Here is a 280,646-nt window from a genome sequence, read left to right as displayed (position 1 = left end):
AAGTGCAAATAATAATTCCTATCAGAGATAATAACATTTTTTCCAAAGTGACTACGGAGATCTGAGAATGCAGAGTCTTTGGGATGGTTGTATTCAGTTCCACTGTATACAACCATCCCAAACATGTCAGAGTGGGGAGTTACAAACTACGCTCCATCTGTCCGTGATCATTTACAGAGCTCTGTTAATATACTGCAACAACACATCAGCTACATCAAACAGAATACAAGATGCACATAAAGGAGAATAATGGTGGGAATATAATTAGGCTAGCAGAGCAAAGGAGAAGCAAAGGAGTGGGCAGAACCATCTGTCATTTCCTCCATGTGTGTGTGTGTGTGTGTGTGTGTGAGTGTGATGTGACAAATAGATAGGGCTCCTCCTGCAGTTTGTTCATCACTCTTTAGCCTGGCTTCTCCTGTCACATTTGTCATGGACAGCTGGGCCACGGGGTCACGGAGAGGAGTGTGTGTTTGTGTGGGTGGGTGGTAGTGCTCTCAAGTTTTAAAGCACTGTACATAAATCTAATTTACAAGCAATGACTTTGTTATAAGATTTATGGGAGCATGAAAATGTGGGTGAACCAAGTTTAAGTGGTAAGCATATACATTCATGGAAACTATACCAACACAATGAAAACAGGCAGAAGAAAGATATTTTGCCTCTTTGCTGGAATTTAGGTAAAGTGGCCTGGGTAAGGTATGTACTATTACTGTTGGTATTTCTCTATAATATTAGATATAATTTACTAAATAAGCAACAATTAAAGTTAAAGAAGAAGGGACTCTTTAGGTATTGCTGTATAATCTGCTTCTTTAAGACTGCATGTTTGTGGTTAATCATATTTGATTGACAGTGATCAAATAATGCAACAACTGTCATCAGATTTACTTAAATCCTGCTTTCCCACTGACCACAGACAAATACAGAAGATTTCCATGTGAAGAAACTAAAACCAACTTTAATCACCATAGCACCTAAAGAAAAATTGTCAGGGTTACTTTTGACAAATGAAACTTTATTCTGAAATGTCAGAGAGTTTGATCTAGCATGTGGTCATTTAGACCATTAATTTACTAAATAAAATGCAGAGCAGCCAAACCATAAATCAGATCCAACTAGCAATTTTCTAATGCAGTGTTTACAGCCAGGGCCCCAACGAGTGATTGATGGAACTTTAAAAGAACAATACTGCAACAAAAACAAGCTTAAAGTAAGAACTCCTTAAAGCTGGACTAATCGATATTTTCTTATTAATGATGAATCAAATCACTCCTTCTAATGTGAAAGGTGTCACTAATATCGACAAAAGAAGAATTCTTTCAACTCCTTGTTTTGGTTCACTCACAGTGTTCTCAGGAGCGTTTTACCAGAATTAAGTGTATGCTACCTACCTAGCACTGAACAGCAGACAGCAAAGTCAGCCGCTACCTAGTGGACACTGTGGAGCTTTTAGCAATGACAGAGACAGATATTTTCCTCAAGAGTTGGTGGAGACCAAAAACAGAGGTAAAAGGAGGGCGAATGGCTCACATTTGTGAAGTGGCCGACACCACAGCTGCAGATGAATGCTAATGATAATGTGGCTCCACCTTATCAGTCTCATGAGGTGATTTATTTACACCATGTCAGTGCTGTGTTTACAGCTTGTTGCGCAGTTGATGCATGTTTAACTTTTTGAAATATAGATTTTTTTAAATGTCTGTTTTGCCAACGTCTATCTACAGATAGTTACAGAAAAAAAATGTAAACAGCTGTTAAAGAGTTTGAGTTTGTTCATAAAAATCTCCACTAAAATCAACTAAACATAAATAATAAATAAACATAGCAAATTATTCTGTAGCACTGTCTTAAGGATACAAATTATTTAGGCCTACTTAAGTAATGATTAACTAAAGCGTGGCTTGTGAAGATTTAATACATGAATCAACACAGGGTATCCAATGAATTTCTGTTACATACCATTAAATGGTGGAAGGTAAATGGACTGTACTCATATAGCACCTTTCTAGTGTTTTCAACCACTAGAAGTGCTTTAATACTGCATTCATATTCACCCATTCATACATCATTTATACACTGATGACAGTAGCTTCCATGCAAAGTGTCTACCTGCCAGTAGGAGACTAACCATCCACACACATTCACATGCTGAAGCACAGCTTCGGGAGTAATTTGGGCTCCAGTATCTTGCCTAGGGACACTTTGGCATGCAGACTGGAGGAGCTGGGAATTAAACCTGATTAGTGGATGACCCACCCTATCACTGAGCCATAACCACCCCCTTAACCAAATCAAATGATTTTTTTGTTTTAATCAGTGAGGCTGAGCGAATGCATGGTGCTGAAATAAACTTTTATGTGACATTCTTTAATGAATGATCACATTAAATCATAGAATCTTAATCATTTGTTAATGGCGTGAAACAGGAATTCATGATATACGCTGCATTAATTCATGCATTAAATCTTCATGAGTCATGCATTAGTTCAGCATTACTTAGATATATAATTTGTACCATTATTATAAAGTGTATATTGAGTAATTATTCCTTTAAATTATCCTATAATATACTGTTAATATAGTACTAGTAACTGTCCTTTTTTTAGAATTAACCACAGATGCCTGTTATTTAGCTTCAGATTAATAGATTTGATGTTACCGTGGCGTAGTTTACAACAGAAAATGAACTTGGATGAAAGTAGTGCAAGGCATTTTCATTCCACTCAGATCTGTTAAAGAAAGCCAGGCTGTTCTAGAGCTGCTCTGCTGTCCCAGAGTGTAATGTGTGTGTTGTAAACACCAGCGTGCCACCATATTGTCTGGCAGCAGATCATATTTTACCATGTTAACACACCATCTGTTTACCCTCATAAGCATTCATTACACATAAATGAGTACACACGCAGGCTGCCACATGAGAGTGTGGTGGCACACATACACATACCAATACAGAGTGACAAACACATTCCCATATGGACACACAATGTATACAGATGTACTATACAAACATATATGTTGACGTAAGCAATGATACATGGGAGTATGCATGTGCTGTATTAGTGAATGCACGTGTAGTAACTTGTTTGCTGTGTTTCACACACGGACACACACACTCTGTTACTCTGAGTAGCATTAACACACAGCTGCACACACTACAAAGAAACAGCTGGTCTTTAGCATTACAGTCTCAGCTTTACCTGTCTGCAATTCTGTTCAGCACAGTAAAAGATGTGGCTTTTGAGAAACTATCATACATATATGCACAAGACATACTCTGATAGTATGGCACAAACAACATTGGCCATTTGTTCAGTAGTGGAAAGTTAAGTTTAACCATTGGTTTTAACCATTGTCAAGATCTTGCCTACGTTAACTGAGTCATTTTAGTTGTCTAGCCAGAACCAAACCATACCATAACCACACAGGGGGCAGATCTGAAAATGGGGTTTACAACAGCAGTTATTTCATCACAGCATTCAGGGCTTTTGTCTTATGTACAAAAAGACTGATATGAAGCTTCAGCAGATGGAGTCAGTGAAACCAAATGGGTACATTGCCACAGTTCCAACCTTTTTGGGACAAATATCCCACTCTGCATCTCACAGTATTTCCTTTGCTGAGCTGTCGGAGGGGAATAGTAACACAAAGCATGTAAGGAGGGGATTTGTAAATGACCATTAGGAGCATGATTACGATCAAAAACAGGTTAAATGAACAAATGGACACCTGACTATTGTATTACTTATTTTCAAGGTCAAGACGAAGAAGAAGAAGTAGAATGAATTTATGCTTATATGTGCGTTATCTATTTTTTTATTTAGGCGTGAGTATTTGTTTGCAATACCGCTTTTCCAAGTTATATTATCAGATCGTATCGTAGAGTTTCCCTTATTATCATGGAGAGAAGAAATGTGTCAAGAAACTGTCATGTGGGCCTGTAATCTGCAATAGATGTTTACAAAAGTAGATACAGTTCACAAGTTTGTGAAATTGCCCCATCTGACCTATCAATGATGCCACATTCCAGATCTCAGCCATTAACCTGTTAAATATATTTGTGATAATGCTATTATAACAGATAGATAAGATGGACAAAAACAAGAACAAAATTCTACCAAATCTTCCTTCAAAAGACAGAATCTCTGCGCCAATGCTCTGAAAATTTTCCCTCTTGTCCATGTCCAGGATGCAGGACGTTGCAGGACAGGCTTATTCTAATGGACATAAATGACTTAGTCCCTGCTTAGTGTGAGGTTATTTACCCATATCAGTTATGTTGCCAGAGAGAAAATTTTTAGCAACAAGTAAACAGTTGCTCTGAGTTGCGGCTAATTACGAAATGGTATTGGAAGAGAGGGGAGGAGGTAGGGGGGAAAGAAAAGGGGAGGGACAGTGTGTTGGAGGGGCTGTGGGGGAGAAAGGTGGGAGAGGAGGAGAGTTTTGGCTGGGCTGACAGAGGTCCATTCATTCTCCATGCTAAAGCAGACAGAGAGCTGGTACTGTGGGACACAGTCCATAAATCAGAGACCATCACACCCTGCTGACACACACACAAATACACAGATGAGCACTTACTGTACACACAGGCCTGTCCCTAGACACACACACCCCCCCCCACACACACACACACACACAGTATGGCAACATGCACATTTATTTATATTCACACAGACACACACTCACATACTATATACACATCGACATGTCTGCACATACAGCATGACGGACACTCTCAGACACATTCTTCTACCTGCACAGCTGCAGTGACACAGACATTTTCACCTCTTGTTAACCAATCCTGCGACTGTATTGTTATATGTTTATGTTGCATTCTACAGTCCCGTGTCCCCTAACTTATACATGTATGAATATAAATTAGATACGGTCTTGTGGTGGTCTCGCTGCCCCAGCTCAGAGTAACTGCTATGCTTCCTTATCATCCTGCAAAAACTGCCTTGCCACTTTCACTCCCCCCATCCTTCACTCCCTGTATCTCCTCTCTTTCTTTTACATCCTTTGTTTTGGTCCGTGGGTTTAATAGAGGATGCACTCTAGCGGGCTAATGATCGCCTTGGCTGGGGGTTATTGATCACGCCCATGATTGATCTGAGGATCCCTCTGATTATTGGGTCATTAATCAGGCCTGGATTACCCTATCAATGGAGCTGCCACTGACTGGGCCAGTCTGGAGATGGATGAGAGGAGAGGAGAGGAGAGGAGAGGAGAGGAGAGGAGAGGATCTTACACAATACTTTCATTATAGCAGCCAAAACACTAAGATCACCTAAATCACAAAAAAAGTATGACCCAACAATGATTTCTGAGGCTAATTCGAGATGTAAAAATATCTCATAGTGATACCATACCTCTCCTCACATGACATATAATTAATCAGCAAATGTTCACACTGTATAATGACAATTCTACTGGAATTCAAAGTGGCTCAAAGTGCCAGCAAATACAAATACGCTTTTTTTTTGTGATTTAGGTAAATTAGCCTTTAAAGAACCACTAAAGAAATGAGCTCATGCCCCAAAGGTTGCAGCTTTAAAGCCCCAGAATCCCCTAGAGACTTGTGGAGGAGGCACATACACGACACAAGCCTGTCTAAAACTAGCAGATGACATGAAATGAAAAGTTTTGTACTAGATTTGAATCCACAGCACCACTAACCAATCCTATTCCTGTTGTTCAAAGTGATCATAATTCCTTTATATAAGCCATCAAAAATGCAGCCAACGGCGTCTCTAAAAGCTAGCAGTGTATAAATAGAAAATTAACTGTAATTGTTTGACACACAGTGGACACACTTTGCTAAAGTTACATTTTATGGTTGCCATCACTGTCATTTTACTTTAACTGTGTGACAAAGAGTCTGTGAGTGGTCACGTACTGTACAAGCACTCACGCACACTGAGGTCCTCAGACTTGACTTACTCACTACCCCTGGAGAATTTCTCTCTAACAGAATGTACCATGGGAAAATGTGTGCCTGGGTCTTCCTGTGGTAAACCAGCTGAATGTGAGACTTTGTGATTATGCACAGTCCACATATCTGTGGTGGCCTATAGATCATCATCTGTTTGACAGTCTGCTTCTCCCTGTTTTATCACTGTCTCATTCTGTCCCCGTCTACAGATCACAGAGACAGACTGATATAAACTGCTATGCAGAGCTGTTAGAGGATACAAGTGAGTGTCTGGTGTTGGGAATGTTAGGGAAATACTGCATATCATAGCAAATCATTTACTTGCTCAAAATAAAATGTTTTCTCTGGTGCGTAATGCTAGCTGTTTAGCATTCACTGCGTTGAGTTTTAAAAAGCCACTAGCAATAATGCACCTCAAACGTGAGAAAATGAGAATGTGTGCTGGCTCTGAAGGTAATCATTAACATTCAGTGATCGCATCAGCTGCTTTTCAAACATCAGGGTGTGAGTGACCACGACATCCTTGTGTCTTGAGAAACATTTTGCTATGTGACGATCAGCGTTTATGTGGCTCCCAGTCGCTTCTAAAGAGACACGCATACTCCAGTGTGGACACAGACGGTGGGGGACCATGCGCTTCTGTTTGTACCATATTGGGTGTCTGCATATGCAAGCATGTGGCTCCGCATGATTACACGTATTTAGTTGGCACACACACTTGACTGTCATAAACACCATCATAGCATTGGGAACAGTTTTCAGTTCATGTAGCTTAACTTTTTTTAGCCATGCAACCATAAGGCCTCTAAAGGCCTTCTTTTCTGGTTTGATTGGTCTTTATAACTGTGGAAGCAAAATAACTTTGAATATCGCTTTAAATTCTGTGATAACTGTATCAATCTTTTTTGTTTTCTTTTCTGTTCATTTCTTTTCTTTGGCCACTGGGAAGAAGAACTCCACAACAAGCTAAAAATCAAATGCTTGGGATATTATGGTCTTTTTAAAGTTGATATGGCTAACTTCTTAACAAACACATTCAGCAGACCCAAAGCAACATTAGCATTCATTTAGAGTCACTCTCCTTTTAGCTCTATTTTAATCTTCACCAACTCCTGAGGGAAATATCTGGTTCTTTACCTGCTAAATGCTTCACTATGTTTACCGGTTGCTTCCTAAATGTGTCTGTCTGTTTAATCGGTGCTGCATACAGTGAGCGTTTTTGCTGAAAACTGTTGTGTTTGCAATGGGGTTGGTGATATGAACCATGAGACTGAAACAAAATAGAGAAGTGCAGGCACTAAACAACACAGAGGTGAGGGGACCAGCAGAGTTGGTTGATCATTTTTGTTTATTACTATAAGCGACTCTTTTCAAATTAAACATAGTCATTTGATCCACTGTTCATGGAAAAATATTGATTAGTGCAGCTTTAAATATTGAGGATGGTATCGTTGAATCAAGCATGAATCTGTCATATTCAGGTACAAAAGATCTGTAGCAAACTATTCTTTCTCTGTAAACTCTATTATTTTATTGTATGTTAATGCAGATGTTAAAAGTCTAGATCACATACATTAGTTACTCTTTGAAAATAGAGAGTGCGTGGTATTAAAAAAATACACACACAATCAAGAATGACAAAACAAAACAAATTCTGTTGCCGATTCTGATTGTACAAACCTTGACAAAGTCCATCAATGGCTCTGGCTGTTACTAATTGGGCAGCCAGCAAATCTTTCCCCCGAGAAAGGCAGAAAAGTAGTTTCTCAGGAGTCAGTATTGACAGGGTTGTGTCTAATGGTCCCTTTTGTGCCTGATCCATGTATGTCTCATTGTGGGCCCAGTCCCCCGCTGAGAGACCAACAGATATAGGGCCCATTATGGATGAATGCCTACCTATGATCGATGACCTGGGGTACTTAAGCCAGATCTGCCATCGATACATGTTTCAGTGATGACACACACACAAACTGCGTACAATGAGTTTATCAGAGCTTTTTTGCTCTAAACATCTGTCTGCTGTGTTTGCAACAGGGTTGGTGAGAGCCATGAGACTGAAACAAAATAGTGAAGTGCAGGCACTAAACAAGGCAGAGGCGAGGGGAACGGCAGAGTTGGTTGATAATTCTCGTTTGTCACTGTAAGCAACTCTTTTCAAATTAAACATAGTCATTTGATCCACTTTTTATAGAAAAATACTGATTAGTGCAGCTTAAAATATTGCGGAATGTATTATTTACTTGAATAAAGCACAAACACACGTGTGCACACACATTCACACACACGGAGAGCTCTATCTTTTGTAACAAAGCAGAGACCAATCCCAGATTAAGGAGGTAGATGACCTGAGATTGAAGATTGACTGAACAGTACTGTAAGAGCATATGGGAGAAGGAGGCATCACATAACACCGATGCTCAGTGGCTAGTGGATCTAAGAGCAGACTGCAGCAATCTCCCTGAACAAGAGCCAGTAACCATCACAATGCCAGACATCCAAGACAGAGTGTCAGTTATGAAGAGCTGGACAGCACCTGGTCTGGACATGATCCACACTTACTGGCTAAAGAAACTAACAGCACTCCATGAATGCCTGGCAGCACAGATGAACCAACCACTGATGGATGGAACCCACCGAGAGTGGTTAACCCAAGGGCGAATGGTCCTGATCATGAAGGACCTCCATAGCGGCTGAGATGAGAAAGCACATGTCCCAATACATGAGCAAGGCCCAGAAAGCAATTGGTAGCAATACCAGGGGAGAGAGCCAAGCATAAGCTACTGGTTGATACAGCAGTCAGCCTCCATGAGGAGGCTGCAAGGTAGTCAGCCACAGCCAGATACCTCCACAGCGTAAGGCAGGTCCTGAAAAGTCAGCTGAATGGGAAGAACAAGGTCAGAGCCATCAACATGTACACCCTGCTAGCCATCAGATATCCTGCTGGTATAATAAGCTGGTCAAAGGAGGAGACAGAGGTCACTGATATCAAGACAAGGAAGCTCTTCACATTACATGGAGGGTTTCATCAAGTCCAGCACCCTGAGGCTGTTCACTAAGCAAAGCGAGGGAGGCTGAGGACTGTCCAGGACGAAACAACCAAGATCCAGAAATACACCAGGAAGATGACCCCCGAAGATGAGCTGCAAAGTGAATACCTTGGGCAGCAGAGGAGAATGAACCTTCCTGGACAACACAACCAGCGACGGATAGAAGAAGTGGCTGTTATCAAGAAATCCTACCAGTGGCTGGAAAAGACTAGGTCAAAAGACAGTGCAGAAGCATTAATCATGGCAGCACAAGAGTATGCATCTTAGTAAAAGATCAATAGAAGCAGAGGTCTACCAGACAAGGCACCAGGTGCAGGCTGTGCAGAGTGTAAGATGCAAGCAGGAACAGCATACTTGGGACACCATGAGCAAACGGCTGGTATAGTGTACAGGAACATCTGCACAAAGTATGGGCTGGAAGTCCCACAGTCAGCATGGAAGACACCTCCCAAAGTGGTTGAGAATGATGGAGCTAAGATCCTGTGTGACTTGCAGATCCAGACTGACAAACTGGTGATGGCTAAACAACCTGACATCGTGTTAACTGGCAGTAGTGATAGACATAGCGATCCCGAGCGACAGCAACATCAGGATGAGTGAACATGAGAAGCTTGAAAAATACCAAAGGCTGAAAGAGGAGCTAGAAAAGATGTGGAGAGTCAAGGCAGCAGTGGTGCCAGTGGTGATCAGAGAACTGGGGGCAGTGACCCACAAACTGGGAGAGAGGCTCCAGCAGATTCCTGGTACAACTTCTGAGGTCTTTGTCCAGAGGAGTACAATCCTAGGAACAACTAAGATTCTGCACAGAACCTTCAAACTCCCAGGCCTCTGGGAGAGGACCTGAGTTTATGGAAAACACACCACCACCCCTGAGGGGGGTTGGTGAGAAAGGGATTTCTATATGTACGTATATATACTATGCACTGAGAATTCAGCTTTCCTTGTAACTGCACACAAAGGCAAGTACTGCGTTTTGCAACTTGCTCTGTTCCCATTTTACCCTCTAACTTTTGATGAAGTTGTTTGTGTATACAACTTGAAATATGGTGCCAAAAAGCCCCCGCACTTGCACATTGCCTTTCCAAAACGTGTTCACTTCTCCTCCACTCTTGAGTGTGTGTGTGTATATATATATATATATATATATATATATATATATATATATATGTGTGTTTATGTGTGTGCGTCTGCGTGCACATGTGTGACAAGACACTCACTGTACCGCTCACAGAGATTAAATTTCAAAAGGATCAAAAATATACCAGACAGTCCTGCTGGGATAATCAATCACCACACCCAAGATGTGTATCCGTGTGTGCGTGTGTGTATGCGTGTGTGTGAGAGAGAGAGAGAGAGAGAGAGAGAGAGAGAGAAACAGAAAAACAGATAGAGACAGAGCTAAAGATAGGGAGAGGGAGAGAGAAGTGTAGCCAAGGAGAGCTGTGGGGGAAACTAAGATACATACATATAGTTGGGAGTGTGGCCTGCGTCTATGTGTCTGCACTAGGGAATTGGAGTCATAAATCAAACAGCCTGTCAGAAGTGGTGGTGGGGTTGTTGGAGAACATGAAGGGGGGGGGAGTGGTGGGGGGTGGGGGGATGGAGGGAGAGAAGAAGAGGGGGAGAGCCTCAGTCATTCACACACCACATCGCACACTGAGCCCGAATGCAATTTCCCCTGAATGTCAGGCAGAGATGTGAGGTGGGGCAGATAAGAAAACTGCGTGCGTGTGTGTGTGTGTGTGTGTGTACTGGTGTGTGTCCCTGTCCCCATCCCTGTCCTCGACCCCAGGACGGGAGACACGGGCCCAAATCTCATTATGCCGACATGATAGAATTTGCTCTCTGTGTAACCTCATTATCCTCGCTGTTAGATAAGGTGCTGTAATTGCTCACAGCAACAACAGCCATACAGAAACGCCTGTTTCAGCGCATGTGTTTACTCTCTGTGTTAGGATGTGTTTTGAGGCCTAAGTTGGATTGCTTTATACCGGTCAGCCATCATCCTGAGCCTCAATGTTATTGTTTGGATCCTCACATCAAGGAAACGACAAATAGTGTTTGCAGAACAGTGGGTTGTATGAAAAGCTAATTAGTTTGACCAGATGTCATGGCAATCCATCCAATAGGCATTGAGCTATTTCAGTCAGAACCGGTCTGAACTGAAGTATTGGACCTGACCTGCCGACATTGTCACCACTGCAGCCACACTGCTGGCATGGCTAAAAATAGTGCAGACACATCTAATTTCCCAGAAAGAGCTGCCAACTTTGTGTCTTTCTACTTATTGTGGTTATTGGATTGGATCCCATATTTGTCATTGAGCTCAGTATGAAGAGACCTGGACCTCCACAGTTTAACCTCCATCTCATCGTGTGTCATATAGAGTTAGGTTTGCCATTGTGGCTTTTTACTATCATACTTGAGTTGCACTTTATACAATTGTATAACTGAATTCATTTTGTTTTGCACAGTAGTTCTCTTATCTATTGGCATCTTCTGCTACTCAAGAAGTCAACCCGCATGGATCAGCTGATAGGTAAGGTAAATGGGCTGTATTACTATAGCGCGTTTCTAGTCATTTGTCTTTGACTACTCAAAGTGTTTTTAAATTACATCCTCATTCACCCATTCACACAACATTCTTGGAGGAGACTATTCTGCTGCACTCACCCAACAGAGAGACACTTATTGGCTTTCAGGTTCAGTGTATTTACTTTAGTTGTATAGGCGGGCAGCACAATGATGTGGTGTTTTGCACTGTTGCCTCACAGCAACACGGTTCCAGGTACAAGCCAACCATCCAGCTGGGACGTCTCTGTGTGGAGTTTGCATGTTCTTCCCATGCTTGTGTGGGTTCTCTCTGGGCACTCTGGCTTCCTCTTACAATCCAAAGACATGTAGGTTAGGTTACCTGGTGACTCTAAATTGCCCGTAGACGTGAATGTGAGCTTGACTGGTTGTCTGTCTTTAGGTGTACCACACCTCTCGCCCAATGTCAGCTGGGATTGACTATAGCCACCTCGCAACCCTTAAGGATAAACATAAGCATTGAACTATTATGTACATACAGTTGGTGAAGAAATAGAGGCGTATTTAAACATATACATAATGAGAGTGGTATTGACCTTCTCATCGAACTCTCTGCAAGAAAAAAAACACAGAAATCCATATCAGCATCATTAAGCAAAGATTTTCTATTATCATTGTCTAGTGCTTAAAAGAGGGTTCAACCTTTGTGTCAGACTAATGAAACATGTACATCTCTATACTACAGTATGTACAAAAGGCTTTTTTGATGTGTGATCTAGCAGGAAAACACATTACTAAGTACTTTGGCAAGGGTCAGCACAAAGTTTAAACTGAATTTATGAGGAGAAAAGAAATCCATCAATTTCAAACATGTTTGTACTGTGTGTAATTTTGTCATGAGAAAAAGAAGAAAGAGAATACTTGAAACACTCACCTGAAACCAAAAGCGGGGATGGAGTTTTGCTTTTGACAGATAATCAATTATGGCAAAAAGAACCTGTGAGTTGTTTTATCTCCTGTGATCCTAGAAAAGTGCGTCTTGGAAGTGTCAGTTCCTGTGGCTCAGTGTGTCCAAAAGATGCGTTGGTGGATTTGAAGCTCACTCTTTTGCCAGTACTTTTTACAGAATTCACATTCAACCAGGGAGCGCTTCCTTTCTTTTCCTTTCTTTTCCACGCTGGTGGTGTGTTGTTTTTACCGGAGCAATTATCATAAGTCTATTTAAGATTGATCGTTTCCACACAATCATCACACTGTGAAAGTGTGGGCTTTATAATGTATTATGGTAGCAGTTCTGACAGAACTGCTGAGTCACATTGATTTTAATTGAAAATACACAGAAAATAACCACAAACTATAGAATCAAGGACAGAAGTCACTGAAACCGACAGACCTTCAAAGTGATAACCATCAGTAAGATGGGATCCCGCCCATGGTGAGGCCTGGACACCTGGTGCAGCAGATGACCGGTTTTGCATGTGAATTAGTGGAGCAGTCCATATTAATGTAGAAGAATAAACATCCCTGTCTGCCTTGAATGAAAAAATCAGAGACAGCAGCCTTGTAACAGCACAGAGAAGCCTGGGTGACTTTTACATCTCATACTTCATTAATATCACCCAATTATTGCAAAAGTTGAACAAACTTAATTTTAGCTTAGATCAAGTTTACCACATACCAAATCAAACCACATCCCACTACTGTAACAAGGCAATTCCATTACTCCAGACTCCTGAAATGTATGTGACAAGCACTAACGCTCCCTACTGACCCCCACAACCAGAAGAGAGGTCTCATGGGAAGTGCAGATATCCCAGATGCATGTTATCCCTCAGCAGCATTTATTCAGCTGTAAGCAAAAGCTGCACATGTATCATTCTGGTAAGAATAACAGTTTTGTGGTCAACCCCTACGAAACTGAACAGTGTGTGGTTTGTGTGTGTGTCTGTATGTATTGGTTCATACACCCTTCGACCACCCACAATACACCTCGCTGGATGTCTCTCTCACTCCTTTTGCCAAGAGCAGCATGGAAAAGCTAGCTTTATGAGTTTGTGGGCAGCAGAGGAGAAGAGGGGAAATGTAGATGATTTGTAGGGAGACCATAATGGAGACAGATGATCCCTCTCTGGGTCTGTCTGCTGTTGAATCAGCACTGCCACCCAGTAGGGGAGTGTGCGTTCTCAGCCCTGGCTCTCTCTCCCTGTTATTTCTCTTTTCATACTGTTCCTCTTATAGACTTCCTCTGCAGTCCATTTCATATCCATCCCAGAAGATACTGAGCATGCTCAGTCTGCATTTAGTGAGTCAGCCATAAGGCAACACCCCCACAGTCCATTATTTCTCTTTGTAAAGAGGCAAATCGTTTACATAGAGCGTGACAAGAGTGTTGGCAGCTTGGGCCGCAATACTTACGATTTGTGACAAATGAAAAATATCTATGCAATATCTACTTACAAGTTGCAATTGAGCATGTTTCCATATGTTCTTACTGACACATTTACAATGCTGTTGTGCAGGCGAAAGCTGTAGCTTTAGTGTTACCCCAGGATAATTATTTTTTTAACAAGACAAAAACTTTCAGAGTGAAAGCAAAGGGAACTTTTACCTCACATTATTCATGTGAAGTCGACTGCTGGACTAATGGCCAATGAAACGACTGCTTTAAGCTAGCTAGAAAACTAATCTGTCTTTCCACCAACACATCTAAAAGAAGGCTCATGAAGCCAGAATGTTGGTTGTTTTTCTTTCTCAACACAAGTCAACAGCCATGCAAGCAGCTCTGGTCTGACTGAGGCCGATGGGGAAGTCATAAACAAGAGTTGTGGATAAAACCAACCTTGCGGACTGGATGGTGGCGCCAGAGGAAAAATCAGGGTCAGCATCACTAAAGTCATTAGGATTCATCCTCTGGGGAAAATGTCTACATTTGTCAGTCTGGACAAAAGTGATGGATCGGCAGAATTGGAATGCACTTCAATGCTTTGCAGAATTTCAGGTCCACGACACTGTACTCCTGTATTTTGATGCTTACTATACATGGACATGTAACTGACTTTTTTTTTCCTATTGTTTTCTACTTCTGAACATGTGTATTTACCAGTTATGAAAAGACCCAACATTTTGATCAACCCTTTCATGCAGGATAATGGATACCATGATGGCAAATGAATTCATGAAATACAAAGTGCATGACTACAATTCAAAACACGTCATGTTTTAGGAGGCAGCAGCCGACCAAATCTGTCTGCCCTCAATTAACACATTAATTGACAATGAAATTCTTACTTTATTACCTTTTTTACTTCAGGTCAGAGGTCAGATTCAGCTATAAATCCGCAGTCCCGAAGCTGGCTGTGACTGTTTCTCTTGTCTCTTGACATGGGTTAAGAGGTTGACAGACTGTCTCTGTAATCAGCAGGCCACCCTGTTACAGAATATTTAGCATGCTACATTAGTTTGTGCACTCGTCTGTGGGATCTGTGTGTCCTTGCGCTCAGTTGTTGTCTTGTTTTCCGTTCTTCTGTATGTACTCAACTTTGGAGCAAACATTTCAGACAACAAACTGCTGACCGCTGTATTGTGTAATTTCCATTACACCCAGAAGGGCATTCTTTAGCACCATTATGGGCACTTTAGAGATCCCAACAATGCCTATCAACATAACCCTCATACCCCATAATCACAGTAAAGAATGACCTCACAGCTATTATTGCAGTAAAGTGCATTTGAATTATGAGATAATAGACCTCATCCTCTTATCTTTAAATAAGGATTGATAATGACAAGAGTGTAGCTCAAACAAGGAAATAAAACTGATTGTCCATGTAACCACTATTTTCTTCATTTTGGTGTAAAATTGGTGACTGTTTTCAGTTGAGTTAGCTGCATGTGCTTAAAAAAGGTACAATTACACAGTCTGTAATGGATAACATTTAGCATTTAACACTGCCAGCTGTGGACTTCTGGGAAGTGTCTGGGAGGCCCAGCTGTGGTCTCTGGCTAAAAGCCATCATGTCCACCAGAGACAGTACTGGACTCCCTCTCTAGTTGATTTAAGTGAAAAGGGACTAGTGAGACAGCAGCAAATGAAATAAAGGCAAATACAATGTCTTTGACATCACGAGGCCAACGAGTAAAAGTAAGCTTATCAATCATGATTTAAAAATTCGCCATTACAAGTAAAAGTCCTGCATTCAAAATGTTACTCAGGTTAAAATACAGAAGTAACATAATCTGTACTTCTGTTTCACAATGGCACCTGTAAATAACATTATAATACACTACTATTATTATCAGTAACATATAAGCAGCAATTATAATGTTGCAATTATAATGCAGCAGTAACTTTGACTATTCTGCACACTGTTGGGCAGTTAGATATATATCATATGTTACAAGCTGGTGATACTGTACTGATACGACCTCAATAAATGCATTCAGTTTTTTACTTCACTGACAATGGTGGGCTATAGAGCTATAGAGGTATTTTCCCAATCATGTTGTGCTGACAAGCGTAATTACTGCCTGGATTATGTTCAGAGGCAACGTTTTTTGAGTGAATGAAGCGATTCATTCATTTAGCAACTTGGAGTTGCAGGATGGTAGTCTGGGTGGATGGCAGGCATACAAAGCAGAGGACTTTTATTCTAGAGACCAGGGTTTGCAGTCTGAGTTCTGTTTGTGGTTTTAGGCAACAACAGCACTTTGGTTAAGGTTAGGAACAGATCCTGGATTTGGTTAAATGTGGATAATCATGTTGTATTTTGTGATTTGAGTCACTGTTGAACTTTTCTACATTGGAAGAGACCAAGAACTTCCCATAACTTCAAAGCTGTTGACCTTAACCATAAAAACTGTAACAATGCTGCACTAGCATCACTACCAGCAGATATTGTATTGCAAGATCAGATATTTTGGCAAAAACAAATTGTTGTAAATGAACATTTTACTTTTACTCAGTATCAACATTTCATATGGTAATTAACAACCTTTTATTTATAATACTAATAGAAAATGTAATTCGGTCAGCATTACATTCAGCATTACATTTGCTGCTGCAACGTGAATATAATTTCGAGGAGACACAATAATTGTTTAGGTCAGTGCCCTCTCAGTGGAGGGTGAGTACTGATCTCCACCCACTCAGCCACATATGTGGATTTTTTTCACAATCCGGACTGATTTGAATGGGGATGCCACACAATAGGACACAGAGGCAATAAAATCTGATTGGAGGGCTTTGAGCTTTCACTAATCAGAATGTAATGATGGGAATGATTTGTCTCTGTCTGCAATTGTCTCAGATGCCTGTAAAGCTCTATGAGTTGTCTCAAACCGAAAACTGAAAGTTTGGGAGCACTCATGAAAAGAGAGGGGGACACAGACTTTGGACATAGCTGAGCAGCCTCATCAGTGTGAGTGACAATCGGACAGGCCAGCTGCTGTCCCACTGCAAGGAGGGAGGAGGATGGGAGGAGAGAAAATGACAAGGATGTGTATGTGTGTGTCTGTCTTTTTGTGCATGCCTGCCTGCCAGAAATTTGAAGTCACTGTGTCGCCTTCATCTCTTTTGTGTGAGTCCCACATTCTGCAGCTCTTTGTCGGTGTCTCTTGCAGTGGGGCAAGTTGACAGGCTGTGAATAGCCGTTCCTGCTGTGCGGTGGCGGCCTGCCGTGTGGAGTCAAACCTTCAACAGCCCTTATTAGTGTCAGCGGCTCGCAGACATGAGGGCCCTACGGCATGTGCATGAGCAATAGTGTTTATTCCTTTACTTTCCTTTTATGGTTTTCGTTCAACCCTATTTTGATGTTTTGGGAAAGCTGTTCACCTTTCATGTGGAATAATGGAATCGAACTGGGGGACAGAGACACAGGAGGTCAGTGAAAGAATGTGTGAATGTGTGTGGGAGAGAGAGCACGTGTGTGTGATGTGCATGTGTGTGTGAGTGTGTATTGCCACGTCAAACGCCACCCCAACTCCTCCAACTCCTTCTCCCTCTTCTCCTTTCAAGTCTGTCAGTGATTAATGATCCTCAGCTGTCAGGTACATTACTCACTATGCTCTCTCTCTCTCTCTCTCTCTCTCTCTCTCTCAGGAGAGGAGGACAACCAGAAATAGCCTTTCACAACCGACCCGGTGCTGAAAAGAATAATACCACTAATGAAAGGCAAGAAACAGGAGCGTGAGCCAGAATATATTCACTGGCCTGAGTGTTTGTGCATGAGTGTGTGTGTGTGAGAGAGAGAGCGCGGCCCACTGTTCGTGTGTATGCATGAGTTTTTACATGTGTGCATGAGTGTGAGCCATGAATGTGCTATGTGAAGGCGTTTGAAAGAGGCCAGACGTCGGGTGTCAGGCGTTGCTCTGTCTTTCCTCCCCCTGTCCTCCGCCGGCTCCCAGGCCGATGATGGATGACGGCGAATGAGAAGTTTCCTCTCCTGGACTGCCGACTGCAGCCGGCTGCCGTCAGAGGACTGGCCATCTGCTTTCCATTGGAGGGGCCGGCGGGGGCCTTTGGTTTTGGGCCTGGGTTTTGGCGGCGCTGGCAGCACGATGAGGCTACAGAGAGAGAGCCAGGCCTCAAGGCAGAGCAGACTGCAGAGGAACGAAGAACTCTCTGAAAGTGACAAATGAAACATAACAAATTATGTTTATTTTCTGGAAATGTGATTAATCAGTCTGGATCAGTTTGGTGCTGAAGCTCTTGTAATTGGGATTACTCTATTTCCAACACGGTAAAAGGAGATTCTGAGGCACATTATCTTTTCATCAGATAGTAATCCAGCTGGAACTAACTCCTCTGAAATTATATGAGTTACGCTCTGCGCAAGCAGAGGAGTCAATGACTTTTTGGAACCTGCATATCGGGAGTATTAAATATCTCCGGCTGCCTTCCACAGTCCAAAGACCTGCAGGTTAGATTAGCTGGCGACTCTAAATTGGCCATAGGTGTGAGTGCATGATTTGAGTGTGGTACGGTTGGTATGAGCGTGAATGGTTGTCTGTCTCTATGTGTTGGCACTCTGATTGACTAGTGAGCAGTCCAGGCTGTGCCCCACCTCTCGTCCAGTCAGTCAACCCTTAAGGACAATACATATACAATGGAAGTATGGATGTATTAGATGTATCTTTGACAAACAAGGAAAATGATAAGAGTCTGATGATGGGAGTTTATGAGTCACACATGCATCAATCATTCAATTCAATCGGAGGGGCAAAGTAAATGGGTAAAAACCAATTTTTCAGTTTTGTCATCTTGACAGGGCCGTCATCTGAGGGAAAGGAGAGTCCAATACGGGACGCTATCGTGGCTTATTACCTGTGTTGCACCAACCACTTTCAGTTAATCTCCACTGTCAGAATATAAATGGATGCATTTTGCTTTGCTACTTTTTGGTGTGACCAGGCCTCAAATCATCGTAGGACACTTAAATTCTTCAACAAAAGCCAGACTAATTAGTTTCTTTAGATGGGCCAGCAGGATGTAGCAGATTTTATGAAGTGAATCATGGATTGAAAATTTACAGCACACCAAGGAAATTCCTCAATGCAAAAATATTAACAAAATCATATTTACAAGCCGTGGATGAATATTCATTATATTATTTCTCATTATGGGGACACATACCGGTCAGTATCTTTTTCTAATAGTCTTGGATCAGTTAATCAGTTAGCAGGACCAAGATAGTCGGTGTGCATCTCTTCTCAAAAGCCACCTGATCAGGGAGAGGATATCTCAGATATCATATCATATCTCAGGGGGCGGCAAAAAGGTCTGTAAATGGTAAATGGTCTGAACTTGTAAGGCACCTTTCTAGTCATTTCAACCACTCAAAGCACTTTTACACTACATTCACTCATTCCCACATCATTCATACAGGAGGAATCTAAGCAGGAGGAGACTGTTCTTTCACACACATTCACACACTGAAGCTGCTTCAGGAGCAAGTTGGGGATCAGTGTCTTGCTCAAGGACACTTCGACACGCTGACTTAGAGGAGCGATCGAAGGGTCGAACTGCCGATTAGTGGACGACCCACTCTACCTCTGAGCCACAGAGACAGAGTGGGTCACATAGCTCTGTTCTCAAAGATTTCATATTTGGACATTCTTGCCTAACTTATTTGTCACTGAAACGCTGCAGACCTACTGTACATAATGAAACGTAGATCATCATTGTGCGACCAACACACAGCATCATGAAGTCAAATAAGTTGAAGAGATGTTTACCATTACATTACAATTCTAATGTTGTATTTATCTCCTTTTATTTGTGTCGAGATGTTTTGGCCATACTGTGCATGACAATTAAACACGCCGGTGATGCATATTGACCTTTTATTCAATTTAATTCATTTAAAGAGAGAGAGAGAGAGAGAGAGAGATGAGACCACACAGCCACAAATCAAGAACCTGTGACTGTCTGTTTCTGTCAGTACAGTTTTATATAGTAACTGTTATATTGATAAAGTGATGTTACTGTTACAGTAAGTTAGACTGTCATCACTATATTGTACACAGGGTATAGTTGTAGTCAAATAACTATCATACACAATGACAATAGTTATAGTTATAAAGGTGTAGTTGCATCTACATAGTTTATCACACTTATATGATAATGTCATTAGCATTCTAAATATTGTTAATCATAGTTATACAAATAGCTGCGTAGTTATATGATTATTACCTCCTCATTATTACCTAGGGGGTTATGTTTTCAGTGCTGATGTCTATTTGTCAGATTGTTTGCCAGAAAAAACTACTGGCCTAATTTTCACAGTGTAGGGGTGTAGCGTAGGCAGGGGACGAACCTATTAAATTGTGGAGCAGATCCAGATCCGACTCACAAACAAACAATTAATAGCGGATCTATACTACTCTTCTACTAATCCTATTTCCAGTGTCCTTCTAGATGCCAAATAGTATTATCGCTAGTTATATAGCTACATATTTGTATATATATATAGGTAGTCACAGATAATGATTGGTATATTTAGCTGTAGTTTTAGTAATGCAATGCTCTGGTTGAGGCATGTGTGTATATACGGTGTGTTTTATGTGTGTGAGCCAGTTGTTTCATGTGTTGCATTTGCAAAGAGGCCTTCCATTATTCTCAGTTATTCATTTACCTTACATGAACATATTGATAAACCAAATAGTATGCAAGAATACATCACCATTAGTGCGCATTCAAATCATATGGGGTGATGAAATATTCGATTTAAGAAATGTGTTGGCCTTCATAATAGCGTCATATCAGCCCCAGTGGAACATGTGCTGTAGTCATATGCAGATAAAACAGTCAGAAAGTAGCAAAAGCACACGGAGACAGATTTCTCTGAGTCATCACTAGACATGGTTTCACAGTGTCATGGGAAAAACACTCCCAGGTGAATTTCCATTTCCACAAAAACCATCAATCGTCAGCCTAGAGCATCTCTGTTATCCCCATCCCACTTCTTTCATCCTCCACCCCCACGCACATCCTCTCTCTTTCTTTATTTGTATTTGATAGTTGTCTCACCCACTCTATCCTCTCATGCTCTCTTCTTTTTTTTTTTTTAAGGAAAGTGAGCTTTCCACTTTGTTTAGTTTAGGCTCTTTTTTTTTTTAGAATTTAGAAATCTCTGGGAGCAGGGGACTGTTATCATATGCCCAGGCAGTGAGGTAGCTGTTAGTAGCGAATAATACAGTTGTTGCTTAACGCTGACCTCCATCATAAAACAATTACTTAAAATATAAAGGAATAAAGGGAATAATTTACTCCTTTCCACATCCCTGATCAGAGTCATTTCAAAGTCAGAAAAATTAACCAGTGCACCATCTGTGATCAATAAGCACTGACAATAGAAATCCCACCAGTGTGTGTGGGTCGGTGGTATGTGTGCGTATGTGTTTGTGGGTCACTGGCTGATAAGTGAAGGGTTTTCATGCAGTCATCAGCCGCCTGCCAGTTTTCTGACATCTCTCTCTGTCTTCCCTGTGTCTTTTCCTTTCTGCTCTCCTTCACTCCTGTATTTCTTCCACTGACACCTGTCTTTCACTGAGAATAACAGCCGTCTATCTGTATGCATGTATGGGTGTGTGTGTGTGTGTGTGTTTTGTGCTCCAGACCCGTGTGCCTTAGCTTTTATCTTTGTATGTTTTCCTGCGTTTACACACCTCCAGTCGAACGTCCGCTCAGCCGCACACAGATCGATCGGGGTCTGGACCGACAGGGAAAGGGGTGGGAGTCGGCATTGATAAGGCAGTAAATGAAGTGATTGGCAGGATCAATGGAGACCCCAAGGGAACAATGAGCATTTCTGCCTGCCAATCTGTCTCTCTGTTGATCTGTCTGGGGAAGCAGAAGGGTCTGGTGTTATGGGACACAGAGACAGAGTGTTACACAGAGTGACTGAGTGCGCAAGCAGAATGTAATACATAATAGAGCTGGCCATGGCCTCTGTTGCTGCTCTCTGCCTCATCCATTCACATGACAGGACAATGGAACAGCATGGCACAATACTGAGCACTGGCTCCAATTGTGAGGACAGTCAAAGGACTTGGACGCCATCCATCTACTGCAGTTGATCATTCACCATCTCAGGCTTGCTTTGGTTTTTACAGTAAAGCTTCGTTTTTACCATGTTGTTCTGTGTTTTGCCATCATGTGAGTGGATTGACAAAAGTTCACGTATGTCGAGTCAAATTCAGAATATATAACTACAGTGTTAAATATCACAACAGATCAATGCTTCTGTGACTAACACGTAGCGTCTCGTGCTTGAAGTCCCTTTACTTTTTAATATTTAACCAAGATGATGATGTTTCTATTCTTAACCAAGAGCGATAAGTGTCTAACCATAGACCATTTCTTTATCATGCTTTAGTTTCCATATATTGCAATGTTGTATATTGTGGGGAAAAACAAATTAACTGTTATTGGTGAACATTTTGCGACTTGGTAGACTTGTAATTTGGAACTATGTTGATTAAAAAAAGACACTTTAGGAAGTATTACACCTTATCTGCTGTTGCAAATTAGTTGTAATTTCTAGGTGACATGCTTACTCTAGTGCATTGTCACCAAAATATTATATAGACAGTGGTCAGTGTAACATGCTCACAAGTCACAATACAGTCAGCAAACTAACACTAAAACTTTAATTTATTGCAAAATTCTGGATGGATGAATCATTTCTTATCTGCTGTGATTGTATAAGATGCCATTGTGTGTTTTTGTGCACTTGAGTCCAATAATAACAAGTTATAAACTCGTGCTTGGTTTCAGCTCAGCTCTCTTTGCCTAAGTACTCAATCCAATACCCAAAATTTTCTTCATCAAAACACCATCAATCCAGTTTCAACAATAGTCGTCATTCAGTCCAGAAGACTCTGCTGTACCAGATAACATTCATGTCCTGTGCAGCCTGTCTCCACTTTCACCTTAAGGACCAGCTACTTTATGAATATGTATTACATGTATACATAAAGGATTAGGATCTCTCCTTCAGTTCCTCTCCACCTCCTTCCCTTCCTCACTTTCTCTGTCTCTCCTCTCAGCTGTTCAAATATTGTCTTTCTATTTATACTAAGCTTGGGGAAATATTTACCCTGGGCCACTGGAGCAGGGTAGATATGAATGGGCATCATCTCAGCTTGTCAAATTAGCTGCCGCTCGCTGCCTGCTAATGTCTCTGTAATTGGAAAGGCTGGCAGTGCAGCCCGTCTGACTGCTGCCTTGGCATGGACGTCACGTGTTGCCGCCCGTCTCAGAGGTTTGGGATGCTAAACCACAACCAGTGAGGTCACCTTACGGGGTACATGTTAAAAGCATTTGTCTGACGTTCATATCTACAATGACTTACAGCAGCTCTGTTACCATCCAACTGTCCCTCAAACTTTTGGACCCTCCTAAAATATAAATATCAGGCACACTGGATGAGTAGCCACTGCACTATAAATTTCAATCAATCAATCTTTATTTATAGAGCGCCAATTCATAACAGTGTTATCTCAAGACGCTTTTCATAAAGAGCAGGTCTAGACCAAACTCTTTAATTAAGAGAGAGACCCAACGATTCAGGAATTCAAAATTAAGGATTCAATAACCCCCACGTGAGCAAGCATCAGGTATTAGGCAACAGCGATGAGGAAAAATGGGAAGAAACCACGAACAGAACCAGGCTCAGAGGTGAGCTGTTTTCTGTCAAGGTGGCCGTTGTGGATGTGGGTTGGATAGAGAAAATGGGGGGTGCACAACAAACAACAACCAAAATAATAGCAACTATATTACCGACAAGAGGAATATGACTAATAATGAGCAATATGGTAACAGAGAATAACATGACAATAGTTCAAATATGAATAATAACAATAACATGACTAATATTAGTAAAATGTGGAGGCGGCCAACAACCCGCAGCAGTGATTCATGAAGCCAGAGAACCACAGCCAGGAGAACCAGGACCAGGATCCAGAACCTGAGAGATGAGAAAAGCACAGAAAGGCTCCAGGGAAGATACCAAGTTAGTAACAGATATTAAAGAGACATGAGGCATAAGGATGGAGAGGAAGAGGAGGAGAGAGGAGCCCAGTGCATCATGGGGAGTCCCCCAGCAGTCTAGGCCTATAGCAGCATAGCTAGCGGCTAGTCCAAGCTCTAGCTTTATCAAAAAGGAAGGTTTTTAGTCTACTCTTAAATGTAGAGAGGGTGTCTGCCCCCCAAACCCAAACTGGGAAGAGATTCCGCAGAAGGGGAGCCTGATAGTTGTCTGCCTCCATCACTGTAGGAACCACCAGTATTCCTGCGTTCTGGGAGGGTGGGTTAGTACTATAAGTTCTTTAAGATATGATGGAGCCTGACCATTAGGAGCCTTGTAGGTGAGGAGAAGGATTTTAAACTCTGTTCTGGATTTTACTGGAAGCCACTGAAGAGAAGCCAGTACAGGAGAAATATGATCTCTTCTCTAAGTTCTCGTCAGTACACGAGCAGCAGTGTTCTGGACCAGCTGGAGAGACTTGACAGATTTATTGAGTTGCAATAACCCAACCTAGAAGTGACAAATGCGTGGGCTAGTTTTTCTGCATCATTCATAGACAGGATAGGCCTGATTTTAGCAATGTTAATGAAAGGACAAATCCTGATCAAAGATAACTCCCAGATTCCTCACAGTGGAGCTGGAGGCCAGAGTAATGCCATCCAGAGTAGCTATATTGTTAGAAAACGTGTCTCTAAGGTGTTTAGGGCCAAGCACAATAACAAAGGTTTTGTCTGAGTTTAGCAGCAGAAAATTGCTGGTCATTCAGAACTTTATGTCCTTCATTAAGGCAGACTTGAAGTTTAGTCAGCTGATTGGATTCATCTGGCTTTATTGATAAGTATAATTGAGTATCATCTGCATAACAGTGGAAATTAATGTTTTCTGATAATATTACCCAGAGGAAGCATACATAAGGTAAATACATGAGGCTAAAACCTGACTGAAAATCCTCAACTAGACTTTTAGTATTGAGAACATTACACAGCTGATTGGCTACTACTTTCTCTGGAGAGAAAGGCAAGGTTGGATATAGGTCTATAGTTGGCTAATACACCTGAATCAAGAGTGGACTTTTCAGAAGAGGTTTAATTACTGCTACTTTAAAGAACTGTGGTACGTAGCCTGTTAGTAAAGACTGGTTGATCATATCCAATAATGACGTGGTAATTAAGGGTAGAACTTAAGTAACCTAGTAGGAATGGGGTCTAGGAGACAAGTTGACGGTTGGATGAGGAAATCATTGAAGCCAATTCAGGAAGATCAATTGAAGAAAAACAAATGCACATCAAGCCCTACAGCTGTTTTCCATGGCTCCTACGTTTGAGGTTGAATGAGGGCAGTAGGTGATGAATTCTGTCTCTACTAGTTAGAATTCTATCATTGAAGAAGCTCGTGAAGTCATTACTTCTAAGTTCTATAGGAATACATGGCTCAATAGAGGCCTGGCTAAAGTGCTGAAAATGAAGCTCTGGCTGTTTTATTTTCTTCTACTAATGAGTAATAATAGGCATCTCTGGCATTACAGAGGGTCTGTCTATAGGTTTTCAGACTGTCTTGCCAGATTAAGTGAGATTCTTCTCATTTGGTGGCACGTCATATCCTTTCAAGTTTTTGTGAATTTTGTAGGTCTGGAAATTACATCAAGGAGCTTGTCTCTTTCGTTTTGTATTCATAGATAATATAAGAAATTCTGTTGCATTCATTTGAAATTGCTTAATATTTTATATCTAAATGTAACATTATTTCAGATAGAGTTTATGTGCAATGTTTATGTGCAATGTGCTGAGATAAGCCTAAAACTTGATTTACATGTGACACAAGGGCAGTAAACAGGGTAAAGGCAGTTAACATTACCATTAAATTTGGAATGGGTATCCATGGTGCTTAAAACATAAATGCAAATGATTTTCATGACCACTTGACCTCTCACTTACTGGCACTGTACGGTCTCGCCACTTTTGTCTATGTCATGGTGTCTCGAGAACTTGTAATCTTTGACATCTCTGTAGATATTCAGTCTTTCTAAATCACATCACATAGAACATTTAAATGAGATGGTCCTGAAGCAAAAAAGGTGAACAAATATAGAAAAGACAACCAGTCATACACATCCGTACATGGACCTTTAAAGTCTGTGCCAGAAATCTCTGTTCTGCTTCTATGACAATGACTGTCCCCAGAAGACAAAAAATCATAGACATTCAGGCCCAAATATAAGCTTTGCACACTATATTTTGCTGCTCATTATCCAATAGTTAAACTGGTTTGGAAATTGTTAAACTTATTCATGCTTCAGAATAAACTCTTTGACGACCCAACGTCCTAAATTCTAGCACGGGAAGTAATCAACATTTCAGTCTGTAAGGAGAACTTTTTACTCCTTTAGCTGTGCTTTTTTTCAGATTTCACAATATTAGCATGTACATGTGTTATGGGAGAGACAAAACAACACAACTTTCTATGCATAAATTACTGCTAGCATCTTAAAAAAAAAAAAAAAACGAATTCCTGACATTAATCATCAATATTTTAGTTCAGATTTCAAAGATATACTCTTACCTGTAAATCAACACAAACACTTGAGGTGCAAGACCACTAATGTCATGAATAATTCAATAGCAACATGGAATTGCGCAATGTTTGGAATAGGACAAAATCAGAAAACAGGACCCACAGGAAATAAAGCACAATTGGGTGTTTACTCTTTTTAAAACAGCCAAAAGACAGCAGGCAGTAAAATAGTGATGAAAGTGGTTAACAGCGGAGAGGGAGGGCGAGAGCTAATGGAGAGCCACATATCCTACTAAAAAGGATCCTACTGCAGACGACGAAATGGGCTCGTGAGTGAGAAGAGAGGGGTGGAGAGGGAAGGGAAGAAAAGCAGCTGCAGCACTGATATTGATCTTCTGACAGAGAGATTGATAGAGCAATAAGGAGCTGAGGAGAGGAGAGATGAGAAGTGGAGTAGAGGAGGAGGACGGCAAGGTGAGAGAGAGGATTGCAGGGTGTGAGATGAATGGATGGCAGGACGAAGGCGGGAGAGAGAGAGGGAGAGAGGGTAAAGAAAAGATAGAGGAGGAACGGGGGGCTAAGAAAGTGATAGACAGCGGATGAAAGCGAAGGAGGGGGCAGGGGAGGTGATGTTGATAAAGTAGCCAGCGAGTGACATCATTTGAAAGGTGAAAGATCAGGTGTCTCTTCCTTAATTAGGTCAAGGAGAGCAGACCGACAGGGTGATGGATGAATTTGGGGGGGCAGAAAAAAAAGAAAAAGAGATGATTGGATTTCATGTGTAAAAGGGAATTGTGTGTTAGGCTAGCTAAGACACTAAAGGTGACCCCCAGCCGCCTAATGGCACAATACATATTCTTTAATGAAGTCATAGTGCAGTCACAGCTAACTACAGCTCCTGTGTGCTGAGTGAAGATGTCAGTGAGTGTGTGTCTGACGTGCATGGGAGTGTGTGCTCGGGCCGACGGTGTGACATGTGAAGCATAGCACAGGCACCATTCATCTGCAGCCCCCAGGTGTGTGTGTGAGTGTGTGTGTGTGTGTGTGTGTGTGTGTGTGTGTGTGTGTGTGTGTGTGTGTGTGTGTGTGTGCATGCGTGCGTGCATGCGTGTGTGTGTGTGTGTGTGTGTGTGTGTGTGATATATGGGTGTGTGGCGCTGTGAGAGGAGGACCAGCACAGCCATCACTCAGGTCCAAGGCCTAATGGAGAGTCCTGGCAGACAGCTGGCTGATAGATGGCCTGACCACAACCACACACACACACACACACACACACACACACACACACACACGCGCGCGAACACACACACACTCATCAGATAACAGTACTAATGCCTGACCTCACTTACTACACGTCCTTCAGGCGCAACAGAGGGAAAGAAGGGGAAGGGGAAAGAAAAAAAAGGAATAGCAGTATGTGTGTGCAGTGTGTGTTCCTGCATGTGTGTATTGTGCATTGTGAGTCGCTGGCATGTCTACATGTCTCCTGATATGATCTCAATTTCCTTGTTAGTCTCCCTCCCCAGTTTGTCAGGAGCCATTTACATCACCAGGGATCCTAACTTCCTGGACACACAATCACACACACACACACACACACACGTACGTACGCACATAAGACTATGTACTCTGTAAAGCCTGCTCTCATGCACAAATATGATCAAGAGTGACGCACACATATACACACACACAAACACACCTGCAGCAGCCATTGAAGCCACATGTGTTTTGCGTTGGTGCGGGCTGCAAGTACACAGCCTGCCTTCACTCTTCATTAGCCTCCGTTTGAATGAGATGCTCTGAGACATTAAGGTACTGTTACAGGCCAATAAAGTATTTAAAGCCCCCCGGGTGCCAGTGCAGGGGTCGGCAGGGTGGGGTGAGGACACTGGGGGGGCCAGAGAGTAGGACAAGGTGATAGGAAGGTTCTGTCTGACATGTTTTTCTCATTTTGTCAGTGTTTGTTAATGACATGTTTCATTCCCACAGAGAACAACATTCTTTTTCATTGTTGAATATATTCCAAACTGCAGATGATTGCAGCCTCAGAAATGTTTCCATCCACTAAACATCAGAATCACAATAATGAAGCTAGTGGGACACAAATATGCCAGAGGATATTGTCATCACAAGTACAACGCATCATGTGAGCCTGCATGGGCCAATCTCTCTGATGTATCACCACATGACTTAAGTAAAGATGGCTTTTAGTGAGTCAGACTGCCAAAAGTAGAAGTGATGATTTACAGTTGGATAACTAACTACTTGTTCTTTAAGCCAGGAATTTTACTTTCACATAAATACTTTCCTGGATAAGAAGTAGTATCTACTTGAAATCTGCATTTGGCTTCAATAAATTCTCAAATGTATCCACTGTAGAGGACTGTTTGAGATTGCTCAGAAACAATTTGTTACTATTTTTAGTGGCTAGAGAATCTACATTTTAAGTGCCAATGGCTTTTAATCTGAGTGCATTTGATTTAATGTCTGAATTTAAACAAATTCAGACAACTTGCTGTCACAGCTCACCCTATGTGACCACAGCGACCTCAGACACTAAAGAGGGAAACAATACAGTTGCTGATTTTAACAGATCAGGAAGTGAAACTGTATTGCGGCAACATCAGCTGCAAAGTCTCATTACAATAAACAACATTTATGATACTGGTTAGCCAAAACTTGCAGAGCAGAACACCCATGTTGAAAGCACCTTAAACTTTCCTGTTGGCACAGGCTCCTGAGCTCTTAAGATATGCATTGGTAAGATCTTTCATCTTTATGCCTCTATCGTTTTATTTGTGTGCATAGATGTTTCCCTAGCAGTTTCCTATTGGATGGATCTGGATGTACTTTCAGGAAAGAACAAACATAATTTTCTAGATTGTTTTCAGAGTTCCTAGTCACAAACTGACTCCACATACTCATACTATGTATATCATACTATACCTTAGTAGTTGTCATTAATTAAGGGCTTTACCCAGGACATAATGAGGTGAAAAAGCCTCTAAAGGAAAATACATTTTCGCACATCTGGTCTGCTTTTAGGCTTTGACAGCATTGATTTGCTGTATCAATTACAAGATTATGGCAAATTGAATTTACCATCATTTCCTAAGATTCTCTTGAGTCAGCTTCTTCGAAGACATCCTCATTAGAAGACCAGACTAAGAGGGAGTTGAATGAGCCCACAGGCAGGGAAGTTTGGTTTGATAGCAGTAGCAGGTTTAGTTTGTTAGAATTAGCTAGCATTAGTTGCCACAAGCTATAGGTCATATCAGACCAAGTAGGCTGTTGCAGCAAAAAAACATTTTAGGGATGGTGAATTCAACATTTAATTTGTAAGAGGATTATTCTGGAATTTTTTTAAATGTTCATCATCTCACTTTAAACCAATGTTTCTGCACGTTTCTGCACGTTTCTGCATGTTTCTGCGCAAAACAAACAGGTTGGGTTTGGCTTTTGCGGACCTCTGCAAATACTTTAGTTTGAACAATGATAAGCCTGATTTTTGTAGCACTTTTGGAAATGAATTCTTCATAGCTTTGTCTTTATCCTCTCATAATATAAACTTGCGGCTGGAGTGTCAGAGAGGAAGACAACAACCATCAGCATATCGGGCACTGAGCTTTCAACTTAAATGACTGCACACACATTAGGAATGGATCTGGCTTTGTGGACAATGGGTATAGTCCCACTTCATTGATTTCTCACCAGCTTTTATTGCACTCCATCGACGACTAATGCCCCTAAGATCCTGCCGCAGTCTGAATTATTCAGCAGGAGTGTTTTGTTTTTGTGTCAGGGCCGCGGGGGTAATTCTAGATCGGCGATATTTGATGATCTGTTGCAGGAGTAAAATGTCTTTTCTCAGGGTAATAGAGTGACTTTTTTTCATGACCATGGGTCTGATGTGTGTTTGGCTGATGTAGGATGTCCATATCAGGTTGAGAAAGTCCTCCAACAGTGATATTTAGTGTCTGGCTGCGTTCCAATATTGTCCCAGGCAGCATCAAGGCTTTTCATTTCAAAACAGGACAGACAGGTGGAATGAGACGGAACAGGAGATGACCGACTTCTCAGTATCACGGGGGATTAAAGGAGGCATTGATGGAATAGCTCACAAGTGAAAACAATCGCCAAAGATAGAAAAAAAGGAAAGGAGATGAAGTGAGAGGACACGCAATAGAGAGTTAGAGACAGACAGAAATGCAAAAAGGTAGAGTGTTGAGCTAAAGAGAGAAAATGAAGCAAAGCCACTGAGGATAAGACAACAGCACAGAAGAGATATATATACACAGAGGGGGAAAGAGGGATCCAAAGAGAAGAGATGAGATGAGAGGACAAAAGTGCGTTGGTTAAGATTCAGGGCAGGCGGTGGCGCGGGGCTATCATTACCATACATCAGGACAATAAATGAGGCTTTCAGCAGGCCGTAATAAGAGTTTGATAAATCATCGGGGCCAGAATTAACTAGACGTCAAAACAATGTGAGGGCTCTGACGGATGGCAGAGGAGGGGCCGATGGCACAGATTAGTCTAGCTGGAAGTGAAGGAGCGCTGAGGGGGGGGGGGGGTGAAGAGAGAAGCACAAAGGAAGGGGGGGTAGGGGAGCAGAGAGGGGTGAGGAGCACAAGGACACAGGCAGGCAGACTGTTAAACAGAGGAATGAGACCAAGTCTGTCACATTCATGTTGTTGAGGAAGTTTTTGGAGATGACACGTGCTGTGTGTGTATTCGAGTGTTTCCTAATTGTGAGAAAGATCTGCTGACCTCACATCTCCGAGGGATGTGTGTGTTCATACTGTAAAAGCTTGTTTGTGTGTCTTTAGGCATCAAGGGGTTAGCTGTTTATTTGGGTGCATGTATGTCCGTGTGCATGTGTCAAGCTCTGTGTAGCAAATCCTGTTGGTTATCAGGATAAGAGGTTAGTGTAGTGCTGCTATTGTCCCCGCCCCGCCCCCCCACCACCACCACATCCACACCCCCAGTGGGTAGCTTTAATTGCCAGGCTCTGACCTTTGCCGAGCGGCAGTGACAAGGCCTGTCTGTGGCGGTGGGAGGTGGTAGCAGCTCGATTAGCTGTGACAGCAGAGCCAGGCGATCGTAAGGAGGGAGGGAGAAAGGGAGAGGGAGAGGGAGAGAGAGAGAGAGAGAGTGTGTGTGTGTGGGGGGGGTAAGAGATGAGAGCGAATAGAGAGCCTGCACCGGCTAATTGGAGCCGCTCATCCTCAGAGCAGTGAGCTAGAGTGCACAGGCAGTGGTCTGGGGTATGGTGACAAGTGTGTGTGTGTGTGTGTGTGTGTGCGTGCATGCGTGCGTGCTTGTGTGTGTGTGTGAGTGCGTGTTGAGAGGATAGGCTATGGGGAGAGTCGCATTTACTATGCCCAGCTTGAGAGCAATGTGTTTGTACCTGGAGGTGTGTGCATTGTGGGTTCTGAGTATATTTGTGTATAAATCCTAACTTTGTAAATGTGTGTGTTCTATCCTGTATGACACATATCCACTCTGTCTGACTGCATGTGTGTGTGTGTAACTGCACTCCTCTGCCATACTGTATTTGTGGAGCCTTGTGTGGGTATCTGTGTGTGTGTGTGTGTGTGTGTGTGTGTGTGTGGCCAAACAGAGACTAAGTGGAATGGACAGTTAGATTGAACAGAACGAGGCACAATTACCAGGTGAGGCTGAGAAGATAATGTTGTCCCAATCTAACTCAGCTCTCGGCCCACCATCTCTCTCTCTCTCTCTCTCTCTCTCACACACACACACACACCAACCTGCATACACTCCTTTCCCTCCCTCTCTTTTTCTGTGCCCTACAGGCTTAAACTGAATAAGTTCTGATCTGTAGAGTCACAGGGTGAACAGACTACAGGCTACAGGCAGAGACCACCCAGCCTTTATCAGCTGTCTTTCTCCCAGTGCAAGCTGGGAGAAGTGTGCTTTCAGGCCTGCTGTGTGCTTTCAGGCCTGCAGGTCACAAAGAAGAAGACACATAGTTTGATCCCTGCAACTCCATGACAGCTTATTTAATATATATATATATATATATCTTCCATTGCAAGTACAGTAGTACCTCCTTCGGTGTAGGCGATAGTTGATCATCGTAGCTACAAACTATCGTTACATCATCTCCAATGCAATGGAGGTGTTAATGTCCCTGCCTTTATTTACTGACAAACTACCCTACACTGCATTACACATCATCATTCTCTGTCACTCAAATCTGTCACTCGCTACGCACACACACACTGCCCTAAACGAACCATGCCACTCTCATAAAAGAGAATATTGAAGGGTTCTTGACACTACTGCACTTCATCAGTTGACCACGGCACAGTTTGCACATTTTTAAAATCTGGGTAAAGTGGGAAAAAAATTGCGGTCGTTGCTGATGTTAGCTCAGATTTAAAAAAAAAAAAGATTTGTGCAAGATGCCGTTTGTCACGCTGGGGACACAACTTTCTGACTATCTGTGCCACTGTTCTGTTTCAACATAGCTTGGTTGGAACCTCCACCGAGCTGATACAGACATGTACCACGTACCAGGTATTATTCACAAACAAAACACAACAAAAAGCGAGTAGAGTCAAGCTGAGTCTAGTCAATACCATGCAGCAGAAAAACAGAACAAGAGACTTGCAGCAAAAACAAAGCTGGGTGTCTAGAATCATGCCAGCGGCTCTGTGAGGCTTTGTTTAGCAGGTGTTCGGCCCAAAGACAGCTCTGTTCTTCAGGTACCATGTGGGTCAGTGAAATGCAATCCAGGAAGTGCAGGTGGAGTAACAGATTAATGTGTTTAAAGGTGGAGTAACAGATTCATGTGTTTAATTAATGTGTTTAACAATGCGCAGAGATACATAATACCAAGAGACAGGATTTTATTCCTGAGAGTTATCGCAGCTGCAACTATTGTACTTAACTACTGAATTTGTGTTTGTATTGGAGGCATTTAGTTGTAAGTATTGTCAACCCTATGCTGGCACCAGAGGAAAAGTCAGAGGATTCCACATCACTAGGATTCATCCTCTGGGGACAATCCATCCAGTATTTGTTGATACATTTTAGTCAAGATCACAGTGATGAACTGATTAACCAATAAAAGGACATTGCTATCCCTGGGGCGATGCAGCTAGCAGGCTACAATCAACACCAAACAGCTTACCTGTGAATGTTACCTGTAAGTTGCTGTGAAAAGGAACACCAGCTATTACTGACAACTCAGCTCTCACTATGTTTCAGTTTTAGTATTAACTTTTTTTTTAATTTTAGCAATGTGTCACAATGAATAAACATACTACTGAGACACAGTCAGCAATTTCTAGTAGTCTACCCCACTTAATCATCTAGAAATTTGAATTCAATTGCTGGAACAGATCTCACCTGTGAGTCAAATATTTCAGTGTTCTTTCCACCTCTGATAAAATTACTCAGCAACATGGATCCAGTGAAAATCACTGCCCTCGGATCACAGTTTATTGAAATACATCAAAGATCCTCTGAGTGACAAGATGGTGTTGGAAAACCCAGACTTGGCTGCCTCAGTCCTCAAGTCAAAACACACTTTAGATTCAGCTCATTTTATTGCATTCCCTCCTCATTTCTGAAACATGATACAATGAGAAGTGGATGAAAGACAGAGAGGAAATGAGGTGCAACCTGGAATCGAACCCACAATGTCATTATCACATGACACATGCACGCTAAACCTCAGCTGAACCTGGACACCACAACGACAACCTTCATATCGAATCTAACTCTATGGGAGAAAAAATAGCATGATCCAATTCATACATGTACTACTGCCCCTCAACCGCTTCTAATATTAAACTAAGTGCAACCACACACCGAATCTTGATGCCACTAAGTGTACATTGCCTGACAAGAGCAACATTGGGTTTGAAACACTGCCCATGTAAAGCTTGCTGGCTCAGTTTACAGCTCCATTTGGAATGGACTTACACTGTTTTCTGTGTAGCCCTTGTTAAACATAATGCTCTTGTCACTCTTGTAACTAGTGAACTAGAAAATACACAAGACTGAGAGGTCTAAATTAAGCTTGATGTGACAGGTCAGTGTCTCCCGACAGTGACTTATCTTTAGATAGTTATTTCTGATACGCCTGAAGCAAAAACAATACCTCAGAGCCTCTGTAGCTATTTACACTATGACTATTTCTGACTATTATCTATTTACTAATGACAAAATATGCAATGACAATTTATTGTAAATAAAAATACATCTCATAATCAAAAGTTATTTTCATTAGTGTCCTGTTTTTGTTATCATCTCCGTCAGGCGTAAGTTTCCCCACAAAGATAGCGACACATGGGTCTGTCTGTCCACGACTGATCTCTTAATTAATTACTGGACCGATCTCCCTATATTTTTTGTGCACAGTTATTCATGTGAACTGAATGACATCTTGCAGTTCAGTTCAGTGGTGATTCACAAGTAAAACAAAAATGATTTCATCGGGTGTTTCATACCATCATAGAACTGCTGACTCTTCACTCCTCTTCACCAGCTGGCAGGGGCCACAAGCCAACAACTGCTTCAGTTTGACACCCAGAGCAAAAGTCATTCAGCTAGGCCTTTCCTTTGCTTGGCCATTGTCATGCCTTAGAAACCCATAGAAAAGTTTGGTCTCATTTTGAACCAGAGGAATCGAATTCCATTTCGGATATGTTATAAGTAAGTGAAACAGTGTTAATAGCTGTTGTATGTGTCCCCCATCAGAGAGTCTTTCCTTTAGCAGTGCCCTCCACAGTTGGGCTTAGGTTTATGTTAGGTTATGGTTATGGTCAGGCTTAGCAGAGATCGCCTGGTGGAGATCTGCACAGTTTTTTTAAACAGTTAAAGGTCAGGCAGTCCTGGATTGAGTGTGTGAAGACCCTGTCAGTAGAGAGTGCTCAGGGTGGTCTGAGTCACTAGGACATCCTGCAAACTTCACATCTGATCAAATCTAACTTTGCTGCGGGGGAAAATATGCTCCAAAACTAATTCACATATGCACTGCTTCCCCCACTGTGTTAGTAATATTAACTAACCCTTTATGGCGTAGTGTCAAGTCTCTGACTGACAAACAGCAGTGTAATGACAACCATCTGGCTTAGTAATGAAGGCAGCAGGGGGAATGAGATGTTTTAATTAATGAAAGCCACTCCATTAGCTCTGATGAGTGGCTTATCAGCTCCAGCTCATTATGCAAATGAAATTAAGATTGCTGAGTGTCCACCGTTGTTAATAACAGAGACGTTAAGGCATTTTGTTCAAAGTGACTTCCTTTGACCAAGGCCGGCCAAAGAGCCATCAGCTGTTCTGACAAAGACACATAAAGTTTTGGCTATATGTATATGCTGTATACAATATATACAGTAATATACATGCAATTGGGAGCATTTGTACTTACACAGCCCAAAGAGCCTAAAGCTTTATTGGTATTTGAAATGTTCCTAAAAAAAAACCCAATTCTGCATTTAGGAGCAAACTTAAAGCTGCAATCATCGATATCCTTATATTATTGACTGATTTACTGGTGATGTGTAATGGAGTTACACACTGGTCAATCTATATTCCAACCCTCACCTATGGTCATGAGCTTCAGGTAGTGAGCTCATCCGGAGGGAGCTCAGAGTAGAGCCGCTGCTTCTTCGCATCCAAAGGGACTGGTTGAGATGGTTGGGCATCCGGTTGGGATGCCTCCTGGGTGACACCACTTGGACGCGTTCAACTAGGGGCAGACCTAGAACTCACTGGAGGGATTATATATCTCATCTGGCCTGGCAACGCCTCGGGATCCCCCAGGAGGAGCTGGACAGCATTGTTCAGGAGAAGATAGATGGATGGATGGATGAATGCTTGCAGTAATCAACCCACTAAGCTTTTTAGCCTCTTTTAGCTCATTGTTTTTGGTATCCCTCCCAAATGGCAGCAACTAGAAACCTTTTAGCAAAAAAAAACAACTGCATATTAACTGCTCAGCAACAAGCACAAGAAGTTACTAACTAGCTGGTGAATAAATTCGAAAAATAAGCAGGTAAACAGGGAAATATTTTTCTTAGGAGTTGGTGAAGATCAGAACAAAGCTACAACACTTATACAAGACTTATTAAAAATCAATCAGTTTTAACTATTAAAGCTGAATGGAAAATTGGAAAACAAACAAAGGAACAAAGCACAGTGGTGTTTTCAGTAGGATCCGTCACACTCACAATTCATTAGTGGATAAACAGTAACAATGGATTTTGTTACGTTTTGAGTTTCAGACCTTTTTCATTGCAAGTATTTTTCACCCCCATTTCATGCAGTAATGTGTGTGTGTGTGTGTGTGTGTGTGTGTGTGTGTGTGTGGGGCGGGATTGCATGGCTCTCTTTGACCCTGTGGTCATTAATCTCACTTGCTGTCAGGGTAATGGACACTGATGGACAGGATTGTGTTTGCTCACTCACACTCTCACACACACAGACAAACACACACATATACACACCAGTACTTCTAGGTGCTGACAGCTTCAAACAGCCCCCTGCGCACACACACACACACACACACACACACACACACAATTCAGTTACTCATTCACAACAGCTGACGGCCATTCACTGAATAATCCACAAACTCACTAACTTCTTGCTGGTGTGTGTGTGTGTGTGTGTGTGTGTGTGTGTGTGTGTGTGTGTGTGTGTGTGTCTGTGCAGGAGAACCAAGTGTTCTCCAGTCGGCCCTCACTCCCTCTGCTGGTCAGGCACAGCACTCAAACCCTCCTCTCTTCAAAATGGCCAAACCTTGACCTATTCATTGTCCCACGAGGTTTCTACAATTCGCCAAAACATCTGTATGTTACATTTCCAGTCACAGTGAGGTTAGCAACACAACCCCTGCATTAACCACACTGCTTTGTCCAGCCTGTCTGCTCGCTTCCTCCACATTTCAAAGCAATTACTCCATGTTGATTTAGCTGTCATTGGGGGCATGTGTTCCACTGTGATTTATAGAGCGACCGCCTGGTGCCAGTTGACTCGCGATAAATTGCACAATATTCCGAAAGGCTCATTTGCTTAGCGCTACATTAGGGGGCCGATGATTGCTACACAAAGCCATGTAAATGAGTTCTGAGAGGGACCCCATCACTCAACATGTCATGTAGCCAATCCTATTATTATTTATGACTGGAGCTGGGCCGTGTTTCCTCAGAGGGAAGGCAAGGCTCATATGTGTGCTGTGACAGCTTCGCTCTGCCTCTGTGTGTGTGTGTGTGCGTGTGTGTGTGTGTGTGTGTGAGAGAGAGAGAGAGAGAGAGAGAGAGAGAGAGAGAGAGAGAGAGAGAGGGGTAGGGGTAGAGAGAGTGATGTAGGACATATCTGTGTGCTGAGCAGGAAGGAGCCAGGGTGTCTGTGTGATCTGCTGGAGGGTGAAGATTAAAGATGGTAATGATTGTACGAGGAGAGATGGAAAGATGACCAACTAACTTGTTCAATCATCCTCTTTTTCCCTCTTTCTAAGTCTTTGTCTCACTCTGGTAATACACACAGGCACACACACACACACACACACACACACAGGAACACATACATAACAAGTCAATAAATCCAGAGATGTCCCCAAACAAAAGCCTCTTCAGTGCACAGACAATAAAGAAGATCAGTGCAGGTCATTGTGTTTATTCACTCTTATCTCCGTCATGTCAGGGTCGGCGTGTAGAGCGGCCCAGGCCTGGGCCTACAGTATTTGGCCTTCTTTGCAGTCGCTCAGACATGTCATAACACGGCTACTTACATTCACTGCTGTCAAACATGTCAGCTCTCCAAACCATAACAAAGATAACAGAGGCTCTGCTCTTAGACCCATCGCTCAGCAAGTGGATATCTGTGTGTGTGCGTGTGTTGACATTACAGCTGAGCTGTTATTTGATCAGAATGGTGATCTAAGTGTCTGTGGTGATTAGGTGTAATCTGCTTTCCAGGGCTGTGATCTATGGTCTGCAGCTGGATGGAGAGGGTGTGTTGTGTGTGTGTTGCAGACTGGGTTATAACAAGGCAGGAATCGCACAGACAAGTGAAGCCTATGTTGCCCCCACTAAGAACTATAGTTCACTGTTAATTTTTAAACACCATATAAGGCATATAGTCCCTTTCACACATGCAGTGCAACGTTGAATTTATGTAGACGTTACCGAAGGTGCGGTACATTAGAATGCAAATGTCATACATTAAAAGGACCTCCTAGTTCCCTAGTAAAATGTCTGTGCGATATCTGTGTGTGTTGATGACGTTTTTATCCTGTGACAGGCATGAAACCAGAACAATACAAACATCTGTACTCATTTTCTCCCCTCAATTGATATTGTGGATGCACCCAATTACATTTGCATTAACATAAAAACAGGCAACATTATAGATGAGTCTCATCTGCCATCTTTGATGTGATAGACGACAAAACTTAAAAGAACTTTGCTGTACTTTTTGCAGCATGTCCTGCCTCCTGCACACTCCAGGTGGCACACCTTACCTCAGGGGTGTCCAAACTGTTTTCACTGAGGGCCACATACAGAAAAACAAAGGGCTGGACCGCTCACTAGAAGTGAGCTATGCTGCTAACTTTAATCCACTAGAGGTGATGTATATCGCCTCACCTCTAGTGGATTAAAGTTGGCAAAATCAATCAAATGTAGGTAAAGGAGTTCATGAAGAGCTCCTTCTCTCTTCAAATCTGGTCCATTTCTGATCTCAGGGAATAAAACCGCTGCAGCACAGAGCCACGACTTAGCCCCCCCCACCCCCCACAGCACCAGCATCAGCATCAGCATCAGAGAGGGAAGCTTGAAATAGTCTGTGCTAGAGCCCTGACGCTCGAATCAACAGACTTACCTCGACTTTCTTGCCCCTCGGCGGACACCGTAGATTCCTTTGCACTCGCCTGTCCCAGCTGGAGCCCCATCCTTCGTACCTCCACACAGCTCGTCCCATTTAAGTCCCATCATGCCAACTGCTCTTTAGACTGTTAACATCAAGCAGCTCCTCCGTAATGCAAAAGTGATGTCATTACTTTTTAGCTGTGCTCTCATCGCACACCACGTCTCAAACTTTCTACACTTGCTCTCTTACGTTTCCTTAATTCTGCCATCTTGGGTCACCTGTAGCACATTTCTTCTTCTATTACTCATTTTATAGAGAAGCTGCCTCGTTTCAAGACAGTTACTCCACCTAGTGGTGAGACTAAGAAGTACAACACAGTCCAGCGCAGGTTCCATGTGTGGGCCGTGTTCCAATACATTTTTAGAATTTCCTGCGGGCCAATGTAAATTGGAGCACGGGCTGCAGTTGGCCCGCGGGCCGTAGTTTGGACACCCCTGCCTTACCTTTACCAAACAAAGTATTTTCAATAGTTGAGAACACGTCTGAGACGGACTGTCCCCTGTTGTGTTCTACATGCGTGAAAGGGCAAGTGTGCAGATTACAGTTACTAATGCAGATCCAGACGTTACGTGTGCATGTGTGACAAATGTGCACACGCATGCAAGAGTCATTATCTGCAGTTGTGAAACTGTTTCCATCAACAGAAACATTATCATAGTAATAATCTCAGAGGAAACTTGAGACAAATTTCAGCCTCCTTCCAGTAAAAGAGGGGATCAAATTTGTCGCCCACACTGACGTCCAACAGTGGTTGGTTTGGCGCCATGTTGGCTGCTATGGCTGGAAATTGGGCAATGCATCCATGAAGCCAGACAGAATACAACAGGTGAAGTACACATGGAAATTTGCAATGAAAGTACTCGTTTGTTGCCAGTGGAATTCATTTTATCAGCAGGGTGCAGCTATTTTAGAGCCTCTCCACCGGTTAAGCATTCGATACTTTGAAAATAGATTTTCAGTGGAGTTTAATATGTAGGAAATAAATATGACAGGTATCTAAAAAAGCTTTTCCTTATAAGAGCCTGTCTATGACTGCAGCTAAAGCATTTTCAGCTGTTCTCACTTCATTCATTTACACCATTGTCTTTCTTCCTTCTCTCTCTCTCTCGCATGCTTGCTCCTCTTGTGTCCTTCATTGCCTCTCCCCATCTCCTCCTCCTCCTCCTCCTCTCCACTGGAGCTTTTTGTTTTTTAACGGATGAGTTATTGACTTAAGCAGGGCCAATTAATCAGGGTGTAATGGGGCAGCGGGGAGGCCCAGGGAAGCCATGCATCATGGGCCAGAGATGAGCTCTGTCAGCCTGCTCATACAGCCCTCCTCAATCACTCCCACATTAACGCCAGGCAGAGATGAGGAGGAGGAGGAGGGAGAAGAAATGAGGATTTGGAAGGAGAAACAGGGAAGGAGAAAAAGATGAAAACAAGAGAGAAAGAGGGTCGAGAGTGTGCACGTATGTCATATGAACCTGTGAGCAGGCTGAGAATGAATTGTGAGGGACCACACGTAGACTTCATATGCCACCCAAGACCATCAACCCTGTTGTCTTTGGCAGCTGCATCGCATCTGATCTTACTTTAGGTGGCCTTACTTCAGGTGTGTGCGTGTGTGTGTGTGTGTGTGTGTGTGTGTTTTGTCTGGGTCAGATGAGATCAAACATTTGACTGCACTTTACACCCAAACATAGCATGCCAGAGATTAAACCCAAAATCACAGCACATGAACAATCTGAGATATCTGTTGTTTCTTCGTTGACATCAACATGCAGATACACTCACACACACCTTTACTCCACACGTACGCAACACAGTTACAAAAATGGTCATGATGAATGGAGGATGATAAATGACTTGTTCCTAAAATTGTGGATTGCTGTGTGTCTCATCTGGGATAAAACTTAAAAAGAAGTCAGAAAAAAATGTATGTATTTATTCTTTTATTTATTAATTGCAATACATATTAATGTATTATTTATTTATCTAAATATTTCTTTGTCAGTTTTCCCCAGTTTATTTATTGATTGATGAATATTTTTCATCCTTTATACTATTACACATTATGCAATGTCAGAAATATACAACTAAATAACTGTGGTAAAATACATAATTCAAAAAGAGGCAACTTTTTTTTTTTTTTTTACAGTTTTTTAATGCAAATATGGCAATAATAACTCACATGCAAATAATCACCCAATGAGACCACTGAAAACAGTTTGGTTCATTACGTCATCCAGTGCGACTTTCTCTTAATTTACAGGCATTTAGCATCGGGCTTCATTATTAATAATGATCAATTACCAATCATGTTTAGAACCTGGAAGGGGAGGGGCATCGGGGCAACCAATCAGATTCCAATAGGAGTCTGTGCCTGAACTGTGCCCCGCCCCACCTCTCTACCGACAGACCTGCCCCTGGGCAAATACAGCACTGTGACAGTGGATTCATGTAAAATTCATAGGCGACAATGCTCGACACGTGTTGTACCACTCAACCTGATTGACTTATCTGCTCCATTGGTAGAGCCTTTACAAATATCACTGACATGTGTCAGTCATTGGGTTTAGGCCCGCCAAGCAGCTGTGCGTCACATCATAATCCTCCCTGTCAGGACACAGTTACACTGAATATCCACTTAACATGCCATCCATCACATTTATCTCCTTCAGCTAGTTCTCTTCTTCAGCCTGTCTGTCTGTCTTAGTCTGTCATGAGGGAAACTAAAATACTGCCTCTTAAAGTATCACTTTTTTCTCTGTGAAATCAAGAGCAGGAAGTGAGATCGACACATAATATCTGCCATCTTTATCCAAACGCCGTCGATGCATTAGTAATGGATACATTATTAATATGGGTGGCCCAAGTGAGAGTTAATCTCTTGACACCTGACTGTGTTACATGTTCTGCCAATTGATCTTCAGTGGACCGGCTTCACCTTTTGAGCTTCACAAAATGTACAAACCAGTTTACACACTTTCAGCTGTACCAACTGGTTCTACAGCATCCTGTCTTTGTAACGTTTGAGATTAAGGATCAAAACTTCACTCTGGGCCGCTTATGAGGATTGGCAATCTTACATAGAATACTGATTTTTATAATGGCTGTTGTCTAGCCAAAAGAGAAGTTCAGCTGAGTAAAAAAAATATGCAAAACAACCTCATCCTTCCCCTGAAGTGGAGGAAATCTGGTATCTGGTGGCGTCTGCAGTGTTTTTGCCTGAGGGGATGAAATGGGTTGCCAAGCTAAACTTGAGAGAGAACAGCAAAGACAAAGTGAGAGAATTGGAAGACCAAATGACTGTCACAAATTCAAGTCTCTAACCTGTCCTCTAAGAAACATATATCTGCTGGGTATATCAGCACGCAAAATTCTATATGTAGCACAGTATGGAGGGTAATATAGGCCGGATGATTTCACTACAGGTGGGATCCCAAAACATTTTCATTTATTATGTGTAAAAGCACTAAACTTAATGACATTTGCATATAGTGATAAAAGAAAATATTAAAACAATATGTCAGTATTACTACATTGTGTCCACTGACTGTGTCCATATACTCTCAGCGATAAAAATCCTTGTGGGGTTGATTGTTGCTTTGGCCCATTCTGAATCTGCAGCACAAGGATGGTTTAACATCAAATACAGTATGTGCACCTGAGTGGCACAAGATCTTGTGCTGGAGGATGTAAAACCTGGGATTTTAAGTTAGAGGATGTCGGAAGACATAGGAAACGCTGTGCATTATGTACAACATGAAGGATGTGAAGAGTAGAGCATAGCATAGGAGGTGTGGCCAAGGATGTAGTACATCGACATTAGATCTAAGGAAGGACCCAACGCGAACTTATATGCAGCAAATGCAAAAGACAAAGTTACCCAGTGAAGTGTGAATGAAAGCAGTAAAACACCTCTAATTTATCTAAAAAAAAACAACTGCTGTGCATAACACAGACAAACCCACACACATGCTTATGAAGCCAGTTATGTCTATAAACACAAGACACTTCAGTGCACTGACAAGGAAGATTATCCTAACTGATTTACTAGAACGATCACTGCAGCCTTTATGTTGACTGACACATACAAACACACACCAGATAACGCTGTAACACATAATGCTGGTTGGTGTATGTATGGAGGCCCTGCCAGTAACCGATATTACCTTTTGTATCTGTGAGTTTGCGTGCGTGTGTATTTGTGTGTCATGTCTGTACGCACGTTGGCAGGAAACAGAGCTGAGAGAGTTGATCGTGCCCTCGGATAGGGACTGAGTTACATGAGGAGAATAGTGGTTGGATTTCCAAGGGATGGGGGTTGTTGTTATGGCGCCCAAGGGCAGACTGAAAGACATGTTTTGACATGTGGCCCTTAACTCCCATAATCCAGCTTGATCTTACCGTTTCATCCAGCCAAAAATCTACTGTATGTTTGAATTTACCATAACAAGTGTAAACAGAGCAAGAAAGACTTGCTTGTCTACAGTTTAGTTAGTAAAATTTCAGATTTAGAATGGTTGTCTGTCTCTGTGTGTTGGCCCTGTGATTGACTGGCGAACAGTCCAGGGTGTACCCCACCTCTAACCCGATGTTGGCTTGGATTGGCTCCTGCCCCCGTGACCGTTAAGGATAAGCGGTATAGACAAAGGATGGACGGATCGACTCTCAAACAAACGCGGTTTGAGTTTGCTACATTACTCACTTCTCCATTAGCAAATCTTGTGCCTCTGCACTCGTTTCCTGGGAACCGTGTCAGATGTCAATAATATTCTTCCCCCACAAACAGACTGGGTTTCTGGCAGTGGCAGATAATGGAAATACTAATCAACTAGAACAATCACTTTAAGTATGTGTACCTCCTTTAAGATTGCCCAAAAATAAAACCTGCATAGATCACCTGCTAATCAGAAGATCAGAGGTTTTATTCCAGACTCCTCTAGTGCACATGTTGAAGCATCCTTCGATTAGAGGTGTTCTACTGCTTTCATTCATATTTTACTAGGTAACTCTTTTGCATTTGTTGTATGTAAGTTTGTGATGGGTCCTGATTCCTTGTGTCTAATCGCAATGCACTACATCCTCAGCCACATGTCCTATGTTATGCTCTTTGGCAAGATACTGAAACTGCTCCCAAGCTGTGCTTCAGCATGTGAGCGTGAATGGTTAGTCTCCAACTGGTGAGCAGGTTGGTACTTTGCATGGTAGCCTCAGTCATCAGCGTATGAAATGTGTGTGAATGGGTGAATGTGAATGTAGTGCTACAGCGCTTTGAATGGTTGAAAGGTGCTATGCTAGTACAGTCTATTCACAGTGCAACAACAGTCAAGATTGGAGTAACCTAAGTGATCTTTTCTTGACATCTCAGAATACTACCAAACCTCACTGTTGGCTTTTTGTCACCTCCATCTGATAAAATAGTAATAGTCATGCAGTTTTTGACCATTGCGAAGTGCTACTAAAATATCCTAACCCTTATTCGATTTGGTAGGACAGAAAAATGAACTACAAACTAATTGTTTTGTGTTTTTCAAGCGAACAAGCTGGGTGTAATTTTCTCACTGTAAATCCTGTTTGAACTGTTATTTTAAGGATCAATGGTCCATATCATAGAAGCACAACTCTTGGATAACATAACAATACTTAATCTACACACTCCAATACCCAAGAGCTTGGGCTGCATTTCAGTGCAGAGGAAACTAGTCAGAGGTGCAAATCAGAGCTGTGGCAGGTTCTAAATTCTTTATTGTTACAGTTGGGACCAAAATATTGCACCGTAGTTGCAGACTTCGTCCAAAAGTGTCCCACAGTCTGAAAGTGAATTATTTAAAGGTGCCCTGTAGAGTTTCTTGTAAACAAACACGAGTTATGGTTACATTCAAAGTTACTCATAAAAACACACTGTGTGCATTCTTAAGGTCTAACAAATGTGTTTAAAGGTATTTCCTTTCTCATAAAGCATTTGCAAAGCAGGGTTTTTTTTGAGAATCATAAACTATGTATTTTTTACATGCATGTTTGTTAGCATTCCTTTTTCTTCAATGCCTTTGTTGGAATGCATCGTTAGACTGTATATAAAGATGGACAATGTGTCTCAGCTTCCCCCCACCATACCAAAATGAAGCCACAATATCCCAGACTGCTATTTTGCACTGGTAAGGTCATTTGAAACCAGACCCTGCAAAGCATTAATCTGTGCTGGAGACATAATCACTACTGCACAGTCTCTGACTCCAAATTAGCCTTCCTGACCCAATCACAAGTTAGAGTTGGCAGTCAATCAAGACGTCTCACCCCCTTTTTATGGAGAGGTGAAGTCCTGCCCCTTCCAGTCGGCCCAATGAGACCTTATTTTGGGAAAAAAAAAATATGCGGTGGTCTATATAGCATCAAATAACTAATCAAAACCTTACCGATCAGAAAAATGGATACATGAACATACTTGAGCACAAGACCTACCTAAAATGACAGAGACCATCTTTGATAAAACTTTTAGTATACTTTTGCTCAAGTCCCACCTGCTAACACGGAGGGGGCAGGCTTTCTGACCTACACTGCAGCCAGCTAACAATGGGCAATCCAGATGTTTTGGCTTTACTCTTGGGGAGCTGCCATGTTGCTGATTTAATTCAATGATTGCAGCATATGTTGGCATATTGGCACCACCTACATATTACTGAAACTGTGTAAAACCACTGACAAGAATATGTGTCAGTGATTGGATGCCTCTTAGCAAAAATGCACAAGAGTTCCTCTGCGGGGTCAACCTTAGGGACAGGGACATCGGGAGGGACCTCAGAGTAAAACTGCTGCTCCTTTGAACCAAAAGGAGTCAGTTGAGGTGGTTCAGGCATCTGGTTAGGATTCCATGCACCTCCCAAACGCCTGGAGGTCTTCTGTACACGTCCAATCCTGGGGCAGACCTAGAACTTGCTGGAGAGACTGACCTGGCCTGAAAATATCTGGAAAGTGTTGCACAGGAGAAGGACATCTGGCGTGCTCTGCTTAGCCTGCTGCCATCATGGATCATGATGGATCATGGATCATCATGGATGGATGGATGGATGGATGTTGTAGTTTACTTTAATACTTGTTTTTACTCCCGCAAAAATGTAAACAGTCCCTGTTTATGTAAAGGTAATGCAGCTATTACAGAATTTGTCCATAGTGTGTAATGCTAACATTAGTTAACAGCAACAAGTCTGCTTGCAGCTGAAAGGCTGAAGTTAATTAAAATAGCTTAAAATCGAAGGTCTCCCAAATACAGTTTTGCTGTGGAGCTGGAAGCTGTGGCTAAAGTAACAGATCAGTTATGAGATTGATTTATTTGAGGTTTATTTAGTTCATTTCTGTGATTTCAACACAGCTCAAAATTATTCAATCCCTTTTTGATAAGTATCTTTAGTTCTCAGTAGAGCACCCATTTGAGGTCACAAAGTGCTGCAGGTTCTGACAGCGTTCCTGAGGAATCTCAGCCCATTCCTCATGAACAATAGCCTCCAGATCTAATATTCTTGGATTTGTGTGCTTCAACCACCCTCTTCAAATCCCACCAAAGTTTTTCCATGGTATTCAAGTCAGGCGACTTTGATCTTCTTCTGAAGTCAAGCCTTGGTGGACTTTGAGGTAATTACTGTAGAAATTGAGTCTAAAGTCTTGCTGCAGGTCTTGCTGAATAATTTAGAGACTGCGGTAGTCATTAAAAGTGGCATATTGTTTTGAATTTGGAGAAAACCACCTGTAATATTAGTTATGTTAAGCTATTTCAGTTGTTCATTGAACACAGCTGAAAGTTTGTAAATTTGTGCCAATACACCTAATTTGCTACGGGGGTTGAATAATTTTAGGTGCAACTGTAGCATCATCGGGGAAAATATAGGGTGCATGATGCATGAATAACCGGTTTACTGCGTCCTTTTAGATTTTAATGTGATGTAGGATCCATACTTAACAACATCACTGTGCATCTTTAAACTAAAAAAAAGTAAAGCAAAAATATCAAAAAAAAAAGACCCACTCTATCCTTGTATTTCTGTTTCCTTGCCAGTGCCCCATACACATACATATTCACACATATCTACCACCCCAGCCTTCTCTCTACCCACCCTTCCCCTCTCTCTCTCTCTCTCTCTCTCTGGTGGTGCTTTATGGGTAATGTCAAGTGACACATTTAAGCGGGAGCTGTCAACCCTGTGTATGTACCAGTGAATGGCAGAGCCACTGAACGCTGGCGACAGGCACACATGCACACGCACACACACTCGCATGCACACACGTGCGCGCGCGCACACACACACACACACACACACACACACAATCCACTTACATATCCTACCCTCCATTACTGTGTCACTGCAGAGGCCTCAGTTCAATTTGTACTCTGAAAGCATCTCACACACACTCGCACACCATCCATAAGAAGTAAGTACATACTGTCAAACACAGACACTCAGACATGCAGCATTGACCTTGGATGTTACATAGCTCCTGTTTGTGTGTGTGTCTGTGTGTATGCATTTAAGAAACATCATCTTCCATCATTTGCCCCTCTTTCTTTTTTCTTTCTATTAGTGTTCAGATCTTCTGTCCTCTGTCTGTCAGCCATGAAGCTGTCAGCGCTGCATCCAGTGGGCCAAAAGTGAAGAGAAGAAGGAGAACAGGCAGGAAAAAAAAAAAAGTCTGGAACAGGATGCTCAGCGCTGTCAGAAATCTCCTCTTTTTCACTGACATTTGGATTTACACATCTCATTTTCCTGAGTGACAAAGTACATAAACACACGCTTCATGTCAAGGAGCTTGGCAAGCTGTTCCCCTCCAACTCACACATGCACATACACACACGCATGCATACATACAGCCCTCGCTTTGGCTTTTTGGATGAATTTAAGGAAAGGGAGGGGGATATGACATCTAGTCTTTGATCTATGAAGCTCTTTCTTACTCTGTCTGTGCTGGTGATGAGCGATGAGTCAAGTCAGATGGGGGATTTTTTTTTTCATTTGGAGCGTTACAGACAGTGGTAATGGAAGGGAGTTAGCCGCAGGCTCTCTTTGTCCTACATAGGACTTCACCAAGTCTCCCTCTAAACTGTGTGCGCACAGGAAGTGGTTCGGGATGAGCGACAGTCAACCGGTGTCCTTCATCGGCGTCTCGTCTCCTCCTCCCCGTCTGCGGTGTTGACAGCTTGAATGATGAGGTGACACACACCTGTCAGCGCTGAGCCTGACACACCCTGACAGCCACACAAACACCAGCGAGTGTGTGAATCATTCGCACACATGTACTAACACAAATGGTTGCACAGACAAGTGCAAATATAACCTTATCTAAACATACACACACAAACACACACACACACACAAACATTATAACCAGATCTTAAACACACAACTGTTGTGACCTGTGCATGGTGCTTTTCTGCAAATGAGTGTATAACTCGGTGAGTGTGTGTGTGTGTGTGTTTACATTGGAAGCTGTTGCAGTTGGAGGGCACCTGAGAGCACAGTTTCATCTTTATTTTCCTGCTGGATTATTCAGGTTGTGTTTGACGTGCTGCCTATGAATCAGTCACGACTGTCTAGCGAACACCCTGACAGCCACAAAATCACCTGCAAGTCTACTTACACATGCCAGGAATTTGACTTGCTGCTAACACTGTATACAAAGTACACAATAAAGCTGTCAAAGTTATAAACAGGGTGGCAGAGCTCTGAACAAGACTTGGCACAGTAAAGTTTGTGTAATGTCAGAAGAGTTGGACGGATATAATGGTTAGCTGAAATGTCGGGCCAATGTTGGTATTTTATGAGAACAGGATAGCCAGTCTGATATAATAAATGTTCCTTCTCGTCTTACTCAACAGACCTGGCAGCCTGATACCTGCCTCACTCTGCTTGAAAAAGCTGCTGGCCCAGTTTTATCCACCTAGATTTAAAGAGTCGGTTCACCAAAATGACAAAAAATACATTCACACGCTTACCATGCAGGAGATACATAGCCATGCAGACAGTTTTAATTGTCCAAGTCCCAAGTCTGTCCCTACCCCAGTACAATGAAGGTGAACAGAGTTCCATGATATTCAAAATATTCAACAGCAAGACGTATGTGCATAAATGTGCATATTTTTCATGGCAGCGAACACCACAACTGAAATCCAATTCATTTCAATTGGTGTGGGTTGGAAGCACAAATCTTATAGATGAGCTGAATATCATCACAAAATATAAATTATAGGCGCCTTTAAAACTAAAAATCTGTGGGAGCCAGGATAAGAGAATTTTGTTTGGCACTGTCACCAGCCTCCATCAAACCATGTCATATCTAGTATACACTGTGTAAAAAAAAAAAAATGCTTATATGCTTATATTATATATATAGGCTAGCATGTATGCATGTGCGCACACACACACACACACACACACAGAAAAATCTTTATTGCTATTTTTTATTTTCAAGCTTTTGACTCCTAATTAATGTAGCAACAAATATTTATCATCTCATTCTACTTTCAAACTAAAGGAGCCCACTACTTCTGGTCAGTTATGAAGCTGATTCAGTTTTCTACATTCAATTGGAAAACGTGTTGTTTTCTTTATTTTAGAAACCACGTATTAGTTTATCTAAAGTTAGTAGCACTGCCTGGAGATCGTGAATATTTATACTGGATGTATTATATGACATTTATAAATGTCCTTCGGGTGTACTCAAAAGATTATGCTGGAATATTAAAAAGGAACATAAATTCAGAAAAACTAAACCAGGGCAGAGTCGCCGTATCTAATATCATCTACCACAAAAACGTTGAAATCAGCCAATGACCGCATCATAACCAGGATGGAGCACAGCGATGCATAGCCAGGCTGTATGGTATATTATTGTTTAGAGGGAACATTGGACATGAATGCTGACATGATGTGATTTTTCTTTTCAGCTTCTAAATAGATTCAATTAATCCTCATAATGAAGATTGAGCAAATCACAGAGACACCTTGCCATATCCAGTGGAAATCCACAAAATGAAGATTTGTGGTTTACTCAGCTGACTGGCGCTACAAAGAGAAAAAAAAAAAAGCAGATTACACTGCTGCACCATGAGAGGGATGGAGTTCCCAGTGCTGCATCCGGATAGAATCCAGTCTTGGGTCTTAAAGTAGAAATGGGAATAGAGAGACTAGAGAGAAATATCTTATATAACATAGCAATCAGCAGCTTCTTCTCAACTGCTTCTGCTTAGCGTGCTCATATAGGACTGGCCTCAGACTTCTAGCTGCATCAATCATCACCGCACTAAGAGCAAGATAAGCTGTGATTCCTCGCCATTTTCTTCTCCAGTGTTCTTTCAGAGCTTATTTTTACACCAATGTTAAACAAATCCACAGTTTTATGACTCACAGGTGTCTGTGAGCTGATGAAACAGGCTTGTAAAATGACTGACATCATTCATGCATCCCTTCAGTCTGTGTGTCAAACTTCACAGGTAATAGGATCAACATTTTGACAGGGTTTGAAGGATATGGCTGATGATATTTTTTATTTTCCTTATTGTCAACAAATCCCATAGATAGACCAACAATGCAACAATGAATGTAACCTACTAACAAGTATTGTGTATGTATTTTGAGTCTGATATATCTTATTCTGTGCAACAGAGCATAGAAAAACTCAAAAACACTGTTGCACACAGTGACATGCTCCCTTAATTAACATGACCGCACACACTGTAGTTTCTGTTTCGGTTATTTTTACTATTATACTCTGTATTAAGAGACCTATGGTGCCATTTCAGGGAAATACTAAGCCTTTATTACAGATCAAACTTCACATTTGTGACCTGTTTTTAAAAATTCATATACAGACAGGGTAGGTAGGTAAGAGTCTCATGGCTCTCTGTTCTCTCCAGCGTGGTTGGTGTGTCGAAGCCGGTGCCAATCCAGGCTGCAATAAAACATTTCAAAAAAGCATAACAGATTACATAAAACCTGCATGAAAGAAAGGTCATTATTTGACTGCACACATTTAAAGAGTTCATCATCTTCAGCAAACAGTGGTGTTCCACCCTTAAAGACTGTCTGTGCTGGTCCGCTGTCCGTGATAATTAGCTTGGTTTTGCTCTATGCCACTTTAATCACATGCAAACACTGACAAGCTGTGGAGGAAACACGTCTTATTTCAGTGGTGCTTCAAAGCTTCAAAATTGTAAATGAACTTTTTTGAAGAAAAGTATTACATCCGCTGTGACCTCCCATGCTCGTACCGGAGTGCACACTGTATTTCCCATCGCAGACATGTACCGATCCCTCCAGCACACACACAATGTTCAGTGAGTATGTGCAAGTGTGGTGTGACAGAATGCCTTAATTATGGATTAATTGTGTCATTAGCAGGTTTCTGCTGTTGCCACCACATTGGGCCTGTCAAGGTTAATTACTGGAACATGTTTATTTGCTGTCAGCCACTGCCGCAAGCTGTCACTTGCATGGAAACACAGACAAACACACACAGACGCTGTTCACTCAAACAACTCACAGGGCACCGCGTGTCCCTCAACAGCTTCCCCAGCTCTTTTGTTTCTGCTTCAGCACACTTTGTACTGTTCTCAGTCAGCCACCTCAAATACAAGCACACCATGATCCTGCAGTTTTCCTCCATCCAAAGTAAACTAAAGCCACTGGTGGCTGGGAAATAATTTAATTAGTCCAGTCTCTGGGCCAAAGTATATAGCCTACTTTCAGATAACAGCAATATACAGCAATGTTTACCTATAGTTTGCTGACATTAGCCACATTATAAGCTACTGGTTGTACCAGGCCAGGTAAGACTGTGGCTGTGACTGTGTTGTTTGTGTGTTTGCTTGACGACGATCATTAAATTCATACAAACCCAACCTACTTGATCCATTCACATCTCTGACGCAGGATGTGGATGCTCAGAGGGGAAATGAAGCTTTAATAGATGAAGAGACATGAAAGAATGTTGCACTTGTAAGACGGATGGCACACAGTGACAGAACTTTCCCTTAATGTTAAACTGAGCCTGCAGTGTTTTCTCTCCGCCCCACAAGGACGGACCATGAAGAGGATGTTATTCAGAGGAAAGGGTGAAGATTTGCACTTTTTGGTTAAAGTAACTCAAAAAACAGAGGGATCAGAGAGAGGAAGCAGGACAGACAAAGAAAGAAAGTGAGCATGGCCGCCTTGATTGATTTCAGCTGTAATCTGTTCACTAACTCATCTCCTGACATCTCTCTCTCTCTCTCTCTCTCTCTCTCTCTCTAACAGACTCTCCGTCCATTAAAGCCCAGTCGGGTCCTGGCTGAGCAGCTGTGAAGAGACAAACCATTTATCAGCCTGTCAGTTCTTGCTGCCTGTTATTCCAGCCAGACAGACTGCGTGGCTGTCAGAGTCCCAATAACTCTGAGTGAGGAGAGCTGGCACTGCGGCCTCACGTGAAACACACACACAGTGTGAACATGCAGGGTGTTACATAGAGTTTCTTAAACCGGAGACATGTTTACAGGAGAACTGTTGTACACTGACTGCAAAACACAGAAAATAAATGTTTTGCGAGTGTGAAACTCACACGTGGACAGTGGTGTTCGCTCACAAACATGCATCAGCGTGGCAGACAGTCATTCAGCATGCTGACAGACTGGCTGATGGTCTGAGAGACATGGTGCTAAATAGCAGCAGAGCTAGCCACCTGCTCCAGGGGACCACGCAGAGAACATGGGCAGAGAGCGCCATCTGGTGCACAAGTCCACAACGACAGACTCGTGGCACCCAGCTTCTTGGCTTCACCACGGGGATGTTCTCAAGTCACCAGGAAATAAGCAGGTGTTGTATAACCTCTAAAGACCTGGCGTACACATTTTGGGTTATATTACCATAGTAGTTAATTCTGCTTAGCTGGGGCCGTATGGACATGTATGTGGACAAAATTGTTGATATTTCATATTGTTTTTTGCACCGTGATTTTCAAAACATGTTCAAAATATGTTTTGTATGTGTTATAAATACATTCAAAAGCAGTCAGGAAAAAAAACTGCTATGTTCAGGGTGGAAATAAAGAGTTTTGCACAAAGGTGACTTGTGTTTTCTGGAAATTAAGACCGATTGTCCACATATGTGGACATAATTTTTCTCTAAAACTACACCATGTAAAAAGATGATGCTTAGGTTTTATACTTGTGCAATAAGCCCAAAATAGCAAGGAGAAATAAAAAATGCATATCAAACAAGAGCTCGGGTCTAAAGAGGTTAACAGCATTCACAGTTTATATTTAGGCTGCCTGCATGCTTTTATGGAACATATGGTTGTTACAAGGTGAACAGGTGCTTTGCACGGACCAAGCTTCCCACTGCAGCGCAATAAACCTAAAATCAGTTTTGAAACTTTATGAAAATAAAATGTCACGATCATTCAGGTGATCCTTTTGTCTTTCAGTGAAAGCCGTGCAGGCGGTGTCATATTATTTCATAGTGCCTTTGTGCTATTGCTTTTCTAAAAGCAGTCTTGCTATTTAACCTGATCATGCTGGAGGCAACAGTTGACCCCATCCTGAGTACTCAAAACACAAACTAAACTCACCATTTCTGTCTACTCCTACTGTGAATGTTCATCATGTAAGACTTTCTTGCTATATGTAGCACAATGTGAAATGAGTGTTATCACCGGTTAAACCATCAACCCCACCAACATTAAAACGGCAGATATTTTGACTTGTCAGAGCCTGGAAAGACAATGGCACCGTTCCATAAGGTGTCTCAGCTAGCTAGCACACGATGCCAGAGCGGAATGCAGTCGTTATTAATGTTGTGAAATACACCTGTCCCTTTCCAGTATGTTTATTACTTTAAACAGATGTTTTACTTCAGTGGACCAGCTGATAAAAGAAATACACTTTCAGCTTTTCACAGGCAGTTTCTGAGCGAAGGCTCCATAAATGTTTCCCGGAATAACAACTCCTCCGTGAGAGAAAGGAAAACAAACCCGTGGTGTGGTTTATGTGCATTAGCATTTTAATTGGACAAAGCAAGAAAACATTGATTACAGTAGCAGAGTCATCAGTTCTCAGGGCTAACACCTTTCTAAACAAAAGGGTCTGAAAATGTCAGTAGGCACTGCCTAATTAAAAAGAGTATCTTTATCAGGTAAAAGAAACCAGCTCTATAAGGCAACAGTTACAATGTAGGCCTCCCCATTTCTCTGGCAAAAAGAGCAAGTGTAAAGGTTTATTCCACTCAGATTTTTGATATAAAATACTGGCGTTTCAATAGCTATTTAAAAACCATCATAAGTGTCAAACATGTTCACCCTTTAACATTTGAATTGTGTTAAATGTTAAGTATGCACTGCATGGCAATGCTGTCTTATCCCTGCATGGAAGAATCGTGTGTTGCACTGTGCCAGTGTCACATTTGATAGTGCCACTCTGCTACGTACAATGTTGGAGTTAACTGTCGAGTTATCAAAACAAAAAAGAAAGCAAGCACCCACAGTTAACAGTAGCATTTTACTTACATTGTTTCAAATGAATCAATGGTTATTTACATGTGGCGAAAAAAGATTTGAGGCTGTCCGAAAAAGATATGAAGAGAAATGGAATGCAAAAAGGAAAAACACTCTTGGTAGTCAAATTTGTCCAAGTACAAGAGAAGAAAAACTGTGCAATATTTATCTGCCCTTACAGAGAAACAGCAGTGGCAACAATCCCTGCGATTGATTTTTATCCAAGAGAAAATGAGAACAAATGAAACAGATTTCCATTCCTCAAATAATAACTAAGGTTCATAACTTAGCACGACTCAGACTTGAACAGTTTCTTAAAAAAAAAAAAAAAAAAAAAGTCAGACCTCTCTGTGGCTGTGTGAGAGGAACGATGTGAAAATGGAAGCTATTTGTAAAACCCGGGAAAAAAAATCCAAAAGTTTCTCCTTTACAGTTTTATACTCATTTACAGTTAACTTAAAAATGGTAAGAGCCCTGGTTCATGGCCAGTCTTGCCTACCACAAAGGGTGTAAATACCTGCGTAGGTCAATCGCTCCTCCCTGGCTCCTGTTACCTCAACCCCCCATGAAATCCCATTTACATCTCCTATTGACGTCAACCTTCCCATTAGGTTCCACATCCCAGTAAAAGTCTTAGTCCTGCCACAAATGGAGGCGGTGTTATTACACAGCCCCGCGGGGCACCGTACAGCCAGTAAGAGGCTGATGGTTGACAAATCTCCCACCCTGCCCACTTATCAGTGTGTGGGGTATCCTGCAGCTCCCATACCAGGTTGGTTGGCTAGCATACTCCCATTCAATCCCTGTGTAGGCTCCATAACCCCACCGTTACTGATGGCGCTCATGCCAGTCCACCCAGCACTGGCCGGTAAGTGACTGCAAAAAATGAGGTACAGAGAGAGAGAGAGAGAGAGAGAGAGAGAGAGAGACAGAAAGACAAATGCCAGCAGGTTAGAAGAGACAAGGCGAAAGTGAGCAAAAGGGACGGTTCATATTAGAGCTACTAGAATCTGGACAGGCTAGAATGAGAACAAGAAGGCAAACAGAGTTATCAGAGGTTGTGGGGTGAGGCAGGCTGGGCAAAAATCAAGCTAGCAAAAAACAGGGGAAAAAAAAAAAAAGAAAGTAGAGGGCTCTTAGGAGGGGCCAATGGTAGGTGTCATTTGATTAAACACAGGTGGGCAAGCAGACAAAGAGCATACAGGCTAAGCGCAGCAGGCTAAATATTCCTTTCTAACCCCCCCTCCCTTCCCAACTGCTGATAACCACAAACATACGACAGCTGTAACCAGCCGACAGACAGATAAGCTGTGCTGTATACAACATAGATTATCTTCATTCCTCTTGCAACACTTCTACATTTGGCCACAAAGTAGAACAAAAAAAAAAAAGTAAATTCTCACCTAATTCACATGATGTATTTTAAGTCTTGCACTAAATTCAGTGTGGAGTTAAAGACAGCTTATACAGGATAAAGTTGTATCTTCAAATTTCAAGTCAAGATAGGCCTAGCCTCTTTCTTAGGAATTGTGCATTTACTGTACATTCGACAAACACGCTATCACTGTTCATTTCCTCACACCTTTGTACAGAGCCTATTCATACAGCTGTTCACCAGGAATTTGTCAACATCATATGGCCTCTTTATTTTTCTTGGGTGCACAAAACATCACTGCACATAGAATGTCTAAATAAAGCAAAATTTGATAACAACCTACAAATTATATTTAACATGTCCTAATGACATTCATATACAGATCAGATACCCAGGTATATGTAAAAAAAAAAAAAAAAAATCAATGAAATCAAAAGGAAAATAATGTTAAAAGCTGATGACTGTAGACATACAAAACAACTGAACAGCCTTAACAGTGCTTATACACAGAATGCATTCTTACAAAGAGGGAAATTAATTCTTCATCGACTGTCCCCAGCTGTGGACAGTAAGTGAAAACGTTGTTCTGAGTTTTAGCATTTGTCTTGTTCAGTCAATTATCTTTGAATTTAATGTCTTTAAAAAAAAAAAAAAAAAAAAAAAAAAAGCTTTTAGCTAGTTTATGTCATGTTTTCTTACAGTCATTTTTGGAACAGACTACGGTTTTGAATAACTATGCGCTGTAATTCAAATGACAAAAACATTTTGGAACACTTATTAGGATGTGCTGTGCACAGTGAGCAGTAATGACACACTGACGCATGACTACCAACAAAATTAAAGTTCAGACCGTTCTCTGTGTATGTGTGTGTGTTTATTTCTCAATCTTCTCAAGATGAGCAAGGTGAGGGGTTGGCGAGGGGGGGAGGGAGGATGTGGGGTCGAGGGAGGGAGGGAGTTCATGGCTCCCTCCTGTGGCCAGAGTTGGCTTTCGCTGCCCCGGTCTTGAAGGGGGACCCTGGTGGTGCTGGAGTAGAAGGAGGCGGTGAAGGGGAGCCCTGTGCACACCGTGCTACTTACTTGAAGCCCTGCTGGTTCCAAGCCTGGCCATAGACACCGTAGGTGGGGACCTGCCACCCATTTGGGACGTACTGGCTGATCTGGGGCCCGTTGCCGTACCACTGGCCCCATTGTCCATAGGGCTGGGCTGCAGGGAAGCTCATCTTGTTCTGCTGTTAGGGTACAGTACAGGTTTGGTATGGTTTAAGTTTGAAACAAAGGCAAAAAATATAATAATCTAAGATTGTGAAATGACAACAATTAGTACTGTGTGTTTTTTTTACTTAAAATTCTGGTTTTACATTCTCCTTCAACATTAAATTCAATAAAAAGAGGGCAAAATGCTTTTTAAATTCCTTTTTGATGTGACGTTCAACACCTCCTGGGTTTTGGTTTCAAATCAGTCAATGTTAGAACTTATTCAGATTAATAAACAGCAGCAGTAACTTTTCTCCTGCATTCATACATGATGCTCATGTCGTCCTCCAAACGTCTGAGAAAACGGCAACTGGTGACGGTTTTCTTTATTCAGCACGTACTGGATGTAGTGTCCTTACCTGGGGCATAGGCATCTGCTGCATCGGGTTCATCATGTCTGGGGTCTCTTTACCCCAGTAGCATTTGACTATGTGGCCCTCTATTGAAGTGCCATTCACTGACACAATGGCATGGGCTGCTGACTCATGGGAGTTAAACCTGGACAAAAGCAGAGGGAGAGAGAGAGAGACTAAGGGCATGCCGAACCTCATTTCACAGATTGACTGTAAAAAAAAGAGGATGAATATTAAACTGTGGGCACTGAAGAAACATACAGATTTGACAGAAACTATCACACACCTCACAAATGAATAGCCTTTGTCTGGGAAAACTCTGATTTCCATGATTTGTCCAAAGGGAGAGAAGGTCTGTCTCATCAGTTGCTCTGAAAGCCAAACAGATCAGGGACATTAGATCTCGTTTCCGTGACGGTTGATGTTTCATGAAAATACATTTGCTACGTCACAAGTGTTGCATACTGACATCCGGAGGTGAGTTGTTTTAAATTAAATTCACATTTTTGCTTTAGAACGCCTTCTCTGAGAAGGATAGACTTAATCAAACTTTTGTAATGACAAACAGATAACACTGGCGTTACTTTATCTTTTCATTATAATCAACGATTTTCTCTGAAGAGACAAAGTCCGCAATGAATTATTCCTGCTGCCAGGTATTTTATGTGTAGCCACAGCTGGGTATAGTTTATGCCGTCATTCAAAACGCTTAGAAAAGACATACAAAAATACTGCCCTGACTTGCCCTGAAGTATATTCCGAAACAATCCTGCAAGTTGTGGATTTAAAATACCGAATCACAGAGCATGCTGTGTGATCCTCTTGTGTTTTTGGACTGATTTGTTAGTTTGAAGGCCTGAGAGTGATATGGTACAGTGGCCGTATTCATTTTAATATTGAACATATCAACTATTGAAATAGTGCAGCTCTTTCATGTGTTGCCAATAGTTCTTGGCAACCATTGAGTTCTATGGCACAGCTCTATAAGCCACGGCTACACGGATTACACTTGCTGTAAGCACCCGATACTACCACTGGCAGCGTCATTGTCATGGTGGCAATAGTACTGATAGTAGTCATTACCTGTCAGTCCTGTGCTGACTCCGCCACAGTACACAGTGCAGTTACTGGGGCTGGACTGATTTACTACTTCATCAAAGGACAGGTGCTTGGAGTTATCTGTCAGGAGAAGACGGAGACACTGCTACTGTTAATATGTGAATCCAGCAGCCTGTATGAACAAGAAAAACATGAACATGACTTTTACGACAACGCACTTTCATAGGTGGTCTTCGGGGCGGGGGGCTTTCTTGTGGCCCAGTTAGTTCGAATCTGTCTGCCTCCTAACCACTGGCCACCCATCTGCTGAATGGCGTTCTCTGCATCCTGGAACCAAGAAAGAATCTGGTTATTCCATTGAGCTACGGTCTAATGATGTTAAATCTAGAATCTTTCCACTTCAGCAGAACAGAACAAAGTCATGTGTGGGGAAGAAACTTCATAAATTAATAAATACAAATACTTCACAGGCACTCTACAACAGGAGAGACATTAGCTTTTTGGAGCATGTTCAATGACACCACAGGAACCCCACCAATGACAGCAGAATTAGAGTGATGTTACAGCAACATTAATAATTTGATGACTCATGTCTCTGCACGTACCCATTTGTTGAAGAAAGACACAAAGCCATAGCCTTTAGATTTCCCTGTAGCCATATCTTTCACAACACGAGCATCTCTGTGGACAGACACACCAATAAGAGTACATTAAGAACATCCAGCATAACACCGGGCTCAACAGTACTGAAGGTGTACAAGAATAATGGTTTAGCCTTCTGGTGGTTTATCTCATTCAAAACCTCCGAATTAGATTAAACATGGGTTTTCCTGTGGGATTCCCTCTATGAACTTACTTACCCAAGATTTCCACTATTTTCACAGGTTTTATTAGTATGAGGCAGGACAGGGACTAACAATACTTAAAGCAACAATACAACTGATTTTCTACCGTCTATCCTTGATTTAATCAGTAAATCTCAATACTTACGATATCCTGCCAAACGGGCCGAAGGCAGCTTTGACGTCTTCTGTAGTTATTTCTGGGCTCAGGTCTCCAACGAAGACGTGAAAATGATCTATGGGGTAAAAAAAAAAAATATATAGGTCACACATACCATATATCACAATACACATTCTATCTGAAGCTTCTCCATGATTGCGATTTCCTGCCTGGAACTGCTGATTTTAATCACATTTAATTAAAAGGGGAAAGGCAAAAAGGGTGTCATCGTTGTGGGCCACATTCCAGACAAGAGAATGAAATGAATGAAAAATATGCAAATATTTGGCATGCACGCAAACAAAATATTTTCCTGCGATCTTCCGTCTTCCTCATCTGCATTTCTGTGCCAGTGAATCAGACATTTCACGTAAATGAATTTATGCCAGCATGTAGCCCCACTGCTGAGGACTTGTACTTACTACTTGTGTCTTTTTTTTGGCTGGTTGGCGTCGTGGCCCAGTTGACTTTGACCTCCTGCGGAGAAGGACAGAGAAAGAACAGGCCAGGTGGGGTATGTTTATATCACTCACAGTAAAACCTGGTCATCTCCACTTTAAGGGTGTATGACTTAAGCATTGCTTTAAAAGGTGTTTTACTTAAAGAGACTTTAAATTCAGTATGATATGGTGCCTTGTCACTCTCTCACTTTCTGTCTGCTGTGTGTCAAGTGACATAGTGCAAGAAAATTGACCTTGGATCAAACTTTACATCTAAATTAACGTAACAGAAAATACACTGCAACTGACCTATAACTGCTGACTGAATTTCATAAATGGATGTGGGAATTTCTTAGCAAAATAGCAAAGAGCATAAACGCAATATGATGCAAGTGGAGCATCAGTACACTGTTGAATTATAATGTTGGGGGAGCATACACCAAATTCTAAAAGAAATGCAGATATTAGTGAGCCACCTAGTGTGGTACCTCAGTTCAGTGTCACAGTCATTAGGATTTATGTCCTAGCATTGATTTCAAAACCTAAATTCACTATTACACCTGCATCACTGTAATATTCTTTTATGTGGCTCTCTAGTCTTTTAAATGCGCAGATTAAGATGCTAATGCTTTGTCGTTCCAGATAACCTGACTTTGTCCAACTCCCAAAAAACATGTTTTGTTCTACTAGCTTTCCAATGTAGCTTACATGGTCTTGAAGATTTTATTAACAGTATAACACCGACTTGTTCTGTAGATCCTTTAATTACGTTCTCATCAGCAATGTCTTCCTCTCAACCCTCACTTAACTCGCTCACTTCATTCAGGTCACATAATGACAACATTCCTCCACACCTAACACTACAGCTTCATATATTTCAAGACCATTAGATTTAACAGGCCATGATGAATCTAATTTTACTGGCAGGGAGATTACTTTCTGACAGTAGCAGTGCTCTGAAATGTTCAAGTTCTGATTTGGATGCTTGCTCCTGCGGCTTCTCATTGTCAGTTGGAAAACCCTGTCAAATTAATGAAATATAATTGCAAGCAGTCCACTAGTTTTTTTTTTTTTCAGATTTCTTTTTAAAGAGGGCATGCAAGCTACATTCCCCATACCCGAAGCCCACCCATCCCAACTCACCCTGTAGACACGATAGCTTACCTTACCCATTATTTTCCTTCCATTCATAGCTGCCAAAGAGGCAGCAGCATGCCTGTGGTCATAGAACTCCACAAAGCAGTAAGGATCATTTCCAGCCGTCTGTCAATGGAAAAACAAGACTGATATTAAGTACACATCAATGACAATTTCATCAGTGCAAACGACAGGAGTCACCTGATGCAGTTTACGATGTAAGGCCTGATATAAGAGACTGGGAGAGGATGATCAATATCAAGAACATTTGTAGATTCATGAGAGAAGTTCATGAGCAGCATCCCCACCTTTCAGGCCACCATTGACTGCCATTTATTATGGTCAAATGTTACATACCAGAGGGGATAGCACTCACATCTACTATCATTTTACAGCTCTTGCAGGGTCCTATCTGTGTGAAAACCTGTAGGATGAGGGGCTCGGTGACATCCCTGGACAGATTCCCCACATACCTGCAAGCAAGGAGAGAGATGGGGCATTGAGTCTTTGTCAAACAGGAAGTAGCATGCAAACAAAGGCTAGTTAACCGGCTAGCTACAACCCACAACAATTCCTTAAACTGACATAAAAACAAAAATTATACCGGACTAGATACAATTGGGGATAGTCTCGGATTTACGTAGATAACTAAAGTACGGTCACCCCATTACTGGAGCTGCCCCGGGCCGTCTCTCCGAGCGTTGACGTGGCTTGTCTGTCAGCTAGCTTAACATAACGCTAGCCGATTCAAAAGGGCCTCATGCTAAGAGGGCTGGTAACTTAACGGTACTTGTATAAATATTGTACCCTGGAGCGACGGTCTCGCTAACGGCTGTCTACCGATAATAATATACATACTCTTTTTGTGAAAAGAACAAAAGAACTAACATTTAATGAGAGCATGTGCGTTTGAGAAGAAGTGGCTGCTAGCTGCGTTCGCATCTTTAGCTAGTGATAACTAGCATTAGCTAGCTCTGCAGTTTCATTTTCAGGCGAGTTAGGGTTCCGTCTATTTATATGACTAGATCAAACAGAACTTTACCTTCATGTCGAAAATTCTATGTAACCTATTACATTTAGTAACGTAGCTGTTGTCGTCGTGGAAGGATAAAGCTAATTTAATCCCAAATTTGGGGAAAAAATACACGGTTTCCTAGTTTTTAATTGAAACAACAACGTGGAAACATTTCGGACGCGCCGTAGTTACACGGAGCCTTCCCATCCAGGACATAGACAGGGCCGCTGTTACTCACAAGGTTCTGGGTTGATCGTCCTCCATCGTCAAGGTTTAGTGGTCGCGTCCTGAGAGGTCGTTAATCCAATGACATACAAATGGTTTGTGCTATACTTGAGCGACCGCGAACGTAAAAGTTATATCTACTACTTAATGATAAATCGGTGGTCGGTTCTGCTCTCGCACACACCGCAGACAGCCTCAGTCTGATGCAAACAATAGGAAGTTGAAGATGGCGGAGGAGCGGCGTCAGCAGCGTCAACCTGCGCGCTGAAATAAAGCCAAAACCAAGCGCTCTTTCTCCCACATACGTAGATGTGCCTCCACATCTGTGTGGCGTAAACTGCAAATTCAGTGAGTTTTGTAGCTTTGCATAAAACTGTACTGAATTATTTTTTTTATTACACTGTTTGTGATCATAGCTTAATCGACTAAAATACAAAAACGTTGGAGAAATTACAGCTGGACACATCTGGGAAAAGAATGTAAACCAATCAATCAGTACAAGTTATTTGCAAAGGGCTCTATGGCTTCAACAGTGTCTGCTACAGTACATACAGTTAATTAAATTAATGATGCAATGTGATATTTTACTTTACGGGTTCTCCATAAGACAAAACACGTGCGCCGCCCGGGAATCGAACCCGGGTCGCAAGAATGGGAATCTTGCATGATACCACTACACCAGCGGCGCTGTGATACATCATGTGAGAAAACTAGATTTATTAAGCTATCTACATTTAGCAGGGTGGAGTAGGGAGGGTAATTGATAATTGCTCAAATAGCAGATAGTGTATCACTGAACAGGGGTGCAGGTAGTGATATTCTGTCATATCGACTTAGCTTACCACAGCTATCATTCTTTTAGTACATAAAAAAAGCAATGTAATTCGCTAACAGTTTTAGCATTTGTAGCAGTGTCCATGTGCAACTGAGCCACCTACGAGTGTCTGACGGAAGGGGGCAGTGTTGCTGCCCCTGCGCTCGCAAATAACAAGAAGAAGAAGAAGAAGAGGTCTTAGTCGCACTCGAAGAAGAGATAGTCAGGTTTTGGAGGAAACATGGCTTCTCCTGGTTGTGAACATTATGTACGCAGTTGCTTATTGAAAGTGAGTGAACTTTTTGATATGTGTTGTATATATTTGCCATATTTACATAATAGGGGCAATATTGATGTTGAATATGCCTCACTGCGGCTTTGCTATGACGAGTGGGGCCAGTGCATAGAGCTAGTAAGCAACCAGTCGTTGCTAGCTAGGTACTCAGACGCTAGCCGGTAACAGCAGCTATATGTCGTTATGACAAATTAGTTTGTGCGTGTTATATGTTCGTTAGTTGCCCCACATTAGGGAAGTGGTGAGTGCTTTAGAGTTTAGTGAGAATTGGAATATGATAGTTTGCCTTTCACTTACTATGTAGCTTAAGTCATACGTGTTGGCACGTTATTACATTCTCGCGTAGAGAAAAATAAACCGAAACTTTAAATGAACCTCTCTTTAAAACTATTGCAGCTGGAAACGAATTTATTGTTGACAAGTACAAACATAACCTGACGTGACTATGACTGGCACACCCACCGTTCACCTGCCTATGCCCCATCTAATCCCATGTTTCTACGTAACTGCAGGCGCCTTGCTGTGGTAAACTGTATGTGTGTCGGCTGTGCCACGATGCAGAGGAAAACCACCAGATGGATCGATTCAAAGTCAAAGAAGTGCAGTGCTCTGAGTGTCAGACGGTGCAGCAGGTAGCAGCGAGATAAACGAACTGAGGCCTGTGTGCGGGACCACTTGGTGATCTTAAATTAAGTCTCTTTTCTTTCCTTCTGGTCTTTTATGATGCATTTGTGTGTGCATGTGTTTGCACTCTTTTAGGCACAGCAAGCCTGCCAGCAGTGTCATGTGCAGTTTGGGGAGTATTACTGTGACATTTGCCACTTGTTTGACAAGGATAAAAAGCAGTACCACTGTCAGCCCTGTGGAATATGCCGGTGAGCAATACTAGAGTTTACATTTCTAAAATACTCATTACATGGTGTGTTACTTTTTTTTTTTCTTCAAATAATAATGATGTGAATATTTGGGGAACAAATACCAAAGTTGCATACAAAATTTGTCATTTTCTTGCTACAGTAATTCAAGTTAATGGTTGGTAATGTCTATACCCGCCAAGGACTTTTCCTGCAAACGCACAGGATATAATCAAAGAAATTCTTTGCCGATGAGAACAGATTGTTTTTCTTTTTTTCAGTGCGTTGAAGTGACATCCTCTGACGTGCATTCATACATTATTTATCCACGAGGTGAGTGTCGTCTGTGTAATTGACGCTGTGTTGTTACCTCTTCAGGATTGGGCCCAGGGAGAAGTATTTCCACTGTGAGAAGTGCAATCTGTGTTTAGCCCAGGATCTCCATGGAAACCACAAGGTGATTATCGCCCTGCGTCTGTTTCTCATCCAGACACATCAGTATTGCATTGAGTAAATGAGTATCCTCACTGCTGTTGTTTTATGTGTTTCAGTGTGTCGAAAATGTGTCAAGGCAGAACTGTCCGGTGTGCATGGAGGTAATAGAGCCTTTAACACATTAAGGGGCCAGGGATGTTGAATTTTTACTTTCTCTACAATTTGATGTGAATTTCTTTTGTACGCACAGGATATTCACACGTCCAGAATTGGAGCTCACGTACTTCCATGCGGCCATCTTTTGCACAAGTATGACTTATCATTCTCTAAATACTAGCAGCTCAGGGTGGTGGGATTAAAGTATGTATATTTTGCTGTTTGTATGTAAGTTTTATTATTATTAAAATACTCATACTATCAGTAAATTAAGAAAAGAAATGTATAATTACAAAGTTGAAGATAATTGAAATGATATATTCTTGATGTAAACTTGTGTTATATTTTCAAGCCCTACATTTACTTTAGTTAACTGTAGTTATTTTCATTTATAGTTCAATACCTATTATGACATAAAGGTAACAATGTACGTGTTTTTTTTTCCATCCCCTACAGGACCTGCTTTGATGACATGGTCAGAACTGGGTATGTCTGATAGGTTTTTATTTCCTGGTAATGTTAAATTGACCAGATTATGGGCTTGTTCCAGGTTAATGTATTACTTTGTTGTTTGACATACACATTTCAGATGTCGCTGGAACAATTTAGTCCTGCATCAGTCAGTTCGTGTACATGCATTTAAGTAACCAGGTGACACTCGGCTTTCTCCAGTAAACTTTTTTTCTTAAATGTCATATAAACAGGAAACCTGGTTTCAAACCTAATTTTCCCTGGAGAATGCTGATTTCTTTGGAAACCAGGTTTCTAACTAGCTTTTTTACCAGTACACAGGCACATGACAAAAGACTGTCTTGTCTTCTGTCCTCTGGACGCTCAGCGACTGCTCCAACAGACACACACACTCGCACAAACACACAATGCTCAAAAAGGTCAGGAAGCCATGTTGCAGTGTCTTTAATCACTGCTGTTATAATGAATCAGCCATGCTTCCAAAATGAGGTGTGGGTTAGGTGATAAATCTGGTTACTAATCTGCTGCATGTACAACAGTATAACTAGACTTAAAGTGAGCAGGTTACTACAGTGCATGTAAACACATGGTGTGACTACCCATGTAACCTGTTTTCTCTGAATAACAGTGTTACTAAAGAGCATAGAGACACACTGTGAGGCCTTCCACTAAATGTAATTGTTCTGTATTTGTTTTTAGAGCGTATCGCTGCCCTCTGTGTATGCACTCTGCGTGGAACATGGAGGACCACTGGGACCAGATAGACAAAGAGATTGCTCAGTCACCGATGCCCACAGAATACCAGGGTGCTACTGTCAAAGTAAGACTGCAGTAATACAATACAATGCACAGAATATTTAACATAAGTTGATTCAGAATGAAAATCTCCTTTTGAGACATGCTCAAATTTTTATTTTTTTCAACATAATCTGGTGTTTCATCCACACACTCGTATAAACCAAAACATGATATACATACAGTGATTGCTGTGGGTTATAAAGGAGTCCTGTAGATTTTATTTTTCGCATTAGCATTTATATTAACAGTTTGTGATGATAAAGGCTTCAAGAGACTGGACTGTACTGGTTACGGTAAAAGCTGTAGAAACGCTGCTAAAAATGGACCTTGTTGACTGTTATGCATAATCATTCCAATGGTTGTCTTTAAATGCAATTCATTACTTGTGTTTTTTCCTTACTATAGATCATATGTAATGACTGCCAAGCCCACTGCACGGTGCCTTTCCACGTGCTGGGGATGAAGTGCAGCGGCTGCGGCTCCTACAACACAGCTCAGGATGGAGGACTCATCCAGCAGCCTCCGCAACCGCAGCCGGAGCAGGACGCTGAGAATGAGGGAGAAACGATCACAGACACAGAGCAGCTAGATCAACCTCAGTCACCCACGCCACATTAAAATAACAGCCAACTACTATTGGTGGCATTCATACGTCAGACATTTGGCTGGTGCACTTACTTGTACTAACTTCCATTGAGTATAACAGTAGACTGAGCCAATATTCCTAGATTGTACATATTACAAAAATAATCATTAATCATAAGTAAGTGTTGTTTTTAACAAAGATGATATTTAAATTGGTCTCACTTTGTACGAGATATTTTGCGACATTGATTTGTGGTGGTTACCTGAATGCTACACAGATAACTTAATCCGTCTACAATCACAGAAGCATTCACTTTTAATGATATCTGATACTTTAAAAACTATTCAGCTGGCACCATTCAGGCGTTACAACGAGCGGCCACATGTTCTCATAATCCATCCAAGGGCTTGGTAATCCATCAAAGAATCAGAAAGAAAGAAGAAAGTTATTTTTGGACACTGAAAAATAATAAAACAATAATGATAATCTGATGTTTTATGTACTAATTTATCCGATGGTGACTATACAAGCAACTTTTTACTGGCTGTGCTTTATTAGTCTTCCCCTCAGCATTTACCCTCGGGGGAGTCCTGACAACAGTGGTTATTCCAGAGGTGTATATCACCCACAATGCATTACAGTTGGAGTATTGTGTAGTTTGAACTGAAAGTGTACAAGGGCAGGAGCATTCAATTTAAATCCTGCTCACTTTCCCTCTGCTCTCCAAGTGGCCTCCATGCGAGGTATGTTTTTACATAATACCAAGGGCTGAGGGGACGTGAGACTACTAGTGAAACACAGCCGTTTGCTACTTTAATTAATAATTCCATACCATTTAGTTATTATGCTGTAGTGAGCACTTAATTAATGAGGATGTATCTTGATGGCGAAGAGGATATGACAGATTTCAGTCTGTCTCATGATGCCATCCACTATTTACTCGGCGCAGAAAAGACCCCAGGCTTGCAACCTCAGCTTTATTTTCTTTTGCCAAATTAAAAATGCATTTATTTTGGGAAAAATTAATACAAAAATGGGATAAAAAAAAAAAACAATGAAATGTATGTGTAAATGAAAATGAAAGAGGGAAAACTTGAAAATAGTCTTGTAATTCCATTTACACTGAAACTCAACAGAAGTAACAAAAATACATCTAAAGCAGAGACGATGTTAGTTGAAAATCAGCAGCTACAACAAGTGACTTCATGTTTTGGTGGATTGGACATCTCTTCTGTAGGATGCAACCTTTTCTGCTCACACCCTTGAGGCTGCATCCAATGCAAGAGGCAATCAGGGCTGGAGAACTAACTGATGTCTGTGACCCAATTACCCCCACGTGTTAGGGAGAAAGCCTCCCCTGCAGTCCCATTATCTTTGCAATTTCCCCGCGTGCACAGTAAGACAAAAAACAACCCTAGTTGTAAAAGTGTTACATCAAGCCACACGTCAACACAAGCACAACAAATGAGTAGATGCAAGTGTAGGTAGAAAAATAGACTATAGAGCAAAACAAAAAACTGGCGCTACGTACACTTGTATACATGATATAACTTTATCTTTTTTACCTCCTAACCCAACAGCATCTGCAATTGCAAACAGGTTGCAAACAATTACACGCAACATTTATAGAAGTTGTTAATATTGAATAATAATGATTAAAGTAGGACTTGACAAAACAAAGCTTTTTAAAATTTACTTTATTCATTTTACAATTTTCATTTCATTGCAGACAGAAGTCGAATATATTTAAAAATTCATTAATAAACTGTGTAAACGATGTTAAATCATGAACGTATTAAAACAATTTAACCAATGTGTAAGAAGAGCATTAGCCAAAATCAATTTACCTTGTTTACGCTACTGTGAGCAGATACTGGGGCTTCAGCAGAAAGAGACAGACATAACACACACACACAATCACACATGCATACACGCTGGTCCCAGGTGGATGGTTGTCCAAACCCGTCCTTGCCAGTCTCACAGTAATGCATCCTCACATCTTCACACAGGCGGTGGGTGAGGATGAGGATGGGGAAGGCCATCTATCATACTAGAAAGAGATGGACTGAAGGATTGCTATACCCTCTGCAGTAAGGCGGACACTCTACCAGATCACTGAATGGATTCTGTATCTCATCACCCAAGAGGAGCTGGACGCTGCTCGCAGCAGTGGCCTGCTGCCACCACGACCCAAGGCCCATCAACAGAGGACAATGGATGGATGGCTTAAACCTTCTCTTGTCTACATTATCCGCCGCCCCTGCATTCTCCTGATGAATCCTGAGCACCATCAGAGCCGACCTGTCAAGTGTATAACTTATGACCAAGTTTTTAGTTGTGCAGCTTAAATGTCCCAGTATGTCTGTTGCAATATTACCAGGAACAATTAGTGAAAGCAGCCCCTCGAATCTCTAAAGTAAATCATCAAAGAAAACACTATTACATTAATCTATCATACAATGAAATAGTCACCTAAATTGGAGAAAATCATTTGTTTGGGTGGTGTATGATTTATGGATACTTGCAGATTCAGATGACATGATTGCATTTACAGGCCAGTTTTGCCAGGTCCAATATGGTGGCAACGTTGGCGTGTGGTCTAGCACCAATGCAGCGTCTATGTACATATAGTCATGTCTTGAGTATCAAGGTCAAGACCCTTAAAAAAAGGCACAAAGGAGGCAAATACAGACATTGTGACAGAAATGTAAATAGTTCAGTTTTTCTGTTTAATCGTCTTTCTTTAGTTGTTGTTTTTCTGTTTGTTTGGAAAATTAATATATCATTATTGAAACTTTCAAATAAAATTTTATTTTTCTTTTGACTTCTTGGTCATATAACTTATGATATTATGTGATAGGCTATCAGGCTCCAGTGTGGAATTACAAGGACCTGAAGATTGTCTGTTTTATTTATTTTTTATATTTAAGGATGGCCAGGTGCAAAATCTACTCACTACTCTTGCTCATCACTTTACCTGTATGTACTCACTGTTAAGGAACAATAAAGACCAAAACCAGACACTTGAACTCTGTAAAACGCTGTAATTTTTGGGTTGAGTTATTGTCCTTATTTGATGTCCTGTTTAAATGCTCTCAGTAGGACATTGTGTGAATGAACGCATCTCAGCTTGTCACATATAGAGTACTCTGCCTTTGTGACCATACTTCACACAAATACCAAAAGGGGTGCATTTCTGTCCAAGTATGGATAGACAGCATGTGTCTAAAAGGAACTTCTAAATCCATCATTTGTGGACCCACTCTCTTTTTTTAAAGAATTGATGCTACAGGTCATATTGCCGATCAAATTCTTATTTAAAGGCACAAGCTGTGATCCAAATGTACAGAGAGAGATAGCCAATGAAATTCACCTTCACTCACAAAATGCCTAACGGGTCTTTTATTCATTTTTTTAATGTTTAAACCTGTCATGTCATGATCAAATGATCATTTTCATTAAAAGTCAAACAGTGGAGTATCTGAGTAACCTGCTCTTTTTCTAGCCAAGATGTTGACCGTGTGGCCTGAAATGGGGCACTGGAAATATGTTCTAAAGCTTTGTTATGATGAACATACATTATTCCACTGCACATGCCCCTTTTTGACTATTTCCTTCTCATATAATACATGAAATTTCTGGTATGGCCGCTGTGCCAAAAGACCCTCATTTTCAGTACCATTTGCTTTTTGTGTCTTTGTCGGTTAAAGGTTTACCTTTGCAATGAAAGTAATACAAACTCCCCTGCAACATAATTTTACATAGTTGTAGTGTGGTGTTCTCTGAACCAATCAGTGTCAGAGATAAGAACATTACAGAACATAACAAACCTAATAACATAAACCTATTTTCAGCTGCTCATTTGAACACATTTATCAGGTGTCAGCAGCATCATCATCTACACCAGCACCCTTACGTCACCATCACCACTGATGAAATGTGAATTCAAAGCAGAAGGCAACTGTAGTCCTGTTAGTTTTACTATTACAATGATAGAGTATCAGAAATGATCTATTTAAGTACAACAATAACTTGAACCAAACCCATAACCTGAGGTGGATCTCAAAGTGAAAAGGTTAACTGCTTCTGTTATCTGGGTCAAATGCTATCTCCTCTTGGTGGATCCGGCTCAGGAGTCGTGAACTGGAAAGTAAAGCAAACAGGGACACCAGTCAGCACGGTTCCGACGGGGATCGGCAGCGGTGCGGCCGTGGAGAAAGGTGTGGGTGTTGGTTTGATGACATGCGGAAGCGACGGTGAAGCGGCACCCTGTGGGAACCCTTGGTATGTGGTGGCGGTGGCTTGTGGTCGATTCGTGCCATCACTATCTATGATTACATCAGTTTCCTTCAGCCCTGGGTGTCGGTGTAGTGGCACCACTGCATCTGGCAGCACACGCACAGTGCCAGCATTGGCCGAGTCTTGTGAAGGACCAGAACCAGGCATATCCTGACAAATGTTTATTCCCAGAGCAGTTTGTGAAGGATCGCCTGGCATGAGTTGTAAAGCTTCACCATCAGCGGAGGTTTGTGGGTCATCAGGTCCTGGCAGGGCTGGAGAAGGCGATGCAGCTGCAGAGGGAAGTAGGCCTGCAGTGCTTGGGGGGTCAGTCTCCTCTATAGCAGTAGGCATGTCTGTCTCTGTGAACGCTGGCTGCAGGGGTTCCTGTGAAGACCCAACAGGAGCCGCATTCTCCTCTGATGAGTCCGACTCACTGGACTTTGAATCCTCACCATCACTTAGACAGACCTGTTTTCATAAAAAGATATGGTCTCACATTTGTCATAAGCCCTCCCAGGCTGTATTTATGGCAGTAGCAGAATAGTAGACCTACTCACTGGTTTAGACCATGCTACAGTCACCATGAGCACGGTACAAAGTGCAGTCCTCAGAATTGCCATCGTTGCCCTGCCTGTGCTTGCTGTAAGAAATAAACCATAAGCACTATATTGGTAAATTGGTACTTTTATCTCCACTACATTTACCTGACAGCTACAGTTGGGGCCTAATAGTGAAAAACATCTGCCAGTGTGGTAGCAATATTTTAACCTGTTTTCAAAGCAAATAAATTTTCTAATCAACTTTTTCCATCATTCTACTGCTGCAATCTTACCTTTGTGTTGCTGGGTGAACAAATGAATTTACAACACTACTGCAGCCTTTTACATGCAGAATTTAATTTTGACATTGTTGTAATACTACAAGTAGGGATCTGAATTCCACCACTCAGGTTAATTGGAATGTTTCATTCCAAAATAAAGAATCTATTAAAGAAATGAAGACGTCACTTACAATGTAACGTAGTTTTGGCATGAAAATAAGCTTCAAAAAAGTATCAAGCATGAAATATTAGTCCAAGGATTATGATAGGATAACATTCCAGCTTTAAGGCCTACCTTGATGTAAGTGTCCTCTTGTTCCTGTACACCATAGGGATACAGACTAAATGTGAAAACGTTGACAAAAGCACTGCTCATTTCTTCTTAGTCTTGCACTGGATGTCTTTTTATACGGCTGTTGATGTGTGGGTACAATAAACCAGCAAATCATCATCTGGTTCATGTCCTTAGAACTATTCACATCAGCCCTGACTCACCAACAATTCAAACCAACACCCCAGACAGATAATTTAGAGAGTGCTAAAAATTCTTCAAGGAAAAGAGCATAAGTACACCAGAAGGGCCCATTAAGGAACGTAAACATGTTTAGTGGTCTGGGTGTAAAACAATAAGAAAAATATGGTTTAGACTTTAAATAGGTCATCATAATTTCTTGCATACTTATTACACGGACTGCAAAAGCCACATAATTTGGGGGGGGGGGGGATCTTTGTCTGCAGTCTCTACCAACCCCTCCAGCAAACAAATGACAAATACTGACAGCCACTAAAACATATGCTCCTGAATTCACACCAGATAGATGTGTCCATTTTTTCCTCATAAGTCAGACAAATTTATAAGGCAGGCAAGCATCTGAAAAGGATTCTCATTCACTGCATAAGCTCTTCACCACCAATGCAAGTGGCCATCAAAATGATCCACCAGCATATTAGTCTAGTCTATAACAAGTCCTATTATGTGGGATACACTTCACGTTTAAATGGGAGATGTTCATAGTTGTCAAATGTAGCAGCATGGGTAGCATTCCCCTCGGAAATCTAGTAGAGATGTAAAGTTGAATTGTATACTCATGCTTGTAGTGTAACTCATTAAAATCTTAAATTGGACGACAGAGGGGACATGAATGTTTGATAGCATGGCCAACAGTTATTTAAAAAGCAATCCTTACCTTCCTTTGTTTTACATTTAAATTGACCCAAAGTGACCCATCTTTCAAAAGTAAGGATTGGCAGCCCTTCTGTATCACTGTAAACCATTTTGTACAAGACATTTGAGGACATCAAGTTCGGCTGGGGGAAACTGGGGTGTTCATTTCCAACTGTTATTTCGTTTTGAGGCCATGATATGAATAATTATAGTCCACGCCATAAAGTCTACATTGGTGGTCTGACCGTAAACAATGCTCAGATAACCTCACAGGAAATGGTGGAAAATGCAAACTGTTTATTTAAAACCATCGCTTGCCCATAAATCAGCCTCAGTCCACAGAAGATACCGCTTCCTGCGAAGAAAAATGTCATACCATCATTCCACAGGCACAGAAACATAACAGGAAATCTGCCAGCATTAGTTTTTGGGAGGTCCACCTCTGGTTTGTCCGAGCCATCTGGGGCAGTTTGTGTTGGAGGGGCGGGCGCAGCGTTGTTCTCCAGGTCAGTCATGCTTGTTTCTTTTACTGCTGCTGGACTCTCCCTCCTACAGGAAGAAAATGCATAAGTGCAGTGCTACCACTATACTGTTACAGTGCATGGTAAACTTTTTACCCCGTCTGTGGAGACACATTATTCACAGCAATCTCCCCAAGTTTAGTGGCTTGCAGTTTGATAGTGTAGCCCAGGAAAACAGACTTTATGCCATCTATGCAAACTTTGCTTCATTTTTAGCAGTGTAGCTCTGGGGACGACAACAGTGTCCACCATTGGTCATACTGAACTCTCAAGTACTGGTTGAATGGCCATGAAAGTTTGTAGAGATTCATTGCTCCCAAAGGATGGAACTTACCTCCTAACTTTTACTATGGGTTTAAAAACAATACCTCCACAACTGCTGAACGCTTTGCTTTTGCTAAAGTCCCTCCCTCATCCTTAACTGTACCATGTGTTCTAGTATCTAGTAGACTCAAGTGCAGCCTCTTAATTAGTAAACGGACAAACCTTGCGTTGGAACTCTTCCTCTTAATCACCGCTGCCATCACAGCTATGACCACCACTCCTGCACACAGCCCTGCAGCCCCATAAACAATGGGACCCTGCATGGTCTTCAGGAGATTATCCTGACAAGAATCGCCGCTGTAGCCCATTGAACACGCACATGCAGTCTCTGCATTGGTCTCCACACAGCGTCCATTGCCACTGCAGCGTCTTTGGCTGCACTGCTGGGCATCCAGGTTGCCGAGCTGACCACTTGCATTCAGGGTGGTGCTCAGGCCAGTGACTTCAGAGAGGGGAGAGAGGGGAGGAGGAGGGGAGGAGCTGCGTGGCTGGATGGGAGCAGAGACCTTAGCTCCTGAAAACTGCTTCAGACCAACACCTAAGAAAACATGACAATTTCAGCCAAACAACATTTTCTAGTTAATACTGCTTTTGAAAAAGGAGGCAAGAGGCTCACAGTTCTCATCCGAGTGGTCGTGGCAGTCAACATGTCCGTTACAGAACTTCTCAACAGGCTGGCATGAGAGCTGATCCAGACAGGGCCTGCTACCACTTGAGCAGTTCTGCGCCAGGCTGCAGTGGGTGGTATGCACAGGAATGTGGTCATGGGCACACTTGCATGTCCGACCTCGTGGGGTGGCGAGACATAAGTGCTGGCAGTTGCCATTGTTTTCTGTGCACTGGTTTGAACCTTAAGGAAAAAGAAATAAAATGCACATTAATAAAACCAGTAATAATGTTTTTAGACTGTCAACTGGAGCTCATCATTCAGGGTGGCACATGTGCCTCTTACATACCAGCCTGACTGGACTTGCTGAACGCCTTTAAGCTGACCACTTCTGTGCCAACCTCAAACCACAGCTTGGTCTGCTGCTCATCTCTGTACCAGAGCCTGGTTTTGTCTGAAGAAAAGGGCAGACACAAACAAACAGTCTTAAGATCCTTAAGCCTTCTTGGGCTTTTGGTTTGTACGATGCCTGCATGATACATTGTCTCAAAACCCATCTAAACTACCAGGTTATTGAAAACTAAAATGCAGAACAGAAACTAAGGTAAGTTATGTTGACATCACCTCCAGGTAAGTTGGCACACAATGTGGCATTCGGTGTCATTTAATTTAGGACATACTATGTGAACCATTACCACTGACAGTCATCCAGAGCAGTGCATCATCACTCAGAGCCACAGCAGCCAGGCCATCACCAGTCTTCAACTCTCTGTATCCAGAGCCATCGAGCTGGACAAAGCCAATAGTCCCCAAACCTAGGAGAGAATCCATGTTATGGCTTTTCTGAATAAATTATGGTTCTCTTCCACAGCATTTGACCTTCAATGCCTGAAGACAAAATCTTAAATCTTCCCGTAACTTCCAAACAAAATTACTTTTGTCAGCCCAGTAAATGGTGTCGCCATTGTTGGAGAAGGTCAGAGATGTGGGCTGGACAGCATCCTTCCACACCACCCTCCGCTCAGCACCGTCCATGTTGGCACACTCTACAGTAGCTGTGGTCCCTGTGCCCTGCAGGCCCAGGTTGGTGAAACAAAGTCTTCCACTGGGAGGATGGACGGTGATGGACTCCACTCTACCAATACCTTCCTTTATGAGAACAGCAGTGTGTGCGGCTGTGATGGAGGTGACCTGCAGGCGGGGCTGTTTGCTACTGCTCCAGTAGATGTTAAGAGTTACCCAGTCTACAGCCATGGCAGTGATGGTGTCGCCCAGGAGTTTCAGGACCTGGCCCTGAGAGTACAAGTCAGAGTCTTTCAGCTTGAAGGAGCTGAGTGATGTTGTGCCGTCATCTGTCAAGAACAGGGTGTGGTCACGTAGGCTGTAGTCCATGATGGCTGCCTCATTGACGCTGGGCACCTGCACGGCGAGGTGTTCTGGCCAGCCCTTCAGCTCTGCTGCCGTGTGTCGGGACTGCAAATAGATCTGCAGAGATCATTGGGACTAAATACACATTTCTACACCAGTGTCTGATAGTTACTCCGATAATACTGCCAAAAGTATTAGACAGCAGTAGTTAAGTTAGAGTAGCGCAATCTTCTTGTCCAACTCAGCAAAAGATTAAATGATAGTTTGAGAAATGTCTTAATTTTATTCATTTAAGTATATTGTGTTCAAGCAAGTCAGATTGCAACTTTGCATTAAAGTAAGATCTAACCTGTGTGACGGTGGAGGGAGACAGCATCAGCAGGAACGCTGAATTGACCAGGCTGGAGCAGGTCAGGCCATCCTCAGCCAGTAAGAGACCAGAGGGACATTTGCACACAGCCTTGGGTCCCAGGGCCAGCACACACATGTGGGAACAGGTCATCTTCTCACAAGGGCTCTTGATGCCCATCTGGAACAATTGATGGATGATCTGCAAACCAAATGGGAAACAGTTATTTATAACGAAGCATGCTGAAATAAAAATACACATGTACCAAGAGCTAGATTTAACATTTCAAAACACTAGCTTTGTAATTTTCTCATCAGCAACCACAGGATCTTCATTTCCCAAAATAGGTTCATATCTTCACAAGTGGAAAGCTTGAAACAAGCGGCTGAGTACCTCACACACGTGAAGTGGTCCAAATCACTGTCTATTATACAAGCTCAGCCCCGTTTCCACATGTGCCTTTATGCCATTCCTCATTCTGAACATTACTCACCTTCACACCAAAAGGTTGTCTGGGTCTCTTCAGGAGAACTTTATGGTTTTTACCAGAGATTTTGTGAGCAGCCAGCACCATTCGCTTCTTGGCATCAGACCAGTAGAGCATGTCATTGAACACTGCCAGGGAGAACGGGTTGGTGGTTTCCTTCATCTGTAGAATCTGAAAGTGACATTTAGACATAACATTTATTAATTAGACAATGTGCCTTATGGCACTTGTTAGATGAAGTGTCAAGATACTGAATGTCAAGCCCATCTATGCTCAGGTCTTTATGGAAAAATTCTGACAAGAGCCACTTGTGGGGTTATTGTAAAAAAAAAAAAAAAAGGGCAGGATGACCTTCTGCATGGGCCTGCTCAGCAAACTAACAGTTTCTCTTAAATGAGTAAGAGAGTTGGGAAACATGTCAATAACTTTGTTCAGCGTTACAGATTTACTTTACCTATAAAGTGGTGTAATTAGACCATTAGGCCAGAGCCTACACTCTAAATATTTGTCCAGCTTTAATTCAGAGCTAAGACACAGGGGCCAGCAACTCCAGATGGAAAACCACATTTGATTAAAAAAAAAAAAATAAATGAAAAAGGTCAAAGATACATATTAGTGAGCTCAGTCTGATCCAGTAATGCATTTGGTGATGGGCACCTGAAGGTGTCAAGGTTAAAATTCAGCACATTCAATTTTAGACATCTAGTTGGCACAACATCTGTCTGACTATTTCAAGTACTTAAACACTGCACGGTCACACATTGTCACTGAAGTGCTGTAAAAAGACTATGCAGCCCATTTAGGAAAAAAGTCAATTTCATGTGCCGAACAACAAATATCCAACATACTGGAAACTGTCAGACGTGTCATTCAATTTCCTCACTGACAGGGGAGGAGACGAGAGAAACTCTGGGTTTGGTTTTAAAAAAAAGGCACAGGTGAGGCTCAGAGCCAGTTACAACAGGAAAAATAACCCAGACTTTAAATTACCCATCTTTTTGGAACTGAAAACCCAGAGTTTCTCCATGATCTCAGAAAAACAAGGCTCTAGTTGGTTTAGTGTTTAAATGTAACCCCTTCCTAAAAACGATTTACCCGAATGTCATGTCCATCCAGCGTTGCAGAGCCAATCGCCCTCAGCCTTTCGTCTGTCCAGTAGACTCTGTCAGAGATGGTGTCCACAGCCACACCGCCTGGCCAGCCCAGACTGGAGTTCACCACTGCCATCCTCTCTGACCCGTCCATGCCAGCACGCTCTATCTTCACCACATTACCAATCTCTGTCCAGAACATCAGCCTGGTGGGAAAAATTCAAGACTGAACATTGGCCTTTGAATCATTTGACAAGATTTTAATAAACATTTGAAGAGTGGAAAAACTCCTGCAAACCCTTTCTGTGGCAGCAGTGCCAGAGAACGAGGCTGATCCAGGTCTTCATCCAGGATGACACTGTGGTCCAGTGACTTCACTGTAGTTGTGGCCAGTCTGATGGCAACAATCTGACTGTTCACTCCATCAATCCAGTACAGGTTCCTCCCAAGCCAGTCCACAGCCACAGAATCAGCCCGCACACCTGAGAATAATGGCATCATGCATAACAGCGAGTTTGTCATCTACATCCAATACTGATGCCGTCATCCATCACTCTAACCACCACCACTTCCTTTGCACCTTTGATCAGAGTTCCTGTGGTCTTCTGGTCCAGCGAGGACCACATGATGCTCTCAGTGTCCAAACTGACCCAGAAGACCCTCTGCTCCCTCCAATCATAGTCCAGGGAGAGGATGGCCTTTTTAGCAGAGGTGGACAAAACATCTAGGTTGCCGCTGCGAAGGCCGAACAAGAAGAGGTCCGTTTGGACTGAGGTCAACAGGAAGGGTTCACCTGAGGGATGAGAGGGAGAATCGGATTGAAACCAAGCAAGTCATTTTAGGCACCAGTGTGTCCTTTTGAGATAGTTTACAGAACAGATGCACTTTGTGGACCATATGGCCAACATATCGGATATATAAAATATTTATCATGTTTTCATGCCGACATTTTAGGTTGTGTCTAATGTCTATACACCAACTATGACAGCTAAGTAGACCGGATTAGAGCCACTGCACCCAGCAAAGTAGTCCGGCACATAAATTGCAACTTGCCAGTCCAGTCTTGAAGTTAAGCTACCAGTTTCCTGGCTGTAGCTTTATATTTACCAAGCAGACATGAGTATTTCTCTTCCCTTCCAACTCTTGGCAAGAAGGTATGAAAGGCATTTACCAGATGGTGAACTATTCCTTTAAGTTGCGATATTTGTATCTTACTTTGTTTCTATACATCTTCCTGTACAAACCTGCTCAGTTGCCTCCAAAAGGAGGCAGTCTACTACAGAGAAAAAAACAAAAAAAAAAAACACAGGACTTTACCATTGATCTTGCAGTGGTGTTGGTCTGCATCTATGATGTAGCCAGGGTGACAGTTACACTGGTATGAGCCTTGAGTGTTGATGCATAGCTGGCTGCACACACCTGGGCTCTGGCCCTCACATTCATCAATATCAGTACAGGTCAGCCCATCCTCCATGAGCCTGAACCCTGCTGCACAGTGACAACGCTGCACAGCAAGAACCAAGCATTAGTCTGGAGCCCAACGGTTCCATTACACACAAGTTATTATACAGTCATGATGGTGCTGCATACACATTTTTACTTGATCAACCCCCCCCACACACACACACACACATTTCACTTGTAAACTTGAAGTATGCACAAGTGTGGAGATGGAGGGTCCTCACCGGTCCCTGTGGTGTGCTGTAGCAGCTCTGAGAGCAGCCACTCTTATCTGCCTCTGCACAGAGTATTTGGCAGCTGCCTCCCTCATCTGAGCCGTCTGCACAGTTGGTAATGCTGTTGCACACCAAGACAGGATCCAGGCACTCCTGGCTGCCACACTGGAACTGGTGAGTTAGGCATGTCACCACCCCACCTGGTACAATTTTGATACAGAAATCAGCCACAATTTAAAAAAAAAAAAAAGTGGAAAAGCCCTTCATTGAAATCTTGCATGTTTAAGCTTGTTTCATTTTGGCTCAGTTCTTTTCCCCACAAAAAACTTCAGACCTCTTTCAGCATTATATAATGCATGACTACTTGCATTCAGTCTCGTCACTGCCATCGTCACAGTCCTTTGTGCCGTCACACCTCCAGGCTGTAGGGATGCACTGTGTCTTGGATTTACAGATCCACTGGAACTGACCACAGGTCAATGGAGCCACGGGACAATCCTAAAGAGGAGCCGATGATTATTCCACCATTCCACATTGACTTGAAAACTGAGGGCAACAGGGAGACCAGGTGATTCAGACCAGAGTATCTGGTTTTAAAATGGTAAATGGTCTGTATAGCTCCTTTCTAGTCATTTCAACCACTCAAAGCGCTTTTTACATCACATCCTCAGTCATTCAGGAGGAATCTAAGTTGGAGACTATTCTTTCACACACTAAAGCAAGTTGGGGTTCAGTGTCTTGCCCAAGGACACGTGGACATGCCGACTCATAGCTGGGGGATTGAATCACCGACCTTCCGATTGACGGACGATTGGGACTCTACCTCTGAGCCACAGACCCCCCCCCCGCCGCCCACTACATCAAAGCCCAACTGGACTGCCAGCTCAATGACTGTTCTGTCCCCGACCTTCATGTGGCAGAGCAGTACAAGAAAAGAAACTGATTGAAAACAGATTTTGAGCTAGTGGCTGTAGTAGTGTTGATTCACTGCTGATTTTCCACACACACCGCCCCCCCCCCCACACCAAGTAAAGATGGTCCTATAAAGAGGGTCCAACCCACAGTTGTGTTGAATGTTTTAGGATAGCATTTCTTACACCTGAAAGTTTCATGCTTTATGCAAAGACAAATTGTTTAAAACAGACATTTGCCAAACAAACTTGTCATCTTTGACATCCACCTTCTCATCCGTGCCGTCTTTGCAGTCCTGATCTCCATCACAGATCCACTCCTGCACTAGACACTCTTTGCTCTGGGGGCAGCGGTGTTTGGTGGTGCAGGCAGGTGTGTCTGTGCAGCTCTCCTCATCCGAGCGGTCCAGGCAGTCTGGGTGACCATCGCAAAGCATAATGGACGACACACACTGGCCACTGGTACACTTGAAGTCAGTGGCACTGCAGCCTTCATCAACTAGAAAGCAAAGATCACAGATGTGCACCGTTCAAAACAAAGCCAGTTAATACAGAAAGTAGATATTCCTTTTTTTAAGTTCAATGAATGTACCACAGTTGGCCTCATCACTGCCGTCCCAGCAGTCCCTCTCCCCATCACAGAGGAAGCTGGTAGGAATGCAGCGGCTCTTGTCGCCACATTGGTGAGCGCAGCCCTCCACCTGCTTGGCACATCCCAGTTCATCCGAGCGGTCCTGACACTGCGCCACACCGTCACACACCTGGCTCTTCTCTATGCACTTCTTTCCGTGGGCACACTGGAACTGGTCTGCAGGGGACACATGACATCAGTGTGCTGGCAGGAACGGGCTGTAATTGGGCTTCAAATTGTGTCATGTGTTGCCAGCTGTAGTGGAACCAACAGTCTTCCACAAATCCAGAGTGCATAACCTTTCTCTACATAGCATTGATGCCAATGTGCATTGACTACAGTTATTAATGTACCAATGCTCCTCCTGTAATGTCAGCATATTGTGTGGAGTAAAACTGCTGCACCAACATCCTGTACATTTAACGTTCTAAGAAGATGGATATTAAATTCTGATGTGCTGGAAAACATTTCAAATATCCACTAGAGGGCAGTAAAGCCCCATTCTTGGCCCATGTACAAGTGCCCACACCCACACAAACCAACCCCCAAATTACCCATTTCACATGCTAATGAGCATCCTTCCTCATCTGAGCCATCTCTGCAGTCTGCTTCTCCATCACAGACATGATTGTAGAGGATGCACTCTGCATTGTCCTGGCAGGGCACAGAGCCTAGAGCACACTTGACAGGGGTTGATGGGCCAATAGAGGCAGAAGGCAGAGGGGTAGTCCTGGTCTCTTTTTCATGTCCGTCTTCCTCTTGATCCTCTGATGCAGATGTCAAACAAACAATAGGATTCAAGCATAATACATGCATGTGATCGCCTCCTGTAAGATCTCTTTACTCAAACCATTGCCACCCACCACAGTTGGCCTCGTCTGTGCCATCTAAACAGTCCCTCTCGCCGTCACAGACGAAGTTGGCAGGCAAGCAGCGACTCTCGCCGTCGCAGTGGTGAACACAGCCCTCAATTTGCTTTGTGCAGTGCCGTTCATCAGAGCGGTCCAGGCACTGGGATTTGCCATCACACACCTGGTCCTTATCTATACACTTCTTTCCATGGGCACACTGGAACTGACCTGTTTAGATACATATACTGTATATCATAATAGATTTGACAGTAGAGAACATGACTTCAAGCAATCAATCAAAATACTTTATTAATCCCCGAGGGGAAATTACGTAACTTCAAAGTATTGCAGGTCACTCTTGCTTGTGTTTAAATTACTGATCCAATTGAATGCAAAATATTAAAAGTTTGATTTTACAATACAATAAGAGGAATTAGAAAATCCATTGAAGTTTGTTTGGATCAGTATCTTAAAAACATGCTTTTCATTCATTTATTGAAATGAAGTGCTGTCTAATCTAACTAAATTCTTAAATACTACTACTACTGTCCAATGGGGCATATCATCCATCAGAAAGTAATGCAAGTACTTTGGTACTTTTTATAGTGTATATTACATTTTGTATTTATTTACCTGCAACTTACAACATTTTGTACATTTTTCTTTTGTTTATTTAGTTGTCTGCATTCATGGTGGTGGTCACTTTAACTTTCTGCGCTATTGTAACACTAGAATTTCCCCCAGATATCAAATTCTCACTCCCTTTCTCTCTAAGTGATGTTTAATTTTGCCATGCATTATTTGTGCATATAGTCCAAGTACCTTCATTGCATTCTGATGCACAGTCCTCTTCATCTGAACCATCCCTGCAGTCAGGCTCTCCGTCGCACACATGGCTGTAGAGGATGCACTCTGAGCCATCCTTGCACAATTTAGAACCGAATCCACACTTCAGAGGGCTGCTTCCAGCTGAAGCAACTGTTTGGACCAAGTGAGCAGAAAACGACAAAAGTCATAATCGAGTAGAGTGCAAAAGTCTAATATATCTGTGTGGATAGTTTTAGTACACATGTCTCACCTTGCAAGTGCCCTGACAACTGCAATAAGACTGCACAAAGAAACAGACGTCCGCCCATCGCCACAGACAAAACAAAACGTCGCAAGGACTGAAGTGTGGCATTTTATAATGGCACCAGGTGAGGCCAATACAAGCTAATTGGACACCTGAGTGAAGGGAGGGGCCATTGCCCCATATATATAAATAAAAAAATATATATATATATATATATATATATATATATATATATATATATATATATATATATATATATATATTAATTTGAACAGTTGTAGCTGTAATAATATCAGAAACATTAAAAGCCATTCTGGACCCCCTCAAATAAGAGTTTAAATTGATTTTTTAACTTTTTTAGTCTCCAGTTATATGTTGTTGGAAATGTAAATAGTGAGTTAATGTCCTGTGAATATGCTGAATAAAAATATCTTTTGACTGGAAAACTCTCTGGATGACAGACATAAACTAATAAACAATGAGGACTGCCAAAGACATCAGCCATCATGTCTTCTTATAATCCTCCAATCAGTTTTTGAATAGGAGGGATTAAGAGCCCGTACGTAGCCATCACGTTTGTTTTGTTGTTCCGGTCTACCTAACCTAGCAAACTAGCTTCAGTAGCACTGGTGGCCACTTGAGAAGAGCCAATAAGCCTTGTCAAAATTAGCTGCAGTACAATACAGTTCTGGCATTTCTATGTCAACAAGGCGTTTAGCGGGCTGTGTGCACCTCTTTCTCAAAAAGCGGTGATTTGGACTTTAAAACTGGGGTAACTATTGAAATGCTTTTAGCTGTTTTCCCGACTTTGAAGCATGTTGTTTTGTGTGAGAGATGTAGCCAGCGGGAGCCAGGGCTCAGTTTGGAAGTTATCCTCCAAGATGCTAACTCATTTTGGTGCCGTGTCGATATTTTACTGAAAGTCACAATCATTCAGTACCTACGCTGAATTAAAAATATATATAACGTTTAAATTTAGGAAGTGACATTTAACCATTAGATTAATTATAGCCTGGGTTTATTTGATAAGCTTACGTTAGGTAGCAAAGTAGCGCGACTGTTGCGCATAGGAGGTTTTTTCGTGGATCACAACAAAAGGATTTTTGATAACAAGCTGGCAGCTAGCTTAGTGAAGCTAACGCTAGCTGACCTAGCTAGAGCAGGACTTCTCCGTGAATTTCCTCCGATATGTTTTGTTGCGTCAACTGTAGTCTTTCGTCTTTTGCTTTTAGCTAAGGCTATTTCAGCATTTTGCTGTTAAACACTAAACAAGCTAAAGCTATTGAACTTATTGTTGTGATTTGAGTCAAGCAGGCCCCCCCTTCAGGTAGCTAGCAGCCGGCCTTCCCAAGCCATTTGGCATTAGCACTGGGGGGCCTGTCTCAAAATACTCTCCTTGTTAGCATTCATTTCACAACGTTAGCCCTGTTATTCATGGAGTTCATTGGCGGTAGTAGTTGGTCGTGATTGCGTGTGCGCACGGATTGCGACAGTGTGGGGCACATCCCGGGTGCTAACTTTGTAAATTTGCGAGCAAGCTAGCTTGAATCTCGAGCAGTGTTTGTAACAAGCTAACGTCAAGTGGACAACTGCTGCTGGTTCAGCTCACCAAATGCTCAACAGCCAAAACAACCTTACAACTCAATCCACTATTCTAAGTTTCATGAAGTGTTGCATGCATTCTTATTGTGTTTAGACATTGTAATTTCTCTGTACCACATTTTGTTTGTAATGATGTACTTTGTGACTTTCTTCCCAAGGTGTCCATCTCTTTTGAGTATACCCAGCTAGCACTGGCTTCCACCCTGTGACTCATTGGTCACTAGAGGGGCCCCATCAGAGCAAGGGCCCAAACTGTAGCTCTAGGTCCCCTCTGTCTGTGTGTCTTGTGTTGAGTCCTCTGGAGACTCCCAGCTTGTCCAGCTAAGATGTCCTCCATCTTGCCGTTCACCCCACCTGTGGTGAAGAGGCTGCTGGGCTGGAAGAAGTCGACCAGCGGCCCAAGCGGAGCGGGAGGCGGAGAGCAGAACGGGCAAGAGGAGAAGTGGTGCGAGAAGGCTGTGAAGAGTTTAGTGAAGAAGCTAAAGAAGACAGGCCAGCTAGATGAGCTGGAGAAAGCAATCACGACACAGAACTGCAACACCAAGTGTGTCACCATCCCCAGGTATACTGCCAACCATTTGATTGCTGTTTAGAGTACGGTCAGAGAAAAGCAGCTGCTGTTACTCATGAGGTCTCAACAAACCGTGTCTACTTGAGATCTCTGTAGAATACGAGCCATGAAACCCTGGGCTGTTTGCAGGTTTTGATCTTGCACCTCTCTCTCTTTTTTTTGTTGTCTGTTTTCATAATTTCCTGTGGTTGTTATTATGTAAAACTTGTTGGAGATTTGAAAAGGTTTGTTTTTGGATTTGATTAGGCATGCGAACATGTTGAAAACAGACTTAAATAGCTCATTAAAGATGAGCTGAAAACGAATCAAATCACTATTTGTTTACAGCTGTACTTACAGTTAGACGGTTTGCCTTACTCTCATGGGGAGAGACACATAGAAAGGGTGAGAGAGGATGTTCTCTTTATCAGCCAGCCAGCCTTGATGGCCCAGTCTCACGTTCGGTGGGAACGCCGTGTTAAAAGATTCATACCCCACTGATGTGCCGCCAAGTAGCACGTCAGATGTTTGTATGTCTATAGATAGTGGGCTGTTGTTATCGCCTGAGAATTGTTCTAGGCTGCACTGTTAATGTTTGTAAAGATACAGTGGCTGGCTTGATTTTGAATGAAAATATTTTGTGTAGAGGATGAGACTAGTAGAGGCTAACTACACGAGAGATGATGGGTTACAAACCCAAAGGAATGCCACCAGCCATACTTGACTTTGGTACAGTTTGATTGTGATTAGGGAGCTTGTCTACCCAGCATGCCACTTTGGCTTGTGCCCATCCAACCTGTGTATTGATTCTTTTCTAAACACCAAGTTCCCTGCAGTAAAAATAGCCTTTGAGTTTTAGGTTTTAAAGCTGCTATGGCTGGTGGACAAAAGTTGGTTTCCTGCCTTGTCATGAACCAGACATTTTGCAATATTGGTAGTTGAGATCCCACTAAACTAATGAAGTGGAGTACATGTTCTGTATTTGTAGCATTTAACATGAGAATTTGTTATTGTCCTGTTATTCAGAAGCAACTTCTCTCATTTGTCCTCATTCCAATTCTTCTGATTTCTTACTTGTTTGCCATTTTCTCGTGAATGTTTTGAGACTGTGTGAAAATTGATTTTTTTTTTTCCCCCCCAAGGTTGCGTCCTGCATTTTTTTTCTCCTCTTTTGTGCCATTGTGTGTCTTCAGCGTTTGTTTGAATGTCTCCAGATAAGTTATTTTTGGTGTTTGATACAATGCCACACTGTTGAGGAATGCTCTTTGTCTCACTCATTGTGTGTGCTAGCAGATTCCATGTTGTTTCTTTTCCCTTAATTCTGTCAAAAAGGCTTCTCTTATTTGAAGTTCCCATCTTTCATTTCCACTGCTGAAAATGAATTTGATGTCTTTATTTTGCCACAAGACTCCAATAAAAGAGGCCTTTTAATGTTCACATTACCCATACTGATACTTCTGAATGAGCCATGTCCCATGTTTATCATTTGTTTTTTGTTTTTGTTTTGTTGTTTTCTCTGTGCACAGCAATTGCTCTGAAATATGGGGACTGAGTACACCAAATACGATAGAACAGTGGGATACATCAGGCCTATACAGCTACCCTGACCAAACCAGGTGACTATCCTCAACTATTGTATGGTGTTGCATACAGCTTTGATGTGGGAGACTTGTCATTACAATGTTTGAGGTGACAGACATTGAGAACATCTTTGTTTCTCGTTCTCGCCACCACTCAATCCTATCATCTCCATTTCTCTTCCCTAACTGGCCATATTGTGTGTCACCCCCCCCCCACCCCTCTCACCCTGTGTATCTTCTCCCCATCTCACCACCATCTCCTGTGTGCTGTTCAATTAGATCACTGGATGGCCGCCTGCAGGTCTCCCACAGGAAGGGGCTTCCCCATGTTATTTACTGCCGCTTGTGGCGATGGCCGGACCTTCACAGCCACCACGAGCTGCGTGCCATTGAGGCCTGTGAGTATGCCTTCCACCTAAAGAAAGATGAGGTCTGCATCAACCCCTACCACTACCAGAGGGTGGAGACCCCAGGTGAGATGGCTCCGTACAGTGGGCATTTGTTACCTAAAACATGCATGGCTCTTTGTACTTCACTTGTCTATTGCATTATTCTTTAGATTTGTTTGCTCCCACTGAGACTTATAAACCATCTACTGAATACTTAGCAGCATCATTTTAAACACGTTTGGTTAGTGGGAAGTTACACAAGATTCTACACATGACAAAGTGTTACTCTGAAAATCTGTCTAAATATATTTTACACATACAGTGAGGCAGAATAATGATGCTACACTGAAAAGGCTGTGTAAAGGGGGCTTGTAATTCACACATTTCTTATTTGATGAAACACCCCCTTTTTGTTTACTTAAACTTGCCGGGCGGCTGTGGCTTAGAGGTACAGTGGGTTGTCCATCAATCGGCTCCTCCAAGTCGACATGTCACGAGTCGACGTGTCGAGTGTCCTTGGGCACTGAACCCCAACTTGCTCCTGAAGCATAGCTTCTGTGTGTGAATGTGTCTGAAAGAATGAGTTCCTCCAGCTTACATTCTTCCTATATGAATGATGTGTGAATGGCTGAATGAGGATGTAATGTAAAAGCACTTTGAGTAGTCAAAATGACTAGAAAGGAGCTATACAAATAGAGACCATTTACTATTTAAAGGAGTAATTTTGGGAAATCCAATCATTTGCTTTCCTGATATTAAACCACAGCCAGTGGCCAGCATAAAGACAGGAAACAGGTGAAAACATCTAGCCTGTCCTACAGTAACAACATGGGCTTAACAGCCCCTGTAAAGGCTCAATGCTCCTGAATATGTTTTATCTTGTACATGTACTCCGTACATAAAAACTTCAATTTGTGCTTTTACAATTTGTGGTTTTCATATGCAGGACTATTTTGTGGCTGGGGACAGTGATTACCTGGAATCTTGTAGTTCACAAGTGTTTTTTGTGTGGATTAAACAAGCTAGGTACATTATGTTGTTTAGTGAGCTTCCGAGATGCATAAAGGCAGATATTTTCTACCCTTGGACATCTGTTTCCAGTCTTAACAATGCAGTATTTAACAGACAGGTGTGAGAATGGTGTCTTTGCAACAAAGGATCTCCCAGAATGTCAAACTAATCAATGGAGTTTCAGGGGAGTTAAAATCTGTGGTGAAATCACCTTCACCTTGTCTAAACAAGCAATTATCAGTTTGACTGAAATATTGAGAATAACTTTAACTGTCAAGGTCTTAGTTTTTCACGATTGTCATTAATGGAGGTGCAAATATTTTTCTACAATTATGCAACATGTTTCAAAACATAAAAATTTTTTTTGGCGTTAAAACTGTCTAAAACCAACTGACAATAGCTTTGGAAAGGCATATAATTGATATGAGACTAATAGAAACTCATCTCTTCTGACACTTTTGCCCAACTCTGTAGTGCTGCCTCCTGTTCTTGTGCCAAGACACTCAGATATCCTGCCAGAGCTGCCACCTCTGGATGATTACACTCATTCCATACCTGAGAACACAAACTTTCCTGCAGGAATCGAACCTCCAAACAACTATATACCAGGTGAGTGACTTTGTTGTCAGTGATTCACTGAAGGGGTTACGTAATGTGCTAACGTGAATACACAAACCTACTGTTTCTAGGTTTTGGTGTGTACTGTATCACATCGTATCTAGTTTTTCCGTTTTTCCTCATACTGTGAATATCCTCTGCTTTTACTGTTTTGCGATATTAGTAAAAATGTTGATTTCATGAGGTTAAACAGGCTTGTGAAATTCTAAATGTCATAGCTCATTTACTTCTTCACACACCATTCCAACAGAAACCCCCCCACCCGGCTACATCAGTGAGGATGGGGAGGCCAGCGATCAACAGATGAATCAAAGTATGGACACAGGTACCCTAGACTAGCAACTCCTCCCTCTTTCCTAGTGAGTCTGCCATACCTCCCCAACCAGGTCAAAGTCCAATGTTTTCATGGAATACATTTATTATGTATATGGGATAGCAGTGAGCAATACAACAGTTGATAACATTTAGAGAGGAGCTTTGTAAGTAAGTAAAACCACTGTAAAGCTTTAACACCTTAATTTCCTTCTTTCTATGTGTGTCATGTGGTCTAGTGATTGTTCATATCGTATAATCTCAACATACCACAAACAAGCAAGATGTAGGATGTACAGACGAGCCTTTTGTTATGGTAACAGTAAACAGCATTTGCTCATCACTCTAAAGCAAGCGGATCAGTTCTACATCATCATTTTGGCATTCCTTTGAAGGGCAGCCACTAGTTTCATCACGAGTCTTTGATCTGATCCACATGTTCCCCATATTATGGTCTCCTCTGAACCCATCCATATCAATCACTTCCACTTTTTTTTGTCAGGTTCTCCAGCAGAGCTCTCCCCCAGCACTCTGTCTCCTGTCAATCACAGCATGGGTAAGATGCAATTCCCTCCCATCTGAAAAAATTCACAACAACCATTGTATGTTAATGCATCACAGGTTGGCACCTAGATTATCAGTATATGCACATTGGCATATGAACATTGTTGTGTCGGAAAGAGACTTTTGGACAGACTTGACTGATGTGATCCTCTACTGTAGACCTGCAGCCGGTGACTTACTCGGAGCCAGCCTTCTGGTGCTCTATAGCCTACTACGAGCTGAATCAGCGCGTGGGAGAAACGTTCCATGCCTCTCAGCCCTCGCTGACAGTGGATGGATTCACAGATCCATCAAACTCTGAGCGTTTCTGCCTGGGTCTGCTATCTAATGTCAACAGGAACGCCACTGTGGAGATGACCCGGAGGCACATAGGTATTGCCCAGTCTGTAGATAACCTGTTAACCTCTTCTAGTTGGCTTTAGCTTTCAATATGTCACTGGTCTGGTCTTACACATTAACACATTGTTTTTATTGTACCTGACCAAGTAGGTTCTGTCTGTATGTGTTTGCAGGAAGAGGAGTTAGACTATACTACATTGGAGGGGAGGTATTTGCTGAGTGCCTGAGTGATAGCGCCATCTTTGTCCAGAGTCCAAACTGCAACCAGCGGTATGGCTGGCATCCGGCAACAGTGTGTAAAATTCCTCCAGGTAAGATGCTGACTGTGTCACTTGCGTGGCCATCGGGGACAGTTGCTGAAATTGACAACAAGGTGCGCAGTGATCAAATGAAACTCATAGACCGGATAGCTTCTGGTCATGAATAAATGGTGCTCTTTCTGTTAAGATGGTGCTGAAGAAGACCGTACAGTACTGTGCAAAAGTCTTAGGCAGGTGTGAAGAAATGCTGCAAAGTAAGAATACTTTAGAAACTGTATGAAATTGTTTTATCGATTTCACAAAATGTAAAATGAACAGGAAAAAAAATCAAAATCAAATCAACCTTTGATGTGACAACCTTTGTCTTCAAAACAGCGTCAGTGATTCTAGGTACACTTGCAGTCAGGGATTTTGTAGGATCATAGTCAGATGTATGATTATCCAGTTATACCAAACAGGTGCTGATGATCATCAGTTTCATATGTAGGTTGAAACACAGTCATGAACTGAAACAGAAACTGCTGTAGGAGGTTTAGAACTGGGTGAGGAACAGACAAACTCTGCTGCAAAGGTGAGGTTGTGGAAGACAGTTTCATGTCACAGGTCATCATGTTCAGACTGAGCACAGCAACAAGACACAAGGTGGTCATCCTGCATCAGCAGGGTCTCCCCCAGGCAAAGATTTCAGAGCAGACTGGGGTTTCATGATTTGCTGTTCAAGCTCTTTTGAAGAGACAGACACAGTGGTCGGCCAAGGATACTTAGTGCAGCAGATGAAAGACACATTATGCTCACTTCCCTTCGAAATCAGAAGATGTCCAGCAGTGCTGTCAGCTCAGAACTAGCAGAAACCAGTGGGACCAGGTACACCCATTTACTGTGCACAGAAGTCTGGCCAGAAGTGGTCTTCATGGAAGAACTGCAGCCAAAAAGCCAAACCCCCAACGTGGAAACATGGCCTAGAGACTCAATTATGCACGAAAACATAGGAACTGGGGTGCACAACTATCTTCAGCCTAAAGAAGCCCAAGGAGTCCTGGAAGTGATGGTGTGGCCCCCACAGAGCCCTGATCTCAACATCACCTAGTCTGTGTGGGATCACATGAAGAGACAGAAGGATTTGAGGCAGCCGACATCCACAGAGGATCTGTGGATGGCAAAGGCTGGTCACACCAAACACTGATTTGATTTAGATTTTTCTTCTCTTCGCTCACTTGGCATTTTGTGAATTGATAAAGATAAACAGTAACATTGTATATATTTTTTGAAAGCATTCTTACTTTACAGCATTTCTTCACACCTGCCTAAAACTTTTGCACAGTACTGTACGTACACAGCACACCCACCATGCTGCACCGTGGATGAAGAATATATTTTTAATATAACAATCCACCACCTGTAGGCTTGAATGTTGTCTCTTAGACGTTTGTACTTTACTCCCTTTTGGTGGATGGCAACTTGTAATCATATCAGTTGCAAAGGATTCTGATGGGGACCCATAGTCATGTAAAAAAAAAAAAATTGCTTGTAGGTGACATAGAAATGAAACACATGCTAAATGAGTGAAATTGCTAATTTACTTGGGTGAACAGCCAGTCAGAACTTAAGTTCTCACCCACTACACTACTAATGCTGAAAAAATAATCTTAACAACTGTCGGCCAATTTCCAAATTGTTCCGTCTCACTTCATTCCTGGAGTCATTCATTAATCGGCTCAAATATTTCCTTTCAAGAAACTCTAAAAGTCTGCACCAATCATGTCACTGCTGTTACCTTTGTTGTCATTGATATTGTAAATGCTATTGACAAATGGACATTTTGTGCTGCTCTCTTTGCTGATTTAACAAAAGCATTTGACACTGTTGATCATGTCATACTCCTACAGAGGCTACATGATATTGGCTTTGATAGGTCCTGTAAATGGTTTTAGGACCATCTCTCTTATAGACAGCACTGTTGTATTGGGAAATGATCGTTCTGTATTCAGTTTAAATCCTTGATTACTAACTACTCAGATTACACTCAGGTGTAACCGTGTTCAGCTGTTGTTTGCCTGTTTGTATGTACAAAAATAATTAACAAGAAAACACTCGACATAATTAGAAATGTGGGTATGCCCTCAATGATTCCTCCAGATTTAGATAAAGGATGAATGAATGAATACTCATCCAGCATGTTCATGAAACTTAAGAGCCACCGAGTTATGGCCGACTAGAGCCAATGATGCTGAACACAGCACAAAAACTCCGGGCAATAATTAGGCAGACGCACAATAACAGTTCTGCCAACCAGCTGGCAAATGGTTGCTTTGAATGACTGGGAAACAATAACCGTGGTTTACCTCTGTTCCTTTTTTTTAGGTTGCAATCTAAAAATCTTCAACAACCAGGAATTTGCAGCCTTGCTGGCTCAGTCAGTCAACCAGGGCTTTGAAGCAGTCTACCAGCTCACCAGGATGTGCACCATTCGCATGAGCTTTGTTAAAGGCTGGGGAGCTGAGTACAGGTGAGCACTGCCAATCATACTATATGATAACAGCTTAATTTGAATATGCTACATATTTAACAAGGTTTAAATGAAGCTCATATCCAGATGTGGACGTACTGACTTCTGACCAGTGTGTAGCTGTTTATCTGTCATAGCTTAAGACTTGGATCACTGATACTTAACTCGGCCTTACAGGTGTCAAACTCAACTTGCCTGCTTCCTGTCAATAGTAATTCATGCTTACTCTACATTGTAAAGCGTGACACATCACAAGTCACGTGTTGTACGGAGTGCAAAGTGTGTCAGCACAGCCCAGACATTAACACGTATGTCTGTTTTCCAGGCGGCAGACTGTCACAAGCACTCCATGCTGGATTGAGCTGCATTTGAACGGCCCCCTGCAGTGGCTGGACAAGGTTCTAACCCAGATGGGCTCCCCATCTGCGCGCTGCTCCAGTATGTCCTAAACAGCTAAAGAAGCGTCCCCAAAAAATGCAGCCCATTACATGATCATTAAATTCTAAACTTGTGAGTTCTTTCATGAAAAAAATGGAAACCCCACAGAATGAATTTTCTGTAACATTATCCATAGTATTTGTGGCCCAGATCCACATCCCTCTTTTAACTCGACACACAAACAAGCAAGAACAAATGCACCTACACCTAACACCCCCCCCCACACACACACACACACACACACACACAGACAGACACACACACACACACACACACACACACAGACGTTTCAGTAAAGAATTTGGCACTTTGTTACCCATCAATGTCATGCACCTTGTTAAATTGCTTTTCCCCAAATCCTTAATATTAGATCTATTTGTGGTACAAATAAAATGTATATTGGTTTTTAGTCCAGGAAGTAGGGGAAATACCAAAAATATCTGTGAATAGTTTCTCAGTATTGAAGAATTGCTTGTATGATTAACACGAGCTTGAATGCTAAAATGATTTTTGTTCCAGCCCACCCCAACCATTGTTCTGAACCTAAGTTTACTTTTCTCTGGGAAACTTGGCCCCATCTTTTGTCAGGGGGAGGTGGCTTAGTGAAGAAACGATGGCCTTGGTGGCCGTTCTCCTGTGAAGGAAACGCCACAGTGTGTTTATGAAATTTTAACTGAACTGACTTTGCCAGAATGGCCCTTTTTGTAAAGTCGACGTGTGTCTTTATAAGACATGCTTCTTAATGGACAAATAGGAATGTTAGTTAAAATATGAAAATTTAAAAACCCCAAACAAACTGCAATCACAATCTGGCTGTAGTTTATTTCTTTGTCATTATATGGCGCTCTACGTGTCCTTGGTTTAGTTGATTTACATCCCCACTGAACAGCCGGGAATGGAAGCTAATGAGAAGTTCACCAGGCTTTGCAAGGTGCACTGGGCAGGGACCAGAGAATATCAGCTTTTATCAAAAGCTTTTTTTTCCTCTTTTTTGACACAACACTGGGAGTCCTGGGGCTCTCCAAGGTGGAGCATTAAAAGTCTCACCAGGAGAAATTGAAGGTATCAATGAATTCATTCTGTTTTTAGCCTATATCCCCATTGTTTTGCTACTTTTTGTATTCTCATGTATTTTTATATATAAATATACTTAAAATTTTCTGTCGTTCACTTTTTATTAAAGTAATATTTTCAAGACCACAGCTGTTTCTAAAGTGGCATGGAGGGCATGGATCATTCCTTCGTTTTACCCAAAATGTTCTGTTTGAAATCATTTCCCAAAAAAAAAAAAAGAATCACTGCCCCACATGATGTGTAGCCTGTTTCTGTCCTTTGATTTTTCCAAAGAAATCTGGTGCATTTAAAGTACACAAAAGAACAGATTTGCCTGAAACCCAAAATCTACTTTCCTGTAGTGGTTTTAATAATCCCAGAGACATGTAAAACTTTGTAATGGCCATTCATTTATTCATCTCTTCACTTTTTCTGAAAAACACACGTGACCTCTTGTAGCCTTTTGGTGCTTAGTCAAGCGGGTTAAGGTCAACCAGACACAATTGGCTTTTAAAATGTTACAGAAACAATGGAGGAGAGCATTTTTCCTCCATGAGAAAAGAAGAGCGAATGTGCCTGCACACTGGGACATTCTGTGTTAATGTGTGTATTGTATTTGTTCTGTCTATAAAATACAGTATGTACAACAAGACTTATTAGCATAAACTCTGCCATTATTGTCATTACATGGCTATTTAACCGAGTTTAACATGTTTTGCCCCATACCTTCTTTTTGATGTAAATGTGTTTACCTTATGGCACTAGTGATTGTACTTTAAGTGCACCTAGTGAAGTTTGGATTTGGGGAACTGAACCATTTGTTAGGGTCCAGTGTTACATTGTTTTTATCTTTGGCCTACAACATATGAATGTGAAAAAATACATTACAAAAACTGACGTGGACCAGACGTACATATACATAACAGTAGTACAGTATGTGTGTATTTAACAGTAATCTTTTTGCAAAGCAGTCAGTACAGTAGATGTCGCAGTTGTTTTACCAGTAGAGGGCGGTATTGATAGAGCAGTTCTATTTTATTTTTATTTTTATTTTTTTTTTTTTTTTTTTTTTCTCTGACCATAAGCTTCTCAGGCGTGTGGCATATTATGCAGACTTCATAAAACACTAATAAAGATTTTTATTCTCATGATTCTGTCTCATATGTGTGTATGTGTGCGTGCTTCTTGATTGTAGATACTGGGGTTATTTGTCACAGAAAATGTAATAGAAGACTTGTAGGTAGACGTGGATGTAGGCGGGATGCTTCATCTTTGTTTAACTTGCACCGCAACCCCTTCGTTATGTGTTTCAGTGTTTGCTGAGTAGAACAGGTGCCAGTGGTGGCTGACAATATGTGCGCTTCTTAACCAGTGGAGGAAGAAACTCCTTACATTTGCTCAAGTACTAAATCTCATTGTATTTTACTTTACATTTTTCTACAAAATTAGATTCACTTTTCACCCCAATACACTGATCTGATGGTTAGTTTGAAGGTTCAGATTTAACCAGCAAACAACATGATAGCTTTATAATGTAACGCTGCTCTTACACATTAGCTCCACATCACACGCATCAACATTTGAGTGAAGTTACTGATCCTGATCACTCAGTGATGTTACTCAACACAATGACAGGAGTCTTTATGGAAAATGAGTACTTAAGGCATATTTTCCAGGTAATGCTTATTGATACAGATAATGATAATTGTGCTTGAATGTAATTTTGAATGCAGGACCTGACATAGAATATTTAACCATGTCTATTTGCTGTACTTTTTCCACAACACTTTTTACTTATGCTCGTGGTTGCCTTTCAGATTAGGATTTTACATGTAGGCATCTCGCCCACTGTCAACTGGGATTAGGATTTTTAATGCAGGATTTCTACTTTTAATCCAGTACTTTTTTATTATTCATTATTGCAACTCTGACTTCAGTTAATGGTCCAAATGTTTCCTCTACAACTGCATAAAACAACTAACTTGCACCCTCCTGTGTGATATTTATGCCGATATTTACAACGTCCTTTCGCTTGTTATTAGGTTTGTCCCGCCGCGGCCACCATAGGCTACGTCAGAGGTAAATACTGGTGGCTAACTTACAGCTAGCTACTTGAGGAACAAAATGGCTTTTACGTTGTACTCCCTCATTCAGGCAGCAATTCTGTGCGTCAACGCTGTTGCTGTATTGCATGAAGAAAGATTTCTGAGTAAAAGTAAGTGGCTGTAATTAAGGTCCAGAGAAAATCGAAACAGTTAGCTAATGGTACCTAGCTAGCAAATTAACAGCTAGCTTGTCAGAGCAATTCTAAGAATATAAATAACATTTTGGATTAATTGGTAAGGGCTGACAATGCGTTAAAGTTGCCTACCAGCCTCTAATGAACGGCTGCGATTGTGTGACAAAGAGGTTTCCCACCGTTTTAATCTAATGAATAATTGTTATAATTTCTTACTTTTGGAATAACTTTATTAACAATTAATGTATCTGCAGCAACAATCTGACAACTATTGTATTTGAAGAGAACAGTGCGTTATTTAGTCAAATTAGTCAAAGCAGTTGTTTTGTAATTTTAACAATGAAGCCATCTGTTTGTCTGTCCATCTCTCTGTATGGATCTTTTTCTGTCTGTCTGCCTGTCTGTCTATCTAAATGCCTACCTGCCTACCTGTGCCATAACCATCTTCAGTCGGCTGGGGAGTGGACCAAAGTGTTGGAGGTTTTGGCGATGAACCAGGCATCAAAGTGCAGCTATTGACCCTTGTCCGCTCTGTCAGGACAGTGATGAGAGGTGAGAGTTCGGTCCACACACACTCAACCACCACAGAGTGTCTTTAAAGCTCGGGTAGGCAATTCTAATAAGTTCCAGCGCTGCCTTTACAGCTCTGACTCTCCCACTCTGTCCGAAGTCCCTGACACCAGACATACACAGTAATATGCATCCTTCGTGATCACAGGAAAATGGAGTTAGCAGCTTCTACCGATTATGATTCCCTCTCTGCCATGGATGTATAAAGAGAAGTGGATACAGCGGTGCAGGCGGGACGCTTTTCGTTCCTATGAAAGTTACTCAATGGGGCACAAAGCCAAAAAACTTGGACTTCCAAAATTACCCAGATGTTTCACACGTGGACTCCCGTGCCTCTGCATTGTGGGGTCCATAAAGCGTGCACAGCAGTGTCTTGGGCTGACCTATATGACTAAGTTCTGGTCAGCCCTCTGCTAACTTGAATGAGGATTACAGGATTTGATTGTGTTGCTCTTCTAGGCTTTCCAAATTTTATCAGACTGAATGGATACAATTTTGATGGTTAAACTTGGTGTTGTGAAACTCACCAACTCACTGTTATGACCCATAATGCAGCCATCCACCGGGAGGGCGTTCGATGTTTTGCTGTTGGGTTTTGTGTTGGTCTGTTTTATATACAATCTATTGTAAGTCTACAAACCCAACCTAACAAACCCACTGTAGGACATTTAGACATCTACAGGTAAATAAATGTAGTAGCTTCAATCATTCCAATCATGAGTGTGATCCTGATGCCGTTCTATAATGTTACATAAACATGTACTTAATTTAGCTGCAGCTGCAAACCTTTGGCTGCAGAAGTGTTAACTATTTCCAACATTCAACATAGCCTCTCATCGCCTGCTTTCAGTGTAAATCTCCATAAACAATCTATGAATGTATTGTAAGAGGTCTTATAATTAACCCATGACACAACCTTACAAGGTAGATATTACAGGAAAATGAAGTTAGCAGTCTTAGCGAAGAGACGAAGAGCATATCTGAAACGCTTCGGTGGTATTGACCTGTGTTTTATTGCTTTAAGCTCTCCCCTAAATAAGTTCATCTTCCTTTTTGGGTTGTTTTGCACTCTAGGCGGTTGTTGCCAGTACTGGAACAGTAACTTCATAGTTATTCGGGGATGTTTTTCTCAATAACACCAAAAATGAACTGTGAACACCAGCTTTAACTGTGCAAAAAAAGTAAATTAAAAGCAGCCCAGTAGCACTCCTCTTGGCTCTGATTATGTCATCTACTGTCTTTTCTGCTCTGCAGTGCCCTTGATTGCTGTGAATTCAGTCTGCATTGTGTTGTTGCTTCTATTTGGATGAAGAGGATTCGGTGAAGATGTGACAAACTAGTCTGCTGTCGGGAGGGCGCCTCCATCACCTCAGGAACACCTCTGCAGAAACAGTCCATGTCTCTGGCGTACAGAATGTCTCATGTCAGCCTGAATATGAATTATATCATTTGATATTCCATGTCAGTACGTAGGATATTAGTTAAGGCCTGTTTTATACAGCACTGTAATTCAAAATGACTAAATGCAGCTGCTCAGAAATGGTTATCATCCCTCCTCTTTTGAATGATACAATAAATTGCTTATTTGTTAACACTTTTTTGCTTTTGATTAAAATATGATCCCAAAAATAAATGTTTTACACTCTTGAGAAAAATATTTTTGTCACAAAGTAGCAAGCTGTGAAATGTTAGTGATTTATGCACCTCAGAAATGTGTATTAACTCTTGAGTACTTGCAATGGTTGTCGAAATGCTCGAAAAGAGTTTTGTGCGAATGAGTTTCATTTCCTTAAATAGTCGAAGTTGCGTGATTTGTCCCAGCTCGCACGCCGTACTTTAGACCACAGCGTCACAGACAGTAAAGTGTCAACATGTCCACTTTTTAGTCCTTGTTAGACTTGCAAAAGCGAATTAACTAACAACGACACGCAGATCTGATGCATCTGTTTAACCCGTTGTTCTGCCTTATACTTAGTCATTTTGAGCAGTAATGGGGATTGCGCAGAGCTGCATCGTCACGTCACTGACGGTATCCTCTGTGTATTTACTTTATGTTCACATTTACTCTTCTCATAAACTGTCGAAAACACGTGTGCTCAGCAGCGAGAGACTGCCGAGCTTCCTGTATCTTTCCATCAAGTATTTGCTCCGAGCTCTGACCCGGAGGACAGGGCGCCTTTACGCAGCAACGACCCAGGGGTGCGAAGCTGTCCACACAGTCCTGAACTGCAGGTGAGGATGGTGGTGCCTGTGTGAAGGATCTGGCTGCTGCTCATCCACCCACTCCCACGGTCCGTCTGTGTCCCCTCAGGCTGGAGGCTCTGGCCTTGAGGAGGTTCTGTGGTGCTGCAGGTTATGGTTGGGATTATCCAGACACAGAGGGCAGAGACATCCCACTGTGCTTCCCGGAGTCTCTCTGTGGCAGGCTGCTGCTCATGGTGCTCACTGATGACAACTTCAGGCTCAGCCCAGCAGGTAAGACGCATCAAGCATGGATGGCTCCAGCAGGTGTTTCTGCTACGCCTGGAGCAAACGTGTTGAGTACATTATAATGAGATTATTCCCACTGCAGGTCTGGTACGCGTGCGTCAGAATTTGAAAACCCTACAGCCGGTGGATGAGCTGAAGAAGGGTCCGTTCATGCTGCAGGTTCAAGTCCAGGGTCACCGGCGGATGAATGCAGGGGTGGAGGTTGACATCTGTCTGTCTGCCACGTCTCGTACCAGATGCCCCGTGTGGGAGAGCGTCCTGACACTGCTGTCTAAAAACAAGGACGTCAGGCGCTTACCGACGAATAGAGACGAGAGAGAGCAGTGCTGTGGTGATTTCTGCACATCAACAACACAGATGGCTGGTTACCCATGATGAGGCACACCAAATCGCCGTAACATACACAGTTGCGGACTGACTCTCTGTCTGGTTATGTTTCCTTGCTCTAACAGGCCAATCAGATGAACCTGTGCCAGAAAATGTGAAGCAGGTGGAGATGAGAGTTCCCAGGACTGCCAGCCTGCAGGATGTATGGTCCCTCTCCCCCTGTCGGCTCCTCTCTCTGCCAGCCAAGCTCTTTGGCTGCGGATGGCCGATCTCCCAAAGTCTCTGGATGCTGTCTGTCTGCTTGGCTGAAATAGAAAAGCACAGAGGTAAGATATTTTATGGGAAAACCAAACTGATTGATTTAACCTGCAGTCACTTCTATATTTTGCCATAAAAAAGGAACATGCCCTTTTCTGTTTTTTTCCTTTTCCTGTCATGGCATGTCAAAATGTTTGCTGTGAAAAATGTCTACAGTCACACGTGTGGTAGTGTGGACTCGCACCCTCTCGTTCCTCTGTTGTGTCATCAGGGGTCGGAGACATCACAGCTCCTGTCAACATCATGGCCCAGTTTGAGGAGCCTCTGCTGGTGCCAGGCAGAGTGATGATCAGGTTCTGGGAGACGACCAAAACCGAGGGTCAGTCCTCCGCCCAGTGTCTCAGCTTTCACAGGCAACAACATGGAAGCAACACGCCTCACATGATGGGATGGATTTCTAGGTGACTAATTAACATAGAAGATTAATATTTGTAGTTTTTTAAAACACAATAAAATGCTGATACTGTACCTGTTCTGACAAAGTTGGTCCAGACAATCGACTAACGATGTGATCAGAAAGTCAGGTCTGTCGGCAAATCTGAAGTAAATCTATTCTCATAAGAGCATGTTTTAATAGGTGTATCTGGGCCTCTTTAAAAGACTTTAGACTTTAGACTTTAGACTTTAGACTTCTTTATTTTATCCCCCATAGGGGGAAATTTTCTTGTTACAGCAGCAACAATATAAACAGGGACAGTGAAAGAAACAAAGCAATAGAAAAGACAAAAAAGTTCCTTGAGTATAACCGCTTCAATGCCTATGATAATGTTGGAGTTTTCTTCTACAGACAAGGCAGATTTTTTTGAACGTGACAAATACATTCGACACCATTAAAAGGTCCTCGTCACCTGTCAGAGACAGATCTGTTTTATAAGACTGCGCTGTAAAAACTTCCACTGTAAAATAAAATGTTCCATATCTTGATCCTTATGAGGTCCTCATTCATATACAGGCTGCATACGTTGTAAAAGATGGCAGTCCCCTTTCAGAGACTTCATCTAACAGTGAAAAGAAGTGTCGGTGTCAGAAGATTCCTAGCTTTTATCCTGAAGGAGGCAACTTGAGCAAAAATGTCGATCTATGGAATTTTTAAATGAAAAGACTGCATCATAGTCACGAGTGTAGCTTTACTTTATTAAACTATTCCTTAAATTATGGCTTCATTCCAGTCAGATGTGTCTGTTAATTACCAAGAGTTTAACATGATCATAATAGCTGTGGAGATCAGAGGTTTGAGCTGAAAGACATGTGATTAGTTTTATCAGCAGGACTTTGTGTTGTAGGTTTCATAGATCTGCTGTACATGAGCACTTTGTCAGATGCCATGTCTACTGTTTGACTATACCAGGCTAATGCAGACATCATCCCTACAGGGAGTGAAGACTTTTCAATATTTTATCCCTCCGATATCCCTGTTCGCAGCTTTCATGTATGTGAAGGTCTGTCCTCCTGTATAATTTATTGGAACACATTCAGAGCATGGGACCGAGAGAAGTGGCTTTTCATGCACCCCTGCACTGCTGCAACATTTTATAAAGGAATAAGGACGACGGTTTCTTGCATGATTTCTCATGTAAAGGGCGGGGAGGGGCGCCGGAGCCTTAATCTGTGGTTTTTTGATGATTTGAACAGAAGGACGTTGTCTTCATTCCTGAGAGAAGGATGGTCAGATTAAATCAAGATTATCGCTCCACTGGTTCACTCCCTTTACTGGAAAATGGTTTCAAACAATATATTGAAGACATAGTTTCATGTCTGCATATGTGAAATATGAAGCTTAAGCAAGGAGGCGTTTATCTTAGCTTAGCATAAAGACTGGAAACAGCTAAGCTGACCCTGTCCTGATGTGTCACCAGCCCTTCTAAATCTCACAAATGAACATGTTATGTCTTGTTTCTTTTATGAAATAGTCTCACACACAGCGGCTCTTGAAGCCACGAGGGGCTGGTTGGCCGATTTTGTTACATTTGATCAGATTCAGGCAAACTGTATATTGTACTGTATGTATAACCCTATTCCCCAAAATGTCATACTATTTATTGAATAAATTACTATAGCTAGAAGCATTTTCTTATGTCTTTCCTGCTCATTTGATTAGAGCTGTTAAATGTAAAGTGAATGTCTCCCTTTATGTTCTGTACACACCGACTGTGTCCAGGTATAAATCCGTGCAGCTCTATGAGTGTGCAGAGCATTTAGCAGAAGCCCAGATAACAAAAAAAAGCTGTATTGCTGCCGTGATTGCGATTAGTAGAGCATCCTGTGACTACCTCCCTGCACACACCGTGAGCAGTTGTAGCTTATGAAATGGGGGAGGGCGTGTGTAAAGAGTCTCTGTTTATAGACGGCCAGACGGAGGAGAAATCAGATTCGCCAGCTGTGCTTCTGATCAGAGGAACGCAAAGCCGGGTCGTCCCACATCTGCCATGTGATTGTCATTACAGCAACTTGGGGAAGAGTTCAACTGTGGACGGCTTAAGGTAAAAGCATTTTTATAATGTTTGAACTGAAGTGGATTTTTGGGAAAATTTAGATTTTTGCATGTATGATCCTGTATCTATTCTTGTTATATAACTTGTGTGATTATATATATATATATATATATACACATACAAATATATATATATATATATATATACACATACAAATATATATATATATACACATATATACACATACAAATATATAACTGTTTTTTGCCACCAAAGATGAGTTATATAGTTAAATAGTTACATTTTGCAACAAAAGGAGCTTGTAAATGAAATGCTTTACCTCAGCGAAGTCATTCATACAAAGCTGAGTCTTGAGGCGTTAACTGAGGGTAAATTCAAGACATTAGACATACGTTGCTGTAAAGCCACATTGTTTTGAGGGTATAAAGATCAAATGTAAATACTTTAGATGAAATCATTGTCTAATTTCTCTCTGTCCTGCCAGTACAAACCCACTTGTCCACCTTCTTATAGTCGGTGCTGGCACAAACAGCCACCAACCAAGTGCAGACTAATGTGGTAATGCAATGAGTGTGTTTAAATCAAGTCTATTCTTCGTCTATTGTTGCTCAGTCATTAGCACAACCCATACATGAAGTGGAGCATGCTGACACTCACTTGAACACGTATATAGCTTTTTATTATTCATTTATAGAGTCCTGAATCTGTCATGCATACGAGTCAGTCAAGTGTAAGAGGGTCAGTCTGTTGAGCTCCTGTGCGAAATGTATTGCATTCAGCTCGTAGAGATGTTAAGTGGGGAAGTCTTTTAATCCTGTATTCAGAGTAAATGTCCCATTTGTCTTAATGTAGTTTTCCTCATTGAATTTAAACATGAACTACTCAGACATGTCCTCTCTGCTGCTGTGTGGCTCAGGGTACATTTCTGCAGCAGCTTTGTTCCTTTAGAACACCTGACGTTCTGTCTAATCTTTGTTCTGAAGTCGCTCCGAGTGATGCATTCACTACTTCCTCTGAAATGTTGTTTCTGTTTGGAGAAGAGGACGGTGTGTGTTTTTTTTTTTTTTTTTTTAGAGAGATGAAACACACACACACACACACACACACTCACACACACACTCCTTTCCATGGTTAGAGCACTTTAAAGGAGTTCATCTGTCTCCTTCACAGAGCTGATCCTCAGGGAATTTAAGTTATTTTTTGCTTCTGTTAAAAGTACCAGCTTCATTTATTTATTCAGAGAGGCCAACACTAAATGACAGCTTGTCCTCTCTTACTGTTGTTCATAAAGTACCACTGCTGCACTCACTGTTACCTGCCCCAGTTGTTGTGTTAGTGACAGATGTGAATAATATTAATACGCAACTGCACGACAGTACCATATATACCAGGGCTGACTGAAATGGATACAATTGTCTGACTCAGTGTATGTTGTTTGCAATGGTGCACTAACAACAGAAAAGTTCTATACTACAGGGCTCAGTCAATCATGTGCTATAACTGCCACAGTTTAAACTAAGGTGACCATGGTAAACACTATCTGCTGAGCATCAGCATGTAAGGATGCAAATGGTAGCTAAATACCTGACATGTCAAGGTAGGCTACTTCAACAGACTAATGTAAAAATCCTGTAAAGCTAATATTGCCACAAAGCAGTCCTGCTGATTTGTGTGTGGTTATTATTACTCAGGTTAAATAAGTAATGCAAAGTTTTACCACAAATCTTAAATCTTAAATCACTCAACCCTTTTGCATCGTTCATCTGATGCAGGCCAACAAATACCAGAAATACAACCTTCATCCTCTTTAATATTTTCCAGTGTGCCCTTCTGCCCATCAGTTTGACAGCTCTTCTCAACAGTGATCGTGTTGTTTCTGAATGAAAAGATTCAAAAGCTTACTTCACAAAGTGCTCCTGTAGCGTCAGTAACATTAGTTACTAAATGAACTGCATAGTGTCATGATTATTTTATTTCCTTTACAATCCACTTTGTCCATTCACTACTAATAGTCTAATAATATTTTCCATACTAATATTTACATTACATTAAGGACTGTGGTCCAATTGTGGAATTATTGTGCCACAACAGAAAAAAAACCAAATAGAACAGCAAATAGATCTTGAATTAAGTTTCCTTCAAACTTCTATTTGCAAGGTCAAGAATTCACTTCCAATTGTGTGTTTTGTTGCAGTGCAGCAAGGGAAAATACATGAAGAAGCAAGGTAAAAGCGATACAGCCATCATCCCCCTCTCTTCCCCAACAAGCAGCAGCAGTGTGCAGGTCTACCATGACTACCAGAAGGTGGCTTTTAAGATGTATCCATGGAAGGGTCATGCTACAGAAAACGGTTCTCACACTAGGAGAGACTTGGTCACCGGCTCAGATGCTACAGGCAAGACGCCCTGTGTTCCAGACGTCATCTCTAACCGCCAGGACCCAAGGTGCAGCATGAAAGACGAGAGTGTTCAAAGGAATTCCATGTGGATGATGGATTCGAGCTGCCAGGCCTATTCGGGGCCGGAGGACAACTCCACAGACCCTCATGAGACCCTGACAGAGACTTCAACTCTGACCTTTGTGGATGCAAACACCCTGGACGACTCAGTAGAGAACCACAGCCTCCACGGGGTGGAGATGGTTTACCTGAAGGAGTTTGTGCTAATAGATGATGATGATGATGGAGACATGTCTCTGAGGGAGAAAACAGTAACAGACTTGTCTGTCATGGACGGAAAAGCTGCTGACCTGGTGCGTGGGAGGCTGTTGTCCACCTCCAGTGGCTCAGTGTCAGAGTCTAAGGAGGAGTCTCCGGCTCCTGAAGCACCTCCGCCGGAGGAAGCTGAGACTGCACGTGAAAAGAAACGCTGTTGTTTCTGCACTGTTTTATGACCGGGCAGGACACCAAAGATCAGGTTTTCAAGCCTGCAGTTGGCAAAACTCCACTACATACTGGGCTTATATACGTGTGTTGCTGTTGAGACACAGATCACATCTATACTGTAGGTTCGGTGTCATACAGTAGGGTCATTTTATTTTCTTATTCAGCTTTTCTTTTATTCTAATGTTCTGGCAGTGATTTAACAGAGCCACTATCAGATTGTACTGCTTAATAACCCTTCCTATGTCCTCCATATGTACAGCAAATTTTCCAACCTTCCAATCTTGCCTTCTCATTACAGTAATACCAAGGGATTACCATATGATGAACAGGTTACCGTCATTAATGTTCTTTGGTCCGTACAATCTAACTTTACATTAAGAAAACTCAACGACTAACTACCACAAGGGCAAGAATACACAAAATTCGACCAAACTGATAAAACTCTGAGAGCCAGAGCTATGCCAGCCCATAGTTTTATAGTAGCAACAAAACAGCCATACCAAAACCATTCGTGCACCTCACAGACGGTGAAAATATTTTGGTTTGTCAGGCACTTATGTGTTTTTGTAAGACTCCTCGTGTACGTCAATACGAAATGTATGTATGCTGAGATGTGTGATGCTTTCTGATCTCCATTCAAACAATTTCATGATAATCCTTATCAAGTTTTTACACATCTCTGAGGTCCGTAATAAGATTTTGATACAAAAAAAATGCATGCTTCTGTAATATTTGATCTGAATGATAGATGGTAGTAGAAGGTCTAGAGAGATCCGGTGCTAACAACTAATAAATCTATCTTAATAACCACATTTTGTGTCTAGTTACTTTCTCTATGTGTATACTTTGTTCGACCAGGAGACAGTGTTTTATAATCAAAATATGTATTTTAGATGCATCAATTGAAATACTGCCCATCTCTGAGTGAGTGGAACACTTACAGACACCCTGCGGTCTAGGCCAGCTTACACATTCAAGTCTCATAATGTGACAGTAATGCGTTTTAGGTCCATGAAGTATAGTGTTGGTTCCATTGACTGTACAGACTTCTCATATGCAGTCAGGCAGAGCACTGAACTGATCTTAGCGCTGCTTACATTAGCCAAGTAGCATCAGCTCATGCATTCACAATCATCTGCTCATTCTCACACGTGTGGCTGCTGGCTGACTCAAACATTTTATTATATTCATGCAGGCGTACGGTGCTTTTTTTTTTTTTTTATAACCTGACATCTTTCACTGTTACTCTGCCTCCTTATGTGCTATATTGTTGGTATTGTTGATTTAATAAAAACAATGTTTGCGTATTTGAGAGCAGCTGACAACTCTGTAACCGTTTGCTATAAATGTTATATCAATTCCTTGATGTAACAGTCACTGTCTGGACATGTGGTTTTACAGTTTCCCATTCAACTAGATAGTTAGCAGGAATGGCAACAGATACCAAGTGACAGAGAAGATCCAGCAGGAAAGAAGTGCTGCTGCCATGCTGTTTCATAAATCAGACATCTCTTGGACTTGGACACGCGGTGCACGAATAATACAGCAATGAGTGAGTTTAGCTGCAAAGATGACAAGCAAGATGATTGTTGAAATAACAATTGCATTGCATCATGTCCAGTTCTAGTCTGATGTGGGCCCGCACAAAGACGTACTGCTCAGTCAGTGTGGGGGGGCTGTCTGGGGGTTAATCAGTCCAGTCCAGAAGGCACTGGTGCGAGGTGGGTAGCTTGTTGGTTTGAGTGACAGATAGACCCTACTAAGGATCTCGCTGGGCAGAGAGATAGCAGCTCTCCAGACTTATCTCCCCCTCCCACAGCACACCAACTGACACCCCCACAGACCTTTTAGTAGGACAAGGAGGGATGTTGGTCCCATTGACTTAAAACACTAGTTATACATTTGTGGTTTATGATAAAGATGATTAATTGAGCAACCTTGAATTTAATGAGTTCCAAACTAAATGTAATGGACAATGGATAAGCTGCACCATGAAATTGATAAAATATTTGGTCTACAGTAGCCATTCATATTGGCTTGTACTTGATGTGGTTATCTAATTAAAGCCTCTGACCTAGCTATCATTTCTGTACACATAACAATGCTGTGGTTAATGTGACAGTTATGTTGTTAGAAAATGCCACATGTTTGTGAGAGGACATCCAGCAGGTTCGTTACACCAAATATAACCATTATCAGCCACCGCAGAATGAGTGTGCAGTTCACCAGAGAGAGCGCCGAGCATGTCATCAACAACGTGTGACGTGTAACTGATTGTGACAGACGAAGCCACAAAACCACCAGCTGCAACAAGACCATTGAGAAAAGGAGCTATTTCTCCGAGTGACCTCAGCTCACCCACTCACAGCATCCTCTCAATCCTGGTTATCAGAGCCGCTCAGTCATCATAGTCCACAAGAGGGAAGTAAAAAAAGGGAGGTTGGGTGTGTGGTGAAGCGGAGTGAACGACTGGGAGACTCTCAGAGAGGATGGACAAGAGAAACAGAACAATGATCGTGGTTTTTCTGCTCTGTGCCTTTGCAGGTGAGAATACTGATGGCAATCTTTTGTCCCAACATTCCCATTTGGTGATTGTTTAGTAGAATTTGTATTTTTTTTAAATCTTCATGTATCCCTGACAGTTGGAGAGGGGATAAAAAAAAAAAAAAAAAACATTTGAGGACACTGAGTGATGGATGTTCTTTCTATCCTCTCAGATATGCAAACAGAAGGCCACACTCTGGATGTGTGTGCCAGCTGCCACGCTAACGCCACATGTGACGACAAGGTAGACGGCTCCGGCAAAGTTTGTAACTGCAGATATGGGTTTGTTGGAAATGGGAGAACCCTCTGTCGAGGTAGGAAAAAAGCTTTTTGTGAGTGTTTATTTGTTATGTGAAGTTAAAATGAAGTCACCTAATCTTGACCTCTCTTTTTTTTTTCCAAAGAAAAAAAGGTTTTGCGATACAAGGGAATTAACCTAATGCCCTAATTAATATTTTTATATAAAAAATACACACTATGTGTAATGTGAAAGCTCTACAGAGCATTTTTGTGTCTTTCAGCTCATTGTTTTATTCTGACTTCTAACTTTACAGGAGTTGCTGCACAGCAAAACAAACCTGTAAGGCGAATATTGGATGTTGTGAATATTTTTTTCCTCCAGATAAAGATGAGTGTCAGATAGGAGCCAGTCAGATCTGTGGGCAGCATACCACCTGCCACAACACGTACGGCAGCTACTTCTGTACCTGTCTAGCTGGTTACAGCCCTTCTAACAACATGGGCGTTTTCATCCCAAACGACGGAACCCACTGCCAGGGTGAGTTTCAGCTGGACCTGGGTCTCTTTTTACCAGGCTGTCAAAGGCATTAAACTGCAGAAATAGAAACAGAAAGTCAAAAGTGAGACATCCAAACAGGGGTATTTGAAATATGATTACATTTTAGAGAAATTATTTTAAAAAGCTGACTAAAATGGGAAATTACATTTTGTTACTATACCACAGTCCTTTATAAATAATTTGTTTTCAAATGTAGCACACAGCACAATACAGTACTTACACATGTATCTTATATTAAAACCTCATGTATTCATTTCAGTTTAAGGAATAAAATGTCTTAAACCAAATCAGCCAGTGCAGAGAGAAGATGTTTTCGACACACTGAAATTATAAGTTGCACCTTTACCCTGACATTAGCATCTTTATGTCACTTCCTCATTTACCACGGGCTGCGCAGACATTGACGAGTGCAGGGTCGGGGGCCTGTGTGGAGGCGGAGGTCAATGCAGGAATCTTGATGGCAGTTTTGACTGCAGCTGCCAACTGGGATACCAAGTCCACAATGGAACGGAGCCCTTCCATCCTCACTTAGACAAAGCTTCCTGCAAAGGTAAACTGCATCTGGATAACCATGCTGACAGTTCTGAGTGTATAAATGTTTGTTACTTTCCCAGCATGAATAGGGGGATGTAGTATGGATTTGGGACTCAGCTAGAGACAATCAGGTAAGGGGCAGTTTGCTAGATAGACATTCCAACCTTTTAAAAAAAACAATAGATTCCCACTGTGTATTTTTGTCTGTGTTGCTCCACAGAAATTGTAGAATAAAGAAGCGTCTGGAGTTTGGTCCTGGCTGGGATAATAGTGACATGGATGTGAAATCACAGCAGATGGTGTGGACAGTGGATCTAAACTAGAGATTTGAATGTTCTTGTCACACTCAGTGGTCGACTGTGGCCGGCCTGTCACAGTGGAGGATACAGTGCTCTTGTCAGTCACAGGGACCACATATGGCGGCGTGGCCATGTTGGCCTGCGATGAGGGCTTTGTGTGGAGGAGTGGAGACAACAGCTCAGTGTGTGGACCTGATGGACAGTGGAAAGGGTCCACCATGGTCTGTGAAGGTAATGAAACACAAGAAGAAATGTCTGCCTGTAGCTTTGCTTTGCTTTGTGCTATCTCTGCTCATTAATGATTTAAAAAGATGCGTTTGATTGTTTGGCTTTTCAGGAGTTCTCAACAAGGTTAGCAAAAATATCTGTAAGGTAAATGTGGAACTGGGAAACTGCTTTAGCGCATCATTTCTACAACACACAAAGAGCTCATCATTAGACCTCACTGTTACAACTAAAGCACGTAGGAAGCTGTCACTGCCTTGAAATGAAGTACAGACATGATGGGTGTTTGTACCTGCGCTTCAATCCTTAACGGGGGTGATGATGTGATGATTCTCTCACTGACAACAGGGCAGATTTTTAGTGTGTTTCAGGAACACAGGGATGATGGAACTGATGTGCTAGACAGAAGTTCTGGAGATTTTCCAGTGAACACAGTTTCATGCAGCATGTCACTGCTTTGGCTCTCAGAGGTTGACTGTGGCTCTCCCCCTGCCCTCCCTCACTCACATATGCTGTGGAATAAGAGCTCGAGGATGGGCACTGAGGCGCTTTATCAGTGTAACTCTGGATATCAGAATGTTGGGAAGGGCAATGCATCCATCTGTACTGCTGCCGGGCTGTGGGAGAGACCGTCTGTGCTCTGTCAAGGTACAATCACTGTTTTATCAGAGCAGTTTAGAGGTTTTTTGTGTTTTTGGACTAATTACATTATCTTTTTGTCTTTCCTCTTTGCACGTTTAACTTCCTGAACTGAGTCAACTTGTCTTGGTTGTGGCCCCTGTTGTTCCTTGTAGAGATCTTGTGTGGAACTCCTCCTATTATTGAATCCACTGAGCAGGTGTGGGACAGTAATTCAACCCCTGGCAGCACTGTACTCTATTTTTGTAAAGGCGGCTTTTATAACAAAGGAGGACATAATGTATCGATCTGTAATGAAAACGGTCAGTGGACCCCCCCAACTCTGTCTTGCCAAGGTAATTCAAACAATGAATGAAAACCCCATTCATTGTTGTCTAGTTCTGTTTAGATATGAAGAAAAGGGGCATTTATTTCTAGTGTTTCCTGTCTTGTCACACTCAATCTCTTAGTGAGTAGCCAGTTTTAGGGAAAAACTTACAAAATGTTTTATAAAACTCCAGCATGACTGTAGCATAGAATTACTGTACAGGGAAGGGATCCTAGTGAGAGCATAACTGTGATAAGTAATACAACTTGTCTTTTATGTAGACAAAATGTTAGATTTTTTGAAAGATATTTTTTAAATTCCCCTGTGTGTATCATTTCCTGTCCCAGAGATATTATGTGGAGATCCTCCTATACTGCCTCACACTGGCCAAGTGTGGAATGGCAGCTCCACCCCTGGAAGCATAGTGACCTACTACTGCAAAACAGGATTTTATCACAGTGAAGGAAGTAACAAAACATTGTGTACAATTAATGGTAACTGGACGAAACCAAAGATCTCATGCAAAGGTATGACTTGCTCCAATATGCTGTCAGTGCTGCGGTTGGTGTTGCTTGAGTCAAACAGTAACGGTTTTCATTCAATTAAGCAATGCAATTTCCGTCCTTGTAGAAGTTGACTGTGGTGTGCCCCCACCCATCCCTCTTTCAATCATGCTGTGGAATAACATTTCCACTGTGGGCTCTCGGGTTGTTTATCAGTGTAACTCTGGATATCGCAGTGTCGGAGAGGGAAACATATCAGTGTGTGCTGCCAGTGGAAAATGGGATGGAGCCTCTCTGACGTGTCAAGGTGATGACATTCATCTACATAACAGAGCACGTCGTTATCTGCATGCTGTAACTGAACAGTATGAATGTTACTGTCATATTTTCATTTCCATTTCAACCACTGTTCCAAGATCTGTAAATTGTATCTAGAAATCAATGATTTTAACTTTTCGCCATCTGTCCATTGAGCTACAATAACTTGTTGTTTTTTGTTGTAGAAATCACTTGTCAAACGCCTGTTTTTAAACCTCGTGCTAAAATGCTTTGGGATGGCACATCACACATTGGCAGTGTGGTGTATTACCAATGTGAGGAAGGCTATTACACAAGGAGCCTGAGAAACTACTCAGTATGTGGAGAGAATGGACGGTGGGAGGATATTGATCTGTGGTGTGAAGGTGCAATGCTTAATAACAGATCTATTGATAAACTACAGTTTTCATTTCAGGATGTTTGTACCTAACAGCACCTTAAAAGCTCACACTCATATCTTGTTTGTTTGATCCACACAAAAAGTACATGTATTTCCCAAACTTTTAGGAAACTTGTGCTTTGAAATAGAAATATTGGTCTACTGCTGTTATGTTAAATGTCTTGTTGGAGGTATGAATATGTAGTAGGGTCCCAATACTGCATGTTATCATATTACGTACAAAGAATTTATAAAGAGAGTGTGCTCCTCGTGTTGAATCTTCAGCTGTCACTGAACACTGTACTGTGCTATTGCCTCTTCATAACACAAAGTCTTTGCTGATCCATGTCTGTGTGCAGAAATAAGCTGTGGCCCCCCACTAAAACTCCCCCATACTAACCTCTTGTGGGATCGCACCAGTAGACCAGGCAGTGTGGTGCTGTATGAGTGTGTGTTTGGATTTTACCAGGAGAGTGGAAATAATATTTCAACATGTTTACCATCAGGAGAGTGGGAGAAAGTATCTGTAAAGTGCAAAGGTACAGTGATGATCTCTATACATGAAAGCACATCTGGTCAGCTCCCTTGTATTCTGTGCTTGCTGCAGGTTTTGAGGTACATTGAATTGAATAATTATCCCAAAATGTGCTGCTAAAGTTATCTCTGTTAGTCCATCCACTGCTGAATGAAAGCTGAGAAAACAAACGGTGAAAGGGATTTATCTGACTTCACTCAGCAAAGGCTTTTACCACCCGATGGCTCTCCCATTAGGAATCCAAACAAAAATGAACATAAATACGAGAGAAATGCATTGTATATAATCATGCTTATAAAGCCCCACAATTAATTAGTTAACCAACCTGTGCCATTGTTTCCGCAGCTAAATGCGGCCCGGTTCCCTTGCTTGCCAACTCAGAGGTGGTGTGGCATAACAGAAGTGTTGTGATCCACCGCTGTGCGGATGGGTACCACAGCTGGAGAGGTGGCAACATCTCTGTGTGTGGCAGCTCCGGGCTGTGGAAGAAGGCCTCCCTGAGATGCACAGGTGACCGAGTTGGATTGTTCATTAGGGCTCACAAAATAACATCGTTTATTCTTTTATTCCTCTGTTCTTTTTAATAAAATATAAGATCTGAATATTTTGTAGTGTCAAATAAAAGGTGAAGATGTGGTGCACCATCATTCTCTTTTCATTCCTATATTTCATACAGAAATAAAGCCACCTATTAATCACCTATTTGTCCTCAATGAAAAATGTTTGCACTGGAAAGCAGAGAAGTATGAGGAGGATACAGAAGTTTACAAGGTAACGGGGGATTTCACTGCCCTTTCTCTGTTGTTGTTCGTTATTATTTTTTCATATTTGCTAGCATAAGCATTAAGTCCTTTGTGTAAGTTCTTACCCTTACTCTCGGGTTATAGATGAATATGTATGGACTTAACTGCCTTCATATACGGAGGGTTTTGTGAGCCTGACTGGTGCCATATCCAATGTAACTGTTCCAGGTGACGTACACGGGATCCAGAGACTACCAGAGGTCCTTTCGTGATAAAAGGAGGTTGCTTTTGAGCTCCATGGCCGACCAGGTGGAGCTCTGTCTGAGCCTGCTTCCAGTCACAAACTACAGCATCTCCATCACAGCAACGTCTGCCAGATTCACAGCCACCATCACTGCTAACACCAGTTTACCAGGTATCATTGTACAGTCGATGCTTACATTTATTCTACCATGACAAATCAGCTTTCTGGAAATATTAAGGATTGATATTATTACATTTCATTTGATGCAGTTATTTCAATCATCGCACATTAACTCTCACGTTTGACAGTACCTCCAGCACCAGTTGTCTACTACAGAGAATTTGAGACTCCTGTGCCGACTTTGAGGCTACGCAGATCTCCCAACACACTGGATCCAATAAGGTAACAACCAAGATGATACGAGGCAAAGCACAGTGTCTGACCCATATGAACATGATGTTTTGTCAAATATTTCCCAACAGTGACACTTGGCTGTGATCATCTCTTCTTTTCTGCTAGAGTAGAGGGCAGACTGAAAGACAGGCATGCACCCTACATGCTTCAGACCAACTACTGTCCCCAATTTATAATGCTGGTTGAATCTTTATGATACAATGCTCATGCGCAAACTTTGTGAAGACTTGACTCACATTGGCTCATGACCATATAGAATTTACTCAGTGTTTCACTATGTCTCCGGTGACATTCGCTGTAAATGTTCTGGTGTTATAAATCTTTATTCCTGGTCATATGGATAGAAGCCTATTAATTTGTAAATGAAGACAAAGCCATTGAAAAGAGAGAAGGTCATACTAACTAGAGGATGCAATTTCTGAAGAAACTGCATTGTGAATGCTGATAGCTGAAAGGCTTACGCTGAACTGGAAGGAATATGAATTAGTTTTGAATAAAAGTCACAATGTATGACATTTGTGAAAGATGTTAAGGTGTCAATGTATGTGAACTAATGTGAGAATTATAACTGAGGTTCAAACCATGTTGAATGGTTTGAAAGGTTTTTGTTGGATTTGAGAGTTGAACAATACCTTGAATTTATGAATTTATGCTGGTTTATTATTAATAATAATAATAATAATAATAATACATTTTATTTTTAGGGCGCCTTTCAAGGCTCACAAGGTCGCCGTACAGAATACAAAACATACAATAGAATAGTTTAAGTTTGCATGAAGACATAGGCGAAGGATTATGACAACATGGAAACACGGTGAAGGGTCTATTTAGTTTTTTATTTAGTTTTGTCTATTTAGAGATCATTTCATAGGAATTTTAGCTGAGCCACACCGCTCAAAGTCCAGCTTACAGATCCAAGACTGTAACTCCTTTTGCTAAATTTTGATATCACAAAAGAGAGAAGAGTCTGCCGAACGATTTGATGTAGGTGTTAAGTCCGTAGCCGTGTCAAAAATGTCAGAACTGTCGCAGGTTAAAAGTTCCTGTTTCTATTTCCCCTCCTGAAATTTGTCAATAAGGTAGTTGCTTGCAGATCCTGCCTGACATGTGAAGGTTTCATGCAAGTGTAAATGTGTTCGCATTTTAGTAACCAGCACAAACTTTCCTACATTTTGATGTATGAATTGCATGTGGATTGAAAATCGTGGAAGTGAGAGCAAGATTTTAAAACAATTTCATGGCTCCTCTGCACTCTGGCGATGATATCACTCACTGAACATCCCATCCCATACACACTAATGCAAAAATCTCAGAGGGGCTGAAAATTTCCAAGAAACTTGAAGGAAAATAGAAATAGAAATAGAGAATATGAATGATAAAGAATAAGTGGTAAAAAGTTGAACACTTGCCATTCATTTAAATGGAACAAAATTGACAAAAAAACACTGAATATTTTGGAAAGAATGACATTTTATGTAGGGATGCTTTTCTGTGGTTGGTAGTAATGAAGAGAGGATTCCAAGATTCATTCAAGAAATGTATGTAGGTTCACGAGCTCGGAGTCTAACATCACAGGCATAGATGAGACTAAAGAATACAGAGCAAAGCTTTCACATATATAGGATTCTACAAGCAATATCTGGTTTCAGGTATGTGAGGGGGTACCCCAAAGATGGACTTGACCTTTACATGAACTGACCATCGTCCAGACAAAGTGGAGCCAGGAAGATAGAATGCTGACTTGAGGGGGACATGCATGTTATCTAGGACACATGTTCCTGCAGCATGTTACATGAAAAAGACATGTAACGTGCAAGAAAAGCAATCATTCCTAATTGAGATGAATGTTTTGATGTTTGAATGAAGTTTCTACATTAATTTGGCTTTTTTTTTTTGGAATGTTCATGAACTGGAAGAACATATTCACATACTGGTTTCATTACTTTACATACATTATCATCATAGTGTATCTAAAAACAAATTGACACAAATGTTAAGTTAATATATATTCAAGTTAAAATGCTGTATGTTGCACCATCAAACTAAGATTTTCTTTGTTCTTCACTTTGCAGTTTTTACCAAGTGTTTGTGCTTCCTGTGGAGGGGGTAATTATGTTTGATTGTCCCTCTCCTGCAAGCTCAGACCCCTCGAGCAAAATACAGTCCTCGACAGAGTACATCACCGCTCAGATCGATGTCTGGCTTGTGGGGACAGAGATGAATTTTACTGTAGGGGATGGACTCGATTACGGAGGTTTCTTAAATGCACCGCTGGAGAATGGCAGGAACTATTATATCATCTTACGCGCTGTCAGTCTGTGGAAAACGGTAGGTTCAATTACTGGACAGTATAATAGAAAAATGTCTTGCCTTAGAAACTGAATCAGACTTTATAGTGTTCTCATTAAATTCCCTTACTGTTTTCTCTCCTAGACTTTAAAAAGTTCCTGTGTCCTGTGGGCTAAAGTAAAAGGTAATTCACTGTACAAAATACACAAATCCCTTGACTTCTGGATTGAGATTTTTCATTGGGAAATGGCATTTTACTATGGCACGACATTCTGAAGTTACACCAGAAAGTATTTCAAAATGTAAAATGCAAAACAAGCAGATGTAGAAAGTGTTATTCACACACAGCATTTCCTTGTTTTAGGTACATCGTATGTTCTGAGGGTTTCGTCTCTGTCTGCTGCTGCATCTATAGGACTGGTTGCTTTGGTCATTTTGGTTGTTTACAGCTTCATCTGGTATGTGACATAGTGCAGTGTAGTGCATTACCCCCAAAACTGAGTCTGTCACTATATTAATTAATTCAAATGGTCATTGTCTTAAGTCATTCTAGAGTTTCAAAGATGAAACACATGTATGATCACTGGTTATTTCAGTTTTAATTAATATTATTATGTTTTTTCATAACTTAATAGTTATGAATTGTAATCACAGCCTGCAACTTAAATATTTATTTTTATTTCTAATTTGTTTTCAATGTCAGCATAATCCTGTGTAATCCTGTTACATTTCACTAACGAATGACCGTACTGTAGATGTAGATGTTCAGATAAAACACTGCACAGTACTTTCGTGATTTGTTACCTGTCTGTCCTCTTTTCCAGGTGTTTCAAGAAGACATGAGACTCCCAGCTGAAAATATTTAATTACAGTCTTCATTTCTTACTTGTTCATTTTGTTTTATACATTTTGTAAATACACCTAATAAACCTTCTTTTTTTTCACTATGGGATGTGTTGTGAAATGAATAATTGAATGAGTATTGAATGTGAATAGAAATGGAGAAGATGAAGCTTCTGACACACTCACTTCATCCGAAACGATGAAGGATGAAAAAGAAAAAAGCCAAGAGTGATGGAATAGTTCTTGTTGTTTTTTTTCTTTCTTTCTTTCTTTCTTTCTTTCTTTTTTTTCTCTGTTTCTAGGCCCCTTAAATCATTCATCTACACATCTTGATTAATTAAAACATCAAAATAATGCAACTTTAGTCAGACTGGTTCCTTGATTTCTGACTTGAACTATCAACATTTGGCTGTAGTAAATGGATTTGCCACCTTTTTCTTTCACACAAACCTCCCCATATATCCCCTCTACCCCTCAGATGCTGTTGTTTTGCCTCTGTCTAGTGGAGGAGGTCCTTGCAGAGGCAGGATGAGGGCTGATCCCATACATTTGCGCTGGGCCTTTAAATGGATTTTGCATCCGGAGCAGGTCTTAATATCCCCAGACAGACACAGGCCAGTGTCCTGCTGATGTCAACCCACCTCTAACGGGTTTGTTCACAAGGGGTTAACAGGTACACATCACTCATTAATGTGTCAGCCAAATTAAAAAGTTAGTAATGTAGGGAGCTAGTTAGCAGCGTTGCATGTTATCAGGCAGCCTGGGAAGTCAGAGACAGAGTGGAGGAGGCCAACGGCAAAGATGGAGGCGACTTCTGATTGATTGTTTACATGTAGCTTAAGCCAACGTTTGGCAGGCTGAGTCACTTTACGCATGATTAGCCCCTTTATTGTATCACTGTAACCCAAAAGGTATTAGCCAGACTACCTATTTGCATCACATGAAAGACAGTACTTTGACGTTACGTTGTCGGTGGCGATAAGCTAACAATGATACAGTCGTCGGTCATGTGAGCTCGAACTCGAAGTGCCAATCTCCCCTTCCAGTTGTCACACAGTTTTAAATTATTGTCACGATTATCGGCCAAACCCGAGCAACACTGTAAACAGTATAACGTTTTAAACGTGTTTTGAAATTTAGTGTAATTCGGCTATGAGTTGTAAGCACAATTCAACAGTTTTCCTTCTTTTCTGCGGTCGTGTTACCACGCAAACCAGCTAACTTTAGCGAGCTAGCTTAATTAGCTCACCAACAGAAGTTGATACAGTTACATATTTCTGTTACCATTAGTTTGAATGGAAGAACGCCGAACTGAAAAGTGAACGGTTTCCGAAAATAACAAAACTCTTTCCACTTAACTATTTAGCTTATGTGACGGATACGCTTGCTCTTTTGAAATTGGCATGTTTTCGAACCGAGTCTGGTGCTATGTTCCTTGACCCATCAATGAGGGAGCAGGCGCAAGGATTATGAATGGTGATGACTGTGATTGACTAAAGTGCTGGTAGTTAGTAGTTATTAGCTGGTAGTTATACATATGCCATTAAGATAAAGGCTTGATCTCTTCTAATGTAGAACATGGTTGCTTTCCATGCCTGTGAAACAGAGTTTAATGTGAATAGAGATCACAGTTGTGCATTCTTAGCTACTATCTTTTAAATTAAGAATGCAGATAAGACCTTCTGCCATCTGAAGTACAGTGATTTAAAACAAAATGTTAAATTCACCGTTCACTTGTCGAGGAAGGGTTATACAATCTCTGTATTTGTCCTAAACAGGTGCACTGTTGCTGCTGACCCTCGGTCCACTATGGCCCAGAACCAGGTGATCTTACAGTTCCGTTTCGCCACATTTGGAGACTCGATGCTGCAGAAGATGAACCTCCTACGACACCAGAGACGCTTCTGTGACGTCACCGTGCGCATCAACCAGCTGGAGGTCCCTGGTCACAAGGTGGTGTTTGCTGCCGGCTCATCCTTCCTGAGGGACCAGTTCATCCTTCAGCAGGACTCCAGGGAGGTCCAGATCTCCATGATCCAGGAGGCGGAGGTGGGCCGTCAGCTGCTGCTGTCCTGCTACACGGGTCAGCTGGAGTTTCCCGAGCTGGAGCTGGTTCACTACCTGACTGTGGCCAGCTTCCTCCAAATGGGCCACATTGTGGAGCAGTGCACTCAAGCTCTCAGCAAGTTCATCAAACCTCAGCCTGCGCGGCAGCTGAAGGCTGATGGAGATATGAGGAGGGAGAAGAGGGAGGAATGTTTATCCTCCCAGACTCAGAGAGGGCAAGAGCACTCTCCGGTTCAGACTGTCCATCAGGTGGATGAGGAGGCGGAGCAGGTTGAGGATGACAACAATTCAGATGACGACGACGATGATGATGATGATGATGATGATGATGTGATCATACAGCCCAAGTCCCCCCTCCAAATCTTAGCCAGGCGTCCAAGGCAGGGTATAATGGAGAATGACATCACGATAGTAAAAGTGGAGTCGGTGTCTGACGTAGCAGAAAACTCCATTACTGGTCACTTTCCCACCAGCCCACCTGCTGCCCTCCACTCTCCGGAGCCTCAGCACTCCCTCATCAACTCCACTGTGGACAGTCGTGGCAGTGAGCTGGCAGCTCCGCCTGGTGTGGCTGGATACACACTCAGTCCCCCTTCTCCGTCGCCTCCTACAGAGAAACAAAGTGTGCACCAGAGGAGCTACGACAAACCTCTCCAGTGGTACCACCAGTGCCCCAAGTGCGCCCGCATCTTTCGCCAGCTGGAGAACTACGCCAACCACCTCAAGATGCACAAGCTGTTCATGTGCCTCCTGTGTGGCAAGACTTTCACGCAGAAGGGCAACCTGCACCGACACATGCGCGTCCACGCTGGCATCAAGCCTTTCCAGTGTAAAATCTGCGGCAAGACCTTCACCCAAAAGTGTTCTCTGCTGGATCACCTAAACTTGCACAGTGGGGACAAGCCACACCGCTGCAACTACTGTGACATGGTTTTCGCTCACAAGCCAGTTCTCCGCAAGCACCTCAAACAGATCCACGGGAAGAACAGCTTTGATAACGCAAACGAAGGCAACCTGCACGACGGGGGGCTTGACTTTGAAGTGAACATGAAATCTGTGGACCTTGTGGCCATCAGTCATTTAAATGGGCTTGATGCAGACTTCCCCTCAGATGGGACATTACGTCAGTGAGTCGTCCTAAATGTATCAGTTGAAGACACTGACGCAGTTTCTAGGCAGCTGGAGCAGAGTGAGCTTTGAGTGAGGTGCCCTCTATCAAAGATGGTCAGATGAGTGAACCTGATGATCATTCTGATGGGTTTAACTGGAGAACATGAACATGGAAGTCGTTTTCCTGGTCTACATTTCACTGTAGCATCATTACTGTGGACTATTTCTTCTTCTTTTTTTACAGTAACAACATTGTAGATGCCTTTGTATTAGGGCTGTGCGATGTGACAGTAGAAGAACGTCCGTCATTTCAAGTTATGCTCTATCGTTTATTTCATTCTAATCACACTCTCTGCTGTAATGTTTTACGGCAATACTTTTCATCATTGTGTCGACGCTTTCTTCTACACGGCCTGGGTGCGTACAGGAAATTTGCATGAAGTCAATGCAAACTAACACCAAGGAGAGAGAATGTGACAGTAATTCCCAAAAGGAGATGAACTCCGACCAGCCGAGACAAAACGAGGAGCTAGCACCTAAAAGAGAGGCTACTTTGGCCACATGGATGTAGTTTAGGTATGAAAACCATACTTTTTGTTACATGCTTGACTGAAAAATTGCAGTTTCTAAACAGAAGGAGAACAATAATCAAAAGAGTCAGAAGCTTTTATTTGTCAGGTATAATTCATATTCAAAACGTGATAAGAAACAGGCCTTTCCATAGAAACTGTTGATTAAATCTATAGAGTATGCGCTATATTGTGATATGTATTGTTATCTAGATATGAAACGAAAATGAGATTTTGGTCATGTCGCACAGCCTTATGTCATATCGTACTTGAAAATTCAGCACTGAAACACAAAACATAATGACTGTACATCATTAGTTTTATTAATGAATTAACATGTCTTTGTGTCTCTGTTGTCTAAAGAAAAAAATGCTAAATGAATATATATTATATATCATTAATTTGTATATTGTGTATACAGTCTACTGTAGCCTTTCTTTCTTACCTGTGTGACTACGACAACACGGACTTCATAACTAAAAGACACTTGGAAGAGGGAGGGTTGGAAAATATTTTATTGAAAGCATGCTACACCAGAGAGAAACGGGATGCCAAAGTGTTTAGGTGAATTGAAATGGTTCTTTTATACAGACTTTATATCTGAGGCACTATTGGACCAAAGTGACATTGTATGTGTCCTGTGTTCATGGAAGTCAATGTGTGTTATGAAATTAAAAACTGACTCTTAATCCGTCGCCAGTGTTCGTATTGTCACGCACTTCACTCCACCATTTATGCACATCAGAAGTGAATGTTTATGGAAATATACAGTAGTGTATCCACAATGGAAATGCTGCATTAATAGTGTGAAAATAAATCTTAAAATTCCAATGTAGTGATAAGATAGAATTGGACTCATATTCATTTACAATGCAGGATTATAACAAACTCAAACATTTCAGCTAAAGCCTTTCTCAGTGTGCACACTCAGTTTTACAAGCTTAATCAGTTAGTGTGAGTATCTGAAAGTAGCACGCAAATGTGCAGTGAGTTGTTTAAACAAGGTTTCATTGTGCGTCTTTCAGGATCATGAGCAGCATTGTATAGAGGACTGAATAAGCATATGTAGCAGGGCAATGCTGCATGTGAAAGTGACAGTTTCACCCTACTGTCATTCACCTTTATTGGCCAAGTTTGTACAAGCAAACAAGGAATTTGACTCTGGTGAAACTTCTCTCTCTCTGTACAGTAAACAGACTACTAAGTGCTAAAAAAAAAGTAAAGAAATAAACTAGAACAATATAAATACTCATAAATAGCAGTATATACAGTGGAGGTGCATTTATGTAGTGCAGAATATAATTGTCAATGTAACTATACTATATATGGTTTGTTCAAACCTGCTATATTTCAAGTACATGTAAAACGTGCCGAAGCCACAGACGTGTCCGTGCAGTGAATAAGATTTGAATACAATGATTTGAATAACAGCAGATATGTCCACTCATCGTTCTTTCCCAGTCCAACTCGCTGGTGTGTGTTGCAGCAGGATGAGCAGGACTGCAGGCTGCTGCCAGAGCTGTCTGCATTATGTGTTTGATTATGAAACACCAAAAACACTGGTTATTCAGAGCATAGTGCCGGGATGTGTCTTCAGGTTCACTCAGCTTCTGGTGGTGGCGTACGTGGTGGGGTGAGTAACAAAACATGATGTTAGCGCTGCACTAAAATGTGGATATATAGCTGAACTAATCGTGAAATATAATCGCATTATGCTGCTGTGAACCTGCAGGTATGTGTGTGTGGTGCAGAAGGCCTACCAGGACACAGACTCTGTCCTCAGTACCGTCTCAACCAAAGTGAAGGGCTTTGCCTCCACCAACACGTCTGGAATGGAGCCCCGATTTTGGGATGTGGCTGATTACGTTATCCCACCTCAGGTATTTTCATTATTAAACACACACACACACAAACCTGATGACTTATTTTCTTTTTTTTCTTTATTTTTTATTCTTAATTAAGTGTATTGGTAATCAGCTGTTTTCAATGAACAACTCAAACAAGAACAATTGGAATAGCTCAACACAACTAATATTGCATAGGTGGTTTCTCCAAATCCAATTACCTGTATAACCTGGCACTGATCCACACTGTGCACTGTGTCTACTATGACAACAATATATGACATCTGTGCTTCTATTCTGTCTAACAGGGTCATAATACATTCTTTGTGTTAACGAATATGGTTGTTACCCCCCGACAAACTCAGTCCCGCTGTCCTGAGGTGAGTTACTGATGCTGTGTGATATGACACGCTACGATGCTCCTGCTCAGACAATTCTAAGGTGATCGTGGTTTGCTAACATCAACAACATGCCATCAGAGTTTAGGATCATTTGTAATGAATCCTTTAATGATGCAACTTTGATTATTTCCATTTGTCAAACTCAGCAAATCTACAATAATTTTGTCTAATACGTCAGAAATACATTTCAAAAATGTTCGCCATGGTTCCCCAATGCCACAGTCAAGTGGACCATGTCCGCTACTGTGCTTTATGGTGTATGACTGAAACATGTAAAGCTAATGACATTCCCATCAGCCTCAGCTGTACTTTGTGCTCAGTGCTAATTAACAAATGTTTGCATGCTATGTGGTTGTGCACATTGCCTCTTGCTAGCACGGCCACAGTAGTTGGCTGATTGACACTGGTGAGTTTTCCTCCAGCTGCCAAACCCTTCAACTACTTGTGTGGATGACTGTGACTGTATCGAGGGACACGGCGATCCTCGAGGCAACGGTAGGCCTTTTTTCACTGGGTGGCTTCAGATTGACTTGTGTTCATACACCATCTGCAAATTGCTCTTCTTGACTTTAATTTCCCACTCAGGCATACAGACGGGGCTGTGTGTGAACTACTCCACGTCTGTCCAAACCTGTCAAGTGCTCTCATGGTGCCCTCTTGAAATAGACACAAAGCTGCCTGAGTAAGAATATCATAGCCGGGTATTTATACAGAAATATTGTGTAAATGTAGCTTGGCATGTTGTTTCCCTTGTTCCACAGACGTGCACTGCTGGCTGCAGCGGAAAACTTCACTGTGTTGATCAAAAACAGCATAACATACCCGAAGTTCAACGTTCACAGGTCAGTTCTGAGTGTAAGGGAAAGATCTGTATTATAATAGGCTCCTATCAGTGTCATTGTGTGCCATTATATGAAATGTGTGTCTTGCTCCTTTCCCCAGAAGGAACATACTCCCACATATTAACTCTTCATACCTGAAGAAGTGTGAATTCAATCGTGCAACAGACCCTCACTGCCCCATATTCCGCCTCAAACACATCGTCTCAGAGGCTGGAGAGGAATTTCAAGACATGGCTGTGAAGGTATACCCAGAATTCAATAAATCCTTTTTTTTTTTTTCAAACTTTTCAAATGTGTCACACTTGTTCACAGTTACACAAGGGTGTTGTTTCATGTTCGTAAAGGGTGGTATCCTGGGTGTCATTATTGACTGGAGCTGTGATCTGGACTGGTGGGCAGGGAAGTGTTACCCCAAATACAGCTTCCGCAGGCTGGACAACAAAAATCCTGTCAATAATGTGGCCCCTGGATACAACTTCAGGTGAAACCATCTTTTACCAAATGCTCATCAATAAAAGGATCAAGTTGATTTATTAAGAAAAGAAAAAAATTTAAATCCTCCACTTTTAGGTTTGCAAAGTACTACAAGACCCCAGATGGAAAGGAAACTAGAACCTTGATCAAAGCATATGGGATCCGGTTTGACATCATTGTATTTGGAACAGTGAGGCCCCGACAAACCTTTAAATTGCAGTGACTTCATCAGCAAAATGTGTGTGTTCTCTTTGCTTTGACAATACCTGAGGGCCTTTATCTTGCAGGCAGGGAAATTTGGAATTGTACCAACCATTGTGAATTTGGGCGCAGCATTATCATTCCTCAGTCTGGTGAGTGGACATGCTTGAGTCCTGAAATCACCTGAAATATAAATAAATGGATTTTTCTTGAAAAAGCAATGATACACAGAATGTGAGTGTTTCCCCACAGGTTCCCATAGTTTCTGACTGGTTCATGTTGACATGCACGAGAAAAAGAGCTCTTTACAGCAAACATAAAGTCACATATCTGAGTGAGGATGCTGAAACTGAATCAGTAAGTGACTAATCCTTCAGTTTCACATTTGACATCCGTCACTGCTGGCGGTCTTTTTTTGGGGGGCCAATCATTCATCTGTTTCACCCTGTTTTTACAGCTGTCAATGGGCACCAGCTACGGGACGCAGTAGCAGGATCACATCAGCATGGGAACGTTTTTCTGCAGAGCAGCGCAGAGATCTGCTCTGAAACTACTGACATGAAAACAGATTTTGTTTTTAAAAACAGATATCTTCAACATCATATGAATTTGTCAATAAAACTGGCTGCATGTGTAAATGTAAAAGAATGAGTATGAAAAGATGTTTCAGGTGTAACGGATTCAGGACTACTCCTCCGAGCCGCACGGGGGCGCCATTACTTTAACACAACCAAACATAAGAAGCTTCTCAGTAAGCTAGCAAACAACCACAGACAGTCAATGCAAACAGCAGAGAAGTGAAGCCGAAGAGCCTTCTACATTGAGGCAGCGTCACTAAAACTAGTTAAAATACTTTCTCTAACTTATTTTTTTAGTTACCTGATAATTGTATGTATAGCAGTGGTGTGCACCGAGGAGCTAGCCTCCCTTATATAAGCAGCGAACCTGGCCAACAGCCTATTTAACAACACTGTTAGCCTATCAGCTAACTAGCTAAAGTTCTAGTTGGGCTGCTGGTTTCTCCTATTTAGCATCGATGAGGAAACCCGACCCCGGTTTAAATGCTGTAAGCAAGACTGACCAGCTCGTCTTGAGTTAGATAGTGGGCCTCTTATCTGAGAAAGACTTCTACAGAATGACAGGTGAGTGCAACTAGCTGGGAACTTCAACTGAGCTAACATTGTTATTTGGATAGCAATTTCAGTCTACAGCTTGTAAAGTGTAATAACAACACCATGGGGTTCCCCAGAGGATGCCGTCTTGCTGAATGTACCAGTCATTCGGCAGCTGTACCACTGGGACTGTGGGTTAGCCTGCTCCAGGATGGTCCTGAAGTAAGTGCACAGTAAAGCTGTCAACATCTAATCCTTTCTGCATTAGCGTCATGTACCAGGCTGGTGTCCTTAATAACTGCAGTCAGCATCATACAAATGGCTTCCCAGTGAAGTGGAAGTTAACCCAGAGGGAGTCACAGCCGCTGTGTGTCCAATTTTTGCAGGTACCTCCATCCAGTTAGCGATGAGGAGTTTCAGAGAGCTTGCTGGGAGCTGAAGCTGACAGAGAGTGTGTGGACTATTGATCTGGCCTACCTCATGTGCCACCTAGGAATCAAACACTGCTTTTGCACACAGACTCTGGGCGTTGATAAGGGCTTCAGGAATCAGGTACTTTGCTTAGTCCAAGCTACCACTACTGTCATGACCAGATTTGTAATTGTCTAGTTCTGTATGTGTGACCACGTCTGTGTTGATTTTTTCTTTTTTTTTTTTGCCATGGTCTGCAGTCCTTTTATAAGAAACATTTTGACACAGAAGAAGACAGAGTGAACGAGCTCTTCCTTAAAGCAGATAGCAAAGGTGTGGTGGTGAAGAAATGGTGAGTTTTCTGTTAATTATTATTCACTTAGAAAACATTTTGTTTCCTGACAACGTAAGCCCGACACCTGCCGTGTTTTTGTGGTTATCTTTCCACAGTTCTGTGACAATTCAGGAAATCCAGTCCCACCTGGAGCAGGGACACGTCGCCATAGTGCTGGTCAATGCTGTTGTCTTGACGTGTGAACTCTGCTCTTCACCTGTCAAATACTGCTGCTTCCTGCCTGTGGGCCAGAAGTGTTTCTGCAGGAAACCAGAGTACCAGGGTCACTTTGTGGTAGTGTGCGGCTTCAACAGGACCACTGGCTGTATTTTCTACAACAACCCCGCATATTCTGATAGTGAGTAATTTTGTATGTCCAGAAGTTCTATCGGGTATCTATGCTGCCCTTTATGACTTACTGTAGAAGGAGAATTTAGTAAAATAGTGTTCTGAAATAATTAGTGGATATTAATCGATGAATTGATGAACAGAAAAATAATCACCAACTCTTAACATTTGCAGTTTCTAGCCTCTCAAATGTAAGACTTTTCTGCTTTTCTCTATTTTAAGTTTGTAAAATAACATAACTTGGCTTTTGGGCTGTTAATCAGAGTGAACAAATGATATGAAGTTGTTGCTCTTGTGGCTCTGACAACCTGGAAGAGGCACGTTTAACTGTTTCCAGACATTTTTTGACTTAACAGTTAACCATGTAATCTAAAAGATAATCAACATATCGATGAGAATTGTTAGATTATAGTGTTAGTTGGAATTTATGCATTCAAAACAACAGATTGTGGAATAGCCAGCTGTTGAGATAATTAAGATGTAGAATAAAATGATTGGTGATGCATGTTCATGATTTTTCATTGCACAAAGCTGTTCACCATCGTAGTGTATTAGCAGGCTAACATTTGCAAATCATGACTAAACACATAGTACAAAGTTTGACCCGATGGTAGTGCTAGATGAAAAGGGAAGGAATCACAAAGTTACTAAAGCTCATCTTGAGAAGGACATGAACGTCTGAACCTAATTTCAGTGAAACTGTTCAATAGATGTAAAGACATTTCACTCAGAACACCAAATGTGAACCTCGATGAGGCACTAAAGGAAAAGCATAGTAGTTGTTAACAACGGAGATCTGACAGGTGTGTGTTTGTGTTTTATTCAGGGGTGTGCTGCACCAGCATCAATAACTTTGAGGAGGCACGGCGGAGCTATGGCACAGATGAGGATATCCTGTTCGTCTTCAAGGAGAGTTGATGGACACTGAGGATGGATTTGGATTTCACTCCTCAGCTCATCATTATAGTGGCATGATGCTACATGTCTCTGACTAGGTGCCCCTCCTGTTTGTCCGTTACCAGATCCCCATGGCCATCCTTTCCGGTGCTAATAAGCCAAACTGCTCACATAAAATGTACTTAGCTGCAAATCCACCGCCTTTATTCCTTGTACAGTCAATACCACTCGACTCGCGGAGGATTAATAACTTGAAGGTTCAGTCATTTCAGCTGAATTGCTTGTTTTTGTATTTCCCTTCTTGAGCAGTTGGTTCAAATGAATTTTTATTTTCTTTGTTGAGTTTTAATGACTGTGGTCGCTCAAATATTGGAGCTTTTTAAAGCTCAAACTGTGAGCTGTGTACTTCACTCTTGTGAAACTACAGTGGATGAAATATGGGAATCATGACCTAGAATAGGAATTACCAGGAAATAGTGTGCACATAATTCAGGGCTCATGACAACATTTAGTATATCCAATTTATCTGTTGTGTTTAGTGTTGAAGCCGAAGCCTCACCTCTAATTGCCTTTTGATAAATTCCTCCCCACTGCCCCCTCGTCATTTTTTATTCTAGTGATTCTATCAACAGGGAATACAGGAAGTAGATGTGTTTTGAAAGTCTCAGGTAATTAATGCCCTAAAGTGTGACATCAAATGGCAAAACTAGTTCACTGCAATACTCCATAGTGTGTCTATGGAGCTGAGTCTACCTGCAGAACAACACAGACAGGGGATTGACATACCGAAACATGAAGTTAACAGTTTCATTCACTTTGCTGGAGAAAAAAAAACAGCTCAACATCTTGTGTTTTGCTGTTGTGGCGACATGCTGGACAGACAGGATGTATTGATTGCATTCTCTGTGTGAAGCAGTGAAGACTAGGTAATGTCCTCATCGTCGCTCAGTTTCAGTTTTCTTCTTTAATTTTGGTATGATGTATATGTTTTTGCACTACACATTTCAAACCAGACATAATTATGTTATTTAAATATTTTACCATGAAATCACTTTTCTGAGTCTATGAAAAGTGGTGTGTGCTTTTTGGTAAGAACAAACGGCGCATTTTAAACCACAAACCTTATTTTTTATTACAACATAGAGCTGCATTTATTAAGTGTTGTGATTAAAAGATTTAAACATATGCTGTATCCTTGTTATTTTCTTCCGGTACGTGAGTACTTAAAGGGGGACTATTGTAAGAGCATTCTACTTGTGAAATAAAAACCATAAATCTCATATACTGTAGATTAGAAGCACTTCATACATAAACTAACTTGACAATCATCTATCAGACTGTCTTACTAAAGTGGTTTTCAGTGGTCTAATGGCATTTTGTGAAATTTATGCCTTGACGATTGTATCTCAAAGTAAATTTGTAATGGGAGAGTTTCTGTGAGGTCACCATACAGCAACAAAAGTGATCTGTGAGTGAGGGAGTCCATCGGCCACATGCTTGTACATATCCTCACAGGATCACAGTGAAAATAGCCTGAATGTTCTCATTTCAATATATGATTATATCAGTATCTTTTGATATTTGTGCGTCTTAAGAATATTTCCTTTTACTGACAGAAAGTCGAACAGTAAAACAAACCTTTGCTAAATCCAATACATTCAGCTGCTCCAGCCTCACATGGTCTGGTTTGATGTCTAGCTTACTGTAGCCAATGTTAGCACATAGAAAGTGCTGTGTGACCGATGTGACTGATGTGACTCTTCTCCACCTGTGCTGCTTTTACTATACACTTTAGGATCCAGCATTATCCCATAATCAGCACTTGTAGCTGGACTGGCCATTGTTCCCTTCACAGAACTGAAGAATCCAGGCTTGGATCAAATCACCGACAGAGAAATCAAGATAGGTTGGTCATCCACATATAAACAAGGCCCTGACATGACTTTGAATGTAGTTTCCTTTCATTAAGTGATGGAAACAACAACAACTGAACTGGGTGTCTTTCCTACTTAAATGGACTACAGTGAGATGTCATCTACTCCTTCACTATGTTGGGTTTGAAGTCATGTCTGACAACCTTGCTAAGTTCTTCTGCGTACTCAGCATACCGCCCGGTCATCTGCAAAGACAGGCACAGTGAACAGGTACATTAACAGCATTCCAGAAGGAGAGATCAGATTTTTTGAACCACAGGGAGGCTGCTCATGCTATGCCCAGTTACATTTACCTTAAAACTCCACTTGTCGCTGATTTGTCTGTTCAGGTTGAGATCCAGCTCTACGACCAGCAGCCCATCGCTGGTCCTGGAGAGCCCCGGCGTGCGGCTGCCATCAGGAGCAGCCACATAACTGGATCCATAGAAGTGTCCAAAGTCATGGTGAGCTGCAAAAGTCAGCACTGTCTGTAACTGGTACTGAAATAATTCACCCTGCCAGTCACAGCTACTCACTGTATGGAGGACCAAACATGACCTTAAACATGAATTAATCTCCACTCAGTAACCAGACACGTTCTAGGAAATACATTTCTTACCTTTTTTTCCATCACCAGATGTGAATTCATTTGTGAAATGCTCCTGTATGAAAATAAGCAAACATTTCTTATCCAAAAGGCCACATGTAGGACTCAGGCCCTCAGTAGATCTACAGTTGTGGCTTCAGCCCTGCACTGGAGGGTCAAAGACGCTGGCCTATGTCATTAATCACTCCTCTGTGTGTGATTGCAGTATTAGAGAGCAACTTACTGTCCCAACACGGTTGATTGCACAAGTGAAACAGTGGTTAGCTATCGCTGCATTCCGGGCCTCTATGGGCCACATAGGCTCACTGTAGAGAGGAAATAAGATTATTGTGGATGTATACAAATATAATAATGTACTGCACGACAGCAATAGGTGTAGTAACACTGATACAGACAGACTACTATTACTGCAATGCATTTTTCAACCACCTGAAATCAAGGCTTGCCAGGAAACTAGTCCGTTTGTTAGTTTGAGGGAGAATTGAGGGAATATGTTCAACTAAAACACTGTAAATACTGATAATATCACATTTCAACATGTGTACAGCATGCAAAGTAATTCCAAAGATAATATTTGCTGCATTTTGTCCCTTACCTGAGATCTCCAACAGTAGCTGAGGGGTTGAAGATGATCTCAGCTCCATTCATACTGTACATGAACCAGTTGAGAGGGTGATGGCGTCCATAGCAGATATTCACAGCTATCTTCCCAAACTGTGTCTGGAACACTGTGTGGCCAGTGTTACCCTCCATGTAGTATGTAGACTGAGTGTTTAAAAAAAAACAAACACAGTGAGCATTTCAGTTTGCCTAATTTAATTTATGTGTGTGGAAATCACACACTAACCTCATTAAAGTCTCCAATCCTGGGGATATGGTTCTTCCTGCTCTTTCCCAGCACATTGCCAGAATTGGAGATCACCACTGCAGTGTTCCACAGAGTGCCATGCTGCTCTTCTCGCTCCAGAATTGGAGAAATGATCACCATGTTGTATTTTCTGGCCAGCTAATGACAGAATTACAAAGCTATTAGACTTGTGTTTTGTAGAAAAGCATATCACTGCACTGTGTCAGACCTCTGTATTCTCACCTCTTGGCAGAAGCGTGTGGTGTTTCCCTCTTCAGCAGACTCTGCAAACTCCGTCCATGGTTGTTTCTCTCGGGTGCAGAAAGCAAAGGGCATGGCTGTGGACGGCAAAGACAGGTTAGTCTCTCTGATCGGCTAATATGTATAATGTGTTTTTCTGACTCATGAAAGCACTTACTCCAGGTCTCCTGCAAGCAAACGATGTTTACACCGCACATAGCCGCCACTTTAACCATTTCAGCAACCCGACTGTGCATGGCGATGACCTGTGGAGGGAGACAGCCAAGAGGACTCATCAGTGAGCAGTCACGCCTATCAAAATGCACAGCATCCAGTCTGTCTCTGTGTCTGAGTCCGGACCTGGTCCAGGATGGGGCCGTCGGTGGGCGAAGCAATGTGGTGCTGAATGAGGCCCACGCGGACCCTTCTGGGTGGCCTCAGCTGTTCCTGTGCAGCTTCAAATGCATAACCCTTCAGCTCAAAGTCATGCTCGGAGGCAGCATGAACAGCACAAGTTGGGAGGTCCAACTTCCTGTAGCAGAGAAGATTCTTAACAAAGCGGATACCGACACAGCAAGACAGGGAGAAGATCTGACACTGATCTCTTGTAATAACCAAAACGTTCAAAGAATTCTGTCGGGCGTCTCTCAGGCCTTTAAGTCAATAGTGAGAAATGAGCAAAACCTCTGAGTGAAGGGAAGTCAAAGGTACAACACATGACCCTGACGGTGAGGAGTTTGTTTTAGAGCTGTAATGATTTCTACATTAGATTAGATAGACTTTACTGATTGATTGATTGATTTCTACATTAGTTGTTTAGTCCGTTGACAGACAGTTGGTTTTCAGAAAAACACCAAACAGGCTGCAGTTTCTCAAATCTGTTGCTTCTCTGTCACATTAGTTAGTAAAGTGAATATCTTGTGACTAAACAGTTCATCTGAACAGTTGCCCCTGTGCTCTGAGATATTGCAACAGTCATTTTTCACTATTTTTTTTTTTTGACAAACTGAGCAATCAATGAGATGAGAAAATAATATGCAAATGAATCCATGAGGAAAATAGTTGTCAGTTGCAGCTCTAGTTTTCTGTAGATGTGACTAATAAATGAACTGAAGTCTAGCCTGATGTTCCTCAGTAATATGCACACATCTTCAGCAATAACCACATTATTACTAAGTGTGTAGCTAATATATAACTGAGGCCCCTCTGGCCACAGAGGCTGCTTGTGTTTGGACAGGTGAAAGGTTGAACAGTGACCGAAGTCCACTCAGCAGAACAGTCATTTCCCAGAAAAACAAACTGAGCAGAAAAGTCAGGCAAACGGAAGAAACATAATTTTTAACAAAAACAGTTCTATCTGTCCACACCGACAACTCACTTTGTCTCCTTCCCGAATAAAATGCGTTTCACCTGCGCGAGCTCCGCCTGCGGCAGGTGGGCCTCCAGGGTCTCCTCCAGAGAGGCCATCTCACATGCGGACATTTCTGCGGTTTCTTCGGGTTTGAGGCTTCACTGGAGCAGCACTGCTCAGTATGAACGGACCGTGGGCACCTTATATGTGACACACTCGTTATATAATCCTCTGTGTGTGTTCACTCGGTGTGACGCGACTTTGGACAGAGGCAAAGGGGCGCTGCGCGGTCTGTCTGTCCAGCGGCAGGTGAAGGGCTTAGGTCATTAATTAACTCCATGTATCCCTCCGCCCCGCGCCACAGTGTAAGTACCACTGACTGTAGTTCTCATTCACGCATCTCCATCATGCTCTGACAGCGGTGGATTATTTTATATATATATATATTATAAGCACAGGTGCTGTATTAGTAAATCATATGACTGCACACTGACACTGAAGCAGCCAAATGGAATTCAGCACTGACTTTACCATTGACATTGTTGTTTGCCAGTGTCAGTGTGTCACTGGCATCAAGGGGGACATGATGTTCAATGGGTACCAGCTCAAAGTATAATAGCAAGCTTTGAAAGGGCTGAAGGTGAGAACATGTAATTATAAATCAGTTCTAAAATAGCCTGGTCTTTTTAACCTACCAGCCTACCAACTTTTTGTCATATCTCACAGGAGCTTTATTCTATCTTTCCACTGTTTTACGACATTTGTCAATCAAGTTGTTCCTAATGACTTCATGTAATTGTTTCTGCTTCTGTTTTAATTAGTGTTTTTTTTTTTATTTTTTAGAATACCAATGTATTGGGGTCCGTGGGGACCTCAGCCAAACGCACCCAGTTTCCTGCCTGTGCAGTGTTAATAGATGGAACTATGTTTGCAACTTGTCCTAATTTAAAGTGTCACTATAAATTAGGGGGGGGGGGGTGGACTTTGTCTGTCACACAGATGCAGCAGACCTAAAGTATACACTATTGTTTTACACAATATGCAAATGAACTATCCTTCCCTAAAGTAGTAAGAATCTGTTTATTCGATTTTCTGATTTATTGTTTGGTCCCCACGGACCAATATGTTGGTTTCCACAAAGGATGGTAATGATTTTAAATTTTGCTTATTAGAATTACAGAAACCGTTCACCTCAGGTAAAAAAGATAAGTGCTCTCTCTAGTGCTCCACACAGGCTCCCACTGAGGTCATCTCCTCAGTATTGTACGTTATGTGAGGGTTTTAGCAACCTTTAACTCAACTTTCATTTTTTTTGGAAATGTTCTGCAAGCATAATGATGAATTCATCACTTTCTTTTCTTTTCATTTTCTTTGAAGTCAATCAAATCAGACCGTAAATAAATGAAATAAAATATGTATGAAGGATTCCTGGCTAAGGGCCTGGCTCCTTATGTTTTGTATTTTGGCATGTGTCAGTTGATTCTTTTGTCATTTCTAAAAAGCTAATTTTGTATCTTGATTCATCATTTTTAGAAATCCTGCTTCACCTTCATTTACTTATGAATCACTGCGAGGGACCACTGACAGTTTAGATATGGGATTTCACAGTAAGATTACAAACGGTAAATGGTCTGTATTTGTATAGTGTCTTTCTCGTAATTTAATTTGCCTGTAGTGTCTTATTTCAGAAAGACTAACATGTCTCTCCAGTAGAAACAGCAAACAGTTCTTGGAAGTGCCTTATTGCTGTGCACTGAGACTCAGACCTGCAGGTGCACACATAAAGATGTGCCATCAGTGGTTTGTCCACTACATTAATACAGAATAGCACAGCCAGTCATACATTAATGCACCTGCAATAAAATGGCATTCTTCATCGTGAGGAACTTTTCTGTTGTATTTGCAGGTAACAGTTCTGTACTTAAGCAAAAGGACATGCCGTAGTTACTTAGTTATCAGTGTTATTGAAGAGGATCCCAACCATCCTCTAATACACAGTCACTTACAACTCAGTTGGTAGTACAGGCTACAGTAGAAAATATATTGCAGAGTTCCCATTATCTAATGCATTACAGACTGGTTGTACGGATACAGGAGACATTTTAACCCTTTAAACGTCAGGTTTTGTATCAGGTTTTCTATGGAAGCAGAAATAAAAGTCTGTCTCATATAGAAACTACTTCATTGGGTGTTTCTTTCTATTCGCGGAGATGCTTTTGTGTGTCCGTCCTCCTCTGGTCTTTCTATCTCGCTCCTTGTTGGGGTTTGACAGTTTCCTCAGCAGCTCTGCAACACAGGAATTCACAAACCAATTTATCTTGACTTGGTGTGAGTTTTTTCTTTTGTTCTTCTTGATTTTAAAGATGTATTTGACCAACAGGGGGCCGTAGAGAGCCAGCTCCAGTCTGCTCGCTTTATTTCCTCTAATGATGGTTTTTTGTTACCTGTTAACTCAGGATGACTCTGGCTGAAGTTGTTTAGGAGAGACACATATTTCCGACCTCCAGTGTCATTGTCTCCTGAGGGGAAGTAGAACCATGACCTTTAGAGTGTAATAAAACAGCTGGACATCCTTTCCAAGAGTTTGTCAAACATTTCCCACAAAACCAAATGAAACTTTTTGTTACCAAACACTGATTTCTGAATCATACTTTCACCTTGACTTTCTAGAATTGTGATTATCCTGTTGTCAGTCAAACCCTTGTGCTACATCCATCTATTCACCCAACCAGGTTTAGAAACCCAGATGAACTCACGGCACACTTGCAGGAGGACGTAGTATTGTCTCTCTACCAGCATGCTGCTGGCCAGCGCCTCGCTGTGCTGCTTCCCCTCCAGGTTCATCACTCTACCACTGCTGTCCAGCAGGTCCACACACTCTACAGGAAGTAATGCGGGATTCTTTACACCACACTTAGCATCAAATGTTTCACTGGGGAAATCATTTTGGCGTGCACTGGCTTGACAGTAGTGTATAAATGTTTTCAGACTAACAAGTAAAACTGTTATTCTGACACGTTCATAAAAATCAGACCGCAGCATGGGAGTTGGTGCTTCAGGTGCATCAGTCACTAACAATGTGTCTGAGAGTTGTTCAGTACCTTTGAAGTCCAGACCACACTTCTCCTTTAAATGACTGATGAAGTTCATCAGCTTACAGTTGAGATTTAACATTTCCATCTGGCTGTCTGTCAAGAAAAATATTGTGTACCAGTTAAAGAACATTTAATTTTGCACTGTGATTATTTCATAAAACAAGTTTATTCTCCCTCCATCCACTCTATCATCTGTATGTCCCTATCACACACACACACAAGTGTTGGTATCTAATGAAAAGCAGTAGTTTACCACCATGTTCAATATACATGGCAAAGTTTGGCATTAAACTCAAATAAAATAGTAAAACATATCAGCTTCTCAACGTAGTCAGCATCATTGTTTTAGAGAAATAAAAATATCTAGGAATTTTACTAACCTCCAAACAGGATAGTGACAAACATTTTCTGGTCCTCGCTGCAGTTAATCTCCTCTAGCTGTGCCTCTAGCAGTCATCTGAAGCATCTGTTTATTCCAAAGAGCCCAGGGAGTAACAAGTTTGGACTGGGCACTGAGTGCAACAATAGAGGCTGTTAAATGAGTGTTGTGGTCCCCACTTTGTGACAAAGGTAGCTCAGAGGGAGAGGCTGCATGAACTGGCCCGCATAATGTAGGGATGGTAAATACACACACACACACACACACACACCTCCTTTGCATCCTCCTCCTCCTCTTCTGCTTTTCAAAGCCGAGGCCTTTTAAATAAGGGGACGAGGGACTGCTGTTGCTTGTATCCATGGAGTCTCCACACACAGACAGACTGGCACTCTGGACTTTATAGCTGCTGGACAGTGATGTCAAGACGCTTTATTGTTTCCCGCCACACAGTACATTGGGTTTGTCTGAGCTTTTTTTGCTGATCAGGGTACGAGGGTACAAAAACTAGCCAAGAAATAGTCGGACACATTAACCATTATTAGTGAACTTCAGAGCTTGAGACAGAGACAGAGACACGTGAATTGTATCAATCCTCTTACCTACTCAGCAAGAGCAAACAGGGGCAGGTCCTAAAAATGTCAAACTACTCCTTTAATATAAAACGCAGACACATTTATGGTTCTCTCCTTATGACAGCTAGGTTTTCTCATAACAGCCGACAATTTTGAATCATAACCTTGATATGACCCAGCTGAGGAGACGAGACGCTGCCACACAGGACAGCAGCAGGACTCTCTGGAGGTCTCTGTGGTGAATCTTTTAAAAAGCACTGAAGACCCCTGGGGAAGCTTTCTAAAAAGAAATGGGCCCTGCACCCTGTAACCTGAACTCAGAGGGGAATTGCGATAAAAGCTGGGAAAATAAAGAACTCCAAAGATAGTTTGACTGTTTAACTAACCATTTCCCAGAATGAGCAAACCAGATCTCAATTCTATAGACCTCCAGATCTGATATGAAACATGACCCTGTCTGGTAAGAAGCCAATGGGAAGTCTGGAGCTGTTCCTACAGCTACTGAATAATGACTGGGAACATTTTGTGGCCATAGCTGAATGAAAATACAGCAAGTAAACTTTGAAAATGTAAAAGGATTTATTTAAAAGACAGGACTTTGTGTTAGCCTGCTTGTGTGAACACAGAAGGCAATAGCTGCGCTGGACTCGGTGAATTCATCATGAAAAATAAGAAACACAACTTCTTCCATGAGGTTGTTTTAAGTCTAAATCCTCAATTTCCCATTATTAATCAAAGTAGCTCAGCAGTTATCGTTTACATGAATATAACTTAAACGCAGTCAAGTCACTTTGTCACACCGAGCAAACAAAAATACAGCATTACATTTCAGCGTTACATTACCAACTTTGGACCCTTGGCTTCGGCAAACACCTGCCATGAAGCTGAATTACAAGAAAAAGGAGAAAGGGAATAGGCTGAATGTGAAAAATGTTTACATTTCTGTAAATAAGCGTGAACTCAGGAGGTTGGTGGTGCTTGTCCGTGCACCTTGCAGGTTCAGGACGGGGTGAATCCGAAATAATAAAATGTTGATCAGAAGTAATCTGTTTTCAATGATCCATGGTAATGGTGCATTTATGTCCACGTCCCTGAAAAACTAAAAAACACATCAATAATTTAATTGAGAGAAAAGGCTGAAGACTTACTCATTAACCTACAGTTAAACAAAGAAGGTCATCCTGTAAAGGCACAATCAATACTTTTTCTTTTGTTTTAAGAGAGCGAGGGGTCCAAACTGCTCCTTCTCTCCATGTTGGCTTAGCTTTGGTGGGTCAAGCAATTTCACTGGTCTAAGTGCTTCTGTACTGAACCCAAAGCCAAAGCATTCAGTGCTCTTATTTGTTAAAATAAACACAGAGGCATTTTAGAGTGTGAAGTGCCTGCACTCTAAATATAGAAACGTCACGCGCACGTCAATTTAAACCACTTTCGGTAATGTGCTGTGTTGTTGAGCGGTACAACCTCTTTGGACCACTGGCAGAGCTTTTAGACTTTTAGTCTGGTTTAAATTAAAGTCACTGTGTTTAAATAACAGAGAGAGTTTCTTGTGGCTCCTGAATACCAGTGAATGATCACTCCTGTGCATTCATCAGGACACTTTTGCCAGTTCACAAAAACAACTCGTCCTGTTCTGCTTGTTGAACAGCGTTGCGACCTGGGCAGAGCCGAGGTTCTCTTTGTCCTTATCCTCCACCACCTCTGGTTCGGCGACGTCGCGCTGCTGCTCATCGTACTGTAGATGATGATCTGTGGGGATCTGAGTCTGTCTGAGGGCTTCCAGTGGACACGGGCCTACCTTAGGGCAGTGGGCGATGACGACTGACAGAGGAGGGTGGGATACTGCCACCAAGCCGGGTGAGATGTGAGTGGGGCAGTGGTAGGAGCTTTCACCGCTACTGCTGCTGTGTTCAGTGAAAATGTCAAAGCTGAGGCCGTTTGCCTTGAGTCTGATGGAGTCACTGATGCTGTTGTGAGTGGAGGTGCGCATACTGCTGCCACTGTCGAACACCTCCTGCCGGCTCAGGATATGCTGCCGGATAATCTTACGGAAGGTTTGTCTGAACTCCCGGATGCGGTAGGCGTAGATGAAGGGGTTAATCACAGAGTTGGCGTGGGAGAGAATAATGGCCACATACATGATCCAGACCGGAGGACGCGCACACTCAGGACAGAAGAGGGTGAAGCAGTTGATGATGTGTAAAGGCAGCCAGCAGACTGCAAATAGGCCAACGATGATGGCCAGAGACTTGGCGGCCTGGATCTCTTTCTGCAGCGTGGAGCGCGACTTCTCTCCGTGAAAGGCTTTTAGCTCGATCAGCTTGAACTGGTGGCGAGCGGCCATGAAGATGCACAGGTAGATGGCCAGCATCAGCAGCAGTGGAATCAACACGCAGGCAAAGAAGTTGAAGTAGACCATGTACTCCATGACCACTACCGCCTCAAACAGGCACTTCATCAGGCCGGGCTGACAGGTGTTATTGGTGCTCTTGGGAAGCTTGTGCCAGCCCATCATGGGGGTCAGACCGATGATGATGGAAAAAACCCAACAGATGGCGATGATGCCTCGTGCCCGCTGGCCTGTCACCAAGCTGTTGTACCTGGAAGGGGGAGATGGTGCAAACATCAAGCACCTGATGTCATCTCAGAACTGTGCAAAAGATGTTTGTTTCCCAAAACGGCAGCCATGCTAAAATGTCTATCTCACATCTATGCCATTATCAGTCACTAATCTTTAGTTCACACTGAATGACGTTCCCCTTGACTTGATGTGCTCAGCTGATTGCTCTGTGGAAGCACTTCTCATGCCGGAACTAAAAGAGCAAGGACAAACAAACAAACAAGTCTTTCAAACCTCCTCAAAGGAAGAGTCTATTTTGAGTACGCCTGAAGTACAGTGTGGGAGAGCAGCTGAGACGTTTGGCTTCTTTCTATCACATTCTTGAGATGTTAAAGTGCAAAGGTTAATGCTGCAAAAACAAGCCCCCCCATCAGGGATGCAAAAAAACCAACACAGAGAAACCATCACGTATCTTCACCAGGAGGAGGAGGCTGTGTGAAAACAGACTGAGTCCTGAAAACAGGAAGTCTGAGCTCGACGTGGTCTGCAGTTCATTGTTTTGGTATGATGAGGTCACAGCTTGAGCGAGAGCATCACTACTGGTCAGCCTGTTTTAGGGTGACAGGATTAATGTCTGTCGACACAGACATACCGTCCTTTGCTAATTCACTAAATCTAAGCTGACGTTCAACATAAACAGTGTGACAAGCGCTGTGTTTTTTCTCTGTAACAGAAATAAAGTATGACTACTCAGGGAGTTACAAAGGGGGTTACATAGTCTGTAGAAGCAATTAAAGAAAAATTCATTTGATTGCTCCAGGGAGATACGGCCTCATAGGAGATGCCATTTCTGGACACACTTATGCAGCCAAGATTCGCCGGTTCAAATGTCACGTCTTCACTGATAGAACTGAAATATGGAGTTTTATTGTGAGACCTCCACCTCCTGGGACTAAGAATCAGGTTAGTCTGAGCTGAGGAAAGATACAAAAGGAAAAGATAAAAACGTAGAACATATTTTAAATGCACTCTCTCTGTAAAGAATATCAAATAATGCACTTACGATTCCTTTTTTTTCTCTTCCCAAAACACACGTTTCTTTTTATTCTTTCTTGTCTGTCGTGGTTAAGAGCTTTTGGTACCACTGCCCACTGGGGCATCCTGGGTTTATCACTTGTAACTAGAAATTTTATTAGTAGGTAATAAATAATTTATTACACCATCAGTTATTAATGAATCTATTCAGGACACCTTTTTAACTTTTTTTTTTACCAGGTTGTGAATAACCCCCTGTGATGGTTTGTCATGCAGTTATTAATGTTTATAAATCTTACAAGTCTGCTTGTACATTGATAAATGGATTTAAGTCTAAAATACTGAAGAGTTTTCCGCAACCTATAAGCCTAGAAGTAGTTCTTATTAACAGCTTATAACTGATCTATAAAGTATTGATGAATAATTCATTAACCATTAAAAAGTCCTTAAAAACAACTTAGACCCTTTATAGACCCTTTATGAATGTTGTCTTATTGGACAGAGGAACCATACTTCTCTGACTGCCTACCTGAGTGGTATCTTGATTGCGATGTAGCGGTCTATGGCAATGGCCAGCAGGCTGAAGATGGAGCTCTGAGTGAGAACCAACACGAAGCAGGCAATGAACAGGCAGCCATAGAAGTTGGAGCAAAAGCCGGTGCTTATGACGATGGCGAAGGGAATGGCCAGGACGCCCACGGCGATGTCGGCCACCGCCAGCGACACCACGAAGAAGTTGGTGATGCTCTGCAGGTTGCTGTTGAGGCACACAGCCCAGCAGACCAGCACATTGCCCAGCACAGAGAACACAGCGATCAGCAGCTCCAGGATGATGTAGAGGACGGAGGCGATGGGGTCGTCCGGCATGGTGAGACAAACGGCGGGGTCACTGATGAGGAGGGAGGACACCTCGCTTCAACGACCATAGCTGCAGCCTGGCAGCCGCTGAGCTCAGCCTCCTCAACTCTGCCACGTTCAGAAACATCCACCAGATTAAACAAGCAGCTCTGGCGACGCTTCACCTGCTTCAGCTCAATCAGCTGAAAATGGTTTCCTCAACTTCAGATGGAGCTGTCATCGCCAAAACTAGACACTGATGCCTCCATTCTCCCGGTGGAAAGCTCCTCCGCTGTCCTCCTTCCTCAGATCCTTCCCCTCTGCGGCTTTTTCCCATGAACTTCTCGAGGGGCTGAGATGATGCCAACAACGCACATCACTGGAACATTATGTTGCTGGAGATGCAGAGGTGCAGAAGTGGAAAAAGAGGAAATGCTTTTAAATTTAAGGAAGTGTCAACCGAAACACAGTTGCACCAGATATTCTTAGAACAAGTCAGAAGTGCTGCAAGAGTGTGATGCGTACGCTGTGTCGTGTTCCAAAAAGTACATGATTATTTTTTCACTCCAAACTTCTAATAACCTGATGTTTGCTTTAGCATCAGGGTGATATTGGCCAGTTTATGTCTTTCCTATGAAATATGAGGTTCTTCTTGGACTCATTTTTATTCTAATAATTGTATCCTTTTATGGAATAAATGAGTTCCAGAACTTTGGCATTCAAATAGTCAAACTCAAAGGCGTCATCAAAATCAGACGCTTCGATATACAGATTAAAACTTCCCCCCCAAAAAAAATGGTCATGTGAGGCTTTGTGGGACTTTAAGTTGCTCATGTCTTCTATAAACAGCCCCTCTTGACCCTGCAGAGGAGCAGTGGGAAGGCGGTTTGTGTACACTTCATCAGTGTCACATCAACAGTAGCGCAGCTCCCATTGTAAAGAGCATATGGAGGAAATATGGAGGATGCTTCTGGGAGCATCAGGAATGAGACTGCAAACTGCTAAAAGTTTGGATTTATGTGAAAGATAAAACTCAGAATCCTACATTTTTACTTCTACTCACAGACTTAAAGGTCCTGCTATCCACCTATCCACTAAACTTTCCAGAATATACAGTTTACTGAATATTACAATAGTTTAGTGTATTATGCATAAGCTATGTTGGTAATACCCACTGCTACTGTGACAAAATGTCCAGGACAGAATTTAGGAGCCAGAGGAAACCGATTACAGTCACAGGTGACTTGCTCCCCAAGTATTACACTGCACCATTTAAATATCTCCTTCCAGAACTTGAGCGATTTGGGGCATGAGGTGAGTTAAGGTCCCATCCTCCGACCTACATTTGTCACATTTAGGGGGAACGAAATCTATCTCACTCAGCTTGACCTTACAGTATATGGAGCTGAAGTGCAGCATTAACAGAACAATCCTTAATTCTACTTTCCCAAAGCTCAAGAGATATTTCAGAGCCAGTGTCCATGCCCCATGCATCCTTCAGTTATTCAGAGGAGGTAATCTCCTTTAAGACAGTGAGGGAGGGGATGCTGCATGGGTAAGATGACAGAATGGACTAAACATTGTCTTAAAAAGTTTCTCACGTACAGGTAGCGGAAAATGTGACTATGAGGAGGTAACGCACATTTTTCTACATAACGGCTGACTGGAATTTACCCAGCAGAGGAGGATTAATGTGATAGATGTTGGAACCCACATTGTCATTTGAGGAACGTTTTTTTTCTCTGCCCACAGTTACATTATTTTTGGTCCAGGTCTTTTAATACAGCTACATCTATCATAACCAACTGCCCTCATTACCATCTTTGGTCAGGTTGATTAATTTCTGTTCAAAGAGAAATTAGAAATTTGGAGGAGTGATTGTGAGTGAGTAGTAGTGAGAAGTGATGAAACACCGGAAGCCCCAAAGCCCCCCTCCTCCTCCACCCTTACATGCCGTAATAAAGGCCGAGCTATTAGAAAAATACTTAAATGTGAAACCAAGTATTGAGAGGATTTAAAGCTGCTATAATCAATATTTTCATATTCACAATAAATCAATGCGAGGACAATTAAAACTCCACACTGCCGTTCCTGTCAGTTCTATTGATCACTTTCCAGCCAAAAAGCTCCAAAAACCCAAATCACCACTGAAGGAAAGAGCGAGCTCGACAGAAAAAGCAGAAAAGTTCCCTTTTCGTTGGGTATATACATCACCTCTCATTTGTGACTAGCTGAGCATTTAGCAGCCTGAGAGCTGAAGCTATTTCCCTCCATAGCTGGTGGAGACCAAAACTAAGCTACAGAGAAGTGAACATTAGATTTCCATTCACCAGGTAGCCAGAAACACAGCTGAGTGGACGCCAAACGCCAGAAATTAGCCTTTGTTTGCCGGCGAGTTCACCACACGAACATGAAAGAGTTGATAATATGATAATATGATGTGTTTGTAGCTTGTTTCCTCTAATGTCCTGTTTTGCAAGCTGTGAATGTCACCTGATAAATGTGTAACTTTTTACGCCTACTGTTGGTCTTCAGGGCATTTTCACATATGATTCTCAGATGTCTGATAAGTATGGCCCCATGAATATGGTCATTGTGAGACATCTGATGTATCTAAAAAGCTTCACAAACGGAAATCTGCTGGTTTCGTGGTGCTGAATTCCCTCTGAGGGATCATTTCTTAAGGTTACAGCTAACTTTCAGAGACGACAGCTGTGCTGGAACACAGAGGTCTTCGCTCTCTGAATCAGGGTTGTCCCTTTGGGTCTTTTTATTAATACCAAAGACTTGCTATTTCAAGGTTGATAGTTATCAGCTGTTTTTTGTTCTGCTTTGTTTTGTTTTGTTTTTTCATTCAATTTGACTTGCAAATGAAGTTTTGGGTTATTTTCTTTGCTCTGAGCGGCAACCTGATATTCAGGTTATCATTAGAATGTGTTATAATGTTTTATGCAGCAGTGATGCATCCAAAACAAAGATCCCAGAGGACAGTAAATGATTCATCTCTGAAACCTACAGCAGTGATTCTCCCATGCTCGCAATGCATCCCATAATAACCTAAGCTGTGGAATTATGGAATGGTGAAACCCATCTGAGAAGATTTTTAGTGAAACAAGTGAAAGTGAGACTTTCTTATGGACAGGCTTCGGTTCACTTTAGCCACATTATTTAAAAGTATCTGTATTCAGATCCATGATTGAGATGTTTGGCCTATTACCACCTCGTACTCCTCCTGCCGTGCAGAGGAAGTAGAGGAGGAACACTCTTCAAGGCTTTCAGCTTCCTGATAACAGACACCGTCACTGCACGGTGCTCATAGATCCCAAAAGGGACGATACAGCTGCTGGTAGATTACTGAGGCGTCCATTAACTAAACACTGACGCGGTAAAGTTACTACACAGTCGTCACATAGTCACGATTAAAACTATACTTTTCTGGGGCTTTTTTGTTACTAACTGAAAAGAGTTTTTATCATATTTTTTCTCCCATTTGTCACTTTCCCTCTTACATCTTTAGAGCCTCTTGTAATTTTTGTCAGTGTGCAGACATTTGTACCGGTGATATAGGATGTATATAGGATATATGCAGTTTATAAGGCTGCATTACTAACCAGCCAGGGCCCCAGACCCTCAGGGGCCCCAAAAACTGTCAGTTAATTTTGGTATTTTTAGGATTTTTTTTTTTTTAGCGAATTAGATAACTTTTGGATAATTTTAGAAAAACTTCCTCACTTAAAGGCTCAGTGAGTAACTTTTATTAAAAACAGAGCTGGGGGGGTCTCTAACACACACACACATCAATCACTACCCCCCCCCTCCAACAACAAGCAATTCTGCTGCTATTGTCTTAAAGCATACAGCTGATCTTGAACTATAACCTCATGGATTTAATATCAGGCACTCCCCCACCTTTCTGTGTCTGTCTCTCTTGCTATTTGCTGACAAATTATTTCTGATGAATGCACTGGACATGGCTTTAAAATCTGCTCAGAAGCAGCTCCAGCCTGCATCCTGTTTTAGAACTATTAGTTCATTTACTAGGGGAGTGTTCATCAGCAAACTGTGAGAGGAGTTTGAGTCATTGTGAGCCAACAGTGACGGTGCAGTCACACCCTGAACTACTGAGACCAGACCTAAGACTCACACACACATGGAGTGTCCACAGGAATACTGTGGGGACGCTCGGCTTTGCTCTCAGGTGAGAGAACATGACTCCCAGTGTGACACCCAGTGTGACACCCCTGCCTCCCTCTTCTCACCCCCCCCAGCACACTCATCCCTCGGTGTTCTGCACGCTGCAGCCAGCTGGCACCGTTTAATGTGTTGGTATCTAATGTAATGCTAAGAAAGTGCAAACACTCAGAATCCACGCAGAGCAGAACTTCTTCTGAAGCGAAACGACTCACCTGTTTTCTTGACGTCCATCGAGCAGGTCGCAGAGAAGAAGCCTGTTGTTAATAAAAGCCTCCACTTGTTCAGTTTTTATTCTGCTTACTAAACCCGCCGAGCATTTCTGATCAATGTCTCTGGCTCAGATAAGATGATGTAACACCGTTTCTTTGGTGAGTGACTTCAGACAGATGAGACTCGCTCTTTTCTTCTCTCTCTCTCCCTCCCTCCCTCTGTCTCTCTCTCTCTCTCTTACACACACACACACACCATATTGAGTCTGATTGCGCCTCCGTTTCCTCTCCAGGGGCGGATCAGTTAAAAGCCTGCTATGAATACACAGGAGCCTGTTAATGGCACACATTAAACTTGTGTCGGTGTTGAGACAGTGAATCCAGTTAGAAGTCAGAGGCAGAGCCCCGTCACCGTCTAATGACTGGAGGTGGACCCACAGGTGAAGTTGAACCCACTGGCTGAAACAATGATGACAACAAACATGGCTGTTTCAATGGTCTTTTATAACTATTGCCACAAAAATAAAGCAACATAGAACCAGACAGCATTTTTTCTTTACAACTGATTATCACTGTAGTGTGCACTTAATACTGTAGCTTAGTCCCTTTACACACACATATACACACACACACACACACATTCATTCAGCTTTAACTTCATCTAGGGACCATTTCAGCACTGCATGTAATGTGATCAGGAAAACAAATATTCCACACCAAAAACATGTGGCGTGGATTGTTAAAAAAAAAAAAAAAAAAAAAAAAGGCAACATGGAAAACAAAGACAAAGTAAAGCAGGTCAGTGGAATTCTCAGAGCATGTTCAAGTAAACAAAAACAAAAAGAAATGTGTGTTGAAGTGGACCCAATCAAGACATAATGCACTGTTCACATTTGATTTGCTTATTGAAGGGCATCACCTTGGGTCCCAAACAGTGTAACATATATCTCATGGCTGCATCATTTGTAGGTGGAATGTGCTTCCAAGCTTTTGCCAGCCGTCTAGTTTCTCCTAAGCAGGCCGGGCACAGTGTTCATCAATCACTCCACATCAGCATGCGCTGGACCTCAGAAAGTCCCGGGATCACTAAAGCGTGATCAAAACACATTCCACTTTCAGGATGGAGAGGCTTCAAATCTTTCTGTAGCTCTCAAACGGTCCTGTCGGGAGCAATAAAACACGCGGGCCGGCGGTGGAATCAAGCAGGACACGATAAAACTGTTGGCTGATAATCCTCTGTATCGTGGCACCACAGGCTCCTATCAGCAGAGAGCCAATGCTTTCAGAAAGGCATCAAATAACTTACTAGCGCGCTCTCTTGTACACAAAAAAACAAACTGTGATTGTTGCAGACTTGTGCTAATCTAAATCACTGAATATCTACTGCAGCTGTACACTTTGTGATGGGGCTTGGCAAACAGCGCGACAGGATGTGCTTCTAAATCGAGACAAAAATGTTTCTGACGTCGCTACTGACACCAGCTGGCAGTTCCATCCGATCCAAGTCAAAATAGTGTGTAGTCAACTTCACCAGACACACGAGGGGGATTCAACTAGCTTCCCAAAAAAAGTTTATGACCACCACGCGCTGGTAGTGTTCCTCAAGAAGTACAAACGAGAAGGACCTTGTTTTAGAAACCATTTACACGCCGTGACACTTCTGGTGAGGAGAGATAACCGCAGTTTGAAGTGTCACAGTTTCACTTCGCAGAGGCCTCGGCTAAACTGTTAAGGCAGGAAATTCGTGTGAATACAAAAAGCTTATCTCAGTGCAGCTTCTAACTGTGTGTGTAATAAATTCATATACACCTCAGAAACACAAATAAAGCAGTGACCTCATTAAAACGATTGCAAATCATGCAAATAAATACAGTGAACTTGGTATGTTGAGGCACGATAAACACGGCAAGGCAGTCAGACAGCATTACACGGTAACACTGTTAGAAGTTCCCACTGTTTAGCGTTTCTAAGCAGCACATTAGTGTTTGTTCATCTGTTCATCAAAAGGATTTCCTCCTGTGGACATCCATACGGAGGAAGGTACGACCACATTATAGCGTGTTGTGCTTAGAAATGCTAACTAGGGGAATGTAAAAGTGTTACCCACAACATAAATGTTGACTGAAATCAGACATATTAAATGACTCTGCGATCTACAAAGTATCTCTACAGTAATCGTTAGTCATTAGAGCAATTTCAAAACTACCTGTCTAACACTGCAACAGTATTAACACAAAAAAAAAAAAAAGTCTATGGCACAATGAATTGTCTGATCACTTGTGCATATTTTGCCATTCGTGTGCAAAATTAATTGCACAGACATGACATTTTGGGAAATACACCTGTTAGATAAGAAGTTTGATGGTATCAATCTAACGCTGCAATAAAGTTAATCTCCCATGTTGAACTACTCCTTCAATGAGAAGCTGCATTGACCTATTTAATTGTGTCTTCACCTCTGAATCCGTCTCTGCTGGTTTCCAAAAACTAGAGCACATGTTCCCAACATGACGTCTCTGGTGAGACACTATTTTTCTAATTAGACCCCCCCCCAGGCTGAGAGAGTTTAAAGCTGGGATAAGCAGTTTATTTTTGGTGTCATTGGGCAATAATTCCATGATAACCTTTCAGGATCATTCAAGTGGTGTGAGAAAGAAGCAGACCGCTGCATCTCCTCTTGGCTGTTTTCCAGCCTTAAAAAAGTCTAGCCCACGGTGGGAGACCTTTTTAGTGTCGCTGCTGGCCGTTCAGATCCGTATGCAAGCTCATATTATGCGATGTTGTATATCAGCGCTGGGATCCCAATCATGATTGGGTTGAGAGAAGCTTCTAACTTCATGTTGCTGTAATATCTGAATCATCCCTCATATCTTGCAGTGGTTTTGTTAGGTTGTGTGTGTAGATTTACCTTGATAGCAGGCGATGAGAGGCCTTGTTTAACCTTGTATGTCTGTGGGACCAGTTTTCTTTTTTTTTTTTTTTTTAAATCAAGAGCAAAATGATACGATTAATTATTATTATTATTTAATTATTATTATTTTTCAAACTCAGACTCATTGGCCTTCCTCATATTGATGAGTCTGAGTTTGAAAAAAATATGAATCGTATAATTTTTCTTTTGATAAAGAACATGAAAACACGGGTCCACAAACCCGAACACCATACAAGGGTTAATGTTGCTAACAGTTTAACCTTGTGCTAACTGTAACCAAAGGCTGTGGCTAATTGTGTAATCTGTTTATGTTTATGTAGCTAGCTAACATTATAGCCTTGAATTACAGTATATAAACTTAAAGGGTTTTCTGGTTCCAAAGAAAACAGGAAGGGTCATCATCAGTCAGCTGAAGCTGCTAACTTCACTTTCTTCAGCGTGTGAATCTTGTGCATGTGCCCGTGTTGGTCCGGTGGTAGGACAGACACAGGACAGGGGAGAACTACAGGATGAGGGCTGCATTTTTCAAATTCTGCCTTTTCTAGAAAAACTGCCTACCCCAGCTTCAAGGCTCTCTGATCCAAACACAACTTATGTTAGTTAAAACGTATTTTATCAAAAAACTAAACGCTACTCAATCATATTTTGGTTACGATGAAATGCTGCTGTGTGCGCTTGTATGTGCCAAAATAAAAGAAATCAACAGAATGCAAACACTCACATTATATAGTTCATCGAATGAATATTAGTCCACCTTCATGAATGTTTGAGTGGAAACCATCATAAGACTGTTAGTGCTGCTTCGCTGTGTGTAGAGCGTGGCGTGTTTCTGTGCTTGAAAAGCAAACAGTCGCTCGTGATGAGATGCTGATGAAGTAGCCGTCTGCAGCATCAGTCGCAATCGGCCGCAAATCGAAAGGCTCTGAGAGAAATTTGGCAACAGTTCCTCGAATCTTTGAGCTTCACAAGCTGTAGTGAAAAGACACCGCCTCTGTGGCCCGTAGAGAGAGCTCACATCCTGGTCTCCTGCATCAAAACTCACACAGGCACTTTATCCATTAAAGAGAGGCATCTGTATTGTACTGTAACGTCTGGAAGACTTGGTGCAAAAAGGCTGCGTCTGTCCAAATTCCTTTCAGAGGGAATTTTCAAGGTTACTGGGAAATTCCAACATTACTGGCTTTTGGTTTGCTTTTCTGTAGAAGCTGATGTTTCCCACAAAATATTCGCAACCAACAAATGAAAAAAAAACAAAAAACAGTGTGACTATATATGAAAATGACTCCTCTTGCAAAGTAGCTGAAAAGTCAGATTTGCAGGAATTCCCCCTTAACACCCTGGACACTGGGTTTACGCTGAGGGAATATTATTTGCCAGGAAAAGCCAGGTAGAAGGCACTAAGACTTGTTATTCATGCTGCTCCTTCACATGTGGACTGACAGCAAAGATGATCTACAGGATTTCATCGCTGGTCATAGCTTACTAGTGTAACAGTAGACATACGGGCAAGCCCTTAAGAGTACAACTTCACATAAAGCGCCTTCTACACTGCACTGATGGTACTGGATGGTAGTAGCTGTGTGCGTGTCCTGGTCTGCCTTTAGTGTTGCTAAATACTGAGGACCGACATGCACTGTGACTGGGCTTCGCTGTGGTGTGTGTGTGTGGGGGGGGGCAGTGAGGTATAACAGTTGACCGTGAGAGGTTGCTGAGAGCTTAGGAGGGCTTGCATGGCTCTGACTGTGTTGCAGGAGCAGGGTGGGTGAGACGGTGAAGTCAGGTCTCAAAGTACTTGTAGATGGCTGTGACATAAGTCATGACACTTTGCCAGTCCGGCCTCTCGGTGTGCACCATCTCATTTATGTCCTAGAAGAGCGAAAGAGGCAGTTAAAAGAAAGATACTGCTAAACAGGACTATTTCTCCGCTGAAAGAAGTGACTTCCTGGAGTCAAGCAGTTGCTGTTGAGTTGTGAGGCAACCAGCGGTGGCTCCAGAACATCAACACACTAGTTTTTGTTCTACTGTTGTACAGACAGTTTTTGATATCTCCATACTTTGTTTCTGGAAACAGACCTGCCTAAACTCATTAGTATTCTGGTATAGGGGGAAAAACGCTCCAGCTTGATTGGATTTCTTTAATATACAGTTGTCTTGGTTGGGGCTAAGCCCAGGATGCAGCAAGATAGTGTCGGGGGTAGAATTGTTCTTTGGAACATTTGCATGTGGGTGGCACATTAAAACAGCTAAATGCCCACAATAGAAAACACCACATAGAACAGTAAATAACGTACAGTACGTCAACTGTGTGATACAACTTTTACTGATAAAAAAAGACAAACATAACTTGGTCATCGGTGCCCTAGAGGTGGAGCCTGCCTCTACTTTAGCTCTGTCTGGAAGAGCTCACTGGACTCATGAAAACCATAGATGACCTAACAGCTGTATGTAGCTATCACAGAACAATATCACAAAAGCTTGAGTCAAATGTCACGGACAACAACAACTTGTGAACACACCCTGGAAAAGCCCAGACTCCATCTCAAAGGACTCTCATGCCTGATGTTCTGACACAGCCATCGTCAGACGGAGTTGATTTGTTGCATCTTGTAACTCCGGCAGCGGCATTGGCCGCTGACATTGACTTGTGACCAGTTTACTGATCTGTTGCAGTGGCATTACTTTATTACGTATTGTTATCACTTTAATAACATTATCAGTTATGTAAGCTACATGTTTGTCTTTTTTAATCAGAAAAAGTTGTTATTTCACAAAGCAACAGGGACAATGGTGACATGTAGATGGTGGAGGGGGAGGATCCAGGCAGGCTTGTACCCACAGTCAGATTACGTATTTAGTGTACAGCCATGAGCGATATCAGTCTTTTCATCTAATGCAATAAAGCAAATGAGTGCTTTTCTCAAACTGTCACTTAGTATCATCTATTTTCAGCTGCACCAAGTCTTATACTCTTATCTTGCCAATGTTTTGAGCATTATTTTATTTTTGGTATCTTTGAAGACTTTAGGCTCTCCACTAGAATTTAAAATAAAGTTCTGTGAGTTTTAGCAATGTCTTAAAAGCAGAACTGCAGACCACACACTGTGGCAAACCATACTAATATGGTTAATATGGTTGTTTCATATTGGTATAAAGCTTACCAAAGTGCATTTGATGCCCACACTCTCTGCAGCCTGGAAGGCTAAGGTGAAGTTTCTCCTCTAAGAAAAGAAGGGAGAGGCAAAGTCACACACAGTGGAACATTATGTCTAACAGCCGTAGTGATACAGTCATAATAGCTTTAAGGTCCAGGCTTTCGCAGGAGCTTTACTTGCCTTCTCCTGGCTGGTGAGTTCCTGGTAGGGGATGTGTGCAGGCAGGTAAGTGTGGAGCACAGCGCAGAAGGCCAGGCCATCATTCCAGCTGCTGCTGAAGTTTGTGATATCGATGTTCTGAAAAACAAAGCAATGACACATTCAAACTTTGATTTAACTGGACGGAACATTTACAGGCTGGGACAAAAATCGATGGAAAACCAATTTCTGGGCCTTATCCGGGCTGAGAGGGTATAACATCTTCTCCCAGGTCATGAATGTCACTGCCAGCCACTGTGCATTTACAGGCTTTCAACAATATTATGGTCACGATAAATTCAGTTGTCATAAAAAATGATTTAGCCACAGAGAACTGGCAGCTTGATCTAATGACTGTCCTGGGATTTTATGTGAAGTAGCAACATTACTCATCCATATCATATTTATCATCACTTCCACCATCAGCTGTCATCTGACCTTTGCAGAGGCTATAAAACCATGATTTCAAACAACCAGTGAGATTATATGTAACTAGGTGCTGAAGTCTCCTCAGTGTTACAGCTATAATCTAGATAGTACACAACGCTTGTGTTTTTCTCAGGCAGGTCACTCACAGGATGTGTTAAATGTAGCACACTTCCTGAAGAGGACTTAAGGTGCCATGGTAACCACCATCTACATCAGGTAAAAAGGATAAACATTACATCGATATGGCAAGTGACTCTTGTCACACCCGTTGATTATCATTTTAGTTCCAGTTGTTTCTGGGTCAATAATTAAGACGTCTACTGTCCCTGCACACTTTGGCCCTGCATCTAGGTCAGCAACAACATCACTGTCACACCAGACTGAAAAGCAAGATGGGAAAAGGCACGGAAAGGAGACACAGCGGCTCGAGTCAAGAGTCAAGAGTATTAGTAGTAGTAGTAGCTGGATTGCATGCTGTATCATTTCCTGTGGAGCCCTTGTGCATCGGTAGGCGATTTCATTAGTGTTTTTAATTTCATCTCACTGATCTGTTTAATGTTCACTCTGCTAACACCATTTCACAGCTGTATTAAGTTTCTGCTACATCTCACAGATTTTTTCATTTTCAGACTTTCACACATACTCAGATCCAACTAGCACCAACGCAAATGACGTCACTTGAGGTAATTCATCAGACATAACCATCTCCCTCTGGAGACACTAAAGGCTTTAAAGAAGTAGTAATACTCCCCAACATCTGTGAACAGCCTACCATATGTAAAATCAGTGGATTTCCATGTTGTTTCGTGTCCGTGTCAGCCCAAGCTATTGGAGAGCACTTAAAGACCCTGTGGATCTTGTTAGATCAGCTGGTAACATCAAGTGAAGGGACAGGAACCTACCTGATAACCCTCAGTCTTCTTCTGGCACCACTTCAGCAAGGCATTTCTCTTGGAGCCGCCATACTCTCTGGCCAGTGCTGACAGAGGGTCCTTTCTCTCTTCCCTGGAATAGACACACAGAAGAGACATGTAAGCAAACACCGTCTTAAAAGATTTACTATGTCAGTAAGGCAAACAGATTACATGGTAAGAATGTTTGATTAGGGAGCTAGGAAAGCTGTTATGGGCTGTATGTTTTCTCAGGAGACCAATCACAACTACAGTATGAAGTGATGATGTCACACAGGCAACCAACAGATCATAAAATCTCTGACAGGAGTGAAAATAGAAACACTGTCTTTAAACAGGCAGTGTGGTGGTACCTTAGGCGGCTACGTGCTGTGGGGGTGATGGAGGCAGTGGGGGAGGAGGAGGAAAGGGAGAGTGGGGAGGAGGCAGCACTCATAGCCATCAGGGAGGATGTGGAGGCCCCGTCTGGAGCTGACATGTCCCTCTTTATCTCCTCACTGCTTCGACGGGACACTGGTCAGGACAGAGAAGATGAGATTGATTTTTTAAACTTAACTAGTTTATATAGGACATGTTTTTAATAACTTTATAGAACTTAAATAGCTATCACCTGAAATTGCTTTGGTAGAGTCCATGTTGGAGACCCTCTGAAGGGCAGACTGAGGTCGGCTAGCTGAGGTTCCCCTGAGAAGGTGCTCAGCTGCTGAGACATCACAGTATTTATATCACGTACACTGTACTACGAGTGTTTCTACGAGGCACTTGTGAACCAAGATGTAGCAGGGTCAGTAAAGAGCCACATTCCAGCCCTTTTGAGTTCAGGGAATACCAACAAATGAGCCTTCCTTGCACAGCAAGACAACAATAAATCTCAGAAAAATAAATGGAACATTGGAGGCTATGGCCAAGTCTGCATGTTCACATGAAACACTTGAACTCATTTCTGGTGAGAATGAGCTAAAGACAGAAATAATGAGTCACCACATACTGTAGATCCACTCTAGTGTTTTGATTAACTAAAACATGTCAACATACAGTAAACCTACTTCTGAGGAAAAATGATCACGTTATTTCTCATGAGAAACGGGACAGTCCATTAAATCCTAACTACTGTGACAGCAGTATAGCAGAGGACAAAGGACAGTCTATGGCTAACACATATTTACCAGTACATCATTCTGCCCCTTTTCAGATTCATACTTAAATGTCTGAGAATAACTGTCAGCATTATTCAGTGTAGTGTACCAGTATGGAGTGTATTTAAATAGTGACTCACCTGGCATGGTGATGTCTGTGTAGCTGGGCCTCTTATCGCTGAGAGAGGAAAGCGGCTTGGCTGCTGACATAGACCCAGATATGGAGTGTCTCTGAAACAGCAAAAAACAGTTTTCTGCTTTACAAATCTAGTGAGTGGTAAATGCGACATTTCTTAATGGCGATAGTAAGTTGTCGCTGCTGTTGTTGTCATTTAGGAGATATATGGTTTTCACAGAACAGTAACAAACTGGAAATTATGATTTACTGTGGTTATTTCACCTACAAATTATAGTGTCTACGGTAACAGTGTTACCAGAATAAGATATTTGGACCAATTCATAAGAAGATTCGTCCTCACTGTGTTCGGTGCATCATCTTATTCCACAGCTTTGCAAACAGACACTAACTGAGATTAGTTTTATTCAACAGTTAAATTGTCATTACTGTCGTTTCTAAAAAGGTAATGCACAAATTAGAGAAACATTTCTAAAGCCTCTCACCAGTTCAACTATTCACAGTAATAACTACACAAATATTTATTCAAAATGTGTATCGTAGTGAGTGGGCTAGATGTTCATATCCAAGAGTGTCACCTGTGGCAAATCACACGTGCTGCTTAAGCAGTGGGTCATTTAACTGATATATAATTCACAAGGACACACAAGGACACCATCCATACCAGGGCAAGTGTCTAGTGAAGCCATAGACCATTTATCATATTGTGGATAACAATGTTCCTGACTATTCAGTAGAAGTGTGGAATGGTAAGATAACAGGAAAAAAGTGACATTTTAGCAACATGATGAAACAAAGCCATTCCTCTTGTACCTGTATGGGTGAAACAGCAGCTGCTGGGGGCGTCTTCATGGGACTAGGGCTGAGGGGGGTTCGCGGTAGTGGGGCAGCCGCGGCTGTTGGAGCTACTGCAGTGCCATTGGAAGGTGGACCTAATGAAAAGCAACCAACACATACAGCTCAGTTTAGACCTGCACTCCTGATGTCAGGAACCTCGTCTATAAAAAGTTCCTTCTCTGTGGACACATGCTGAGCTTAAGACCAGAGCTAAGGCGACTGGCAAAGACAAAATGACCTTACTGCAAAATAAATACACATCTGAGTACACATCTGTTTTCTCTGATGATCTGTTCTATCAATGACTAAAATAAAGCTATCGTTCCTATGATATTTTTCAAAATCAGTCTGAACTGACACAGACATGAATCAAAAAGAATAATAAAGCATTTAGAACTATTGTGTTATGTTGTGAAACAAATCAGTAATTTGGGAGTATGATATCAGAAACATATAAAAGTGAGGAACATGGAGCATTTTATGATTGAGTGGTACCTTGCGATGCGCTGTCGAAGCTCTTAATGAGTGTTTTGACGGTGGGCGAGGGCTCTGAGGAGGTGGAGGATCGCCGGCTGAGACCCATCCCTTGTCTGAGAGCAGCCAGGTCCCTTTCCACTGCGTTCATGTAGTTATAGACTCTGCCTCTCTCCTCATCTTGCCTGGGAAACATACAGTCCTCTCCTCAGTATGTATACCCTTGTTAAGTTTATACAATGTTCTAGGGACAACTCTGTTGAAATTGTAATGGAAAATTATCATTTGGTTTGTAATGACAATTTGTGAAATGGGGTGTTGTCAAAAAGAAATGAGTGCAAACCCTGCAGAGCAAGTCAAATCTTCCCTCATTTTGTTTACAGACATAAGACAGACGATGTCAATGTGACCGTTGGGGCTCTTCCAAACGTCTCTGCGGGTCTTACTTGCGGCTCTTGACCTCATCCAGCTCTTTGCTCAGCTTCTCGTTCTTCTCCTGGGCTTCCTGCAGCCGGCGCCGCAGATCGCCAATCTCTTCCTGTGCTTCAGACTTGATGTCATTAGCAATGACAACAGCTGTCTGCAGATCAGCCTGGAACTGACGCCACTCCATTGACTCCTCCTGTGCAGGCACGCACACACGTACATACACACAGTGAGGATCATTTAACCAGAAAGAATGATTTTCTTTGGCCATTTGGGCATAAAATTACAAGCTGCTATATCTGACATATCTTGTATAGTTGATGTGGTGAATGTGTTAGCAAACAAGCACTTATTTACACACGCAACAGACACAGAAAAACACATGCATTCATTTAGAGTTGTGTTCCTGGTGTATCACCCTACTTTCTTCTGGTGTACTAAAACTAAAACAAAGAATTTTATGCAAATACTTTTTGACCCCTGTCTGCTCTGGTCTTCAAGGTGCCAAGCTCCCCCCCTGCAGCACTCTTACCCTCAGTCTGCGATGAAGAATCTTAATCTCTCTCTCCATGTCGTGCTTCTGGTCCTGCAGCTTCTTCACAGAGTCTGAAATAGGAGGTAAATAATTGGTGGTGGTACTAATGCCAACAGGTCACAGAGCAGACTAACTCAGCAGCACACACATGACTACTATTAGTCCAGGACATAGGTCACTAACTGGCGGACTGCGCTCCGGGTCCGGGTTAGGGCCATCCTCTACGGACCCAGACCTATTATCAATAAATTAGAGGGGGATTTTAAATTTGACGAGACGCTTCTATTTTAACCGGCGCAGCTTTTCTAGTGTTTACGGCATTGGTTGAGCAGTTCAGGAAACGCACAGACCATTCGAGTTAAGCCATCCCATGTGACGCTACGTGGATTTGGGATTTATATATTGTAAAGTTGGTTGAGACTGTTCAGTCAAGATGTGGCTACATCAACATATGTCACACCAACTCAAGTTAGACATTATGATGTCCCAGACCTTTGCTTTAATACATTTTCTCTGACTTTTTGAATTTTAGTTGAATGACCCTGGTCTAGGATTTACAGTACAAACACAGATGGCAGAGAATCATGGTTTTTGATATATGGACCGTAATACATTGCCGACCAAACTAGTAAAGTGGTAGTAGATGTTGGTTTTGGTTTCACACAATAGTAAATATTAAATATAATAATAATAGTAAATATTTCTTGATTAAATATGAGAGTATGCGAACCTACTATCCAGTTAAAGTTTGACCATTAGAACAGGTTTACTCCGTTCTGTGTGTCCGGCCCACTTACTCTCAAGGTCTGTGATGATGAGGTTGTCGTGGAGTTTGAGGGCTCGGTGCTGCTCCACCTCATCCTCCAGCTCAAAGATGGTCTCCTTCATGTCTGCAATCTCAGTCTCCTTCTCCTGCAGGTCCACACGCCGCTTCTCCAGAGCGCGGTCCTGCTCAGCCATCTGCTGCTGCACCTGCTCCTGGAAGTCTCTGTATTCCCTATCCAGCTGCACACACAGGAAGAGGGGTATCTTTCATTTAATCAACAAGCCATGAGGTAATTAGCTGGCTAATGTGCAACAAAGCTCCAGAAGTGTCATATTGTAATTTATATAGATGTATTGTGTATAGTGTGCGTTTCAACTACACATCTGCACAGTTATCCTCTGCACTGTGATACACTGGTGAGGTACAAACAAGGAAGTGCACCCTTGCTAAAGTTCCACTTCAAAGACCTGACTGCTTAATTTGAGATGATTTCAAGATAAAAATCTGGCTCTGATCCACATTTAGTAAAAGGGGCACTGCTTTTGGTGACCCAAAAAGTCAAACACATCATCTTAGCATTTTATGGCTTCAGGAAATTGATGCCCCACAGACCATTTCTGTAGTAGCCTTCAAATTTATATCTCAGATCTCTTTCAGGTCTTCACTAACCTTACTGAAAGTCTCCTGCAGTCTGGTGAGTTCACTGTGGGCTTGCTCCAGCTCCTCCTGCAACTTCGCCGCCTTGGCCTCAGCCTCTTCTTTCCCCAGACGTACTCCTTCCAGCAGCTGGCAGATGTCATTTTTGTCCCCTGCGGTGTGAAGGGAGTACAGCTCAGCTACCTTCTGCCTCTCCTGGTCCAGCTGGGCTCTGCAGCGGTTCAGCTCTGCCTGGTCACTGCTCACTGCTGCCTTGTACTCTTCAAGTGCAGCCGACATGGCAGCTCGACCTTGTCTCTCCGACTCCATGATGCGCTCCATCTGGTGGTTCCTCTCCTTCAGTGCTCCGATCATCTCCTGGGCCTCAGCATTGTCCTGTTCAGCCATTTTCAGTGTGTTGGAAAGGTGTTGTTGAACCCCCAGCAACTGCTCTCTCTCAAAGCGGGCATTATCTGCCAGGTCTGCATAGCGCTGCTCCAGCTCCATGTAGCGGCCACTCTTAATGTCCTCCTCTAGCACATACGATATATGATGCTCATCCAACAGCGAGCGCAGGTACTCAATCTGCCGACCATACAGCTCCAGCTTGTCACTCTGCTGGCATAGGGAGTCCATGAGGATCACCTTCTCTTCGCCTAGCCGCTCGTTCTCTCCGTTTAGCTCCTGGGTGATTTGCTGCAGGTCAGCCAACTCTTGTAATGTGGCTTGGAGCTCCTCAGCAGTGCTGTGCTGGTTCTCTTCCATCTGGTGGATGCGCTCCGTCAAACAGGCCACCGACACCTCACTGGCGTTGCCACTGCTGCCCCTCCGCGAGCGCTCCCTGCTGGGTGCACACTCCGACTCCGATGATGAGGAAGCTCCCGAGGGGGCGTCCAGAGCATCATCACTGGAGGTGACGGCCTGGTAGACCTCGCTAGATTCACTGTCCAGGTTGTCTGCTGAGCCTCCATGCTGGTGTCCTGTGAGCAGATCCTCTAAAGAGCCGGGGGCAGAGCCTTCCACTGAGGAGGTCAGTGTACCTGTCCCCCCACCATCACTCTGCCCGCTGCCGGTTGCCAGGTCTGGGCTCAGGGAGGCATAGTTAAACAGCTTATCAGAGGCATCCAGCCTCTGCTCCAGAGAAAAACCAAGCGCATTGAGCCGGTCTTTGAGCATTCGGTTCTCACTCTTTAGCAGGTTGAGCTCCTCTCTGATGGCCTGGTTCTGCTCTTGTAAGAGAATCAGGGTGGACTCCACATCAGCTGCTGTGATGGCTGAAACTTGGGGCTTCTCTTCCTCCTCAGTTCCTTCATGCGACAGGGGTTCCTTCCCCCCCAAGCCAAGCTGGGCCCTCATGTCCCTCAGCTCACTGCGAAGGTGGAGAATCTCCACATCTTTGCTTTTAGCCAAACCCAGCAAGTCTTTTACTTTGGCCTCCAGAGCTACCTTATCACTGATCTGGCCGTCTGATTTAGACTTGCTCATACGGCCCTCAGACTCTGCCAGGATCTGGCTACGGGAGCGCTTCCCTGAGGCCACATCGCCCGCTACAGTCCCCGTTACCAACTGCTTCTTATTGGCTGAGGCCCGGGATGTCCGAAGGCGCTCTCGTGATGAATTTGGCTCCTTAGAAATCGAAGATGTTGTACGCTTGGATGAAGTACCTGGGACGAGAGAAAAGATAATCCTTACATTTCCGGAAAAACAACATTACAAAACATAAAATACATATCTAGGGATGGAATATACGACATACCTGATGTTGTCTTTGGCTTGCTGTCTAGGTTGCTAGCACTAGTCCCAATAGAGGCAGTCCTCTTGGTCTTGGTGACAGCATTACTTGATGCAGGATTCCCTCCGGCCATAGCTGCTAAAAGATCATCATTGCTTTTCACCTGAAAACACAAAAAATTCAACAAATTAATTTACAGACACAAAATTAAAATCAAATTCAAAGTAGCATTAAAAACTGATATTGATCGATCACAGCTTACCTTAGACAGAGGTGCGGTGGTGCTGGTCTTTCCTGCAGGCTTTCCGGTCCCGCTGGTGATCGCGGACTCTTTCCCTCGATCTCCGCTCACCTTACTCACCGCTGGCCGGACTGACTTCTTCATACTGAGCCCTCTGATGCTGATGCATTTACAGCTCAATCTGTGCACAACAGAGGGAGGAGAAAGGTAATGTATGTGAGTGAGCAGAGTGATAGCTCCAGTTTTCCATGGAAGAGGAATTCTTTCCACAGTCATTATTCCCTAAACAGTAAAAAAAAAAAACTCTGAGATCACGCTGAATAGCGGGGAACTTCTAGAAAACGTGTTTCTCTCCGTCTGTCTCGGTGATTTGAAGTGTATTCTTGACAGTTGGTGTTTGGGAGGTAGAGGATGATTTTGCTTATTTTCCTCATACCCATAATGATTAGTTCATTCATTTATCATGACACATAGTCACTTCCGTGGTACTTGCAATTTAAATCATTTGTCTTCACTGTAGTAACATTTGGTAGCTGTTCAGACAGCTGAAGGGGACCACCCCAGACACAGGAACGTAAAATAAACACTACAATATCTCCACTAGAGGGCTCTCGTGAGCTTGTGATAGTTCAGTGAGTTCAGAGTTTTATTTGCCTGTCAGCTGCAAAAACGATGCCAGTGATAAAGACTTTTACTTTAATCCGTACGGGTAGTTGCTGCTATTGGTGTATATTTATTCATGGGAAGAATGTAGTCTTACAATATTCTCTTTGGCACAGACAAAGATCTGCATGACAGGATTTGCTCTAGCACTGTGTAAAATAATCAGCAGAGCCAAAAAAGGAAAAGTAGATTCCTTCACAGATCAAAGTGAAATATTCTGTGAGGCAAAAATGTGAGTCCGTTGGTCTGTTACTCGGCAACCGGTCTAATACACTGAATTTCATTTTGCACTGCCAAGAAATCATTTAGTGCCATGTTTGTGCAAGATGTACTCACACCAGCTCACAATTACCGTTGTTCTACTGAAGCAACTTGACAACTAAGACAAGATTCCTTTTAATTGAATGGGGGCCAACTCTTAAGAAAAATTTGGTAAACTGCATTTCAAAGTGTGTATTGAAGTGACAGGTCACAGAAAAATATTCTACTTCAACTGTGTTCGTTTGGCACGGAACAAGGTGTTGAAACTGGCTGTAACCAAATAACAAAAGCTTGTATGAAACAGAAGAAGCATTATTCAGCATTGTTCACGTGTTGCGTCCAGGTCTGCAGAAAACCTGACTTGATGCCATGATAGAAAAAAAAAAAAAGTGATTCGGGACACAGCTGGAGACAAAGAGTTGGATGTCTTGGAGTTCTTTTTGCATTAAGGCTCTTAAGAGGAAAAAGTGAGCTGAAGTTATTTATTGTATGCAGGAAAGCCCGCAACAATCTATCTCTGAGTCAGTGTGCTTTTGTTTTCCTGAGCAAAAGTTTGTTGTTTGGACGTGGGGAAAAAACATAATAAGACATCAGCAGTGAATCAGACTTTAAATGGAACACTGTAAGATGCTGATTGTGTTTTAACAGGAGCACAAATGTTTAAATTGACTGACTGAAACCTTTCCTTGATTCTTCGCTAAAGAAATACACACTACAAAAATGAATCAATGTCTAACATCTGACACAGCTGGAGCGAGGGCAGATCTGTAAACAATGACTCACATACTGTTCTGATACTTCTAGAGAATCCCAAATAACCTGCTACTAAACCAAAACCACACTTTATTCAAAAACAAATACTTTTCAAATAGATTACAGCTGTGTTGCCTTTACACAGGTGTTATTTCAATTCCGTCATCCTGCACCAAATCTTCCCATCTGAGTGCACAGATCCCTCGATTCAGTTTTTTCATTTATTTGGCTTACTATTTCAGTCAGGTTAACCTTGGCCTCTAGTGACGTAAATGGTCTGTATTTGTGTAGTGCCTTTCTAGTCATTTCAACTACTCAAAGAGCTTTTTATATCACATCCTCATTCGCCCATTCACACAGGAATCTAAGTTGGAGGAGACTATTCTGTCACACACATTCACACAAGTTGGGGTTCAGTGTCTTGCCCAAGGACACTTCGACATAGGAGCCAGGGATTGAACCACAGACCTTCCGATTGAGGGACGACCCACTCTACCTCTGAGAGCCGCTCCAACAACCAAACCACAAAAAAATCACAACTCTAACCTTCAGGAAGAGTTATGAGGAGTTTGATGGGACTTAAAGATAAAGATGTGTATTTTTCCCAAGAAAAACACAGAAGTATTCATGCCACATACGATCACATCACAGATAGTTGTATGTGAGTTTACAAAAGGTGCAAGCAAACTGAAGACAAAAAATCTTCCCTGCCTCATGTGGAGGACACAGCAAAAAATAATGCATCTCAGCTGGTTAGACTCAGCAGCTCGGTGCAGATGTAGATTTTAATCACTATAACAGACTAACAGACAGTACGCTGCTAAATTCTTACCACCAAGTTACCGTTAACTTCTCCAGCGGGAGATACAGGACAATCAATAGGACCTTGTTAGCTACAGAATACATTATGGCGCATCTTTATATTATTTCCCCCACCTTATTGGTCTGCGTACTTAACTCTATACTGACTGTATGAATGTATTTATCCATAACGCACGTTCAGCAGGGCGTTTTCCCCGAGTACTGGCATGTGCACTCAACAACTAGCCAGTTCACTAAATAGCTGAATCTGTGTCAAAGCAGATGTCTGAAACAGAGAGCTGCTAGCTAGAGCACAGCTCTTTTCATTGGATGTGAATAGACATGGGACCAAAAGGCTGGGGATGAGAAGTGCAGCTAAATAGGGCAGAGGCAGCTGCCTTTTCTTTCACTCCCTCACTCAGCAAATCTACTGCAAAAAGGTTTGTGTGTGTAGCATATTAGGGACTCTTAAAACAATAATGAAATATGCACCCTAAATTCATATGACGTCACATATCTGTGACACATCATTGGGCTGACTGTTCACAATATCATCCTACTTGTTTAAATTCTTTAATGAACGACACAGAACTTAAAAGGTTTGTCTGCCAACAGCAGCAATTTCTTAAATATTTGCCAAGGTGATTGATTGCCAACTCCATAATTCTTCTGCAGAGGAAGAGACTGTTGGGCTGATATTTAAAAAATAGTAAATAAAAGCAACCAAAAGGATATGGGTGAGTAAACTGAAATCATTTGGCCCATTAAATATAAAAAGTACATCACTATCAGTAAAGCTATCCTATGAGGAGGTAGGTGGTTGTAACAGAACTATATACATGAGCAAAACACCTAAACCCATTTTGACCGTGTAGCGCTCTGTGCTGCAGAATGTAAGCTGCTCCTCACTAGGCCAGACGCCCATGATACTTGTCCTGATTCAAATTAAGCAGAGCTAGAGTATTTCATTTCAGTGTTAATGAATGCCATGGATCTGATTCAAGGCTGACCAAAAGAACAAGACTGTGTGCAGTGTTCCTTCAGAGACGGCTGGACAAAGCATGAAACTGAGACAGAGGAGGCCGGAGAAGCAGACAGTTAAGTCTGGGAAGAGAAGGAGGTGGGGGTAGCAGTTTTCTAGTAATTCATTAATATCCTTTCCCCCGCTCTCTTCCTTATTCATGCTTTAACTGCGGGGAGGCACTTCCTTCCCATAACATCAGCTTCCTGTGGTGGCGTCTCCTGTAAAAAAAAAAAAAAGTAAACCCTACAAGGGTAGCTGTGTGTACAAGGACAAACAGGCACCAGTCTTCCTAAGACAAAGTAGACAGTGTCAAACCTTGAATTTCATCTGCCAAAGTATGCCTCATAATCAGTACGCAAGCCTGGAGCGCAACTAAACAAGCCATCTTTTATGATGCAGCCTTCAATCAAATTATAATCAATTTCAGGATTTCAATGCTGCTACAATGTGCTGAAAATAGGACCAGTAACTAAAATGCCCCGACAAGCCGCATGTACTTTTTTGGCACCTTTGACCTCAACAACATCAAGCTGCCATTGTAGAAGCAGATCAAACTGAGCGTGGCTTTGGTCCTGAGCTATGAGAGTTTTATGGGAATACATTTCTTTCTCCCCCCCCTTTGTTCAATGTCACTTGGATCAAAGTTTCCAAGACAGGAGAGTTTTCCACAAAATGTTTTTTTTACTAGGAGAAGCAACGATCAGACAGAGCCAGGGTGGGGGGTTTCTCCTAAGTCACATCTCCTGCACAGTGATCTAACGAGTGGGATGTGAAATACTGATTTTTCCAAGCTGTTCCGGGAAAGTTGGGAAACATCTGTGACCACCTCTGGATAAAAATACATGTTTTAAAATGAATTGAGAAAGTCAGACAGAGGAGGATGTAGAAAGACACACACTGTTTGCTGCAACTTCAGTTCACTGTTGACTCTTCTCAGGGACATGGCAAATTTACATTGTGCTTGGCTACACCTACATTAGCAGCAGCAGCTCGGCTAACGTTAGCCCAAACGATGTGTCATTCAACTACACAAGCACATAACAGCCACACCGTTAAGTGAAGACATTAGCCCCACTCTGTGGAGCAAGTACACGTCGAAAGAATCACGTTAGAGACAAAAAGGCAACTTAAACTAAGGACATTACCCTTCTAGCTAGTTAGCCATAAGGTCAGACATGCAGGGATTTTCAGCTATTCCACTTCCGGTTTGGCCACACGCTTTCAAAACAAAGGCACAGCTCGACACGTAGGCCATGCTCCTCATCAGCTTTTACTAAAACTATTATAATTGTATCGAAACCCTGATCGTGAACAGCCGAATTTCAACCTACAGTGAAAGCAGGGCTAGGCTACAGATATAATAGATATATGGTCTGGTAGATAGATAGCAGATGTAACATGGCTTTATCCTGCAGATATCCATACCCAGATCCAGATGAGAAAGATATCTACACTTCACCTCGCAGAGTCAAAAACTCTGAAGACCTCAAGGTATCAACACTATTTTCAAATATTTGTAGTTACTCTTGTGCACTTGCCGAACTAAAAGTAGTGTTACAGTATTGTTTGAAAAGCATTGCAGAGAATAACAAAAGCCAATAGACAACAAAACATGGTGGTAGTTCAATGTAAATTAGCTTTAATTAAAAAGAAAAATATTCAATTCAGCCATAACTGTGGCAAGTGCAGGTATACTGACGCACATTAAGTAAGTGGAGGACACTGGGGCTACAATTTGACTTATTTTGAAATACACTTCGTACAGGTCCAAGTGATTTTCTCGAGCTTGACCTTTGACAAAAAATGTAGTTTGAGGGTTTAAACAATAAATATCATGCTGTTCAAAACAAACCAAACGAGCAAAGCGAGTCTGCACATTTAACGTTAGTTTACTGTAGGTTTACGTGTTTCTTTCACTTAGTTAATTAACCTCAGCTGTCAAAAAGCAATGGCAAAGCTACGGATGCTAATGCTACCGTTTGGCTAACAATGTTAGCATAGCCGGCGAAAAGGCAGCGCTCAGTCAGTAAACTGATAACAAATTCATACCTGAGGTTCTCCTAATTTTCCTGTTTGACAGGCTGACGAGTGTCCGATGAATGTTCATTTGCGGTCGCTAACAGCTCGCTAATCCACAAACTTCAGACGGGCAGGGAGCATCGGTTTCGGGTGTCAGCCCCTCTCTGTCTGCTGGCAGCAGCCGGGTGATCCTCTGCCCCCTCCTCTGGTTGCATCATCTCAGCATCACCCTCCGCACAGCAGGGACAGCTCACCGCCTCCAGGATGCTCACTACCTTTGTCTCCAAATCAGTCCTAGAGCTGGGCCAAAAGTCTGCAGAGAACCTCCCACTTCAAATACCTTTGATTACTTTGATTTTAGGATTAGATAAATCTTTCACATAATTTCTAACACACCTCACACCTTGATCATCAGACATAAGTCAATTTATATATAAATATGGATGTGAAAGACCTGAAGCCTCAAAGCCGAGGCACAGTAAATGTGTCCTAATTTACCTTCTCATGATTGGTTCGCTGCCCTACATTTGCACAACATTTCAAGCAGAATAAAGAGTTGACAAGACGGATAAAAGACAGTACAGGCGCTGCTTCCGTCAGCAGTGGGACCAGGGAGCATCACCCCCTCCTTGGACAAACTCAGCATGCTGCATGCGCTGAAAATGGGCCCTCTTAGATGCTCATATGGTGGATATAACAAGATAAAGTGGCCCCTGTGTGATTAAGTGCCCTCTAGGGTGTCCTCCAATGGAAGTACTATATAGGCTGCCCCACATGCAAGAGCAGGATTTGGAACTATTTCACCAAAAATGCATCATGACTTTATGAATCTCTTTTCAATTTTTTTCCTCCCTGCCCCTTAGACAGCCTAAGTCTGCCGATGGCACGCTGAGTACACCTGCTGTCCAGTGTTAGCTGAGCACGTATAAAATAGGACTGAAATGTTGCTGAGCTTGGACATACTTGTGTCACATCATTACATAGTTGTTTTATCTGTTACTAAGAAATGACACTTTGCAAGAATAATGTTACTGTAATGTTTTTATTTACATTAATCATACATACATAAACCCACTAGTCATTGTTCATCCTAAGAACCACTAAGAGTTGTTGCGTATTTTACATAAATCACAAGCTTTTAGGGTTATAGTTTGTGCTAACAAGTGTTTAAATACTTGTAGTGATTTGGAAAAAAAATATCAATGAAAGCACACGGTGTATTTTCACATGGCCTTGGAAGTAAAAGTGAAAGGAACTGGGTATGCGGATGATACACCTGTTAGTAAACCAGGAAACGTGGATATGAGTGACTGTGCTTCAAGGGTCCTACCAGGGAACATTTGGTGTGAAAGATAATCTCCAGTTGCTCTCATTTCTACAGCAGTGTGGTTTTATCCTATAAAGGTAGACTACGGAGAAGGAATGCAGAGAAAGCAACACATATACATAGACAGACCCTAAAAAACAATATGGACACAAAACATATAAGATATGGACAAAAGAAAAACTGTGAAATTAAAATGATACACAGCACAGTAAACATTCCATGGGTGTTACAATTCAGCCTCGCCTTTTCCCGGGAATGATTTTGCCTGTCACATCTCCTCTGCACCACCTCCAAAACAGACTCCTGTCTACGTAAAAGCTGGCTCAGACGCCACCAGAAGATCCTGTGAACGGAATACGGCCACTATACAATTTGTATAGCACAGATAACAAAACACCTCAAACGGTTAGGACAACACGCCTGCATGTTGCTGTGTGTTAACTACAGTTTTCAGTCTCATAATTTTAAATTCTGTACAAAATTAAGAGAGCTTGTAAACATTAGGGTAAATGAAATGTTCTATTGGTCATCAGCAGGGAAACATTGGCACAGGTGAGCTTTTAACCAAGTTAAACATTTCTGGGGGAAAAAAAGACGTGTAAAGACGAGAAAAATATACGTTCAGTCATCCAACATTCATCCATCCACAGAAATAAAACTACAGCAGAACTACAGCAGAACTCCCCCTCTGTGAATATGGAGCGCTGTGACAGAACGGGGCAGTGGACAACATCATAAGTATGCTAAATAATGTTTCTTGCCGTTTAAATTAAACTAAAAAGAGGAATTATATATTTTGTCCACACATCATATAGGATCATTTTTTACTGACACAGCATGCAAGCATAAACAGAACACACATGCTCTTTGGTCATGGTGGCTGTTTCTACTTCACAATGTGTTGTGTGGTTCCACCTGGTGGCTAAATGAAGCGTTCTCTGAGTGAACCAGCCAGTCACGGCTGCTCGGCAGCATCCACCACCTAGTAAGCAGCTATCACTCCATCTATGAACAGAACGTTTTTGGGACATTTAAGTGCATGATGCTCCTGTTATACTTCAGTGGAGAAGAGAAGGCTTTGACGTTTGCTGTCAGGTGTCGGAATGCTCTCCAGCTGAAGGAAGTAAAGAAGGACTTGCACCTGTGGAGACACAGAGTAGGTAATCAGAACCACACCAAGCAGTACACATGTGGCTGTTTCACTTATCAATGTCCCCCCAGCAGTCTTACCTGAGCCATGACCTCCAGAGACCAGCTGTCGTTCATGGAGATGGGCAGTGAGCTGTTTGAGATCTTGCTGTCTTTCTCAGAGGGCCGAAGCAAAGTGGGGCCAAAGACTGTGGCCAGATTGTGCAAAGACATCTTGTTGATGCTCTCGTTTTCAGTCACCCTGTAAGAGTAAAGCAAAAAATAATGCTCCAACTATAGATACTCACAAAATCCCAACCAAAACAGTTCATATGTATGAAATATTACAATCCTTGCTGATCACTCAGCCATACAATAACAATAATATCTAATAATATCACACTGTACATTACAATTACAAAAATAAGTACCATTTACTAAGGAGGCTAACCGACATATCCAATGACATGTAACTGATACACAATAGCTCAAATTATGTATCAATCGTGTGGTCTTTTACCTTTTAAGGTGGTCGAGCAAGAAGATGAAAGTCACCAGGTTGGGCTCTGGCAGAGACAGCAAGAGGTTGAGCATGCAGCTCTCCTTGGCCACACTGTCAGAGAGAGCTGCAGGCAAAAGCACACATGAATGAAGTTGTATCAAGACTCGCAATTGCATTTATGCCCCCCTGGCTGCTGAAAGTTATGTGAAATTAAAGAAGCGGTGACTGACCGATGCCTCCAGCGAAGCTGGGGTACAGCTCATCAGTGAAAAGAGGCTCCGGCAGCTCACGGAAATACAGCTTCAGTGTTCCAGCGATGGCGTTTACGTCCATCTCCCTCATCATAAGCGACACATCCTTGTTGTCTTTTAAGGCGGGTGAGAGAACAGTCACTCAGTACCAAAGAATACAAGTTGCACAAGGAGCTTTGAAAAACACTTGTGAGCAGAGTATGAACAATGTCTTGAGGTTTTGAGGTGTTTATTCTCTCCCACACTGAACTCACTTGAATCGAATGCAGCCTTCAGCGCCTGGATATCAGTTGCGACTCCGGACACTCTGTAGATCCCCACCTCCTCCATCCCTCGTCGCTCTATCTCCTCCACACACTGTCTCACGATGAGGGGAATCTTGGAGCGCTCTCGCCTAGTGATGACACAATCACACAGAAACGAGTTTTTAAGGGCCTGCTTACAGATACCGCCTGTAGCTTGTACCATGTCCAGCAGCGGTGTTGTTGCCACTGGTGCTTCCCAAAACCAAGAGCACATTTCCCACATGCCCTATTCTATTGCAAAATGCAACTGGTTGGCTTTTTTGAAGCTGCTAATATTGACACGACACGGACACAGAACACATCATCAGCTCACTTTGTGACTACGTTGATCTTCACTCCAAAGACGCCGGACTGTTTCCGTGAAGGCATTCGCTTCAGACTGAACTCTCTGCTGGTGAACTTCATCGAAAGCTTCACATCAATCTGAAACAAGTAAAGAAAACCAGTTACTTTAGACAGTTATATGTTCATATGAGCTAAGCCAGCACATGTATGGTGCCACAGTGACATTAACAGGATCATGAAAAACGCTAAAGCACCGTGGTAACACTGGCACAAGTACTGAAGAGTCGGCAAACTGAGTCAGTCATGTCAGTTTCACACCAGTAGCAATCCAAAACTTGCAAGCATTAGCTGACATAAGCTCCTGGTCATACTAGACCAGTTAAGGAATGTCTTTAACCCTTCAGAGTCTGGGGTAAAACGGCGTTTTTTACTACTTTTCATTTTACCTTTGTGTTTCCCATTAAAACTGCTTAGCTTGCCTTTCTTTGTGTCTTTCTTTTCAGCACAACCTCACCTATGTGATTCTACAAGTATTTATTTATTTTGACATAATATATGGACACACTGTATGTAAAAGTGCAAAAGAAACACAAAATCCGAGTAGGAACTAGATCTTTTGGAGGAGCGGGGGTCTGCGCGGACACCTCCTCTCGTTCGTCTTCACGCGCAGCATCCACTTCATCCTCTGAAACTGGAGTCAGAGTCTTCCAGTGGAGGAGTCTTCCTCAGAATCAGAACGTTCTTCCCCAGATTCAGCATCTTCTAACTCGTAGAAGAGCTGTAGTGCGCGACTTCGGCTCTTCATAAATTTAGTCTTAATAGGCCGATCGACAAAAAGTACTTGTAAAAAGTTTGAAGTGTCTGCTTTCCAACAGTCTTTGAATTGAATTGATTTATCCTTTACAGTACTGGTATTGGTATTAAGTGTTGGAGTCTTTGTTTTGATTGCATGCATGTTAATCAGTGTCAGATGTATTAAAGGCATTAAGGCTGTTTAAAACCCACTTTCAGATATGTGAAACCTAAGTTTTATTTGTCAAAACCAAAAAACAACTATACCTCCATTTGTCAAATCTGACACATTGTCTCCTGAGACCATCTATAACACAATTTCAGATTTATGAAACTTTTATTCTATTTGTAGAAAACAAAAAAAGGGTTTCTTCCCAACTGTTGATGCAGAAGACATTAACTAGATCAGGTCTAGATCAGAAACCACTATATCTAGATTTTTCAAACTTAATTACCAATTTCACTCTGGCGTCTGCTCTAGTCCAGATTTGACCAGTGTTAATGAGGTTTGAGAAAGAGCAGGTCTCATGTGGTCTGAATGTAGACTGCAAAGCTGGATGCTTTATTCAAAAACAGAATAAAGGTTTCACGAATCTGAAAATGTGCTTAGTCTCTATTAATCTTGTTCAGGTTTGACGAGTCTGGATCCATGTGACAGTGTAATCTCCCCTTTTTTATTTTCACAAATGGGTTTTGAGCAGTCGAGCCTCAGGGCTTTTAATTTGGTATTTAATACTTTTTAACAAACAACAAAGCGGTTCAAAAATAGACACTCTGTTGCTAAATATAATCATTCATCTTTCTCTTAACCTTCCTATTAATCTCCAAATTGGAAGCTGTGAACCATAAGCAAGCTCAAAATGATTGACGGCACAAGTTGTAGGGATAACAGGTTTGAAAATGGAGAATCAGAGACTAAATACCATAATTTAGTTTTCCCTAATCTCCAAATTGGTAGCTGTGAACTAAAAGCCAACTTTAACATTGTTGGTAACCTTGCCTCCTTTTACTGAGTTGGTGAAAACACTTACCCCATTCATGTTGATGACTGTCCTCTGCCAGTCTTTGTTCTGTAACGTCTGAGGATCCAGCTGAAAAAAAATAAAATGTGAATTTTTATTTTAAGTGTCAAAATCAATTCACATTCCGATTCTCTTCAGAATTAAAAACCCTGATGAATGAAACACATTTTACTTACATTAACAAGATAAATAGGCTAAAAATCCAATATGCACCAGATCCTCTCATGAATGACGGCATGGCTGCACTTCACCAACTACACAGTTGTTGAAAGTAACAGTTGGGTTTGTGTGAGAAAGTGCTGGAACACGTAATGACCAGTGAAGTCTCGCTCCCACTGATGGAAAGCACATCTGTAAGGCTATTATTCATTTATTCATTCATTTATTTAATTAATTAATTAATTCATTTATTTATTTCATTAATTAATTTATTTATCTATCTATTTATTTCTCCTAACATTAGTTTTTTTAGACACCCCATACATAGGTAAATAAATGCAGTGATACCTAATCAATTACTTAGTGTCATGTAAACGTGAAGTCCATATGGCCAGGTGGTGTTAACTCAAAGCACAGATCTATTTTCGTCGTGTGACTAATACCAGTGCGCCACATTTACAGTGATCGGGCATGAGTAATGTGACAACGTCATGCTCTCGTTGCTAAGCATCGTGCCTGTCCGCATTCTCATGGTGTTCTTTCATGCATGAAACCATCAAATCTCATTCAGATAATCCTTTGTTCAGTAGAAATACATTTTCTTTTACATAATGCTTTTTGTCAAAAAGATTTAAATTAAAAAAGAATCCCAAGCGGCAGATTCTCAAAGGAAATAAAGCTGAACAGAAACACAACACTGTGAATAACTCCAATAGGGTTTTAAATAGCACTGGAGAAAGTTTGTCCTTAAATGATGTTCCTTTACAACAACATCCTACGCTGTCCACAGCCCACTCTCCATATCTTTACCTTTGGTCTGAGCAGACTGCTGCGGACTCTGTCCCACAGACGGGCCCCTGTGGTCTGGGCTTTCCTTGGAGCCGTGTCTTCCTCCTGACCGCTGCTGGCCTGATCTACAGTCTCCTCGTTAGAATTACTCTCACTCATTCTTTCTGGCATGATCCTTTCTCAGCTCTAAAATGCAGCGTCCGCGGACTTTTTAACAGCAAACAAACAAAGAAAGCAGTGCTGCACCACAGATATCACTACTGTGTAAACTACAGCAGTAACAAGAGAAGCAGGTCCGTCCCTGAACGACCAGCCATGGATCACACTGCGCTAAAGAATGTTGAGGATCTTCACTGATGCAGCTGAATCTTTACAAAACTTCCTGTGTCATCTTCATGCCTCAGCATAGTTAAGACTCCTAAGAATCCTTTCATTCCAGTGGAGCGCCAGAAAAAAGGAACAAAGCCAGGCAGCCTGCCGACCACGTTTGTCTTTCTGTGTTGTTCTACTTCCCAGATGGATTTGAGGGATTAACTCCTGAGAATCCCCTGCTACCCTCATTACCAACGTGCTCACGCCTGCCACCGTCAGGAGCGCTGGCTGGTAATCTACCATCTCAGGTAGCCAGAGCTAAACTGATTAGTGCTTGTGACCTTTAACACCAGGCTTGTTTTCTTCATATCTCTTATAATATTTTGGATTCAAAACCATGATATAACTCTTATATAAACCGTAGCTTTTCTAGAGGCCTCTTTTCTCCATTTAAAGGTATCTTTTTTTTTTCCCCCACAGGAAACGTCTTACAATCCTGCCTCAGCTAATACAATCTAATTAGCACGGGTGGTTCTTGACTATATTAGCCATAGCTTGTACATCACATTGCAGGTAAATATGTCACTTTGATCCAAAAATTCCAAACAAATATTGGCAAAGAAATCTGATTTTACAATGCAACAATAACTTCTAGGTATATTCTTTTTTGATTTTTCTGATTTTTATTTTCTATTTCGTATTAATTTTATATATGTATTTATTTAATTGTTTAACTTTTTTTCTTGTCCGTTTTGCAGTTGGCAGCACCCTTAGTTCTGCAGTATATGCTGTGCACAAAGCTTTTTTTTCTTATTTAATAGTAATTAGTTGAGTAGTCATTGATTAGTCATATTCCTTAGACTGTAAACCCACTAAGTCAGTTTGAAAGGTAGAACAGTCTCTGTGCCATTGGTGTAGACATCAACAAAGAAAGCAGACAGGCCAACACAACACCACAGGCTATGAAAGTGCCTTAAACACCTGACAGGTGTCCTATTCTCCAGGCCCTTGGCTCCTAAATACCACAGCAAGCTGAGGATGCCTGCACTCAGGTGCTCCTTTCCTCTAAGACTCGACAGTGGTTTAACCCACCTGCCCAGCAGGGAAATCTCCTCACTGGCTGATCAAAGAACACTCCGCGACTCTCCCTCTGTCAAACTCTGGAGCAGGGCCAACGGCTACATTTGGCCAACCCAAAGTTTAATCCACCCTCTGTCACAACACACTAACGGGGGTCAAGCCGAAGTGACCCACTGGGAACCACATGGCTCACTTCTCTTTCAACAGTGAATGCCCCACAGGGCAGGATTAGCCAAAAAAGGTCATGTGGTCAGAAGAGCAAATAAGTCATCACTGTGTAGGTACTGGAATCAATAGAGTAAAATACAGCCCACATAGGCAAGGACTGTCTTTCCTATAAAAGGACTATAGATTCTGTAAATATTGATTTTAAAATTGAGTTTCTTTTTCTGCTTTGGTGCCATATGGGGTTCAGTGTGATGCCAAGAGGCTGGCATTAAAGGGAAATACACATATTATTATTGGTAAATGTAATGTTACAGCCACAATATAAGAAACATAAAGACTGGAGACAGGGGGAAACCTGTCTCTAGGTAGCCTGGCTCTGTCCAAAGTAGAAAACTTCCTCCTTGGTCTAGGTTGGCTGGTAAGTAACAAGAAATTGCAGTAGAAAAGTGCCTCAATACAGTATGTTTGAGGTAGTTCACGAACAGTATTTGCATTTTGTACCCAGCAGAAACCACTGGCACTGGTCCCACTCAGTGCATATAGTGTATTGATCATAATTCTGACCAATAATAGCACTTACATATGTTTCTTTATACACTGTTGCCCATAAAGTTGGAATAAAATGTTTTTTTTTTACCTCTTCTCATGAAATGATTGTGACAATGTGATTTATTCTTGATAAATAAAGTGTATATCTTCTCAACTTTATTGATCAAACTCTTCCAAACATATCACAGTGAAACTTAAACCACAATGAACCTTTGCAAACTGTGTATTCAGGCTTTAACAAAATTGGGGGTATTGAACAATTATTCCAACTTTATGGGCAACAGTGTATATATTGATACATATTTATGCATATATTTATGTTGGTAAAACAAACCTGGTCCTCCCAGGTGTTTCCCTAAAACACAAGCAATTGCCCTACTTTGTCCGTACCTTTATTTGTACTTTGGCCATGATCTTGTCTGTGATCTCTCCGTCTTCTTTGCTCTGTTTGGTTTTGCTGCAGCACTTCTCATAGCAGAGTAGCCTGACGGTTTGAGAGCCCTCCAGCTCGATCTCAAACTCCTTGAGCAGAAACAGAGCAAAAGCTGTAATTACTGTACGTTTCAACCCAGCGCACAACAATGTGCTCTTATTCTCTGCAGTGAACAGTTTTTCTGAGCATCCGTGGCCATTTTCAAAATTGATATGCTTTAATTTCATATAGTCGCGTCGAGAAGGAAACGCTGTCCAGAAGTGTGTGTCTTAAAGACAAACAGCAGTGGACACAAAGGGTGAGTAGGATCTCACTCATTCACTCTCTCACCTCATTCCAGTTGGGCTCTGTAGAGTCTCTGTACACACGTGTTTTGGCTTTGTTGACAAAGTAGCCAAAGGAATCCACCTCCAGAGAACAGTAAAGGTCTGGTGGGCACAAGAAGAACTACTTTAGCTATTGAATGAAACTAAAAACTAAAGATTCACAACTGGTTGAGGCATGTCTGCATGATGTACTGTGTGCGGCCTCCCTCACTGCACCTGTATGATAGCTCTACCAGAATTCTCTCTGCAGTTCTCCAACGTTACTGTCTCAACAAATCAATACCAAGAGTGGACTCGCCACTGGTTGAAACATGCCACTGAATATTGCCCGACTACCGCAAAAGTAGAGTTTAAGCAGGAAGTGATTTGAGAAGACATATTCGAGGCAGCTTGTACACTGTGTTCCTGGCTAATCCCACTTGTTCCCCTGCAGCTGCCCTCCCAGCTGACAGCCGCAGAAAGTGAGAGAGGGGGTGGGTGTAACAGATGCGCCTGGGCTGACACAGAGGATGATGTGACAACACGTGCACCCTTTAGAATTATCAGCGAGATGATTTCCAGTCAAAAACGGGAGGATAAGCCACTTACTTAAGCTTTGTTTCAGCCCCGATGCAGAGTGGACAATGACATTTAGGAAGCCGAACAAACCAGAGGATTCATCATCTGTGGAGGGCAGCATTCATGTGAGGCAGGTTAGGATAAAACATTAAATACATGAAATATATTCAATCTTAAAAAGTACAATGAATTGTGGGACCTTACCCTCCTTATTCATGGTCATTGGAATCGTGTGAACAGTCTGCAGTTTCACGCACGAGTTAGTGAGCATCTGCAGCTCCAGTGAGGTCAGAGAGAAGCTCTTAAAACCTGAAAGACACAAATATTACATTACAACTGTCATGTTTATTCTAATAATACAGACTTTATGTTGGGGGGGGGGGGGGGGGCAATTGTGCCAATTATCATCTTGCCACTACCTACAACCATACAGGAGGAAAACAGATTTAAGCTGACAGTTCACAAATCCATCCTCAAAATCTGTTTTTATGTGTATTTACGAACATTACTACTGTCAACCTTTTGGCATAACAAGAGATATTATGGTCATTGAAAGTGTGCAATTAATCCAGTATGAAAGAGTGCACAAGAGATATAGTTAATAAATACCATCTCTTGAACTCTTAAATGTGGATTCAATGATCTACACTTTTTGGGACTGTAAAATTCAGAGAACACAGTTTTGACATATAACATTGGTTATCATTGGTAAAATATGCTAAAGGATACACTGTGGTATCCCCGGAGTTGGGTTATTCTTTTTTAATCTCTGTAGATCCAATGTCCACCTTTGTTTGTGACAATTTAGGATAGTTGGAAAATAATGATACTTGGTGTATGACAATAAGAGTGATCGAAGTGATCGTATTGTTGGAGTACTGTTGGATTGTGGGTCCTTATTTTGTTGATATGGGAAGTGTATACGATGGGCTGTGTATGCTGAGAAGTCTAAATAAAGAAGTGTGATCATAATACTGGCCAGGAAGACTCACACTTCTTCTGCTGCTCGCGAATGATCTCCCTCCACTCAGCGCGCTCATAGTCAGAAGAGATGAGGAACGTGAAACCCTGGAAGAAATGAAAGGAAATAATACGCTGTATGCTGCTGCACTCTTCTGCTGTAATGTCACGCTGGTCAACAACAGGGGGCAGCAGAAACCAATTATAAAACAGGATATTCTTTGAGATATTCTGTAATGAAAAACCCATCAGAGAATCCAGGCAACATGCTTCATCGAAATGTCTCTTCTCCGGGGCCTGTTGCTCACCTTTCCGTTTCTGTTGGCCACCCTGAATGCCATGTTGGGTGACATGAGAAGCAGCAGAGACTCTTGTTCTGATAACTTCTTCCTCAGCCGCTCTATCACCTTGGGTCCTTTGGTGGTTCTCTACAGATTAACAGTAACATGGTTAACATTCTGTCTAGACATTTGTTTTATTAAAACATGTTCATCTTTCTCAAGTTTCTCATTGTGTTTTATCTTGCCTTCCGACTTTGCGTTCACTGATCTGGTGTTCTTTTAAATGACCAATAAACTAAAAATAATAGACTATATGTTGAATGTTGTCTTTTTTCTTTCACCATCTGTGTCTCCTCACCTTCTCTCTTTGGATGTCATTCTTGATCTGGGAAATTTTGATCTTCATGGCGTCGATCTCCTCATCCTGGACCAGAGGTATGGGGGTGGACTCGCAGTCCTCGATGGTCTGGAAGGTCAGGTCAGCCAGTGGGATGTACCACTTACAGTCATACTGTTGGCCTTTTCTGTTGGCGGACAACGTGCGTATAATAACGTAATGTTTTCTTCACCCCGAAACTGTCACGTGTGAAACCAACCAGTCACAAGCTTGCAAACACATTTAAGAAACTGCAGCCACTAGTTAGTCACAATGAAACAGTTCTATTTTCAGCTAGAAGTATATCTACAAGTTTAATGTCTGGGCGGAGTGACTCTTCCCCAATAGGGATTTGAATCAGTGGCTCTTCCGGATCACAAATGGACGCTGACCCAGACTCACCCTGCAGCCTGTTTCTTCAGCTTGGTGCAGAGCAGCAGGTCGGTGAAGAGGAAGACGTGACGGAGTTTCCTGGAACCTTCGACCAGCTCCACCATGAAGCGATCCCTCAGCAGCTGACGGTTCTGTCAACGGGGGAAACAAGAAATCACGTAGTTACATTAATGGTGCCATTTTACTGAAATAAAAGCAAATAGCTGCAATACTAAGAACTGCTCAAAAATACACCATCTAATTTAAGTTCTACATTGATGCTCATTTTAAAATGGTTTAATTTGGGGTTCACAAGCAAGAATTTTGTGCTGATGTTTGGAAATGCTTGTAATTATTGTACAGCCTGTGGTATACAATAATTATACAACTTCATAGCCGAAGTAAACACTATGGCTGAAACAATGAATCATTTGTGATGTGACCAAAACAAGGCAGTAAGTGTACGCAGTATATTTCTTTAACCGCCAGCAGATGTAATTATGCATCTTCAGACTTTCCAGCCAATTTCAGCCTCTGATGCTCTGATAGTCTCTGAGCTGTCTGCCATATTTTAGCCGCAGTAGCAGCTGGTCTCTGTGGATGGCAAGTCAACCACTTTTGCGCAAGACTAAAATATCTGAACAGCTATTGCCCTAGAAGTTTATTAAGACATTAATATTCCCCCTGCAGATTAACTGACTTTTCATTTTCCTCAGTTCAAAAAAAGCCTCAGCTGTACTATGCTGGGGAACATGGAGAACATTATCACTACTGTAACCATCTTTACATTTACAGCATTTAGCTCAAATCATGAGTAACTCACAGAGGATGGGCCCTCAGTCCTGTTAGTGTATAGTACATGCTGTAAAAAAATTAGTCATGTTTCTTGTTTTGATAAAGGAAAGTTGAGCAGCATGTGATGACATGAGCGCTGCTCTGCTTCCTGCAGCTTTTTGACCTCTGGGCTGAGGCTGTTTACAGTGACACTGCCCATGAGAGGATCCACACATCCCACGCCAACCACAGTTCAACAAAAACAAGGAAATCACTGCGGCATGGTTTTCCTACTCTGTTTTCTGAACACTTTGGTTCAGTAAATGCTAGTTACAGGCACGCTGGCAAAGCCCTCAAAGATGTTCAGTACTGTCCTGGTTTTCGAAAAAAAAGGGTGGCAGGGTGACATCCGCTTATTGTTCTGTGATATAAGCAGGACCACAAATAGTCAATAATCCAATGGAAAAACAAGAGCTGCAGCTGCACGCTGCTCACACCCTCCTCACACTGGAATTGTTTAATGTACTGTAATGACATGTTGAGCAGTGAGGCATGTATAAAGGGTGAAGCTAAACAAACTCACGGGTTTAAATGGCCATGGTAATTACAGACAGCCACAGTAATAAAAAAAACATCAACAATGGGTGCAAATTTAGTCAAGAGATGATCACATACAACAACAACAACCAGCACTTTAAACTGATTGTCATGTGCTGGCCTGTTATCTCTCAATCTCCTTGTGGGATTTCAGACTTCCTCGATAATATGGAGAAGAATGTTCCCAAGAACCTTCTTTGATTTAACATCCCACCCTGGTGGGCAGGACCAATTTCCAGAAAAAAAACAGAGGAAGTTCTCAGTCAGGGCATCTGAATCAGAGCCTTGAGATGCATGGTGTGTGTGTGTAAGGGGGGGGGACACAGGGGTCAGGAAGCTCGGGTAAGTCGGAACACACCCAGCACAGAAGGAGTGCTGCAAGTTGTTTCTGGGAAGCAGAGTTGACACTGCGGCAGGGAAGGATGGGAGTGAGCGTCGAGGCAATCGACAGGTTTTCCTGGTTCTGCAACACAGAGACCCCTCGCCTCCAGTGTTTGCACTGCTTTGACACGAGCTTCCTCCACGCTCCACTTCCCTCACAACTAAAGCAGACAGGCTGAGATGAGTCAGCAGCAACCTGACTCACACTCCCGTTTTATTGCGGCTTCCAGACACCTTGTGCTCTGAGCTTTTTACTGTCAACAGTCGAGATGTGACGCAAGTTACAGACGCAGACGTGATCCGGAATTTCACAACGCCGAGAAAATCAAATAAGTGAAAATGTTCTAATGAGCTGCTTGCTCAGTTTTAGGACACACGTCCATATAATCATGTTCTGTCAATCAAGAACTTTTGTAACATAATAATCCAAGACATGAAGCCCAATTCCCCTTATAAGTTTCAGCCACACTCTATGGATGGCAGTCTCAGAGTCAGTTGGGCCTCCACTTTGGCCTACTATTGGATGGATTGCCTTTTAACACAGATATTCAGCTCTACCTCAGGATATTTTGTAACTTTGGTCATCCCTTTATTTTTTTAGTCTTTTTTGCCTCAAACATTGAGAAAAAAAAGTAAGAAAATGAGGTCAATTAAACTAAATGATGATACTAAAAAAATAAATGTTGCGCCACAGTTAACAGACCAACACATTTCATCAAATGGGTGAAAGTACATGAAGCTGGACATAAACATAAAACCAAATAAAAGCTGGGAGTAAACACTGTGGTGTGCCAGGCGTCGTCGCTGTGCCGCCGCACCATTCAAACCACTGAGTTTGTCCTTGGCAGAAGGAACGAGTGCTGCACAAGGGGAACAAGTTGTGCCTACTCTTAGTTTGTCCTTCTCTGCTTAAGCCCTTGTGAATATAAAGTCTAGTGACCTGAGCTTTATTCAATCAAAAGGAATTGATGGAGATTCTCTTAATGAATAACCAGCAAATCTAGTGCCAATCAGGTTTCTGTCTCACTAAGAATTCGTCAGCTGAAAATGCACCAGCTGGCAGCACGGAGGGAAGTTGGTGCATGGTGCATTTATCCCTCTGGAGTCACAAAATCCATATTATAATCCGGAGGTGATGTAGTCATTTCCACACTGACCTCTCCCTTCTTAACTGTCATGGACTGCCTGCGTGGGGTGATCTCCTCATTAACACTGGACAGGAAGTTCTGAGAGATGCGCAGGGCGTCCTGCAGCAGCGGATAGTCCGGGTGGGTGGAGGGTGTGTGCTTCAGGAGGTCCTAGAATAGAGGAAACGACGACAGGTTCAATCCCCAGAAACCTTGTCTTGCAGCCAAAATGTTACTCCAGATACAGGTTAGGCTGATCGGCTTACGTGTAGAACGAGTGTGCTGCGCGTCACTCTGTCCACAGGTTTGTAGAGAAGAGCTGTGGAGAAGAACGAGTCAGCTCAACAGGCCTGGTTGCAGCTCAGCTACTTATAACACGTTGTGGTTAGCCATTTATTTCACTCAGTACTCACTCTCCAGTGAATTTTTAGCCGCCTGGTCTTTGCAGTCCTTTGTGCTTTTGACCTTGAGATTCTGGCAGAAGGATAACACCAGAGAGAATGTTGAGAAAAAATACCCTCATTAAATCACAGAAACGGCCCCACAGCACAATTAAAACAATCAGCACTGCTGTAAAGAGCCGCGCTTTTTTTTTTTTTTTTTTTCTTTTCACTGTGAGGACTGCTGAAAACTGCTCCGTCATCACTTGTCGCGGGCAGCTGTTCAACATCAAACACTTGCTTGCCGCAGTCCTGCTGTGTGCAGCGTGATTACATACCTCGGATATCTCTGCAAACTGAGCGTTTGCCTGGCAGCACTTGTCTGCTGTCTCCACAGCAACCTTATAGTTATCCACAAATGCCCGGTACACTCCAAGCTGGCTGGCCTGTCGGGCACAAGCAGAGCACAGATTAGATTTGTTCCGTAACAGAAAAGAGGTTTTACTGGTCTGTGATTTCCCTGGGTGCTTTGCAGTGTCACTTGTATGCTTGTACTCGGGCATGAGTTGGCATAACAATATTACAGGAGGAATTATTTCAATTAAGTGTGAATCAATGTTTGCTCATGAGTCTATATATAAACCAGTATGTATATGGGAGTTTTTCATCTTTCAAACACTGGGGTAGCTCTTGCTCAGTGGCCTCCCATGGAGCCTTTAATGCCTGTAATGTGGTGAAGTGAGCCTTTTATCTGGCCAGGAGATGACTCCAGGCAGTCTACTCACACGATCCCCTGAGCATTGCAAACAACTAGAGACTCCTACCTATTCCCCCTGAAAGTCTCCCCTCTTATTACTGTCATTAATGATAAAGGCAGGACATTTTAGGAGTGCTATAATTAGTTTCTGAAGGTTACTGACTCGACAAATAGCGGTATGTTTGATGAAAAACCAACATCCAATTTAATGATGTGAGGTTTTGATGCTTGTTCTTCTTAGCTAAAGGAACTACTTTAAACTTTCAACTGAAGGAACTGCCACACTACACTTATGTGGCGCTTGTGCGGTCATTAATCACTCATATTTCAATTCAGATCAAACAATTATTGGAATGTTTCACTAATGTCAGCCGTCAGATTCCCTTGTTTACTGATTTTCCGCTGCATTCAAGAGAACACGTCATGTTTTCCTCATTACACACTCAACTTCCAGTCACAACATGAACTTTTTGTTTCATCTGCCGTTCTGCTAAATCCTACAAAGACATCATCCCCGTACCAGCTTCTGGAAGAGGTCGCCCACACACTGCTGGTGGCCCCAGTCCTGGACTCGTGGCAGCAGAGCGTCATAGAAGTCTTTGTGGATCTCATGAAGCTCTGGTACTTTGAAGAAGATGGTCTCTATCTGCTGGATGGTCAGCATTGGCTGGGAAGTTGTGGCTGCTGCCCTCAGAGGCTTCATGGGCTAGAAGAATAATCACAGTCCACATGTGGGGAACAGCTACTGTGCGTTTTATCATTTGTGAATTTATCTGTTCATTTGTATGAGGAAGAATATGGTATTTCTTCTTTCAAAAGCAAGGTTCTCAGTAATTACACAGCAATAACTAGCAAATGTTTGATAACTATAGTAGCTAACATTCACCACAACAACCTTGGTCATACAAAACCATGTCATGTTGAAGCCCTGAGTGTACAGTGCACCGTATTCCTAATGAATTACATTTGTAAGAGGAAGAATGTGTTATTCCTTCTTTTAAAACTTATAGTCTGGCTTTAAATATGAATACATACAACACAAAAGCATTTCAAGAAAAAAGAAACTCCTCTTAATCATATCTTTTTTGTCCACTGTACAGGTTGCACCCAACTCAGGAATGTATTTCATGTGCGTGTGTCATGGGTCACATACTATCAGTAGGGCCTCCAAATGGCTGAGGTAGGTCTCCTCACTGGCCAGGATTCCTGACAGAACCCACTTCCTCATCTCCAGGCCCTTCTCCTGATCCAACTCCACCTGGTACAAACACAGAGGAGAGAGAAAACAGTTGGCAAATACAAGGAGAAGACATTCTCCAGCCAAAAAAAATAGGCTCACGATGACAACATGATGATATGTCAACTTTAAACAGGTTTGGTTTTTAATCAATCACCGACACACCTCTGCAAACCCCTGGATGCAGATATTGTTGCTGCAGGATCGGAGACAGACCAGATTTGATTAAACTCTGTAGGAGTTTTACATTCCAAGAGGCCTGCACCAGACTCCTAGCACCTTAAGGAAGACTAATGTGTTTCTAGTCCAGGAGTTGTTATTCTAAACAGGCCAAAGCCATCAGTCACCCTGGTGCAGGCTATCAGGTCGGTAAGAGGCTCACTGGAGCATTGAGAAGTTGTATCTAGCTCTGCCATAATATTGGCTAGATTTGAAAAATCTAAAAGAAAGAAAAGGAAAAAAAAGCTGTGTGCTGAAGGAGCCCCCGCCCTAACCCACCACCATGGTTTAGGCTTTGAAGATCACCAAGTGTACACATCAGAGGATAAGAATACCACAGATAGGAGAGGAACAGAGCGGAGGGGGAGGGGAGATGGGCTCTTTTAAACATCTGTTCGCCCACAGTTTGCTGTTTGCTGAGCATGTGTGGTGTTTTTAGTGAAAAGCACTCCCATCTGGAAGCTGCACCGTCAACTGTGGATTTCATTGTTGGCTCCTGGATGCCTCCGCTGGAGCAGCTGACTGAATGCCTGTCTGAAGGGCACTTCTGTAGTTCTCTGAAGAGTACTCCACTGATTTGACACATCAAGTTCAGGACATGAAAGCGGTTATATGATGTCCTACTTGGCTGTGGAGGTACTTTCCAATCATCAGGGTTATTTGAAGGCTTGAAATTTATTACAGAGTTACAGGCAGTCACAGGCATTCATGAAGCAGGGAGAGTACCAAGATGCACCGTGGGAAATGTAGGATCCAGAAAAGCTTGCCCCTTACTAGAATTTAAAAGTCAAAATATCTACTATGGCTTTTACAACTTGGAACTGTCAGACTAAACTACTGCATTGAATTTTAATCATTTGCTCTCCTTTGTGCATGATTTACTTTGTCAAGACGATAATCCAACCTAGGAAACATCTAGTTATGTGTCAGCCTCTGGTGAACTATATACACCAAGACTGGCAATACAATATTAATTTATTTAATTAAGATATGTGAAATGACTAAAAAAATCAGAACAAGTGCCAAGAAGACTGTCAGCCTGTCTGTGGTGTATATTACTGGCCTCCTGTCAGATTTAGCAGAGACCTAGTGGTTTGATTAATAGCACAGAACATGAGGAAAAAGCTGTTCTTCAAGTGGAAACTAACAGAAATATAGATTGTCTGAGTATGTCTTGTGTCTTTTATGGGCATGCAGAAACACTACACAGGAGCACAATAACAAGAGAACAAGAGGAGGTGTCAGAAATAATGAGGGTTATAGGAAATGATGGTGTAATGTAGTGAAACACTTGCACTACAACTGCTATGCAACGAAAGTGACTTTCGACTTTGGTGCTATTCATCTATAATACTTGGATTAAGCAATAAAAGTAACTTGACCTGAAATGAACTTGGCATCACAAACGATTGGCCTTTGTGTTATAAAAGCGAGGAAGAATGTTGGGATTGATTTGGACAACACAAAAGCAATGCCAGGTACTGTAAGAGAAACTTTTCATCCCAAAATAAGAAGCCACAGCTGCTAACAGTGTTGGATGGTGTTTTTGGAGAGAGGACAGTGAAGGACAATGCAGTAGCCAGGGGACAACGGCAGAGCAGCCAGAGAAAAATGAAGAGGTGAGCAGCGGCAGCACTGCGAGCAGAGAGACACAGTTCACGTGTGAGACGGATGTCGGTGAGAGTTGACCCAGTAACATTACCGACAGCGTGGACTCCAGGGAGCCGGAGGACTGGGTGTCCCGGCTGCTCCGGCTCTTGGAGCGGAGTCTTGGCGAGGAGGGCGGTGATCCGGAGTGGCACAGAGGGTCGTGGCGGGGCTGGTGCTCTTCTGAGTGCTCCAGCTCATAGCCATATGACGGAGGGGTCTCATTGTAGGCAGCCTCTGTGACAAACAAAGGACAATAGTCACATGGTGTGTCATTAAACTGTTAAGTCGTGTAGCAAACACAGAGGAATATCACGGGAGACACGGCCAACTGATCATTTTCTGATAGCATTCTAATACTGGGTCAATGGAGATTATGATAGGTGGGGCTAACAAAGCTATTTTATATCAGGAGGCTTTGTCAAATTTCAAAAGCACATTTAAAGCCTAAGACAGACACACTAACAGAAACTCCTACAATAAAATGAGTTTGAAGAAATAACCTGACTAACATTGTGTAGATTATAAAAGGTGTTGACACTGTTGGAGAAGTGTTGGACCAACTTCATGGCAACTTTTGAGATGGTATTTGTTGCTGTATTACTGGATTCGAGGGTGGAATTCCAAATGAGCAAAGTACCATAAGCATCAAATTTGTCAATTAGTTTGTTATGTTTTTATGAAGAACAATATATTTTTGAACGTGCACCAAAAAAAGGCACTATGAACTGAAATGATAAATGATAAAGGCTTTAAAGCTGCACTAATTATTATACTATTTTTAAGATAAACACTAGATCAAATTATTGTATTTGTGCCAAGGGGTCACTTGTTGGGACAAATCCATAGAGAATCATCGCCTCTCAGCTCTCAGCTCATTGTTTTGATTTTATTACCCTAAATTTTACATTTCTGGTTCAGTGTCACTGTGCTCATGTAGTGAAAAAGCTCCCACAGAGCCACTGTAGATTCCCTTCCCAGCACCAAATGTCAGACAGACCCAGTTAGCAACTAGGTGGTGAACGCCCTGGAGCCCCTAGCAGCTCAAGAGCCATATTTCCTCAGGAGTTAGTGGAGACCAAAAACAGAGCTAAAAGAAGAGTAAATATTGGACTTACATTCATCAAGTGGACGTGCGCAGCTCCAAATAAAAGCTACTAATGCTGTTCTGTGTCTGCTGGACATGTAGATACGCGACTGTTTGCCTACACATTCATCTCAACGGCTTTAAAAGATGGTAAAATGTTGTATTTACAGATTCCACCATTGCCTAAAAATAACCAAAAATGTAATAAAGATAAAATGAATCAATAAAAAAATCAATTAATGCTGCTTGAAGGCATTGCTTACTATCTAGTCTTGCAGCCCTGTTGGGATAATACCTGAATTAGATTAGTTGATACCACGTTTACATGGTACATGTTCCTAAATATATTTGTGCAAATGACCACAGCCTAATGTCACACATGGTGTTCTCACACTGGGATCTAGTGCTCCACATTCAGTAGAACGAAGCTGCTCTCTGAGGGCTCCTGTGAGTACTTTACTATAAATGATGGCACCTGAAGGTGACCATGTAGATGTACAAGCCACGGAGAGTAAAAGGAACAAGGGGTAAGAGCCCAGGGCCCCTGAGCGTGTTAATCCAGCCATGGCTGAATTGTTAGTTGCTGACGTCATTTCATCCATCCCCTGTACAATAATCCAATATACACTAAGCAGCATGCTGTCTTTTACTGCCATTTGTCTTTATATCAAATCCTCTTCTAACCTTCACAAACATGTAACATACACACATCTACCACACGGCCTGTGCCAGCCATGGCGGGCTCCTGCCAGGCAAGTGGATAAGCCTGGGAAACTGCCGGGGCGACGCACGTGCTCTGCCATGCTGTACAGCGTGTCTCCTTTAGCTGACGGTTTTCAGGATCACAGAGAATCTGAAAGGCACTGCTGTAACCTGGTATAATATTCACTTTGTGAGGCCACTAATCAAAGAGGTAACAAAGCTCAGAGAGTCAGAGACTCAGGGACTAGAAACCCACGGGTTGTCTAAGACAGAAATATGTTGTGCTCGTCATCCCTGTGATTTCAGACACCTTGAAGATGAGGATCAACAGGCTCTGTATCCTATGATTACTGTCAGCCACCCCTGACTCACCAGCACTTATCACCATTATCATCATTATTATCATCAAGAATGTGGCGGCTGGCAGATGCAGAATAGCGATCTTCAACAAAATGAGGCAGACATGTCTAGCAATGTGGCTGAAGGTAAGAAGAGGCTACAAAACCAGTCCACCTTGGTTTGAAAACAGGAAAGAGAGGATTCCGGAAACTGTGGGAGGATAAAAGCACGGTTACACTGGAGTGGCCTGGAAAGACAAGGCGGACTGACAGGATGACATCTACAGAGGCCGTGACAAAGACCTCAAACAGACACGCTGGGACCAGCAGAGTGGCAGGGAGCTATATCGACTGCTTGAGGAAGAGACTAGTGCAAGCCAAACAGCTTCAGAGCACAGGGGAAGTCCATGTGAAAGGCCACTCTGTGTTTCAGCGAGATTATACATCAGGATGAATAACACATCCTCTCCCAGCCAGCAACCTCGGGAGCCACAAACTAGCTCCTTCCAGGGAAAAGAGCTTGAAAAAAAACACTACTACCAAATAAAGAGGAGGTTTTAAAAGTGTGTTCTTAAGTCTTAAATACTGCCATTTATGTCTTTTATAGGAGCACTTCTGAATACACAGGGCCTGTTTGGCCTCAGCGGTGTGAGAAAGTGGACATGACAATAGATCCTTAGTTAGCACTGTTGTTCTAGCGATCACCAGGACCGCTACTGAGGAAGTGTCCAGGCAGGTCTGTCCGGAAAATTCAGCAATTCATCTGCTTCAAAGCGGAAACAGGCTTTCTGCACAAGGTCATCTTTTCACAAAGAGCCCCCTCTCCTACTCCTGACACTCACATCCATCTATGGTGAGCGCTGCCATATTTACATTTCAGTCACCTTTCAGATACCTTTTTCTAATGGAAGACTTTAAGACTTGTCTACTTTAATTAAGACCCAGTTCTTTTTGCTTGACTTTTCTCCACCATGCTTGTTTATGTGTAACCTGTTTTCACGTCCTCTGTTTGTCCCGATTGTGAAACTATGTAAAAACCGGCCGGACAAACTGAAGTAGAGACTTTTTTTTTTAAAGCTTCAGACCACCCGCAAAACCCACATATGGTTCTTACACTTATTAATATTATCAATATTGATATTTAAAAATGTTTTAAAGATTTGACATCCATCTATATTCATGTCTTAACAAACCAAACCAAGATATAGGTTCTGATCTGGAAATTTGAGTCAAGTAGAACAACAAACAACAACACAAATAGTACAGACATGAATCAAAGACATTAAAATCTGAACTACAAGAAACAATAATGAAATTGAAGCATGAAATGATGTGTGTTGTCCGAACATTCATTTAATTTCTGATCATTATAAATGACTTATTCACCTGTATGTTTTAAATCTATCCCTCATTAACTGGTACTCTTTTGTCTGTCAGATGAAAAGCTATCTTCATGTATGCCAACAGACAGGGAGGCAGAACATGTCACATTTTATTTATCAATTTATCTGTTAATTTACATTTTCTCTAAATCCGACCTCCATCATTGTGGTCTAAAGGTTGAAGCCTTTTCTGCAGTGCCTGGTATACAGTACACTACCACCAATACTACTACTAATACTGGGGTGTTTTTTTATCCTTTTGCCTGAAAGCAGTCAAATCAGATTCAGAAGTCAAATCAGAATCAGCCTTGAAAGCCCAACATGTGTAACATCCTTGTAATCGTTTTACAGTCATGTCATTTATTCCAAGAAACATTACAGAAGATATGACCGAGGAAATTACCATGGCGTCCTCGATGGTGGCTACTCCTTGTAAACAGATTGAATTTCAACGAAAAATTAAATCACATAATTGGCGTATCTGTAGCACAGTGTTTAATTACTTGATGACCAACACATAAGCTGATAGAGATCTATTTTTGATAAGAGATGAGATTTGGCCGATACTATTAGCACTGTTGTTGTGTCGATGTAGCCGGTCCTCCATCTGCTCTCACTTATTCCATCAGTCAGTAATGCTCCATAACTGATCTGATACTAGAAGCTACACATGAGAGATTAATGCGCAGAAACAATAATATGTCCTTGTTTCCATTCAGTAGTAATCTAATACAATCTGTAATACAAAAGGATGGAGGGTGGCAAAGCAGCCCTGGCAGTTCTATAATATGTCCTCCCTGTCCCACATCCAACTTACTGCAGCTTAAAATGGTTTCAACTGTGCAATAGAGCTGTAATGAATACATTTTAATGACATTGCATAAGATTGCTGAGCCCTACAGCTGCAGTTGTGATCTGTGTGGAGCTGTGGATCAGACGGAAGCTGATTTTGTTTTTGGACTCTGCAATGTTTGTGTTTTTCAAGAATTTGGTTCGACTATATTCCCCTGAGCCGCTGCCTTATAGATGTCAGATTACCGCAGATCATCAAAAAAGCAAGACTTTTGTTGGAGTCACCTGTTAATACACGGTCTCTTTGCTTTCCCACACTGCAACGGTGAACGGAACGACTAAAAATAGAACGCAAGGATATATAAGGACTCGGCCAAACAACTGCCTCCAAACTCATGGTGAAACACTTTTTCCTTCCTCCATCATGCAAACAAGAGCCGTGTTCTGAAGGCAATCACGGCAGTTTAATACCGGGGACATGCTGGATGTCCTATTGATGACAAAGCATAGACACATTCAAAGCCTTAATCCTAATCCATAGAGATGAATTACGATAAACGGGCTGAGGGGGAGTGACAGATGTGCAGCTGAGGCAATGTCACAGCATCAGAGATTCACTTTCAGAGAAATAATCATGTGGTCTTATTTCACAACAGGGGACCAACGCACAGTATCAAAGGATGAAGGAACTTTCCACTGGGATGCTTTAATGAATATTTCTGTTTTTATGTTTCGACTGAAAGCTTGTGTTTGGTGTATATCATTTGTAGTGATCACGTGGCCTGCTTGTAATCTGATAGGGGGGAGAGAGAGAGAGAGAGAGAGAGAGAGAGAGAAGCTTTATTGACAATCCACAAAAATGATCCATCAGCTGACAAAATTGAGATCCTAAAAATAAAGCCCACAAAGGCAATGTGTTGATCAATTGCCCCAGAGAGCTGGAAATGAGGTTTAAGCATCCATAATTTACCACAGAGCAAAGAAGGCACAATGACGGACAGCCATGCTGTCGCCTCTCTAATGGTTGTATAGATCTGGGGGGAAAGTTGCACCTTTGGAAACAAAAGCAGCAGAAGATGCCAACGTGAGATGCTGTTAAAAGCTTAGCACCACTTTATGGCTGCAGCAAATGGATTCTCATCTGGACTGTGCAGTCACTGGGGGAACAGTGTTGGCACGGGGAGCAAACAGAGGTCGAAGGATGATGGCTCGTCAGACCTCGTAGTTTTTCTCACTTCAGGACAAGTAGAAAAATCTTGATAGATTATCTGTAATGCACTTCACAATGACTCTTTGGTGACATTTAGGTCGTCAGACTACATTCAAGAGTCTACTTGAGTGCCCGCAGATTATTCATCCTCCAGGGACCATGTGTGCCTGTACAAACTTGAATGACTGTCCATCCAATATTAGATATTTCAGTCTGGACCAAAGCAATGGACTTTACTATCCCTAAATTTGTCGTCTCTAAACCAAATACAAAATTACTTGCAACTCATTTGAGTAATCTTCTCAGATTTGTCATAGCTCCTTCACAGCCACTGAAGATATCAAACAACACAGGCTGTGCAGTACGCCCTGTGAGTTTACTTTACTTTCAAAATTGTTAACCCCATACGGGGATCTGTTAAGGCAAATGCAGACATGGCAAAACATGCCAAAATATCATCATCACATCCTGGGCCATCTGAAGTGTCTACTGGATTGGGAAACCCTTTAAACCGCAGGGCTGATGGAGGCGGTGGGGCCCACCAGCGCTCGTCTCTGATCTGTTGTAGGGCAGCCTAAAATTAGCGCCAGTCATTGAGCAGTGTAGGTCAGAAGTGGGCCGCCCAGCCCAGCACACCTACTAATCAGAGTGTGTTGAAATAGCTCAGGGTGGTCAGACTGCTGCTTGTAATGTGCTGCATAACCGAGAGAATCAAAGCCCAATAATTGTTCCAGTCTGTGAAAAGAAACATAGACAATAGTGCACATGCACGCATTGGCTGAACACTGACTAGTTCTACTGATGCAGACAGGATCAACAGCATAGTTAATATTTACAGTTACAGTAGCTGGTTAGACCTGTTTGGTTATCTTATTAGACAATTATTCCCATGTCTGGCCAATCTTTAACCTTGTAGCCTTGGGTTTGTTTTGTAGTGAGCACAAACATAACTGCTGACGTTGCTTATTATTGGCAGGTGATGAGCACACTTAAGAAATTTAATCAACCGCATGAAAAATCCCGGTGGCCTCCAGGTGTGATCAAATATTCATTTGAATGTCTGAATAGAATTAAATATTAGTGAACAGACCTCACCTGATGTGCTGTAATGTGATTGGTTCGGTCACAATCTGCCTAGCAACTCGGGTTATACAGCACAGATGTACTTAACAAGTTGGCTAAAGCTAACAGAGTGTAGATCAGTGTAGATTGAACCAGATCAAAGATTTAAAAATCATTTGTTTGGTTGCAGCTTAAGAAATAGTTGCATAACGTCATCTGTGGCTCTAGGAGAGCGTTATCAAGTTTGAGATGTCATCAGGGTTACCTGGACTTGGTCTTTGAATTTAAAAGAGAAGTGGTGTGTTAGAATTTGGGGGAATGAAGCTTGAAAATAACATTTTTCGTCAGGCTCTTTACCGTCTGCAGTGGCTCTTGGGGAGCTTCGTCAACTCTGAGAAAATAACCCATGACGATGTCATAGTGATGTCATCGGGGTTATTTAAGCTTTGACTTGGCGACAACTTTAGAACAGAAAGTTTATGTTACAAATTGGGGGCATGGTGTTTGAGAAACATGGGTGTTTTCCTGGCAGAGAGGGTCTAATTGAAGAGACAGGACTGAGCTATGATATGGAAAATGTAGGATCCAGCGTTTTTGGAGCTTGATACATCCCAGGGCCTAAAAGTCAGGCTGTTTTGGCTTCTGCTGCCTCAATTTTGACTATTCTTTTTCTGCCTCGATTAATGTTAATAATGGTTGAGGCAATTACATAGGCATCCAGATTCATTTAACGTATAACATTTACTTTCCTCGTTCACTCACAGTACCCCGGCTGACTCCGCCGGAGAACACTCTGTCTAAAACAAACTTTGACCAGTGACACAACAGGCTTCACGGGTCAGACTGTAGTGAGAGAGGTGAACTCATACAACACTTAACATTTCATTAGCCGTTTCCCCCCCACACCCCACAAGCAGCTGAGACATTCCATAAACACTTGGCCTGCCAGCCAGCAGCACAGAGGGCCCTTTGAGTGGGACCAGGGAGGGGAGCTGAGACGGCAGGACCAGAGGGCTGAGGCCGAGCACGAGGGAGGATCACTGAGGCCCGCGGGCTCATAAACATGCCAAAGATTTTTTCTCTATTAAGGTTTATCTATGGAAACGTGTGTGTTAGTATGTGAATAGAGGAGCTAATAGGACGATCGAATGTGAACAGTCATGCATAGTTTCTAAACAAGTGTTTTTGTTCTGTTTTCTAATAGGGAGGAACAAAAAGGCCTTTCATGGCCTTTAATGCAAGAGCAGCTGGCGATGCCTGGCCTGGTGCACTGATGGCCTGCCAGCTTTTGACCACTTTACCCAGTACACTGAACAGAAGAACAGGTGTCTTACTTACACACACATGTACACACACATGTACACACATACACACACAGAGGCAAACTTGGACCTCGGGAGCTGCCGGCACTTACTCTAGGAAAGGGTGAGGCTGAATTCTTTAGCTTCCTTGACCACCAAACCCCGGTTTTTTGATATCCAGGTACAATGATAGGCCTGTCTGAGCTTCCTTGAGGGACCTCAAATATTCATGATTCTGCAGTTAAGCGGGAGTGTGGACCAGCGCCGGTGTGAATCCTGCTGAGGCAGCAAGTGGTGCCAACCTCTGGACTGAGGCCAAGACATTCAGTCAGACATCATCGCCTTTCAGACAGACGCTTTCTATTAATGTCATATCCATCCCAGACAGCCCTGCTGTCTACCTACAGAAATTGTGCCATATCATGACCAAGGCAGACTCAGTTAGATGCATCCTCAAACACAATCTCCTGATTTTTGCAGAGGGATTATGATTAAACTAATGGTGAGATTTATGATTTCCCTTTCGGCTGACCTCTTCCTCTATGTTCTCTTACTGGAATACATTAACCATGAGACCACACACTCAAACCCTTCCTCAGCCACAGTAGAAAGCTGGCCACGGGCATGTCAGTGTCATGATGATAATTAATTGTGGCAAAATAGACCCATCAGAGAGTTGGCCTCCTTAAAAGCCCACAGCTAATCAGCTCGGCTTGACAAATGGCCTAGATAACCAGAAACAAGGAGACAACACTTATTCTTCTATTCATAGAAAAAGTCCCGTGAGATGTGTCAATTTTAGACCGTCAATTTCACAAAGATTTCATGCAATGACGGGCAGCAGCAGGACAAGTACAGATTTGTTTTAGTCACTTAGTAGGTGTTTCTAAAAGTCATTTTTCCCAGGCAGACACAGACAGCCAAGCACGCCAGACACTTAAACACTCACACAAGAGCAGCACAGACTCTGTGTGCTGCGGTGTTCACATATTCCACGACAGGGTGCAGAACATAAACATACACACCAATTCTTACAGTCCAGAAAACCCAATTTAGGCACAAGCACTGACATGTGTCTTATACTGTACCGTTTGTGAAGCCGTTTGAACAGTTACACAAAACTCAGCTAACTAGAGCACAAAGTCTTTATAACGCTGGAGCTTTACTGGGGAGATTTAATACATCTCCAGAGCTTTATGACAGATACAACAAAGAAACTTTCCAGCTGCTCCCTAAAAGTCACTAACCACAACAAAGAGCAGTTTATTGCAAAAACTTCGCCTCAAACCGCCTCCCCGCCCGAGGCCTAATCCAGCAACGTGCGCAGCAATGTTATTACAACATCACAAAATAAATCCAGACTTTTGATAATCCACAAAGCAACGTCCACGTGAAGCAGCTGTGCCATTATATTAGCAAACAACTCTCTCCTAGACAAAAGCTTAAGACAGGAGGTGTCAAACCGGACTGGGGGACATTAAGAGAGAACTCCACAGATCTATCTGACGCTCACGGGGTGAAATACTCGGCCAGCTCTGAACGCAGCTGTGTAATGAGGGTGAAAGTTCATTCCTGGAATTGTGATTTGACAAAAACAAATACATTCATAACTCGAGATCCACTTTTTTTTTTAGCTTTTTCCAGGGCTTTCAACTACGTCTTACAGCTTTCAACTCCATGACAACTGAGTAATTTCTTGAGATGAAATTTAAAGCTAGTAAATGGATCGAAAAAAGATGTGTAATATCTTTGGAAGAGCTTTGTCAAGTCTGACAAAATCACTTTGATGATGTCATCAGGGCTATTGAGAAATTTACCTTTTTTTTTTTATGAGTCTAAATTTATGGAGGTGCAATGCTGCAGAATTGGAATGCATCAGCTCCTGATTATTTTTCTTCAAATCTGAATAGAAGAAGGAGCTATAGGTGTGAAAAAAACGGACTCAAACCAATCCTGACAATATGTTAGCGGGACAGAGTTACAAAATGGCCCATTGGAATAACACATACATAGGTTGAATGGATTTTGGACATTTCAGTCATTTGATCAGCATGCTAGCTTACACTTCACGCTGTTTATCTCACAAACTATCTGCTTGTTTGTCACATGCTTTGTGTCAAAGAGCTTTGGACTGGATCACCTTATATAACAACACACTATTCTGCTCATCCGCTTAATCTCACCCACAGTAGATAACACTTTTTTTTTTTTGGTGTAGAGGGAGACAATTTTCCAGCTCCAATCCTAATACACTCTGTATCTCAATCCGTCATTGCCGAACATTTGGCCTCAACCAGCAGCAATTCGTCCTCAAGTGTCGCTCACTTTGACAAACGTTCTCGCAGAGGAACGGTCACTCCCACCTCTCCTCCTGTCCTTGGCATTACCAAGTTACCCAGACCACTCTCCTTATCCCACTTAACATTGTTATATTGTGTACATGTCAATACTCGTGCTCAATGAGTGATTCTCCTATTGTGTTCACACATAACAACAGGAAACACTGATGGCTGGCGCTTTGATTGGAAACCACATGACACACTTTAAGCCCCTCGATCCTCTTTTTGAGTGAGTTGTCAGGGCTTTTTCCTACCAGTCTCCCATAACAAAGAGCCTCCCTAAATTTATCACGCTAGACAAACCCCTTTAAGTTAATTACTCCGCACCAAGGACAACAACACTGATGTGTGCTGACACGAAAACACTCAGGGTGGACAGGGCCGAGCGACTGGGACGCCTAGGGGCAGCCGCTGTCTCAGTCAGAGCATCTCTGTGAGAGTGCTGCAGCACTCAGTGGGCAAAGAGCAGAGGGGGTGAAAAAGAGTAAAGAAAACACTCCTGAAAGAACTGCAGAACCACCGGGTTACTGTTAAGAACCAGCGTGTGTCTCCGAACCCCGGCACGGCAGATTGTTTTAACAGGACCTGACCTGTTCAGTGTTTTTGGTGCAAAGGCTCATCACGCAACTGGACTGGTGTTAACATTCCTGACACGCTCAACATGAATAAAGGCTTCTAGGAGATCAAATAAAATCCTCATTAATGGGACAGAGAAGATGGATTCTATCAAACCCACCCAGGCCACTTCAATCATAATAGCACAATTCCACTCAAGTAAACCAGCTGAAACCCAAGAAAATGACAACAAAATAAATGACATGCATAATAATCCTGGCTCTAGAAAGCATTTTAAGAAGGATTTAGTGCGTGGGGTCAAAATATTAGGACTTCATTAAAAAGATTGCAGGTGCATTTCACTCATCATTACTTATTCTGGTTAAAAGCCAGCTAGGGCAAGCACAGACATCTTTCAGACAGTGATTAGAGAGGGCCTTTAATGTGCTTTTTAGTGCCATCATCTCAACCCATTAGAATACTTTTCTCTTTTTAATCCTGAAAATGAAAGGCTTGGTGAACATCTGTGTTGTGCAGTGTGTCTTGCAGACCTACCCAGATCCCCTTGAATACTGTTGTCATGAGAGGTCCTGCTTGACGTGGTGGAGTCCCCGTCACTGGGCCAGATCTGGCCGGCTTTGCGGACCCCTATGATGGAGGCCTCAGACACCATCACCTGATGCTTCAGACGTTTCTGAGACAAGGGTGTGGGTGGGCTGCTGCTATCAAAGGACTGCTGGGAGGGTGAGCGGCTCTTCTCCCTGTACATCTGATAGGTGGTGGGGCTGGGAGACACGTGGCTGGACTGGCCCGAGGAGAAGTCTTCCTCGCTAGATGTTAAGTTTTCGTTGGAGCTGCAGTCCGGCGTGTAGCCTCCTCCTACGTCGTCAAAGCTGCCGGGAGAATAGGAGCGCCTTGGCCAGGTGAGGTGTGCATCCTCCTCTATGCTGTGGTCCCTAATGTGGATGACTCGAGTGTCCCCGTCAGCCATCATTCCCCCAACATAAACACTGGTGTAAGGCTGGCACTCCCCAGACTTCCCCCCAATGGAACGGATCACGCTGTCTTTCAGGAAGTGTGGCTCAGCGTCGTCATGTGACCCGTTGTAGCTACAGTTCCCCTCGGTGGATCTGCCTCTTTGAACAGCCTTGCTAATGTCCCCCGTGGCGGCTGACAGGTTCCCTGGGACGGAGTGCAGGGACCTCTTACGCTCCATCTGCATGGCCTGACAGCCTAGGGTGCTGATCTTGTCCGAGACCTCCCTGTCGTTGACTTTGACCAGCCCTCGCTCGTGATGGTACTCCACGTTCACATAGAAAGGTTTTTCCTGGCCCCCCATCACTGACAACCCTCGGCCGTCTCCAGCTGTGTGAGAGTTGACCCTTCTGATGCGCTCAAAGTTGGATCTCAGAGCTGCCACCGAGCCTGTGCCCAGCGGGATATCAGGAGTCTCTGGGTCCGGCCGGACGGGTGACACCCCACCCTTCTGTTTGGCCAGGGATGAACCATCCACCTGTCCTTCAGGATGTGGTTTACACCTGGCCGTCTTGCCAGAGCCTCTCTGCTGCTGCTCCTCCACTGGCAGCTCATCTGTGTGGGACCTCTGGCTGTCAGGGCCACCGGGCAGGTCTCCATCAGTCATCTGTTGTGTCCTTTTAAATCCCCATCTCTGCCCGTCATAAGACTTCTTCTCTTTTGCAAGCAGAGTCTGCAGGTAGATCATCCGAAAGCGCTCCTTGTTTACTTCTTTCTCCAAGTGCCTAATAGAAGTCTTGCATCTGTCCAGCTCCTGTTCAATGTCCCCCAGAGAGTTTAGGTCCATGTAGGGGGGATCAGACTCTGGGAACTGGGCTCTCCACGCTTCCACAAACCCCACCGGTTCAACCATTGTTATTACTCTAACATAAACTATTCAACTAACAGCAAACATACATTTGTAAAGAATGAACTGGACTTAAGTGTTGACAGGCTTCCATGGTGCTGTAACACAAAAAGAGAAAGTGTTCTCCAGAGTAAGGAAAACCTGTTCGTGTAGTCTTTACTCACACACACACAGGAGAGGAATCCTACAGAGGCGAGATCACTGCTAAAAGAAAACAAACTCCTCCTGACATAGTCCAAGAAATGTGAGTTTCTCCTAATCCTCGCTCTCCATCTCCTCTCATGCTCGTGTATTCTCTGGAGATCCCGTGTCTGTGAGAGAGATCCTGTGTTTGGTGTCAGACTGACTCGCAGCTTTCTGGCTCTCCGTCAGCATTACAGTTGCAGCAGCAGCAGCAGCAGCAGCAGGAGGAGGAGGAGGAGGAGGAGGAGGGGCTACATGGACGTGATTCAGGCTTTACACTCCAAATAGATCACACAAACAAACAATCAAAAAAAAAAACAAAAAAAAAAAAACAATGATGATTTGTCAAGATGCCTTTTCTCTTCCAACACAAGAGTTTGTTTGTTTTCCCAGGTGAAGCTGATCTCCACAAGAGGACATTCATCAGAACATATGTTCCCTAAGAAAGGCTGGAAAACGAGTGTTTCCTTGTTGGACAAGCAGGAGACAAACAGACTCATCAGACAGTAAACGTCCCACGGCGTGCTAACCAGGAAGATGTTGTCCTGAGGTTCTTACAATGCAGCTGGATGAAGAAAAGCAAGATCCCGACTTTCAAAACAACTATCCTTTGTTGATTGCTCAAATCCAGCCTGGACTTTTAGCCCCTATTAGAAACCAACTTGCTTAACATTCACCCTGTGCAGCCTTCGCTTCGGCTTTGCCTCCGTCTGACACAACACACTTGTCCTTTCAGTTATGCTCTGAACGCTGCTTAATCCTACCAAAGTTCACTGTGTTGTAACCTGAAGCCGTGCCTTGTGAACATATCGCCATCTGACGGTTCAAAAGTTCAGACTGACAAGAGGGGTGCGTTCAAGTGCAACGTGATGGTCACTGTGCACGAGTTTATGCGCATTTAAATATCTGGGTGATATTTAGACGTAGTGTTCCAGTTTGTATCATGTTGTTCTCCCTTTTTTTTAATCTAGTATTAAAGATTTAAAAAAAAATAGATCCAAAATGTCACCTCGATTTAAAGATTATAGGCGGTTTTCAGCCACACTTTCGAGTTTAGCCGTTTTCAACAAGCAATAAGTCATGTTATTTTATTTTAGCTGTTATTGTTATTTTAGCTGGTATTGAGCCTGCTTTAATTCTTAAGATGGTCGAATTCGGGAGGAAAAAAACATTTTAAATGCCAAAAAGTAATACAGGATGTGTCAGTGTAAATTATTAGATGCCGTATGACTGTTTAACCTATAATTATACACTACACATGTATAGTGTATAATTCTACATTATGTATAATTATTATACATTATGTATAATTATAACCCCGCACAACAGCACGTCAAATGTGTTTATTTTTACTAACAGCCCTTCTTTTGTTTTCAATCATAAAGAAAAGCACGAGTTCCCATCGATTTGATCCCTGTCTGTCCCAGTGAAAAGCATTCTGCGTACATTTAGCGCAACAACATTCTCTTAAACATACGGTCAACTCTACTTCCTGTTAGCAACCAGCCCGTGACGAGTCTGTGGTATCCATGGCGCTGCTGACAACAACCGCTGCTAACTGCTAACAACCGCTAGCTAGCAAGCGGAGGATGTAGTAAGGCGGACAAACAAAACTATCGGACACTTGTCTTTAACATTTTTAAAAAGCTGTTTTCCTCCCTCTCCACTGACTCTGGTGGACTGTTTATTTTAAAGGCTTCTTTGCAGGCTGGGTGTCTCGTTAGTCGAAGACAGAAAGCTGACTAGTTAGCTAAACGTTAGCGGGCTAATCTAGCAAAGAAGAGGACTCATTAGTTAATTTACAGCACGCACGTTTGGTATTATTCAAGATGAGCGAACAGCTGAAATTCATCGTTGAGCAACTTAACAAGGAGCCGTTCAAGAAAAACTTCAACCTCATCACGTTTGACTCCCTCGAACCGATGCAGCTGCTGCAGATTTTAAACGATGTTATGGCAGAAATAGACCCAAAGGTGGGACACTAGCTTCACTGACTGTTGGCACACTTGTGTGATTGTAAACAGTGTAACATGTGAAGTAATGTCAGCCTGAGTGCAGTATTCATGAGTGGATCTGAAGAAGGTAACGTTATTTACTTGTGCCTCTTTAGCAAGCTATGGATATCCGTGAAGAAATGCCTGAACAAACCATAAAGAGAATGTGTGGTCTCCTGGGAATGCTGAAATACAAACCTCCCGGCAATCTCTCTGATGTGTAAGTGGTTACATTAAACTTAAATACCCACCCACTCCATTCTGTGCACTTTATCTTCATCAACATCCTCTCTCTCTCTCTCTCTCTCTCTCTCTCTCTCTCTCTCTCTCTCTCTCTCTGTCATGCAGGAGCAGCTTCAGACAAGGTCTGGTGGCTGGCAGCAAACCTGTGGTGCACCCCATCCTCCACTGGCTGCTGCAGAGGGTCCCCGAGCTGAAGAAAAGGGCTTATTTGGCTCGCTTTCTGGTCAAACTGGAGGTGCCTGCAGAGTTTCTGCAGGATGATGTTATCAATGACACCTTTCACCAGGTTGTTAATATGTTACACATACACTCATATATTCGTGGTTTTGAGATGGCTGATAACATAACAGTGTCAATGCTGTGTGTCTGCACAGTACGAAGAGCTGGTCGAAGGTTTTAAGACGTATCACAAGGAGTGTGAGCAGCTGAGGACTTCAGGGTTCTCCACAGCAGAAATCAGAAGGGTAAAACATACGCCATGACTCTTTACAAACTTCTATTTGTAAGAAGTTATCATTGCTGTTCCTTAACTGTCACATATTGACATGAATTTGTTTTTAACTATGTGAATAAATTAATCATTCTCCCTTTGAAGCTTATTTGATACAATGCACTAAAGTTATCTATCTTTTCTCCAATAATAGGACATTAGTGCGATGGAGGAGGAGAAAGACCAACTAATCAAACGTGTAGAGAGGCTGAAGAAGAGGGTAAGGCAGACTATCGCTCTTCTAATGCCAGAAGGCTTTAGGATTCACTGAGGAATGAAAACATGACCCCAGACATATATCATTAGCTTCTCTAATAGACCTGACAGGGATGTGACAAACTGCAAGGCTGTCTTAACAAGGCTACGAGGTAATCAGGTGTTGATTTAATGGGCCTTACTTGAAGGCCCCGCTGAAAGGTGAAACCAGACTCTGTTGGAGGTGCTTGGTTATTCTTGCTGACCATGTGATAGCCTGCAATCTGGACACCGTCATGTTAACTTGTGGATCCACTAGGTGGAGTCGGTGTCTAACCACCAACGGATGCTGGAGCAGGCCAGACAGCTGCGAGTGGAGAAGGAGAGAGAGGAGTCTCTAGGACACCAGAAGCAAGAACAGAAGAACCAGGTAAATAGAACCAAGTGATATTTGTGTGCTAATAGTTTATTGTTGAATTTGCTCACTTTGGTATAATTTAGCAAGACTTCATAGACCAGTTAAACAATTTGCTGTCTCCTATCTGCTATTTTCATTTTTTAGGCCTACCACTATGCCTAAAGCCTGTTCAACACATCACACAATAAGATTATTAATTAGTCAATTCATTGATCAGTTGATTAGTCATTTAGTCGATAACCTAAAAAGAATCAACTATTTCTATTATTGACTTATAAATTCAATGATTTATCCATCACAACAGTGAAAATGTCAAACATTCTCAAGTTTCAGCCTCAAATGAGATTTTTTTTCTGTTTTTCTGACTTTTAGGTCACCTCAACTTTGAGAAGTATTTCTAGGCATGACATTTAATAGACTAATGATTATGGGATTAATAGAGGAATCACTCTAACAATCAGCATAATCATAGCAAATATCAGCAATTGCAAAGTTGTTGCAAAAAAAAAGTTTCAAATGATTACAGAATTAAGCAAACAGCAAAACAGTTTTTGCTGTTTATAAATTAAAAAAAAATATGTCAGCAATAAATTTTGAAGAGATCATTAAGTTGCTTGGGAGGAAGCAGCTTGTGTGAACAGACAGCTTTCAAATATTTTTATTGAGACCTATTGAATGAAGCCGAAACAGTCAATTAACCAGTTGGACAGGTGTTCGAAAATGAATTGGCAACAAATTTGACAACCACATTTTGAAGGCCAAAATGCCAAAACTGACCTCTCCCAGCTTCTCAAATGTTCTGATTTTCTCAGTCTAATATGATAGTAATCTAACCTTTGGGCCAAAAGACCCAATTTGAAGATGTAATCTTGAACTCATGATGTGCATTGTTCACTATTTTCTGAAATTCTGTAGACCAAACAATTGATGTATTAATCAGGAAAATAATCTTGAGCCTTGAGTCATTAGTTGCAGCCCTAATGTTGAACAAACTAATTATCTGTGGCCGCTGAATGTTGATACTCCCACATTACCTGTATTGGTAATCGCTGCTGTGTGTTCAGCTGTTCCAGGCAGAGCAGAGACTGCAGAGATCCCAGCAGCAGTTGAAGGATTTGCGACAGGCAGCAACAGATGCCAATCCAGAGAGTGAGTATCTGTGTCCTGCTGCTGCCTCTGCAGGACACAGCTGGATGGGGAGTTCAAGGACCCAGCAAAGTGTTAGAGGGTCTCTCAGCTAATAGGCTTTCATCTGTTGAGACCCTCCAATTACGCTGATCTTTGAAGTGCTATAATAAAGCTTATTCAGTGTTCAAACTGTCTCCTTTGTTCTCGCCTGGCATTGGGCACTTCAGCCAAAGGAGAGATTTACACATTTGCAGTTTCTAAAATGACCTATGCAGTGCACATGAGGGTGGAGCTGCACAATTAAAGTTGCTTATCACAGTTGTCTGTACTCTATGTGCCTGTCCAAAAAAGTACAGTGGGGTACTGTTGTTCAGTATAAGTCATTGTCTTTCAACAGCAACATTTTTAAAGACAGTTTCATTATTAGCACATTTTAAACAAGTTATTTGTCAGGGGGGTTCATTTGCTCAGTGGGTTTGCATGTATAGCTTTTCTTAAGTAATGAGCCTGATAAAAATGTTAAGTGCCCATTGATAATTAAATGCTCTGTCTCTTGCAGCCTTAATGAAGAGGCTTGAAGAGGAGATCAAGATCAACTCCTACATGGTCTCTGAGAAACTCCCCAAAGAGCTGGAGGGTATGAGGCGCACAGTGCAGTACCTGCAGAAAATAGCATCAGAGCCCGCCATGGGCCAGGCCGATCTCCAGGAGCTAGAGGACAAGGTGGGAACCAGGACGCGGTGTTAAAGTCTGAACATTTCCATGCATTGTGTTAGTGTCTGAGTGTTCTGTAATTGTCACTTTCACAGATTAAAGAAGTTGATTCTCAGATAAACCAGCTGATTGAGAAGAGGATGATGAGAAATGACCCCATGGACGACAAACTGACCCTTTACAGGCAACAGGTGTTGGCTTTGCTCTTGTGTCTTTCATCTTTTTGAATATCTTTCTTGTGGGAGCTGTGATCAAAAGTTGTGTTTACATTTAGTTTTTCTTTCCAAAGTCATTGTATGTGTCAGTGAGCTCACACAAAAGTGCAGAATGTATCTCCCTCCTCAAAAAACTTTTGCAAATGCAGCTTTCATGTACGTCAGCGAAAGCTATTTCCCAACAAGGCACTGTATTTAAAACATAATGTGTGCACAGTTTAGTCCTGAGGAAGATCTTGTGGTTAAAAGCAGTTGTCTGTTTAATTATACACCCCCTTATATGCCACGCTAATGGGCTCCATCTTACCATCTCTTTGCTAGAGTGAGAATTCAAATATGCCCTTTAGACAAATTTCATTACATACAAAAATACTTGAAATACTCAATTGTGCCTGAATTTCATATATAAATTTAATTTTCCACCATACTTGTGTGAATTGCATGCTGGACCATAACTGGCTTCCAAATTGGTTGTGATGGCACAAAATCATCTCATACGTACACGCCGAACTGAGACATTCCCGTTGCTCTGTTGCATTCACTGTCCTGGTAGTTTACAGTCACTCTTCAGAAACTCTTTTGTCATGTTTGTATCTAATGTGACTCTTGCAGGCCTCCATCATCATTCGAAGAAAGGAGTCAAAGGCAGAGGAGCTTCAGGAAGCGAGGGAGGAGCTGGCTGCAGCAGAGAGAGAGCTCAGGCAGAGGAACATCCGGGCACAAGCCTCAGATGGGGAAGTGGTCGTCCGGGGTGATGAGGTACACTTTTGGAAGTGCTTTCCACAGTCATAAAGTATGCAAGCTAATGCAGACATTTCTGAAAACAAGCATTTTATTCATGATTCTCTTCTTTGTGCAACACCACCCACGGCAACTCCAGCTTCATCTAAGTAGATCTGCAAACCGCAGAAAACACAGGAGGCTATTTTTGTTCTTATCCAAACACTGTCTAATGTTACTTATCCCTTTTCCTTACTCTCCCCCACATTCCCACGTAGAGCCATAAATAGAACACAACAGAGAATATCCAGATCAAGGAACTATAATGGACAATCTGCCTGAAAGTTGGCCTTTTCCCTAATCTTAAATGTAATCAATCTCCTAACTCAAGTCAGCTGAATACATGACACAGACTTAGAACATATAGCCTTTGTCTTTCTTTATATCCCATGACAAGAATGTACTCCCCCCTTCAAACACAGAGCATAGTCTCCTCAGAGCTGTCACATTACAGTATGCCTATGCATACATTAAGCTTGCAGGGAAAGAGTTAACTATAAATAGTTCCGTATCAGCAGAGGGATGCTGATAGATAGGGGTTGTGCTGTGACCAAATGCACTGTCTGGATGACAATTTTTATAGCCTGGTGTTTGACGCACATTGATATCCATGAGGTGCAAGCAGGGCTCTCTGCTGAGGCTAGAGTCACAGGATGTCTGAAATTGCAACACTTTTCTCCCCTTTGTCCTGTGGGGCTGCCATCAATCCCTGCGTTTGTTCCAGGATTATTGTTTCAGTGCTGACCATGACCTCTGACCTGCCTGAGAAGAGGAAGTGAATTTCTCTGCAGAAAATATCTATCACAAACATTTACAATGCATCAATACAAATGCAACAATACATTTTAGCGTCAATATATTACAGAGACAATACTTTGAGGCATTAGAATAGTTGCTTAAAACAAGTGAGACCAACACCCATAGCCTTTTCTGACACCTATGGTGCATTTTGTTTTTTTCTACAAATAAGAAATTAGATTTAGGATTAGATTTCCTGAGAAATTGTCTGCTTTATTACATACTACAGAACTGAGAGAGAGTGATGTTTTTGTAGCAGAAACAAAACCAATGCTTTCACTGATTCTTGCAAATGATGGAGGAAGTGAAATATGAATGGAAAAATCACTTCTAACATGTTTATTGTTTTTAGAGAAAGCAATCATCTCAGCAATGCAGTGGACGAGAAATAGCAAAGTCGTTCTTGTGTGGGAAATACTATAAGATGTGCAGGCTCGCATGCACTGGTGTAAGACAGAGGCTTACATGTATTTGATTAGTTCTTATTATTTGATGTTCTACATCAATTATACCAATATATTAGTTAATTTGAGACTGACATAACGTTAAGCCTGACTGAAATAATGAGAGGGAGCTGTTTGTAGAGACAAAGAGGGCCCTTCAGACTATACATGAATGAAGTTAATGGAAAATGTTTTATCAGACTCCTCCGTAGGTTTGGGCCATCAGCCATGGTGGAGATGATCACTTTATCAGAGGTATTTTCCATTCTGCTGGTTATGTGTCATCACATGCCACCCACCAACTGCAGGGTCTCTCTGAGAGGGATGACTACATCTGCTCGTCATTGGTTGGCCAGTAACATGAAACCATTTTATCAACCGGCCTCATCACACTGGTTAAATTTAGTCTTTCTGCTGTCAAGACACCATCACTGAGCTGAGTAACTTGCTCGCTTTTTCTTGAAATATTATGGTGGTCTTTATTAACTGGCAACGTTTTATTTTCAGAGGGATTCTGAACAGTATGTTCTACACGTAGTTATTTAGAGTATCTGCTGCACCACTCAGTTTCTGTTGACTTATTTGTATGTAAGTTTGCATTGATGTGAATGCACTGTAAGTCTGAGACAAGTGATGCTATGACTGAGCCGTTGGTCACTTTAACAGCAGTTGTTTTGGGGACACGCTGTCGGGAACACTATGCCGTATTATTCTGCTGTGCTAATTCCTCTCTTAGCCGTGTCTGCCCTTGATGTCCCAAAATATACAAAATACACCCCCCCTCACACTTTCAGTCACACTCACACATCAAGCTTCACGGATCCCCAAAGGACATGAAGCACATCCTGTGATTTCTGGGGCTGTTCTCCCGTGTCCATGTTCATTTATAGCTGCTCTTCATTGTGGAGTTTCATTGTGTCCTGACAGACAGTCGGGGTGGGGAGTGACTGAACATCCACCAAAAGCAGTTTTTCTGCCAGATGAAGATGTTTGCCATACATAGCTGGCTGGGAATCTGAAAGGATCGAGTGACCGTTTGAGATCATGGCATGGCCCCCGGTCACTGCTGTTCTCTAATCCCTTCCCTCTCTTTGCTCAAACCCATTGTCTTCTCCTGTGGCCTTTCATAGTATCTCAGCTGTGCTGGACATCAAATATAAACCATATTTGTGCCTCTTTCATTGTATTCCCCAAAGAAGCATTTACATTTTCTTGCTCATAGCAGGCACATGACCATTAAGCATTAAAATATGTACCCATTTTTGCTCTAAAACTGATTACTACATGCATGTGAAAGAGGTCACATGTACACTATAATTGCTGAATAAGTTAATAACAGTCAAGCAATCATTTGCTAACCAGTTTTCCATATGAAGACAGAAAGTGCTAACACGTCAGTGTTATGTTTGCAGCTTGTTTGCTTGTTTCCACTGCACTCTAAATCAGTTTATGTAAGTCTAAAGACATTTAAATGTCAGTCCAGCAAAGAAACCCCAAAATATAATTTAAAACCATTGTTTCTTAAAACCACTATCAAGTGTTCTTTTATGAAGAAGGTCATTTTCATTCTGTTTCTTTGTTCCTAAAAGCTGAAACGTCTGGTGGTGAAATTGCGCGGCAAGGGAACAGTATACAAGAAGAAACGTCAGGAAATTTCTGAACTGAAAGCCGAGTACGGAGTCCTGCAGCGGACAGAGGAGATTCTCAGGCAGAGACATGAGACCATCCAACAGAAACTGGTAATTCTCATACTAACTCCTGTTTTTAACTTTCATGTAAGACAAGCACATTTTACAATGGTTCACAGCAGACAAAGCAACGAATAGCATCTACTTGTTGCTTTTAAGTCTTTTGAAATCCTTTAGGATGCCACAAAACAATGTACAAGCAAAAGTGATCAGCTTCCATTCCATTCAATACGTTGCACAAGAGCATTTAGATAGTTGTCATTAAGGCAGCATGAGTAGTCATCACTTTAAATGTTACATATTCTACACGGACCACAGAAATCCTCCTAACTGCTCTTACTGTCCTCTGTGGCATTCATGCTGTGGCCTATCAACGCCTCTACCCGAGCTCATGCTACCATTCCAAATGTGCTGTTTTCACTTGATCCCCCCATTCATGCAGTTTGTCTTAACAGCGAAGTGGTAGAAGCTTCCTGGAAATGGCTTCACGCCTCTGTGTGGTTCCAGCACCTGACATGTTGAAAGGCTGTCTGACGCAGGCTGAGCTGCTATTTCTGATGGCTGCATCTGCTGCTCCTGCTCTGTCTGCATCCCACACAAGGATTTGTTGAAGCAATTAAAGTTTTCCCTCTGATCACATGTGTAGCTGCCGATGTGTCTACTTCTCTCTTTCTGTGTAAACCTGATTTTCGATAATTCTGCATGCATATTTATACTGGGCAGAGAGAGTCAGATGACTGATGTGATGAGTGGGAAGCTCTGTTACTGAAACTGAAATGTGCTGCCCAAATACTCCCTGTTCTGACAGATATTAAAACCTTTGTATTATGTATCAGTTAATGTGGAACAAAGTTGTATTTCAAGTCGTTGATAGCACACTGAATGAGTTCATATTGATGTACACATTTGAGGTGACTCCCTTAGACTAACTTGTGCTTTTGTGTCTGTTTGTACTTTTCAAGCAAATTATGGAGGCTGAGAAGGGCATTTCTGGCTATAGTGACACTCAGGAGGAACTGGAGAGGGTGTCGGCCATCAAGAGCGAGCTGGATGAGAAGAAGGGCCGTACGCTGGATGACATGTCTGAAATGGTAATTTTGCCAAGGGGGCACTGTGTAAAATCCACCCCAAACATATTTTTCCATATCACTGAGGGTTATGGTTTTACTGACAAAAGAAAAGGACGAAGTGGACTGTGGTGTATACAAGCACAAACATGCATTACCATTTCTAAAGGCTACCCCACGTGATACAGCACATACCAGGTATCAAGGCTGAGTTCTTACCTCAGTGGCCGGGGTGCGAGTCCAGCCTCGGTTCCTAGCTGCATCCCTTTGCTCTCCCCTGCCTTTCCTGTTTGTGTCTTTCTACTGTTGCTATCAGAATAAAAAGCAGATTCAGAAAAATATCTTTATAAAGACTAGACTAAGTCATAGCAACCCCAGAAACTCTCCTTTGATGAAATTACAGGCTTTCTTTTTGCAGAAAGCTTTAAAAAAAAACATTGATACAATTATATCATTCTCATAGTCGAACAACAGAGGTGTTACTAATAACATGAATGATGGTTTGAATTCTATATAGCTTCCTTGGTTTCAGGGTGTTGCTGCTGTGTCACGCTGTCATGGCTTAATAGGACACTTGATCATTAATGTTACCAGGAACACCTGTGTCTATGACAGGTGAAAATGTCTGCTGTGAAACAGTCCTGTTAGCGCGAGGTGTTTAGTGACATCCTGCAATTCCCAACATCAGTTTAACACCTGTGTGGGTGTGCAGGACATTTAATTAAACTCTTTTTTAACATATCCTCTGCCTGTTAAGATTGTTCTCTATTGTTATCAGTGATAGGCAAATATAAGGTAACTGCTCAACATTATCCCAGCTTTGTGCACAGCTTCTACCTTACTTATCACCCATCGTTCTTTTGTATCAAGGCCCGGAGGGAAGCAGTTGCAACGGACTAGGCCATGCTCCAAGCTTTAGTGAGTTTGATCAGTTTGGCAGCTTGTCCATTTGGCAGACTGCAGACCATTCCTAATGATGGAGTCAAACATCCTTGGCTTCAACCTGAAAGTAGACCTTTACATTGGCACTTGGAAGTGTAAGAGTTTTGTATCAGTGGAAGAGTATTAATGTTGTCTCGGAGTTTTAATGCAGTATGATATTGGTTTTGCAGGTGAAGAAATTAAACTCCATGATAGCGAAGAAGAAGTCTGCTCTTGCACCAATTATTAAAGAACTGAGGTCACTGAGGCAGCAGTGTCAGGTGAGCATCACCCACATTATCAAATCCTCACACCATATCAATTAGTGTTTTTAAGAAGATGAGTCAGTAATCCGGGGTTATAAAAGGGATCTAATTAATTTATACTCTAAAATGCAATAATACATACAGCATATAAAGATGACGTATGATTGTGTGTCCGTGCAAAATACAGCTCTTACATCTCACAAAGACCATGATAAACTATGAATCCGTCCTAAATCTAAAAACAAACTGGGAACTTTACTGTGAGGCCGCAGGTCAGTACAGTCCTGGTCACCATTATTGGCACCCTTTCATTTTTTTTGCATAACCTGTACAATATATTCAGATATTTCCAAAGTAATTTAACATTTTTCAACTTACATGTTCTAATTTCAAAGAGGAAACATAAAAAAATGACATGGACATTAATAAAGGCACCCCTCCTTAATGTTTGGTTGCACACCATTTGGCAGCGATGACTGTCTCCAAACGTTTCTTGTAGCCATCTATAAGCTTCTTGCACTTCTCAGCTGGTATTTTCTCCCACTCCTTTGCAATTTGTTCAAGCTCTTGAACGATTCCTTTCCCCAGTGGCAGATTTCAGCTCACACCATAGATTTTCGATCGACTTGAGATCAGGACTCATTGCTGGCCAGTTTAAAACAGTCAATTTTTTCCTTTTCAACCATTCCTGCGTGCTTTTGGATGTGTGCTTTTGGTCTTTATCTTGCTGGAGAACCCATGATCTTCGACTCAACCCTTCCTTATACTGGGTAGCACATGTTTTAAAATCCCTTGGTAATCCTCTGATTTCATGATTCCTGTGATACTGTGAAGGCCTCCAGTACCAGATGCAGCAAAGCAGCCCCAAAACATTATGGATCCTCCACCATGCTTAACTGTTGGGAGGGTGTTCTTTTCCCTATCAGCTTCATTTCGCCAAATGTAAACATATTGTTGGTGTGCATGGCCAAAAAGTTCTATTTTTGTTTCGTCTGTCCACAGAACATTTTCCCAGAAGGATTGTGGTTTGTCCAGGACTCTTTGGCAAAGATCAGTCGTTCCTTTTTATGACTTTTTTTCAGCAATGGGGTCTTCCTCGGCCTTCACCCATAAAGCCCTGCTGGGTTCAGTGTGCTGCGTATCGTACGTGTTGAAACCATTACCCCAGATTGTTCCAGGTCAGCTTGCAGGTCTTTGGATGTTTTACGTGGTGTTTTTTCCACAGTTCGCACCAACCTTCGAAGACTTCTCTTATCGATTTTCCTCCTGTTCTTTTTTTTTTTAATTGTTGTTTTATCATTTGCTGTTCTGTATCAAACCTGAGTTGTCTATAGACCTAAGCTGTTTCACTAGATTAATTTTTCTCAGGAGATATTCTACATTACATACTTACATTTGATGGGTGCCAATAATGATGACCAGGACTGTAAGACTTGTCTTGTGTTTGTGTGTTATTGCGGACAAGGTCCATTAAGAATAATTTACATAGTCCATAAATAAAATGCACAGTGGGAAAGCCCCCCCACATCGCTGAGCTTAAGCAGAGGATTAAATTTTCCTACACGTGTTCCCAGAAACACTCCTCCATCTTACTGGGTAATGTCCGTTAACGAAGAGCTGCACCAGGAAGACATAAATAGACTGTAAGAGCCTGCTCTAAGTTAAACTGCTGACATGCCAGCTGTGATGTTATGTTTACATGAAACCACACTGAGTCTATGAGAAGTATGTTGAAAACGATGCATCCTTTGCATTTATGTCAATTCTCACACTGTGTGTAAAATAATTAGTCACTCAGTCTGTGTTTGACTGTTTGGCTTCTTTCCTACCAGGAGCTAAATCATGAATATGAGGAAAAGAAGGCACAATATGAAAGTTGTACTGCTGGTTTGGAGAGCAACCGATCTAAATTGGAGCAGGTAGAGTTATTATCCTACACTTCCTACATTTAAATGTGTTTTATATAAGTTCTTCCAGTACTCTCTGTCCACTTTGTTCTTGGTTTTTATTCACAGGAGGTGAAAGCATTGAGAGAGGAGACAGCACAAGAGGAAAACCGATATCATTATATCAACTCAATGTCAGAGGCAAGAATTTTCAAAAGATTTCTAAAGTTTCTTAAAGCAGAAAAACAATTTAATGAGTGTTTAACCCATCTTTATCACTTTTATACAAACCAAATATAGTAAAATTCTCAATGATTCTCTGAAGTCTGAGAAGTGACTTGCTCCCCGCCGGAGTGCTGCAGGGGTGGAAGAAATGTTGCTGCATTTTGCATGTGACCTGCCCTCAAACACCCACTGTGACAATACAATCTCCACCCTCTACAGATCATTGAGATGCAAATAGAGCGGGCGGCTGAAGAGATGAAGGCCTACGTGTCCTCTGATCCCCAAGAGAGGAAAAAGGCCATCAGGTGAGCATGGTGAGCCTGGCCAGCCAGCTGCTCACAACATGAATACCCTTTTAACCTCATGGGCCTTTTGTCAGTTTCATACAGCACGGAGAATTGTTGGAAACTCATTACCACACCTGATGACATCAAGATCTGCTGATGCACTTTGCCTTTATTTAAAAAGACTGGATTAGACCGACATGTAAAATTGCAGTGGCTTGCATTTGAATTCTATCCCTCTGCTTCTTTTGTAGGGAAGTGTACATGAAGAACATTTCAGAACAGGAGTTACTTGGCAAGGTGAGAGGAGTGTGTCCAAGAACTGAACTAGTAGTCAGTCAAAACTTGAAAATGTGCCTTTATTCTGTAAAGACCCTGGTCTAAGGACAGAACGGGTGGACAAGGAAACGCACTAGAACTGCAGTAAGTTCACATTGATCTTACTAACCACTCTTTTCCATTGTGGTTTCCAGAAGTTACGTGAGAAGCAGAAGATGGTGAGGGAGAGCCACGGCGCCAACATGGAGCAAATGAAGATGTGGCGCGACCTGGAGCAGCTGATGGAGTGCAAGAGGCAGTGCTTTATACGAGCTCAGAGCCAGGCATCCATTGGTCAGGTCATCCAGGAGGGAGGAGAAGATAGGCTGGTGCTGTGAGGACACATCTAGGCAGCTACAGTACATTCACTACACAGAGTTCAGCTTAATCTCCTTTACCTTCCTGTAACATACTATGTCTTTTAACAATATAGTTGTTATATGTAAACAGTTTATGGACAATATAATACATTCAAATAACAGATACACGGTCTGCCTCATGGTTCACAGAGTTCCCCTTTCCCTCCATCTCGTCTGTTACACACTGTCATTGAATTTCGGTTAGATAGTTTATCTTGTGTAAGACCCAGACCAGTAGCTTCTAGTTGATGACATGGTTTGAGATCCTTGAATAATCCACAACGTAAAGAGCATGTGAATCAAGAGGTGTTCAGGACCATAGGTTATCACTTTCTCTGGCCCCCGGACACTCCATTTTGCCTCATCTTTAATAATACACTTTCAATCAAAGTGTCTGAAGATAACAGCATACAAAGTGGTGCACTTTGTATGTGGACACAGTCAACTATTTTTGGCAACAACTACCATGACCTTGGACTGGGTGTTTTGCCAATTTTGGAATTCACTGGGACCTCCTGTGCTTTGGACAGCGGGGATGAAATAGTAATTTCATTCTGCTTGTTTCAGTAATAAATCACAAGATACACTATTTTTCTATAATAAAACCTTACTTTAAGATCGTCTATGACATTTAAGACATACATGGTTATATATTTTGGTTGTTAATTGTTGTTTATATTCTATTAAATACATTTAATACTGATTTTGACTGATGTTTTATCATAATAGTCATCAAAAATGCCACTATTTGTGTAATGTTGACCATCCATACATTCCCATTCATGATAAAGATGTATTCACCTATTTCATTGTAAACAGAATGAGACAAACAGCAAATGCCTGTTGTTGTTGTAAGACTAAGACTAGAATACAGAAAACACAATTTATCTATAGAATTCAAGTGACTGATTAAGAGCATTATGTTTGCTTTCTTTAATTGGAATAATATAAAGTATATCTATCTCTATGTTATGTTATAAATAACAAGACGCATGCACTTTACAAGAGCAAATTCTATGCCTTTATTACTTAACTATGTGTAAAGGAATTTTAAACTACATGTGGGACAACACATTTTAGTACCTATAGTGAAGTTTCATTATTTTTTAAGCCTGTAAATTTGCACACACTTCTGTCCACATGGTCTACGGTTTGTTCCCAACAAATGTCTTCCAGGATGTTTCAGGATCCAACCCTCCCTCCCACAGAAACTTAATCTACTGTTGACAGCCAATGTTAGTGGCTGCTGTGCCAAACGGATCAAGTGTGCTTTGTAAAAGGCAGCTTGATGTCCAACTGGGCAGTGCCACGTTATTATTGTTACAGCACGATATTGTCTTCTGCTTCTTGTGGCCTTATTAAGATGTGTTAACAGATGATGTATGCCAGTCCTGTAAAACATCTGACAATGATACCCCCTGAAGAACACAGTGGGGGGTGATGGGGTGGGAGGGGAGCGTGACCTAGTGCCCTCACACCTCTTTAGCTGCCTTCACAGCTATTCTGTAGATGCAGCTGATTAATCAAAGGGGTTTTATGGTTTGCCAGAAGAACTTCCTTATGTTATCTTGAGGCACTGGTTTGTGTGCAAATCATCCTGTATTGTCTGTAGCCTGTAGAAACCCCTCAGCAAACGGTCTGTGACATTGATCTTGTTCTCTACTGAGCCAAAGGAGGACTGGGGCCCCTAGTGAAGTGTAAACGAGGTAGTAATACAGGAAGACATTGGCTTCTGTAGTGGGATGCCAGCAGTCTGAGGGAATTGTGTTAAGTTGTCTGTGAATCTACACAAGCAGGTCACACTTAACGGAGCACGTGTGTGTGTGTGTGTGTGTGTGTGTGTGTGTACTTTTTAAACTTGCAAAAGTGTGGGTTTGAAGCCGAGAGTGACCAGATAACACTAAGAAAAACAAAAAGGGAAGGAAGAACCTCCATCAGCGTCCGTACTCAACTCAATAAGAATGTCCTGGGGAAGGCACACAGAAAATAATAACACTTAATATTCTCCCCCATAAACAGAAGTCAGTCTCCAGTGATTTACGCTGAAGCCGACATGACTAAACACTAAAATAAATGCAAATGAGCCCCCCGGCTTTCTTGTTTACATGCAACATAACCACAAGGTTTGAATGGGACGTACAAACATGGAGCCTGGTCCGGCCTGGCATTTCCTGGTTGCTTCCTGTGTTTTTTCATGTCTCCCTGGTTTTGAACGTCGCTGACACCGTTCGTCCAATGATATGAGTCCACATGCAGCGCAGGGAAGAGGGGCAGCAGTGAGGCACTTTGATAAAGGCGGACTGTCAGCACCGTGCGGAGCCACAGAGAGCTGCGCCACGGTGAGGCAGGGCACGGCAGCACTGAACACCGGACCGGCTGAATGCGGTCCTCAGCACAGGACACTGCCGAACACACTTTTCCACCATTTTCGGAGATAAGCGCACGCTCAGAGTCTTCTTCACCCAGCCACTGAAGAGGAATTTGGCTCCACACAACATTTTCCTCTGTCATTCGCAGGGGAGAAAAAAAAACCCAACCTTAACACGGGCCAGGGGGACACGGTAGACCGCGGTCAGTAGCTGTCGACAGCCAGCCGAGTGTGAATGCTCAGCTCTCAGTTGGCAAACTCCGTCTTCCTGTAAAAAGAACTGTGACAGTTTTTGAGTAGCCCACTGCAGTGTTTTGTGTACAGCTGTGTGGGAAGGAGCCGTCCGTCCGCCATGGAGAACGCTCACACGAAGAGTGTGGAAGAAGTTTACAGTTATTTCTGCGTCAATGAAAGCACAGGACTTTCTCTGGACGAGGTGAAGCGTCAGAAGGAGAAATGGGGCCTAAACGGTAAGACAGTTTGCTCAGTAGACCACCAACACTAACACCACCACCACCACCACCCCCCACGAGTGCCGCTGCTGTGAATGAGAGACGGTTTTAAAATGTCTTGTCACCGTCAGGTTGCTTGTGTGAGCCCAGTATTCAGGGTAAAAGTCATCCGCGGTGCTGCCCGGCTCCATAAAGTGGTCCGGCTGACGTCATCACCGGTGACCTCGAGGGTTTCCCATGTTTTCCACAGTAACTAATTAACCTGAACTTAGGAGACACCGTCACAGCGTCATTACTGATGCATCAGTGCGGATCGGTGTATCTCGGTAACACTGTGATCACATTGTTCAACGTAACCTCGTGGTGACATTGTTGACAGCAGTTGAACCAAACGGTGCCATTGTCGAACACAGTAACCTTGATGTTCCTCAAAGTAAAGCTGCAGCACAGCATCAGCCCGGAGATCCGCTAGGCAGGCATTTGATACTGATCAGTGGCCACAGGATCGCTGCAGTAATGTCATCCTTAAAAGTTAATCTCTCTTGTCCCAGGCTTAAACAGCTGTTTTATAATAATATCAAATGGGAGGCCATGGAGGGTGTGCTCCCCTCCCCTTATATCACTTTGACCTTTTCTTTGATTTGGAGTTTTTCCCATTGTGTAATAAAGATTAAGAGGGTGATCTTGTATGCCACAGTTGGGAGGTTTAATCCCAAAACAAAACTGTTACATATTGCCAGATTATTGGTTCTCGTGTAACGGTCAACCAGATCCATACGCTCAACATCACATCAGTGTGAGTATGCATTCTATTCAAACGTCCTCTCGCCTACAGTGTGTATGACTCAATCAGCAAAATGTGAAGTGAAACCAGGAATATGCTTGTGAGTTTTGAGATTTGTCAGTTCTCCGTCAAGAAACAGGAACTGAGAGGCATACCTCTAACTTGCAAGCATTTTTAAAAAAAAGTATTTATTCACCACTTACCTCCCTTCTTTTATCTTTCCTGTGTCCTGCACGCTCCTGGATCGACTCCAATATCTCTACACACACAGAGTTACCAGCGGAGGAAGGTAACGACTACTGACACTGATATTGTTACTGTCATCTTACAACAAGTGTCTGTGATGGATTGCTTTTTTAACCAACTCTCCTTTCTTCAGGGAAATCTTTGTGGGAGCTTGTCCTTGAACAATTTGAAGATTTGCTTGTTCGAATTCTTCTGCTGGCTGCATGTATATCCTTTGTGAGTATGTCACTGCATTTTCTTGCACTGTCGAATAAAATGCTGTCTTGTTGAGTTTTCTGCGTTGATGGTGCTATTTTTAGCAGCGTAGACTTGTATTCTGGTATCTCACCCTCCTTTTTTTATATCCTTTTTATTCCCAGTGTCAGTCCTGTCTCTTACTCTATAACCTGTCCAGTATACCAGAGATAATCTAAGAAGTTCAGGAAATCTCTGGACAAGTTACTGCATCCTCCAAATAGCTGTCCCTTTCCACCTCTGGCTGAAAGTGTGTTTATGACAAGTCAAAATTGCAGATGAGATTATTATTAAGCCCCCGTGTGTTGAACGGTAGAGGGCTGTTGATGCAGTGCATGGCGCTGAAGTGTGAACGTCTTCGGTTTGTATAACCCGGCTGGGATTACATTCACTTATGAGAGTGCTTAACAGCTGAGAGGGCTAGCGACCCATCTGAGGAATGGTGACAACAGCAGTAGCAGCATTGAGTTGCGATCACCATGTGCCAAGTAAGACATTTGAGTCGTCAAGCATGGCTGCTGTGTAATGACTTGCCCTGGTCTCCCTCGGGCATCTGACTTTGAATGCTAGACAGATAAATGTTTAATAATGGTCTGGCCTTATGTAATAGCATCGTCATTGCTTATCCAAGCCCATTCCAAGGCTTAATAAAAGGAACATCTCCACATGGGACACATGGTCGCTTCATGTACTGCTACTGCTTTTTTATTTAAACATTCATAAACAAAAGTTGCCTGTAATGGATCAAAAACTGTGGCACTGTGCGATGCATGACACGTATTTGCAAGTTTTATTCTTTCATGTTTTTTGAATCAACTGCGCAGCAGATTAGGAGATGACTGCAGAGTATTTTGATAAGTGAGCCCCCCCCTACTGCGTTTGTGTGTGTGTGAAAACCAGGATGTAGTGTGCAGCGTCCAGGCAGGTGATACAGAGGTGTCAGTGGCTGCTGTCTGACAGGGTAACAGAGCACCACTCAAGACCAAATTTGGGCCCTCACAACTCAGTGGGAGGGCTCTCTTCGGACAAACGCACATGTCCGCCTCAACATCGAATTAATCACTCCCATACTTAAACACGTATCCAGTTCGGAGGCAAATTAAAATCAGACAACTGTTGGATAACTAAAAACTAAAACTCTAAACTCCAGCTTTCATCTCATATATTTGCATGATCCAGTTTAGTATTGAGAGAGAAGTTTCGTAATGAAAATTATTTTTATATAAGTGCAATAGATTTTGATTAGATTCAAATCATTTTTCCATGTTGCATATGCATTAGGACTGAAACATTTAGTTGACTCTGTTTTATATTATTGTAAGCTAAATATCTTTGTCTTGGACAAAACAGCTCATTGACCTCAGGAAACTCTGATGGACATATCTTTTACTATTTTCTATAAAGTATAAATGACTAGTATTATCTCCAAAGGATATTGTCAGATTAATCAATAATGGTTGCAGCCCTAGTATGTGATATTTGCTTTATGCAAGGCTGAGTAATGTAAATGTCTCTGTCATGTTACGATGTGCCGTAGAGCACTGCTGAGCCCTGTGCTTCTGTAATGGCACCGCTGTTAAGAGTTATGCTTGCCATTTAAGCTATGCCATTTAAAATGTCTTTGGCATCCTCTACGGCTAGATGCTAACAACGTCGTACTGAGGTTGATTGCTTTATTACATTATGGGATGTTAAGTAATTGCTTGGGACACACGAGCCAATTTTAGGACAATTTTCAGGGAAATTAGACTCCAGGTCAGAATAGTAAAGTTTTTTTTTTTTTCAGTTAGAGGTTCCATAAAATATAATAGAGGTACACCTCTATTAGTCTGAGTTCCCATAGTTTAGGTACAGTTGTATGAGATTTTTTTAAATTCAATTTAAACATTTTTTGTGGGAATTGACAAACAGCTGAACACATTATTTGTATGAAACACTACTTGTCTCAATCTATCAGAGAGGTAGTTTTTCATTAGTTTCAATTATGAACAACTTTGTTTGTTCTGTCTTGTTTTTTTGTCCCTTATTCTCGTTGTGATAAGCTCGTTCTGTGAAATAACGGCATGTTTTCTTGTACTATTTGCAGGTCCTGGCCTGGTTTGAGGAGGGAGAAGAAACTATCACAGCCTTTGTTGAGCCTTTTGTAATTTTACTCATTCTTATAGCCAATGCTATCGTCGGCGTGTGGCAGGTAAGAGACTTTAGGTTCCCGGGAAGTCGGTGTATTTAAATCCGGCTGTATTATATTCATTTATATCTTGGATACATTTTCTGTAAAGAAGTCATGCATGTTGCCTGCTTTTCTACGTGGATTGAAGCCTAGCTTTGTCAATTTCACCAGCACAAGAAAACATCTAAAGATCATAAACCAGTATTCAAACATATTATAATGTATTTAAAGTCAATGGCACGGTATAGGCAGTTATATCTTGTCAGTGGGCTGACAGAGAGATACTGTTATAAGGTAAACCCAGTCTAAACTGAATGCAGTCTAGTACCACAGTCTTCTAATAAATATCCTACCCTCATCAGGCTGATCATGCATCCAAAGCAATCTAATTCATTGCAATTATTGTCAACTGCAATGTCCAAAGTGTTGAATCAACACCTCTCTGACATTAAACAGGGGAACCTAAAAACTTGGCAGCTATGTACATATGTCACTCTGAAATACAGTCACCAGCAAGAATAGACAGTAATGATCTAGAGATTATGCCAAAGCTGTTTTTTTTTTTTTAACATTTGTTATATTTCATTGCACTGTAGGTCAACACTGAGTTAAAAGTTCTTTTTGTCTCTAAGAGAGAGATTTCCTTTTGAAAAGCAACCGTTGCTGTCAGTAGTCTCTCTTTTTGATGCTTACATATGAGACTGCTTTATTTGTTTAAGAAAATGTGTGGGCAGTCCACTTTGAGTGATGTTTTTTCCCCTTGCTGTTGAAGGATGAGGATGCTGATGAAGGATCCAACTGGAACATGTCAGGACACAGCAGATGATGTGATTTATATTCCAATTTTAACACCTAAATGTCCCCAACCAAACCCTGATGAAATAAACAGCCAACTTAAAACAGTCAGTCAGTCAGTCAGTCAGTATTCAAAAAGAAAATGCTCTCGTTCCGTTTGGTCCGGCAGATTCAACAGCATGCACGCATTTGTTTATGTGATATTATCAGTGCATCTTAGAAGAACGCAGAAATCTTTGACACTGAATCTTATTTTCTTCTCATCAGGAGCGCAATGCTGAGGATGCCATTGAGGCACTTAAGGAGTATGAGCCCGAGATGGGCAAAGTGTACCGGCAGGACAGGAAAACTGTGCAAAGGATCAAGGCCAGAGACATGGTGCCTGGTGACATCGTGGAGGTTGCTGGTAGGTTTACCTGCTCTTGACCATGTGCTCTTGTAAATAGACGTTGCTTTGTTGCTATCGTTGTTACTTGTATTCTACTGTTATGCTGTGCTTACTAATTAAAAACGTCAAGAGGTTAGATGTCAGATTTGGATTTGCTTCTCTCAAGTAAAGGAAACATCTGTGTGTCACATTAGATGAACCTTGAAATTCACTGGAATTTAATGCCACTGCAGCTTGTATGAAGATTTTCTGTTCTTTTCTGTAAAAAGAGCATTTTCAGGTGTTTTGATATGATTGTTCTTCGCTGCTGTTTGGCTTTGTGGACAGATGAAATGAGTCCAGTTATGATTATATGATCACATTTAGCACAAGCTTGAGTTGAAACCTCCCCCCCCCCCCCTGTTCCCCATGTGCCACTGCAGAGGTGACTCACCCTGCAAGAGTGATGTATTTTGAGAAGTTCTTATTAACCCATTGTCTCAAAGGGCTGGACGCGATTACTTTATGTGTGTGTGTTTGTCCACGCACGCTCGTTTGAGCTCGCTTAAGTAATGTGCTGCTTCTGCATCCTCCCAGCTCGTCCCGTCTCAACAGTCTCCCCCCATGCAATATGTGAACTGACTGCTTGAGTGATTCATGCTGCCGAGGTCCAGTCAGCGCATTTCAGCAACTGAAATCGTCAGGATGTAAAGCTTAGATTTTTAAGCGTGTCGTTTCCCCCCCACAGCACGCACACGCAAATACATTCTACAGCGGGATGAACAGAGACAGATGTGTTGAGGAATGCTGAACTCCTTGAAACACAGGCGTTATCTTGATACTGTGTTTAACCCTAAGCCACCGAAGTGATGCATAGTTTTTGTGTGTAGTGGTGGGTTTTATTTTTAGCAGTCATAGGCTGGTTACACTATGGAATGCTGTATTTATAGAGGCAGTGACAGTCGTGAAGATGACAGGTGTCTACTCCCACCCCGTGCACGCCCCTCCCATCCTGCTCTGGGGAACATTGCTACAGTGGGTGACACGGGACAGTGTTCAGCAGGACTCCTGAGTAACCTTGACAAGGGCAAATGGAGAACGAGTACACTGGGAATGAAAAAGTATCATTTCATAGTGTTACATGCTGTATATGATTTGTTTTTGGTTGACAACGCTAATCATTACATCTTGATTATGCGTTGCGTGTGCAGCGCAGTGCAGAAAGCTTAATTATTTGGCAAGGGTTTAAAGAGAATCAGATGCACTTTCCTTTTAAATATTAGATGCCTGGTAATTTGAAAACTCTTGATGAAGTAGGCTGGAGGCTGTACTGTCAGCAGTTTGAGGCTTACTCAAAAATGCAACCCAGCAGGCATCAAAACTGGATGTTTTATTCTGCAGTCAGAAGAAGCTCAAATTACATCCTAAATCCTCCAAATATATATATATTTTTTTTACAATGGTTCCTGTCAGGCAACCTTTTTTTTTTTTTTTTATGAATAATTTTTTCCTGAAGCTGCAAAGTGACCCCTGCCATGCAGAGGAGGAGTGTGATGACGCAGATGCTGGCTGGCTGGCTGCTGAGCCGAGGTAGAGGACATTGAGACGAGTCCTCTGTGGCTGCCTCAGCCGTGAGAAGAATAGCCTGCAGCCAATCTGTGCTGCTCTGTTTTCGGGGGCCGCCGTGGGTTTGAACGCTGCCTCCTACTCACACTTTTGCATGCTCACTGAAATTGGTTTAATGTCATGGAAATATCATTCTGCGTAATGCATTTCTAACACTTATCTAAACTAGATTATTTTATGCTTGATTTGTCTTTGAAGTTTAGTGTTTTTCAAAGACGATCTTGAAGCAGTCGCGGCACTAAGTGCTGCTGTCGGCTGTCTGTGCTGATCTTCCCAGTCTGCTGTCCTGTGTAGTCTTGTGACTGCTGTTGTCAGCTTGGTGAAAGACCTGTTCGCAGCAATGTGGCTCAGTGAGTGGTGCGTCAGAACTAACCCTGACTTCCAGAATCTATCTCAGTCACACTCATATCAGAGATTTTGTATGAATAAATTAGATTCTAAAATCATCAAATCAATGTGATCAGTAATGATTAACCAGGCTTTTGCTATAATTTAGATTTCCACTCGTTAAAGGATGCACAAGTGACAACAGCTAAAGTCAGAGAAAGGATTATCCCGCCTTACTTAACCAACTCCTAAAACATGATGATAGCTGTTAATATGTGGAGTTCACTGGCTCCTTCCATTGGCTTTGAGGTCTTGTCATAACACTGCACACACACTGCCAGTTACAGTTTGGTGTTGAGGGCTTGCAGATTTGGATGCTGGCCTTTTCTCAGAGCAGCAGAGCTCAGTGGCTTTGTTCTCTGCTGCCTGTGAAGTTGTGGAGTCTGGTAGTGACGGGGGCTCATGCGGGGGGCAGTATAGGGGGGTGGATCTCTCATCTGCTCCTATTGTGCTAGAGAGAGATGACCTTATAGGGAAGCACTTTGTGGATAACCGTCCCACCCCACCATGCTCAATGCACAGCAACCCTACCCATCAGCACCCACACCCCCCACTAAGATTCCTGACACTAGGGATAGTATGTGGCATTTAATGTGGTCTGGCAAACATCCGTTGTCACTGAGGGACTGTCTTTTGGCAAAGGTTCCTGACTTGTCAGCAAGACTGAGAGAAATGGTCTCATCTTGCCAACCAGGGCAGCAGGCAATGCAAAAATCTCACTTGTAGTGAAGTCCTAGAAGTTTTTGTACAAACAAAACAGTGCAGGTTGGAGGCAATAATCACTAGAATCAGCAGGCACAGAGCTTGGTTAAAGAGAAGGGTGGAGAGAAGTATGCATGGAAGGTTCTGCATAAACTATATGTATAAATTCATTGACCAAAATGTCACATTTACATCTCTTGCCTCAGTAATTCTCCATTGTTAAAGTTGGCTTGTTAACCCTAAGTGATACTGCGCTGACTGCTGGGAATCCATGCTATGCTGTCTGGTATTACATGGGTTAGTGAGAGGTCAGACGCTCACCCTGAAATGCTTTAGTGAGGTGACAGTATGGAAAGTGTTTACCTTAAGACATGAAAGGAATGTGCACTGCTGACCCGAAAGTCAAATGTCAGAGTCACGTCAAAATTCAGATCCTTGTATCCTTGTGATTGTACAGTACGGTGTAGTGGTTGATCCTGATAGTGATTTAAATCCACAATTAATGGCATCACGCTTAATGTACATGTAATTCCTGCCAGGCTTCACTAAACCCCCAGTCGATTTTGACAGCTTCAGCGCTCCCAGTCCTGGGACAACTTGTGTTACTATGGCAACAGACACAGTTGCACGCTATGCGTTGGCCCAGCCTGCTGCTGCTTAAGATTCATAACAGACAAAGGCAAAGGAGAGATCTCATGGAGGCCGTGTAGAGACAGTGTTTACATGACTGAGGTCACAGGTGAGGATCAACTCAAAAGTCAGCTGCCTTGTGTTTGCAGAAAGTCGTGAATCTAGTCAGCTGTTGGTAAATATTGGTTTGTCTCTCTTACCAGCAACCTGCTAACTAAACATTACTGACTCTGCGCTTGTTTGCTAACAAAATAGTGAAACTCATGACTTTGGCCATGTGCTTAAACAGTTGCTAGTGGGCAAAAAAGATTCCCACCCCTAATGGTTCCTGCAGTGTCCACCTGTGCATGCATACCCAAATGCACTTGAAATATAGTTAACAAAATGTAAAGTAACGTAGCAGCCATGTAAATAACACATTGCAGGTTACAGGATTATCACTTTTATTTCCTTGCGTTGCATTTCTTTCCATTGGTTGTGCCGAGTCGTGGTAACACAGCTTCTCTAGCGCACCTGGGGGGCTAAAGGTTGGAAGGAAAACAAGCTTAACTGAGCAAAGGGGAAGCAGTGAGAGTTCGTGTTTGACCTGTTATAGGCATTTTTTGTGATTGAAATAACCACTTAGATTAAGTATTTACATTATTGAACACATGTAAATGTGTGGAGTTAATCAGTGATGGAGCTGTGTTGAAAAGCTGCATGAGGCTTCACCTGTTGACCGTTCTAAAATGGCCCACTCAACACAACAGGAGGTCGGCCTTTTGTTGAGCTGCCATCAGCACATGTAGCCTCCTGGCTGGCCCGGAGGAAACCTGGCCGGCCGAACCTCCCGCACTTTCCTAACACACGGCAGAGGCAGGTGCCAGTCAAAGCTGGCAGCTTTGGTTCAGTCACTGCCTCGCCTGCTGTTGACAGGTCTGTTTAAAAAGGCACCTCTGGGAATCATGTTGAGTGCAATGCATCAACGGTCTGAGCTTTTGTCACTGTAAAATGTGTGGACTCCATAACCCGTTGGCAGCACGGAGGTGAAAACGTGGTCGTGCCTGAGGAGATGCTTGGACTGCTACCAAGTAGGATGTTGACACAAAGGGACAGATGATATACGCATACTTCAACAGAGCAGGTCTGCACTGTAACACAGCCTCGGGACAATTCCAGTGTTTCGCAATGTCACAACACTTTGAGAGAGTGAGCCTTAACATTCACTGGTCTGTTTGTATGAGAACACCAGCCAGCTCCGTTGTTAGAAGCCTGTCCTCCTAGCCATGTGTCCTGGCTCAGCACTCCCTAAGAAGTTGTCAGTATTTCCTCAAAAGTAATGACTTGGCACTGGAAGTGTTACACAACCATTTAGGATGTAATTGTAAAGCCTGTTGACTTCTAAGGAAAGCATTTCATGCTTTGTTCCTGTGGCCCAGCTAAAGGTAATCCTTTTAAGCTCTTCTAGGGAAGGCGTCATTTCTCTTAAGAAAGTTAAAAGTGTGACTATGAGACAGGTTCCTTTATTAATTTGCAGCAAATCATACCATCAGGAGATTAACTGCAGTCTAAGTTGGTATGTTGAACTGACCCCAAGCCTACATCGCTCCATCTCTGAGCCAGGTGTTGTGACCTTCGCATAAGTGAAGCTGCCATTGCACCTGTTGTTCCAGGTTCAGATGGTTTAAAGATGCAACTGAGCTTGACATTAGCACTTCTCAGAAAAGCTGTCACTGTGTGTCTCGTCGGGCCAATGCCTGCTGACAGATCGGAGTTCCTGGCACTGCTGTCAGGACTTCTAATGAGTTGTCCATCATCCGCCTCGTCATGAGATTGTGTCTCATAGTAAAAAAGTCAGCAGTCACTCAGCCTCACTCACAAGGCCGTACATTAAACTGGGAATGTGTAAAGATGTAGGCATCCACTTGTTAATGTTATGGGAAGGTGTCAAAGCGTTACGACGACTGGTCTCACATGATGTGATGAAGAGGAGCAGGGGCTCAGGCTTTGTCCCCTTCCTGTCTCTTCCTGTGCTGTGGCAATGATGAGGAAACAGCTGTCATGATGCGGCCGCATTTAAACCTGATCAGCACATTGGGGAACATATTGAAATGCTTTTCCCATTTTTGGCTGCATGCATTGTTGGTCCCTTTGCTGGTCCCTCAAGGGCATTTGGGTGGGGGGGGTTGTATTACAGTGCATGACTCCCTCAAAGGGGAATTGAGCATTAGTACATTTTATCAAATCGTTGTTCAGGTTTTTTACTTTAACTTTGTGTGTTGTTATATTCTAAGATATCTGACAGGCTTGTCTGGGTTCCCAGATCCTAACTATACCATGATCTTGGTGGGAGTCTTTTGTAATAATCTGACACAATTTGCATTTTTAGCTAAGTAGGCCTATATGCCCCCAGAACTGTGCCATAGCCTGAGCCATTTCCCCAGTTTCCATTGCCTTTATGTACCATTAGGAAGCTGAATTGGGTCACTGCAATTCCGATGTACCCAAATTGGCTTTTTCCTTTGAGACAGGCCTTTTATGGCTCACAGGTCCTTCATTTCCTCCTCTTTCTTTGGCTCTCCTTCTCTTTCCCTGCAGTGATGGCAGCGCTCTCTGCTGCTGTGTGGTATAGCAACTTCCCTATAATGAGCTGTGCTTCATCAGTTTAGTTTACACTAATGCTGGGTTACTGCCTGCAGAAAAAACCTCCAGTGGAACCGGAGTGCTATTTATGTGGTGCAGAAGACTGTTTGGCCGTCATTGTGACAGTTTAACAGTTTCTTCTGCTCGTTATAATTAACACGAGCTTTCAGTTGCAGACAATTGCAGAATCTCATTAATTGTCGTTCTTTAATTTCCAATAGATTTTGCTGTGTTCTTGCTATTGATGCTGACGTTTTTGTGTATTTTCTCTACTTGTGTATCTGTTATAGTTGGAGACAAGGTCCCTGCTGACATCCGTATCTGTTCAATCAAATCAACAACTCTGAGGGTAGACCAGTCCATTCTGACCGGTAAGACATGTCTGCCGATGATATCACAGCTGTCTAATTCTTTTCCTGTCAGTTAGAGTCTCAGGTCCTACATGGGTAGTTAAACAGATTCAACTATAAACTTAAGTAAGTTTAGTAAGTAGTTTGCTGATCAACTGTGACACACCGGGCCAATATACACACTGTATATTTATAATTTTGTTATCTTTGGATTTTTGCCCTTAATGTGTTTTCTCTAGTTGTTATTTTTTTGCTTTTTATTTATTTGAATTATTAAGACTATGTCACCCTGCAAATAACTGCATATATTTAAATATTAGATTATGTTATGCTATGGGAATGCATGCTCGTTATTCAGTAATGAATAGAAAATCACATAGTCTTAGCTAAAGACTTGAGGTTAAATCAACTTCCGACTCTCTTCTGGTGGATACTGGTGCTCCATTTATTTCAAAATAAGAGCACAAAGTTATCCAAAATAACCCCATCCAATATTAATGGATCAATCCCCCACCTGTGTTTGAAGAGCCAGAATAGCTGGATGACAATGAACAAGATCATTTGAGGAAGCTGCTGAATGAGCCCAGAGGTATATCGTGACACGGTTTCCAATAAGCGCCTTTGCTTCTGAATTGAAACATTTATGAGCACGCGAAAGATCAGTGAGTCAGCATGAATGATCAGCCCCATAGCTCTCTGTGTGAGATAATTGACTGTGCTTTGTTCCTAAGATCTTGTTGTCTTTGTAGGTGAATCTGTTTCTGTCATCAAACACACCGACCCAGTGCCAGACCCTCGCGCTGTCAATCAGGACAAGAAGAACATGCTCTTCTCTGTGAGCTCAACTCTGCACAAGTTACCACACATCCTGTTGATGCCTTCAGCTTCTTGTTTGTTTAGTCTCTGTTAACGCCCTGGAAAAACCAGCTCCTGTATTTATATCAAGATGTGTGAGATGTTATCAGATGTATTTGAACCAATATGTATATTTTTATTTGTTGTGTCAGGGTACCAACATTGCAGCTGGGAAGGCCGTGGGTGTGGTCGTTTCCACCGGCGTTAACACAGAGATCGGTAAGATCCGCGATGAGATGGCGGCCACCGAGCAGGAGAAGACTCCCCTGCAGCAGAAGCTGGACGAGTTTGGCGAGCAGCTGTCCAAGGTCATCTCCCTCATCTGCATTGCTGTGTGGGTCATCAACATCGGCCACTTCAACGACCCTGTCCACGGAGGCTCCTGGATCCGCGGAGCCGTCTACTACTTCAAGATCGCCGTGGCTCTGGCCGTGGCTGCCATCCCTGAGGGTCTTCCCGCCGTCATCACCACCTGCCTGGCCCTAGGCACTCGCCGTATGGCCAAGAAGAACGCCATTGTCCGCAGCCTGCCCTCTGTGGAGACCCTGGGCTGCACCTCTGTCATCTGCTCTGACAAGACAGGAACCCTGACCACCAACCAGATGTCTGTTTGCAGAGTGAGTCTCACACCAACACACACACACACACACACACACACACACACACACACACACACACACACACACACACACTTTCCTTGGTGCTTTGTTGTCTTTGTTGGGAGTTTGAAATCAGAATACGGTGACAGTAGTTAGAGAAGCTGTTACTGCATGTGTCAATTTCAATACATTTCTCAGCTAAAATTCTAATTCTGTCTGTGCAAACAGAGTGTTCTGATCAGATATCCAAATTATTTAACAAGAAGGCAACATGCTTCCGCTGCTCTAATCTACGTCGGATGACTCGCAAGTGCTGCTGTTGCATAACCGACCTTGCGTCACCAAACCTGCAAAGTAGCCAGTCTGTAGTTCCTTTCTCTCTCTCCATCTGTGAGTGGCGCCCCAGCGCTACTTGGCCCGACATTAAGAAGACATTTCAGCATTTATTAAGGTTTAATCCTCTTTTGTTGCCCGTTCAGTGCATTCTCAGAACTTCAGGCACAGCCTGAATTAGGCTTGTGGCGTTAATTTTGTTTCTGTGTTGTCTGGGCCACATGATTAAATAGCCTTGTCATTGTGCAGTTACTGCTGTTTTCAGAAATGTATTGTGATTCACACAGAGCCATATATTAAACCACAGAAATAAGAAAATATTTGCCCTCAATACACCTCTTTAATAGCTTTTCTCTACATGTCCTAATTGAATTTACGCTCTACGCTCTCCACTGTCTTTTTCTTCCTGATGCCTGATCCAATCCCACAATTTAGTAATATTATTGTAATATTTTCATATTGGTGATGATCGACTGTTCCTAAAATGAGTCGGATCATTGCCCTAATCAGCAGGATTTCTGATATAACAAATCTCTGGCTATGTGTGTGTGGATGAAAGCCTCCTATGGGAGCAGGTCTGCCACTGTGGCTTCTTGCTTTTGGGCACAGTGTCTCTCTTAACACAGATTCCCTGGCAGTCTCCTCTGTTTGCTTATAAAAAGAGACTGAACACACTTTTCTCCCAGCAGGCAGTGGGCCACCCTGGCTGGCCCTCACAGAGACGTACACTGTAACACTGCAGGCTTATCTGCTGTCTGAGAAGAGCTCTGGCTCTGCTCGGGTCTGCTGTGGTTTCTGCTGCCACCTGCTGCGTCAGTAAAGAAACTGGCAGTCGACTCAAACACAGACACGATCAAATGGTGTCTGCTTTGAAAAACTCACATTTGTTTTTGTCCCGTCTGCACTCTTGTTCTTCAGATGTTTGTTGTCGGCAAAGCTGAAGGTGACAGCTGCTCTCTGTCAGAGTTCACCATCACAGGCTCCACCTACGCACCCGAGGGAGAAGTGTGAGTGTTTAACAAGACAGGCCAATCTTGGTGGAAGCTAAAATATCTCAAAAATTGACTTTGGGCAGTAGTAGGTTAAAAGGGAGTATATGGGGTTAACGAGGGGAATTTAAACACTGCATTATAGAACGTACGTTAATACTCTCTGCTGGTCCCCAGGTACCAGGATGGTAAACCAGTGAAGACCTCCCAGCACGATGCCCTTGTCGAACTGGCTACCATCTGTGCCCTGTGTAATGACTCCTCTCTGGACTTCAATGAGGTCTGAACCCTTGTTGCTTCTCACTGAAACAGAGTCATGGTTTTGTGTGAACAAAGTCACAGAGAGATGCCCCCCATATATACACATGGTGTTTATATTACATCTACATACTGCACACACATGTGTGTGTAGTTCCAGTTTTCAGTTGTCTGTCAACATGACAAGGTTTAATGAAGGCTCTCCCCAGCTTCAGATTGTATTTTGCTTTTGCAGTTGTTGATGCAGCCAAAACAATTTTCTGCCCAAAGCCAGCAAGTGAACATTGTTTTGGGTTATTTTGTACCTTCAATACCTCCAAAGGTCACAGGTCTACCAAAAGATATGCATAAATATCCATATTTGGAACACAGGGGAAATTGATGTTTTATATATATTATATTGAATAAATATAATATTGAATAAAGAAGTATTAACCTGAATGAATGTTTTTTGATGTGTCAGGTGAAGGGTGTGTATGAGAAGGTCGGCGAGGCCACAGAAACAGCACTGACCTGTCTGGTGGAGAAGATGAACGTCTTTGACACTGAAGTTCACAGCCTGTCCAAGATCGACAGAGCTAACGCCTGCAATTCAGTGAGTGACACCAGCTCCCTCACGTGCACACGCTGCACATTTCCTCTGCTCCCTCTCAGCTGGTTTTTCTCACCCCGTCTGTCCTTCTTTGCTGATCAGGTGATCAAGCAGCTGATGAGGAAGGAGTGCACCTTGGAGTTCTCCAGAGACAGGAAGTCCATGTCCGTATACTGCACCCCGAACAAGTCTCGTTCTTCCATGGGCAAGATGTTTGTCAAGGTATGCTGAGAGACACTTGTCAGTGGCTTTGCCTTTGATGCCCGACGGTCTTCTGCCGTGTTGTGAACGTTTTCTTCCTCTGCTCCTCTCCCACAGGGGGCTCCAGAGGGAGTTATTGAGAGGTGCACTCACGTCAGAGTTGGCAATAGCAAAGTTCCCCTCAGCAAAGGTATCAGGGAAAAGATCATGTCTGTCATCCGTGAGTACGGAACCGGCCGTGACACCCTAAGGTGCCTAGCTCTGGCCACACGAGACAGCCCACCTAAAATGGAGGATATGATACTGTCTGACACTACCAAATTCGTGCAGTATGAGGTGAATTTTTTCATTTAATTTCTGGAAAACTGTCTGGATGTTTGAATAACATTTGCTGTATTCGGTGTCTACTTGTAGAGTATCGTTTTCTGACCCAAACACTCAGCCGGGTCTTTCTCTCTCTGCGTCCAGTCTGACCTGACCTTCGTCGGCTGTGTCGGCATGCTGGACCCTCCCAGACAGGAGGTGGCCGCCTCCATCATGCTGTGCCGCCAGGCAGGCATCCGCGTCATCATGATCACCGGGGATAACAAGGGCACCGCTGTGGCCATCTGCCGCCGCATTGGCATCCTGACCGAGGAGGATGATGTGGAGCGCATGGCCTTCACTGGACGAGAGTTTGATGAACTCTCGCCCTACGATCAGCGTGAGGCCGTGACTCACGCTCGCTGTTTCGCCCGCGTCGAGCCTTCCCACAAGTCCAAGATCGTCGAGTTCCTGCAAGGATTTGATGAGATCACTGCTATGGTATGAAGTCTGAAAGCTGATCCTGCACAGTTCCTTATGACCATTAGAAATAATCAATTAACTAACTTTATTACAAATGGGCTGGATTTGAAGTCGTTTTTTGTTTGTTTTGGTTGCAAAGTTGGTTTTAAATCCGTTTCTGATTAGGATTTCAAAGATAAACCTGTGGGTTCATCGTGTTCATTGTGTTGGAGCACAGGAATTTCTTACAGTATATTTCTCCACAGACAGGTGACGGAGTGAATGATGCCCCTGCCTTGAAGAAGGCAGAGATTGGCATCGCCATGGGCTCTGGCACTGCCGTGGCCAAGTCAGCCTCTGAGATGGTCCTCGCTGATGACAACTTTTCTTCCATTGTGGCCGCCGTTGAAGAGGGCAGAGCTATTTACAATAACATGAAGCAGTTCATCAGATACCTTATCTCTTCCAACGTGGGAGAGGTTGTCTGGTGAGTCTCCTCAGGAGCAGATGACTTTAGCATTCTATTTGCTGCATGCTGGAGGTTCAATTGGTGCAGCGCTGATGTTCAGACTTGCTTCATTGTGTCTGCACATTTGCTAACTGGAGTTATTTCTCCTGACAGCATCTTCCTCACTGCAGCACTGGGCTTCCCCGAGGCTCTCATCCCCGTTCAGCTGCTCTGGGTCAATCTGGTGACTGATGGCCTCCCTGCCACGGCCCTGGGCTTCAACCCCCCCGACTTGGACATCATGGAAAAGCCTCCTCGTAACGCTAAAGAGCCCCTCATCTCTGGCTGGCTCTTCTTCAGATACCTGGCAATTGGATGTAAGCTGAAAAACCTTTCAAAAGCCGTCGTTCAGTTTGATCAGTGAGTAATTTTGTGTATGATGATGTTATTTGGTGTCTTTGCTCTCAGGCTACGTGGGCGCAGCCACAGTGGGAGCTGCTGCCTGGTGGTTTATTGTCTCTGAAGATGGACCACAGCTCACTCTGTACCAGCTGGTATGTCTGCTTGTCTGAGTAATCATTCTTCGGTTCGTCATAGCTCTTTGCCTCCCCCTCACTACCTTGCCTTCCTCCCCGCAGAGCCACTTCCTCCAGTGCACCCCAGACCACCCAGAGTTCGACGGCCTGGACTGCCACGTGTTTGAGTCGCCCTACCCGATGACCATGGCCCTGTCCGTGCTTGTCACCATTGAGATGTGCAATGCTCTCAACAGGTAAAAAAAAAGTGCTTCTCAGAAAGATTGAAGCTGTCTGAGGTTATTTTGCTCTCCGAAAATGGAGGGCAGACGGTGTAAATGTATCACCATCTGTGTTCTCTCTTGTGTCCAGTCTGTCGGAGAACCAGTCCCTGTTGCGGATGCCTCCCTGGGAGAACGTTTGGCTCTTGGGGGCCATCTGCCTCTCCATGTCGCTCCATTTCCTCATCCTCTATGTGGAACCTCTCCCTGTGAGTTTTGCAAATCTTCTTTATCCATTGACGGCCTAGTGGCATTTAAAACGGAATGCAGAGATGAGCTCGATGGTCCCGTTACCTACATCAGGACACAGGTCGACACAGTGGCTCTGTTTGCTCTCTCGGTGGTCACATGGCTTCATTACACGCATGTCATGGAAACTGATGAGCTTCCTTTTAAATACAAGGAAAATATTTAACTTCAAATTGACAGACAGACGGTGAATGATGGGGACAAACACACACACAGGCTCACACAGTGTCATTAGAGAATATAGACATAGGATACGCTGTGTTTAGCATATATATGATTAACTAATCAATTTCAATGTCATGTTCATGTTCATAATGTTGTATACTGTTCATGCCAAGAAGCCAGCTGAACTGAATTGAATTCAGAAATGTCCCTGACTGGAATCAGACAGAAGACAGTGGCATAGTGAATAATATAGAATAATATAGGATAGTTCATAAATTTGGGAAATACACTTATTTGTTTTTTTGCCAAGAGTTCGATAAAAATGGACGGCACTCTCATATTTGTCCCTGAATATGAAGCTACCACCTGTGGCCAGTTAGCTTAGCTTAGCATAAAGACTGGAAGCAGGGAGAATCCGCTCTGCTAGAAAGGTAATAGAAATCCTTCTACCTGCTGGTAAGAAGCTCACTCATTATGTGACTCCTGGAGGGACCCCAAATAGCCACTGGGTGAGCCGAGACACAGACCTCCACCTCCACATAACCCCCAAACACTTTTCGTTAGAGAGGGTTACAGACATGAGAGCGTTATCACTCATCTCAGCAACTCTCGGCGAGAAAGCAAATAAAGAAAGTTCCGAAAATGTTGAACTGTTCCTTTAAGCACTATGCCAACAACTTATTGCTGTTCACCTCACTGCCCCCTGTGTACTACAGGGTGGGATGTTATATGAACGGTACTGTTAAATGATGAATGTCGCCATGCTGTCTCTCAGGTCATCTTCCAGATCACCCCTCTGGATACGACCCAGTGGATGATGGTGCTGAAGATCTCCCTGCCTGTCATCCTGCTGGACGAGCTGCTAAAGTTTATGGCCAGGAACTACTTGGACTTTGGTAAACAGCTGGAGAAGCCGGCCAGCAAAGGCTGCTCTCTGTCTGCATGCGCCAAGGGCATCTCCTGGCCCTTCGTGGCCATCTCCTTGCCCCTGGTGCTGTGGATCTACAGCACCGACACTAACGTGTCTGCCCTGTGGTGGCCCTGACTGACTCCAGTACACTACCCTCCCTGTGCACCAGTGTGAAGTGGACATTAACACACATCTAACACAGTTACATTAACTTGGAACAACTCACAGTCAACACTTGCACCTGCTCTGACAGTATGATTACTGTCAGATCTTTTGTATTTAGGACATTTTCACCAATACATTTGGGGCGGGGGCGGGAAGGGGGGGGGGCAGGGGCAATAGTCATATTTTAATGACTTCGACTTACATCTTGTCTCTATGTTTTTATTTTACCATCACGCTTTTCTCTCTTTTGATCCCCTGTTTTGACCATTTAGAAATGCCCACCGTGTTGGAGCTGTGTGTTGAGCTGTACAGAGAATTTACACTATTTTATAATAACTAATATTTTGTAATTTTCAGGAGGGGCTGTGGGGGACAGAATGCTGGGTGTGACGATGATGTAATTCTAAGGATCATAAAGTACAATACTAATTTGGGGGCAAAGACATGAATATATTTGCCCCGGCATGAATCTCTATAGTCATTTTTGAGCTCCATGTATAATCACTCGTTATTTTCTGCAGTAGGCAGAGCACAGCTACCTCAGTGCTGTTAATATGACCATTACTTCACATTTGTCTAAACAACCATGTCATAGATGATCAGTTATAGTGTTGAGGTAAGCACCGATTTGTTTTGCAGTAGAGACAAAGCCCTCGCACATATTTTAATGTTTTTTTTTTTATATATATATATGCTTTTTTTTTCTTTTCTGTTATCGGAGAGAGGACAAAGATATGTTACCGGGTTAATTCAGAGTAATTTTTGATAAAGTATGTCGTTAAATTTGTTTACTTGAAGAAAACATGTTTGTCTTGATTTTTTTTTTTTATTATTATTATTATTATATCTCAACTCTCAGTCTTACTTTTGCATCTTAATTACAGTAATCTTTCTAATGTATGTATAATGTGCACATACTGTACTTGAAAATGTAAAAAGGCACCAAGAAGCTGTTAGTCTTAACTGAGCACAACGTGGACAACCTGTCATTGGAAGAGTCTGTATATCTGTACATAGCACACAAAGTAGAATCTCTGTATAGATCTTTTTTTTTTTTTTTTTCGTCCTTGTTGCTGACATACATTTACACTAGTTTACTGAAGGGTGGTCGTAGACACTCTGCATGCCTGCTCCAATAATACCAGGCCAGTGAATGCTTTGACTTTCTTTAGTTGTAAAGCTAACTGTTGTTTCTTCCTATGCCTTCCACCTGTTTAGCTGCTGAGTGAGTACACTTTGTGCTGCATGCCAACTAGCGCTGTCTCATCTTTGCGTTGTTGCACACGCAGCTTTGCTGTCTGTCATTGTTCTGAAGAGAATGACAGCTACTCATGTTTTGGTAGGACTAGCAGTTTTTTTTTTTTTTTTTTTAAATATGCTTTTAATGGTACAAGTACAAGAGAGAAATTAAGGTGTGAGTTTTTTTGTTTTTTTTTGTTTTTTTTTAAATGCCTTCAATGTCACCAAGTGCCAGGTACACACCAAGGAGAAATAGGAGCCTTTTGCATTTGAAACTGGCATCTTGTCAGTGGTGTTAGTTATTTTTGATTGTATATTGGCAGCATGTTTTAGTAACTGGCAGATACACTGACATTTAAGTGCCCCCACACCATTTTAGGACATGGTGTTATTGTTTTTTTTAATTTATAATATAATGGGTTTTTTTTTTTTGTAATTGCATTTGTCTTTGACATAATCTCCTGCTTGCCTGTAGCATGGCCTTAATATATTTGAAAAGTAGTACTGATGAATATAAATTATTTGCTGCTCAGATGCTTCTACTTTGGCCTGTGATTCTTGTGTCCACTGATTTGTTTCTTCCTCTCTCTTCTTTGTCTTTGCAGCAAAGGCCAAGTAAGCCCACCTCTACTCTAAATTCCTTGCAGAAACTTTTTGGGTTTTTTTTGTTTTGTGTTGTGCATGTGTGTTTTGGGCAGCACATCTTACAAGAGCTGCATGTCAGTTAAGTATTATGAAGACAGAGGCTCATAAAGTTCATACATCTTTTTTATAGAATGGCCATAAATCAATGTCTGATGAAAACTAGCCAGTCCCACCTCACCAGTCCTTCCATCCTCCTGCATGAAGAGCCTTAGATCACAATACAGTTCTCATGCCATCTTTTTAGACAAAGATCTTAGTACCGTGTACAGTAGATTGTACTATATTTCATGGTGCATGTCCGCTGAATCAGCCACCTGTTTTACCAGACTTGTGTAAAAGACAATGTATAGTATTGGTAAATATAATAGACATTCGTCAGATAGTACAAATGTTAAATAAGCTCAAAAAACAGTTCATCTTTCCTAAGGAAATACTTTTATGGGATATTTAAAAACCAAACAGCCTTTTTTGTTTGCTTTGCACTGAGATGTGCGACACGTTTGGAGCAGATTTTGCCATATCTGGGAAGGCAGACCTGCAGCGGTGCGGTCGTGCATACGTTTTACCATGAGAACAACAGGCAGTCCCTCCACTGGCATTTTTTGCCAAACTGCTGTACTGTATTTTCAGAGATGATTGTACAATGTATCACATGAACTTTGGTTTCAGGTAAATAAAACTGTCATACATTAAGAGTTTACTCGCCGTTCTTCCTCGTGTCGTTCAGATGTGCTGTCTGACACCAGACTGACTGAACAGGACGGCTTCATTCATGTCAAGTGAAAATGTTTAATCATTTTATTATACACTTTAAAATATGTACAAAATACTACAAACGTTTGTCTTAAAATGGTTAAGTAACACTTCCCAACTTAAAAATGAGACAGTCGTAGGGTTATTTTTTTTGATACAGAAAGGCAGACTGAACAGAAAACACATCAAAATAATAAGCATGTGCATTACATGATACAACCTCATGTTAAAATGAAGATGATACATTTGAAAGAGCAGCACAGATATGTTACATTGTCACGGTGTCAGACCCACATTTGCCTGTCAGAGACGAAGCTGCGTCAAACGCACAACATTTATTGTGCTAAGTCGACATCAGCATCATTTCTGTAGCGAAGCCGGTGAGTCGATCAGGCTCAAACAAAACACACATCTAAAATTGCCTGCAACACACGTGAAGGATCACACCAGCCAGTTTTGGCAATAACAAAATTTCCCATCATACCAGTTGATCCTGCCATTTGCCAACCGCCTTGATTGACAACTTGTCTGCATTTCATGTCTGGGAGCAGTTCAACCTAGAAAAGTATCCAAAGCAGGTCTTTGTTAACACACTGACACTCACTTTGTTAAACACATTTTGAACTTTAAGTTGTACTTTGTCCTTCAAGGGAGCAGTGAAGCATTTATTCGTGTAGTCACAGACTGCCAACAAAGAAACAAAGAGGTGCAGAAGAAATAGCCACAGTAGCATCATCGTCATTTTTTTTTTTTTTAACAAAGACTGAGCAGTCAAATTGTTTGAACACATCTTGATTTTTCTCTGAAGTTGAGTGTCTTCTGATCCTGTAAGACTGCAGACAGCTGTACAGACGAGCAAACGAGCCTCAGACAACTGGCTAAAAAGGCTGTCAGAGTGTTGGGAAAACAGCGTCGAACCTGAAAGCTTCCCGTAGGCTGCGGTGTGTCGGTGCAGGTGGGGCTGACTGTGGATCCTTCAGTGGCCGAGGTCACTGCATGCCAAACCACTGTTCCTGATCAGCCCACTGCGCTGCTTCACTGTCACTGCCCTCAAGATCTCCGTCCTCTCCGCTGCCCTCCATGTCGTCACCGTCCAGCTCCACCGTGGCGTCTGTGGGACTCTCCTCCTTCTCCATCTTCTGCATGCCCTCTAAAGACTTCTGGTCATTGGGATCCAGGCTTAGGAAAAATGACAAATGAAATTAAAAATCCTTTTCTTGAGAAGAGATGAGACATAAGGCTAAAGAGTGGTCTCTGGTTACCTTAGCGCTATGCTGTACTGATCCATGGCTTCTTGGTAATCGTTGACTGCCACCAGGAAATCTCCGAGCATTCTGTGCAGGACGCAGTCACTCTGATTGGCTAGGGCGTTCCGCAGGAGAGCGATCCCTTCTTCGTATTTCTGCTCCCGGCCTTAAACAGAGAACAGGACACCTTCATTTCCACCTGTGTATCAGTCTTCTTTATGTCACTGAAAACACTGTAATTTGGGGTAAAGATGCCACCACATTAGGTTAATGCAGAGTTCATCTGTGAGAAGCAAAACAGGTCTAACAGTTGTACGTACTGAGCAGTTCAGCCTTTTTGACCACAGCCTTGGTGTAGTCCGGTCTCTGGGCCAGCGCTTTGTCCAGCAGGGTTTTGGCTTTCTCCTGAGTCACAGGGTCTTCCAGGCACACTGTAGCAAGGATGGTCAGAGTCTGTGCATTGGCTCCCAGGGTCTTATAGATGTTATTTGCCATTCCCATTGCCTCTCGAATCCCATTGGATGCTAGGTAGCAGTCGATCAGACCTGAATAATAAGGACGATTATTAATGACAGGAAAATCAGTGCAAGCTGAACGGAAATGTATTACATTTAAAAATATGGAAACTATGTTGGGACATAACAAAAAAAGCCAATCGTGCCTTCATAGCAGTCGAGTCTGCAGGGTGCCAAGCGCATGGCCTCTCTGAAATGGATGATGGCTTCTTGAACGCGGCCCATGTTTCTCAGTGCCGCGCCCTTCAGGAGGAGAGCCTGCACACTGTTGCTGTTCAGCTGGATGGCCTTGGCCCCCAGGTAGAGGGCTCTGGAGTAACGCTTGCTGTAAAAGCTGTGACAGCTGCACAACAGAAACAAATTCAAAGGATTACAAAACCTTAACAAAGAGTTCTCACACTTTTTCACTGGCAAAATTTAAAAACTTTGACCGGATTTTTCAAGGACCCATAATGAAGTAAGTAAAGTAAAGTAAAGTGAGTGAGTCTAAATCAATACCAAAAACTCTTCCTACCCTGAACAAACAGGACACACCTCTGTGTATTGGATTTAAGTGCTGCATTATAATACATGAAAGCTACTGAAATTCAGAATTAATTTTCCATAGAAATATTGAACAAAATCAATACGGCATTATGGGTCACACTACATGAAAGCTATTGGAAAAATGCCATTATTTAAGAAAAAATCTTTGTTAATTAATACAATAATTAATAATATGAATCACTATCAAGTGCCATTCTTTTATTAAACATATTTATTATAATATAATTATAAGTGTCAAGTCAGCATGAATATAATGGTGAGTATAATGATAGTTAATAATTGCGTCACTTAATCAATAATGTATTGAGGAGTCAGCCTCTAGGAGCTAACTGTGCCCCTGCTGCCAACACTGAATGAGACGACGCTGTCGGCTCCACAGTGAATGTCTGTCCAACATCCAACTTAAACCTAACTTCATTGCGGTGCATGGACCACTGAGAACGCTGAGCCGTGGTGGCTCCAACATGTAGTGAAGAAACATGTGTGATGATAAACAAAATCCTGTCATGCATCAGGTCATACTAGAGCTACATCGAATGCTACAGAGAAGAAACTTGCCGCTGTGTCACATGACGTGGAGGATTATACATGGAAGATTACTGTAACAATTTTATCACGCACGATAAAATTCCATGACTTTTAGTGGCCTGGGAAACAAGACTTTGATGACTTCCATGACTTTTCCAGGTTTTCCATGACTGTTTTAACAGGCAGAACAATGATATTTCACATAGCAGACTTTATCAAAATAAATAAATAAATAAAAAGTTACTGCCACCATCTATTGCATGCAAGGACATGCAAGCAAAGGCCTATTCAGACTCACCCAGAGATCACCCACGGTTCTGCATGCTGGTCGGAGATATTAAATAATCGTCCTCCTAGGACTTCGACATCCTCCAGATGTCCTTCACGAGCCATTAGGTAACCATAGACATCCATTCCTGCAAGTGCAAACATAGCTGAAATTTCCCGAGCAGCACAGTCCCATGTTCCCATGTCATGTTTAGGGTGGCTTAGACTGGTGTTCAAGCTGTGCCGATAAAGCCCCTTTAACTGCAAAATACATTGTAACTGTAATTGTAAAGACTCTTCTCATCCTGCTGCACACCTTTGATGAGGTATGGGTCCAGCATCTGGGCTTGCTCAAACTTGAGGATGGCGTTCTTCGTGTCACCTGCCCTGAAGTAGACATCTGCCAGGCTCACCAAGAGGTCCACGTTGTCCCGCAACAGAGACTTTTTCTCAAGAGAGCTGAGACAAGAGGACACATCGAATAAACAGGACCATCATATTAAAGTGAACAATCATATTCAGTGACTTTACACAATGTGTTACTGCCCTGCTCACCAAATTGTATTGATAGCTCTTTGATTGTCCCCCGCGTGTATGAAGGCGTATGCTTTGACCCAAACAGAGAGCCAGTCCAGGTTTGGGATACTCTGGATCACATCCATAGTCATGGACGCCACTTCAGCTCCCTTGACTGATAAGGAGAGAAGACCTAAAGGGAAGAAAAGTGTAGAAAATGAGCGCTGTTCACAAACAGGTCTTTCAAAACTCAAGTGATTGAGTCCACGCATATGGGAGTCTGTACATGTAAGTGTCTCAGCGGGTTAAATGTTGCTTGTTGGATGAAGGTGTTCTCTGCGAGCACACGTACCAATGATTGCGTCCAGGGCCAGGGGACACTGTCTGAGGACCTCTTTGTAGCTTGTCACTGCAGAGCGCTCCTGACCGGCTTTCCTGTACAGGTTAGCTAGCATCATGTTGATCTGCGACCACAAAGAACAATAACGTTTTTATCACACCCCTCTCTAAAAGCTGATGGAACACTCACAGAATTAATGCCAACCGGTAATAGTTTTGCTTCACATTGTGATCATGATGCTATTTCCTGGCCTCTAAACGCAGCATTTAAAGTCTATTACTCTTCCATACTTACTAAGTTGTTAATACTAATGTTGATAATAAAAAGCACATAAAGCATGAAGAAAAGGGTTTATTGCACTATGAGAGTAGCTTCCTACCTTTGGAGTCCTCTGTCTGGATGGAATCCCATCAAGCACAGCAATGGCATCTTTATCCAGTTTCAAGATGGTGTAGCATTCAGCTATCTTGTACTTTACCTCAATTTCTGACGGCAAACTCTGAAAGGCAGCAATCACGGCGTAAACGTACATTTTTTTCTGTTTCCATTCGTGCCAACTGACCAAGGCAAACGTATGGATTTGTATAGAATGTGCAAATAAAATTCTGTCCTAAATCTAATCATTTTAGTGTCCCTCAAGGTGCAAGGAACAATTGTTGTGGCATCTTGCAACCTGTAGGATCATTAAAACCAGGAAAAATGTTCATCTTATCTAACAAACCTGTGCCTGTAGGTTAGATGCAGCTCCACCAGTAGAAGTACGGACTTTAGATGTTTTGCTGAGCACCTTCTTCTGCTGTAGTGCCATGCTGTATTTGCAGGCAGCGTTGCGATATTCTTTATCATGGAAGATGGCATCGGCGTGGTAAACCAACAACTGGTATTTCTGGGCCGGAGAGAACAGCTCTCTAGAAGTAATAGGACACATTAGAATAAAAGGAATTAGACCCAGAGTACATACAACATAGGTTTCATTCAGATACAGAGAAAATAGAATGGAAATATGCTCAATAAGAAACCATAAAAACGATAAAGCCAGTAAAACTGTAAATTGATCCAAAGCACATGAGTGTGAAAAAGCAATCCAGAAAGTTTATGTAGAGTAAACACGTCCTGCTTCAGATGGCTCGGACATCAGAAAATAACCATCGTACTGTAACTTTGACAGCACTGCTGTTACATAGCCAGGTTTTAATTCATTCACACTATGTTGTCAAGATTGAGAAGAGAGAAAAATAACATGTTATCAGCCACAAACGTGACAATACCCACTGATCGTTTGAATCCACAACATAATTCACAAGCTAACAGCTAGCAGCAGGCACCGTTAATAGAGACATGGCTATGTCTTGGAACAGAACGTACATTGTCTCGCATGACGACATAAACTTAACTCGCTAGTGTAAATACACTGGCTGAGTATTTAGCAGGTGTCTCTTTGCATTGATTTAGAGGCCCGGTACGATTTACGGTGATATTCGTTAATGTTAACTGTTGTTGCTTTGGGCCACACTGTCACGGGCTGACAACATAACACACTGGTTCAGCGAAGCACTCTTCGGGAAATAGACGGGTCCAGCTCTGACATTACTTACGGGTTGTTATTACTCATCGTCAGCAACAAACTGCTCAATATCCGGACATTAGAGTGAAGGCCAGCGGCCGCCATATCCCGTACATGATCTATTACATTCATTTTGGATTACGTTGAGGGCTTGCTTTACGTTTACTTCCCAAGTTAAAAGTTTGGGCTTGTAAACAGCTAATGCTAGCTAGAATCTGGTGTATTAAATATGGCGCCCAACAACCTTCCTTCCGCATATTGCTGCCTTTAGGTGCAACACACATGCTTGTGCTTTTGAACACTGAATGTGATATATTCAGGATATCAGCGACTGCGTCGAACTGGTTTAGTATTCGTTGACTTTATTTTCATTTTAGAATAAATAGGTGAAAACACATAAAGTGAAATAAAATAGATTTTTAACAGATTGTCAAACAGTTTTTATTCGCCTCCTCAATTAGGTCGCTAAAGCGCCATGTTTCCGATAGTTAGGAATGCATCTTATGTATTTGGTGCAGCAATATTCTTGTTTACTAAATGAATATGAAGCTACTTAGTTTCAACACAACCTTTTATTTAAACACTGAACGCATTTTCTAAATGACGTCTGTACAGCAGCTGCTTGCTTGAAAAAAAAAAAAAAAATTATTATATATATATATAAAGATTAAACATACTTTATTTAAATTAGGTTTAGTTATGTCGTCCCTAATACATTATTTGCCCATTTATACATTTGTAGTCACCCGTCATGATTTAGAATTAAATTGCCTTTTTAACTTCTCTTCTTTCTGTATTTCAGCTGGCTAAAGACTTGATAGAAATGATATGACATAAGACATAAATAATGGTACATATATAATGGTAAAATTATTATTATTTGTATTATTTAAGTACATCATGCTACCCAATAATACCATCTTGTTTCTCTGTTTTATACCGCAAAACCTTAACACAGAGTTCTCACTTTTACATGACTTTTCAAGGAAATGATAAAATGATCTTTATTAATGAATAGATCAATAGACTTTATTGAAATTCACATATTACAGCAGCAACAGAGGCAGGGCAAGATAAGCAGTAATAGAAGGAAAAAGAAATAAAATAAGCAACAGTAGAAAAATAAGCAACAGTAAATAAATATATATTGTAATGATAATAAATAAATATTTACACTATGAACATAAATGTACAGTATGAAAAATATTATGATTATCCATTGCTGTTAATTTCTTTATCATCTTTATGAACAATAATCTACACAGTAGTAAATAAGCGTGCAATATGATTTAAATTGTGTTCAATTTAGTTTATCATAATTTTCACACACCACAAATTCATCGAACATGGTGTTAACAGTGCATTGCCCATTAATACCATCAATAAACTTGTAAGGCCAGACATTTTTACAAACCAAATCACCATAACCACGATAGAAAAGCAGTTTATTGTTTTATTGACAGTCAATATCACCACCAAGAGGTGCAGGACTCTGAGAGGATAGAGAAGCACTGCTGTCAGATGATCCCTTTGCTGAGACTTGAGACAGTACTGTGCAGTCCCAGAGGGGCCTGACCTGTAATGGCACTGAATGTAATGGCTTACATATTAATCGGGTGTCATGTAGATCAGGGGAACTGATTAGGATGGTTGGAAAGACCGTTTCCAGATTGGCATCAACAGATTTCTCAAGAAACGCTGTCTTGTACACACACACACACACACACTCAGTCAAATGCGGGCGCGCATGCGCACAGTTAAAGCCAGCAGCTGAACCTTGTGTCAAAACACAGAGGGAAACCAGCAGCAGGCAGCGCAGGATCTCACCCGATCCCAGCTAGAGCTCTTTTTTCGGAGAGTATTTGTCGACACAAAGTGTTTTTCAGTAACGTCCGCGTACCATGACCGAACAATCAGCATTACTGCTTCGAAAACAGCTGGCAGGTAATAAGAGTACAAATTGTAAGCACATATATCCGGATATAAAGGCTAACTACCTAGCGGCTAACGTTAGCTTTTCTTTTAGCTACGCAAAGCTATGTTTACGCCATAGGAGTAAGTAAGCTCACAGAGCTAAGCAGGCAACATAATGGGTTCATTTATCACTGCATTTCAGGCTGTGGCTAAGCTGCTTTGATTAGCTGATCTCTGCTGGAAATAATGATTCATATTTTGAATATAGTTTACGTTGTTCAAGTAACATTAGCTGCTATACTGGAGCCAACACTTAATCGGAACGCCAGCCTCGCTAGCGGGCTAGCAAGTTCGACGTTAGTTAGCTGACGGAACAAAGGAATAATCAATCCAGAGACTCATCTGCTGATGACTTTAGCTTTGCTAATGAACGCCTTTTCATTTCTAAACCTCTCCTAAATGAATACGCTACTATATCCGTAGCAACTTGATAAAAAATTACAAACTCGCCACCCGGCTGTATACGTTAATATCTACCGTTTGTGTTATCAAATCTGGCTCAGACTGTAACGCTGGTTAATTAGCGGCTTTTGGAGAGGATATCACATCTGAGTGTTCAAGCCCACACTGGTGAAAGTCTTACTGTTCTCCTGTTGGATTATATTAACAAACACCATCATTAGCAGTACCATCGGTGGTGGTGGTGTGTCTTTTTGTTGTGAATGTCAGACACACGGACTGATTTACAGTTCGGTCTACAGCTGACAGACAGACTCCCCGGTCGTCTGGAGAAATGAATGGGCCATTTTTTTTTTTAAAAAACTGATTTAACTTTCACATGACATCAGTTTATTTGACATCAGTGGTGAATTTTAATATGTTTGCCAGCTGTACACTGTAGCCAAAGTGACCTACTTTGATAGAGTTGGAGCCACCGTGATAAAGAAGTTCAGTACCAGACCACTGACAGCTTTGGACAGTGGTGCTGAAATGACAGCAAACACCCACCACATTGTACAGATTGTACAATATGCTAATTTTGGTTTCTCTGCGCGCAGGGATGTGAATCACTGTCTTCACAGTGGCTGATTCAATTCACTTCTTAAAGTTGGTGATTCAGTTCAACAGTGATTATTATTTTTGGAAACCACGATTTGTCACGAACAGAGTTTTCTTTTATACATTCTTGAATGGAGAGACATAAAAAGTAATGTCAATTAAATAGTAAATGTCAGTAAATATCAAATGATACTGATATCGCACTGAGAACTACACCTCTCCTATACTGATTTAGCAAAAGTTATATTAGAGGAATCTAAATTAATCAGTGTCAGTGATGGAAATAACTTTGAGGCACCCATTTAACATACGTTGTTATATAAAAATGTTATTGTTCCAGTCAGAATCCTATATTTGGGCCATAAAATTTGAAACAAGATCTCAGGAGCTCAGCTCAATTAATGTTTTGCAATTGAACAGTAATGGTTTTAACTAGAGGGGCTAATACAGTTATTCATTCTGGTCAGCAGCTGTTAACCTGTCTTATCATTCATTTGTCCTGAATGCAGACTCAACATTTCCTGCAGCTGCCTCACAGTAGAATCTGTTCATTTGTATCAACATCAGTTAACAAAAGGGGAAAAAAAAACAACCTCTCCTTAGATTGACTTCAATCATACTTCATCAATACCACTAACTTCAACACACATTCATTATGGCTGTGCCACATATTCGTCATCCACCCAAAGTGTCTACTGTGCACCGTTTCTTGGAGCAGCTAGTTTTTGCCCCTTATGTTGTGCTGCTGCTGCTTGTACCTATTTTAAAATGCATTCAAATCCCAGTTCTGTGTTTATGTTTTGTTCTTAACCCAGTGGCTGTTTTTAGTTTGGTGTGAAAAATCACTGACTACAGTACTACCCTCTGTAGACTGGCTGTAATGGAATATGGTGTGTGCTAGTCAGATTTGACCAATTAGATTATTAAATAATTCTCTATCACCACTTTAATTACTGTCCCTCATATTTCTGTCCTTTGCAAACTTTGAATGCAGAAATCTTTACCAGACTACTTACTTGCTGACACATGCAGACCTGTGACTTCTGAGTTTCATTTCCAGATCATAGTTTTAAAGAAAAATGCCTTATGCCTCTTTTCCAGAGCTCAACAAGAACCCAGTGGAGGGCTTTTCAGCTGGTCTGATAGATGATGATGACATATATAAATGGGAAGTTGTGATCATCGGTCCACAAGATACCCTTTTGTAAGTGAGAGCACGCTTGGATAACATTGTCTTTGGCTGAGAAATATCTATACATGATGATTTCAATTCATAAGGTCTCATTTGTTCTTGCTCTGTTCTTTGTGTTGCAGTGAAGGAGGGTTTTTCAAAGCATACCTAACCTTTCCCTATGATTACCCACTACGGCCTCCAAAGATGAAGTTCATCACAGAAATCTGGCACCCAAATGGTAAATACATGAGCAGATTCTTTGATGCTTCCTGACTTCAAATCTTCATTGCCACTACTGGCTCTGGACAAATTAATTAATTTTTGCGACATTATTGGATTATTCTATGTATTTATTTTTTTTGGTGATCAAGCAGAAATGTAATCCAGGCTTTGAGTTTAATGAAGCTTGTCGTCACATGATATTTGCTGCTAATAAATCCATGCTCCCATTCTCCACAGTTGCAAAAAATGGGGATGTTTGCATTTCAATTCTGCATGAGCCTGGAGAAGATAAGTTTGGTTATGAAAAGCCAGAGGAGCGCTGGCTTCCAATCCACACAGTAGAGACAATCATGATTAGTGTTATCTCCATGCTGGCAGATCCCAACAGCGACTCACCAGCTAATGTGGACGCTGCGGTGAGTTACACTGCTTATCCTGTTCCCCTGACACTGGAAATCCCATTTTCATTCCTGTTATCTTGGCAGTTGAAGTAAATTGAGGACATGTCATTAAAGGAATCTGATGTTGCTCTCACAGAAAGAGTGGAGGGAGGACCCTAATGGTGAATTCAAGAGGAAGGTGGCCCGCTGTGTAAGAAAAAGTCAAGAGATGGCATTTGATTAGGAGTCAATTGTAAATTCCAGGGTAAGTAAATTTAATTGTTCCCGCAAAGTAATAGTCACATGTATGACCTTGCTTCTGAAAGTAATCATGTTCCTTTTTCCCCAGTTAAAGGAAATGCCTTCAGAGGGAAAATTTCAGCAAAAGGCTTTTGCACCCCTTGTTTTGCCAGTCAAAGGAATTGGTTGGCTTCAACCACGTTTCTGTGAAAGGTTGTCATTTTCCGCAAGATGAGCCAATTTGAGAACCCTACCAGCGAAATTAACCTGTTTCCTACCTGGAATTGTATATTTAATGTTATTTATTTTGAAAAATTAATGATGTAAGATATGTCACTACTGTAAATTAACTTGCTTTTATATCTGCTGCTGAACAGTTTCTACTTTATACCAGGTTTCTTATGCAATTTAGTGGTCAAGATTGTGTAAAACAAAACGAAAACCCGTTACCACTAGGTCATCCCTTGTCCTCCCTACTGAATACTTACCACCAGATTAATGTGAGCCCAACAAATCTCTGTCAATAGATGTGATTATTTTCAACACTGTCATTGAATCACTGTTGCCTTTTGTTGGCTTCACTTCCTCACAGTCAGGTTGTTGTTTAGAGGGTAAGGGTGAGAACTTCTAGAGAGTTTTTATTTTTCTGAGAAACGACCTCCTGTTAGCATTTCTTCCAATGCTAGTGTACGTCTAAGAGATAAAACCATGGCTCTCAAACCTGCATGATCCCCTCTAACGGCTCAGTTATGTATTTTTGCTAGCTGCAGATGTAAATGGAATGGCTTACTCAGTGATTTGAGAGTTATTGTTTTATTATATCTTGACACACACGTGCATAGCAAGTGGTTACAGAAGGTTTGTGCCAACCTCTCAGGATCAAACTTCATTACGGTCTTTATTAGAAGTCAGTGAGATAAACCTCTAATGACCCCTACCCTTTCCCCGTAACACACGGCCCTCACGGAAGGTGACTATTAATTATCACCGTGGTCGTTTCACAACATGATTATAAACCACGGACAACCAGTGCAGTCTGTGAAAATAGCCTAAGCTGTGATTATTCCACGTGTGTATTGGTTAACTGGCATCTGAGCTCACCTCAGTTAGAAAGGATAACAAATTTGACGAGGATTATGGTTGTTTGAGTTCTTAATCTATTAACACGGGGAATTTTCGGGGGCTCCATAGTAGAATTAGGGTAGTCGCTCTTACTTTGTTGTGGCAGGTTTGGCTTTCGATCCATGTGTGGGTAAATGAGGACGTGTAAGTCACATTCACTTGTGAGTTCAGACTCTGTGGACTTTGGGAAGATTATTGAAAAATGCTCTTTAAACATCTTGAGTTCTGATTGGTGTGCATACTTAGGTAATATTTACTTAATCAATGAATTTGTTTTGACATTCTTGATAGAGACTTAAAGTTAACTCACCACTTAGTAAAATTAAGTTTTCTGATGGGAAACGAAAACAATCCTGCATCTAGGTTTTATTTTTTACAGAATATACAGTTGTGTTTGGGTGGAGTCTGGAAACCATTGGCTTTTGCTCACTTTCATCGATGGTGTTACTGACTATTAAGCCATGATGACATCTATTTTGAATTTTGTTATACATGATTGTGACTGACATTGAAAAATGGCTTACCATCTTTTGGCGCATGCAATCAGGTTTGAAGGAGTTGGGTATGTTTAAATAAGATACCACTGTTAGTACATTCTGGGTGAATGTGATGTGTACAGTTGGTAGATTACTGTAGACTTGATGATCACATAACTGCTGTTGACATTACCTTTTTAAGTCAGAATTTTCTAACCTACCATGACCTCCTCTGACCGGTGTTCACTGTATTTGCACAGATTTGGTGCGTTTGAAATGTCATTAAGCAATACGCCCTGAAAATGGTGTGTCCAGGTAATCCACCCTAACGCCATTATTTGTTTTTGTTTTTGTTTTTTTTCATTTTGTGTCAATGCAATGTATATTGGACATGATGCTCAATAAAGTGTGTAAACAGAGTGGCTTGTAACTTTGTTTGTGTTTTACATTTTAGATGAGAACACGCTCTGGGTTCAAGTATATTAGACCTCTGCTCTGTAATTGGAACCCTGGTATCAGTGTCAGATTTCCAGGCTGGCTTCATTTCACACTAATAGGCTTTGCTGGCTGCAACACATACTGAGCTGATAAAGATGCTGGAGACCTCTCTGACATATCGACAGGGAATATTGGGATTGTAAGTAACTATGAGAAAGCAGGTCACATTTGTTGAGCAGCTAAAAAAAGAAACCCTATTAAAAAAAGGAAGTGGTCACATCTTAATGAGGTAAGACCATAATGTGAGTGTCAACACCTTGACTGGATAAATGTGGATGATGGATTTGTTTCTTTTCAAACTGAGAATCTTGACTTTTAGGTCGGCAGAATCTAACAAGAGACGCACAGATGGTGAGTCAAATACACTTTTAAATGTTAATCAGAGATTAATAAACCTCTCTTCATTATTGAATTACAAAACAGATTATTTGCTTCCTAGTTTATGACCAAACTAAACCTCTTGGTCTCAGAGTAATGGTCCGCTTATGTTGTTTCTGGTGAAAATGGATGCAGAAGAAGCCAATGTTACTAGTAAAAGTCTTGCTGTCTTAATTCTACTTAAGTGAAAGTGCAAAAGTACTACAAGCAAAATAAAAGTAACAATTGTTTTGCAGAATGGCCACTTTCAGACTGTTGTATTATTATAATGTTGGATTATAATTAGAGATACATCGACGTTTCAACTATTTTATATGCTGTCTTGTAGGTTATAACACTACACTAGTTTACAACAATACACTTTAGAAGGCCTTCGTTTTGCAAATATTCCGACAGGTAATTTGTAACAATATCTGTCGAATAAACCTACTGCTCAAATAACACCTTAATTATCAGACTTGTTTCACGTTGCCTTTGGTAGGCTTTGAACGTTGCCAACAAGTGAGGGAGACGTACAGAGGAACACACATAAATGTGTCCCCAGGCAGCCAACACATGAAGACAATACACATCCCCAAATCTATGATGTCTGCACCCTTCTTACAGGTAACCACGTAATGCTTGAACACATGCTCAACTTCGTTTTATTTTTGAATGAGAAAATCATATCAGTTGTGGTTTCTGTCTCAGCATCCGGCCCTCACAGCTGGACAGAGACGCTACCTTTGCAGTATAGCAAATGTTTACAGTACCGAGCACATGAGGCAGCAGATGAAGCAGCACTATCTCAATCTGCTGCACAAGTGTGTCCAGTCAGGTGGGTGTCTTAAATGTCTCAAACATAAACCTTGACCACCACCGTCCATCTCATGTTTTTTTTTTTTTTTCTTCTTCTAGGTCAGAATCCCACCTGCAGAAGGAGGTATGGGGATCATCAGCATAGAGAAAATAGTATGTTCACAGCTGCAAAGAAGGATGTGCCGAGGGCGAAGACTCAAGGGCAGAGGAAAAGCAGCAGCACAGCTAATTCTGATGTCATACTTCCAAAAATAGTCAACAGATGACAGAAAGTATGGCACGTGGTTTTACTATTTTGAAGGCTTTAACAATTACAGTGCCCTTAATGTTCAAACGTTACTTTAGATGTCTCTGACCAGTCGGAGTTTTACACTCAGCTACACAGTTTACCCATAGTACTGCTGCAGTTAGCCTTGTAGTGCACTTTCATATTTACATGCTCTTAAATGAATGTTTAGTTGTAGTAGCTGTCCTAAAATGTATTTGTAGTCATGCTGTTATCCAAAATATAAAAGATGAATAAATATTTAATTAGACATTCTGTTGTTCCTGAGTCTAGTACTTATATATCTTTCATTTGGGCTCACATAGCAAACGTGTGCGTTTTTTGCATTTGAGGAAGCACTATTCTGTAATGTAGCTGGATTATTTGGAATCCATTACCATCATTTATGATTATTAATTTGTTAGTGACAATGTAACATGATTATGCCCTGAATGATATACTGCCTAACATTAATATTCATGTTTTTATTATTGCTCGTTATCTATTCCAATTACTGTTTTAAATCTAATCATACTTTTTATTTTTTTTTTATTTTATTGTGACTGTGTGACAGCTGTCCAGGAGAGAAATGAATGATGAAAAATGGCCTTACCTCTGATATTTTAACACCTTATAGTAATTCTAACTATCTTGAGGCAATTTTCTGCTCATTCAAATCATTAAAAAAATTCTTAAGCCTTACATTTAGCTTGGGAGGCCGATTTAGACTCTAGCTAAGCTAATTAGCATGCATAGCACTGGGGGATCCTGAGCGCGCGCTGAGAGTTTCGCTAACTATTCCTCTGTCCTCAGTGAACATGAACTGTCTCCTCGAAGGAAACTGTATAAAAGGTATTTATTACTAAACAAGACCGCTCAAATATGACGCAGTTTAGTTTGCTGTGAAACAAATATTAATTTAAAAACTAAAGAATACGTTGTAGGAGCTCACAGGAAGCTTGTAAGAGAATTCATTTTTAAGAGAAGCTAGCTTAACTTAGCTTCTAACCGTTTAGCTTAGCTAAATTAGCCTCGATTTTGGTGACGTTATACTGTTTTCAGGCAAGGCAATTGACCGACTTTATTTTAAAAGAAAATGCTCTCTTAGTTGTGGTAGATTTAGGTTTAGTAACACATGTATATAGTCTGTTGCTGACTTTGAGCTCTGGTTGCAGTATTTGGAAAGGCCATTCATGCCCTGTCACGGATTGGAGACAAGCTGTGGTTGGATCCCACGGTCAAAGGGGTGAGCAGCACCAACTAAAACTGGAAGGGAAGCAGCCTGTAGTTGAATTATCACATTTCCTGACCTCTCTCAGAGGAATGGTGTTATTGCTTTCCCCCTTCCTCTCTATTTCTTCAGTGAAGTAAATTTTATTTTGCATGAGGCCTCTATATGGTCCCCACCAGGTGTTGGGCCCCTTCACCTCATTTCTCCCTACAGGCAATGGCAACGAGGAGCGGCGTCTTGACTGAATCTCTCTTCTCTGTTTGACTTAAAGCTGGCACTGAGATCAGTGAATTCTGCCCATTCTGCATATGCCTGCTTCCTCTTCTCGCCGCTGTTCTTCCAGCACTACAGCCTGGGATCAGTGTCAGAGCGGGGCAGTGAAATAATCAAATGCAAACTGGTCATGAAGGTACAGTATATCAATCATGCTGGTTATTCATCTGTTAAGAGCTCAAAGTGACAGGACAGCTCACTGCGTAGGATAAATACTCAATAATTCAGGATATGGGAGACAGAAGTCTAATAAAACCAGAGCAGACTCCGCTTTTAGACTCTGTGATGAAAATGTTATTACAGTGATGACAATCTTGTCTAAAATATGCCTGTTTGTCTTTAAGTCTGTTCTGCCTCTTTTCCGGTGTTTGACTTCCATTGAGCGTAATGTGGAACGATGTCAGATATCAATCAGCATTCCCAGTGACCGAGTGGTGATCCAGTTTTTCTGCAGACATGGTACAAAACATTGCTTTTTGCTATTATAAGCTACCTCCTGGTAAATGAAAATGTAGGATTTTAAAGCCTATTTGATTGTAAAGACATTATTTATCAATTTTTAATGGACCTCTAAGAACTCTGAACTCCTACTTGGTTGCTTTTACCATGTTCAGACTGACCTCTATGCTGCTTACACTGCATTGCATATTGTCAGCACTTGGTGGCAGTGTGCTCCAAATCTCCTGTCTGCTCTTGTGATAGGCATTACTAAAACCCACAACCTACAATTCCAGGAAAGTGAGGCTCTGCAGGCAGTGTTCGCCCCACACCTTTGTCCCAATGTGCTGAAAGCTCCTGCCAGGTTAGCAGCTCGCTATTCTGTTATCAAGTTAGAACTACTACTAACTATACACTATACAGATAAAACTAGGTCACCAAAATATTAGTTCTCCTAACTTTGAAATCCATTTTTAACCTCTTCTTCTCATGACAAGCCGATTTACTGTGCAGTGAAGCAGGTATATAGTAGCTGCCATCTTGATTCAGCAGGCCAGTATGTTTAATGGAGGGAAAATGGGTGTTCATAATATTTTGAATTCTCAGCTGACTCCAGGCGGCAGTCAAATGGATCCCCTGTAAACACTCACCGTTTCAGTTCAGTGCTATTCAGGATCGACAAGGACGTCGATATTAATACCCAAAGTGGTACAACATCGACACCCAGGTCTCTGCTCAGTGCTCAGGTTGATTCTGTATGAGTTTGAATTTGTTTTGCAGGCTTCTTGGTGACATGGTGATGCATTTCCCAGTGTCCCAGGAGGAAATCACTCTGTCCATGACTCCTTTGAGAGTCAGCTTTAGAAATTACTATGAGGGGGGAAACGGTGAGCTAACATTACACTGTGATTTGGCCCATGTCAACATAAACTGTTCATAACTGTGTAAAGGTTTGACAACCTAACCTGGTAATATGAATGCTGCATATCTAATTCTTCAGCCCCATAAAAGCAAACACTAAAAATGTCCTGCAGATACTATTTAACTTGGATGTACTTCTGTTAGATCACGTGAAGATGATGTGCACTGAGATGTCCTTACACCCAGACGAGTTTGACTACTTTCAGGTTGGACTGAACTTGGACATAACCTTCTGTCTCAAGGAGTTGAGGGTAACATGGTTATTTTTGGAGGTTCCTTTTATCCTGTCACATGAGAATATTATGTGCGTGTATCGTGTGTGTGCATGCAGAGGGTGTGTGTGTGTGTGTGTGTGTGTGACTGGCTCTACAGGAGCATTTCATGTCTAAGAGATAATGTTTCCACTCCTGTAGTTTGGATTCTCAAGTGTCCTAAAGTCTCCGCTCTTGGCTCTCTGTCGTTTCCATGTGAACTTTCCCCTCGGTGTTGTGACTCATCTTTATAGCATATATAGAGTGACCAAAGTGACGCATATTATACCACAGCACAGAAAAAGTAATTGGAGTCGCGTTAATTATAGGCTGCACACTGCATGGTTCATTATGAAGTGTGTAACTTCCAAGCCTTTTAAGAATGTGTTTGTGTGTAAGGGCTGTCTTAATTTAAGCCAATCTTGAGTTATTTATATTTTGAGCAACAGCAAAAACATTGTATCCCACAGAACTATAATATCATTTCCAGAATAGCGAACTCAGTAATCCAAAGTGGTTTATTACAAACAAACCCCACTTTAAATTGCTTTCCATCGAAAACAAAGGACATGGTAGGCTATTCGGAAATTTGGATGAACAGCCCATGTGTTAGTTCAAGTTAATGAGACTTGAACTGCGTTAACACCCACAACTCCTGTCCCTAATGTCTTGGAATGTTTCTTGGACACCCGCTGTGAGGCTCCTCATTAGCCAGCCTAGTCTTCTTGTTCCTGTCAGTTTTGGAAAATCGGGTTTGGATGGATTAGAAGCCAGGCTTTAAGTTTTAGTCGGCCTCAACATGCTTGAGCATTGATTTTCTTTTCTTCAGCTTGATCCTTATAAATGTGCCGTGACAATATTGTCAAAATGCTCAGCTATTAAACTGCCATAGTGGTGACATGGATTCACACAAGCATGTCATAGTTTTTTGCCAGTGAATTGCTTGCTTGTTTTTCCAGGGTTTACTGTCTTTTGCAGAGTCACTTTGCCTTCCAGTGTCGGTCCATTGCGCTGCTGCGGGAAAGTGAGTGTCTCTGCCATCATGATTAGCTCGAGTGGCTTTTGTATCTCAGGTTACACAGACCGATGTCACTCTGTGTGATGCTGTACCACAGGCACTCCTTATTAAGTGTGTAATGTAAACACCAGACAACCTCAAAATGAAGTATTTTTGAGGACATGAAGTAAACTATTTTGTTTTTATTTTACCAAGTGAACAGTTATGGTGAGCGTTTCTATTGGCTGGTAAAACAGTAAAAGAATTTTAATAGAAGGGACAATGTTATTGCATTTCTGTCGTTGTGCCTCACTGTGCCACTGATGCTGCTTGCAGGCCTGTGTGCTTCTCTGTGGAGGACATGGTCCTGGAGGCCACTGTGGTGCTGGCTACTCTAATGGACCCTGAAAGCAGGGGCCCCTCTCAGCCTACAGAGACCCTGGCCCCTACTACGCCCAGGTAACAAGCACAGCTTCGTTTAATAATTGGGATCTGTTGGATAGATTCTCTTGTCATTTTGACCAGGCAGTGTCCTTGCCACAACTGATGTCGTTGTAGGCCCAGTTTCTCAGATCTACTGTGACGGTGTGTAACGAGAGTATAATTGAATCTTCCCACAGGGCTCTATCTGAGCTTCTCTCCTGGCACTCAGTCAAGACAGTTTGCCCTCATTGGCTGTTTTTAGCTACCTAAGAGGGCGTAGTGTGACAGCAGCCAGCCTTGTCTGTAACCGAGATAAATAGGGCAAGCCCGGGACATGTGGGGTTAGGTTAGAAGCCTGTCAGTGTGACAGTCTGTAATCCCCTCCTCGCCACTATGCTAACCTGCTCGGCTTTTGTGCCAGTGTCACTGTCCTGTCCTGCTCTGCTAACCCTCTCTCTCACTGCCATGCTGGGCTTTGGGCTTCGTTGATCTTGTCACGCCAGTCACAGCTGTGCTGCTGAACATCTGGTCATTTGTAGGTAGCAGTGTGCCCCGCTGGTAGTCTGCAGAGACATGCCTGAGCTGATGAGGAGGAAGTTCTTGGGTGCTGCTGTGCCCACTGCCTGGGAGTTCAACTACAACCTGCACTTCCCTCGCCTGTATCTTTATTTTTTTTTACCTTGATCATCCAGGCTGTCTCTGAACATATGCAGTATGTTTTTGATATTTGTGGCATGCTCGTAAGAAGACTTGTTTCCCTGCTGCCTCAGGGGCCTTTTGAAGTGCAACTAAAAGCCTGAGGTTTGCTGGAGACTTTTTAAAACCAGCTAGCTGTGTTTGCTTCCTCTGCATTTTTCTGGTGTGGTTATTTTCTCTGAGGTTGATGACATGTAGTATGGTTACATGCAAATGGTTGCTCATACCATGCTTACGACTGCTCTCAGTATGAGCTGATACAGCTCACTGTTCATGAATGTAAAGATGAACAAGTATAATTGTAAAAATTGATAGTAGTGTCAGATGTATAACCCTTATTATTGACTATGTCATTTAGACACCGCCTCATACACAAACTACAAGTGTTCTGAGCACTATTTTGATATGAAATAGTTTGTAAATGCTAAATGGATTGCTGTTATTACGACTGTCTAGTCTTTTTGGCCTCTACTTTCACATACATACACACGCATACCAAAGCACAGCTTTGCAAGCAATCCTCCCTCCTTCCCTCCGTCAGACATGCCAGTGTAACCAAGGCTCAGTGATACTTCGCATGCTCAGGAGTCACATTTCTCTGAGACACTGCGACTTCACTCTGTTGTCTGCATAGTGACAGAATTGTTAGTCAGCTGATAGAGTATGGCACTGTACACCACAGTTACACCACTATTTTTGTCAACTCAGGAACTGATAATTAGCTCTGGATGATGTGTGTGTGTGATCCTAGGAGTGCAGATCCTGCTGCTCTACCTGTGAGTTCATGTGAGAGAGACAGTGGGAAGCCTCAGGATGTTGCTGTTGTGACCGAGCTGGTACCATCCAGTCAGGGCAGCCCCATGGTCAACCCACCTGCTCTGATGCTGCTTCAGCCTCAAATTGATGACCCGTACAAACTTGTTGATGAGGATGAGGCCTCCATCACTCCTGCTTCCACCATGGTAACAAGAGCTTCCTGTTGGTTTTTAATTTCACTGGGAACTCCATATGGCCTCCGCTTGTTCCGTGAAGCTTGCAGGCTTTAGTGTTGACAGGTTAGATGGTATTGTGAAGTGCCAAAGTGCTTCAAGTGTTTTTCTTTGACCTCCACTGGAAGTATGCCCAGACTGCCATAATGCCTCACCATATGAGGTGACTTAAGAATAGCAAGGTGACATTGTTTGTGAGAGATGTGATCTGTCATCTATGTCACTATGATGAATCTCATTTCAAGAGACCTAATGCAGCACTCAAACACATTTACTTTTTTTCTTCAGCAAAAAACCCTGAGTGCAGTTAAAACTCAAAATAAGATAAAAGACTTCAGATTTGTGAAGCACTAAAACAGTGGTTTAGCATGTCTCTTTTCCCCCGTAGATCTGCTCCCTGCTGTTCAGGGCCTTGTCCTCAGAGCAGGACAAGGACGGCTGCGTTGTCAGACTGCCTGTTCTCGCATGTTACAGTGACGAAGAGGAGAATACGGAAGAAGACTATACAAGAAACCCTTCACTCTGAGAGGTCACATGCTCGTTTCTCTTCGACTGTTTTTTGTGATTCTGCAAAAAGTTCAACTAGAGTTGTAGGAGTGAGAAGATCTAGGTTAATTTATATTTAATGCACTTTGTATTTTAAAGTAATTTTAATGCATGTTTATGGCTCAAATGTTGCTTTGGAAATCCAAGAGAATGTATCCGTAATTATTTGTTTTGTTTCAGTAATTTCAGTGAGAAATACAGATGTCATAGCATGCAAGGAAAACAGACTGTAAAAACATTTCTTCAGCTTGAAGATGCCACACCTGTCTGCTGATGGTAACTGTTAGTATGTCCAACGTCTGAGGAATGTGGGAGAACACACACACAGATCGTACGCAGTGTTCTTAGACATTCTCTTTTTCTGGCTTACACGGTAGGCGGAGTTCAGAGAGGTAAACATGCTGGATGCAGTGTGATAATAGCTTGATGGGGAAAATAAAGCCCTAAAGGCATCCAGCCTGCCATAGTGAAGAAAACGCCTCTGCGACGTATTGCTCAGTACACAAGCGTGCCAAATAGTGTTCTGATAGAAAACCAACTTGTAGCAGGTCTATGCTCATATCAGTCAAATACAAAAAGGTTAATAAATACTATACTCTTTATTTAAATATTGTACAGATTTGAAAATGTTTTTACAGATCTTAGATCTGCATTGAACTGTACACCCAAAATATATATAGACACATGCTCTGGTTGTAACAAAGTGTTTGGAGGAGGAAGATGAGACAGGAAAGCGTGTCGGGCAGGTATGAGTCAGGAGGCAGGAACCACAACGCTAACCGTGGCTGTATCAGCTGCTGGGAGAATTGCTTTATAATGTTGTTAAGGCTGCTTAGATTGTCCTCAGTGCTGTTCCACTATTAGAACTCACGTTTTGACCAGTCACTGCTCTGCCTAAATCTCTCCTTTCATTCCATCAGGCCCATTTTACAATGACACCTGACATCACAGTCTTCCAGTGTGAACTTGTCAGATTAAGCAGGGAAACGGTCCATAGATGGGGTAGATTGTAAACAGTGATCTGAAGATCCACAGGGAGGATTTTCTAAGCATGCAATGGCTTAATCACTATTCCTAAGCTTCTGACTGAGTGCAGAGAAGCAGATTTCAGGAGAAAAAAAAAATACTGCGGGTAAAAAGACAGTAGGGCTGATTTGACTCATGGCTACTTAACGGTATCAGGCTTTGTGCTCAATACCTGGCACACAGTCGGGGGTTTAAGGAATTGTGAACATCTGCCAGTATCAACGACACCTGATACAAGGCACATCATAACATTACACAAAATGTGGATTTTTCTTAGACATATTTTAACTGTGAATAAAAGGTTTGGTAAATGCAGATGGAAAAATTATAGTGATGTAATTGAAAAATAAGGAACATTTTTCACATGAAACCTGCAGACTTATGAATGTGTCATTGAAGCTCGACAGCATGAAGGAGAGAGAGAAAAAGAAACGCTGATTGAGAACAACAGTTTTTTAAAACTACTGATGCAGTGATCCACCCAAATAATTCAACAATCCCACTGAACAAAGAAGTTACAAAAATACATTTGGTCACCAGACCAACTTCCACTGTGTTGAGCTTTTTCAGATATGCTTCAAAAGCTTTGTGCGTATAAGGCTGCATGACCAATTCAGCCCAGTGGATATGGAAAAGTCTGTAGCCTTCACGTCCATTTCATGGACACTAATTACACATTAGACACACAGAGGAGCACATGAGTGCCTTCATTACACGCACACACGTTCATAGACACATGTAATCATGATCAAGACTTCAGCAGCAGCAGCTGTGAGATTAAAGGGATGGCAACAGGTTGACACAATATACATCTTGATAAGCTTTTGAACTATAAAATCCTCATCCCAACAGCCATCAAGTAACAAAAGGTGTGCAAGACTTGAATGCACTGGTATGGAAAAGGCTGCTGCCCCACGTCTTCATGAAATCTTATTAGATCACCAGGCCAAGAAACTAAGCACATTTGTATGAATGTGCGTACGACATTTTTTTTTTATTTTGCAAACATTTACTAAAATATCCCAGAACAGCAAACCAGTCACATCCTACTATCAAACACACGCTCCCTGCACCCACATACTAGGTTTGATGACACTTTTCTAAATATCACTGTATCATTAGGAGCACCTTCTTGCACAAGGCAGGCCACTTATTGAGCCCTAATGCTGCCATTTCCTGTGCAGTTCCCTTCTTGACACTACTGATGGACTGCTTCTTTCCCTTTCAGCAGCCCAGCATGGGGCTGCTTGAACAGTTAAACACCTATCGTCTGGCTACATCCGCCTCCGTCTCAGAATCTCAACTTCCTCCGTGCCCAAACCACCCATTAGAGGAAGAGGACTTATCCTTGTCAGGCAGGATCCTCATCTCCAACGTACCCAATGATTGCTTATCCCAGGCAATGGGATTATCCAGTGAGCAGTGGAACACTACAAAGACGCCAACACTGCAACCTGGCCAAGAGGATGTTTCAGGCTTGTAGTCCTCTTTATTCAGCCCCTGTGTGATGTACATGATCACAGAGAAGTGGGCATGTAGAGAGTCTTTTTTTTTTTTTTTTTTTTTGGGGGGGGGGCGATAAGGGTCATTTGGGGGGCCCAGGCAGAGTTGAGCCAGCTCATGTGGGGAAAGCATCTGGTATCAGTCCTTCATCCTGGCCAGCAGGAATCAAAGCAGTCCATCACCTGCAGAGGCAGATGCCCCCCCCTCCTCACAACTCCACACAGTCTCTAGTCGGTGTATTCTGCCACTATGGACAGCAGCACAGTGATGTCGTCTGGCTTTCCTCCTGGACAAAAACAACCTGTTAGGATGGTGCTGAGCAAAGTGTTGTTTGCAATGTTTCCACTAATAAATAAAGCTTTGAAGGACATTACCTTCAGCTTTTGTATTTGGTTGAAGTAGAGCTGAGACACTAACCTCTTACATTCAGTCCATTGTCACAGGCAAACTGTGCAAAAGGCGACATGTAGTTGGGGTCGTAGGCCAGCACATGGGCCTGCTCTGCGATGCTCCGGGCAGTCTGGTGGATGCTCTCATAGTTTGTGTTCTTAGGAGAAAACACAGAAGCTGACATGAAAGCTGTATTCCAGACATTGATTGATTCCACTTCCTCCAGCAAACCTGTTCACTTACCTTGAGTTTCTTCAGCTCTTGCAGGATCATATAGTCTGGCATGTTGTCAAAGAGCCCGTCGGTGGCAGTGAGGATGATGTCACCCAGCTGGACGTCAAACGAGGAGCTGTCTGCTGCATCAGGGCTGATGGCGCACACACAGTAAAGTCAGGCAGAGAGCACTGCATGCAGTCATTTCGGTAATGCAAGTCATTCACGATTTACAGTTTGTTTTATTTGACAGTGAAAAATTACAAAATGCAAACTAACACTACCATATCAGCAAGGTTGTGACCATTAATTAATCCCATTTAAGCTTTTTCTTCCCCCCTTTTACACCCACATACAGGAAATCTGTCCTGTCTGAGCTGATTAATCTGAACCTCTACTCCAGTTTCTCCTCTACTTGGAGAATACTTAGATTATAGCACATTACTCCAGCCGGTGGTAGAATGTACTGCCAAAGTTACAGCATTTGCTGAGGCTAGACTCCCAGTCCTACTGATATTTTACCGTGGCTGCAGCAACTAAATCACAGGTGTAGGATGAAGATAAATCCATCACATGGGGGCTTTGGAGCCGACACTCAGGTCCAACGAAAGGTGCGACTATTATGATGATAGGCGCTACAAACGCATATAGGCAGGAACCAAGTTAGTCTGCCAGTGTCAAGTTCACTTCTTGGAAGATGCCCATACCCTACTACCCCTAGCCAGCCATGAATGTTATTCGTTACAAACTGTCTGGACTGAACCATGACAGTGAGCCAAAGGTCCAGGAATAGCCTTGTCCTGTGGTGCGATTTCGCTGAAATTGCAGTTCCCATGAGAAAATACAGCTGTAAAACCGTTCCTGGTAGCCAGGTAGAGCCATAGAGATACTAGTGCATGTGCATTATGGGCACCCGCAGTTAAGCACGAGGAACTTGTGGGTGAGCAGCTATCATTGAAATGAATTGCCTGCCATGTTTGGATTCATCATCCATTGTTAACACATCCGTGAGTCAAAGCCATTTCTCAAATGCCACCAAGAACAAACATTTCAGATAATTATACAGTGACAGCTCTGAAAAGTTTTATCTTCAGATATAATCATGAAGATAATCGTAGGGCAAATGTGTGTGTGTGTGTGTTATAAAACCATGTTATGAGAACACACCGTCTCCCTCGCATCTGATTGCAATGCTAGAGGACATAATAGATGGGTGAGCAAATGGAAACATAGTAGCTCAGTAGATTCCCTTGTGCCAAACAAATAACTTAATATTAGAGAGGGTTAAGTAGCCCATATAGAATTAAAACACATATATATATCTGCATGTTTGACACACATCTCTTCCAGAGATAATTGTTGTCAGAGAGAGCCACATACACGTGACACAAATCTTTCTGATATCTTTCTGGGAAACTTTTTTTCTTGTATTCTACCGTCAAAGCAGCTGTTGGCGCATTAAAAGTCTTAGTTGCTTGCAAAATTGGTAATCTAGGATTGGAAGCTTAATGTGCTGTAGCACTCAGTGTAAATCCTTCCACTAAATGACTGAAATGCACAAATTAAAAGTGTCCCTGCTAAGTGTCATTCCAAGCACCACATCAAATCCACAACCACTGAAAGTGATAATGGGTTGGCAGAGGCTGAATTTAGGTCAAAAAAATAAATAAATGAAAACACTCTTTCTGTACCAGGGATGACATGTAGTTCAGTTTCATCGTCTCTCATTTTCCAGGGATGCTTTTAAAAAGGAGCTCAGAATAATCTGCCTGGTTCAAGACTGAGTGAGTGAAAAGGTGGCTGAGGCTGCTGGTGCAGGATTGGCTGTGGATTGTTCGGCTTGCCCATCAGCCCACACAGACTTTGACCTGGGTAACAGGGAAGCTTGGCAAACATCCAGTGCCTGCCCTGCACTCTGACGTCTACCGTGCTACTGATTGGCACACCACGGCAACGAGACACGGCAGCACGTGGCCCCTGACACACTGTTACACTACAGCTCAACACAATGCAATCGTTACATTCACAAAATACTGCTGGATGTGAGGGAAACGAGCAGGACAAAATGCTCTGCAGTGCGGTTTGTTACAGAGAAGCACCTTTGTTGTGTCTGTATTGTTATCAGGATGTGTATAGCTTTCTCACATCTGCTGTGTGGAACACGTCTAACAACTGTCCATTAACAGCAGGTGTGTGAGGTGGTGCCTGCGGGGTGTCCCACCTGTCACTGAGGACGGCTCCTTCGGCCCCAGGGGGAGCGATGGACAGCTGGAAGGGCGTATTGAAGTAGTGCTGCTGCTCGTCCGAGCGATGTACCACCTCCCCTCCCCGGACAACCAGGAAGCCGGAGTCTCCCAGGTTGGCCGTGTGCAGCCGGTGACTCTGCCGGTCCAAAACCACAATGCAGGCTGTGCTGCTACCTGCAAACATACACAGGTACGCATTTGTTTTCCATTTCAATGCAAATGTTGAGCATGATATCCTAAAAATAAAGTGTGAAAACACTTCTGGAACAGTCCTGTTACATGGCAGACATTTTGACTTGAAGCAAAACCACAGGTGTTATTAATACAGTTAACAATGGCTGTGTTCCATTCGCTGATTTAATTATTCACACCTGTGCTTCTCCTACCGTGATGTGAAAATATCTTCTGTGAAAGGTGTATGGTGATAAAATATCCTGCCATTTTGGTTTGATATTTTCATACTTCATTTTGAGTGAAACGCCTTTTCCTCCCGACTTTCTAAAGCCACACAGCACAGGAAACAACTCGTTTATACGAAAGATACGTTTATAGAAAGATACCAGTCTGAAGTGTGTTTGGGAGACTGATTAATGAGGTCAGCCTAAGTATTCAAACTTGACGTACCACAATCAGTGTAGTGGTTTTAAGGGACTTTTGGAGCTCCACCATCTGGGTGATGGGGAAGAGGAAACGTGAGCTGGTGGAGCAGTCGGACAGCGTGCAGCCACACCCTGCTGGTGATTCATCTGGCACACCAAAATATGCTCTCTGGGATCAACCTTCAAAACCCCTCACGCACTGTGACTCACTCCCTTTTCTTCTCTGTTTTCTCTCCAGCAGTACAATTACACACACTGCCGGCCTCAAGAACATTCCCTCTGCCGTGAAGGAACAGCACAATACAGTGTTGTTTCCCCTGCTGCACATGTGATAAAGGGGTGGAAAAGTACTGAAACTCACGAGAACAGATCTGACTGTTCCTGAAACATTTGTTTGCTGAGGTTACAAGTTTGCGCATGCTTTGTTGTTAGGAAGCAGTGTGAGGGAGGAAAGGGATTCTGGAAGGGATCTGCACGGGGCAGGTCAGGACTTGGGACATTCCCAGGACTTCTTAATGGGATCTGGCTGTTCTGACTCATGATGCAAAAATCCCCATCCAGCCTTCATTAGACCAAACAGACAGAAACAAACAACCTATCCCTAAATGGTGTGCCTAAACCACATGGAAATATATACGGTTTCATTGGCAAGCACATTGTGCCTCTGCACAACACAGGTTGAACTGCGCCGTCCAGCAGAGTGAATGGTATGGATTTTAATTTGTTTAGTAAGGTTTTAAACGAGGGGAGAGGCACCGAGCAGCAGCATCAAAGTCTGCAGTCCTACAATGACACGTTTAATACAAACGGTTCAGAAAAGAGAGACCACGGTAGTTTTCTTGTACTCACTGACCTACATGAGACAATCAAATCAATTGTGTAGGAGAGAACGTGGTGATGACCAACACAGAGCTGCAGCAGATACCCAGACATCCATTGTTATGATACCACAGATGGTGAGCATGGCCTGAGCATAATGTTGCTTATCCCATGCATTGGCATTGATGGGGCCTTTAATGTGTCTTTAGAACGAGCTAAGCTGGCTACGACTCCCTATGAATGCTGTGACCTTGTAATTCCAGTGGCTTTGCTCACCCAGTAGTGGCACTTTGTTCTGCAGCAGCTCATAGTAGCTGGTCGTCAGGACGCCCACGGGGTTGCTGGGGACGAAGCGTCCCTCCTTCACCAGCCTCTCACATGTCTTCATCAGTGTTCCAGAAAATTGCGATGGGTCCACTCCATAGTCTCGCCAACCACCTACTCCATCTGCTACACCTAAAAACAGACAGGTGTTCATTTTTTAAGTGATCATTTTCCCTTAATTATAGTTCACCTCATGTTCCCTCATTAATATTTTTATTCTGCGTTGCGCATAATGCTGCTTTTCAAAACCCATGAGGGAACTATTATTTTTCAACGGGTCAAGTGAGATCAAACTCAGAAAAACAATCATTTTTGACATTCCTTAGATTGTCAATAAGTGAGGAGTTTGCATGAGACAAGAACAATGCCACACAGCTGCAGAATAAAGAAAACAATGGCCACTTTCACAAAAATGCAGAAAAGACATCCAGCCAAGAAAAAAAGACAGTGTTCAAGAAATCAAGGATACGTCAGACTACATAAAACAGCCTGTCTGTAAGCACTTCATCTTTGATTTGTCACCATTTCAATTATTCCTGATAATGTTAAGCGATTCTGTTCAGTCGTCTCCGTAAGTCATTGCAAGGCTTCACCAATCTTCCTATAGAAACATACTCTACTTTGTGGGTTAACAAGAGTACTTGTTCCCATAGGAGCATTTGATCAGGCCCAAGATTTTCCTAGAAAGGAAACTGTAGTCTTGTTACTCCCAGGACAGACCATACAAGGATGGCCCTCTGCATCTCCTCAGCCTGTGCCAGAAGCGAGACACAGGCGTACACAAAGCAGACACACAACTTCTCAACTAATCACATGTTCCAAAAATAACTTTTTGAGTTGGAGAAGGGATGTCTTGATTTCTAGGTTTCCCTGAGTGTCTTATTAGTTCAATATGCAGACATTCAGTGGACCTGCACGGTCCTGCAGAGGTGTTAAATGACATGTTGCTTATATACGATTCAAGGCTTGTGTCATTTTTGTGGAATTTAAAACAATTCTCAAAAGTGCAGATATTACAGGCGCCATTGTTTTTGTTCACTGTAGACAAATTGATGTGTGGGATTCATTTTCTACATTACATCAAGTTCAGATTCAAGCCTACTTTATTTAAAAAAAAAAAGATGCAGCAGGGTGTCGCAGGCAATAGATAGAGAACAAAAACCAAGTACTGAAGTACAGTGACGTGATGTTAGCAGTGAATAAGTCACTCAGTCCCTCCGTGGACACTTCCACGAGCTTTCTTAACAAATTCTGCTCGCACGTGCAATCCAACTTACCTGTGAGGTATGTGAGCCTTCAGATAAAGGTAGTGACCTTTGACCTGCACCCACGTCATGACTAGAGTCATACGTGGTCGTGTCGCATGGCTTGGTTTCCACAGCAAACAAAGCGCACACTTACCCAAAACATCCGCGGATCTATGTCGGGCGATGAAGCACGCGTCGTCCCCATAGCACATCCCTTTCTTCAGGATACCTTTGCGGAAATCCTTGCCGAAGCCGCAGCTCGCTGTCACCAGGCTGTAGTCGCGGCTGTCTGTCTGAGAAAGTCCGCCGATGACAGCTCTGGCAACCAGTCTCCCGTACGACAGCACGGACAACATCACCTACACACCAGCTCCCACCAAACAAACCGGCCAAGCTAGCAGCCCCGCTAGCTTAGCGTCGATGCAAGCGCACAATACTGACTCGCTAGCGTGTTGACTGAAGGCTGAAGATGTGTGGCGAAGCTAACGGCAGGACGCCGCCGCTGACAACAACAGCCACCACGCACGCGTACACAATGCCTTCCGCTGATTAAACAAGGGCAGCCACCGGGAGCTTTGTTCCTGCGCCGTGAAATTCACAAAAAACAGTCGACTCTTTCGCTCCAAAACACCCGTAGAAGCTGTTTCTCAGCGTCCATGATGCCAGCGCTGCCTCTGAGACGCTACACTAGGTGAGAACGAGCTGCCCTGTGGCCTCACGCACACACCGCGAGCTGCTAGCAGGGTCTTGTGACTGCTCTGACGTCAGACATCATTACGCAACGTACGTTTCCTAATAAGGAAACGTCACTTGGAGGCAGCTGTTTTCTTATTCATAATAATGAAACTGTGCATAGAAAAGGTTCACGAGTAAGTACATGTGGACGAATTAACTCAGAATGGATTTGGAATCCACATTAAACAGAAATACCGAAATGAGCAAACAGCCAGCCCCTGATAAAATAGCAAAAATACAAATATTAACATTAATTTTAAGGACTGGTCGCACTTTTCAAATGCATTCTGACATCTTTCCTCCACTTTCCTTGCCTGGACTTCGCATTCTATTCTGTCTCCCCCTTGTGGGTATTGACTGATTGAGCCCCTCTCTTCATGGTGTATTCTTAGGCAACAAGCAGTTTTGTGGTTTTTAAAAACAAAAGAAGTTCTTAGGAACAAATGACACCAGGCTCTCAGTTTCCCCCTAAAATACACTCAAAGTTTATTAGAAAGATTTAGACATTACAAGAGTGCTTCTTTATTCATTTTATTTTAGCACAAGACTTGTTTAAAAATGTGATGATGCAAGTGTAAAGTCAATATCCTATGACACTCACTGTAAATAAACTGTAAATAAAAGTTTTACAGAAGTAAACAGGTGTATGTGACTTTTCCCCCATTGGTTTTATAGCCATTAATACCCATTACCAACAGTGTGAAAAATAGGACAAATTAATAAGACAAGAAAGAAACTGGAAAAATTGTGCACAGCTTCAAACAAGGCATTCCTGTGCATAAGTAGCCGTATTGTTACATTTTTCCTGATTGAACAGTCATATGTGGCAAAGACTAGCTGCAAAATGGAGTGCAAAACACCTGAGGTTTTCATGGTGACATATCAATTTACCCCCGTGGACAAAACAACAAAATATTTGCTTTCATCAGGTAGGAGTGAATATCTTTTCAGTATTGGCAGGATGAAGGACAACCAATCCTTCTAATGCAGAAGATGAAAGCAGAACAGAGGAGTGTGACCCATTTGTTCCCCCACACTCATTTCTTGGCTTGTTTGGTGACCATGTTGCGGGGGGGAGTCACAGGACGGCTGCCGTTGGGCTTCTTCTTCTCAGCTGGTTTCAAAATCTGCGAAAGCAACGCAGAGGGGTGGAGATGTTGACTCAGATAAGCATCACAGCATTTTTCAAGAAATAATAGATGAAGTAGGAATAAAAAGATAAACTGCAGGGTCAAAGCATAAACATGACACATTAAACAATGATTAACCGGTATTTTGTTTCCTAATTATGCTCTGTGGTATCAGCTCTTCTACAGATCTGACCTTATTTCTACAAAATGTCTTGGATATTTAAAGATTAAGCTCCTGCACAAATGTGAACCAGTATAAAGTACTGATGATTAACGCATTCATCATTATTCAATAGCAGGATTTGACATTAAAGTTCAGTTCATGTCATCCTAAAACACTTAATGCACAAGCAAAGGTGGCTCACCTGAAAAGAGCACATGAGGGTCTCATCCACACTCATCATGGCACCAGCATTGTCAAACTCTCCACAATAATTAGGCGCTGAGAACAAAGTGACAAGCTGCCTCTTGGCGAAAAATTCATAGCCATCCTCAACAACCTGCAAGTGAGATGATGATGGTATTAAAAAGACATTCAAAACTTTAAAACAGTCCTTGATTGGATGTTAACTGTAGGATAGTGTCAAATATAATTTAGTGCAGTGGTTCCCAGCCTGATGGCTCTGATGAGTAAAACAATTGGAAAGCAGAAAATATCTATCAGCCACAAAAATAATCATCTTTATTTTTATCATCTTTATTTTGTCAGACTTTCCTCTGGTCCTTCCTTTTTTTTTTCTTGTGACTCACTAGACCATTTTATCATTTCAGGCCTCTTCCCCCCGAAGTAAAAAGATTCTTCACAACAACTAGACCAGACAACCAGTGATGAGGGGTCATAAGCCAAAAAGGTTGGGAAACACTGTCTATTGCTCAAAGTCTGTGTGCCAGTACTCTGCACAGTATGTGATGTTCCCCAGTCCCCAGTTTAGAATTACAGAGGGAATTGTGATTACCTGATGGGCACGACAGATCAGATCCAGGTCATGCTTGTGTAGGAACTTGGCTACCACCTCTGAGCCAAAGGTAAACGATACACCCCTGTCGTTCTCCCCCCAGCCCAACACATCCTTGTCTGGATCCGACCAGAGCAAATCGCACAGCAGACCCTGATCAGGCACATCAGTGGGGCGCATGATGCGTCTGATCTGCTCCATGGACTGCAGGTCAGGTGACAGTCCTAAACAGGATGGCAGCAAAAGTACAAATAAACACACTAATCATGAGTTCAATGCCTATTGCACACGGATGAGGTCCAAAAAAATTGCACAGACAGCATTACTCAAGGACAAATAAGAGCCGCTGACGTCAAAGGTAGACTACTTTGGACGTTCTGTATAAAACTAAAACCATCAAAGTGACCAGTGGAATTTACACAAATGTGTAACAAAAAAACAAACATATTTCTAGACTAAAATATTGGTTTTACTTCAACTTCAAAAACCCACCTCCGTGGCAACAAAAGATCTTCTCATCAACAATGGCGGCAATAGGGAGGCAGTTAAAACAGTCTGTGAAAGTCTTCCAGAGCTTGATGTTGTACCTTCTTTTACCTAAAATGCAAGAAAAAAACAAATAAATTCAGGATTAGTTCAGAGAACACTTCTGCTGTGGCACATGTGCTCCAACAAAAAGCTCAACCACGTCAACCCTGTGTGAAGACTAAAAGATCCCAGTAACAGTAATTTCATGGTGCAAAGTGCATTGAAGCCACAGAGGATGGAGTACAAGAGGCAAAACAACCAGAAGTTCACTCAAACCATCATTACTACCACACACAAAGACACTGATACAAAATGCGGTAATGGCCAAGGAGGGATGGTACTCACACTCATCGTAGAAACCATATATTCTGTTGATTGAAGCACACTCGTGGTTCCCCCTCAGCAGGAAGAAGTTCTCTGGGTATTTGATTTTGTAGGCCAGCAGAAGACAGATGGTTTCCAGAGACTGCTTCCCCCTGTCCACATAGTCACCCAGAAACAGGTAGTTGCTTTCTGGAGGGAAGCCCCCATACTCAAACAGCCTCAGCAGGTCATAGTATTGCCCGTGGATGTCACCTGCAGGACATGGAGGGAGGGGGATCAGTACACCTTACAGCGCCAAACTGAACCGCATGCAGACATTCACGGATCATTCACTCACCACAGATCTTGAGAGGCGCCTCCAGCTCCAGAAGAATGGGTTGGCTGAGAAAGATCTCCCTGGACTTGAGGCATAATCCACGAATCTCATTCTCCTGCAGCTGCACATTCTTGCCGGGCTTTGCCCCTCTGACTGCAACAACAAAACACAAGTGAAAAGGTCAGCAAAACCACAGCTGAATACGGCTGCTGCTAACTTGGCAATGCCTGGCACAGGACTTCAGTGCAGAGGCTGTGTGGGACATAAGGGGACACAATGATTGTGTCACTGTCACAGAAATACAGTGTGTGTGTGTGTGTGTGTGTGTGTGTGTGTGTGTGTGTGTGTGTGTGTGTGTGTGTGTGTGTGTGTGTGTGTGTGTGTTGGGGGAGAATAAGATTCACTTATTAGGTGGCAACTGATCCTTGGAGATGACCACACTGACGCTAGCTAGCTAACAGGGCTGGTTATTTTCCATGATGTTGACAAACTTCCATTTGGTTAGAGCTAGCCGCCTGCTGTATGCACCGCTAGCGTATGTTGCCACAACATGCAGGCAATCGAAGCATCGTTGACGTTTTAAGGGCCACATTTGAAGCGGTTCCTTACCTTCTAAGAGACGCTGGATGATACTGTCTATGTTGAGCTTGTCAACATCAGCCATTGCAACGTTGTGTTTAGCAAAACCGACTCAGTCGAATCTAGGTGTTGGCGTTAACGCACTAGTGAAAGCTAGCCCGCTAGCTATCCTGGCATTAGCCGCCTAACGTTAGCTTGGCTGATTTTCCGGCTGAGGGTAAAGATGTTGGTGTGACCCTGCTTCTGTTTGAGCTGCTCGTTGACACTTTTCACAATCTAGCACACTCCGTCGACATCGCAGTTTAAAAAAAAAAAATCTACATCCAAATGTTGGCTTTTGCTGAGAAACGGGGAGTAAAAAAAATAAATGTGAGCCGCACTAGCTGTTAGCTAGTAATGGTGTCCCGTCTCCGTTTTTCTCTGCCGCACCTTGTACAGCCAACCAAGCGGCTTCAAGGAGGCTGGCGGTAGCTGCGCTGCTGCTGCCCCCTAGTGGACCGGATGGAGAAAGACGCTTTAACCCATTTAGACGAGGCTCAGCTTCAGAATGAACAGGCAAGAGAAATAGCACCAACACATCAAGTTGATCATTAAGTACATTATATATACATGCTACACATAATAAATCAAGGTTTTCACAGTGAAGGGACAGAATCATTTTAAAGCACCTTAACTGCACCAGTATTCTAATTCATAATCCATTGGAGCAAAACATAACGTTACCATGATGCAAGGTTAGATCCAGTCATTATCTTACATTTATTGATAAAGCATTTGATTAATTTAAGTTCAGCTAACGGGGATTAGTAACAACAACACGTTGTATGCCAAATTCAAGTGCTAATTGTATTCTAAAATAATGATAAAATACTTAATGTACAAATAGAAGCACCTGAACCTCACCTGAGTTGGTGACTTTACAAGAAAGAAAGCAGTTCATTATATAGTTAATTTGCAATAACTTGATGTGTCCTAAACAGTAATAGAGAAGTAGTGGTCATATTCATCCATTATCTGTATCACTCCCAGCTGACGCTGAGGCTGGGTACACCCTAGCAGGGCTGACACATAGAGATACCATACACAGCAGTGGTGGTATTTACCAGGTAATTATGCAGCAATGTTGGGATCACAGGGACAATTGACAATGATGCTTTCAAAAACATCAAATTACATTTTTTAATTTTTTTTTATCAATTTACAAAATGCCAAGTGAGAGAACAGAAGAAAAACCTAAATCAAATCAATGTATGGTGTGACGAGCCTTTGCCTTCAAAACAGCATCAATTCTTCCAGGTACACGGTTTTACACATCACTCACACGTCATTCATTCAGGAGGAATCTACACACATTCACACTCTGAAACTATGCTTCAGGAGCAAGTTGGGGTTTCAAGGACACATCGACATGCTGATTCACAGGAGCCAGGGATCAAACCACCGACCTTCCGATTGATGGACGACCCACTCTACCTCTGATCCACAGCCGCCCACTGTTTAGACCTCGGCAGGAAGGTAGTTCCAAACATCTGGACATGTTGGAGAACTAACCACAGATCTTCTGTGGATATGGGCTGTGTCAAATCCTTCTGTCTCTTCACGTGATCCCAGACAGACTAGATGTTTATTTAAAATTTTGACTCATCAGTCCAGAGCACCTGCCGCCATTTTTCTGCATCTCAGTTCCTATATTTTCATGTATAGTTGAGTTGCTTGGCCATGTTTCCACGTTGGAGGTTTGGCTTTTTGGCTGCAGTTCTTCCATGAAGACCACTTCTGGCCAGACTTCTGTGCACAGTAAATTGGTGTACCTGGTCCCACTGGTTTCTGCTAGTTCTGAGCTGACAGCACTGCTGGACATCTTCTGATTTCGAAGTGAAGTGAGCATAATGTGTCTTTCATCTGCTGCACGAAGTATCCTTGGCCGTTGCCGTTTCTTTGTGATTCTTCAAAAGAACTTGAAAAATACATCTTGAAACCCCAGTCTGCTCTGAAATCTTTGCCTGGGGGAGACCTTGCTGATGCAGGATAACCACCTTGTGTCTTGTTGCTGTGCTCAGTCTGAACATGATGACCTGTGACATGAAACTGTCTTCCACAACCTCACCTTTGCAGCAGAGTTTGTCTGTTCCTCACCCAGTTCTAAGTCTAATGACTGTGTTCCAACCTACATAAGAAATTGAATTGATCCTTATTAGCATCTGTTTGGTATAACTGGTATAACTGACTTTGTGCAAGTGTACCTAAAAGAATTGATGCTGTTTTGAAGGCAAAGGCTGGCCACACCCAAACATTGATTTGCTTTAGGTTTTTCTTCTGTTCTCTCACTTTGCATTTTGTGAATAGATAAAAATAAACAATTAAATCTTATATTTTTGAAAGCATTCTTAGTTAACAGCATTTTTTCACACCTGCCTAAAACTTTTAGACAGTACTGTATGTGTTAGTTTTGTTGAATAAACAAGAATTTTGACAGAGAAAATTCAAGATGGATGGAAAACACAACATTGTATCCACCACAAACCATTTTGCAGTGTTTTGGCAGTTATCATATATTGACAGGGAACCAAATTTATACAGTTCCTGTTCAGTTTTTCACACCTTTAAATATTGTTTTTACAGCAGAGTACTGCTATGATACTGGTAATGTAACGTGCAGCAAAGCACATATAAAGTCTAGCAAATAGAAAACTGTGTGTCCCTGTAGCAAATGTAACAGATTTTTATTTTCATGTAATATTAACTTTAGTTAGGTGGCAGGCTTGACTCCTTTTGATCAGAAATGAACTGATGGACGTTGTTTCAGATGCAAAACAATTACATTTATTGCAAATGTATTTTGGTCCTGTGTTATAGGAAAACTGGAACACTTAGAGAAGGAAAGGGTTCGTCTCTAACAGAACTATTTTTGAAATACACTTAAAGACCTTAGCGTAGTGCAGCCATGGGTTAACGAGGGAAACTATTACCTTTGGCCTGTTCATAAAACCTTTTTGATTGGACATACAGATTCTTCCTGTTTTCTTTTTTAGCCATTACCAAAATGCTGCACGGTCACCACTGAACTAAAACTCAAATTACCCTATACAGATAATTCAATATGAGTACGGAGACAGCTTTTCCTGCTCAAACTATGGTAAAGCCACACAAATCTATCTCCCATCGGGCCAAATAGAAAAGGGTAATTGCTGTTTCTCACAGAGGGATTAACTAACATCCTCACATGCCTATGTGTTTAACCTCCTGACCACTGGAAATCTCCTACTTCATCAAAACCTTATGGTTCTGCGAATAATATCTGCCAGTAATAACCTTTTCTCCTCTCATTAACACTATTAGCATGATATCAAAACATTTTAAACACTTCCTTTTCTGTGTTAACGTAAACCTTTAATTTCACTTGTTACATAGTAGGAGTTTAAGTGTTCATAATAATAAACATACCTATACATACTATAAAGATTAGAATTAACACATCAGTAATATATTAATACATAATGATGTAATTCAAAAAACTGAGGCTGAAATTGGCAATATTTATTTCCATCTTTATTTTGCTCTAAATGTATGCTACAGTCTGTGTGATCACGCACATATCTGGGCACAGACATGACCTACTGGTTTAAACGTCCAGAGAACAACCTCAGAAATAATGGATCTATTCTTGGTCTTTCTCTTCCCCATGTGTGATGACATAGACCAAGTTATTGTAGTCCAGGTTTCCTGCTACATCCGGCGGGAATGCTGCGAACATCTGTTCCATCTACGGGCATAAAGTAATAAAGAAGAAGATGTTTTTGAAGAATGTCAACCTCAGCAACGCAACGTTCTAACACTGTCCGGAGTAGAGCTCTGACCTCTTCAGGGGAGAACCTGTCCGCCTGGGTCGTCAGCATCTCGGTCACACTGCACAGATAAGCAGAGATGATGAGCAGACGTTCATTCTCCTCATCCAACAACAACAGAGCGCCACGCTGTTACTCACAAATCTTTCTTTAGCGTTCCTTTTCCTTCAGGATCAAAGACTTTAAAAGCGTTGAGGATGGTCTCCTCTGGGTCGGCGCCTAAAGACGGACAGCAGCAGCAGCTCTGAGTTGATGAAAAACTAAAACAAAGGTAATATCTTTTCCTCACCTCACCTTTTAGTTTCTCTCCAAACATGGTGAGAAAGACTGTGAAATTAATCGGTCCTGGTGCCTCCTTCAGCATCTCATCAATCTCTTCTTGCTTGACATTTAAACGGCCTGAGGCGAGATGGCAGATGAGGTCAAATTAATGTTTGGAGCAAGTTTCATTTTCATTATTGATTAATCTGATTCTTATTTCCTCAATTCACTGGTGAATCAATTGGTCACTAAAATGAAAGAAAAGAAAAAAGTTCTTTTTTCTTCTGTTCCAGACACCTGAGGTGACTTCCTCACATTACATGCTTTGTCCGAGCGACAGTCCAAATCAAAAATATTCAGTTTGCGTCACATGAAACAAGGAAAATATTTATGAATGGGTCCACTCTCACTCAAGAGGTGCTCTTACCTAAAGCTGCAAAAGTGTCTCTCAGGTCATTCTTGTCAATGAAACCATCCCTGTTTTGGTCCATGATAGTAAAGGCCTGCAGAGGTGTGATTGTTACATGCTGTGTCTCCAGTGTGCACAGTACGCATTCACTACAAAGTAAGCTGCTCAAATTCAATGTGAAAAAAACCCATTAGGACGAGCACTGACTTCTTTGAACTCCTGGATCTGGGCCTGCTCAAACATGGAGAACACATTGGAGCTGGCTCCCCCTGCTCTTTTCTTGGCTTTCTTGGGAGACTGTGGGTTTTTAAGACAACGACACTCTAATTAGATCCAATGCTAATGACACGATCAACGTCTGGCTCTCTGCTTCGGCTTCACTCATTATCGGTTTTAACCGTGCCACGTTATGCGTGCGATAACGAGCCAATGATCAGCAAACGTACCAAGTGTGGGCGCATTAATTGCACAATAGGCCAGGTTTATACTGGGGGCATGCATTTCATTAGGAGGGACTACAAACACTGTCAGTTTGTTGTGGAAATATTTATTCAAGCCTCAAATTTTGTGAGAATGCAGGCTAAGCTGAGGGAAGGTGTGGTCCGCTGCCCGCACTCCCACAGTCCCAGGATCACATGAGGGATTATTCTATAGGGCCTGGGAGATGACAGGATGGTACACTGAGCCCTGTTTGATCAGAAATCCCTCGGAGACAAGGATTATGTCAAGCTATTTACATGACTGCCAAGAAACTGTGAAAAACAGCGTTGAAGGGATGCGGTGCGATGACATCACATTGCTTGGCTCCACAGGCCCCTCGACAGCTGCTGTCTAACCCTTGTTGTGGATTAGCTCTCGAGCACTAGTATATCTAATGGACGGGACCTCCAGCGCTCAGCTTTATTTATTTCTTTATTTTGTTTTAAGATGATTCACGTACGACTCATAGGACGGAAGGCAAAGTTTGCTGTTTGTCAGCGCGGCTCAGTTCTGAGAGGACCAGCACAAACTTCACTGATCAAAACAAGACATCCAATTATTCTTGACCTGTTTGTAGCCTCTACCTGTTGCTCCCCCCTTCTCCCTCTCTTTCCGCTGCCCTCCACTCCTTTTTTCTCCAATTTCCTCTCTTATCCTGGTTTGCTCTCATTCCCCCCCCCCCCTTCCTTTCATCTGTTTCCTCTCCTTTTCTTCCCTCTCTCGGCTCCTCTCCTTTTCCCTTCCATACCTGTCCTCTCCTAGTTCCTCCCCTCTTTTCCTTCCCTCTACATTCCCCTTGTCTCCACTCCTTTCTTTTTCCACTCCCCTCCCTCTCCTTTTTCCTCTCCTCTCCTTCGAGTGTTTCCTTTTCTTTTCTTCCACACTCCTCTTTCTCTTCTTCTCGGCCATGTCCTCCTCTCTCTCATTGTTTCATTATTTCATCTGTCCTCCCCTCTTCGCTCCATTCTACAACTACCAATTCACATAGTTTTCTTTTTAATTTCAGTATCGTGAGTGGACAAAAATAATAAATAATTCATCAATAGGACAACTTGAGTGCTGTCCTATTGATGAGTTTTTTGGTTGATCTGTATTCAGTACCCACGAACATATTGATTATCGTTGGTGTGAGGCGAGGAAGATGTATAATTTATCAAAGCGTGCCATGACAGTATATTATATAAATATATAAATATATATAATATACTACATTAACACATTAACATGCAGCAGAAACAGAATATCCCCTTGCAGCGCGGCTGTACTTCGAATGAGATCAAATGCAGTAACAATGAAATGCGTGTCCACTTACCATGTTTTAGTGGTAGCTGGATGAAGACCAAGCAGACTCCTCGTTGCTTTATAGTGAAGCGGCAGACAAATCTAGGGGGTAGTTATACTGACCCTTCTCCCCTCCATTATGGTGTATGCTTATGGGCTATAAATATTCAATGCCCTCTTTAGGCAGAGACCCAGGTAAAGAGGAGCATCCCCCCCCCCACCCTCCCCTACCACCTATCATTGTCAGAGTTCATGAGATTTAGGGATAATAGCCAAACACACACACCCCATTACTGAGACCCAAGAATAACAACAGGACATAGCTCTGGCTCGGGAGGGACAGTTGTTTTTGGGGACTGACAGTTGCACTTGATGGGATCCATCACCCAGCTGTCCTGTTAGTGCTCCACAGAGACCAAAACTATGTTATGATGGGAGCTGTTTCTCGGTACCACAATAAACGGAACTGTTAGATGAAGCTGTCTGAGCCCCAATAAGACTTGATCCTAAACAGCGTGACCTGCTGTGGAAAACATTAGTGGAAAGCATTCATGCGGTCATGTGATGCGTTTCATGAACAATGACGTACAGCTTTTTCTTACAGCAATGCCGGACAGTTATGCTTTTTTAAGAAATGAGTTCACACATCTTGGTTTGTGTTAGTTTGTGTGAAAAATGTGTATTGATTTCTTCATTTTTGAACAGTAAAGTACATTTTTGTGGAGAGCAAACTGAAATTTTGCAAAGTAAATGGTAAACAATGAAATCTGAGGTTTGTAGTATTTGATAAAAATACACAGAAAAGTATAATTTTAGAAATATATTTTGGGTGAGCAGATGAAAACTACACAGGGTCATTTGGGCGAGGAAGTAAATACACTCTAAATATGAAGCTTTTGCAATGAGCAAATTTGTTTTATTGAAGTTTTTTTAGCAGCTGTTTTCCTGACAGTTACAAGTCTTCATTTACATTTCTGAGACTGAAATACGTCTTTTCGACAGCAGATATTTCAGGTGTATGTAATAACCATAATTAAGGCTGCATTGCAATAAGATGTTCCAGTCACAGGATCCTGGTTTTGTGAACAGTAGCTCACGGGCATGACTGACTGCAACATCTACAGCACTAACGTTATTAGTTCCACCTGTGCTCTCCCCTGCTTTGACACTGCAAAATGTCTGCTGTGACAAACTTCTACAGGCTTCTCAGCAGAAACAGGGACAAATGTTCCCAATTTTCACAACTGGCAAACAGTGACAGATATCAAAGCCTCCGCTAAAGCACGAGAACAACTTGAGTGGACTCACGTTTGACCACGTGACAAATATTTAGGACGCCGGGATGCATGTTTTGTGCCGAGCCCACGCTGCAGACTCCTTTATTGCTTTGACCATTCATTTACCCATCTTGTCCAGTGGGTAGTGCTAGCAACCCACAGCACCACCACGGAAAGCTCTTCCCCAGAAAACACTGAATCAACTCACTGTCGCCTCTACTCTCATTGTTCCATCTGATTCTTAACAAATACTTAACCGAATACTTAGTGTATCTTAGTTTCAGTTCCAATAAAATCATCAAATTAAGTATTTGATTGTGTTGATATAATTTCTATTCATAAAAACTGACATTATCACATAATATTCTAATAAACCCTAATATGATCTGCTGATCACACACTTGGCAAACTATTCCTTTTGATACAGTCAAAGTGCAGCTGCACAGTTCCCCTTATCAATATATGTATTGATAAAGGGATTTTATACACTAGCTCAGCTAAGCAGGACATACATATATTTGTGAAGGTCCTGTGTAAACTGTATAATAGGATTCCCTGTGCGACATGCAGGGTTTTAGCTCTGCTGTCGATGACAATGTTCACAAGTGGATGAACCTCTGGAGAGGTGCAGGTTCCAGATTCTCTTTGTAAATAATACTTTTCCCGTGAGGAAAAACCTACTGCCTATTATTGCAGTTTCTCCTGTCAATAGCTATAATGTAATGCTGTTGTGCTTTTGAAGCTGCTCAGTCAAAACAGAGAGCATCACCTTTCACATTCTGGAAGCCCATTATTCTGTTTTGTTTAAACCCACTTGTGTGGTTAAATAAGGGTTGAAATATTAACTAAGGTAAAAAATCTAACTAGGAATGATAAAACATTTACACACAGTTAAAATAAAGGAGTTATAATCGAACCAAGCCTACCAGAGTCAGGGTGCTAAGGTCTTGGGAATAGTGTACACAGACCCTTCAGAAATTAATCTCCCATTTGATGGTGATGATGATGATGATGATGATCATAGCAGGTCTAAAAGAATTGTGGTTTACGTGGTGCTTTTTAACAAAGTAAAATCAACAAACGAGCTCTTTGAGCCTGCAATCACTCATCAACGATGTGCCATTTCATTCCATATATTTTAACCATTTTCAAAGAAGCACAGTCATTTGAAATCCCTCATTCAGTGACCTCATCAAAACAATGATTTTCTTGCTCTTAGTTAATTCCCTTCAGTGCGCAGTTCTCATTTGAAGTAACCAGGCATTACTTACTTTAGATTAAGCTTTTTTCAGAACGATGTATTAATTTGAATGGGGTGACAAGGTTATTGGAATGGGCCCGTAGTGCTTTTCTCGTGACAGCAGTGAATGTGAAGTCATGATTATATGCAGAAGTACAGAGCTGAGTGAGTCCAATGCGATTTAGAAAACTTCATACAAAATGTGGATTCAGAGGTCTGACAGACAAAGCATCTGGATCTGGAAGTGTAAATTGTGGGTTTAGGTCCCACCTGTGTCCCTGCAGAGCCTGGGGGGCTCTACATTCCTGTTGAGCCAGAACACAGTGTTCCTATCTGGCATCTGAAAATGTGTGATTACAAACCCTTTGCTTGATCTGCTGGCAAGAGTTTTTTTTTTTTTTTTTTTTTTTTGGTTTGAGCAGGGTGTGCTATTGGGCAAAGAGACAAGGCCAAGGATTCAACTGAGAAAACAGAGTGTACTGTGCATCCGTACTGACAGAAGTCCCCTGAACCAGAGCTTCTGTTCCAGTGTCAATCCTCCACTCCCAGCAGACAACTGCTATGTAAGGAAACATTTAGTTAGCTTAAAAAACGTGTTGTGTACTGATCAGATCCTCCACTCAAATGGATGATGGACGTCTGCCAGGAAATCACGAGACTTCAGTATCACCGAAATGGAGACAGATTTAATCATTTCTCATCTTTGTCCACATCTTAATGAGTTGTAAGAATTAAAAGCTAATTCTATTGTGAATTCTGTTATACTGGTAGCCTACATCACTAGCTTCCTGGTTATATATATATAATAGTCTTCCTTCACCTTCAAATTTAGTGTTTGCCTGTGGTAGACGAATATCCCATCGTCCCCCGAGGAGATAAAAATATGACCCATGAGGATATTATTTTATTCTCATTAGGGATATCAGGTAGAAGCTACTGTACGCTGATGCTGGTGCACAGCGGTCAGGAGGTGGAATGTACATTCAACAATTGGTTTTGATTGATACCTTCACTCTGTGATAATGGTTTAATTAATGGAGGAAATCACACAATGCTCCTTTACACAAACCTTGCTTAGGGGCCAGCAGGGGGAGCACCGGGCCCCCAGTGCTGTAGCAGCACAGCCGCCTGTGTGTGCTCCCTGACCAGCTGAATGAGTTATTTTAAGTAGACAAAGAGCACCCTCATGCTTTATTAAGTTGGACAAAGTCAAATAACCTGTCACAGGTTATACCTGCTGAGAATGATGCTTTGTTTAATTTAATGATGCTCATTCAAAGATGAGCGATCACACAGATTGTTTTGTTTTTTTTTCTCTCTATTTAAGAAATATTTTGATGGATGCATGCATACTATTACGTTCTCAAGCTTTTCTAAGAATATGGATTATGGAATATATGAATACAGTTACAGAGGCTTATGATCAACTGTATGCAAATGGATCCAAAAAAATCCAAAATGGTAAAAAAAAAAAAAGAAAAACATACCCAAAAAAAATGAAATCTGTTTTTAGACTTAATAATGGCAATATAGTCAATACATATTAAATGGTAAATGTTTGAGATATATAGGCTGCTTTAATCATTTAAATGTGTGCATGGCACTTAGGTGAACTTTGCAGTACATCACTGTAACTGTACACTTCTTTTAGAATATAACGTCCTTTAAAATATGGACATATTGGAGTTCAATGTGTGGATGTTTGATCTAATTAGCATAATGAACAAACCACTAATAACACTGAAGGTGTTTGTGTCGATGATGTCGCCTGTTCTAATGTCAAATAGTGCCTCTAAATGGAGCTCTCTGTCCCGTGTGCTCCCTGTATTCAAAAAAAAAAAAAAAAAAAAAAAAAAAAGTAGGCTTGGCCAAATTCCCTGAACTCCTCTAATCTACACATCATCTCCTTCCCTTTTCCAGACGGTATTGATCATCCCAGGGCTTTACGTCAGTATCGATAACTTTGCCAACGCAAAATAAAGTGCAATTGTCCAGTTAATGTTGGGGACTGAAGCACGGATACACTTGCTCTTTACTT

The 280,646-nt window shown here is 42.2% G+C and overlaps 23 protein-coding genes and 1 non-coding gene across 32 annotated transcripts; 12 read left to right on the top strand and 12 right to left on the bottom strand.

The window, feature by feature from the left end:
• Positions 1 to 54,443: 54,443 nt before the first annotated feature.
• Positions 54,444 to 63,024, bottom strand: LOC139203456 (cytotoxic granule associated RNA binding protein TIA1-like). 2 transcript variants are annotated; one of them, XM_070833203.1, is made up of 12 exons: positions 62,833 to 63,024; positions 61,956 to 62,052; positions 61,607 to 61,705; positions 60,425 to 60,479; positions 59,991 to 60,078; positions 59,606 to 59,681; positions 59,219 to 59,327; positions 59,025 to 59,120; positions 58,228 to 58,312; positions 57,948 to 58,086; positions 57,412 to 57,563; positions 54,444 to 55,832 (listed from the first exon to the last, which is right to left on the bottom strand). In XM_070833203.1, exons 1-12 carry the CDS (start codon positions 62,856 to 62,858, stop codon positions 55,694 to 55,696), a joined length of 1,161 nt encoding a protein of 386 aa, XP_070689304.1. In that variant the 5' UTR covers positions 62,859 to 63,024; the 3' UTR covers positions 54,444 to 55,693. The 2 variants fall into 2 exon arrangements, with proteins under 2 accessions (XP_070689304.1, XP_070689305.1); XM_070833204.1 differs by having other exon boundaries at positions 57,412 to 57,560.
• Positions 63,025 to 63,436: 412 nt separating this feature from the next.
• trnag-ccc (transfer RNA glycine (anticodon CCC)) lies at positions 63,437 to 63,507 on the bottom strand. The gene has a single exon. It is a non-coding gene; the product is annotated as a tRNA-Gly (tRNA).
• Positions 63,508 to 63,841: 334 nt separating this feature from the next.
• On the top strand, positions 63,842 to 67,714 carry rchy1 (ring finger and CHY zinc finger domain containing 1). The gene is made up of 9 exons (XM_070833773.1): positions 63,842 to 63,922; positions 64,441 to 64,560; positions 64,688 to 64,803; positions 65,161 to 65,239; positions 65,334 to 65,378; positions 65,468 to 65,526; positions 65,830 to 65,859; positions 66,544 to 66,664; positions 67,048 to 67,714. Exons 1-9 carry the CDS (start codon positions 63,875 to 63,877, stop codon positions 67,258 to 67,260), a joined length of 831 nt encoding a protein of 276 aa, XP_070689874.1. The 5' UTR covers positions 63,842 to 63,874; the 3' UTR covers positions 67,261 to 67,714.
• Positions 67,715 to 73,775: 6,061 nt separating this feature from the next.
• Positions 73,776 to 83,452, bottom strand: lrp13 (low-density lipoprotein receptor related-protein 13). Its single transcript, XM_070834569.1, has 21 exons — positions 83,389 to 83,452; positions 83,133 to 83,288; positions 82,323 to 82,538; positions 82,014 to 82,226; positions 81,421 to 81,636; positions 81,098 to 81,327; positions 80,286 to 80,415; positions 79,927 to 80,117; positions 79,559 to 79,745; positions 78,822 to 79,034; positions 78,540 to 78,723; positions 78,246 to 78,447; positions 77,157 to 77,321; positions 76,664 to 76,864; positions 75,882 to 76,431; positions 75,642 to 75,761; positions 75,296 to 75,400; positions 74,956 to 75,189; positions 74,502 to 74,877; positions 73,935 to 74,043; positions 73,776 to 73,849 (listed from the first exon to the last, which is right to left on the bottom strand). Exons 1-21 carry the CDS (start codon positions 83,444 to 83,446, stop codon positions 73,826 to 73,828), a joined length of 4,080 nt encoding a protein of 1,359 aa, XP_070690670.1. The 5' UTR covers positions 83,447 to 83,452; the 3' UTR covers positions 73,776 to 73,825.
• Positions 83,453 to 84,007: 555 nt separating this feature from the next.
• LOC139204530 (mothers against decapentaplegic homolog 2) lies at positions 84,008 to 95,755 on the top strand. Of its 2 annotated transcripts, none has more exons than XM_070834568.1 (11): positions 84,008 to 84,154; positions 85,143 to 85,546; positions 87,061 to 87,150; positions 87,394 to 87,587; positions 88,989 to 89,123; positions 89,383 to 89,445; positions 89,947 to 90,000; positions 90,168 to 90,380; positions 90,521 to 90,658; positions 92,969 to 93,113; positions 93,439 to 95,755. In XM_070834568.1, the coding sequence occupies exons 2-11, from the start codon at positions 85,311 to 85,313 to the stop codon at positions 93,560 to 93,562; spliced, it is 1,392 nt and encodes a 463-aa protein (XP_070690669.1). In that variant the 5' UTR covers positions 84,008 to 84,154; positions 85,143 to 85,310; the 3' UTR covers positions 93,563 to 95,755. The 2 variants fall into 2 exon arrangements, with proteins under 2 accessions (XP_070690669.1, XP_070690667.1); XM_070834566.1 differs by having other exon boundaries at positions 89,383 to 89,457.
• A 910-nt stretch (positions 95,756 to 96,665) lies between these two features.
• LOC139204184 (immediate early response 3-interacting protein 1-like) lies at positions 96,666 to 99,010 on the top strand. Its single transcript, XM_070834162.1, has 3 exons — positions 96,666 to 96,819; positions 97,294 to 97,395; positions 98,668 to 99,010. The coding sequence occupies exons 1-3, from the start codon at positions 96,729 to 96,731 to the stop codon at positions 98,721 to 98,723; spliced, it is 249 nt and encodes an 82-aa protein (XP_070690263.1). The 5' UTR covers positions 96,666 to 96,728; the 3' UTR covers positions 98,724 to 99,010.
• Positions 99,011 to 99,351: 341 nt separating this feature from the next.
• LOC139204204 (uncharacterized) lies at positions 99,352 to 106,050 on the top strand. The gene is made up of 7 exons (XM_070834186.1): positions 99,352 to 99,645; positions 99,725 to 99,888; positions 99,986 to 100,234; positions 100,356 to 100,556; positions 100,760 to 100,949; positions 102,893 to 103,028; positions 105,196 to 106,050. Exons 1-6 carry the CDS (start codon positions 99,404 to 99,406, stop codon positions 102,978 to 102,980), a joined length of 1,134 nt encoding a protein of 377 aa, XP_070690287.1. The 5' UTR covers positions 99,352 to 99,403; the 3' UTR covers positions 102,981 to 103,028; positions 105,196 to 106,050.
• Positions 106,051 to 108,189: 2,139 nt separating this feature from the next.
• susd1 (sushi domain containing 1) lies at positions 108,190 to 117,605 on the top strand. Of its 4 annotated transcripts, none has more exons than XM_070834325.1 (19): positions 108,190 to 108,430; positions 108,604 to 108,744; positions 109,053 to 109,208; positions 109,627 to 109,779; positions 110,114 to 110,293; positions 110,756 to 110,935; positions 111,082 to 111,261; positions 111,581 to 111,760; positions 111,864 to 112,043; positions 112,240 to 112,419; positions 112,793 to 112,972; positions 113,314 to 113,478; positions 113,708 to 113,739; positions 113,940 to 114,126; positions 114,264 to 114,357; positions 116,442 to 116,697; positions 116,803 to 116,842; positions 117,023 to 117,116; positions 117,483 to 117,605. In XM_070834325.1, the coding sequence occupies exons 1-19, from the start codon at positions 108,376 to 108,378 to the stop codon at positions 117,499 to 117,501; spliced, it is 2,652 nt and encodes an 883-aa protein (XP_070690426.1). In that variant the 5' UTR covers positions 108,190 to 108,375; the 3' UTR covers positions 117,502 to 117,605. The 4 variants fall into 4 exon arrangements, with proteins under 4 accessions (XP_070690426.1, XP_070690427.1, XP_070690425.1 ...); XM_070834326.1 differs by having other exon boundaries at positions 113,645 to 113,739; positions 116,508 to 116,697; XM_070834324.1 differs by having other exon boundaries at positions 108,192 to 108,430; positions 113,645 to 113,739.
• Positions 117,606 to 118,068: 463 nt separating this feature from the next.
• Positions 118,069 to 121,956, top strand: zbtb26 (zinc finger and BTB domain containing 26). Its single transcript, XM_070833812.1, has 2 exons — positions 118,069 to 118,174; positions 119,280 to 121,956. The coding sequence occupies exon 2, from the start codon at positions 119,311 to 119,313 to the stop codon at positions 120,697 to 120,699; it is 1,389 nt and encodes a 462-aa protein (XP_070689913.1). The 5' UTR covers positions 118,069 to 118,174; positions 119,280 to 119,310; the 3' UTR covers positions 120,700 to 121,956.
• A 781-nt stretch (positions 121,957 to 122,737) lies between these two features.
• Positions 122,738 to 125,644, top strand: p2rx4b (purinergic receptor P2X, ligand-gated ion channel, 4b). Its single transcript, XM_070834095.1, has 12 exons — positions 122,738 to 122,880; positions 122,980 to 123,127; positions 123,400 to 123,471; positions 123,915 to 123,987; positions 124,078 to 124,174; positions 124,254 to 124,334; positions 124,435 to 124,576; positions 124,679 to 124,815; positions 124,905 to 124,998; positions 125,096 to 125,161; positions 125,262 to 125,366; positions 125,467 to 125,644. The coding sequence occupies exons 1-12, from the start codon at positions 122,738 to 122,740 to the stop codon at positions 125,497 to 125,499; spliced, it is 1,191 nt and encodes a 396-aa protein (XP_070690196.1). The 3' UTR covers positions 125,500 to 125,644.
• A 151-nt stretch (positions 125,645 to 125,795) lies between these two features.
• Positions 125,796 to 129,271, top strand: gucd1 (guanylyl cyclase domain containing 1). Its single transcript, XM_070833978.1, has 6 exons — positions 125,796 to 126,151; positions 126,259 to 126,343; positions 126,508 to 126,673; positions 126,793 to 126,884; positions 126,983 to 127,224; positions 128,041 to 129,271. The coding sequence occupies exons 1-6, from the start codon at positions 126,145 to 126,147 to the stop codon at positions 128,130 to 128,132; spliced, it is 684 nt and encodes a 227-aa protein (XP_070690079.1). The 5' UTR covers positions 125,796 to 126,144; the 3' UTR covers positions 128,133 to 129,271.
• A 25-nt stretch (positions 129,272 to 129,296) lies between these two features.
• upb1 (ureidopropionase, beta) lies at positions 129,297 to 133,235 on the bottom strand. The gene is made up of 10 exons (XM_070833977.1): positions 133,097 to 133,235; positions 132,079 to 132,250; positions 131,897 to 131,984; positions 131,722 to 131,816; positions 131,479 to 131,637; positions 131,227 to 131,396; positions 130,855 to 130,936; positions 130,644 to 130,686; positions 130,339 to 130,493; positions 129,297 to 130,230 (listed from the first exon to the last, which is right to left on the bottom strand). The coding sequence occupies exons 1-10, from the start codon at positions 133,198 to 133,200 to the stop codon at positions 130,147 to 130,149; spliced, it is 1,152 nt and encodes a 383-aa protein (XP_070690078.1). The 5' UTR covers positions 133,201 to 133,235; the 3' UTR covers positions 129,297 to 130,146.
• A 2,010-nt stretch (positions 133,236 to 135,245) lies between these two features.
• On the bottom strand, positions 135,246 to 136,569 carry LOC139204285 (uncharacterized protein C22orf15). The gene is made up of 5 exons (XM_070834283.1): positions 136,545 to 136,569; positions 136,171 to 136,257; positions 135,826 to 135,948; positions 135,514 to 135,588; positions 135,246 to 135,355 (listed from the first exon to the last, which is right to left on the bottom strand). The coding sequence occupies exons 1-5, from the start codon at positions 136,567 to 136,569 to the stop codon at positions 135,246 to 135,248; spliced, it is 420 nt and encodes a 139-aa protein (XP_070690384.1).
• A 1,101-nt stretch (positions 136,570 to 137,670) lies between these two features.
• On the bottom strand, positions 137,671 to 146,091 carry adora2aa (adenosine A2a receptor a). The gene is made up of 3 exons (XM_070834424.1): positions 145,954 to 146,091; positions 141,240 to 141,942; positions 137,671 to 139,715 (listed from the first exon to the last, which is right to left on the bottom strand). Exons 2-3 carry the CDS (start codon positions 141,575 to 141,577, stop codon positions 138,707 to 138,709), a joined length of 1,347 nt encoding a protein of 448 aa, XP_070690525.1. The 5' UTR covers positions 141,578 to 141,942; positions 145,954 to 146,091; the 3' UTR covers positions 137,671 to 138,706.
• Positions 146,092 to 150,125: 4,034 nt separating this feature from the next.
• specc1la (sperm antigen with calponin homology and coiled-coil domains 1-like a) lies at positions 150,126 to 160,635 on the bottom strand. 2 transcript variants are annotated; one of them, XM_070833569.1, is made up of 15 exons: positions 160,513 to 160,635; positions 160,275 to 160,413; positions 158,552 to 160,182; positions 157,914 to 158,121; positions 157,114 to 157,187; positions 156,602 to 156,777; positions 156,177 to 156,340; positions 155,658 to 155,776; positions 154,849 to 154,939; positions 154,183 to 154,275; positions 153,926 to 154,085; positions 153,564 to 153,666; positions 152,215 to 152,331; positions 152,041 to 152,100; positions 150,126 to 150,748 (listed from the first exon to the last, which is right to left on the bottom strand). In XM_070833569.1, exons 1-15 carry the CDS (start codon positions 160,633 to 160,635, stop codon positions 150,659 to 150,661), a joined length of 3,348 nt encoding a protein of 1,115 aa, XP_070689670.1. In that variant the 3' UTR covers positions 150,126 to 150,658. The 2 variants fall into 2 exon arrangements, with proteins under 2 accessions (XP_070689670.1, XP_070689671.1); XM_070833570.1 differs by having other exon boundaries at positions 154,183 to 154,272.
• Positions 160,636 to 167,025: 6,390 nt separating this feature from the next.
• LOC139204514 (breakpoint cluster region protein) lies at positions 167,026 to 197,923 on the bottom strand. The gene is made up of 24 exons (XM_070834549.1): positions 196,430 to 197,923; positions 185,162 to 185,343; positions 183,157 to 183,261; positions 182,524 to 182,709; positions 181,585 to 181,692; positions 181,280 to 181,340; positions 181,133 to 181,185; positions 180,897 to 181,037; positions 178,018 to 178,139; positions 177,598 to 177,763; positions 177,267 to 177,386; positions 176,991 to 177,066; positions 176,203 to 176,307; positions 176,029 to 176,103; positions 175,445 to 175,542; positions 175,072 to 175,203; positions 171,634 to 171,693; positions 169,839 to 169,948; positions 169,475 to 169,614; positions 169,200 to 169,334; positions 168,988 to 169,093; positions 168,570 to 168,729; positions 167,669 to 168,480; positions 167,026 to 167,627 (listed from the first exon to the last, which is right to left on the bottom strand). Exons 1-23 carry the CDS (start codon positions 197,760 to 197,762, stop codon positions 168,391 to 168,393), a joined length of 3,864 nt encoding a protein of 1,287 aa, XP_070690650.1. The 5' UTR covers positions 197,763 to 197,923; the 3' UTR covers positions 167,026 to 167,627; positions 167,669 to 168,390.
• Positions 197,924 to 199,725: 1,802 nt separating this feature from the next.
• Positions 199,726 to 213,007, top strand: ift81 (intraflagellar transport 81 homolog). The gene is made up of 18 exons (XM_070833752.1): positions 199,726 to 199,912; positions 200,050 to 200,153; positions 200,282 to 200,462; positions 200,551 to 200,640; positions 200,821 to 200,886; positions 201,181 to 201,291; positions 202,344 to 202,428; positions 202,967 to 203,130; positions 203,217 to 203,312; positions 203,949 to 204,095; positions 206,947 to 207,096; positions 208,008 to 208,136; positions 209,225 to 209,314; positions 211,132 to 211,218; positions 211,315 to 211,386; positions 211,630 to 211,715; positions 211,949 to 211,994; positions 212,168 to 213,007. Exons 1-18 carry the CDS (start codon positions 199,769 to 199,771, stop codon positions 212,348 to 212,350), a joined length of 2,031 nt encoding a protein of 676 aa, XP_070689853.1. The 5' UTR covers positions 199,726 to 199,768; the 3' UTR covers positions 212,351 to 213,007.
• Positions 213,008 to 215,084: 2,077 nt separating this feature from the next.
• LOC139204328 (sarcoplasmic/endoplasmic reticulum calcium ATPase 2-like) lies at positions 215,085 to 236,006 on the top strand. Of its 3 annotated transcripts, XM_070834338.1 has the most exons (21): positions 215,085 to 215,209; positions 216,247 to 216,264; positions 216,355 to 216,437; positions 218,542 to 218,646; positions 219,688 to 219,826; positions 226,045 to 226,125; positions 226,854 to 226,939; positions 227,112 to 227,576; positions 228,810 to 228,898; positions 229,058 to 229,160; positions 229,602 to 229,733; positions 229,833 to 229,952; positions 230,049 to 230,267; positions 230,400 to 230,735; positions 230,963 to 231,183; positions 231,319 to 231,521; positions 231,613 to 231,698; positions 231,783 to 231,916; positions 232,032 to 232,149; positions 233,130 to 233,250; positions 235,274 to 236,006. In XM_070834338.1, the coding sequence occupies exons 1-21, from the start codon at positions 215,092 to 215,094 to the stop codon at positions 235,285 to 235,287; spliced, it is 2,991 nt and encodes a 996-aa protein (XP_070690439.1). In that variant the 5' UTR covers positions 215,085 to 215,091; the 3' UTR covers positions 235,288 to 236,006. The 3 variants fall into 3 exon arrangements, with proteins under 3 accessions (XP_070690439.1, XP_070690438.1, XP_070690440.1); XM_070834337.1 differs by lacking the exon at positions 235,274 to 236,006 and having other exon boundaries at positions 233,130 to 233,570; XM_070834339.1 differs by lacking the exons at positions 226,045 to 226,125; positions 235,274 to 236,006 and having other exon boundaries at positions 219,688 to 219,798; positions 226,922 to 226,939; positions 233,130 to 233,570.
• An 82-nt stretch (positions 236,007 to 236,088) lies between these two features.
• On the bottom strand, positions 236,089 to 241,796 carry anapc7 (anaphase promoting complex subunit 7). The gene is made up of 11 exons (XM_070834340.1): positions 241,621 to 241,796; positions 240,747 to 240,933; positions 240,405 to 240,524; positions 240,038 to 240,149; positions 239,725 to 239,878; positions 239,486 to 239,628; positions 239,201 to 239,318; positions 237,975 to 238,171; positions 237,634 to 237,858; positions 237,329 to 237,479; positions 236,089 to 237,245 (listed from the first exon to the last, which is right to left on the bottom strand). The coding sequence occupies exons 1-11, from the start codon at positions 241,719 to 241,721 to the stop codon at positions 237,056 to 237,058; spliced, it is 1,698 nt and encodes a 565-aa protein (XP_070690441.1). The 5' UTR covers positions 241,722 to 241,796; the 3' UTR covers positions 236,089 to 237,055.
• Positions 241,797 to 243,396: 1,600 nt separating this feature from the next.
• LOC139204513 (ubiquitin-conjugating enzyme E2 G1-like) lies at positions 243,397 to 248,595 on the top strand. Its single transcript, XM_070834548.1, has 6 exons — positions 243,397 to 243,533; positions 245,664 to 245,766; positions 245,877 to 245,974; positions 246,196 to 246,374; positions 246,496 to 246,603; positions 246,688 to 248,595. The coding sequence occupies exons 1-5, from the start codon at positions 243,491 to 243,493 to the stop codon at positions 246,580 to 246,582; spliced, it is 510 nt and encodes a 169-aa protein (XP_070690649.1). The 5' UTR covers positions 243,397 to 243,490; the 3' UTR covers positions 246,583 to 246,603; positions 246,688 to 248,595.
• A 2,338-nt stretch (positions 248,596 to 250,933) lies between these two features.
• Positions 250,934 to 256,860, top strand: rad9b (RAD9 checkpoint clamp component B). The gene is made up of 11 exons (XM_070834282.1): positions 250,934 to 250,967; positions 251,291 to 251,361; positions 251,618 to 251,755; positions 251,964 to 252,078; positions 252,322 to 252,421; positions 252,838 to 252,944; positions 253,123 to 253,229; positions 254,189 to 254,253; positions 254,563 to 254,685; positions 256,097 to 256,307; positions 256,723 to 256,860. The coding sequence occupies exons 1-11, from the start codon at positions 250,934 to 250,936 to the stop codon at positions 256,858 to 256,860; spliced, it is 1,209 nt and encodes a 402-aa protein (XP_070690383.1).
• Positions 256,861 to 257,460: 600 nt separating this feature from the next.
• pptc7a (protein phosphatase targeting COQ7 a) lies at positions 257,461 to 265,985 on the bottom strand. The gene is made up of 6 exons (XM_070834069.1): positions 265,402 to 265,985; positions 263,953 to 264,132; positions 262,234 to 262,432; positions 260,043 to 260,166; positions 259,827 to 259,956; positions 257,461 to 259,695 (listed from the first exon to the last, which is right to left on the bottom strand). Exons 1-6 carry the CDS (start codon positions 265,601 to 265,603, stop codon positions 259,637 to 259,639), a joined length of 894 nt encoding a protein of 297 aa, XP_070690170.1. The 5' UTR covers positions 265,604 to 265,985; the 3' UTR covers positions 257,461 to 259,636.
• A 512-nt stretch (positions 265,986 to 266,497) lies between these two features.
• Positions 266,498 to 270,247, bottom strand: ppp1cc (protein phosphatase 1, catalytic subunit, gamma isozyme). Its single transcript, XM_070833511.1, has 7 exons — positions 269,846 to 270,247; positions 269,258 to 269,389; positions 268,942 to 269,172; positions 268,561 to 268,665; positions 268,069 to 268,292; positions 267,478 to 267,612; positions 266,498 to 267,109 (listed from the first exon to the last, which is right to left on the bottom strand). The coding sequence occupies exons 1-7, from the start codon at positions 269,898 to 269,900 to the stop codon at positions 267,020 to 267,022; spliced, it is 972 nt and encodes a 323-aa protein (XP_070689612.1). The 5' UTR covers positions 269,901 to 270,247; the 3' UTR covers positions 266,498 to 267,019.
• Positions 270,248 to 273,342: 3,095 nt separating this feature from the next.
• Positions 273,343 to 276,240, bottom strand: myl2b (myosin, light chain 2b, regulatory, cardiac, slow). Its single transcript, XM_070833225.1, has 7 exons — positions 276,123 to 276,240; positions 274,538 to 274,627; positions 274,349 to 274,424; positions 273,955 to 274,059; positions 273,801 to 273,879; positions 273,673 to 273,721; positions 273,343 to 273,578 (listed from the first exon to the last, which is right to left on the bottom strand). The coding sequence occupies exons 1-7, from the start codon at positions 276,123 to 276,125 to the stop codon at positions 273,474 to 273,476; spliced, it is 507 nt and encodes a 168-aa protein (XP_070689326.1). The 5' UTR covers positions 276,126 to 276,240; the 3' UTR covers positions 273,343 to 273,473.
• Between the last annotated feature and the right edge of the window lie 4,406 nt (positions 276,241 to 280,646).

Source organism: Pempheris klunzingeri, chromosome 7 (genome assembly GCF_042242105.1).
Source record: "Pempheris klunzingeri isolate RE-2024b chromosome 7, fPemKlu1.hap1, whole genome shotgun sequence".
In the NCBI taxonomy this organism is placed as follows: Eukaryota; Metazoa; Chordata; class Actinopteri; order Acropomatiformes; family Pempheridae; genus Pempheris; species Pempheris klunzingeri.
This window is presented reverse-complemented; position numbering and strand designations above follow the sequence as displayed.

What these genes read in the sequence shown, in the direction of transcription:
- LOC139204513 (XM_070834548.1), top strand. Translation starts at nt 243,491, where the DNA reads ATGACCGAACAATCAGCATTACTGCTTCGAAAACAGCTGGCAG. An exon ending in GGTCCACAAGATACCCTTTT is followed by an intron (nt 245,767 to 245,876) that starts GTAAGTGAGAGC and finishes TTTGTGTTGCAG; the next exon opens with TGAAGGAGGGTTTTTCAAAG. An exon ending in AGAAATCTGGCACCCAAATG is followed by an intron (nt 245,975 to 246,195) that starts GTAAATACATGA and finishes CATTCTCCACAG; the next exon opens with TTGCAAAAAATGGGGATGTT.
- LOC139204514 (XM_070834549.1), bottom strand. Translation starts at nt 197,762, where the DNA reads ATGGTTGAACCGGTGGGGTTTGTGGAAGCGTGGAGAGCCCAGTTCCCA. An exon ending in GGGGCTGAAACAAAGCTTAA is followed by an intron (nt 175,543 to 176,028) that starts GTAAGTGGCTTA and finishes TGTGCCCACCAG; the next exon opens with ACCTTTACTGTTCTCTGGAG. An exon ending in AAGATCAACGTAGTCACAAA is followed by an intron (nt 169,615 to 169,838) that starts GTGAGCTGATGA and finishes TGTCATCACTAG; the next exon opens with GCGAGAGCGCTCCAAGATTC.
- gucd1 (XM_070833978.1), top strand. An exon ending in TGCTCCAGGATGGTCCTGAA is followed by an intron (nt 126,344 to 126,507) that starts GTAAGTGCACAG and finishes CAATTTTTGCAG; the next exon opens with GTACCTCCATCCAGTTAGCG. An exon ending in CAACCCCGCATATTCTGATA is followed by an intron (nt 127,225 to 128,040) that starts GTGAGTAATTTT and finishes TGTTTTATTCAG; the next exon opens with GGGTGTGCTGCACCAGCATC.
- myl2b (XM_070833225.1), bottom strand. An exon ending in GTTTGGAGAGAAACTAAAAG is followed by an intron (nt 273,880 to 273,954) that starts GTGAGGTGAGGA and finishes GTCCGTCTTTAG; the next exon opens with GCGCCGACCCAGAGGAGACC. An exon ending in GGAACGCTAAAGAAAGATTT is followed by an intron (nt 273,722 to 273,800) that starts GTGAGTAACAGC and finishes TTATCTGTGCAG; the next exon opens with TGTGACCGAGATGCTGACGA.
- LOC139204204 (XM_070834186.1), top strand. Translation starts at nt 99,404, where the DNA reads ATGGGGATTGCGCAGAGCTGCATCGTCACGTCACTGACGGTATCCTCT. An exon ending in CACACAGTCCTGAACTGCAG is followed by an intron (nt 99,646 to 99,724) that starts GTGAGGATGGTG and finishes GTGTCCCCTCAG; the next exon opens with GCTGGAGGCTCTGGCCTTGA. An exon ending in CTTCAGGCTCAGCCCAGCAG is followed by an intron (nt 99,889 to 99,985) that starts GTAAGACGCATC and finishes TTCCCACTGCAG; the next exon opens with GTCTGGTACGCGTGCGTCAG.
- adora2aa (XM_070834424.1), bottom strand. Translation starts at nt 141,577, where the DNA reads ATGCCGGACGACCCCATCGCCTCCGTCCTCTACATCATCCTGGAGCTG. An exon ending in GCAATCAAGATACCACTCAG is followed by an intron (nt 139,716 to 141,239) that starts GTAGGCAGTCAG and finishes TCCCCCTTCCAG; the next exon opens with GTACAACAGCTTGGTGACAG.
- anapc7 (XM_070834340.1), bottom strand. Translation starts at nt 241,721, where the DNA reads ATGAATGTAATAGATCATGTACGGGATATGGCGGCCGCTGGCCTTCAC. An exon ending in GGACCCATACCTCATCAAAG is followed by an intron (nt 239,319 to 239,485) that starts GTGTGCAGCAGG and finishes TTGCACTTGCAG; the next exon opens with GAATGGATGTCTATGGTTAC. An exon ending in GAACCGTGGGTGATCTCTGG is followed by an intron (nt 238,172 to 239,200) that starts GTGAGTCTGAAT and finishes TCTGTTGTGCAG; the next exon opens with CTGTCACAGCTTTTACAGCA.
- susd1 (XM_070834324.1), top strand. Translation starts at nt 108,376, where the DNA reads ATGGACAAGAGAAACAGAACAATGATCGTGGTTTTTCTGCTCTGTGCC. An exon ending in GTCCACCATGGTCTGTGAAG is followed by an intron (nt 110,294 to 110,755) that starts GTAATGAAACAC and finishes TTTGGCTCTCAG; the next exon opens with AGGTTGACTGTGGCTCTCCC. An exon ending in AGTATCTGTAAAGTGCAAAG is followed by an intron (nt 112,973 to 113,313) that starts GTACAGTGATGA and finishes TTGTTTCCGCAG; the next exon opens with CTAAATGCGGCCCGGTTCCC.
- rad9b (XM_070834282.1), top strand. Translation starts at nt 250,934, where the DNA reads ATGAACTGTCTCCTCGAAGGAAACTGTATAAAAG. An exon ending in GTGCTGAAAGCTCCTGCCAG is followed by an intron (nt 252,422 to 252,837) that starts GTTAGCAGCTCG and finishes TTTGTTTTGCAG; the next exon opens with GCTTCTTGGTGACATGGTGA. An exon ending in CTGGCCCCTACTACGCCCAG is followed by an intron (nt 254,686 to 256,096) that starts GTAACAAGCACA and finishes GTGTGATCCTAG; the next exon opens with GAGTGCAGATCCTGCTGCTC.
- pptc7a (XM_070834069.1), bottom strand. Translation starts at nt 265,603, where the DNA reads ATGTTGTCCGTGCTGTCGTACGGGAGACTGGTTGCCAGAGCTGTCATC. An exon ending in GGAGCCGTCCTCAGTGACAG is followed by an intron (nt 260,167 to 262,233) that starts GTGGGACACCCC and finishes GTGCGCCATCAG; the next exon opens with CCCTGATGCAGCAGACAGCT. An exon ending in CAATGGACTGAATGTAAGAG is followed by an intron (nt 259,696 to 259,826) that starts GTTAGTGTCTCA and finishes GTTTTTGTCCAG; the next exon opens with GAGGAAAGCCAGACGACATC.
- rchy1 (XM_070833773.1), top strand. Translation starts at nt 63,875, where the DNA reads ATGGCTTCTCCTGGTTGTGAACATTATGTACGCAGTTGCTTATTGAAA. An exon ending in AGTGTCAGACGGTGCAGCAG is followed by an intron (nt 64,561 to 64,687) that starts GTAGCAGCGAGA and finishes GCACTCTTTTAG; the next exon opens with GCACAGCAAGCCTGCCAGCA. An exon ending in GATGACATGGTCAGAACTGG is followed by an intron (nt 65,860 to 66,543) that starts GTATGTCTGATA and finishes ATTTGTTTTTAG; the next exon opens with AGCGTATCGCTGCCCTCTGT.
- ppp1cc (XM_070833511.1), bottom strand. Translation starts at nt 269,900, where the DNA reads ATGGCTGATGTTGACAAGCTCAACATAGACAGTATCATCCAGCGTCTC. An exon ending in ATATGGTTTCTACGATGAGT is followed by an intron (nt 268,666 to 268,941) that starts GTGAGTACCATC and finishes CTTGCATTTTAG; the next exon opens with GTAAAAGAAGGTACAACATC. An exon ending in GATCTTTTGTTGCCACGGAG is followed by an intron (nt 268,293 to 268,560) that starts GTGGGTTTTTGA and finishes CATCCTGTTTAG; the next exon opens with GACTGTCACCTGACCTGCAG.
- LOC139204530 (XM_070834566.1), top strand. Translation starts at nt 85,311, where the DNA reads ATGTCCTCCATCTTGCCGTTCACCCCACCTGTGGTGAAGAGGCTGCTG. An exon ending in AGCTACCCTGACCAAACCAG is followed by an intron (nt 87,151 to 87,393) that starts GTGACTATCCTC and finishes CTGTTCAATTAG; the next exon opens with ATCACTGGATGGCCGCCTGC. An exon ending in TCCAAACAACTATATACCAG is followed by an intron (nt 89,124 to 89,382) that starts GTGAGTGACTTT and finishes CCATTCCAACAG; the next exon opens with AAACCCCCCCACCCGGCTAC.
- p2rx4b (XM_070834095.1), top strand. Translation starts at nt 122,738, where the DNA reads ATGAGCAGGACTGCAGGCTGCTGCCAGAGCTGTCTGCATTATGTGTTT. An exon ending in TTCAAGACATGGCTGTGAAG is followed by an intron (nt 124,577 to 124,678) that starts GTATACCCAGAA and finishes ATGTTCGTAAAG; the next exon opens with GGTGGTATCCTGGGTGTCAT. An exon ending in CATTATCATTCCTCAGTCTG is followed by an intron (nt 125,162 to 125,261) that starts GTGAGTGGACAT and finishes GTTTCCCCACAG; the next exon opens with GTTCCCATAGTTTCTGACTG.
- LOC139204285 (XM_070834283.1), bottom strand. Translation starts at nt 136,569, where the DNA reads ATGTTTGTCACTATCCTGTTTGGAG. An exon ending in TGTCACTATCCTGTTTGGAG is followed by an intron (nt 136,258 to 136,544) that starts GTTAGTAAAATT and finishes TTTTCTTGACAG; the next exon opens with ACAGCCAGATGGAAATGTTA. An exon ending in GTGTGGTCTGGACTTCAAAG is followed by an intron (nt 135,949 to 136,170) that starts GTACTGAACAAC and finishes TACTTCCTGTAG; the next exon opens with AGTGTGTGGACCTGCTGGAC.
- zbtb26 (XM_070833812.1), top strand. Translation starts at nt 119,311, where the DNA reads ATGGCCCAGAACCAGGTGATCTTACAGTTCCGTTTCGCCACATTTGGA.
- LOC139204328 (XM_070834337.1), top strand. Translation starts at nt 215,092, where the DNA reads ATGGAGAACGCTCACACGAAGAGTGTGGAAGAAGTTTACAGTTATTTC. An exon ending in CCTCTCTGGACTTCAATGAG is followed by an intron (nt 229,161 to 229,601) that starts GTCTGAACCCTT and finishes TTGATGTGTCAG; the next exon opens with GTGAAGGGTGTGTATGAGAA. An exon ending in GAGCTAACGCCTGCAATTCA is followed by an intron (nt 229,734 to 229,832) that starts GTGAGTGACACC and finishes TTTGCTGATCAG; the next exon opens with GTGATCAAGCAGCTGATGAG.
- LOC139203456 (XM_070833203.1), bottom strand. Translation starts at nt 62,858, where the DNA reads ATGGAGGACGATCAACCCAGAACCTT. An exon ending in CCAAAAAAAAGACACAAGTA is followed by an intron (nt 60,079 to 60,424) that starts GTAAGTACAAGT and finishes TTTACCCCATAG; the next exon opens with ATCATTTTCACGTCTTCGTT. An exon ending in AGTCAGCACAGGACTGACAG is followed by an intron (nt 58,313 to 59,024) that starts GTAATGACTACT and finishes TTTGGCTTTCAG; the next exon opens with AGCAACTGATGAGACAGACC.
- lrp13 (XM_070834569.1), bottom strand. Translation starts at nt 83,446, where the DNA reads ATGGGCGGACGTCTGTTTCTTTGTGCAGTCTTATTGCAGTTGTCAGGG. An exon ending in CTCATTAGCATGTGAAATGG is followed by an intron (nt 81,637 to 82,013) that starts GTAATTTGGGGG and finishes TGTCCCCTGCAG; the next exon opens with ACCAGTTCCAGTGTGCCCAC. An exon ending in ACAGCACACCACAGGGACCG is followed by an intron (nt 79,746 to 79,926) that starts GTGAGGACCCTC and finishes CTTGCTGTGCAG; the next exon opens with CGTTGTCACTGTGCAGCAGG.
- ift81 (XM_070833752.1), top strand. Translation starts at nt 199,769, where the DNA reads ATGAGCGAACAGCTGAAATTCATCGTTGAGCAACTTAACAAGGAGCCG. An exon ending in TGGCAGAAATAGACCCAAAG is followed by an intron (nt 199,913 to 200,049) that starts GTGGGACACTAG and finishes GTGCCTCTTTAG; the next exon opens with CAAGCTATGGATATCCGTGA. An exon ending in AACAGATGCCAATCCAGAGA is followed by an intron (nt 202,429 to 202,966) that starts GTGAGTATCTGT and finishes TGTCTCTTGCAG; the next exon opens with CCTTAATGAAGAGGCTTGAA.
- LOC139204184 (XM_070834162.1), top strand. Translation starts at nt 96,729, where the DNA reads ATGGCTTTTACGTTGTACTCCCTCATTCAGGCAGCAATTCTGTGCGTC. An exon ending in AGAAAGATTTCTGAGTAAAA is followed by an intron (nt 96,820 to 97,293) that starts GTAAGTGGCTGT and finishes AACCATCTTCAG; the next exon opens with TCGGCTGGGGAGTGGACCAA. An exon ending in TGTCAGGACAGTGATGAGAG is followed by an intron (nt 97,396 to 98,667) that starts GTGAGAGTTCGG and finishes TCTGCTCTGCAG; the next exon opens with TGCCCTTGATTGCTGTGAAT.
- upb1 (XM_070833977.1), bottom strand. Translation starts at nt 133,200, where the DNA reads ATGTCCGCATGTGAGATGGCCTCTCTGGAGGAGACCCTGGAGGCCCAC. An exon ending in TTATTCGGGAAGGAGACAAA is followed by an intron (nt 132,251 to 133,096) that starts GTGAGTTGTCGG and finishes TCTCTGCTACAG; the next exon opens with GAAGTTGGACCTCCCAACTT. An exon ending in TTGCTTGCAGGAGACCTGGA is followed by an intron (nt 131,817 to 131,896) that starts GTAAGTGCTTTC and finishes TGCCGTCCACAG; the next exon opens with CCATGCCCTTTGCTTTCTGC.
- specc1la (XM_070833569.1), bottom strand. Translation starts at nt 160,635, where the DNA reads ATGAAGAAGTCAGTCCGGCCAGCGGTGAGTAAGGTGAGCGGAGATCGA. An exon ending in CACAGACATCACCATGCCAG is followed by an intron (nt 154,276 to 154,848) that starts GTGAGTCACTAT and finishes GTGATGTCTCAG; the next exon opens with CAGCTGAGCACCTTCTCAGG. An exon ending in CTCTACCAAAGCAATTTCAG is followed by an intron (nt 154,086 to 154,182) that starts GTGATAGCTATT and finishes TGTCCTGACCAG; the next exon opens with TGTCCCGTCGAAGCAGTGAG.